The 207,188-nt window shown below is 37.1% G+C and overlaps 1 protein-coding gene, 1 long non-coding RNA gene and 1 other non-coding gene across 3 annotated transcripts; 2 read left to right on the forward strand and 1 right to left on the reverse strand.

Annotated features, from left to right (window-relative positions):
* Positions 1–18,600: 18,600 nt before the first annotated feature.
* On the reverse strand, positions 18,601–18,671 carry TRNAG-CCC (transfer RNA glycine (anticodon CCC)). The gene has a single exon. It is a non-coding gene; the product is annotated as a tRNA-Gly (tRNA).
* A 56,871-nt stretch (positions 18,672–75,542) lies between these two features.
* On the forward strand, positions 75,543–200,198 carry ASXL3 (ASXL transcriptional regulator 3). Its single transcript, XM_066562794.1, has 12 exons — positions 75,543–75,621; positions 101,343–101,425; positions 132,307–132,415; positions 133,780–133,891; positions 143,424–143,545; positions 155,902–156,019; positions 156,942–157,061; positions 161,553–161,716; positions 182,657–182,753; positions 183,223–183,328; positions 189,066–191,004; positions 193,387–200,198. The coding sequence occupies exons 1-12, from the start codon at positions 75,568–75,570 to the stop codon at positions 197,065–197,067; spliced, it is 6,705 nt and encodes a 2,234-aa protein (XP_066418891.1). The 5' UTR covers positions 75,543–75,567; the 3' UTR covers positions 197,068–200,198.
* LOC136564637 (uncharacterized) lies at positions 146,525–150,493 on the forward strand. Its single transcript, XR_010784735.1, has 2 exons — positions 146,525–147,167; positions 148,183–150,493. It is a non-coding gene; the product is annotated as an uncharacterized lncRNA (long non-coding RNA).
* Positions 200,199–207,188: the final 6,990 nt, after the last annotated feature.

The following is a 207,188-nucleotide window of genomic DNA, read 5'->3' on the forward strand; positions in this document are numbered from 1 at the left end:
CTTACTTCATCCTAAGAAAACAAAGTAGCACATATGCTTAAGACATTCTAAAACAAATATAATCCAGTGCTTATTACCATAGCTTGAAATTTGTTATTATGAGGGAAAAAGAATGCATAAGGAAAAATGTGAAAAGACTTCTAGGACTGGAAACTGCATCTTAAAAAAATGTAATGTCCTGTGTCTGAAATTTTGCATTTAGTTCTTCAGTTCCCAAGCCCACACAGCATGCAGTTGCACTTTCAGGCATTGATTACTATTTTTCAACATGCACATTTCAGATTTGCACTAGACTTTAGATTACATCAGAACAAATTCTGGGAAACTTTGCCTTAATTCCCACATCCACCATAGAAAATACAGAAAGGAGTTTCTTTCAAATTAGAAGTGCATCCTTAGCAAAAACTCAAAGTATTATTAAAATATTATGAGTGACAAAACTATAATCAAAGCTGGTTTGCAATCTTAGAAAGAGACTTTGTCTTTGTAGAAAGAATAATTAATAATTGTTTTTAAAAATTAGACCATTTCAATAGTTCTCACTTATGCTGGTTGAAATATTATGAGGGTTAATTTGCTCTTAATTATTGTGCATATGGCTTGTTTTTTCAATGGAGGAATAAGCTATCCCTTAAAATTTCTATTAACCTTCACCTTTTACATCCCTTAGAGTTTCACTCAGAGTATTATTACTCTCATGGCACCCAACCTCTAGCCATGCCTATTCCTCATAAGGCAAGGTATGTGACTTCCCTGTGAGCCAATAAAATCAGTGGGATGGTTATTTGGGTAATTCTGCTGGCACTTCCCACAGGACAGCATGTAAGTTGATATGCAAGGACTACCCAGGAGTGTGGAGGAAGATTCAAACCTCTATCTTGTAAAATGGGAGTCCCACAGACCCCTGTAACACCCTGTTGGAAGCCACAGAGTCAACTAATTAAAGGCAATTTTATAGCCAGACAATTTGTATCTGTAGTCTGCAATAACATGGAATAGCCTAAAGGGAGCAATGGCTCTCTAGCTTTTTAAAAAATCCTTTATTGTCATATATCTGTAAATGTAATTCTTGTGTTTACATGGATATTCAGTGACAAAGCTATTCAGTAACATTAATATTGATTAGCAGTATTTTTTTAAAGTAAGAGAGGGAAACTACACTGAAAGTATTAGTGCAACAAGACTTAAGAAATTACTAGAAGAAAACATAACCTGAAAGATGAATAGTAAAATGATAAAAGAGACCCAGTGGATTTTACCTAATACCATGATAACAAACAGCCCCCTGGATCTACATCAGTTTTTCCCTTCTTCTTAATTCAGCTTTGAGAAGTATATTATCATATTTCTATAACAAACCCTTCTGAAATATGTCATTTTGTAGATTATTTCATTAGTAATACTCTCAATATCTGATGAAACAACATATCATGACTAGCTGTTAGAACCAGACATGGATTTTCTGATATATCATTCCCCAGATGGAAAATGGTTTTCTGTGAAAAATAAAGTACTCATAGGAATACTCTGATTTAATTTGAAATGAAAAAAGATTTAGGTTCAGATAAAAATATTCTGATCAAACATTTGCAGACTAAACAGCAGTTTTTTTAATAATAAATGATTAAAAGCTTATTTTATGATCTATAAAATTTAAAGTAAATTTTTTTAGAGTATATTCTTCTATTTTAAGTTTCAGACATTGTGAAAAGAGATGTTGTTCCATTAGATGAATTTCCATATGTCCTTTTATATAGCTGAGAAATTCTCATTTAATTTTAGAAGAAACATTGCTAAGCTTGGTGCAATTCTAAGATATAATCCTAAAGAAATATCAATTTATTACTGTCTTCTTTTCCAGTATCATGTAACAGTCAAATATATCACAGAAAATTTGGAAAAACTATTGGTATGTAAGAGGGTTTTTAACAGAAGACTAGTGTAAATTAATAGAGTTAGGAAGTTAGGATATTGCACTATTTCAAAGGAAAAAAGAAGACAGCACATCTTTATATGTTAAAGCTTTGAAATTTGTTGATATAATTGATATTTGTTTGAAATATGTTGATATTTAATATGTTTATCAAAATATAAGTCTGTATCTGCCTCAATTTCAAATTTTCAAAAATACATTATCATATGTCCAATAGCAAATACTAATGAGGACAAATGTTAACATTTCAAAAGAGTTTTGGTCATTTAAATTGTCTTGCTCCATCTCCAAAATCCACAGTAATCGCTTTTACAGTTCCTTTAATTGAAAGTACAATAATCACATTAGCAGCAGAAAATAAGCACAAGCAGGCTTGTTTCAAGGTTAAGAAAACAAGGCAAAACATAATCATTCTGAACGTGATCCAACCCTCATTAGGAATTGTTATGTCAAAGAATTCTTATCTGTGTGTTTAATACAGCACATATCAGCACTGAACCAAATGGCAGTATGATAGTTTGGGGACTGCACTGTCTCTGTAGAACAGGAGCTAATGAGATGCTGTGAGAGCACTTACAGAGAGCACAGTGATAAAATAGGCCTGTAAGGTATAACTTCCTCATTATACCCCAAGATAGCACCACATTCAGTAGCATGGCTGCTAGTAAATCAAAAGTCACACCTTGTATTTACCTGTGACATTTGCTAGCTTCCCGTGTCACTGTTCTATCACTCAGCAATCCTCTCTCCTGTGGGCAGACAGGGTCTAGGAGGTCTGCAAATCAGGAACTCAGTGTTCCAGCCAAATCACACATGATGTGTGCTCCTGCAAGAACCAGACACACAGATGCTTCAGCTTCACATCCCTGTCAGTCCTGATCAAGAATAGATGATTTCCACCCCTCAGTGCACCACAAGAGTCACCTCAAAACTTTTCTTTCTCTCTCCGTATCTGTGCTGAAGACACTAGTTTTTTAAGGAAGATTCTTCCCCTATCAGACCATTCTTCAACTCTGTTTCCCTTCATGATGCCAACAACAAGCATCCCTAGTTTTGTCACCAAGTATCTCACCTAATTCAGGGTCAGTTTGTCTCATGACGAGAGATTGTTTTATTTCTTTAGATGTTAAACAGTCCCATCTATTCTCCAGGAGAGAGGGAACTTCTTGCTTGAATAAAGATGTAACTTTCTATCTCTTTCCTATCAAGCTAATTCCAACCTTCTTTCTGTGGCAAAAAGTCATTCCATCTTTTTGTTCTTGCTTACTAGCTTTTACTCACCCTCACAAAACCTGCAAGTAACCACAAAAAGGCCATTTTATTGGACCTTTTCATAGACCTCAGACTGGGATTTTCCATCTCGTTGGTCTTTCCATTTATTACTTCATCATTCTCTTCTGCATAAGGTGTAATGGCTCATTCCTGTCCATCTTAAAAATGAGATAATGAGAATGACTTGTAATTCTGACCTCCAAACTGCGCTGCTCTATTTGTGCTGTCACATACATCTGCACTTCTCCTTAAGCAGAAGGAACTATAACCTAACTTTACACTTTCCGTTTAGAGTTTCTTTTCCTGCTTAAATCTCTTCCTGAATCAACTAAAGCATCTGACAATGCTTTTCCCAGACTAAAAGATGCAACTTACATTGAGTTCCTCTACGTTTTGTTTTGACCTCAGCCCCAAGTACATACAGCATTACCATATATATGCACAGCCTAGAGAGGGAATATCCACTTTTAGTTTCTGTAGTTCAATATACTTGGGACAAGTATTCTATTGTTTTCAACTATCAAGACAGGCAGTTCTCATTTAATATAAAATCTCACTAGAATTTCTAGAAACCCCAGATGAACTCCTGAAATGCTTCCTTTAATCTGTACTCCAGAAGTTGATGTGTTGTGTTTTTTTATATCCTTCTATCCTTGGGCAGAAATTCTCTGTATATTTTTTATTCCTGCTTTAACCTTTCTCATATTCTGCCATCTAATCTTGGAGATTATTAAATACCATCTGAACATTTTGCTACTTAAACATCACACCACCCATTTTTTTTTATTTGAAAGAGAAGAAAAATAAATGAAATAATCAAAATATTCTGCTGTACTGTTTTTTAGTCTTTGCTTACAAGTTTCATTTTTAATTTTGTTATAGATAAAGGTGTTTTCTCCCAAGTAATGATACCCTAAAAAAAAAAAAGTTATATAACAGAGCTTATCAGGAATGTTTATACCACCTAAAGTCATTCCTCCTATCAATCCTTATCCAATGATTCTATTGAGATACATAAGTTCCACAGTCTTGAAAAACAGCTTGCATTTTTAGAGAAAGGACTGGCTCATCACATTTAAATATCTGCTTAAATAATAATATTCTGAGACACAGAATTAGCCCATGGCCAATGCTATATCAAGTAACCACAGTTTTATTATTTACTGTGACTGGAAGTCAGAGCTTCACATCATTTGTGCAGTATTTTGGTTTTGCCTCTGTCCATACCTAGTATGGTTGCTTTAATCTGTACAGACTAAGTATCTAAAGTTAAGCAATTTTCAGATGTTTTCACCTGGTACTGATGCTGTTCTCTCAGGGTCTGTAGTTCTGTTACTCATAGACAGAATTGCATTTAAAACAAAATAAAGAAAATAAACAATTGTCTGCAAGATAGCCTAAACTAAAGCCTAGGAGGTAATGTAACTGGTGGCTGCATAATAAAGACTGCATCCCAATGTGCACACAAAAAAAAAGGAAACTCAGGAAACAAGTTTAAACCTACTTTTTCTAATGTTAAGGCATGGTTATGTAAACTCGATGTTATATTAACACTAAAGTAAAATATGTTTTTAACTTTAAAACAAATGAACAATCAGAGAAAGGGAAGAATTTGTCATGTAATGATGAAGCTAACCGCTCAGGAGCCATTTACACCATCAAGAAAGGAACAGCTGGGACCAATAATAAGCTGTTATCCTTCTTAGTGGTTAGCTAATACTTGACAAAACAGATGTATTTAGGAATTTTGGAACCTATTTCTAAATTCTGGAGGTCACAAGTCTCACTGAGGCTCTCCAGAAAAACGAATCGCATCGCAGAAGATTAAAGCATCTAAGACCTCCTCTGAATCTAAAGAGGGGCTTGGGGAGCCATCAGAAATTACCTGGAGTTCTTTTCACTAAAACACCCTTCCAGCCTTCCTAATCTCCAGTATACCCCCATATCTTGTTTCCTGCTGTATTTCCTTTCCTGATGGAGGTGTAGGCACACCATAGAGCAACTGATGTGCGGGTCAATGCAAGCAAAGAGGGTCCTCACACAAACCCTGAATTCACAGGAACTGCTCTTCTTCCTTCTAATTTAATTAGCACCAAACTTCACTGAGATAAATTCAATTCACAATTGAATGAATACATTTTGTCTTCATTCTTAAGTTCAGATATGAAAATGTTTTTGTCTTTCTAAAATGCAAAAGCAATTTTTTAGAAATTATGAGACAGTTTCTAGATGGGATACCTGTGGCATGTAATTTCCTTTGGGTAGCATGTTAGGCTATATTTTACAGTAGAGTTCAGTTTGGTAGTAAATTTTATTGTGGAAAAGTATTTATTTCAAAGGACAGTTGTTCTGAAACCATTGTGTCATTTCTATTTCATTCTAGTGGCTATTATTTGGTCTTTTTATTGCATTAATAGTAAGTAATAATAAGTCAAGAAGGTTTTATTCAGAGAAAGATGCTAGGGAGTAACCACTAAGGGATAACAGTGAAGATTGAAAGCAGAAGTAGGGACTCATTTATTTCAAATTTCTCTACCAGCTCAGGATGCCAAAAAAATGGAAATAAAATGCAAGAGTAAATGTAAAAAACAGATATTCCATTATTCCCAGATTTTCTAAAAAGTCAGTCAGGTTTTATGAAAAGAAGAAAGATCTGTTCAAATAAATAAGAATATTTGATATTGAGCTATAGGAGTAACACAAAATGTAACAGGGAATAACTAGTAGAGTAGACCATGTTAATGTAGGTTGATGAAATCCCATCTGATATGGCCTATAACTGAAAATATTAATAGAAGAATAATAAAACAGATTAGTCTGAAAGAAATTTTTCTCTGAATATTGTCATCATTCATCTTCACTAATGAAAAACAGTAAGAAATGAAAAAGCACCAGCAGCACCAAACTCTTCCTCTCCTTTCCCCCTTATGCACAGAGTCTGCTCTGTCAATCAGAGGGCAGAACCATGCTGCCAGTTTCCAGCATGCCACACGATGGAGAAATTCCTGTGTGCTGTGCCCTCTGCATTCAGAGAATGACAAAATGTAACAGCAGCTATTGGGATGTACAAGGTGCATGGCAGAGGTGGCAGTTGGGGAATTCTTCGACTGTAGACTTCTTCCTGTTAGGTAGGCTCTCTAAAAGCATGTTCTTGGGAAAAATGCTGGTTTCTTTATTATCCATTTCAAGTCTAGAAGTTGCAGAATTTGCAAGAAAATTTCTCTATGAAAGAGAGATGAACTTGTTTACTACATTGAAGCAGCAAATTGCTGGAATGAACTTTCAGTTCCACTTTATGTTGACATTATCCATTTCTTCTCTGAGTCTGAATGTAACATGTCACTGATATGAAACCACTGACTACTGGCTAAAACACTGTGAAAAATGAGGAGATTTTTTCAGTCATGGAGATATGCCTTCAATTCTTCAAGTTCTCTAAGTTTCACTGCATATTGGGTCCCTCTGAATCATTGTGTTTGAACTAAGAGCTGAGAAAAAACATATTCTATCCCACATATTCATCTAAAAAATAGAAATAGATTTTTTTTCCTCCAAGTCAAGAATTTCATGGAATAATTTCTCAAAGATCCTTCAACATCAGCAGCACATAAATGAAGGAGATCATAGAAAGAGAGCTGTAGTATAATGATGTAAGAATGACTTTTTCACTTTTAGTCACCCTGTACAATTCAACCATCTGAGCTGCTTTCTTTTGGCATTGTACAGCAGGCTCACCTTTATTTTTGCAGAGCAAGCCTGCTGTGCAATCAGCATATACAGCCCTCCAAGGCTTGCATGGCCTAGAAGGCAGACTGCATTACCCGTCAGATAGAGCCCTCAGAGACTATTTTCAGCCATCATCAGTCACAGTAAGTTCAGGCCCACATTTCTTAAGCCAAGGAAAACACAAAAAGGAGCACTGAATCCTCCATTAGTTAAGGATGCAACTGACCATGAATACTATCAGAATTCTGAAAGCAATTTCAATGACCAAAATTCAGTTTGGTAGACTGACAATTTCTCATTAATAACTTCAACAGGTGTGTTTAAACTACAAACAGTGATCACACAAAAGTACTCTCAAATTATTGATGAAAAGTACATCTTTTCTAGAAATAATACTGTAAAATAACCATCTTTCACAATAAAGTAAAATTATTAATTTACTTTTATTAATGTCATTCATTTTCCTTTAAAATTCATGTAATAGATAGGTCTTACCTCAAATCAATGAAGATTTTTCTGTATTGTCTATCTGTTTTTGTTTCATGTTCCATAATTAATTTAGTTTTTTACATCCATTCTCTAGGTTTTCCATAGTGTGATAATTTTTAGCAATTTAGCTAGGAATTTAAAAAATAACCAACCAACCTACCAACGCCATCACCAGCAACAAAACCCATACCACACAAATTAGGCAAGACTAGATTTCCAAGTACTGTGTTTTGAGCACATGCATATATGTGTAAAAATTCATGACAATATATACTCAAAGAAAGGGAAAATTTTTCAGAGAAGGCACTTAAAGCACTCAGTGCAACTGGCAAAATTGCATTTATGTAAGAGAATAGCTTCACAAATCTAGTTAGGGTTCTCCAGCTTGTTGCATAGTTCTTGTAGTATATATACACAGATTTTATTGTGACACCTGTATTTTTGCAATTGCCTATGTTGTATGTGGATTTATGCATATTTGTAGGCCATTATTTTCAAAAAATACGTGCCCCTTTTACTTTTATTCTTTTATATGAAATTTTTGTTATTAAACCCTGGCTTGCACAGCGAAATCTTTTCTAATGACAGCAAAAAGTATCAATATTTGCATGTGATCCAAGTGTGGGACTATTTATTTTAGTGTGTGTAGAGTCAGTATCAAGCTTTCAATGCTAGACTATTCAAGTACTTACAAATTTTAATGCTGTTTTAGGCTGATACCTAAACCACTTGTCTTTCAGGAAAAATCATTGCCCAGAGCATTTTTCATTTAGTTGCCTAAATAGAGAGTTGCCTTCTTTCAGATGTCAAGTTTTTCATAACATTTTTGTCCTTACTCCACAGACAGTGGAGGATTAAAGCACAGAGAATGACTCCTTTCCTCAGCTGCAACTTGAAGTGATGCTGACATTAAGCTGCTGAAAACCTTTAAATTATAAAGTGTTTTCACTAAACTTCCTGCTCTGTGAAAGAGAGGTTAAATTGCACTGTCTTTCTTGTACCAAATGTGACAGATGGTCACAGGACCCAAAAAATGTAAGCCTTCACAACACAAGCAAACTCTGCTTTCAAGAGCAAGAGTATCTGGCAAACAAAGCTGCAGCTTCCCCACAATGAACAAGGTAAACATAAAGCACTGTAGCAGTTCAGCAGTAATAAACAGGTGGGAGTCTTCTATTTGGGTGATACTTGTAAAGTGGTCTTGCTGCATTAGATTTTGTAACCCAGACTAATGGGCTGTAAGCAGCCATCTAAATGGGTTAAATTAAGAGGGAGGAAAATACCTTTTGATTATCCTTATATATACAAATAAATACACATATAAGTTAAGTGCACACATGTGAAAATACCAGATTTCAAGACCTCATCAGTAGGCAAAGACTACTTCATAGTATTTTAAGATCAGTATTTTTAAAATTTCTTCTTTAGTCACTGTCCCATTTTTTTTGGAGTAGTAGTATCATGCGTAGTCTAAGGATATTTTTCCTTATGAAAGGAATACCTAAAAGGTAGCTATAAAAAAAAAAACCCAAACGAGGAATCAAAACTTTTGTAACAAATGTTGGTACAGATATATGAAGTTGTGCAAGGAAGCCAGATTTTTAAGACCTTCAAACTTCATAAATGTGTAATAAGTATCTGTAAAGGATTAGATGAAAAGGTCAGGTTTCTTGCAGAAACATAGAATCATGGGAAAGAAAATGAAGGTATAATAATTGATGTGAATTCCTGTGTAACTGGACTGCCAATAGGGAGTCTCAAACCCCTGAGGAAAAGTTTTAGGCTCGGTACCAGAAGAGCCTGATGCAAAGGTGATGCCCTGTCATACACAGGATTTCTGTATGATCTGTCCTGGCCTTAGACTTTGCAAACCTGAGATGATTCATATACTGTGTCCAGATATAAACATGCACACAAACATGCCATTCCATGTTTTGTACCAAAGACTCAGGTTCATGTTTGAGCTCTGTTGAAACAAAAACTGTCAATGAAGAAGCATTTAGCATCTTTGGCTTCCTGCATTTTTCTCAGGACTTCTTAACCAGGGCAAGCAAAACCTGAAAGTGTTGGCTTCTGAACATATAGAATGCTAGCCATTGAATCAGTGCAACCTGGTACCTATTATAGAAAAGAGAATTCACCCTCAGCTTTTGGAATAAACAAACAAGAATGGTGAGACACTCTACAGTCCATGATCCAAATATCAATTGACTGAATATCTGCACTTAATGGCTTGCTGAAGTGGATAACAGTCCAGTGTCCTGCCTAAGCTGAACAAGTCCCTTGGCACTTGGTGATTCAGTTGTTCAATACATGCACAATATTCTTCATTCCTGCTAGTTGCTGAACAAGACCACTTGTGTTTTATGAGGTAGAATTCACATGCTGTTAACAAGGTATTTGGCTTTTTGACATTTAAATGTCAGCTGACCAAACTAAGTTCCTCCAAATTCAATGGTATGATGCAGTAGCCTCCCCCTTGTGATTCAGCTTGACTTAAAATAGGCAAATTATGAAGCACTGGGTGAATTGCTTGGTCAGTTAAAATCTGGAGAGTCTATATTGCACCTGTAAGGAAAATCCTATAAAATCATAGCCATTCCTTCCATAACATCATGTAAGCTACACACTGGCTTTAATGAGACAATGTCTTAATCACAGAAGAGCAATAATATTTCTGAATACAATTTCAAAAAACTTCTTCTGAAAAACCAAAGAGCCTGATTAGAGGAATCATATAATATAATCCTGCACAACTAGTGGTAAGAGTTATTGTTAAAAAAAGACAGCCCCTTTTATAAAACTTTAATTTCTACAATCAAGGAATTGTATCAGGCTCTAAAAACGTAATTTTTAAGGTATCCAAGTGCTGTTACCAGTTCAGAGCTCTACAAATCTCATAAAATAGGCTTTGTACATTACTTTATTCCACTTAGCAGCCCTGTGTTCCTCCAGAACACAAACTCAAATATTACTCAAGTAAATAATGGATGCAGTTATTTAAAGTTACTAGGAGAGGCAGCATTAAAAACAATAAAAAAAGGTATAGGAAATAAATGCCCTGAAAAACATTGTACAATTACTGCTTATCTTCATGCTGACTCATCAGTCATTTCCACATGTTCTAAGATCTCCTGGTAAACCTGCAGTTTGCTAGAGCATCACCTTTAACAGAGAGGGATATATAAACTTCCTCTTCCCTGTCAAATTTAGAAACCTGTGTGAATCAATGAACTTCACCATGCTTAATTTAGGATTCTGTGATATATAAGAAGTCTTGGAATTTTCCCATAGAAATTACAGGGTTCCTAAAAGCTCTTCTGAACAACATGAAAGCTTTTATTGTTTTATATATGTATGTACACGATTCATCTTTGATGCTGTAATATTTAACAAGTTTATACAAGATGGAAATAAAAGAGTAATAAAAATTAACAGAATTTTAGGGAAAAAAATGGTTGTTTCTTCTAATAACATGTTTATACAAAGCACAATGTTCAGTAATGAAATTCAGTAGTGCACTTTTGTGGATTATAGTTTAGCAAGTGATACAGCAGATACGAGCCATCATTTACAAGAAGATGCCATCTGCTGAGCAAACATGCAATCAGCAGGCACTTCTATTACACTGGAATATTTTTTGTCCTTTATTGATTTTCTCCCTTGCATTTCTAAAGCCCCTCAAGCAATCTGAGCCAGTGCAGCAAATGAGGAAAGCAAAGGACTTCTCAATGACCCCAATATCAATTCTGCTTTGTGCTTCATGCTGTCTCAAGGCTATGGACCTCATAGGTTAGTTCAAAAGAGACAGAAAATAGTACATAAAGTGTGTGTATGTATATAGTTCCAAGGCAACTCTGCAGAAATTACAGCCTAACCTATGAGATTAAACACACTTCAAAAAAGCATTACAATATTAAACATACTTCAATGCAAGCATTAAATTATTCACCCCTGCACCATTTAATTGTTGCTTCATAATACTTCTCTTTTTTTGCTCCACTTATTGAGTTTGCTTCTGCTCTTTATCTACCTCATGTACACTCTGATCCAAATAGGAGACCTTCTGAAAAATGTATGCATAAATAGATGTGTTAGTATTCAAAAGTTATTGTCCTACATCTATAGATGTCAGAAAAAAGCATTAGTCATTAAATACTTTCACATTTACCATTCCTCTTTTGGTTTTCCCTTCCATACTTATTTTTGCATCATGTCGGTTTATATACTGTATGCTTTGAATGATAAAGTCCATTTTAAAATAGAAAATACCTCTCCTGCTTCATAAAACATTTTTCATCTTGCAGAAAAACAAATTAAATAAAGTTCTGAAGTCGAAATATATATTTGAAACAGCTTCCATGGAGCAAAATAGAAGTTTATTCATTGTTATCACTACCTCATGCAAAATACACCTAAGGACAGCTAACAAGAAGAGGAAGGAAAAAAAATAATATATTACAATACCTCATGTTTCTCTTTTTCATTAATCCAGTTTATAATTAATTGGCATCTCAAGAAAAACGGTTCTTGTCTATTGTGTAATTTCATTTGCATCATTAACACGAGCACCAAATATTAAATGGAAGAAACTATGATTAATACATGTAGTAAGGAAAATTTTGCATTAATAAATATGCTTAAATGAATTGCATAATATTTATACTATTCAAAGTTTAAAATTCCATGTAGAAATAGAAAAAATATTAAAATAGGTATTCATATTTCCATTCTGAAAAGCTTTATAGAAGAAGAAAGTTCTCCCTGGAAATTACCACTATCTTTTGGATATCATTTGCATACAAATCTGCTTGTGCAAACTCTCTCCAAGTTTTTAACACAGAATCAAATACACAGGTGTAGACCATGATGTATAACTCTTACCACACCTCTCTAGGTTTCCACAAAACTAATGATGTGATCTTTGTCACATTGTTTCTACTTTGTTTCAGTTGGGGAAGGGCTAACAACATTAGTCACTGCCATTAATGCCTTGTTTTGAAAATACTATTAGGTATTAGAAGAATCTTCTTTTTTTTTTTAATTTTTCAATTTGACTTATTAAGTCTGCATTAAAAATAAACTACCACATAATCCATTATCTGAACTCAAACCATTCAACATCCCCCATCTCTCATCCAAAAGAGGGGAAGTATTGCTACATGCAGATTATGCCAAGAGCCCTTCAATAGAGTAACACTAAAAACCTGAAGATGATATTCCATGACAAGCTATGTACTAGCAGCTGGATAACAGAACTATGAACCTACAGACTGACTCTGAAAAAAAACACTCTCCCTGCTGATACAGCAGAAATTGTTGTGTCTGGGCTTTGAGAAAAATTAAAAAATATCGTATCTAAACTCAATAGGCTCAATAGACGCTGATACTTCGATGTTCTCTAACAAGTACATGGCTCACAGAAAGCTCCTTATCTTAATTAATAGCTAGTTTTTCTACTCTGCTTCACTTATGACATAAGACTGAAAACAAATTAAATTTTTCCCACATTTCCTGTTGCTTTCAGAGCCAATTCACAAAAGAAGAAAAAGAACAAGCACCTGGCTAAGGAAAAGACATTCCAAAAGTCTAAAGATCAAAGTCTAAAGCATTGGGTTTTTTAACAATGACAAAAAAAATGCTAGTGACTGGTCTGGACTCTACTACTCTTACTTCATGGCTGTCTTGAAATGTATCTTCCTTTCTAAATCAGCTACTTGTCTCTCAGTACCTTCAATGCTCTTCCTATCTTCATAGATTCATAGAATGTTAATGGACCTTAAGGATCACCTAGTCCCAACCTTCTATTTTCAAAATATAGTGGTTGGTGGTAAAGACATCCTTTTTCAGTTTTAAACCATGGTCTACAAACATAGTTATGCTTACTGCGAATCTTCCAAGCAGGAAAGACAGCATAATTTCTGAATTCCTGTAGAATGGCACAATATTAGGTAAAGGTACAGATGTGACAATCTGGTTAGCAGATGGAATGGACAAGCTTCCCAGAAAATCACTAACATTTCTTGGTCTCTGCTGCATTAGAAGATCCCCTTTGGCTGTCTCGGAATAGAGTTTTATCTAAACTGCTCTGCACTTTGACCATCACTAGTAAATGACAGCTTTTGTACTTTCCACAGCCTTTGACATCATTATTATATTCAGTTCTAATAGGAAAAAAAAGCCTCTTGACAGCAAGGATATGAATGTTGCCTAACACAGAGAAATAAGGCTTTGGAAGAAAAATAGAAGAAAAAGGTTTAGTTGAAACAGATCTTAAAAACTACCCTAAGAGAAGTACAACATGCATCTCAAGGACTCTTTATCATGACAAAACATGAACTACGATTTAAAAAAAAAATAAAAATCTTGAGAACAAAATTTACTTCTGACTAGGAAAGTGTTCTCTATTTTTTGTCTGTAAAAGGAAAAACAATGGGCTGAAAATGCCACTAAGGATCTAGCTCAATAATCCAGTGAAGACAAAGGAGCCTTTTAGTTTCAACGAGTAATCAAAAAGAATAAGTACTGAATAAAAAAGGGAGGAAGATATTTGGAATCAAACCTATCATGTTGTGTCAGTCAGGCCTAGAAATGTTCCTTTCAACCTTCTCTAAAGCAAAGCCTGAGAATCAGAGGGAAGTTGTGCATCAATCACAAATAGGTGTGATGGAGACCTTGTGCTTCACATGGCTTAGAAGAGGAACATTCAACACTTTCTGCTAATGTCTTGGACAAACGGGAATTTCAGGATCTCTCAGGGCTTATCTTTCTATAAATGGGACATGTAGATATCAGATTCTAGTCTGAGTTCTTGCACAGTTCAAAGTCACAGAATGGAAGAGAACACGTTTTGTAATGAAAGCAAATGGAGATTGTCACAGTTTAGAAGAAAATAAAAAAGGTTCAGGCTTCTCTCCAAAAATGGGGAGAATAAAAATCTTAGAAGGACTTCTGGTCACCACAGTAGATCCAACATTCTTTTCTAATGTAAAATAGCTTTTGACAGCTCTCAGAGTAAATCTCTCCTATCTGAGACCGCTGCAAAAGGATCCAAATGGGGTTCTGACTCAAGGATTTATAGTAAAAGACTGAAATGCCTCCTTCCAGTTTTGTCTTGCTCTTCTGATCCCATAAGATGTTGGAAACTATCAGAGCACTCACAGCATGGCTGTATTCATTTCAGGGTGAGCAGGAGGGAACAATGGAGCCAAAAAATCCTTTATTACATAATGTTAAGTGTGGGAGAATTAATAGTAAATATATTTCTTCCAGAGGAATTATAGGTCTCCTTTATAGGAAGAAAAAGCTGATGAATCTCAATGGCAGTCACCTACCAACAGTGAGAGAGCTCTCAGGATGCCTTACACACTGGTGTGCTAACAATGCATCAGAGGAGATTTTTTTCCAGCCATTAGAAAGAGTTTGGATGAGAAGAATGTATTTAATGTTACTGTTTATCTGGTATCAAATTTTATATAAGAAAAAGGCCATGTTTTTATGTTGTGCAAGAGTTCTGTATGCAGCCAGTGTTGGCTTAAGGTCTGAACGGCCACTGTCATTGCATCCTCCTCATCTTCCTCATAGGACATGCACAAAAATAGCAGCTGGAAATCTATTGCCTGCCCACAGCTTGTTACTGGGCAGTCACCACAGCAGACAGAGTCAGTTCAGCAGCTGCTGATTTTTCCATGTGTGTTGGGTTTGCATGGTAAGCTTCTGGCAACAATGGGACTACAGAATCACAGAATGAACTGAGAATATAGGAGAACAACAGCTCAGTAAACATCAAGGTCAATGGAGAAGGAGGTGGAGAAGGTACTCCAGGTGATGGAGCAGAAATTCCCCTACAGCCCATGGAGGTTCATGTTGGATCAGATATACATCCACAGCCTGTGAAGAACCTCACGTTGGAGCAGATATACATCCACAGCCTGTGGAGAACCCCATGTTGGAGCAGGTGGATGCCTGAGAGGAGGCTGTGAACCTGTGGGAATCCTTCACTGGAACAGACTGCATGAAGGACCTGTGGAACTGTGGAGAAAGGAGCCCACAACAGACCAGGTTTTCTGGCAGGACTCTAATTCTGCGAAGAACCCATCCTGGAGCAGTCTGCTCCTGAAGGACTGCATCCTGTGGAAAGGACCCATGCTGGAACAGTTTGTGAAGAGCTGAAGCCCATGGTAAGGACCCATACAGGACAATTTCATGGACAACTGTCTCATTGATTCCTGTGGAACATTGTCTACACTGGAACAGGGGAAGAATGTGAGGAGTCCTCCCACTGAGGAGGAAGTAGCATCAGAGACAACATGTGATGAACTGACCACCAATTCCTCATCCCCTGTGCCACTCTGGGGAAGGAGATAAAGAAAACTGTAAGTCAATCGTATGCCCAGGAAGAAGGAAGGGATGGGGAGAAGGTGTTTTTAAGATTTATTTTATTTCCCCATGTCCTGTTAGGGATTATGTTGTAAATAAATTCAACTAATATCTCCTTGTTCAGTCTGTTTTGCCTGTGATGGTGTTCAGTGAGGGGTCTCTCCCAGTCCTTATCTCAACTCATGAACCCATTGCTATATTTTCTCTCCCCTGTCCAACTGAGAAGGGAAGTGAGAAGCTTGGTGGGCACTTGGCATGCAGCCAGGGTCAACACAGTACACTTGCAAAGACAGCTTAAAGAACAACAAAATCCAAAAAGTAACACTGTAGTCATAATAAAACTTAAAAATAAAAGAAAAAAAATAGGTTTTATCACAATTATTATTTAATTAATTGAATTCAATTAAAGTTTATTAAAAACTATGGTCCAACATCTAAAAATAAAATACTTGCAAGGCAAAGAGAGATTACTTACAGATACAATATTAGAGGCTTAAAGGACATGTGAGCCAATCATTGACAGACTTTTTGGAAATATCAAAAAAACCACCAGTGTCGCTAACAGAAGGGGAACTTTTAGTAACAAGACAAAAGGTTGAAGATATGTCTAAAAGAGGAAAACAGAAAACATCCTGATCTTTGCTTATTTAAATATAAAAAAGCAATCAGGAAAGGTGAGCAAGAGTATTTGGAAAACCTGCAAGAGACATAAACCAAGTACTTTTTCAAACACAGGAAGTCTGCTAGAGACAAAGTAAGGTAGACAGATGATCACCAGGACTTAGAGACACTTATCATGAACACTCAGAAAACAAAGCATGATAGAGGGAAAAAAGAACCCAAATTCCAAAACAGATAAAATCTGTTAAGTCCTAAGAAGCAATCTCATATTATTGAATTATTATTGAATAACTCATTAATTATTGAATTGCTATTAAAAAAAAAAAGAATTTGCTTCCAAATGGAAAACTTGATGCACAGGAGAGGGATCAGCATGACCAGGCAGCAGTGCCTCAAAGTTCATCCATTTTCTGAAGGATTCAATTAGAATGTGAGAAGGGATATATGGGTGATAGAGTCCACTTGGACTCCTAAGAAGTATTTGATAAATACATTTTAATAAAAGGATGTAAGACAGCAAATAAGCAGGGGCTTTATCTGAATCACCTCTAAAATCCTAATTTCTAAGACTAATAACTAACAGTCCTTAGATACTTAAACCGTAAAATGCCCCCAGCTGTCCAGTGGAACATTCATTTGTGTAAATATTTCAGCACACAGCAGTGGCCTCCAAATTGACCTTGTGCCACTGAGCACCACCCTCTGGTCTTGGCTGTTCAGGTAATTTTCAGTGCACCTCACTGTCTGCTCATCTAGCCCTTGGATCAATAGCTTGTCTGTGAGGATCTTAATGGGAGACAGCGTAAGCCCAGGCAGACAAAATCCACTGCTCTCCCCTTGCCTACCAGACCAGTCACTTCTGTTTGATAACTGGTCCAGCATGACATTTCTTTGGTGAATCCATGCATGCTACTCTTGATGACTTTCTTGCCTTTGTGAAACATGCCTGGAAAATGTTTTGCAGGATTAGCTGCTCCATCATTTTCTGTGGATTAAAGCAAGGCTGACTAGCCTGTAGATCCCTGATTTCTCCTTCTTGCCTTTCTTGAACACAGGGGTGACATTTTCCTTCCTCCAGTCCAGAAGCACTTCTGCCAGTCATAATCTTCCTCAGGACTCCTGGGAGCATCCCATCAAGGCCCACGGAATTATGAATCTCCAGTCTGAATAAGTACTGCCTGATCTACCCACAAAGGATATGCATTCCTTTCTCCAGCCTTTCCCCTTGGTCTTTGGGACCCAGGATTCCTGAAGGCTGGTTTTTTTTTGCAGAACAGACTGGAGAAAAGAAGGAATTCAGCACTGCAGCATTTTCCTGTGCCATCAGGTTCCCTGCCCCAATCAGCAATGGGCTCACATTTTCCATAGTCCTCCTTTTGTGATGTCTGCACTTACAGAAGTCCTTCTTGTTGTCTTTGATATCTCTTGCCTTATTCAATTCCATTTTGGCTTCAACTTTTCCAACTGTATCCCTGCATGCTCATACAATGCTGCTGTATTTCTCCTAGGTTGCCAGTCCCTGATTCCACTTTCTATATTCCACCTTCTATATTCTTCCTTTTTGCATCTGAGTTTTGCCTGGAGCTCCTTGTTCATCCATGCAAGCCTCCTGGCATTTTTGCCTGACTTCCTACTCATTGGAATGGACAGCTCTTGTGTTTGAAGAAGACGATATTTGAATACTAAACAGCTTTTTTTGGCCCCTCTTCCCAAATATAATATAAAACTATCAATTTTGGATGAGAAAAAAGTGTCAAGGACAGCCCTTATATCTGAAAGTGTTAAATTGGTCAAAGACTCTCAGTTAATCTCTTTTATGATGAATGGCCATGTATAGGGTATTTCATACCAGTGCAGTGGTATGTTAGTTATATGGCTGATAAGTTCAAGCTACAAGTAAGTTACTATTTCCAGAATTCTTAGGTCACATAAAACAATTTATTTGCATAAAAGCAAACTTTAGGTAGAAGTGAACTCTTTAATAGAAGCAACCTAAAAATACCACTCTACACCATTGCATTACACAGAAAAAGCCCACAATAATTCAGTTGCCCTGCCTAAAATTCAAGCAACAAAACACACAAAATAAAAGACAAAATATATTGCCAAAACACACCCCTCTTGAATTACACCAAACCTGTGGTATAGGCACTGCACAGGCTGGGAGGTGGGAATTTCAATGCACCAGGTGGGAATTGAACCCAGGTCACAAGAATGGGAATCTTGCATGATACCACTACACCACTAGTGCTTCCCTGTAGTGCTTCCTTATTCAGTATTATTACACTCTAATCCCAAGGGATCTACTAGGAAGAACATCAGTTACCCTGCCTCAGAGGCAAGTCATAATAAAGACTATGCAGGAAAAAGAGTTTTCTACCTGAAAAACATTACCTGAAGAACATAACATATATCCTAAAATACTGACAAGAGGTCACTGGACAATTAACTACTCCCTTTTCCTAGGGAAGTTTTGAAAGAGTAAGCATGGAAAACCCTAAAAAAGTCTTTTGTTTGTTTCTCGCAATATATACAAAATAGTCAATCTTCTTTTGGTGAAGGCAAAGCTAAACAGCTTCACAGATTCCTTCCAAAATGTCTATGGTTATAAAAGGACTTAAATTTCAAAACAGTAAAGCCAAGACAGTAATTTGTCTCAACAGTGCAGAGTAAGCAGATGTGTGCTGAAGCTGGAAAAAAATGAAAGGAACCAAACAATAATTGTTCCATTCTGACTGCCAATACCTTTCATGTGGAGCAAAATTTTTTTCATGAATACATGGCTACCCATGACTCTGGAAGTCAAAGCACTTTAGGATGCAAGAAAAACATAAATATTCCAGGCAGAAAACCAAATGGACTGCAGCTGAAAGTTCTTTGGTGCAATGTGTTCCATGGTCCACTTCATGTACAGGTGTTGAAACTTTTATCACAGCTTCTGCAGCTTACTCAGGAACTCTGCCCCATTTGAGAAGCAATACTAAGTGTTTAATTTTTGAAATTAATTTATTTATTATTAATTTTAATTAATTAATTAATTAGAATATTTTCCAACTATTTCATGCATTTAGCAGCTGTACATAGCATGAAGATCTGAGATTTCCTGGTCAAATAATACCTGTAAGATGTGTTCAGTCTTCATGGAAATTGAGTTAATATCAGGTTAAATGCACTGCTTTTCCTCAGCTCCTTTCATTCAAGATATCTAACATAATTTGAAGGAAAGGTAACACAAAGGAAGTTATTAGTGGAAGACCAAAAATTTAAAGGTTTCTGAGCAGAACCAAATATTCTGCCTCTCTCATAGCACTGAATGGCAACTCCCCAGCTATATTTATTTACAACCTTTGTTTAAAACAAATTTCTTATTCAGTAAATAACTCCAGAAAAGATAAAAGGAGACTTTCAAATAAACAGACCTACAAACAACCCTCTTTCTTTGTCCTTGCACTTAGTAACACATAGGACAAATGGACATAACTTCTAATTTTTAGGAGAGATTAGCAATTGCTTTCTTCCTAAAGATCAAATATGTCAGGTGCCAGGTTGGTGGTTTTTAAAGTAAAATTGAGAAAATGGAGGGGTGCAATAAAACAGCATTCCAGAAAGTCCATGTAAGTGTTAGCTTACATTGTCATAAGAAAGTAATAAACAGAAATCTGGGATTGTATTAGAAGCAAAATCTTGTTTTTACACTAAAGCAAGATGTAGAAAGCATTTCTTCTGAATTGAATACTACATTTAGCCTACTCATTATTTCCTGTGACTAGATTAAATGGCACAGACTATCTGAAGAGATATTTCCTTCTCAAAGGATGGTTTCAGATCATGCTTTGAAGACATCCATAGAGCTCCTGGAATCCCTCATTACTGGGAACTCTTCATAATTTGTCATTCTCTGGGACTTGAATCTGAACTTTCACATGCACTTCCTGAATTCCCAAACATGTGGAAGGACAATGACCAGGACACACTCAGAGCAATACCAATTATATGTGGCATAGAAAATACTCCAAGGATTTCTCTTGTGAATGGCCCCAGTCTTTCTGTGATCTCTGTAAAGATTTAGTGTACAACATGGTCTCAGTGCTTCTCAAATCTGCTTTCTGACAACTCACCTCTCAATCCTGATTCTCTCTGTTTGTCTCTACAAATTCTGACAAGCCTGAGTTTCCTCTTTTATCTTATCAGTTAATACTTCCAAAACAGGTAAGATGTCTCCCCATTATTACACATACGATTACATAAAAATTCTGTCAATCAAGAAATATATCAATGAAATTGAAAAGAATACATTTGGAAAGCTGTCACTAATTTCAAAATATTCTAATAATCCCAATAAGTAGTTCCATCAACATCAGAACTAATGAAGCCTGGTTTATTACTCATTTGTGTCCCATCATTGATTTACTTTGGTGTGTTAAGGTATGAGCTCTGACTTGAGCCATTAATAAGGACTCTGCACATAACTCCTCCTTTCTTTCATCTTTTGATCCCCTCTCTTTTCCCACACCTCTTATATGGCATTTTTGGCATCTAGTAAGGAGTGTTCTCATGCTGACAGGATGTATTTATTCAACTCAATCATCAATTTCTAAAAAAACTTTAAGAATCTAATTATTTTCAAGAACTTTTTTTCAGATGACTTTGCTGCAACCAGACAATAAAATCCAAAGTTTCTGGGGGGATAAAGACAATAACCAGTCAGATAAATAAAGCCAGCATACAATTGGACTTCAAAAGAAGAAGGAACTAAAAACATGTGATTTTTTTTTCTGCACTGAGAATATTATGTACAGTATTGTTTAAGGTATAGATATTTGTAATCAATAAGCTGAAGAGCTACAAAATATATGTGCATATCTTAAATGAATTAATGGAAAATAGAGAAAATAGTATTTCAGATTCTATGTTTATAACCATCACAAATGAAAAAAAAAATTATAAAAGCTTTTACCAAAATGTTTTGGGGACTGAGGTTTCTGTTAACAAAAAAAAAGCATTTTAGAATCTTACTCATTTTCAAGGTACGTATTTGCTTTTGCATAATTTTAGCTTTTTTTATTTCAAGTAAAATCAAAAATGTTAGCTGATAAGTTTCACCCTGAAACAATTTGAAATTGTTGAAATGTGATTTTGTGGACAGACTTACAATAAAAGTAAGGTTCATTTTGTAGGCATGTTTCAAGTGAAAAAAAAATTGTTTTTCTCCTATATTTATACTGCTGGCATAACCTATTTTTGCACAAACTGTCTATTTTTTACCCTCATGTTCTTAATTTTTATATTTCAAACTCCCCAATGCTTCATTAATATTTAGAATCCTTTGATTTATGGCCAGTAAATTGCTTTCTTGATGGATTTCTAATGAATATTAAACCATTAAGACACCTTAACATAAGCTGAAATTATTTCAGGCCAACACAGTAGACATCAGTATGCAAGTATTTTTAATTAATTTACATTAAAAAAAGAAAAGAAGGTACTGATTCTTCCACAGTTTTTATCATTTAAGAAGCAGCATCTGATAATTTTACACTCTCATCTCCTTGGGCCGTTATTTTGTTATCCAAATATTCTATACAAAAAATATTTTGTAAAGCAAGCAACACAAATTTCTCATGTTTCTTTGTGATAATAAACAATATTTTAATAAAAAAATTAAAAGAAAGACTATTAAAGAGTAATTAGGGATGTTTTATGCTATTGTGAGCATTAGTGCATTGCCCTTGCAGGATATCCTAGCAGAATCTTTAGGCTTCACAGTCTCAGTGAGAGCACAGTCACTGCCTGCTAATTCACATATGACATACATGGTATAACTAAGCAGAATACCTCAAGTTTTTCTCAGCCTTAAGATTTTCCTTAATATCTCAATACCTCTCTTCATTCAATTCATAGAGTCACAGAATGGTTTGGGTTGGGAGGAACCCTGAAGATCATCTGGTTCCAGCCCCTTGGGCACAGAAAGGGACACCTTGCACTGGATCAGGTGGCTCAGGGCCCCATCCAGCCTGGCCTTGAACACTCTCATGGATGGAGAATCCATAACTTCTCTGCTCACATCAATGATCAATCACTAGAGCTTAAGGAAAAATGAGGATGTTAGGGAAGCAACCATCTAGAGGATAAGGAAATAATTTAAAGTGATTTTAGGCGGAGAAAGGTATAACTTTGTTTCCTTCCCTCTCCTTCCTCTGCAAAAGCTGAAACACCACATGTTATAAAATTCATGTAGGGATGAGAGTCCAGCTGGAATATGACCAGACAACAAACATGTTGTTTGGTCTAGCAGTATCAAGGTTCATAATAAAAATCTTAGAGAATAATACATGTGAGAAAATCAGGACAAAATTAGGATACAGGTACTTTAAATGGCATGTAATTTCCTACTGGTATCTCAAGCATCTGATGAGGAGCAGATTTACATAAGAACCTTTGTGACTATGTTCCAGCAGCTGAGGGACTTGTTATCTTTACCAGAATGTCACAGCTCTGCTGTACTTCTCTAGGATTCTCTCAATTGTCCATGGATTACCTGTACCTTCCTAAATAGTTGGGGACTGAAAGTTCTAACCTGAATGATTATGGATTGTAAAGCATGATCTGAGAAAAAACTGCAATGAAGCAGCTTTACTAACCTAGAAAGAGGAGATTAAAACCAAAATTGTTAAGCCTCCCCATATGTAAAATACTCTGAGAAATATAATGCCCCAACCCTGAAAATGGTCAAGGCCAGGCTGGATGGAGCTATGGGGAACCTGGACTAGTGAGAAGTGTCCCTGAACTAAGCAAGGGCTGGAACTAGATGATCTTTAAGGTCCCTTCCAATCCAAACCATTCTGTAATTCTAAATATAGTTCAGGTGAAGTGTGAGAAAGACAAAGAGTTGCCTGTATCTATAGGGAAAAAAACCCAAAACAACTGATTAAGTATGAGCAAAATGTCCTAGTTTTTAAATTGCTAGTACATAGGAAAAACATTATTCAGAAATATTTTTCACTCTTCCAATGCTTTTAGAGCAAACATTTTGACAGGAATTACTTGAAATAATGTCACACTGTGCAGGTAATTAATGAAAACAAAAGAATAGTAGTTAAGTATGAGAACAATTTTATAAGAAGGGTTTCTTCTAATCTTTCAGAAACAAAGCCCAGGTAGATATAGAAAATAGGTTTAATCTATACAGATACCTTTTGTAATGTAAATCTGAGTAGCATGATAAAAAGAAAACTCAGAGTTGTCCTTACTATGTCAAAAGTTGTAACACTCCTAATAGATCACATATAACATTTAAAATCAGTATGAATTTAACACAGAAAAAAGATCTAAGAAAAACAATGCCAAAAAACATTCATTCATATCACTTATTCTGTCTTTAAACTTATTGGTGTATGTGACAATTGTCACGTTCTAATTTGGGTCTGATTCAAACCCCAGTGAAAAAAATGAATACAAACCCAATATTTTCCTAATTCTTAAAATAACTCAATTACCTCAGAAATATTTTTATGATGATCAGAAGAATAACTTTGAGCTTTGTGAATATCCACTGTTACTTATAAAGATGTATTGAATTTGTTGATTTAGCCACATTTTTGAAGGAAATTTGCAATAACAAATCAGATTTGTTAATTTGGTTCACCATTAGGTGGTCACCTAATGGAGCATTTCCATGCTCCACATTATCCCTGTTGAGCATGTCTGTCTTTGTATTGTTTTGGTCTTAATAACCAGGTGATACCTGCTGGAGTATATCTGGTCATCAATCCCAGATGGAAATATATGTAGAAATATATGTACAAGAAAAAGGGGTTATTAATAAGTATTGGCTCTATTTGAATATAGTTGTGTTCTCAATATCTGTTGGTAGCAATTGTTGGCACCACTAAAAGAAAAAAAAACTGTAATACACAGCTAAAAAAAAAAGGCAAGAACATACCCATTGGTGGTTGTAATATGACTGTATCTTTGCTTTTTTTTGTCTGGGGGGGTGCTTTCGGGATTTTTTGTTAAATTCTGGGCATGCTTGGTACATTCAGCTTCTCACAAATCCTCCATATTGCAGGAGGATTTCTGGATTCAACGTGATCATTAGCAGGACCTATTTATCAAGATGGACAGCCCACAATGGTGCTAAGCATGTACAAGAGAATGAATCTCATATTTATTTGCACTGGTATATATACACACATATATATACATATATATGTGTGTGTATATACCAGTGCAAATAAATATGCACCCAGATTCTGTTGTAAGCACCTACACTTTCTAGGCATTTTCTACTGGCTCAACAGGAGCTGTCAACTAACTGAAATCTCATAGTCAGGCTCTGTGAGGAGCTCCAGTTCAGATTTTAGACTATAAAGTCAATATATACAATACAATCAATACAATATTTAAAAATTAATTATAGGAAATATAGCAGAAAAAGTGGAAAATTGTAAATAAAGTAGAACAAAATTATGCATGATGTAAAAGTGTATCACATGCCATCTCAGATTAAAAAATCTGCTAACTTCAGAGGACAGTTATGCTGTCCCAATACCTGCATGCATCATTCCAGATGGTTTAAGAAGATAAGAAATATTGGGCAGATATCTGCCCAGAAACGAAAAATATGTAGGTAACTTACAAAACTGTAAAATGGTTATGATTTTTTAATAATTACAGCAGAAAAATAATACTAAAACAAAATAATGAACAAGAGGTCTCTACTGAATCAACCACCTCTAATTTTAAAATCCGTATTTTTATTTTTACTCATACAAAGGATCTTAACTCTTAAGCATACAAAACATTTAGGGATTCATGTACTTTTCAATAACAGATACTCATTTACTTGCTTGTTTATAAATATTCAAAATTCACTTTGCTGTTCCAACATTTTACATCTTCCTGGATTTCTGCTTTTTGCTTCACTGACTCCTCAAGGTGTTTTTCATCCTTTATAATCTTCTCTTCTGTTTCTTTTAACTTCATACAGTATTCGGTCCCAATAAATCCAGAATGCTTTAACTCATTCCTAATAGAAAAACACACAAAATGAATCTATCTATTTGGAAATACTCCAAGGTTGTCCCTCTCCACAAAGGAAAATGTAAAGCAGACCTGAACTAGTAAAGATTTATTTTGATTCTCTACTATGTTCCTTGAACAGATAAACATGAGATCATTCAAAATTCCCACCCTGGGAAGTTCATGCAATTTCAGCTGGAACTACTCATGCTACCAGTTCACTCTAACTTAAAGCCTGCCAACATTACAACTTCTAATTGGACCTCTAAGCAGTCAAAGCAAGGCTATCTTTCATACCTCACATGTCAACTAAACAAAATAGGAGTCAACACTCTGCTAGTGGCTGAATCTAGTTCAGAGCCATCCTCACTTAATCAATCCACTGCGCTGTAATTTTGTGGACAAATGTTATTTGTGAATTAAATTTTTCACTGACATCAATTGTTCATGCTAAAAGGAACTTGAAGGCAAGGTCAGAGGAGGGGTTAAGGACTTGACTTTCACTCCGAATAGCGGATTTAAAAGCATTATAGGAAGGAAAGCTTGCCATAATTACAGAACAAGACACTAATAACTACAACAATTGTCAGGAAAACACTCCCATGAGACATGGTTATAGACTTCATTATAGGCTGCAAAAATGCTTTTTTTTACATTTGTGAATGGATTTGACAAAACGGCGAAAGAAATAAAGGTATATCTGGTAAAAATTTTACAATGGTTGCTGGTGTTTGTCCATTATTTTTATCATTGTTTCAGCAGGCAGAAAAAAGTTTCCTCCATGCTGTCAAGAGAACTGTTCTGGTCAATAGCATATTCCAAAGTGTGTCATATATTGTAAAATAAATCCAGCACTGCAGAATTAAGACTAACAGTACCTGAGTTTTAGAGACAACTATTGCAGTACAACCCAAAAAAAACCCGCTGCAATAAGACAAGAGGAAACAATCATTAAGTTGCTTCATCACTAACTCAAGAACATTTTCTGCAAGATTGTTTAAGAGACATCCTTCATTTACTTGCTTCCAATATTTCATCTAATGCTGAAGTACAGACTTAACTTGCAAAGTGTTACGGGCTGTGCATAGCATGAGCATGAAGCCCAGCATTTTGAACTCCTCCACTTCCTTAGGTCTCACCACCCATGCAAGAGACATATAAATAGTATTTGGCACTATTCTGAAAACAGACATGTAACAGTCATAGGCTGTAATTTTCTTCTCATATTGCCTATCAGCTACAACATTCTGAGTCGTAGCTGTCATGAAAAATTACAGCACCATCAGCCACAATGCGTGTGCGCAAGGCACAGACTGTGCCGCGTGATTTATAACAGCCTCAGTATTTTCAGTTTCATGCAATCTTCATCATTTTCTCACTGATGGCACTGAACATAAAGAAAAGAGTATGAACTGCAGAGCAGTCTTTCCAGTCTGTGCCACCACAAATCTTTCTCATGCCTATCAACACTACGTTATTCTAGTCCTCCTCAGATGGCAGCTGAAGGAATCTACTTCCTCTGTAATGTAAGCATGACTTTAGTTACCAGTTTAGCAAATGGCTGCCAAAAAAATTTAGAACACTCAGTACAAAACCCAAACAAATAAACAAACAAACAAACAAACAAACAAATCAACCAAAAAACCTCCCCCAGAAAACCACCAAAGAAACAAACCTACAAAGAAAAAACCTAAAAAAATCTGAACTCCCAAAAACCCAAAAATAAATGCTTCACTGAAGGATAGAAAACAGAGTTTTCTACTTGACTTTTTCCTGAAAATGCTGATATTCCTAAAACCACTGATATCATTAGCATTTTCAGTTTAATTCACAGTCAAAAAAAGCAAAGCAGGTTACAGGGTGCATAACAGTCACTGTCACTGTCATGTGATATGAAAAGAAAATTGTATAGTTAGGTGAAACAGAAAATAAACATGGCATATTTCTGTCAGTATAGATGACTAATTTTGGTATTATTTACCTATTGCCATTATCATGGGGATTTTACTTACATAATGACTTCTTTCAAAAAAACAAAAGAAATTTTAAAGCATCTCAGAAAAAAGATTAGCTACAGGAAAACACTGCACCTCCTCTCTTGCACATGAAACAATCTCAAGCACCCCAATTTCCACCAAGACTACCAAAAACCCCAGAAAAACTGCCCATGCTGCCCTACAACTACTAAGCAAGCTAACAGCTGTGACACAATGACAGAATTTAGAGGGAACTGAACAAAATCTTGCACAAACAAACCTTTAAAAAGTGAAGTAGTCACAAGACAAGATGAAAAAATTCTAATATTTATTAAAAAATGAAGAAGTAAAATCAGATTATCAATTTTCATTGAAAAAATAGGTTGGAGGATGGTATCTCAAAATCCTATATCTGTTGTTTTAATGTATTTACAAATTATGTAAACAGGCAGGAGCAGTGAAATTAAAAGTCCGCATATAATGTGATTACAATAGGAAAGGTCAAAATAAGCTAAAAAACTTCAGAAAAATTTCAGGACAAACTAAGCAACTGGGGAATAACCAGCACATACCATTTTGCACCCAAACTCGAAGTAAAAGATCAGAGAAATTAAGTACATCATAAAATTCTGAATTAACTGTTTCTATTTGAGAGAAACATGTACATATTTCCACAAACATGTCTACTCAACAATTTGCACAGTTAAAGAAGCTAAGAAGGTTAAATTAAGGAAGAAATGGGATGGAAAATATTAGAATAAGAAACATAAGTAGTACATCCCTCTTAAAGTCAGTGCCATGGCTTAAGTTGGAATATTCTTTGTATTACCTTTCAACCCATTTCAGAAAACTAAATCACAGAAATGAAAAGAAACCAGAAGGCATCGTAGAAAGGTCCTAAAATACAGAATTCTTCTTAAAGGACATTGAAAATAATGAAAATTGCTTTAGAAAAAAGAAATGAATAATGAACAAAGAAGTCCAATGTCACAGAGAATATGGCCTAGTGAAGAAAGTTGACAATACACAGAAATATTTATTCTTACATACACCTTAAGACTTCAAGCCCTAAACTACAGCAATTTGTCTACAAAATTTTTTGTGGGGGAAAAAACCTTATAGCTGCTGAACACACTCTATAAATACGAATCAATAAGGAATAAAGTTTAATAGTATGTATATGGTGGAAGGGCAAAAAAAAGAAAGAAAACAGGAAAAAAAATATACTTTTAACAATATTTTTCCTGGTGTTACATGATAAAATCACCTTCAGCAACAATTACTATAATCAGAACATCTGAATGCATAGTAATAAATTACATGACATTTTTGGTAATACATCTTACTCAGTACCTGATCTTTACCATAATTAAAATCAACATGAGGTTTGCAATGAACTTAACAAGTTACAGAATCAAGGTCCATGCTTTCTGATTTCTCTCTGCTGGAACCCACAAAGGAGCTAATGAGTATTTGATCAGTTCTTCTCCATATACATATTTAAACAATAATCAAAATTCCAAATATTATGAAGACATTGTGAAGCTTGCATTCCCAGACTCATGTACACTAAAAACAAGTGTTATTTCTTACTCTTCACATATGTCTTCTTTTGCTTAGACATACATAGTGATGTTAATTGAAGAATTATGTGGCAATTTTCAGAAGTCACTTCAGCTTTGTCAAGTGTTATTACAAAATTCTGCCCTCAGGTTTTTTGTAATAAAATACTTCCACTTTAGCTATATATCTGACCACAACTTTAATTTTTCATATACTAATATTCTTTTCAGACTATAAAATAGGTTCTGAAATGAAAAAGTTAAATCTTAGTTAACTAAAACCAAATGTGTTGACTGTGGATCTACCTTAGAGGTAGTAAAATATAATTAGCAAAAATATCTCTAATATAATGTCAAAATTATCTTGACTCAATACAACCAAGCCTTAGAAATTCACTGTAAATGTTAGGATTGAAATAGGAAAAATTTAAATATGGTGAAAAAAGAAACAAGTCAGAGACACTTAGATCTCCAGTATTGCTAAGCTATCCATCTTAGAGAAAAATACAGGTTTTGATCCTACAGTGATTCATCCTTCCTGAGACAAGGACAATTTGGATCATATTACAAGTGCATCACCACTTTACGAGTGCAAGGCCAGAACTCCTCAAACAGCAACATCATTTGAGTGAATGCTACCAAGATGCCTCCTGCTCCCTTATTAGGAGTGAACTTGTTACAGACAGAGCTGTGATCCTTCTTTAGTTCTGCTGTTTAGTGTCAATGACAAAGAGATCCACAGTGATGTGGTATCTCAAAGAACTGGGATTACTGCACCTAAGCAACCTTCCCTTGCTCAAGAATGTGTCAGTAAGGTTTCTGCTCTGACCTGCAAGCACAGATCTCCCTGGATAGCAGACATCAAAAGCACCCATCTTATTAGCTAAAGAGATGAGTTCCTGATGTTGATAATACCTATCAGGTAGGTCAAAATATACTGTAAGAGTGCCCTGTTTTTCAGGGTTACTTTCTGCTTCAAGGCTAAGTAACTTCAAGATTCTGAGGCAGGCAGCAAGTACTCCTGTGGGACTAAAACAAGTGTTTCAAGGTCCTGAGCAGTAAACAGTTTTTGAAATAAAGTTGCTGATGTTTTCAACCTAAACAAAGTGAAAATGACACAACCAACTCACATTATTTTAATCAGGTGCAGCTCTTAACTATGGCATATAGAGTACAATAAATAGGAAGCAAAATAACCACAGTTATTAATTCCAATGATTTCTTGAAGAAAGAACTTAAAATTTAAAACCAAGAGAAAATGTCTGCAGCTACTATGACCTCTTCTTTATATATCTCAGAGAGTGGGTCCTTTTACAGAAGTGGCCAGGATACCTTACTCCCAAATTCTACTGGGCATCTTGTTTTATTCAAACATATCTTACTAGAGAAGCTGACATACAGTTTAAATAGAATAAAATTTTTTCCTATTTGGTACATCGAATGAAAATGTCACTCATGGTACCCTCTACTTTCTCAGTTACTTGAAGATTTTGTTTCATGGTAGACAAACCTACAAAAGAGATTTCATAGACAATGCAGGCATTACAATGGGCAATGTGCAAGTATACTGGTTTGGGCTGGGATCCAGTTAATTTTCCTCAGAGTAGCAAGTATGAGGCTATGTTGGGGTTTTGTGCTTGAAGTGGTGCTGTTTCCACACAGGGATTACACAGAGTCAAGCCCTTTTCTGTGCCTCACCCTACCAGTGAGCAGGCTGGAGGTGCACAAGGAGATGAGGGGGACACAGCCAGGACAGCTGACCCCAACTGGTCAAAGGGATATCCCACACCATAGGGCATTATGCTCAGCATGTCAAGTTGCAGGGAGGAAGGGGTTGTTAGTGATGGTGTTTGTCTTCTCAAGCAAATGTCTGATGTGATGGACGCTGGCTTTCAAGGCTGAACACCTGCCTGCCCGTAGAAGTGGTAAATTAATTTCTTGCTTTGTTCTCCTTGTGTGTATGGCTGCTGCTTCTTCTCTTAAACTGTCTTTATTTCCACCAGTGGCTTTTTTCATTTTTACCCTTCTGATTCTCCACACCATCCTGGCTCAGAGGAAGAGAGCGAGATGCTGTGTGGGGCTCAGGTGGCCACTGTGGTTAAACCCCAACAATTCCCATTGCTTACCTTTGGTCTTTTTAGAAAGTCTGGCTGTGAGCTGCTGGCTTGTAGACAATGAAAATGACAACATTTATTTCTGCTAACAGCCTCTGGACTTCAGTGATTTCTTGGCAGAGATGGGTTGGCCTATGGCATAAGATTCTTTAGGATACACAGATGAGAATGAACTTTGGCAAATAAGGACTCACTGAGCAGAAGTGAATAAAAGCTCTTACAGGTTTTATACCTGTGCTGGTGGTAAGAGTAGCTCTCGTAGCTCACAGTCATATTTAAATGCTTAAGGAAAGAGTGTCACAGCATTGTGGAATCACCCCGTTGTCTCACAGACACAGACAGCCCATCTCCTTGAGGAATCTAATGCTGCTGCCAGGAGCTTCATGAAATTCCACTAAACAGAATTCTCCTCTACAAATGATCTCTACAAAACATCAGTATGTTGCATTCACAGCACCTCCTGTGAGCAGAGTGGATCAGTGCATGGAAACAGAGATCCTGCAGTAAGAGAACATCAGTGTCTTCATTTTGAAGAGATATAGCAGTAACCTGAGATGATCATGGATCTGTAGATAACAGACACCCTTTAAAGTCCTCGTTTCTTTAAAAAATAAGAAATTTGGTAACAAGAAATATTTCTTCAGCTCTGTAAGTGCTCCTTTACAGCTCTTAGGTAAACTAATGAGGCAAACTCCATAGTGACTTCAAATGAAAATGATTCTTTAGAAGAAACAGAGAATGGGTGATGGACAATCCTTTGCAATGATTGTGCTGGATGGGAAGTTGACATTTACTGAAATGAGGCTAACAAGGACAGCAGTTTGCACATACAACTCAATCATTAGCATTAGAATTACTGCCTTGAATGAAGCATCAGTGATCAGGACAGGTTTTCAACCCCTGCTGTACATGAGGCACTTTTTAACATCAACTCTCCAGAATATCAGAACAGTGTGTGCTAACCCAACTCAGGTAGTGCAGAGCACAACTTGAATTATGAAACTGGCCTATAAATTCCTAGTGAACCCAGGTAGTTCTGAATGAATAAGATGGACCAAATTTCATTACTTACTGAGAAATTTATATACTCCATAATTACCATGCACAGTTTTTTAATACCTGATATTTGAAGAACAGGTGCTGCCACATGGCTGCAGTATTGAATTGTCTGCTTTGGCCACTCAAGATATTTCAAAAATTTATTACTGCCTTTCAATTATTCCTGTGAGCTTTCCTCATCTCAAATGAAAAAGGCCACTGCGTCACTTGCTACACTGCCAGATAAAAGCTGGCAATGAGCCATGGGCATATGCAGCAAAGTTGATTGTAACCTCCTACCAAACATCAAATACTTAATATTCTTGTTCTTTGGAACACTTATTTTTGGTGCTGACTCTTTGTCTGTATACTCAGAAATAGAAAAGAAGGATTATTTGTCATTCAGTGACTGGCCATTAGTGGTGTCCAATTGTTACTATAGCTCTACTTGATAATCTAGATGATAAATTTACCAGTAGTTAATAACCTGATAAGAGGTTACAGCAAGGAAACTCCAACATAAGCCACTGCCATATAGAAGCCACCTTGCAATCCAATAAAGTAATTTTGCTGGTTTGTTAAAATAAAAAAAAAAAAAGTAGAAAAGGTATTTTGATAAATTCCAGTAATTTGTGCAGTAAATAAGAATGATAGCAGAATATTGTGTCAAAGGGATTAAAATTATAATTATTATAATTATAATTCTGGATGTTATGTTTTCCCTATTCTGCTAATGCAAGCTAAGACAGAAGAGGCAAACACTTATGTATAATTCTATTACTTTAATTGAAGAAAAAACCAAGAGAATTTAAATTAATTTATACAAGCAAATTTTCTATAGTTTGGTTGCCTCTATTAAAACCAACAGGGAATTATAATGCCATAGTGGAGAGCTCCTATTTCTATTGACTCAAAGCATCTCAGCATATTTAATTTTCTCATACACACACACATATCATTCTTCAGATTCTTCATCAGTCCTTTTCATTGTCTTTTGTGTTTCTATGAGCTCACAATGAACATCACTGGATATTCTTGATGTCAGAAAGCAAGTTTTCTGAAAGATTTTATATAAAAAGCACACATAATGTTTGAAATTAAAAAAAATCCAAGGTTTGTCTGATTCTTGTCAGTTTAAAAACTGATGTTTAAATTTGAAGTGCTGGGGAAAGACAACAGAATGTGTTGCAAAATTGCATAATTTAGAAAAATGCTAGCAAGAGGGCTTTCATTCTGTTGGAGAATTTTGGAGTTATTTTGAAAAGGTGGCTACTTTCATGGGAAGATAGTGACCTCTGGAGCAGAAAGAAAGAAATTATGTGCAAAGAAAACCCTGAGGTTTCACTCAGTAACCTGACAAAATCATTACTGAAGCATCTCCTAGAGGCTGTGCAGCCTTTGTAGACAATGCAATGACCATATTTTTAATGGGATTGATAATATTGGGGCACTCAGTTTGTAACAAGTCTCAAATAGAGATATGCATGTCTGTTGCCTCTGCTTTTTAAAGTACTACAAATATAAACAACATGATATAAAATCTTTATTAGAATCTAGCTTAACTTTGCTGCTTAAATGAGTTCTCTGGATAATAAAAACTAGATATTAAAATTTAAATAATTATTTTAATTGCAAAGGTAACTAAGTATCAGCTGCTTTTTTATGATCATGGCGGGAAACCCCAAACCTGAGTAACAAACTGTTAAATCAGAGCACAATAAAAGCCATAGATAATTTACTGGACATTTAAAAATTCTGTTGAAATGAAATATATATAAATAAGATAAATACATATATGTAAATAAATATAAACACAGTAACAATAAGTCTATCTCCTTGTGATATGCAGTGCCAATTTTTGAAAGAAAGAAAAAAATGCTGGAAAAAAAAAGAGTGTTTTAAAATAGCCTTTAAAAAATATTTTAAGTCTACTTCATGAGTTGGATTGTAGTAGATCTCAATATTTTAGCTGCATATATTTTAGAACATAAACATAGAAATAAGATATCCAACTTAAAAATGTTACCAACTTGATTTTTAATCAGTATTTGAAAAATATAGCTCTGATAGAATGGTGAAGTGTTTCATAACTCAGAACTAATTCATGATAGTTCTTATATTATTTGTGTAATAGGCAATTAATTTTTTCATTTTAGAAGTATTTTGACATGACTTCAGAGTTCCCCAAAATGGAATTAGAAATAAAACAAAAAGAAACATCATTATGAATCACTTACAAAAATATCCCCTACATTTTAGACTGTAAGTACCTTGAAAAAGAGATTGTACTCTAGATTTGCACTTAAAAGGTATTATAGAAAGTATATTGAAAACATTATAATTATTCCTAATATCTGAACTTGAAGTAACTTAGTATCCCTCCAGCTTTAGAAATCAATTTTAAGCTACCTGCAACTTTGTTCTACTTTGATTCTCTAGCCTGGCATCGTCCACATTAGGCATTTACCATAAAAATATTATAAATATTACAACCAATAAATACCATAAGTAAATACATTAGGAAAAAGATACGTCAGCACTAAAGAACAATTGAATCTTTTTTCTTGTAAACTTTTTTCTTGCAAACTTTTTTCTTGTAAACTTTTTTGGACAGCTTCTCACATCTCCTTATTCTGAAACACAGATGTCTGTGTAAAAAATGAGGAGAATCAATGCAAGTATCACATATGTGGCTTCTACCTTTCTCAGGAAAAACTCCACATGAAATCATCTTACAAAGTCAGAACTACATTCCATTTATTCCTCAGAGACATTTATTAAAGGCTGGCAGCATTGTCCTCCCCGGGCTCTCTCGACACTGAGTGCTTGTATGTAGTGCTACACGTGTACAAAATGTAAAGCAGAATTTGGTACTTCCAGCAGACTGCTGTTCTCTAAAAGGTGGAGAATATATCTATCCATAGTGGAAAAAAACTAAAAGAAACATCTGTGTACGATCTGGATTTACCTTTCTATCCATTCTCCACAGCTGTGTCCTTGGATTCAGCTTTTCTTCCAGCAGAGGGCTGTGTTTCTTCACGAAGTTTGTTTCCTCCTGAATCTCTCTGTTGGCTGTTTCTAACATATTTGGTTCTGTACCTGCAGCAGCTGACAGTTTTTACAATCAAAATGCCATCATAGCTCCAAGGTATCTTAATATCACACATGTAATATTCTGCTGAAAAGATAATTAGCGTAACAAAATGTGGGTATCTGAATGACACCATGAATAACTAGTGAGATTAGGAAATATCTTGTCATAATGCTAAGGCTTGCAAAATTTTGCTATAAGTTTCTTTGAAGGCCGAGAAAGGACACTGATGAGAAAAGATCAGCAGCTATTGCATTAGGAGTGGATCTGGTTTATAAACTCATAATTAGTTATCCTAGTGTGTAAGTCAAGCAACTGCTCAAAGCTGGGGTGGTTTTGTTTTCATGAAGGAAATGAAAACACCTCGCCTTAAGGCATATGTAGAGGAGGCTATTATGACACAAGAACAGCTCCACCGAGCTTCCTAGCCTCCAGCTATGTTGATGTATGACATATGTTGGTGCAGAGAAAGAACAGGGCAAGCACAGAGCCCACATCCTCTTGGTACAAAAACTATTTTCAGTATGAGGACTCTTCCCGAACTAAACATGGTTTCAGGAAAGTTAAACTAAAGATACAAACTCAAAACCAACAAACAAAAACATTCTCACTGTCACACAAGAATTATCTTGTGACTGCCACACAGTCAGTCTTAATTCAGTTTGCTGCATTTTCTTTTCTGATTTAGCATAAATTTCCTATGGGTCTTTACAAGAAAATAGGGGACTAGAACACTGGTTGCTGAATAGAAATATGTATTTTATCTTATTTTACCTAGGGAAAAAAAGTTTATTACAGGTGATGTTCTGCAGCAGCTGATGGGAAATTTATTGGTATAAAACTACAGAAAGTAAAGTAAGAATATCAGATGAGAAAAAAAAATCAGATCATATCTCAACAACAGTAAACTTTGCCATAAATTTGAGAGAGAGAAGCACATTTTACTGATGTAAAAAACACTCCTGAGAATTAGCTGTGAAATATTCAATGCAATCCCTTTAGTCAATAAATCTTGCTGTGTTAACAAGACATAAATCCAAAATTCGCAAAATTATTATTTCAGTGCTACTGCAAATTAGAGATATTGCAAGAAGAAGTGGATTTTCTACATTGTACAAAGTGATGCCTAACATTAAGATGAATAAAATGTGGTTTATATTGGATTTTTGTTCTATTTCAGAGAAAGTAATTTCTGAAGATTGGTTACATCAATGTAATTACCTGAATGTGCTACTCAGGTGTGAGATGCAGCAGGTACTAGGAATAATGGAAATCAAGGTAAGTCTGAAGAAATAATAGGATTCAGTGTCTAATCTGAATAGGTCATGCAAAATCTTAATTAATCTCCTGGGTTTGTAAAACTTAGATTAGAGATAAATTGTAACATTCCTGAATTCCTTTGTCCTCAATTCCATGTTAGTATATTTTTTGTTTTTAAGATAATACTATGAAAAGTTATAATCCTGAAAAATGACAGTATTTACTCCAAGGACATGACATCACACAGATATAGCCCAGTGATAAATCAAGGGAGAAGAAACTGGTCAATTTTCACAGCTAAACTTAATGCTTCTTTATTTCACCTTTAAAAAATGCTGCATCATTGCTTACATTAACAGACCAGAAAATGTTCTAATTATATTCTACGATTCTAAATTTCTGTTATTTAAAGAAAATGCTAAACACTAAAGAAAAAGCAACAGAAATGTATAGCAACACACAAAGGTAATTTACAGCTACATCATCATAGGTAAGAACATCAAAAAGTAAAAAGTAACACCTCTGCAGCTCAAATCTTGAGCTACTATGCTTGCCGTTCTTTACTTCTGTAAAATTGACCTTTCAGTGCCACAGATTTGCTCCTGAAAGCATCCTCTAACCTGCCAATGATTTTTAGTTCAGAGTCTTCATTCAAGCTCTTCCTCTGTTTTCAGGTCATCATAAATGGTCTGTAAGAGGCAATCACTTTTAGGTGAGCAACCTGAGCAGACTGGGAGCACCTTAACACAGGTGTCCAATTTCCAGGTCAAGAGTTAGCCGTTGACTAAAGCCAACAAACATTTTTCTCCTATGTTGCATGGGCTGCGTACTATTTGACACTTTGCCTTCAGGGAAGGGGGTAGAAAGGATTTGGACTAAACAATTGGCTTATCTCCATTACACACTGATCTTTATGCAATGCTTGCCCATCACCAAACACAGCCATGGAGGACTCTTGTACTGCCACCACACTCTGGACTGTGAGATGTTTGTCAAAGACCTCTGGGTGGCTTGCACCAGAATATCCATGAGTACAACCTTGATTTCACATCTAGCAACTTACTGTGACAAATTATGCTACTTTCCTAAAGCCTAGGTTCAAGCAGAATCTGCTTTTTGCCCATAAGCCAGAATAAAAACAACAAACTGCTAAGTAGCTCCTTTTTTACTTTTCCTTTTTTTCCCCTTTAATTTTATTGTGTAGATACCTACAAAAGGTAATGCAAAAGTCCTCAGAATCTGGGGTTTTAGGGACTCCTATCAATGGTTATGTCAAATAATTTGTATTAAATATTTGAGAATTTTGTTGAAATGTATTACATTTTAATTTTTCTCAAAACATTTTTTTTTAATTTCTGGTTTAATCTGTAGTTTAACCCAAATGTACTATTTTATAATTATGTTTCATTTTCTCAATTCTTGCCCCAAACTAAGTATTTATTATCATCTTAAGTGTCTACTCTTATGTTATTTCTCATAAAATGCCAAAAATTTCATAGTACTTCCTATTTTCTTCCCAGATATGAATTCAAGTGTACCAAGTTCAGAAATGTAAACATTGTAATCCTTTTACAGTAAACACAACTATAGTCATATCTGGATTTTTACTCTTGGTAGTGAGCTGACTGAAAAGTTACAAATATTCTCAATTTCAATATAAGTAGCCTTTTGCATGGCTGCAAGGAGTTGCTGAAGCCTCCAATGTGACATAGAAACAATTTTCATGCCAAGCTTGTTCCTTCACTATTTCTCCAACTCCAAAGACTTTTCTCCCTCATGATCAGCCTTCATCTGCTTAATTAGCTCAGTAACTTCCAATAGCAAAGCTTCTGTTTCCTGCTTCAAAGTTAACGTCTTTGCTGTCTTTAAAAATACATTAGAAATATTTTTTAATGAAAACTTAATCACATGCTCTTTAGTTGAGCTTCATTCTCAACACAAAGCTGGCCTACTCACAGTAAGCACAATTGGTTACATTTCTGCCTTTAAAAATAGATTATAATTGTTCCTTATGAGGGCTTAAACACACACTCTGAATTCCAGCTCCTTTCTCAGGATAAAGCTGACTCTTCACATCCATCAAGGCAAGCACAACTGGTTACAAACACAACTTTCATGTTCTCAAGCTTATTTCAAATGCAAAGCACAACAAATATGTGTTAATATAGATAGCAAAAAATTTTGATCTTTGTGACTTTGCTGGGTAAGTAATATCCAAATAACAGTACAAGTTCCTAATTATCTCTCTTTTGTCAAGAAAAATTATTTAATTTAATTTTGCTAAGTAAGCTTCAATTAATTCATAAAGTCTTTGGAGTTCTAAGAATATTCAGTATAATACCTCAACAATATCAATTCAGTATAATATCTCAATAATATCTCAATATTTTACTGGTGATACACCAAACAATCATTCCATTCTGTGGCATTTGGTTTGGGGTTTTCTTTGGCAAACGATTATTAGAGATCATCATCCATTGTCCTGATCTACAAAAAATGAGTTATACAAGCAAGGGTCCAAGACACTTCTCTTTTGATTCTACAGTCAATAATTCCCTAAATTATTTTGATTAAAATCTGCAAGCACTTAAAAGAAGGAAAACTACTTAAAATCTGGAGTGCAATTTTAGCCTTACTGTTATCAACAAAAATTTTATCACACAATTTACTGTAGATGGGATTGCCTCAGGCTAGTACTACTTAAAAGGTTGCACACTGGTTTAAAAAAATGCACACAATCTCTTTAATATTTAAAACTTAATTTAAAAATGCATAGTCTGACTAAAGATCAAAACTACATGAAACAGAATTCTTTGTAGGTAGTATATTACAAATATCCTGTAACAGCAGTGTAGTAATTTTTTTAACAAAAGAAACTAAATGAAAAAAATTCTAGAGTTCTCACACCCAATATAACCAGTTTAGTTGGTTCAAATCCAAGAGAGGTTAAAACATGGCATAGATCTAAATAGAGAGATGTAAATTACCTTCTTGCAAAATAGGATGACTTAACAGTTCTTAATATATCATTTAAATGTATGTGACTTTCAGCTTGACAGATGATACACACAGATTTCAAAGGATACTCACATCATTTACATAAGACATGGAACAGGGAACAAAATAAATCTGCAAGCAAGAATGGGAATGAAGTAACACAAGAAGTCAAGAACACAAGCAAATCATTGCAATGAGCATTTAAAAGGCTCATTAGCCTATTGGAGTTGAAAACCAGGGGAGAAAAGATAATTGCCACCCACTTATGTCCACACATGAGGCTTAAAAGGCACACAGGAGTCCTTCATATGCAGCTAAGATGGAACAAAACCTGTGGACACAGGGTTACATCACACACACACTCCCATAACTCGAGCACACATCAATTTGAAAGAACTCTTGGGAGAGCACCACAAAAAAACCCCTTGGTCATGACGATACAGTAGACATCCTACACCAAAAACAGACCAAGAGAAATGCTATGGGAGCCTTCCTAGCTCAACACAAAATACAGGGAAGAGGAAAAAAAAAAAGACCTGTGCAGTAATGGAAAACAGCAAGACACTGGACAGGAAAACTGAGTCTTGAAGAGGTATCAAATTAGTTACAGAAACAGCAGTTTGATAAACAAGAATTTAATAAGTAGGCAAACAGAAAATAACTCAATAGGTGGATCTGACATGAAGCAAAAATAGGTTAATACAGGGTTTGTTGAGCAAAACAGCCCGGACAACAAGCTCAGTGCATGAGATACAAAGATTAATAGAGGAGTTTGAAGAGGAGAATGTAACTAGAATACACCATAACGTACTCTGCATCATGAAAAATTTAAAGTAACAGATTCAGGCTTATTTTGTGTTCTTTCTGAGTTTCTGCCTTTGAAATATACCTGTATTGTATTGTATTACATATCTACTGGACACATGGCTAGAAATAATTTATTATCAAATGTATAAATAAATTCATATATAAACAATTAAAATCAAACCCCTCTATATTTGTAGTATAGTTATTTCATTCTATATGCCTAATTCTTATTTTTAAGTGTATTAATGAGACATTCTTACCATAGCAACCCTACCTTTCCTCCTTTTAACTTGTAGTTATAATAAGGCCACCATCCAAAGACTTCAGAATATTTTAAATCTCTGTATATAAAGTAACAATAACTTAGAAGAGATGTAGAAAATGTACACAAGACTAGAAGAAAGAATTTAAGTTAATAAAAGGAACAAATATCTGGACCTGATAATGCTTATCCAATTACTGCATATTGATGAGAAATTATGACATTGAAATAATTTCGCTGTTCTAACATTATTTTAAATAAAAGTGAATGAGGCGATATAAATTTTCCAGTAAAATTAATCTCTATACTGTAAATCTACATGTAGTTCATGCACCTTGGATTCTTGTATCATCTCTACTGCAGTTGCAGAAATTTCCCTGCAGAGTACTTAACAGCATTTGTGGAATACTAATCTGAGACAGCTTTCCTGATGTGCTGCTACGATGACATTACTGCCAGTATCGCAGATAAATTATTTAAATATAACTTGTCTGTGCAGGCAGCTATCAGATCTTCTTGCTGCAGTATAGACATATGCAAAATTTATTAACATTTGGAAAACACTTTTCCAGTAAAAGTGAATTATTTAAATTACACTAATCATGTTCTCAGAGAGGTTAATGGGAAGATTTTACAACACTGGAAAATTATATATATATTGGATTGTTTCTTCCTCTACCTACCCATTTTTTAAAGTTTCCTTTATTCTTGTTTCTATTCATTTCTATGAATCCATATAGAAATGGAAAAGATCGTGTGCTGTTACAGAAAGAATCACAACATTTTCAATTTTGTCTTTCCTACAATAATGAAACCTTTCAATCAAGGAATCCTTAAGTAGTGTTCACGAAAAAACATTGCTTACTATAAATGAGAGAAAATGGCACTCAGCTCCATTTCATGCCCTATTCAAGACAAGTAACAAAAATTATTTTACAGATGATATCACTGAATCAGCTTGACTCTGACTCATTATGCATGAATCTATTAATCTTGATGATATATGGATATTGCATTATGATATTGTGCTATACTGATTGCAATAAAATATTTTCATTTGCCAAAACTGTTAAGTAGATGAAAAACAGAATGACTAGTAAATTAAATTCTCAGGCACTATTTCAGGGAGTACATATCATATGAAATTAAAATTTTTATAAAAATCAACATAGTAATCCTAATTAATATATATCTGATCCTATAAGGATAAAAATGTACCATGAATGTCCCAGTTGGAAGCGTATTTCCTCCTTTAATTCTAATTGTTAAATATGTGAATAACTTTGTTAATACAGGGTAACAGAGTATTTACGAAAGCACAGCAATGTTGCCTTGTGGTGATCCACTTATTCTTGTCTGGAGAAAGGAAGATAATACAGAAGGCAGGCTGATATCAGGTTTTGTCATACCTGATTTTCTTCCTTTAATTTGCAACTTTGCTAACCTTAGTCTTGAAAATGACTAACCAGAATGTAACAGCTGTCTATGACTTTGCACACAATTTGCTCTAACTCTTACTCCTTTTCTAATACAATGTCAACCACAAGGAGGGAGATAAAAAATTCTTGAAGAATATGAAGGAATAATTTCAAAGAAATGAGATATGATAAAGAGGGTTAGGGTCAAAATACAATTCACTGTAACTAATTTTACATAATTAATCCCAAATGAATAGATTCTTATGATTTTACATTAGTCCTCAGCAAGGATTTTGTCCAAACAGGAAAAAAAATCACAATCCAAAATGGCAAATGTGGCAGCTACTAGAAAAACACCCAGAGCAAAATCAAAAAGGTCACAAGGACTTAGAGACAAGCTTAGACTACTCTTATGTACACAATACTTAGTTCCAGCAAATGTTTGCTTCCACCTTATGAAGGGGTGAAGTTTCAAACAGTAACTCCTGTGACGGGAATTTAAAGCAACATGACATAAATGAACTGCTTTATGAGAACAAGCGGATTTCAGAATTATGTTTTCTTTAAACTCTGTTAGCCTTGTAGCTTCTTAAATAAATGATGCTGTGTGACACTATTGAATGTTAACTATTGAGTTAATTCACAGCACAGGAATTTGATTGCAGAGGTCACTAATGAGAGGTGTCAGGAACCAGAACAAGATACTGAAACCTAGCACTAGAGCTATTAAAAAATCTAAGAAGCTGTCCTACAAACATGAAACATTAACCTAATTAAGTTCAGAGGGATGCAATGCTTCCATGTGCCTTGGAGATGGACCAAAAATAACAACAGTAATAGAGATTAAACTGTCAAAGAGAACCAGACAGCCTTCATAACAGTCTGTAGACTTTTTTTGTTAGGGTTTTTTTCAAAGAATAATCTCAGTATTTTAATTAATTAAAGTGCCAGCCTAAAACATTAACAGCCTGTATGTTACATAAGGCTCTTTTAACATAACTTCATCATAAACCAATGTACTGGAATGGAATAAAGGGTTTGCATTATTTTCTTTAAAAAGGCAGCCCTCAAAAATGGATAACAAAACCCATTTTCTAGACTCTTGCTCTGCCTGTTTTTTGATCCAGGAACCTTCACAGGATGCCTACACAGCACAATCCTAACAAAGCCTGTATAGACTTTGCCCAGCACAGAAGTTCAGATTTTAAGACCAGCATTAATTTCATTTAGTTGCTTCTACTGTTATGTAATTATGTTGATTCTGTTTGCATCACTAGAGCAACTAACAATATACCCACTTTAAAAAGCCCTAGATTTTTAAAAAGCTTTAATTAAAAAACATTGTTCTTCTACTGCTTTGGTCTTCCTTGGTAAGTGTAAGCAATTTTACATGCAAGTCTTCTAATCCCTTTATAAAAGCAAGCTGGAAATATAAAGTGGAATACATCAGTGATAAGTATCAGGTATATTCTTAGATGTTAGAAAATCCAGTTTCACTTTTCTACTAAGGGAAATGCAGCAACTAAACAGTTGATGTCATTACAAATTACAGACTGGACCCCATTTAAGTAAGGAAATTACAGCTAAAAAGCAAATAAGAATGAAAACAACCCAATTTCAAACTATGGGACCTGGCTTTTTAAATCATACATGTTTTTTGGGATCCTATTATAACAGTGGTAACAGATACGAACTGTAAAAATGTGAAAACAAAATGGATAACCTATGAGATGAATTTTAACTATGAAACTATTAATGGAAGGGAGGTTCATAAGCTTATAGATTGAAACACTGTCATTTCAGTGCACAGAAGACATGTAAGAGAGAAAAAAATCAACTTATTTGCATGTAAATGTATAACTCAAATTTACTACAATAAAAAACCCACATTATTTATTTATAATTTACGTAATTCAGAAAATAATACTGGCTGAAAACTTAGTTAGTTAAATCTCAGGACTACAAATTGAAGTAATTTACCAAAATACTTCATCACCTTTCCAGGCAGGCACCTTCTGGATGATAGAATTAGCATATTAGAAGTTCCTAGTAAATTGTAGTTTCCAGCTGAATTATCAACCTACAAAAAATGACTAGTAAAAAAAAAAAACCCCACATCTATATTGCAGTCTTCATCAACACAAAATATTGGGGGAAAAAAATCAGCTAGATTATAGTTTTTAGCAATTTGTATGCTTTTAAGTAATACTACGAAAAAATAGAGATATGTTTACTCCAAGCTGTTTGAAATAGAAAATTGTTGCCTATGAGATGGTCAGAGCAAGCTCAAAAATAAGCACTTCACATTCTTCACACCTCAGTTTATTGATCCACCAAACTCAAACTCAAGCCTGTTCCAAAGAAATGCTAGAGGAATGTAAGTGTGCCAAGCTTGCCAGAAGAAATGCTGAGTCCATGTCTGACCTTTGGCTCTCACTCCCACACACTGCAATGCAGACAGCATTATTGTTCTGTTGCCATAACAAGCTAACTGACTGGGAGGCTCTGGGCAATACCAAGAAATTTAAATACCTTTCAAACTAAAGCTATGGAAAAGGTATTTTTGAAAGAAATTTATACAACAAAGCTTCAAGTCACCATATTTTCAACTATACAACTCTCTCCAGGAATTATGGAAAATGAATTATATGAGTCACTCTCACATGTCATTTGCACATTAATAACTTTGTTTCAAGTTTGGCGGCTTTTTACATTTTGTGAATCAATTATTTTCAATGGGAGGATTCAGTGCTTTTCAAAGAAAAGCACTGACTTGTTAAGCAGGAATTTTTAACTGTATTTGTGACAGGATGTCAGCTTCTTGGACTCAGCAAAGTGAAATTGGAATCTCCTAAAGGCTCATCCTGACAGTCAGACCAGATGGACCATACTAGCTTCAACAAAGAGTACAAAAGAATCTGAAATCCTTAGTAAATAAAAGAAAAAAAAAGAGTATTGACAGACGGAATTGCTCTAGAGAAAAGAGGAAAAATGAGAAATATACTACATATGAAAGGATGAAATCCAAAAGAAAAGTTTAAGATAATAGTTTCCATTTGTTGCTCATAATAGAGCCAGTAATACATCCAGGACAAGGTATGAACAGATATTTCCTGATATGTGAGCATGTGTTAAGAAAAAAGTGGGAAAATCTCTTTCCTGATGAGCAATCAGTTGCACAACACAATGACAGATTCCACTGTGCAAAATAGTACATTGAGAAAAAAAGATATTGGACAAATCCACCACTGATGACAAAAACATAATTTCCATGAGGAATGAAAAAAAAAATTAGTCAACACACAGCTCCCTTCATATCTGTTGACAATCTTAGCCTCAATATATACAAATATTACACTATTTCGATTCACAGCTATAGCTATCAAAATGCAAACAAAAAAACCCCCTACATTGTCCTACACATAAAAAATAAGACAAATCCAGTGAATTAACACTCATAATTTTGTAGCATATAGCTCTGACCTTAGGGAATTATTCTGCACAGAATTCAAACATTTTCACTCCAATGAATATAACCAGTACTTTGATCATTTTACTACAGTATAACTTTTAAGTTATTCCATGCAACTCTGTAAAGAAGAAAAAAGGAGTTGTGAATCTTTCATCAGATACAGACATTTATATATTTTTCACAATCTTTTTACCTCATCTGTATTATTAAATATAAATACAACTAGAGGAAACACATACAACATTTTAATTACTTTCTTGGTACTTTAATGTAACAGAAAAAATAATTCAGCTGCTAAATTAAATTACAATATCAGCATCTCAAACAGAAGGATGAGAAACTAAAATTGTTTGTTAAAAGCAAAATCTGTGATAAAAATTTTTCCAATGAAAGAGAACAGCATCCAGATTTTATTATTTCTATTCACATAACAAAGCTAGTACTACTATTCTTCAACCATAAATGCCATTCCTGAAGCAGAGACTTAGGATATTCATAAATATGCTTCATAAAAAGCTTATTCTATAAGAACATTTTCCCCATCAATTTCCATACTTACCCCTTCACCAAAAGTCTAGTTCACCATGAAATAAACTAAGTGAAAATTGAGATAGTCTGCCTCATAAGAACAATTAGTATGCCTTAATATTTGTTGAAAATGTTCTCATTGATTTCTCCTTCATTGTGACTATGCCATTTGTGTTCAAATTTTTTGTCCTTCCACAAAATTCAGTTAGCCTAAATAGAAGTGATAAACTAATCACAGTTAAAAGGATCTAAAATTCCATGAACAATCTCCACCTGCAGACAATGACATAGGATGAAAATCAAGAACGCAGGAAACTTGTAATATATAGGGGTACTAAATCCAGGTATTTTGTGCCAGAGTCATGAATGTCCCACTCTTCTTTGTATATTCTTGAGTTCCACTAATCTGTCATGAACTGGAAAAGAAGAATTATACTTCTACCAAGTTGTAGTGAGAAATAAATACCTTAAGACTGAGAGCACATTCTGGGACTTGTGTTCACAAAAACCAAAATTATCTCTGACTAAAGATGCTACCTAATCTTCTGTTTCAGTGTCCCTCCTCATACATTTCAAGACCAGAAACCAAACAGGAGAATTTCTGTCCTCTTCCTCATTCTTGTGAAGTCAAAAGAGACCTGACAGTAGCAGGAGAAAACTCCATGCTCAAGCAAAAAAATATGATGCAATTGTTAGAAATGAGCATCCAAGATGCCACTACCACAAGAATCACCCAAATATGTTTTAAATATGGTTAGTACCAATGTTCATACTACTATGCATGTTAGTTATTTGATCTATGCCCTTACACATAAATAAAATATAATGTAGTGTCACACAATATTTTTGAAAATATTATTAAATCTTAAATCTGCCATCTTCTATTCTATTGTATATGTCTAAATGAAATACAGTGAATTTTTGTTACCATAGTAACCACAGAACTGAAGAAATTTAGTTTTGGCATAATTGCTGCATATGTTCATACAAATCACATCTCTTATTCTGAGCATTAGAAATGAAGACACTTCTTAACTCCATTTTTTAAAAATAGAGTAATGAAGAAACAAAAAATGAGATCAAGTATTTATAGACATAACACAACATATTCTTGTTTCATTCACTCATTTGCTTTTCTTTTATAATTAGAGTATATTTTCTTGCGTTCTATTAAACCATTAGCTAAGTACTGTTTAAGTTATGTCTTTATGTTGATAATTAAGCCAGTTCTGTTGTAGTCATTAAATTCAAATTATTATTATAGAATAATAAATATGTTATTAGTCAAACATCCAGGAAGAGCTATAGAAACTTTATAAAAAATAAACACATGCAACGGTCTGGGATACAGTTATTTTGTTTTTATCATTTGCAATGACGTTCACATTGAATAAGGATAAATTTATGTGTGTCTTTAGTTTCAAGAAATAGTAGAAAAGGAAAGAGCACTCTAGGCATGCTGACACTAAGTCTTACAATAGCATGATTTTCTCAGCAGCATTAAAAAACATGCATTCAGCAGGAACAAATTAAGTCAATTCAGCTAGCCTATGAGTTATCTACAAATTCCTTTCCACTTCCTTATCAGCTCCCAGAATGAATCTTAAATGTCTCATAAAATCCCCACCCCTAAACAATCCCATAACTCCATGGGACAAATAAACAGTAGGACAGGGGAATTTCCATGTTTTCGCTTCAGAACTAGAATTCTCTCATCCTTTCCCTTGTCTAGCTTTGTTTTCTCAATAATTCAGTACTGATTGTGCTGTTCCAGAGCTACTTTATGCTTATCAAGTTTATTATCATCAGTACTTTTCATTTTAATTTTCAGAAATATCAACAAACCGAAATTCAGAAAGAGTTTGGTAATACAGAACAGAGACAAATAAATCATAGTTAACATCAGCACAGATCATCTCTGTTTGAAACTTTAATTCTTGGAAACTCAGAAGTGTTTTATTATGCCATCTCATACATTGAATTAAATCCTACAATCATAAAATGCATTGCCACAAAGAAATGTAAAGTAGAAGTCCAAGAATTTGTTTAGCACACAGTGTAATGCTTCTAATTTGAAGTACCAGCAATATAATTTTCAGTTTACCTTATCTCCTCAGACTCTTCCTGGCATGATTGGGCCAAGGTTTTCATGAAATTGTGGAACTGATCTTCAAAAATTTTGAAGGATACAATGGGTTCTCAAAAAAAAAAAAAAAATTAAAAAAGGAAAAAAGAAAAAAAGATCAATCAAGAATAATGGACAAATGAATGAAAATTCATATTATTCGAAATAATCACTGTTTTTAATGAGATATCTCACAGGTGTTGCGAGTAACAGAGAAACGACGCTAAAAAGATTTTATAACATCCCCTGACCATTAGAATCAGTGCAGCCTGGTTTTCCAGAGATGCATGTGCAATATTTCCTCACAGAAGCCCAGTGTCACTGATTCTGACCAACCTAGCCTCCCCTGGTATTCCCTTCTGGGCATGTGCATGGGACTGTTTTGGCTGGCTGCTCACAACATGTCAATCAGTCAGCTTACTGCACCCTACAGAATATGTACAGGGCTAATTTAGAACTTCTTCTTTTCAGATAAGGAAATAATTTGGGCCTGCCAATTTTCATGCAGCTTGGAAGAATTTGACATCTTGGAGACTCCTAGCCATCTGTCAAATCTGGGTGGAAGAGACAAAAGCTACCAAAGTACAGGCACTGGCAGACCATATACAGCGACAGCATATACTTTGTTTTCTTAGATATCCAAAAACCCCACCAACTCTTTACTTGGAGGGTCCCTACAGTAAAGGGACCAGTAGGGACTCTTTACTGCTGCCATTTGTCACATTACCTTTCCATCAAACTATATTTAGTCAGGATCTTAAACTTTACTATTTCATCATTAAACAGATACAGGTAAAATAGAAAAGGATCAGATCTCATGCATACTAAAAACAAAAGAAAAATATAGAAAAAAAAAGCCAAAAAAATTGAGAGAACAAAGCAAGGGGTGCTGGCAATAGCAAAGAAAAGCAGGTGGGATAGTGCATTCAAGGAATGAAAGGTGCTTGCAAGCAAAGCGAGACAACATTACACAGAGTAAATACAAAGATGACGAAGTAAATGAGAGACAAAGGGAAAATAAAGAAGAGACTGACAAAGCCTGTGTGCCAAAACTGAAATGGGACAATACAAATAGAAGTGTCAGAGCATCTGTCAGAATAAAAAATAAATTAATTACTTAATTAAGCATTTACAGAATTCCATGACAGAGCAGAAGGGGTCAAACTAGGTTGAAAAATTATTTTCTCTTTAGTGATAACAGAAGTGTAGAAGAATGTTAAAACAGACTGCAAGATAATACGTCAATGGATTGAAAGATCAAAGGTAATTTCAAATAAATCCTAACCACCTCTGACAGATGCATGTCAAATCTGTTTTAATATCTTTTACTGACAGTTTCTACCAGATGTCCAGGCAAACTTAAACCAAGGTTTTTAACCACCTTTGTCACTAGTTAGCCACCTATCTAGTATAACATGCTCTCCTTGTCACATCTGTATGGACACAGAAAATAAAAGTTTGCATTCATCGTGTAAACAACTTCCAAAGGATTTGAGAACTGCTATCGCTTTCCTTCTCTACACTAAACAGACCAAATTCTTCTAAGTTTTTGCACACACACTCTCCTATCCCAGAGATTATGCTTTCCAACTTTTTTCCTGGTCTCTTTTTCCAAGTTCTCCCCAGCTGGCCCAGGTCCAGACATACACCCAGCCTTCCAGCTGATGCCTTACCCAAGGAGAGTGGGTAATGCTTTTGGTTTCATATCCTGATAAAGCTCTTGTTTCTACCCCAACAGCATGACATGGTTAGCTTGTCAACTTACAGACATTTTCATACTTTATCTATTATTTTCTTGTCCTCTGTACCCATTATTACTGCCTATCGATAATACTAGGTGCTTTTTCTTCCTGATTTACACCCTATTCTCTGACTTCTCAAGATCATTTCACATTCAAAATGATCCTGTCCTTCAGACTGCTTGCAGCTCCCCTCCACCAAGACTTTGTGTCCAAATTGGGAAAGAATCATGCAGTCAGGTCTTGCAGTCAGCATTATTTCATTGTTCTTCATGCATAAGATATGGCTTTGCTGGTTGTCTGTTCTTTCAAAGAAAAAAAGGAAAAAAGGAGAAAGGAACATTTTAAAATGCTGATCCATCCCTGTTTGATTTCTCATTTTAAGCTGTATGTATTTTATTACTTTATGTTTCAGAGGGGCTTGAAGTTCAATCGTAATTTTAGCCATTATGCATATTATATGAATAGTTCACTTGCAAAAATTAGAGAAACAAAATGAGTTGAAAATTTGGCAGGATCATGCAATCTATTTAAAATAAGAAAAGGGAACACAACACACCACCGAATAACATGAAATTGCATCTGTGTGTTCTCTAGCTTAGGGAGAAAATCTTGCCAAATTCTGTATTGAGTGCTGAGTAACTATAAACATATTCTTATTCAGTTGGAGTAAGATGTATTTTGTGGCACTGTTCACATCTTAGCAGCTAGTTAAGTCTTGATGTTATATGGAAGACTTGTTTAAAAAGAAACTTAATAGAAAAGTATTTTTAAATTATATAGTCTCAGACTTCATTTTTATAAGGATTCAACATTAAAGGAATGATTAATTTACACAATTGGATATCACTACATTGAGAGTACCTTCTTGTACCTGCCATGCTCATGACCATAAAAAATTACTGCTCTAAGACAAAGCTGTGTATGACAGGAAAATTAAGAAAGAAAAAAAAAGACAGAAAAGAAGACTAGAGAAGAAATGATAGATAAAAAACCAGTAATATCCCAAGATAACTGGAGCTGCTGCTCACTCAAGCAAATTCTTTCTCACCATTGTCCAAAGTGACACATCCTAAACCATGAAAAATTTTCTATAGGAAATGTGATCATTACCTTTACTGGGTGTTTTTGCCTCACAATTTAGCAATTTGAAGTTTAATTTTCAAACAAAGCTAAAAAAAAACTACCCAGTAAAATTAACCCAGAAATAAATTTTTGACACGTTTTATGAAATTTTGCTACACATTTGAGCAAAAAGAATATATGAGAGACTTTTTGCTAGATTCACTCTCCATATAAATTTCTTTTTTATCACAGATTTTTTCTCTAATATATAATAGTTCACTATGTACACAATTAAAAGTTCATATAAATATCCATTTTTTGTTAGAGAAAGTTTTAATTTCTCATCCATAGGAACAGACTGGCATAATCCTTAGTGCCTTTGCTTTTCTTGATGGGAGTGAAGCCAGTGCAAAGCCCTTTTAGATGCATACAGATAGCCTAAAATTTAACATCACCCTTCACAAGGGGATGCCTTCCCTCATTCTGTCTTCACACCAACAGTTTCAGACCTACCTGTCCTATTATGCAAAATATCAAACCTGAAACAGTTACCTAGAATGCAGTTACTGCTACCATGTCCTCATTTCATTTAGCTCCATCTAAAAGTTCTTTAAAATAAGGCATATATATGATGCTGACTATCATATCTACATCTTAATACCACACCTTAGAGTCAGGCAAACTCAAACCATGCAAAGGCTATATAATCTGAAAAGATGAGGGCATGTACAAAATTTGAGACCCTCTCAGAAGGGAAGCAGGCTTAGGAGACCCAGGTATCAATTTTGTACATGATAGTGGTGCAGAGTCACTAGAGGCAGTCAGGCTGCAACTCCAGGAACAATAATCTTAGAGGACTACAAATCAAACACCTTCAAAACCTTAGTCAATCTCTCGATTGCCAAAAGCATGCTAAAATTAAAGGCTCTCATTCAGCAAAACAGTTTTCCAATCAGTTTGAAAGAACATGACCAAGTCCCACAATGATCACATTTCATTTGGGATCAAAACCAACCCCTCAACTTTCAACGTACATCTCAATGTGATCAATACAGAAACACAAGAAGGAATTTCTGCTCAGGCTATGTCCTGATGGAACACTCAGTCAAGCACAGCACCCATGAGCCCATCCCTGGCAGTGTTCAAGTCCAGGTTGTTTGGGGCTCTGAGAAACCTGGTCTTGTGGAAGGTGTCCCTGGCCATGGCAGGGGGGCTGGAACTGGGTTATTTTTAAGGTCCCTTCCAACCCAAACCATCCTCAGATCTGAGGAAACTTGCAACCTGTTCCATGCCCCTCTTCTGCCTAATCAATGATTTCCAACTTCCAGTGCTTGCATGGCTAATGCCCTGAAATCACCTTGATTTTTAACGTTTCCAGATAGAACTTTGCTACTGACATTGATTTTGCAATGAAAGTTTATAATGGTAAACAGTACTCCATCATCCAAAATTTGGGAACTAATATTTTAGAGAATAAAGCCAATCTTTGCCTCTTTAATTCTTCCATATATACATTATTAGTTGCTAATAAACGTGCTCCAGAGCAGTTCCCATGGTTTCTACCAGTCCTGATTATTAAAAAAAGTCCTGGAAATTATTGCATGATGTAAAAAGCCTTTTCACACAAATTTGTGAAGAGACTAAGACTCACGGAGGGCTCTTAATTAAATCTGGTTCCCTCATGAGAAGTATATGCTCAGCTTTCCATAGTTCTACTTTGCTTTAATGACAGATTAAAATTAAGTTAAAGAAATAGGCAGAAGGTGCCTCATTTGTATTTACTCCTAGATTGCCCTTTGCTTCCACTTTCAACACCTTATACTCTACCAGAAAACAAGACATTTAGGGCACAGCCCAAAAATCCAAAAATCACTTTCTCATGTATTCTGTGTCCTCATCATCACTTTGTGAAGACTTTATGTGAATTCTAGTATATTTGACTTTATCCTGTATGTACTGAATGAGAAAAAAGAAAGAGGTGTGATGAAGTCTTTAACTTCACTTTACTTCCTCAGTATAATCTTGGTGAAGACCTTGGTGGTACCTCTAAAGTAATCACATAAAAGCAGTGAGTTTTAAAGTCTCCAGTTTATTAAATCTCTCTCTCTCTACATATATATATATATATATAAAAATATATATATATATATATATATATATATATATATAATATGAAGACTAACTGTATCTGCATTCTGTTGTCCTGGCAACATCTGAGTGACTGCTGAATACCAGACATGAATGGTCCACAAACATCAAGGAATATTGTCCAGTTTCTGTGTACTACTACTATCATGCCCATTTACATATCAAAAGGATTTAAAAAATTATAGATGTGTTATCACAACTAAAATTATTTTTAGTAAACATATACATCATGCTACAAAGCAAATCTAACTGCTATTGTGGCAGCTGTTACAACATCATCTGGAAAGAATGAAAGAAAGAATCAGCTTCCTTCATCCTTCTGACAGGCTCCATCAGGGGCATGGGCCAGTGCTGCCACTAATCCCTTGTACTGTGCTGTAGGTTCAACATTTGCAGCAAGTATCACTGAACAAAGGAGCCTGTAAAACAGACACCAACTTCAAAGCCAGTTCTAACAACGGTGCTTCCAATGCCAGCTCCTCCTGCTAGATAGAGAGGCAACTTGAAAAGCAGTTAAAACCACACTTACTTCTCCAAGAATGTTGCATTGTGGTAAATATCTCAAAATAAATAGCCTTTTGTAGAGAACAACAAAAAAAATCTTTGGTGCCAAATAAAACTGTGGGACAGCAGTTACCAGGAGAATGAATACCATGTTCTGATATTGTATAGGCTTTGAAATCACAATTTTTACCTTTGCCAAGACTGAAGAAAGGAGATAAGTAAAGGTGATAGATACTGCATTTTTACTTTTCCAGGCTAAATTCAGGACTTCAGATCCCCTAGCTGTTGTACCTATTTCTCATATTTTGATTAATCACTTCTTATTTTGCAATACAGTTTTTGCTTTCTTCTGTGCTTTTCCAAGGAAAAAAGAAACCACTCTTGAAGCAATAAAAAGTCACTCTTTTGAGTCACAAATATATGACTAGCTACATCATTACAGTGCTTGATCTAGTGGAGGAGTTATTGATCTTGGGAGCCATTGTGAAACAAAGAACATGTTGTCTAATCCTCTGATCGCTATCGTAATAGTCCTGTGGCCATCCCTAGTTTTAGATTTCTCAAACAAATTCAGAAAAAAAATCACTTAGATAGCTGCCAGCTAACTGATACTTTTGAAATTTTAGGTGGTGTTAGTAAAAACTAGATTAATCCAGAATTTGAGTGTCTTTGTAGTTAGCTGCATAATTTATTTATAAATGGGAATACAGCTTCAAGAGTGTATTAATATATTCATTAATCTCATAAAAATCATTATCTGGTACCTTTTTTTTTTTTTTTGTAATAGCATTAAGATTATTCTTGCAGTTAAACACTACAAGTTATGTTTTAAAAGTTACTGAAAAGAAGCAGAACTGAACACATACTATTTTATTAACATATGAACACATAATATTTTATTCACATACAGGTATATTAAGGAGCATTTTAAAATTTTGCAATTGTGGATTTATAAGCATATAAAAGATTTAAAAAACCCATGTAGATCCTCAGCTCCTAGTTAGCACATTACCAGCTAAGTATTTCCAGTGAATGTCTCTTTGGACCTTTCACCCTCATTAAAGAACAACTAAGACTTTAACAGAACTATGAAATCCTGAACATCTGCTAGATGTTGCTGTTTTGTCAATTTTTTGCAGATTCATCTCATAGTCCAGAGAATGTAAAATGACACAGAATATTACAAATGCCTACCACATGCTAAAATATAGATTATTTTACATCTCTGTAGGACTCTTCTGAACCTGCTTTTCCCCCTTTTGTTATTGACAGTAAAATATATGCTAGATCAGTCCATAAAGGAAATGCAGATGGTCTGTATGGTGTGTGTTGCAGAACAGGAAAATCTGAAAATGTGGCACCAATTGTGCCTTTTTTCCCAGCCTACACACAAAGCATACACTGCAAACAAAAGCTGCAAGAAGCTGAGCTCATAGCATTGAATGCTGAATTGTGATATTAAAATTCAGGGTTTGCTTCTTTAATCTTCCCTTCTGCAACACAAGTGAGAAATGACAAAAAAAATACAAGAGAAAACTTGAATCTTCTTGTATAATGAAGGAAAGACCAAATATGGGAGGGATGTTTAAGCCACATCAGAAGGAGCACGAGGCCAGGATCCATAGCAGTATTTCTAGAACTAGCTCCAATTAGGAACTTAGTGCTTTCACTTAGAATGAGGTTCCTAAAATCATCTAAAACCCAAAATTTCAACACCTGAGTTTATAATTCTCCTGTATGACCTCTCTGGTCTGCACCTCAAGAAATGGAATGGAATTGCCCAGTCTCAAATTGCCTTGGACCAGAGTGTTGGTAAAATAATGCAGATTTTATTATCTTCCTTTTTTTTCTTCCTTTTCATACTTCAGCACAAATAACTTATTAGATGTCCAAGTTGTGGCTTTAATTACATATATGGGAGCATAACTGACTTAACACAAATTTTGCATGGCTTAAAACAATAAATAACTTAACACAAATTCTGGTAATGTGTAAACTGCAAGAAAGTGCTGCTAACCCTAGGTGGAACACATAAAGTTGAGACCCTGCCTCAATTGCTCATTAAATGTACTACAAATGTTTCAGCAGACTCAAGGAGAAAATTTATCTGTTTAGCTGTGCACAATTTTCATTAGGTACATTTTCAGAACATAACCATATGCTGAGGTTTCCTTTTAAAGGGTTTTTATGTTTTCAGCCTTTATGCAATATTTTAATAATCCAGTATTGTCTAAAGTGGGAAAATAGAATGTGTGTCCCAGATTCACTTCATAACATCTGCTTTCTACTAATCAAGTAGTGCAAAATTAATTGTATCTAGCATAATGAGTTTCCCATTCTGCAACTTTGAGAAACTCCTAGGGTGATGGAGGAAATTTTAAGTTCTTCCTTTATCACATTTAAACCTTGTCATGTAATATGTAGAGTGGGAGAAAATTAAATGTACTGCAGGATGTACTACTGCCCCATCCCCAGTTTTTGCAATTATATTTCAAGGTAAAATTTGAATAGCCCCCAAAGAAGCTGCATTATTGGAGAGAAGACTAAGCAATGAGACTGTTTTATAAGAGTTCATAGAAAATCATGAAACAGAGATGTTGTTGAAAGTTTTTTTTTATTGAATCTTACAGAGTATTCAGTGAAATGTATTTGCAAATGTTATAATGGTGTGATACAATTATTCAGATCGCATTCATAACTGAAAAAAACTAGTCAGATGCAATCAATCAGATCAGTACTCTAGCAATGGATAAGAGCTTCATATGAAAACTGGATGGAGAAGATTTTCTGGCAAGTTAGAGACCTCACTTTTTTTTAAATTATGGTGTCAAAAATGCTGTATTTAGCATATAATACCCCCTGTATTAAGCAGGGGGTAGGACTAGATGACCTCCAGAGATCCTTTCCAACCTCAACTATTCTGTGATTCTCTGTAAAATGCTGAAGTATTTGAGTTAAATTTGGTGAGGCATAATTTTAATCCCTCAAGGAATTGCACACATAAGTCAGAGAAAAAGTAGGTATTGGTTTCTCACATCTGGGTTGGCTGCTTCATTACTGGGTTACTGAATGGGAGCAGTCAACTGTATGTGGAATGTCTATAAGCTTTTCTTTCCTTTCAACTGCCAGAAAAAAGAAAAAAGTTATGTTACAGTACAAACAATATGTTTAATTTAGCATAATTTTTTTTTCTCCTAGTGTAAAAAGCCACAAATTTGGTTCTTTATGACTCATTCCCACCACATACATTTTTCACTTTGGCTGAGAAGGCAAATATTCAATTATTCATGCAACTCTCTTTAGAACACACTGCAGCTATGACAATGCTGGAAAGCCAAATATTATGCTTAAAAATGGTGTCTTGGCTGTTACTAAACTAATATCCCTGTGTATGATTGTTATCATGGCCTGTCATAAAACTGCAATGTGTTGTGTGTTACAATGCAAGTTTTGTGACCATCAGGTACTTTTTTCCAGGGTTTGCTTGTCTATATACATGAATGCTGTCTCTGTTCCATTCTCTAACTGTAGCAGGGATTCTGGTGATACCTATATATCTCTTTCTAGGCAACCAATTTCTTTATGATTCCTGCAAGTCTAAAAGAAACCATCACTAAAGCAATAGAGTTTCTCACTTGAGTCAAGTAGGTTTGCACTGAACAGCTGATAAAGATCATATCTAGTATCAAAATACATGGTTCAGGGAGACAGACATTGTCTTCCAACCATTATGAGGTGAGAGATGCAAATTTTTGTGACAGAGGTGTTGATAACTTAGAAGATGCTGCCATGAATTTAAAAAGAAAAATTGCCCACTCAGATCTGAGCAGGAAAACAAAGTGAAGCATTGAAGATAATGCACACAAAACACAGGCTTACAATGCACAGGAAGCAATTTAAAGTAGAGGATAGCAACCAAGGCATTAATAATAGATATGGAAATGTATCACTGTGTTGAAGGATATAATACTGTTTGTAAAACTATGTTTGACTTTATATTCACTTAAAAGTAAGTAATGAATTGGAAAATTCTGAACCAAAGGCTTAAGAATGACATAAGAATCAATTTTTGAAAAACAAGCAAAAACAAAACATTGATTGAAACCAACTGAGCATTTTTTTTCCCAAGAAATAGATCTATGTATAAGAAATCATAAAATATGGATCTGTGTTTCTACATAATCCAGAACATGTACATTAATACATGAATGTCAGCACTCCTAACTAGGAATTGCCCATTAGGGAAACCACTACCTGTTGCATTAATTCAGTGTCATTACTTTTCTATTTTAAATTCTTACTTTGCAACAATGTAGATATGAATCTTTATCTGAAAAGGAATACAAAGCCCTCCCTGGACAAAGACAAGCGTTCCGCAGGCTTTTGTTGAGACTAATGTGTGAATTAACTTACACACACTTCCAAACACCAAAAGAATGCATATCCTGTAAACAAATTTTTTAATCTAGAGGACCTCATTACAATAAATGCAGAAGAACATATGTATTGTTTCCCTTCTTTTTTTTCTCCCCCCCCAGGATCCCTTCCTTAACTAAGCACTCCTATAAGATAATACTGAGCAAGGAGAGGCTCCTGAATATATCTTAGATTACCATAATTATACACAGCAAGTGGCTGCGTGGTACTTAGTTCCCAGCAGGGGTTAAACCATGACAATATTTATACACAATATAATAATAACAGCAGCAGCAGAAGGCAGTGGTGTAAAATTGAGATGCTTTTCCACTTTTTAAAATAAAATTTACAATACACTTAACAATGAGATAAACAGCAAATATAAATGCCTCCCAAATTGTGCTCCTGGCAACAAAAAGTGTTTATTCACTTGGAAGATGTCTAGAAGCTGAAGTCTTGCCAATAATTTTAATCTTATCTCTCACATATGGCAAATTATAACATTTTTCATTATTTATAATATAGCTTAAATGTAGCTTAAGGAAAACACTTTAGGATAGGTAAAAAGAATAATTGTTGTCATAACATTCTTCAGTTTTTTTAGACTGCAACTGATACACTCAAATATGCCTCTCCCCTGTCAGAACTGTCATTCAAAAGTTGTGTCACAGAAGCTCTTAGGTCTCAAAATTTCATAGCTTTGATTAGCTTTCAAGAATAAAGTAGATTAAACAGCTTACACCTTTGGTGAATTTTGAGAGAGCAATTGTCTTTTATAACTATCAGCATGCTGCCTAGATAATGCAAATAATTAAATTACATGTACTGACAATAGTCCAGATACTCACAGTAGTGATGCTTTTAGACCTGTAATTACCTTTCTTAGTTTGAATTCTTATTGAAATCTCCCTCATAGGAAATGTTTTAAGGAATCCAATAATGAGACTTTTTTCTGAATTTTGAAAATCTACAATGAATGTAATGAATTTTTAATCAACTGAACATTTCAGATAAGTCTAAAATGCATGTTATCTCTTCATGTTTGTTTTACTTGGAGAAAGTGGCATTCTTATTTCACATCATTATCTTCACAGATATTACTGAATAATAAAATCATGTTTTGCGAATCATTTCTATTTTCACGGTACATTATCTTGTGAGAGCACAAAACTGAAGATTATATATGCAATGGATTTTGAGAAAGCATTCTAAAAGGTTTTGTTACATTGTGAACAAACAGCAGAAGAATTTTTATTTTTCCTTTTATGGTCATGAATGGTCACTATCTAAATTGTCTAGAAGTACGTGTAATAAAAGACTAAAAGAGAAAGTAAAAAATGGATCCCTTACTCATATTGGTATGTCCAAGTATACGAACAATTAACAAGCTATCTTACTTTAAATACTTGTAAAACATGTTAGATACTTTCAGAAGTAAGAAAAACATATGTTTATTTCAAAGGTGAAAAGAAAGCCATGTGAACTTGTCAAGTGAGAGCTCATTAGTTGTTACAGAAACATTTCATTTCTTTATAATAATTAAAATGGCCTCAGTAGTTTGAACAAACCACTGCTGTAGTTTCCCCGTATTTCAAAGAGAATTCCTTTTCTGTATTCCATTGCAAGATCCTCTGAAGACCTTTCATTTAAAAATACTGCAGCAGATAAAGATTATTTAAAAGGTGTCATAGATTGAGTAAAATAGAATTATCTGACAAAGACTAGGAGTTTTCAGAAAGTGCTAATATTACTTGGACTTTGACAGTGGAAATACTTTTTTTCCAGAAGTTCTCTAGTGCTCTACTTACAATTTTAATTCCATTAAGATACACTACTTTATTATCTGGATCTTTAACTACATAGTTGAAGCACAAGTGAGAACTCAGAAGCTTCCTGAAGGTTCAGTCTACAGAAAGCATAGCAGAGTTTTGGGAAGAGGTGCTTGGCTGTTGAAGGAGTTATCTGAAATAAAAAGGGAAACTAAATGTAGCTGGAATTCGAAATTTTCATTTCAAATAAAATGTAAATTGGGGAGCATAAAGGAGGGGGAGAGAGTGTCACTCTAAACCAGAATCGACAAATGCAGTGTTCATATTTCCAGCAAAATGGCATTTAAAAATACAAGTCAAATTGAAACCTTTTCCTTTGATAAAGTCAGTTATATTCTGTTGATGATGTAGACGTCCTTTGCTTCAATGCCAAAGTGATATTAAGTCCCCAAAATATTCCATTCCAAATTTATCTTTTCATTTCTCTGAACAGCTCTTCTGTAATGTTGTCACAGTCTAAAAAAGCAATATCTACACAAAGTAATGCTCTACTGGTTACATGAGCATTCAGAAAGAAATGCATTACCTATCACATCTTCATTTGTAGGTCTTGTAATTTACTAGTGATATTTGTTCTTCAATTTGTTTCTTAAAAAGGCTGCTGTTAATAACACTGTCCCTGCTAATTTTTAGAGCTGTTATATATATGGAAGTAATCTAAAATATTCACTGGTACAAGAAATTTATGTATTTCTATATTGGATGCATGAAGTGCTGATATATTTCTGTACTGCCTATAGTTCTGTTACATTTAAATAATGATCAGTGTCCCAAATCAGAAAGTCTCTTCTGTCGTTTTCCACAAGAAAAACTTCTAGCCAGAAACAAAAAGAAATAGAAACAATTCCTAACACATAATTATGTTAAATACTCATAGAAAAATTAGTCAATATTTCCTACCCTGACAAATTTAGTAAGAGTTCTATTTGTCAAATGGTATGTAACTATGACAGTAGTCTCTTATTCTTTTATATATGTTTTATCTGAGCTGAGGTCTTAATCAACAATCAGGCACTGATTTTTCTCCTAATTCTGTAAATAACCAGGTAGCTGTGACAAGATACATTTTAACAATAGTCAAGGTTTTAAAATATTCTCATATTATTGGAATACTCTTGTTAATAACTGAAGGTAAGCCAGTATTCACATATGATGAAAGAAAATGAGTAGTGCACAAAAACAATTAAAAATGCCAATCTCTACCTGCAAATGATCTGCATTTTTATGGTACTATTATGAAACAGTAACTTAATAATTAATACTTAATTTTCATGAGGAATTTGTTTAAATAAATTATTTATGGTCTCCTAAAGAAAATAGTAAATTTAAACAAAAGAGAGTTTGTTAATTAAGTTGATCACTCTCAATAAAATCAACAATGATATTTTAGTCATATTTTCAGTTACTCTGTTCAGTCAACATGACAAATCTGCTAGACTAGAACTAGTTGTTTTCATTATGTGAATAGCCATGTCCCTGCTGTTGCAACTCTGCTTTTAGATCATAATGAAACACAACACAAAATGTAGGTTTTTAGAATGCTACAGGTACTGACAAGTATTAGTTGAGCTTTTTACTTGTTAATATTGCTACTCTTGGAAATTCTAAGGCTTATGGAATGATGCCCATGAGCTATGTATTATGGAAACGTGAATTTCAATAAAATCTGTAAAATCAACATTCCCAGGTTATATAATGGGGGCTGGAAAATTCCTGATCTCATGAAGTCAATGGTAACATTCCTACTGATTTTCTTCTCTTGAGTCGAATGCCCCATTTTTAAATTTCCACTAATGTCAGTTAAAGTTGTCCGTGTTGTTCTTTGAAATATTTTGTCTCTTTCAACATGACTGACCCTTTTTAAAGATTAAAACACTTGCAAAATGCAATCATAAGGAGAATTATCACCACTAAAGGGGAAATAAGTTTATATCTTTGTGTAGGTTTTTTAATTGAGAAAATTGAAATCAGAGAAAACTATGATAGGTAAGCCCAGATGTTTGTAGAAAATTTGGCTAAGCTATTGAAGATTTATTTCCTTATATGTACAATGCTGCCTGTCACTCACTTCCTAAAATAAAGCACTTCATGCATGTAACATCTGAATTCTTCAGAGGCTTAAACAGATTTAAATAATGATTCAGTACAAATTATCATTTGTGGTCTTGTGCACTAAGAACAAAGGGTAAAAATGCAGAATTCCTTTATTACCAACTAAATGTCTACTGTAAAGGTCTCATGGAGAAAGTGAGCTCCAAACAGATGGTTTACATTTTTAATGTATTTGTCTGGAACGAATTGCCTGTCTTTATTCAGTCTGTACAATACACATGAATTACAACAACATTGTCAAGATGTATTGGAGGAGGACAAATCAAAATGTAGGGAACAGATATATCCCAAATATGGTCATAATTATTCCATAAATTACTAGAAGGCATGTCAACACCACTATGAATAGTATTGACTTTCATTCCTGAGTTACAAAATGTAGTACATTTTCTGAATTATTTATTTGGAAGAACAAAGTATCAGTTTCCAAACAAAATGTAAGGAAACTGAAGCACTGCATTGAGTTTGTGTGGCCAGATTTTCGTAGCAGGAGGCTGCAGGGGTGGTTTCTATGACACACTGCTAAAAGCTTTCCCCATGTCCTAGAGAGCCAATGCCTCCCAGCTCCAGGACAGACCCACTGCCAGCCAAGGCCAAATCCATCACTGATGGTGACAGCATCTCAGGGATACCAGAGTTAAAAATGGGAGCAAAAAAATGTTTATTTGCAGAGGGAGATATGAAATGAGAATATGTGAGAGCAACAGTTCTGCAGACACCAAGGTCAGTGCAGAAAGGAGGTGCTCCAGACACCAGAGGTGAGATTCCCCTGTAGCCCATGGTGCAGATCATGGTGAGACAGTTGTGTCCCTGCAGCCCATGGAGGATCACAGGGATGCAGAGATCCACCTGCAGCCCATGGAGGATCACAGGGATGGAGAGATCCACCTGCAGCCCACGGAGGATCCTGTGCTGGAGCAGGCAGGCGACCAAAGGAGGCTGTGATCCCACAGGAAGTCCACGCTGGAGAAGGCTCACTAGCTGGACTTGACATCCCATGAAGAGCACACACTGGAGAAGGACTGTCCCCCATGGGAGGGGTCCACGTTAGAGCAGGGGAAGAGTGTGAGGAGTCCTCCCCCTGAGGAGGGAGGAGTGGCAGACACAGCATGTGATGAACTGACTGGAGCCCCCATTCCCTGTTCCCCCTGAGCCCCTGCAGGGAAGGAGGTAATGAAAATCATGAGTGAAGTCAAGCCTGCAGATAAGGGAGGGATGGTGGGAAGATGTTTTAAGATTTGGGTTTTTTTCTGGTTTTCCTACTCTGATAGCTAATAAATTAAACTAATTTCTTCAAGTTGCGACTGTTTTGCCTGTGACAGTAACTGATGAGTGATCTCTCCCTGTTCTTTCCACAACCCATGAGCCTTTTGTTATATTTTCTTTCCCTTGTCTGCTTGAGGAAGTGAGGGATAGAGCAGCTTTTGTGGGCACATTGCACCCAGCCAGGGTCAATGCACCATAAATACAAATATCATAAGTAATCCAAACTAGCTACATCTCAATCTTTTTACATTTTTTTTATCAACCAATTATAGGACACACTGAGACTGTTTGTATGGAACAAATATACTTTGTGGATTACTGAACTCCATAAAGCTATTGAAATCTGACATTTAGGAATAAAGGTCAAAACCTGTAAGTTTCAGATGGAATAATATTCTGTAACCTGAAATCCCCAACTATAGATGATAGAACACTACCACCAGTGTTCAAAGAACATTGAGATTTTGCATTTTAAAAGAATAACAATCTGGGAGAAAAATAGAAGAGTGGTAGCTAAAAGAGTCAATACATTACATTTTAGATATAGTTATTTTTATGCCTTTCTGTTTAGTCACAAAAAGTATTTAATCTGGCAAGTGTTTCTTACCTTTTCATGCTCTCTGCAGATGAAAAAAAAAACAAACAACATCTCTTTGCATAGTAAAAGTGCATATATTTACTTGGAGATAAAACAAACAGCAGGAATAGTTTTGTTGGAATAGTGTTGGAATCACATAAAAATAACGTAGACCTAATCATTAACACAGCTTGTGCAGTCTTAATATTGGAAAGCAGAAGCATAGGAGTTACAGAAGTAAGGCAAACCATGTTGACTCCACAGTTTCTGGTAGGGAAAGTATGAAAATCCATGGCTGAATTTTTCTCCAGTAGATCATATTTTAAGTAGTAAAGAGTAATTTTTGAAGAGTAATTTTCTTCAAGTTAAACCTGACCAACTTCAAGTGAATTTACGCCTTTTGACTGTGTTTTATGATGTTTGGTATAGTGGTTTTCAGTCATGAAATTGCCAAACCTGAGGAGATTTGAGTTCAAGGAACCCTTTGAAAGTGAACACAGGTATGACAATTTATCTCACCATTCTCAGAGCCTCAAACTCTTCAGAAAGTGGAATTACTAGAAAAGAGAAAAAAAATCCAAGCACACAATTAATATGTCTTACTTAAAAATAAACAGGGGAAGAGAATTCTCCTTAGAATTTATAAACAGCCACTAGTACAATAATTTATTCTTATGTTAGCATATGTTAGCAAAGGCAGAAAACTCCTTTGTACAGAACTGCCAAATTCATTCGGTTTTGCAGTCTGATAAAATTATTGCTGGTTCATATCTTTGTGATGTTCCATTTGCACAAAATATCCAGAAAGCTGCTCTTATTGGCCAGCTGACAATTTTCTCCCCCTCAGTCCACAGACTGGACTGCTCTCAGGCGACATTTCAACATTTGACATTCATTAGAAATCTTCATGGAAAAAAAAAGTGAGACAATAATTTTTCATTGGAAAATTTTATTTTTTTAAATATCACACAACTTACCTTTATATATAAAGAAATATATATACATTCCTTCATATGGTAGCCTGAGAGACCAAACCAAGATCAGGTTTCTTCTTTATTGCATGATGTATACATACCAAGAGATTTTCAGTCCCTGTTCAGACAAGCTTTCAATTTGAATAAGCAAGGAAGACAAATGGAGGAAAAAATTAAATGTTAATATCTCTAGTTCGAGTTGGAAAACTGTGCTAGAGAAAAAGCAACTGACTTCCAGGGGATTGAAAGACAGAGCAGAGCCAGGATTTGAGTGTAGAATTTCTGTAATAGTGCAGCATCTCAATTTGAACATTTTCTTTCTTCTGTGCCATGTAGGATTTCACGTATGATACTTTTTAAACCAAATCTGGTTTGCAGTCCTGACTACAGCAACCACAGTTTTGCTTGTTCAGACCAGAATAACCATCCTCCATTTATTCTGGAACCTGAAACTCTTGTTCAGGCCTCTTCCCCACAGAAGAAATGCCAAAGGAAAAGAATGTTTTAATAATGTATGGATAACCACAAAAGTAAAGTTAGAGTAATTTTATGTGAAACTCGATCTTATGAAAGAAAATCTGTATATTTTAGCTAGCTTATTCACTCTTAAAAAGTGATACTTTTTAAAGTGATACTTAAAAAGTATAACTACAGCATTAAAGTAAGTAAATAAAAGAATACCTTCCTATTTTTCAGAAACAGAGATGGAGTATTATTAGGCGCCTTACTAAATTCTTCGATTACAAGTGGACTGTTTTCTTTCAGTAAATCGCTAAACGTAACCAGATGCCCCAACACACACTGCTTGCTATCTTTAAGGTAGAGTTTCAGGTGCCTTGCCTGGCTGCTCACAGGAGACACACACAGAAGCAGCGTGGTATCAAGCATGCATGGAATGGGCAGCTCAAAAGGGAGGCTCCATGGGATTTTGTACGTTTCCAGGCAAAGAAAATCTAGGGGAAAAGTGTTGGGGTTTGTGACTGGATTAAGGCACTTATGCCTGAGCCTAATCTCCGGCATCTCAGCATTTTCTTTGCTTGTAAGCGTGAGAAATATTTCTTAGGATCACCTCATGGATGCATTAAATAAATCCTCCGTGTAAAAGTTTACAGAACTGGTCTTTAAAACAGTTAATTAGAGGAACAGCCTTGTCTAGATCTTACTAACCAAGGACTAACCCTGGTGTGGAAAACGAAAAATGAACAATTTTTCCTTAAAATTGCTAGGACATATTCACTTGGGATAGGATGTGTTTGCAGTTGATGTGGTTGGGCTACTTAGTGAGCATCAGTCAACTGAAAAATGCCAGTGATCTCTATCACGTGTAAGATTAAAAACACATCTTGGTATTTTCACTCTAGTATGCTCCTGCATAATAGGTAACGTAGACTGTCATGCATCATGTAAATGATGTATAGGCTGTGAGCTGGCCCCTTCCTCAATGGCAAATTTGCATCTAAGAATTTAGCATATATTGTGTAAGGAAGTTTTACAGTAGGCCTTTTGCTGCTGAGCTGTAATGCTGTAATTTACCTACCTAAAATATCATTGCAACTGGACTGGCATAAGTGATGTGTTATTCCCACAATGCTTATTAATATAGAACATTGTCATATGCTCTGAAAAACTGCTTGTAAAGCACTCCTTGTACCAGTTACCTTGCTTGTTTAAAAATAACCAATTAAGATCTTTAAAATCAAATAAAGGCAGCTTCTCCTTTTTTATAAAAAGTCTTATTTTTGATGCATGCAAATGGCTGGCCTTTATAAAGGCAGGGTAAATGCTATGAATGCAGAATATTATTCTTTTGCAAACATTCTCAGTAATTATGTATAACTATTTTCTTTCCTTTTTCATAAGTTGTAGCAGGATGAATGCAGCAAATTATAAGGTTATTTTAATCATCTCTTAAATGCAAATTGACTAGAGAAACCGAGTGAGCTATAAAGGCAGCTATCAGAAATTATACTCTCCTGTTAAAAATATATGTTAGATTCTTTCATTTCCCCAAGTAACTTCCTTACAGGTTTTCCTCCTTATAATTGTTGAGTGTAACTCAAAAGGCAGCTATTTGAAGGATTGATCTAGAAAGCTCACAGTCCACAAACCTTCATTATGAATTGCACACACACTTATAATCCACCTTGTAACCTTTACTTCCTGCCCCTGCCCAAGCCTCAGGCTCTAAAAAGAGTCATTTGCCATACAAATCCTTACATTTTTGAAATTAGCTTTCCAGTAACTTATCATAATTTGTTGATAGGGTTTCATGTCCACAAACTTCACAAGGGCCATATAAAACCCAGTGTAGTTATGCTTTCAATGTGCAGTAATGGCAATGAACATCCATAGGTGTTAATTCTTCTAGAAGAACATACAAAATCATCTGTGTCTGTGTTTAATTAATTTTAAATGGTTACTTAAAATTAACTTTCTTAACTTCACAAACTCTCATATTTAAAAGGATACTTTAAAAAATCTGGAAAACAGAGAATTAAAACATTAATTTCTGTAAGTTATTTCCATATCTTAGTACAATATCTACTAGGCATAGTAGGAAAGTGCTACACTCACTTCTGATTTTTCAAGAATTTACAAAGAAACAGCAGATCCAGACATTATAGGTATGTGTCTCTTCCATGTGCCCTCTGCAATCCAGCCAGAGTTTCCAGTATTACATGTTGCCATGCTGGGAGCCTGGCTCTACTAATGCTTAAATATTTCCTTAACACAGCTAGCTTCATGAACTTCAGTGGGCTACTTACATATTTTAAATTGAAAAAGGTATAGAACTGGGAATAGAAAGGCATTCAGACTTCACCTTCCTTTAAACTTTGAAATGTCACTGAGTGGGCAAATACATGCCAACTAAACTGTGATGTGTCATATGCTCAATATTGATATTATATTTTAATTAAATTTTGTTGCCTAAAATGAACATGATGAACTGTATATATGAATAGAAATGAAAGTTTTACTTAACTATAGTGGGAAATTCTTTCTTACAAAAGGAAAAAGGTGGTATCAAACACTAATTTTCTTTATTTCTTTAAGATCTATGTGATCTCTGGTTGAATGGCTGGAGTGTAGACAATGGATGACTCAAAGGAATAGAACTGTATAAGCATGGGCATAAGTTCATCTGAGATAGAGCAGAAAGTAGCTGAGAACATAACCTGAAAGATGATTGAAGAAACCAAGTTATGAAAACTGAAATAAAAAATTTTAACCTCATAGTTCTAACTAGCATGTTTGTAAGTCTGGGTTTCTTGTGTGATATTCACAGAATGTTTAAACTTAATATTTATTTACAGTTTAAAAAGAGAATATAAGTCAAATGTGTATAAGTTCAGCTTATACATATAGATATAAATATGTATCTATATACTTTTGCTGTTATGATGCCTAAAAACTAATACCTGATGTGGTTACCACATTAGATTCACACTCCCAAGGACCAGTCTGCTGCAAATTACAACACATACCTTTTTATGGTTAATAAAGAAAATACTGTCATTTTAATAATTATGTTATTGGTCATTATTTGGCTTCTATTATACTTAAATAGCCAATATAAGACAATCTGTAAAATGGCACTGGCACTGCAAGTATTGGTGTGAATGGGGTGTCTTGCAGAGCTGGGGCCTCAATCAGCAGAATTACAGAATCACAGAATCATCAAGGTAGGAAAAGGCTTTCAAGACCATTGAGTACAACCCTTGACCAAACACGACCATGCCAACTACACCAGAGCACTGAGGGATACCTCCAGTGGTTTCTCAAACACTTCCAAGGATGGTGACTTCACCCCTTCCCTAAGCAGCCCTTTCCAATGCTTAACAACCTTTCCATGAAGAAATTCTTCCTAATGTCCAACCTGAACCTTCCCTGGTGCAGCTTGAGGCCACATCTTCTTGTCTTGTCACTAGTTGACCAGGAGAAGAGACCAACCCCCAACTTGCTACAACCACCTTTCAGGTGTTTGTAGAGAGTGATAAGGTCTCCCCAAGCCTCCTTTTCTCCAGGTTAAATATCTCCAGCTCCCTCAGCCACTATTCATAGGATTTACTCTCCAGATCCTTCGTGAACTTGGTTGCCCTTCCCTGGACACGCTCCAGCACCTCAATGTCTTTCTTTGTTCCAAGCATTCACAGATTTGTCTGCTAACTTCAGGAGAGAATATGTTGTTCTTCCTGCAGAACTGGCACAGCTCAAATAGAGAAATATAATATAATACATCTAGACCAGATTTGGTTATTGATCTGTGCTGAAGCATCATATGATATGTGGTATAGCTGATGGTGGTTTTCACAGACATAAAGGAGCAGCAAAAGAGAAAACCCACTACCACTTCCACAGCAAGAGCCTCAACTAAACACAAAGAAAAGATTCCCCAGACTGAAGTTTCTTTTTCACATCAGTGCACCTGAGAAATGCCCTCTGCCAGCACTGCATCGACCCCATTCTCCTTTTTAAGAAGTCTGTGGTGTTAATAAACTAATATTTTATTTCTCTCCTCTTTTTATTATTGTCCAGAAGTCACAGATGCATGTAAGTAGATACCTGCAAGTAGCAGAAGGCTGAGCAGACTGTGTTGTTCATTTATCTTGCAAAGCAAAGAAGGTAAAGGAAAGCAATCCATTATGCACAAACAATTCAAAATATTTCCAAGTTGCCCTTGGCAAGCAGGTGCAAGCAGGTGTGTACTTATCCCAAAGATAGCTTATATGTATGTAGTCCTTTCCCCCAACAAACTAGAGAGACAACTTATATTCCGAATTCTCTTTTCATAGGATTCCAGGCTTTTGAACTTACAAAGGCAAATTTAAATTGCATATCTGTAGTACAACTATGATCTTTATTACTTTTCATGCTGTTGGACTGTGTGTTTTGTATCTGAATCTCAACACAGCAACATTTAGTTCAAAGTGTGTAGGTCTCCAGGCATCAGTTTAGGAAATTATTTATGTGATTACATGTATGGCATTTACTCCTTAAATTTGCAATTAGTCCATTGAGAAGGTCTTCCAAGTTTGAGGGGTTTTTTTTTTAGTTTTTGGTTTGGTTTTGGGGTTTTGTTTGTTAGTTTGTTACTTTTTTATTTTGTTTTGTTTTGTTTGATTTTTTTTTTTTTGTATTTTTTTCAGGTCATCTGTAAATTCTCTTTTAAAATTCTAGTTCCTCATCAGCTTTACCATAAATCATTATTTACCTGATGATGACATTTTACATATATTCTCAGAAAAAAAAAATTATTAATTGTAAGAAGGTAAATGGTACTAATTCTTACAGCTTTCAACTGTGAATGAAAACAGATCAGAAAGCAAGTGCAGCAGCAGATGTTGCACAATGTAAATATTCTGTTGGGTCATTTTATGGTTGCCTATTACAGAAAGATAGCTAGATAGCTGGAATAATTGCCAAAAAAATATGTGATTGCCAAAACAGACTGTGATATCAGTTGTTCACAGAAAAAAAAAAAAAATGTAAGGGGTAGGCTGCAATGGTACTCCATGAGTCACTTGGTCTTAATTTTGGTAAGTAGTTTTAGTATTAAACTTCAGTTCTTCATATCAGGTTCTGGATGCCAGCACTTGTCCTGCAATCATTGGTTTGTTGTGACAACTTGAGACTTACCATGAGCACATTGTATGAATTTTGCCTGTAACTCGTCTGGGACACCTTAAAAATTCCATGACATCCTACATAACTTGAGGTGATATTTCATCACGTCTCTATCTTGTGGGTGAAGTTCATTCTGTAGGTTGAAATAGCATCCCTACATTAGGGATGCTAATTAGAATAGCATCCCTACATTAGGAATTCTGGAATCTCTTCCTAGATAGGAAGATATGTAATTTCTGTTAAATCAGACACTAAAAGTAAACAGTTTTAATTTTTTTTTCTCTTGTAATTGCATATTTATAATCCACGCAGCAACTTCCATATAATCAACTAGATAAACATCTAAAAAAGAGCAGATGAGATAAACTATCAGCTGCTCTGGTTTTGATTTGACTAAACTGTGTCATGTAAAAATGAAAGTAATCTTGTCAGCCATCTGCAGACATTTCCTTCTCCTCTGAGGTTTACAGAACTACCAGGAGGTGTGATCTATATGCAGTTGGGGTGCAATGCCTCAGAGGCAGGTTCTCTACTCTTCTGTTGTGTATGTACAAAGAAATATTTTCTTTCCAACATTTTTATGGCATCTTGTAAACTGTTCATCGTTCAAAGACAAGAGCCTTCTCATAGAAATTGTCTCTGTGGATTTGGGAAAGGGTGGTTCCGCATCCCTAGTACGAAAAATGACAGCCAGCATGGCCAAGGGAAGTGCTGCTGGAGGTGGTTTGGAAGGTGACTGCTTGGGAAGCTCTCTATGCTGGGTGTATCACTTCTCACCTGTTGGGAGGGCAAAGTGGACCACAGCTTAGCTGCAACCACGTTTATTAGATCAGCTGCAGTGCCAGAAAAAAAGACCTGATTGTTTATCTGCCTGCTGGAGAGCAATAGGAGGGAGAAAGGAAATAACCCTACATTTATAGTATTTGGCCATTCCTGGTCTGAGATAAAAGTAATGACAATTGTGGTGAACTGTAAAGCCAACAGAATAAATCCTCATTATTTACAGTCAAAGCTTTCATTATTTGCAAATTTGCTAAGGTGAGATAGGTCTCTTTAGATTTCACAGTGCACTGTTTCTAATAGACTTCATGCATTACACAGTTAGGAATAAATGTACATAACTTAGCTGTACCTAAATAATGCACACCTTGATTTGAGAACTGAAAAATATGGTTGTGATTTTTCTTTTTTTTTGCGGGGAAGGGGGGGAAGAGTGAGCTCTTCCACATACTCTATGACCTCTACAAATCTCAGAGAAGAAATGGCATGCTCAAGAAAAGAAAACTCTGTGCATATGAGTCAGCATTTAGCAAAATTTAACTTTCAACCTCCCGTATAAAGTATAGACTACAGGATTTGGTTTTTTTCATCAACTTCAGGAGACTTTCCAAATACAGTAACATCATCCTGATAATACTAGATTCTGAGCTTGTTATTATGACTTAGTAACATAATTGAAAAACTTGGTATGTTGATTCAGGTCCATATGGCATATGATTAAAAGAGGTAAGTTCCTTAAAGTGTAATAAATGCTGTGAAGCTCAAACTGTCTGGATACTTGGCAATAGCCATTCTTTAAATCAATAGTATAAAACACACTCTACAACTACGACACCAGTTTCTGTAAATGGTTAACTGTCAATTGTCAATCCCAATGGCTTTGGTTTCCCATAAGTCCACACAAACCCATAATTCATGGTTTTCTTTTTGTCACCACTGTGCTAACACTAATTTAGGAAATGCAGTGACTCCATTAGTATCTTCTGGGATATTTTCTTAATTATCTTGTAACTCAGCATCTCTTGTTCAATTCTAGAGAATGTAATTTCCATTGTAGAAGGGGCACATTAGATTGAATTGTCATGCTGTGAATAAATCATTCTGCACACATATGGCATTTTCATGTAACAGCTGATACTAGTTCTTTTGTAAGAGCTGAAACTGGAATTTGTATTGAAACAGTGTTTCACTGTATTGAAGCAATGCATATTTATATATATATAAACACTTGCATAAGAAGTGGAGGTCACAGATTTCAGCTTAACAGGAGTATTACTGTACACAAGAATAAAAATTGGCAGTAGACATCAAAAGTAATTTTTCTATGCAAGAAACAGGAATAATGTTCTTCAGATGGCTTACTAGATAATGTCAAACCCAAAACTTCTATAGCAGTTCAGGTAAATGCATTCTCTGGGTACTGAAGCTAAGAAATCAGCCTCCAATGTTATCTTAGTATCATTTGGCCATTCTATGGATGCTAGAAAATGTAACTGAACACAAATACATCCATAATAAACCACTGATTCCATGCATGGTCAAACCAGTAACATCTGGTACTTGGCCTTTTTCTGCTGTACTTCTAGGCTTACGTAAGACTTTACTCCATTAAAGCAGAAGTGTATTGCTCTGTTGAGGCACTTGGTTTCTGTGTATGCTGGCAAACTTTACTGGATTCAGTTACAACATCTACTGCAGAAAAAAAAAATCTATTTCAAGAGTACAGATTCTTTTTTTTTTATCCCATCATGAAACATGGAGAGAACCCCCCAGCTCTCTACTCTGGTGGGTACTCTCCAGTGGGTCCCCCAATACAGCAAACAGCATAACAGGTTTTCTTTCTCCAGCAAGGACAGTGCCCCTAATTGTCACTACAGGATTCCCAACCATTTTCATCTGAACAACAGAAGGAACTTTCAAAGCCAGGCTGGATGGGGCATTGAGGAACCTGGTCTAGTAGGAGGTGTCCCTGCCCAAGGTAGAGTGGTTGGAGTTAGTTGATCTTTAAGGTTCCTTCCAATCCAAACCATTCTATGACTTAGGAGCACCTGGATTGTGTAAGAATGATGCAAATAAATTAAATGACAGCATGACACTGTCATTTAACCATTGTAATAGAACTAAAAAGATTACTCCAGGGGTCCACAGAAATACCAAAAGGAAGTCTAATCCTGACTGTAGCAGACAATATTAGAAACCAAGCAAACCAACCAAAAAATCCACAAAGTCAGATTAGCTTTAGGGGCTCACTGAACTTCTTTTTCCCTACAGTGTCCTTTTCTGTCCAACACCACCAGTGCAACACCAGAGGTCTTGTAACAGAAGTTCATGTTATGTACATGAAGCAGCCACCTATGAAGAGATGGGAACTAATGCAGAATATTTCTTTCTGTCTTCCAACAGCCAGCTATGATGGCAATGACTGATAAATGTCCCTACGTTTTTTCTATTTTGTTGTATTTTCAGTACTGAAAACAATGAAGGTATTTCAAAGGCAGCTGTAATGAAGTACTCAATTACTACAGACTTAGGCTTTTAGCATGGGTGATGAGATGTGAAAAAAACCTGCATGATTTGGAGTACAAAGTCACTAAATGTGAGGAAATGCAAAGGTAAAAAAACCAACTAAAGTATGGCAGAGACATAAAAAGGTGGAAATGAAGTCAAAACCACAAAACATAGAGAAGTGATAGTAACAGCAAGCATTTTCTTTCTAAATGTTACTAAGGTGACAAAGGCAGCATTCAGTAAACAACAAAGGCATATGTACCTGTGTCGACAACTGGCTGATTGTAATAATTTTTGCACTATGTCAAACCTGAAACATTGCAGCTGCAACATTTTTCTCAAGAACATTTCTGAGGCGTACTCAAATCCTCTGCTTAATGTTGTATAGACAGGAATCAAAACTAAATTTAGAAGCAGCTGTTTTAACAGAATTTTGTTTTGCGCATATTTTTAATATTTTTACATAAGTGGGAGTGAATAATGAAATCTGGAAAGGTGCTATCTTCCATGCATCATTTCCCACTAAAATATGAGGAGGAAGATCCAAACCACCAGACAATGTGAGTGCTCCTTTAGAGTGTTTGGGGGATGCTATCAGGTTCTTCTGTTTCCTTGAGAGGTTCAAGGTTCTCAGGGCTGTCCTGGTCGTTTTTTTGGTAAAACAGGCTAAGCACTGTGGTAGTTGGTTAGGCGTAATTCTTTTCCCCCCAAAACTGTGTATTTATGGAGAAATAATTTTTATTGTTACCAAAGGAATAAGGCAAGGCAGAACACGGGTGCTGCTGAGAGGACAAAGGAGGGGGAGCAGGCACTGAGTAGATGGATACAGAAAACCCTGAATAATTTCTAACTCGTTTCAATCCGAACAAAAAAGACCTAATGTATTTCGATAATATTCCTAATGCAGGCTATAATCTGGGCAAAGGGAGGAAACAAGCCCCGCATAACAATATCCTGCAACTCAGGAAGGTGTGCCAAGTCCCTTCGCTCCGCATTTCGTGGGTATCTTAATCCTGGGTCATCCAATTAAAGAAAACCTCCTTCGGCGGTTTTACGAGCGCAGCACATCAACTCCCTTTGTTTACACACTGGAACAAGATGTTCTTTCCTGTTCCGACAAGAAGAGGAGCTGAATCGCTAACGCGGGGTCCCTGCGCGCCGACACCGGCCCGCCCGGGGCTGCCTTCGCTTCGGCATTCCCGCAGCGGCTCCGGCCGGAGCCAGGAGGGCACGGGCGGGCACCGCCGGGGCGGGGGACGACCGCAGCCGTAAGTAGGGGCCAGCGATCGGCTCGCACTCCGGGGATCGCTCGCACTCCGGGGGAGGGCCCGGCGGGATGTTGGGCTGGTTTCCCGGAACGCGGCGCGAAGCGGGCACAGGGCGGAGAGGGAGGAGAAGGGGCCGAGGGGGCCGCCCTCGCCGCCACCTCCGCCCGCCACCCCCGCCCCGGCAGCGCCCCCAGCGCCGCGTCCCCGGGGAGCCGCCGCGGAGCACCACGGGAGTTGTAGTGCGGCGGCGCCGGCTGGCCCGCCATCCCGCTCCCCTCGCCGCCGCCCCCGGCCCGCGGCCGCGCTCTCGCGAGGCTTGGGGGGCGGGCGCGCTCTGGGGCGGGGGGCGCCGCTGCCGCCGCCGCCGCCGCCGTGGGGATGTTGGGCGCGGGCGCGGTTCCCCCGCGTGACGTCACAGCGCATTGTTGTGAGCGCGGCGGAGCATCCCTCAAGCTGTCACAGCTGTGCCGCCGCCGCGGGGAGCCTCTGCCCCCACCCTCCTCCTCCTTCTCCTCCTCCTCCGCCCCCGCCCCTCCCGCCCCGGGGGCTCCAGAGCTCGGTGTCACCGTATCATTGTCCGTGCGGAACCCCTCCGGGCCCCCCCCCCCGTCCCGGTCCGCCCTCCCCCCGCTCCCCCCCCCGAACCACCTCAATGAGATGCAAACATGAAAGACAAGAGGAAGAAGAAGGACCGCACCTGGGCCGAGGCTGCCCGCCTGGTAGGTGCCGCGGTGGCAGCGGCAGCATTGTGTGTGTGTCTGTGTCTGTCTGTGTCTGTCTGTGTGTCTGTATGTGTGTACGGGGCGAGCGCGTCCCGCCGCCGCCAGCCCGGCGCGCTGCCCGCCCGCCGCTTTGTTGCCGGCGGTCGGGGCCACTGTGAGGCGGGACGGGAGGGGGAGAGACAGAGAGAGAGCGTGTGAGCGAGTCCGGGGCACGGAGTGTGCGAGGGACTCCGGAACGAGCAGAGAGAGCCGGGGCGTGCGTGCGAGGGAGCGGGCAGGAACGCGGGAGTGCCCGTGCGGGAGCGGTGCGGGTGCGGGTGCCCGGCTCAGCCGGGCTGGCGGTCCGGGCAGCCCGCGGCTCTGCCGCCCGTCCCTGCCTGCCTGGAGGAGAGAAATACTTACGTCCTTTCTGCGGTGCGTGCGTGAGGAAATACCTCTATTCTTTTCTTCTTTCTGCATATATGTGTGTGTGTGTGTGTGTAAATACCCAGGGACCGTGTCTATATCTCTGCAAAGTTCTTGCATCAGATATCCCGAGGAAATTCCTCCTTTTAATTTAGAGAAAAGTGAAATAGCCGGGATTTGCCTTTCCATCCCTTTAGTGGGGACAGGACAGGGGTGAGGGGCGTTAGAGTCATCTCTGACCTGGGATTTCGCTTCACCCTCTGTACTTCCACCACGGAGCTGGGCAATGTCCAGGGCAATGTAACCCGCTTCTGGAAAGGCTCCGTGCCTCTGGAGACTCGGTCCATTCCCCACTTCATTAAGAAACTGTCTCCCTTACCCTACTGTATCTGTTCTCATGATTCTGTATTACTGTTCGCTAAGTGTAACAGAGTAGTACATCGTTTATGTTGTTTTCCCGTTTCGGAGTACGTCTGGGTTCTCTCTATTCGAGGAATTTTACAACAAATAGTTACACACAGTACAGCACGTATGGTTGTACACGTCCGTATGCGTGTCTTCTGCAAAGTTGAGTCTGGTTCAGCTCCAGCCGAGTGCGTAGAAAGATGACAAAGCTGGAAAGATAGGCTGCTGGCTACGCTGCTTTTTTGTATCCACACGAACTTTATCTTTTATTCATCTCTGATACAGATTGAATTGCTTAAGTAACATGCCATTACTAGTCTTGCATCTGTTTCTGGTAGACGGTAATGCTGTCTTATTCCTATTATTTGTTTAGTGTATTTGTGAAGCACTTTCCTTGTAAAAATGTTTTCACCTCGCTATATGAATTCCTAGATCGGAAGTTCAGCCTCTCCTACGTAAATAATTATAAGGTATTAGACAGACACTACCTATAGATGTCTCTGTAAGCTGTATCGAGGTACTCTCGTGGGCTTGGACAGTGCTAAATTCTGATGTGGCTCATTATATGTCCCCCAACATTTTGTAATAATGCAGCATTAGTGAAGATGCTCTGATATGGTGTCGCTACTGTACTCGCTTATTTTTTGTGATTGTAACAGAAGTTTCACTGCAGTAAAATACTCACCTTTGCCAAAGTAGTTTTGGCAGCAGATGTTGCTCTGGTACTTGTTTCTCCGTGCTCTAAGCTGACAAACACACATTCAAAAGTCTATAAAATACATCAAATTGCTATCCTAACTTTAGTCTTTCAAGCTGCTGCTACAGTTACCATTGTAAGCCGTATTTTGTTTGACAAATGTGCATAAAGGAATTTATTGTGTATCGAGTAAAATTGCTGTTCCCATGTGGTCTAATACATGGAAAAGTTTAAAGCCTCTGGAGAACAAAGGCTGAGCCACTGCTGTGAAGAAGGGCTAAGAGTCTTTTTTTTCATGATGTCCTATTGCTTCACATTTCCCCCTAGAAGAGTAATGATTTGCTAAAATCTAGTAGCATGTAAGATGATACACTGCTGTATGTAAGTGGTGGAGATACACAAGGTCCACAGTTGGTTTGTCCAGCCTCCTGAGGTTGCCAAGTTCTGCAGAGCTTGTCCCAAGTCTGTTATGTGAATGACATGTGCTGCTGCTCAGACCAACTACAGTCTTGCATTAGTCTTTGCTACTTGTATACAGTCACATATGTTTGCAAATCACTAGGAAAGACTGAAGCTGAAATTGCTGCTTCTTACAGTGCTTTATGTCAGGACCCTGATGGTTCATTATGACTTTGTTTTCTTGGGATACATCAATAATGTATTACTGCATGGCTTGATTAAATCAATTTCTTTTCACAGACAAGTAAACAATGAAGTGATTGATACCTACTCACAAAAAACGACTCATGACTTACCTAGATCAATATGTTGTAAAATTGTGTACTGCTGAATTATTTTTAGGAAAAAGAGGGTGAATTAATGTATAGGGCAGTGTATGGATATATACATTGTAGATTTTCTATAAAAGCTCTTACATTGCAACAATATTAGGCTTTCAAAGTGAAGTGCTAAAAAGTAGGAAATTATACAGATAACATTGCTGGCATTGCTTTATCAGTCTGTTTTTCATGTCCATGTATTACAATGTGCACTTTCAATGATGTACTTTCATGCCAGTTTCCCAACTATTATAAGTTCACTCAGTAGAGCTGCAGAATTTTAGTTATGCTTTCTTTGTTTGTTGTGAGGTGGCGTACTTAATTTTTTGTACACCTTTCAAACAGTGCTGAAGCAGATTCTCATTTTATGTTTCAATTGTACATACACAGCTATTATTAGCAGCACCCAGTAGCTTCCCAAATGCAAATGTTTCTATACTTACAACATGCCTATGAGGTTAAGTATTTTGACCTCTGCTTTACCCATGCAGAGTCGAGACATGGAAAGATTAAGTACCTTACTCAAAGCTGTTCAGGAAATCTGTGGGAGAGGTAGTTATGATACCAACAGCGTCTCTGTAGTAGTTCTGTTTCACAGTCATAAAATCATCTTCCTTCTGTGGCTACACTTCTGCCTCATTCATTCTCTGTTACTGCTTCTCTCACAGTAATTATGACAGAAATTGATATGGTCGTGTCTCTGTATTCAATCTATATTGAAACTCGTAATGTACCGTATAATAGCTATGGATAAAAAGGAACACAAGAACTGGACTTGAGCCTGGAGTTGTTTCAAAGCTCTCTGTTTCCCATATTCACAATAAAAAAAGCAGAAGTACTTCGGAAAAATATATTACATGACTGTCTTAAAACACATTGTAATGTGTAAGCACTGAGGCTCCAGACTGTCAATGTTGTATTTACTCATTTTCAGTATTTGATTAAGGAGTTTTTGGAAACCTCCTGCAATGCAGTGTTTTTTCAAGCTGTTCTCTTAATTTTTAAAACATAAGCAGGAAAGGTCTCCCATTCTATTAATCTCTTACTGTAAATACCATGTATGTGATACAGGCAATAAAGCAGGAGCCACTGGCATGCCCTCTATCAGAACTTGCATTTTATGGAAGAAGTCTCCTGCAGAGAGTAGAATCTTTCTGTCTGTGACACACTGCTTTTTTTCTTCATGCAAGTCTGCTTATCTTAGGGCAAGGCATAGCCCAGCTTACAAGCATTCCTGAGAAATGAACGCATGTGCAGGATCAATGGAATGGTGGCATACCACTAACAGTTCATGTTACAGAGCCCATTTTGTAGAACACACATTTTTATGGACAAAATTGCAACTTGTCTTTACAACCTGCCAAAGGGCATGTCTTTGATGTAGACCCGATATGTCAACTCACTTTGTACTTTGCAGCAGTGCAGACTACAGCAGTGCTTATGTATGACCTGGGCATTATCTCCATGCCAGTTTTCTGCTTTTTGTGTCTGATAGACTAAGATAGAACACTTAAAAGAATGAGAACAAAAGAAAACCTTTCAAGGAAGGAGGAGAAACATCCTGTTTTTCCTTTGTCTTTTAGTTGATCCTCATTTGATGTAGCCATATTGTTGTTTTCTGATCATACATGGAACTCATTAAAATTGTATAGAAAGGTTAAACACTTGAGTAGTTAAAGCAATTTGTAGTGATTCCATTCAGATGAAAAATCTTCTGTTTAGCTTCACAAGGACTCTCAAGCTATTGCTGGAAGTCCTGAAGTAGTGAATTCTGCCTCTTAAAAATTTAATGTCATAAAATTCTGCATAAAAACTATTGAAATGAACAATACTGAGAACAAAACATGCCCAAGGATATTCTGCCACATAAAAACTGATGACAAATTTAAGTAGGCTGCAATGATTCAACTTTTATCATTTGACTTCCAGACATGATCCATTGTTATTTGTAGGACTTTGAACCAAAGGCCTGAACAGAGTGAGTGGAGACTGGTCATTTTGGGAATGCAGAGCTCAGAAGCACAGACCATCTGCCTATGAAGGGTGATAGTTTATGGTAACATTTTAAAAACACTTTTTTATTAATAGCTTGCTCTTATTATTGCCTTTTCCTGTAAGTGGTATTTTGAAATGTAGTTGAATTAAGTCTCTGCCACAAGCTGAGAATAAAGCAGAAGAAAATCCCAAGAATGAGAACAGTAGTCCTTGTTTGGTTATTTGTGTGCTGGATCACTTCTCTAGTATTTTTGCTTTTTCTTCTCTGAATTTTGTTCTGAAAGAAATGTTTTCTTGTGTTACTGAGGACTTAAGTGCTTTCCAGTTCTATGGAGAGTCCTTGTGGTTCAGGTGACATGTGCATATTGGGTGAGTAATACTCATATCTTAATTCATGTGTTTCTTGCAGTGGTCTCCTGACAGGATCCAGCTCTTAACTAAGAGCTGTTTGTTTCCTCTTGTAAACTGTAAGAAAAATATGCTAATTAATTAGGGAAACTGATGCTGGAAAAAAACATGAAAACCAGCCATTGAAATTGCTCACTTGCATGCTACTGTTTAATGTGGCTGGCTGTCCAAAAGCTGATTGTTACTTCATCTGCTATGCTGAGATAATGTAGTGGAAACAGATCGTGTTGCGGTATGGAAGTATTTTTGTATCGCATCTTCGTATTTGAAGACCACAAATGAAACAGAAAACTAGAAGAGTAACTTCTGCATAGCTAGACCATTGATGATAATCCCTTTGACTTTTATGTTAAGTCTTTGATTTTCTTACTATAAATAACATTTAAAAGCATTGTGCTAAAGGAGCTTCATGTGTCTTTAAAAAGGAAAATTTGATATAACTTTGTTTTACGGTATTAAGGATTTCTTTGTTGTTGGCTTAACAGAGACCTGCTATTATTTCCATATTTGTTCTGAGTTAATTCTTTTTCAGACATGCAGAAACATTGTGGCTTGGGAAGTTTTGATGGCCTTTCCCTTTGATCCACAATCAATGCTGCTTTGAAGAGCTGTATTTTAGTTTGGTTTGCTCTAGGGTTTCCTCCTGTTTGTTTTATTCAAAGTAATTTTTGCAGTTGTTAGACAAGGTTGAACCTGCACTTATTTTTTTTTCCTACCTTTTGTGGTTTTGGTGTCAATATTTTATTTTGTTCGTGTGAAATACCATTAATAAGTGTGGGCTTAGTATTTTTTGATTTAAAATAAATAAATAAAATCTACAAACAATGTCATCTATTTCAGCTCACCTTTTGCATTTTTCTAGGGTAGATTGAGAGAAATGAGATTTTAACGTTTTATCTTGAGACAGCCCTTTAACTCTTGGCATTGCAGACCTTTAGGTAGGCAAGAACCTTACCTAGGAATGGGACCTGTTTTCAGTAATGTCACATTATTTCTGTCAAAGCAGGATATCATAGGAGAAGACCCTAACAGGAGCCTAAATATGAGCATTCCTCAATAGTGTGAAGGTGTTCTCAGTGCCTTAAGGTATAATTTAATGTTCCCTGTTACAGTAAATATTTCCAGTGTCTTCTGGCTTACCTTTATAGAAGAGCCAATATTTTCCTCTCATACTGGATTTTCTGTTGAAATAACTGTTCTAGTTTTTCTTCTTCCAAGAGTAGATTTGGTCAGTTGCATGTGCAACCACAGTGAAGTAGTTTCCAGCAACCACACTCAAGACCCTACCACCCTTTGCAGCTAGGTAAGTTTGGACTTGCTAGCCCAGTTCACCAAGTCCCTGTATCCAAACCATGCCATTACAGCATCTTAGTCTGGACCAGGTAGCATGCTGTTATTAAGGTGGAAAGCCAAACTAAACTTACCGTGCTTCCTGCTGTAGCTTCTTTTGCTCTTTATACTGTGATCAGCAAATTACAGTTATGTGGAGAATCATGTGCTAAACTTGACCTCTTGACTTAGGAGTAAAAACTTTTCTTTTGTAGTTTTTTTTTGATGGGTTTTTTTGGTTTTTTTAATGTTATAAGCTTCATTGTGTTTTCTGTTTTGCTGGGTGTGATGATGATGGTCTTGGTATTCCCTGTAAATAGCAGTAACTAAATAGAGGCCTCCTTTTGTGCTGTCAAAACCTGGGAAAAGATGTGATTAGTGGAAATTTCATTATTGGTCCATGGGTTCCAGATGAAACTGAGCAAATCCTCCTTCTGAGGAACTTGCAGACTGAAGAAACCAAGTATCTTAGCCTTCACTCTGGGTCAGCTTCCAATGCAAAGGCAGAGCAATAAGCAGTACATCTTGGTACATGGCATTTGCTCATCCTGTGAGTTTAGGTAGCAAATCCTTGTGCTGCTCAAGCACAACAGATTGGTCATAAGTGGTTCATTTAATCACTTACCAACTTTGAATGACAATTAACATCCCCACAGAATCCCAAATTGTTGACATACTGGCCCTCTGAGGCTGCTCTCTTTCTGAGAGGTCCTGCCAGATAGTTTTCTGTTGCTGGAGTTACTGTCTTGGGAGGAGATGTACTTGATGGGAATGTAAAATGGTAGAGAGAGGTGCCTACTGATTACTTGCTGCTAATCTTGGTTTGAAAGGCTGACCTACAACTTTCTGAATGGTGATACGGCTCTAGCACAGACATCAAATGAGTGTCAGGAGACAGATAAACCATCTGGCAGTACATGCTGGAGCTTTTTTGATGTCAGTGCACTGATTGTGTTGAGGGGTGGCACTTAGTGTTGAAGGGGTCCAGAGGAGCTCCATTAACTTTTGTTCAAGCAAGCTCTGGTGTTTGTGACATTGGAACAGGAGCATCTGAGTGTTCTGATATTTTCATTCTTTGACTTAAGAGTTCAGCTCTCTATAACTTCTTGAGTTCAGAAAGACAAAATCTGTGGACCCTGGCATGTGACTTTACTCAATATTGGAGGACCTTTCACTTGACCTTTTTAACATATGGCATCCAGCTTTTGCATTGCAGCTTATGACTGACGTGGCCTCTTGTACCTCAGGTGTCTAAGATTTGCTTTGTAGTGTAGCATCAAGTTTTGTTTCTGTCTGACAGCATTTGCCAGGATCAGCAGCCACAGTTCAGTCTGTTGCTCTAGAGTCATCAGACTCATTAGGCTATTTGGGCTGTAGTTCTGTGTAGAAGATATTCCAGGTCACACCCTAGATTATTGTTAATGCTTTTTGATCACCAGAAAGTAATTTGTTTAGAAGGCACATATTACATGCTATGTTTTGAAACTTGTCCTCCTATATGCATAGATTGGTCTAGACAAGCTTGTGATGAGAATCTCCTCACTGCTTGCAGTGGGTCAGCTCTAGAAATCATTATCCTGTGGGTGACAGTTGCATCCTATAGAACATAGCCAGACTTACAGATAACAACATTTCCTACACCTCTACAACTTCAGAAGTGTTCCTTGAGAGACAGGATCCTGAGCTACTAGGTTATTTGCTTTGGAGAATTCAAGGCTATTTTCTTTCTTTTTTGTGATTTTGCTTAGATCCTATAGACAGACAGAATTAGGAATTTAATTAATCAATCAGGGTTTATAATTTTTTATATCCTAGTTAACTTCCCATGTAACTTAACACCTAGGGAAGGAAAAGAGCCTTACCCGAAGTATATATCAAGCATTTGAAGGTCAAAGTTTGATTCCATTAGCTCATTCTTAGCAGCCTGGAAAACCTGCCTAACTGTGTAGTAGTTCACATATTTGGTGAGATGCCTGTCTAGAGTCTAGTAAATTACAGTCAAATTCATGTCCCACATGATTTGTTCCTACTTTGGTGACTTGAACCTTCTTTTTTATATAAGATGAGGCTTTACCACTATCATTGTGTTGCCAAAGTACTTAACTATTTTTCATTAAGTGATACCATCTGGTTTGATTATTTCTTTTTCTGTTCCATAAATTGAAACTGAATGTCTATTGATATCTAATTTTAGATAAATGTTAATTCTTTTTATGCCTCAAAATTCCCAGTTATCCATCACCTGCTGGCACTGCTGTATCAGTGAAGCATGTGACATTCCATGTCACTATGCCTGCCTGCCAATATTACCTAGCAAGGGTAAGAGGAAAAAATAGACCCTTATTTTCCATAGCCTGCTGTCGTTCTTCTGGACCAAGATTCTGGCAGCTATCTCAAAACCATTACATTCTCTGATCATACTAGCTTCTTTTAATCTCATTTGGAATTTCTGTAATTTAGAAATTCCAGACTGGTAGGACCAATGAGAACCTCTTTGGAACTTGGTGTTTCAGTTGAGAAAAGCATCTTAATTAAAGCATTACTTTGATAGAAGGTGGAGTTGGAAAGGGCCTCAAGGTCACCTTGTCTGTTCACACTTGAAAAGAAGTCATACAACCCAAGTTAGTTTTGGTTTTGTGAAATCAATAAAATTACTAACTTTTGTTACTGATAGGAACTATGACTTGTCTGGCTTTGCCAGAATCTGCACTTTTAGTGACAATTTGCATTCTGCTTTATAAAATGGGAGAACTAAGAAAATAAAATTATTAGGAAAAGTTGTCCAATGAGCATGATTTAGAATTTAGATGCATTGTGTTTTTTCTGACAGTGACTAGACAGAAAACATCAATTTTCTAGTACAGATTGAGAATTCTTTATCCAGTTAATGGTTCTCATTCATATTTTCTGGTTTTTGAGGCAATTTGGGCTTAGTCTCTTGATTTATTTTTTTGAGAGTTTGATGCAGCAATGCTGCAGCAGGTTTTTACATACAGCAGTAGTGCTTAATGCATTCTAACCTATTCCATAATTTGTTTCATTCATAACGAAGATTTTTGAGACATTTTGTAACTACATGTCTTCTGTTTTAAAAATTAAAATGGAGAATAATATAGCGAGGCTTGTCATCTAGGTATGGAAAAAGCTCAGAATTCACTGTAGAAGAAATCTTCAAATAATGGACTATTAAAGAGATGTTAATGCCTTTTTGCTGCTGGTTTCAGGATGACCCATGGCTCCATAGGTATGTACCTTCCTGAAGGTGCCCTCCTGGGCAACAGCTAAAGTAATTTTTGCTAGATATCCCAGGAGGAAGTATTTGGTGGGAGGGAAGAATAAGGATTAAATGTTTTGATGTGGTCCCTTGATTTTCAGGTATTGGGTCACAGGCCTGTGAAACTGACAGGGAGAATCACAGAAATGAGGCTACATGCCTGGGACATTTGATCTGCCCATAATGAGCCTCAGCATCCTTTGTGTAGCCAATATCAATGGCAAGAAATGGATGCTGCTCCCAGTTTCATCTTGCAGTCAGATTTTTCATGCTAAAATCCTGTTCCTCCGGATCAGGAATGTTCAGGGATCAACAGTGTTCAGGGATGTTCAGGGATCAACAGTGCCAACTTCCCCTGTTGCTTTTGGAATGAGAGCTACCCATCTGAGTGCAATGTCAGGGATAACCAACCCTATGACTGTCTTGGACTGATGTCCCTGGTCTTTAGAAAAAGTCTGTTACTGAAATCTGTGCTTTTTGGAGCATGGGATTGGCTCCCAAGGAGCAAACACTGAAAAGAAATGGAATTACTGGTTGGAGCCATCTTGAATGCTGCAGTTGTCTTATGAGGAAGAATCATCTTTGCTCTTTGTAATAACACAGTTCCAATGACAATGAGCCCCACTAAATGGTTGTGATGTTAAAACATGCTCTGGCTTGGATTTGTAGAAGCACTTCAGAAGTAGAGGGCTGTGGCTTCACTAGGTAGACTTGCAGATTTTTATCAGTCTGTCTGTGCAAGTTACTGCATGCCTTTGATACATGTATCGGTGACGATTGTTGCATTCACTGAGTGCCTCCGTCGGAGCTTCTCAGTACCGGCGCTGCTGATCAGCCCGTGGCAGTAAATGTTGGATGCTCACTGCAACCATTGTGGGTTGTTAATTTAGCCTCCCGTCCCAGCAGCATTGGAGCTTGAGGAGGAGGCTTCAGAGCTCTCCCATGGCTGTCTGGGCCAGAGTTTTCCTGTGAAAGGGAGTATGGGAGAAGTGTGAACAAACAGTTGCGTGACTGACTGAAGGATGCAGGATATGATGTAAGAAAGTAACAATAATAAGGCTTTGAGAATAAAGTCAGTGTCTGAGCAGCAATTTTAGCTATTGTGTTTCATGGACTCCAGAGAGGTAGTCTTTCAGGTGGCCTGTGAACTACACAGTGAAAAAAATCAAAAAAAGATGAAAGCTATAAAAAAATTGGAGTAATGGAGTCAAAACAGTTGATCAAAAATATTATGTATATCCATACATAATATTTGAGAGTTAGATCAGAAAAGCGTTGTCTGACTGATTTTTAATCTGTTTAATAAAATGAACAAACCAAAACCAATCTAAGATACCTTGGTAAAAATAAATAAAATAGTAATAAAAATAATTTTTTTCTTCATGGACTTGTTTTTTTGGGTTTTTATTTAGGTTTTTTTTGTTGGTTTGTTTGTTTGGGGTTTTTTGTAGATTAATATTTAATTAAATAATTGTTATTTTGCATAATAGAACATTTCTGTCTCCAGCAATTCACAAGGTTAGCTACTTGCTTGGAAATAGACTGTTTGACACATTATCAAACTTTTCTAATCATAAAAGAACAGATTGCCTGGAGAAGTTGTGAATGCCCAGTCCCTAGAAGTGTTCAATGCCAGGTTGGATGGGGCTTTGACCAATGTCATCTAGTCAAAGGTGTCCATGCCCAAGGAAGGGACATTGAAACCAGATGATCTCTAAAATCCCTGCCAACCCAAACCATTCTATAGTTCTACAATTCTCAGAATCTGTAACACTTCCATTAGATAAAAAAATAACATGAAAATAATATCTCTGTCATTGTTAGTCAATTTTAGCTGTCCTTGATGAGGACAGACTCAGATTCATACTGTAATTTTCTTGTGCTAGTTCATTTTATTAGTGTCTGAGCTGTAGGAAAATGTTTCAAGCTATTTAAAGTAATGTTAAATAGAGTGAAATAATGCTCCTGTCTTCATTTTGAGCCAGATCTACAAAAGTGGCAACTTGGATAAGTGAGGCTGGTATATGTGCATGGTGGTTGGGGAAAAGAAAGGTTCTGAAAGAGCTGCAAAGAGAATAAAAGCTTTAAGAAAATTAAAAAAACAGTGCACCTGTTCGCTGTTATCTGCATTGTTGGAGCTGTTATGGCAAGAAGCTTCATGTGTGAGTTCAAGTGTTGTTAAATGTTGAATTTAATTTTATAGAAAGATATATGTGTGAAGGAAGAGGGAGGGGATCTGGGAATTCTGAGAATTAATGTTCTGAAAAAAAAAAAAGAGGTTTTAAATGCTCTATCCATACATAATAATAGTTATAGAGCTTATTACTTTTAGCACTTGCATACATTTTCTGGGATTCGTAGGAGAGAATGAAACTGGGTTTATGTCTGTTGGCATGTCATGTGGTGAAAAGAGTGTGTGCCTGGGTGATACTGAGGTAATCCTGGGGAGGTAAATTACAGTACTGCATTGGGGAGCAATGGAGAAAATGGAGGTGTTCTTGAACCAATGAGAAGTAGAATAGCAAGGATAGTGAAAGAAGTAAAAAAATCTGACTGACAATGAAAAGAATAAGGAAAAAGCCCCAGTTTCTCAATTCAGTGATAAAATCACATATTATTTGTTTATTTATTATTTTTTCTACCATTTCACTTAATTGTATCATCAGCTAAAGTCCCTAAACTTTGATCTTTAAAATTTGAATTTTTCTCAGACTTTAAGAGGATTTCAATAAAATACCAAGATTAAAAACCAAAAAATTAGTCTGTCTTTTCTCCTTTATAAAATGCAGAGCCTTTGTCTTGGAAATAAAACACTCTGTTTACATGATGTTACATTCAGTTTATTTTTAGAACAAGTTGTACTGTGGTCTATCTTCGCTAAAGGAGTGTTGTTGAAATAATAAATAATGCCCTTGAAATAAATGAAAAAGAAACCCAATTTGTCATCTGAAATATTTTCTCATTCATTTGGTACTAAGATCTCCTCTTAGAGTTTTCAGAATCGGTTTGAAATTATCTTGCCCATATTATTACTAGAGCAACAACAATAAAAAAAGATCTGGATTCTCCCATTGGAGAGATTTTCCTGGATTCTCCCACTGGAGACTCTAGGTCTGAGGCCATCTTGGGTACAGTGACCACAATATGATGGAGTTCTCAGTGAAGTGAGGAAGGGGTTCACCAAAGCTATCTTGGAGTTCTAGAGGGTAGACTTAAGCCTGTCCAGGACAGTGGTTCAGAGATTGTCTTGGGATCATCAGAGATCATCTTGGGAAACAGCCCTTAAAAACAGAGGGGTCCAGGAGGGCTGGACATACTTTTAAGAAAGCCTGCTCCTGTGCCTATAAGATTCCTATCCCTAGGTGCTGAAGAATGAACCATCAGGGAAGAAGACTGGCCTGGCTGAACAGGGAGCTTTGACTGGACTTGGAGAGAAAAAAAAGAGTTTATAAACTTGGGAAATAGGGGCAGACAACTCAAGAAGAATACAAGGATGTCGTCAGGTCTTGTAGAGGGAAAACTGTATTATCTTTCACAGTGGTGACAACATGGAGTTCAAGCTGAGCTTTCACCAATCCAAAGTGTTTTTATAAATACATTAACAACAAAAAGAGGGCCAAGGAAAATCTCCATCCTTTATTGGGTGCAAAGGGGAACATTGTAACCAAAGATGAGGAAAACGCTGAGGTACTCGATGCCTTCTTTGGCTCAGTCTTCAGCAGAAAGGCCCAACACCCTCCAGGCAGGCGGCCTGAGCTGGTAGGGAGGGACAGGGAGCAGCCAGAGCCCTGCTGGGATCCAGGAGGGAGCAGAACAGAACCCTGCTGGGATCCAGGAGGGAGCAGCAGTGCCCTGCTGTGATCCAGGAGGGAGCAGAACAGAACCCTGCTGTGATCCAGGAGGGAGCAGAACAGAACCCTGCTGGGATCCAGGAGGGAGCAGAACAGAACCCTGCTGGGATCCAGGAGGGAGCAGAACAGAGCCCTGCTGGGATCCAGGAGGGAGCAGAACAGAACTCTGCTGTGCTCCAGGAGGGAGCAGACAGAACAGAACCCTGCTGTGCTCCAGGAGGGAGCAGCGGTGTCCTGCTGTGCCAGCTGACACTCACCAGACACTCTGTGGGGCCAGATGGGATCCACACCAGGGTACTGAGGGAGCTGGTGGAAGAGCCAGGCTACTCTCCAGCATTTGTCACCAGTCCTGGTCAACCAGGGGGGACCCAGGGAACTGGAGAACTGGCCAGTGTGATGCCCACCTGCAAGAAGGGTTGGAAGGAGGATCTGGGGAACTACAGGCCTGTCAGCCTGACCTCAGTGTCTGGGAAGGCACCATTTTGTGGCCCATGCCGGACAACCAGGGGATCAGGCCCAGATAAAACAGGTTTAGGAAAGTCATGTCCTGCTTGACCCAGTTGATCACCTTTTTATGACCAGATGACCAGTCTACTGGATATGGGAAAGGCTGTGGATGTGGTCTACCTGGATTTCAAGTAAGGCCTTTGATACTGGCTCCCACAGCATTCTTGTGCAGAAACTGTCTGCTTATGGCTTTGATGGGTTCACTCTTCACTGGGTTAAAAACTGGCTGGATGGCTGAGCCCAGAGAGCAGTGCTGAATGGTGTTATATCCAAATGGTGGCTGGTCACCAGTGGTGTTCCCCCCAGTGCTCAGTTTTGGGGTCAAAATTGGAGCCATCCATTTTAGTATCTTTTAAAATTATTTGGATGAGGGGATTGAGTGCTCCCTCAGTGAGTTTGCAGATGATAGCAAGGTGGGTGGGAGTGTTGATCTGCTGGAGGGCAGGAAGGCTCTGCATGGGCATCTGGACAGGCTGGATCAATGGGCTGAGGCCAATGGTGTGAGTGTGAGGTTCAACAAGGCCAAATGCCAGGTCCTGCACCTGGGTCACAACAACCCCAGGCAGTGCCACAGGCTCGGGAGAAGAGTGGCTGGAAAGTGACCCAATGGAAAAAGAAGGGGTGGTGGTTGACCGTGGCTAACATTGAGCCATTGTGGGCTCAGGTGTCCTAAAACACCAATGGCACCCTGGCTTGTATCAGAAATCATGTGGCCAGCAGGATCAGGGCAGTGATTGTCCCCCTGTACTCAGCACTGGTGAGGTCTCATCTTGAATCCTGTGTTCAGTTCTGGGCCACAGAATCCAGGAAGAACACTGAGGTGGTGGAGTGAGATTAGAGAAGGGCGGTGGAGCTGGGGAAGGGTCTGGAGCACAAGTGTGATGAGGAGTTGGGGCTGTTTATCCTGGAGAAAAGGAGGCTCAGGGGGGACGTTATCATTCTCTACAGCCACCTGAAAGGAGGGTGTAGCCAGGTGGGGGATGGTCTCCCAGGAAACCAGCAGCAGGACAAGAGGAAATGGCCTCGTGCTGCACCAGGGGAGGTTCAGGTTGGACAATGGGAAGAAATTTTTCACTGAAACATATTTAAGCATTGGAATGGACTGCCCAGGAAAATGGTGGAGTCACTATCCCTGAAGTGTTCAGAAAATACCTGGACATGGCACTCAGTGCTGTGGTCCACTTGACGAACTGGTGTTTGGTCAAAAGTTGTACTTGAGGATCTTGGAGGTCTTTTCCAACCTTAGTGATTCTGTGATTCTGATTGTTTCAAAGGTAGAGTATGAAGTTAGTAATTACACCAGAAACCCAAACTGAGGCACTGTAATTTTTCCCTACAGCTAAAATGGATTATTCTTCCATAGACGTAAAATGTATTATTGTCAACTTCTAAAACATTAAATACAAAATTATGTGCCCAAACCCCATAGACATTGAATTTATTGCCAGTAGCATTTCCTAGAACTGACAATTTTTAGTCTTACATTTGCTGAGGAGATGTGACTTTGAGAATACTCAGATCTTCATGTGTACCTATGTTGTTTCTCATAGAAAAAGCAAAGAACCCATGACAGAATATACTGTATAACAGCCATGTTTTACCCTCTGTTTCTTTGCTTTTCAATGTAACAGTTCTTCTGTTCAGTGTATAGTGAGGGGTCTTGGGATAAAAAATGTACAATGATATTAGGGACCTCTAAAAATAGAAGGTTGTCTTGAACTGGAAGCCCAGCTTTATGAGACATCTCTGCATTTATATTCCCTAGTAAAATCCTCTGTGATTCCTCTCTGTTGACCAATGACTTTGCTGTGATTTTGGTGTTAGATGATGGTAGTTGCATGATGTGTGTGGGTGATGGCCATTTCACACTGTAACGTGGTCAGTCCAGTCCTGCTTGACTTGGAGGGGTCAGCCAGTCTTGCAGCTTGAAATACTTCCTTTAGGCAGAGTCAGGAGTTTGGAACCTTCACAACAATTGCAGATTATACTGAACGGTTTCAGGTTCTACCCCTGTGGGGAAAGACGTGTTCTGTATTTTGTTTCGAGATCTGATTGCAAACTGTTGGTTTAACAATCAGCATTTTGTCTCTTCATGAACTCCAGCCTTGAATTCACTGTTCACTTTTCTCCTTTATAGACTGGAGGTCCTATTGAATTTGTTCACCTGTGCCAAGTGATTGCTTCTATTGGTTTTAATCTCTAAGGAAAATCAGCATCCAGCTGGTAGACAGTTGTACTGATGAGGACCCATTGATTTTTCTCTCCTACACACTTACCATCAATAAGAAATGTCCTTAGCTTTCACAATACTTTTTCCCTGCCATAATGTTGCCCTGTTACCTGACTGTCAAGACTGGTTTCAGTTGCTGTTCACGTTGAATGTGGATGTGATTAACAGCCTGATAAAAATGTTTAAGTCAATATTTGAGAAGCCTAGATAAAGATAACACTTTATCATGAGAGCTTTTTAATAATGTGTTCTGTTTGATGTACACCAATGGTAAGGAATTGCTGTTTTTAACAAAAAACCCTTTTTTATCAAGGGATTTTTTGATTAAGCAGTGTTCAGAAAAGGGGATTTAAGAAAATGCAGAATGTTCATGTTCTGGTTTGGGGGAAAAATAATTCTTCCCTTTTTAACAGAACTTTTGCTTATCATGTTGGTGGTTTTTTGGTTTGGTTTGGTTGTTTTTTTTTTCACTACAGTACTATTTGAAGTATTTTCTTCCATAAGAAGAAGCAAGCAGCTTGTAAACAAAACATTCTGTGTGCATTTCTCTAAAGTGATAAGCTTTTAAAAAATTATTGCCTTCAGTTTAGGGTGGTCAGATTCTTTTACAAGGTCCCTGGGAAGAGGTGAGCACGTAACTTCTCAAATTTTGAAAAAAACTGTTTATACATCTTATACAAACCTAGATGCAGAGCCATTATATACTCTCACTAATCTGCCTGTGTTGTGACAAATGTTTCTTGGTAACAGTGTTAAATAGTGAATTTTTTAAACCTTTAAACAGATACTACCAAAAATTGATATAAACCAGCAATATGGACTTCAATTTTACAATAAATGATGTGTTTAAGAGGTGTGGGTGGATTTAGGTGATGAGTTAGGGGAAGGGACCATGTGGAAACACTGCTAAGAAGGATGGAACAAATAAGTGACGCAAAGTGGATATGAGTTACTGAGCTGATAAATATTCTCCTATTTTTGAAAATCTTAGATGACTAATTGTCAACCATGCCATATGTAAGTAATGTAGGCTTCCAAACTTGTGGCAATTAAAACTGCTAAGCATCCCACTCCAGCCCTGTGTTATATTCTGTGTACAAGTCAGTACTGAAGACTAATCTCTTATGACATTAATCATCTCATGAGAGAAGACAGAATAAATCACAGTAGCCCTTCCTCTCTTCACTCATGAAGATAAATGCCATAACATGATGGCTGATCTTCATTATGACACTAACCATTATATATTTAACAGAGACAGCAAAATCTCACTGACAGCTAACAAAAGAATTCTCTCTTTATACATTCTTTGAGAAGGCTCTATTTCTTTAGTTCAAAAACATGACTTATCATATCTATTCTCAGAGCAATTTAAGCAGTAGATCTGGATTGTGCCAGTGAACTGTACTCTGTACATAATGATGTCATGATTCAGACTAATGAAACCTGATGTGAAGTAATTGTGCAGGCTTTGGAAGGAAAAAAAGGTGCATAACATGCAAAGACTTTTAACTCTGCTCTTTTCTATTGTCTGTTTGGACAAGAAGCAATACTCTCTTGTTTACAATGAACACCACCACTCCCTCCCCCCAAAATCGAGCCATTGATTTTGGATCAAAATTTTTCTTTTTGTGGAAATTTTGGTTTTCCATTTTCCCTCAGTACTTGAACAGGTCGACTCAGAGAACTTAAAGAACTGAAAGTGGATTTCTGTTGTGTCTGTGATTGCAAGGGACTTCTATTTTTTTCAGCTTTATCACTTGCTGCACATCTCTCAGAAATTTAATTCTGTGTTTTCCATGCATTGTAGTCTTTCTTTCTGGGATACAATTATTAAGAAGAATTCTTAGTTATGTTCTGCATGTCCATTTGCCTATTATTTTGAAGGGTTTATCAGCCTGTGAGTGAGGAACAGTCCAGACAAATGAGTTGTGAAATTTATGGACTTCTGTTCTGAGGTTAGGAGGACCAGTGTGACTTATCCTGGTTGTTCACCAAAAAAGCAAAATATGCTGTAAATTTCCTGAGCTAGTTTCTTGCCATCTATCCCACGCAATTAAAATGGAAGTATAATTTTTATGGTTTTGTGTTTGCTGTCATTAGACATTCTATAAACATAAATATATTCATGGTGCATCAATGGAATCAATGTCAGTTGCAGCATTAAACTTCTCCTTTTAATGAGCAATTTTACAAGGATGAAAAAATTGTCAAAACTAATATGTAAGAATATTTATGTAGAATTCATAGTTTAAAATATTTTGTGTTCTATTTTCTCTTCTGTTTTCTCCTGTTTTCTTTTTCGCCTTCTAGAAATCTTAGATCTGTGTCTTTAGGACACTGTCTAACAAGATAAGGTCTGATAGTAAACCAATGGCAAGAAAATCAGCACAACTGTCACCTCCTGTTAAATTTGGTATATTCATGGAGTAGCCAGTAGGAATTTTATTTCTCACATTAAAAGTAACCCTTACACATTATGCTTTCCTGAGGAAAATAAAGCGATGAAAGCTTCTGAAACAAAGATATATTCATTCTCTCTGTTGACTTTTCTGTAAAGTTTTGCTCTTTGTAATTATTTTTTTATCCTACTATGCTGAAACATAAGTTATACAGCAAACCTTTCAGTGCCTCAGAAAAATAAAAATCTGTATCATCTTCCAATAGAGAAAACAGCATATATGGAAACAAATATGTTTAAAGTTTGGTGTTTCTTAGTTTTAAAGGGTTTTTTTGTTCCTTTAGTAGTGATGAATGTATTCACACTGATAGGAGTTCTTTCTTATCTGTAATGTAAAGGAAGCTGACAGGGCCTGTATCCATTCAGCTATCCATTTTTTTGTGCCAAGTAGGTGCAAAAGGAGGATTTTTATCCCTGCCACAATTAGAGGCATTTCAGGAAAATGGCCTATGTGATCACTGAATGAGTACAGATTTCAGTAACACTCTTGGATGGCAGAGCTTGTTTTTTGCTCCTCATCTCTTCTCTGAAATAATCATTTGTAGTTTTAAAAGTTTTAACTCAGGTTTTCCAGCTGGGTCAGTGCTGGTGAAACTTCTGCTGTAAACTAAGTAGGCAAGAGAATGTGGTCCACAAGCCAGAGGAGGTGTACATCACAATTTGTCCTGTCAGCACCTAAGAGCTGCAGTGTGCTGCCAGCAAGGTGCCAGTGCTGAGTACCTATGCAGCACTTGTGTGCCTGTGTGCAGGTTTGGGGGAACCCATGGCATGAGCTGCATCTCTATGAATACACTCATGTTTGAGGGGGTAGCAGGCGTAGGAAGGTCCTGTAGGCTTGTACTGTGGTAAGGATTATTAGGGAAGAAAGGTATTTGGGTAGGGATTTGGGCAGGTGGGAGATACACAAGTTAGGGTTATTGCAACATCTCAGAAGATGAGAGCATCAGTTTGAGAGTAGGGAAAGGCTGGGCACAGTGAGAGGCAATGGAGTATTGGAATAGGAAGCAAGGAGAGGTATGGCTTGCTTGGCTAAGCAGAACTGGCATTGAACGTGGCACTGTCAGAACCAAGCAGTCATTCTGGGAATCTGGATGCTCCATTGCTTGAACTGAAATCATTGTTAGTAATCCTGCTGCTAACAGTGGAACCCATACTGGGATAGCAAGTTTGACACCATGCTCACTGGGGTATCTTTGATCCTGATCTTAGAAATCTGATAGGATTCTGTGTGCTCCCTGGGTTCATCCTGCTAGTCACAGAGGTGTTTATGGATCTGTCCTGGCAGATCCTGTAAGTGAAAGTTCCTGGTTGCTTGGACAGGCTGATTGTGTTAGTAAAGAGAGAAATATAAAGGTTTCCATTTTGTTTTAGTATGTTAGACCAGCTCAATAAGTTATTATAATAATTCAATTGTTCAGAGCTAAACACTTTACCCTACATTTTCTGTAGTGATGTATGAAATCAGCTAGCAATAGCAGGATGGCACTGCTGTTAGAGCTTGTGCCTTTTAAAGGAATAACCCAACTGTATGTTAATTTTAACTGAATTGTAATACAATTTCTTTTGAATTCAAAATGTCAAGAGTACAGTTTATCTGGAATTTCCAAAGCTGCCTTTATATCCATTTGAAATATGACATTGTAAATAAATTTTGGAAAGAACAATAAAAGTTTCAGACATCTTGGAACAAGCCTCAAATGTTCCGGTTAAAGCAATGGCATGAACAAAGAAACTATTCAACTTCTTTCTTGCTCTTTTCTTTCATTCAGTGTTTTAGGAGATGATGATAATATCTTATGAATCTGGCAGGTTAGCAAAGCTAGATGGTTTCAGACCTACTTGCAAATTCTGTAGTAGAAATTCTCTTGCAGGAAACACTTGCCCAATTGTTCCCTATAGTTCACACTAAAGGAGCAGCAAAATGCTTTTCACCAAAATAGAGCTGGGGAAAATTACTTTATGAGTGTGCTTTAAACTTTTTGAGTTCTGTTGGTCAGTAGCATTACCCCCGAACCTAAAAAAAGTGTGGACTAGCAAGTATGGACAAAACTGATGTTAAAACTTAATATGTTTTGGTATTTTTTTTATGTTATGGTTTGTTTTGGTATTTTATGTTTTGGTATTTTATTTTTTGTTATGTTATGTTTTGGTATTTTTTCATGTTATGGTATTTTTTTATGTATTCCTTTGTTATTGATGGGGCATCTTTCCTTCTCTTGCTTGATGTTTCTTTTCTTGCTTATCTGTAGTGTCAAGTGGATTATAAAGACAAATTCATAGCGTGGAGCATACTGAGAGTGACATCTTACAAAATGCACCTTTTTCTACTTAGATCTTATAATTTCCTTATTGTAATTTCAACTGCTCAAAGACAAAAGTCCTACCAGGAGAATTATTATTCCTGTTTCAAGTTCTTTTAATATATTAGTACCTGGAAGCCACTCTTTACCTTTTTTTTGATCACTATCAGCAAGAGTTCTGTGAATACCTATTTGAGAACTTGTGTTATAATAGGTCATAGTGCACCTACCCTTATAAACATCCCTCTTTTTCATGCATGTGTTCCGTCCTTGCTGTTTTCACCTCTTCATCCATCTCTGTGCACTTCCTTTCTTCGCCCCCTCTGTATCCTCCCCTACTCTCCAAACCATTTACCCATCTTTCTTCACACAAAGGGCTTTGAACTTTTACCAAGCTGCTGATAATTCCCCAATGACTGAAGCTGTTAATCAAAAATGAACACAAAAGATTTTAGTGGGGCATTTCCCACAATAGAAGTCAGTCCTCCTGTTAACCTCACATAAGCAGCTGTAGAAGACAATGCTGGATTTTTTCCAGGATGCTGTTATTTCTTGTACTGTGTTTGGTACTACATCTTTCAATTCATTAATTTAGTAATGGGTGGCTAGAAAATAATTTATATTTTCTGCTTAGGAGAAAAAAAGTTTTTGGGGGGGTTTGTTTGGTGGTTTTGTTTACTTGTTTGTTTGGTTGGTTTTTTTGTTCTTTTATTCACCCTGCTGTCTTTGGGAAGTAAAGATTATCCATTGTGTAGTTCAGCCTGACTCGTCTTTTAGCTGATGAGTAAGAGCACTGGGAATAACTGTACTGTTCCTTTTCCTCCTCCTTCCTAGTTTTTAAAAATAATGTTCTAAGGAGAATTGCTTCAGTTTCTGACTAGTGGCTCAGCCTATTACGATAAAATGATCCTGCTTTTTGTCAGCTACCTGACCTTCAGATCCCTGCCAGCAGAATCCAGACATGGAAAAAGCTCTGGCTGGTTTCAGACTGTTTAGTCACACAATCAGCAGTGTCAAGCCCACCAGGCTGATCTGCCCGCTGCTTTTGGACCACAATGCAGTATCAAAACACACTTGGTTCTTGTTTAGAAGAATTATTTTCTGTCAGTGTGATAACTGATAGCTGCAGGCAAGGCTTCCTGCTTTCTGCAGGAATGTTTATGGGTGGCAAAAGGGCCAACTCTCTGATTTGACTTTCTTCACTTTGTGCCTCTGCTGTGTTCTCTTCAGTATCTAAAATTCAAACGATTGAGCAAATCTGATTCAGCTAGTCACAAGCATCTGTATATACAAATTAAGCTAATAATTCCATCAGTTACAGTCCTCTTCTGATTTTGTAGGCAAGCTGAGCATTCAGGATTTCTCTCTTATGCAAAACTGCAAGTCTTGACTCTGCAATAGAGTCTTCCTGCTTACAGTTCACTGGAAAGTGTTTTTCCCCGGTGTGGGAACTGATTTTTTTCAGGTAGTTGTCAACACACAGATGATGATAGATGCCATGGTGAGAAAAGGTATTTGTATTTCTTCTTGTCCCATATAAATGACATGACTTTTCCAATGAAACTGGGAATACATGTGTTTGTGGCATCTGTGTGATTATTTAATATCTCAGAAGTTGTGAGTTGATACATGTAGGTGACACAAATACTACAATTTGTCAGGCTGCTACCGTTTGTTGGGAGGTTTGATTTCCAATGTGCTTGGTATGATCTGATCCTTCTTCTCCTTGAGCTGTTAACCAGGGTTTGAATGAACACTGAAAATGTGTTCTGTGCAGTGACTACTTCTGTTCTCTTTCCGACTGTCCTGATGGGTATCACGTTATTTGTCCCAGTTATTTACCGTCTGTCCCTTTTTAAGGCTATGGTTGAATGGCAGGAATAAATAGAGCATATCTGATCCCCTGTGATAGAGGTTGCAGTCAGTGCAAACCATTCTTCTGCCATTGTCCCTCTTTACAAAATACATTGAAACAGTCATGTTCTTCATGACAGTACTTTGTCATGCTTTAATTTCAGCATTATTAGTCACTGCCCATATATGATACGAGTGTTGGTGGATGGAGTGGGAGGAAGAAGAAAGATATTTAAAACAAATTACGGCTTCCTCTGCTGGTGTGCATTGCTATGTCTGACCAAGAAGCCTATGACTTAACTATTCCTTCTGCATTTTAGTATGTTGTTTGCCTTAAGGCACAGTTAGTTATTCAGTTTGAATTTCTAATATTATTTTTAAAAGTCTTAGAAATGCAAAAGGAATTGCAGGCTTTTGACAGTGTTTGTGGTGAGATACAGAGGCAAGAGATACTAGTGTAATTAACAGTTCAATGTATTCATTAGCTCACAGAATCTTAAATAATACTCTCATGCTGTTTTCCATAACTGAGGGAAAAATATATTCTATTTTATATTATAAAGGTTTTTACAAGTAATTATTTTTATTTTCTTATTGTGATAAATGATTAGGCTAAAACTGGGGGGAGGGGAGGAACAAGGATGAGGATGGATAGCATGGTAGGTAGGGCAGAAAAACCCCATCCTTACTAAGGTTCTCTGCTAATTAATCTTTGTTATGATAAAGAAAACTTAATCATGTACATAACAACAGATTTTCAACTTAAGCAGTGTTTAAGTCGGAGAATTTATGCTTTTCAATTAGGGTATGAACAGTTATTTCAATAACAGAGTTTAAAAGGTTAGATGAACAGAACTAAATTTGTGGGGTATATGAACTGCAGCCCACACTACATGTCTAGTGTAAAGCAAATCCACACAATGGGCAATTATTTACTCCAGGACTTTCAGCCTGCCTAACAGTCTGCATTTCAATTTGTCATTATACCCTGAATGTGTTCACTTCATACTGTGGTATTTGAAATCTGCCCTGTGGGTTTCATTAAACTTTCTATAGTGGTGTTATGCATCCTACTTGTTGGTTTCATTGTTGTTTGGTGAAGATGATCTTCTGTATCCGTATGTCTGGCCATTGTTTCCACAACCAGTTCAGTGCAGCTTCCTCAGCACAAACTGCTCTCCCTTCTCCCATTGTCCAGGACAGGGTGACTTCTGATGTTTGCTTAGCTTTATTGTTTCTTTCCCATTATTGTCGAACTCTCATGGTAATACTTGGCACTTTTACTGACATTATAGAGCAGGATGTGATGTCGTAGAGAAGGGGACAGGGCTACCCAAATTTTCTCAATTGCAGGGAGGAGCTGCCCAGGTGTGCTGAGGGGCCTGTACTCAGGAAGAGAAACAGGGAATCCTCCACAGTGAGTAACCCCGCTTTCAAGTGCACACAGTTTCCTTCATAGCCGTGTCCAGTACAGTGTAGTATCCTCTCCTGTCCTTTCCAGTTTGCCCTTTGGAATGTTCCCGGTTTGGTTCTCTTTTCTCTTTATTTTGGTGGATTCTCATTTTACCTTGTACTTTGTCTTCTTTCTGAAGGTTAAAGTTTCCATTTTTGTCTCTTCACACCATTAATCTCTTCTCATCCTAGCCTTAATCTTTATATGCATTGTCATTTTTCCAATGTGTCATTGTTGTTCTGTCACTAATACATCATATCATTTCTCTTCCCTTGTGTGCAATGGCCCTTTTCCCAGCTCTGTGCAGTTTCTTCAGTCCTTGCTCATTGCTATACATTTACTCTTTCCAACCTTCTCTTCTTTCTCCTTTCAAATCACCTTTTGGTTTTCCTTTCCTAATGGGTACCTTTTGAATCTTGCTACTGATGTACACGAGATAAGCTCAGTTCGGCTCCCTGACCTTTCTAGTGCAACTTTCATCTATACCTTTTCCTTTGTGGAACTGAAAGATAAAGGATAAAAAGCTCATCTGTAACAAAGAATTGGAGGATTTGGTAAACTGCATTTTGGCTGTGAAAGAGAACAGGCAGGAAATCAGAACTAAAATGGCAGAAAAGGACTGAGCTGGTCAAGCTGTAGTGAATAGGCAGTCTTTGGCTTTAGGTGAGCTGCTGAATTACAGCCCTGGCCAGCACCCTTCGCAGTTTGACTTGTGTGCTATGATGTGGTGGTGTCTCTAGTTCCTAGTGGGCAGGTATCCACACAGTAGTAGCTGCTTTCCCAATTGCCATTATTTGGTAGTAACACTACAGAGAAGTTCAGGATGATTTGAATTAGACCAAACTGATTTCATAGTTATAGAGGGTAGAAATGCAAGTTCTGACTGAGATATATTGGCAAGATGCTCTGGGAAGCTTGATTGCTGTGGCCTGTGCCACACCTTTTACTGCTGATTGAAGGGTTTTGTTTTCCAGGGCCATCAGTCTGGCATTTTACAGGAGCAAAAGAGTGGCTGTTTGTTTAACAGCATAAAACTGATGGGAACAAAAAGGAAGTGGAAAATCAGAAAAATTCTTACAAGATGGTTCTATCTGTAAAGAGGACTGAGTTACTTTGGGTTCAATTGGAAAAGGCAAAGGAGTGGAAAACTGAGCTGAACTGGAAAAATATACTGCACTCTGTCATCTAGCATCTTGTGTGCTGTGACTATTCTGACTACTTTATTTTTCATTGTTTTTAGAATTAAAAGGCATTTTAAAATTGAAACCCCACTGTGTCAATTCTTACAGTAGCTTCTGGTCTACAAATGGAAGGTTTTAGCCATTTTTTTTTCTGAGGTCATGGCAAAGCTAAGTGTAGAATAGTCAAATGACCTCAAAGAATTCTAAAGTAATAAAACTCAAAGAAAGTGCTAGTGGGTATTTTTTCCCCCTTTTGGCTCTTGTGTTTTATGTATTTCCCCTCATGCCTAAAAGAAAATCTGTTGCTGTGTCATAAAATCAGTTGTGTATTCCAACTCATTTATTTGTAACCTGGTAAGAGTTTTCCCAGGCAGAGGTAACAGATGATGCACAAAAGCAGCAAGTAAATCTTTTTCTTGCTGAAGTTTCCTGGGTTGTATCTGTCCTTCCAACAGACAGAGGACTCCAGTCTCAACACTGTCATTCCCCGCCTTTTACAAATGACTGCATAAAAGCTGCATGATCACATAGTCTTTCAGATTCACAGGACAGCTGTGTCTTGTCACTTACATTTGTTATTTCTTTTTAGGCGTTGGAAAAGTATCCCAACTCACCAATGACTGCAAAACAAATACTGGAAGTCATTCAGAAAGAAGGGTTAAAAGAAACAAGGTCAGTGTTTATATGTTCTGAATTTCTGCTATCTCTGTAAAAATGATCTAGGAATGGTGTATAATCTTTACAAAACTTCAAGTGCTGGCTTAATTAATTTCCAGTGTCAAAGTGGGAAATACAGTTGATGGGTTTTGAGTGTTAGTTCAGGGCTTTTAAAAGGGTTAGTGTCTGTCTTAACTTTGTATGTTACCAAAGGAGTCTGTGGGCCAGCTCCAGTCCAATGGCCTGTCTTTAGAAAGATAGTGCCATTTCCTCAGACAGCCCAGTGCTGCATCTCATTTTTGCTTAAGGACTGAAGCTCATCAGCTGGGTTTCCTCTGCCACTGGGTGCATGGAGAAAGTGCAAGAAACTTGGTGCACTTCTCACTTGGGTTTATGGTCTGGCACTGAAATTACTGTTAGGACCTGCTGGTGTTGCCTGTGGTAACAGAGACTGTGCTGATGTTTTGGGAATAGAAGGAGAGGGAGGTTTGGACAATGGGAGCCAGTCTGTGTCTGCAGAGCATGGATACAGTAATTGATACAGCACCTCAACTTGCTTGATAACACCATACTTTGGGTGTAGATTCAAGTGATAATAATTACCCTTTTAGAGGATAGATCTGTTATCCAGAGAGTGTGGAAATCAATCAGTTATCTTCCATTGCAGCTTTTTATTCTCAAAGGTGACTGTCTACTTGCTAAGTTGTCTAGTAACCTTCAAGAGGAAACTTGGGCAGAAAGTGAAAATAAGGAAAAACTGGTTGGTTGGTGGGGGGGTCCTACAAGATGCAATTGCCTCTTCTTCAAATATTATATAAAAGTTTCTGGTTCAATAGTTTAATACTTGTTGCTGTCTCAAAGCACAGGGAGACATGTGCTTCTATTTTAATTATGCTCTTCCAGTGTGGAACCTAAGGTTCAGAACAAGAGAACTTCGAAGTCCATGTAAAGGTGAACCAGAAGTAACCATGGGATATATTTTTACTGAATTCACTGTTGTTCCTAGGAAACAGAACAGAACACAATCTGTGTGACTGTTTGCACAGCATAACCATGCACTTCATTATTGGCAGCCTCATAACAGGCTCATAATAGCTATATTTTGATAAAATTGCAAAAGAGATGGTATGGAAAGTGAAATTGAATTTGCTACCTTTTACAGATTTAAAGTGCTTTAGTTCCTGTTGAGAAATTGCTTCGAGTATATTTGGCAATGATTCCAGGGAAGAAAGGGGGTGAAAACTTTTGAAAATGAATGTCCAAACATGTGTTATACTGCAATGATTTGCATACAACAACAACAAAAACGCAAGAAAACACAGTTTTGAAAATCTGTTCTATTAAGATACTGTTTGTCACAGCAGTGAATGAATTGCTTTCTTCTTATGTCTTGTGATATGAAGCAATTGCATGGGAGAGGCTCTAACGCCTGCTAATATCATTTCTTTGTAATTAAAAAAAATCTTGTTTTCATGATCAGTGCATGAATAAAATTTTGAGTGGAAAACCTATGGAAAGGAATGAAAGCAATGTTTTATATTTTAAACATAGAAAAAGTCAAAGCCCTTTGTAATTGCTGCAGAATGAGTAGTAAGAGAAAGATTCCTTTAAAGAAGTTCCAAACTATATAATCTTTTATTTCTTCAGTTACTGAGAAACCAAAAATTGCAGAGAAATAAGAAAGAAATTCAGATTAGTTCTGATTTTTATTCATGGTACGTGCAGGTGTATGTGACAGCACAGTAGATTGCAGGATGCCGTATGTGGTCATGAGTTCTGGAAAATTCAGAAGGATAGAATTCAATGTTCTTTATACTTGAAACATTTTCATCCTAAAGTCCTTAACCTAAATATTCTAAATTCTACAATTGTAAAATGAGAAAATGTTGATTCTGTATTGATTGCTAAGTATTTTAATTTTCATTTAACTTCTGATTTCAAACTTGAGTTTCTGCTGCATTTTAATATTGATCAGGGACAAACTTTCAGAGTTACCTGAGTACCTAACGCATATAGGAGCCAATAAGGAGTTTGACTTCATTCACAGATTTGTTGATTGGGCCTCAGCATGTCACTAATGTTTGGTTTTCACAGTATTTGAATTTAGTCTCCTGTTCGTTTCGTCCCACTCTGCAGTTTCTTTCAGTACGTTCCTGCCAGTTGGTGCCTTTGCTGCTACTAAAGATGGTCTTTGCTGCTCTCTCTGTTGCAGCCAGCTAAGATGAGCAAGGGATGTAAATTTATGATGTGCAGTCACCTGGCCATAAGCAGCAGAATGGCACTAGCATATTTTATTCTGTATCGATTTGTGTATTCTTCCAAGTCTGAACTTGAGCCAGGAATATGTTACTACTCTAATACACTTTACTTATTCCTTTATACTGATTATCATTGTCAGTAGAACCTTGGCAATTACTACATTGAGTTCTTAAGAAACTCTCCTCTCTACTCTTCCATTTATAGATGAATGAGGTTAATTGTCTTAGTCATTTTTCATATATATTGTAACATTAATTAATCTAAAGTTTTTTGCTGTGATAGTAAATCTGAAAGACTAATGTACGATTTTCAGCCATCTCATTGTCATTATGTGTAATCTTTAAAAAAACACTGTCAAACTATTCAGGCTCTTTTTCTTTTTTTGCCAGAAAGGCATCAAGTTGCACATTTATTTTTGTATTACTCATATAATTAAATACAAAAGGATTAAATTACAAATTACAAAGCAGATATATGTTAGAAAATAAACCAGAAAACTCTACTGATATACCCCGTGAGAGGTTATGCAGCTACCTCATTCTTTACATCTTGGGGAAGAAACAACTCATTTTTGTTTCTTAAATATCTTTCCTGTTATGCTTGTTGGTTATAAAATGGTCAGTAGGCAGGCAGTTCTTCTGCTACCTAGAAGGAGTAAAAACTTTTAAGGCAAACCTTTCAGGGATGTAGAAAATGTATGACTTTCTTCTGTGGGAGGGAGAGTTACTTACTTAACTTTCGTGCCTGTGCTAATGGTGAACAATGTCAGGCCAACAGACCTGGACACTGAAATCTCTTTACTAGGAAAACTGACAGCAGCACACTTAAGAGCACAATGCTCTGGATTTTCTGTCTTGAAAGCATTTCCCTATCCTGCTGTAAATTTCTAGGCTCACCACCTGCTGTCTATATACCCTAGCACGAGCTTTTGCTGATTTTGCGTGTGTGACACGGACTACTAGTCAGAGTATGATCCACTCTCTCACCTCAGTGCTCCTTTTCCCCTTGCTGCTGCCTCACTAGTTGTTCTCCATCTTGCATTTCTTTTGTTACTTGTTCTTGTTAAGCTCTAAAATTTCCCCTACTGAATTGTATTTAGGTTTTCTGCAGACTGTTTCTCAAATTCAGTAAAATTGCTTTAACAATGAACTCCTGTCATCCAGCATGCACGCAGCTTTTCCAAGCTTTAGTGGCATCTGCTTATTAGAACTTGTTTTCTTTGGAAGCATTATATTTCTTTTTTTGCTTATAGAAATCCATGGGAAACCAAAAACTTACAAAGTTGAGCTACATGGTACCTACTGCTGCTTCTCTAGCTATAGGATTTGCTGCTATGTCATAAAGAATATTTTGATAGATTTGAAGTAACTTGTTCTTGAGGCCTATGTATTAGTCAACTTCTTATTTGCTAAATACTTCCAAATAATTTTTATTCCAAATTTTGTGGGAATTGAAATTCAGTTTTTGCATCTCTACTTCTTTGGACCTGTCTTTTTAATTTTTTTAAAGCTAATCACTGAGTGTTTCCCATTCTTTTGGAATCACTGATTTCCTCTACAAATTCTCAAAAATTATTATTGATAATTCTGAGGCTGATCAATTCAGCCTTAATTATCTATGGTGAATTTCAGCACATTTACCTGATGTGAGAATACCTAATTTATTTAATTGTCATCTAATCAATTTTCCCTTGTTTGTTCCTGGTGTTGGTTTTAGCAGCTGTCTAATCATATACACATTTCTGATTAGGCATTAGAACTCCTGTGCTTTGAGGGGAAGTGCTCAGTGCCAACCCCTTCTTGAAAGAGCAAGTCAGTTTCCTTTCTGCGGGTGTACTTACAGAAATTTCTTTGTGCATGTTGTGTGGGTGAGTTTGCTGAAGTTTAATTTCCTGAAGCCCTTTTTCTTCTTTTTGTGTTCTCCCTTGTTTTCCTAAAAATGAAGAATCATCCTTTCATCAATGCTCAGTGTTTTAGCTGCTTTTTCCCCATGGATTCAAGTCAACCTAGTACAGTCCCAGAAACTTGCCAGATGCTTTTCTGACCTGACTCTCTTTTCTCTTGGTTTTGTCCTTTTTTGTCATTACCTGGAAATTGCCTGCAGAGCTACCAGAAGTAAGCTATCTGTTTGTTGCATTTTGTTTGGAGCACTGCACCTTTGTGAGGAGTAGGACTACTTGAAGGCCGCTTAAAATTATCAGGGAGATAAAAATAAGACAGAAGCTGGTATGACTTAGTTGTTTGGATTAAGGAAGAGAAGATTGAATATAGGCATAGTAAATCTTCAGCTACACAAAAGAAAGGAAAAGAGTTATCCTGAATGTCTGCTATGGACAAAACTAGAAATAAGGCCTTTAAATTGGAGTAAGAGAAGATGCCAATTAGAAAGTACAAAGCTTTTGGTTTTTTGTTTTTTTGGTTTTTTATTAACAGGAATTATTAATTCCTGTCATGAACCATGGAAGAGATGTGAAAGATTGGTAGGTCTCACCACAACCCAGTGTAGCAATGTGTCTGTCAGGAGTTACATAGATTTGCTTGATCCTGCCTTGAACTAGGGAAATTAACTAGTATATCCCTTGATCCATGTTTTTCTATTAATTTTTCTAGAACAGTTTTCAGTACTTGGGCCATACCCATTGTTTTAGTCCTAGGGGAGAATATCCAGCCAAACTCTGATAAATTTTTGATGCTAATAACCCTAGATTATGTCTTGGCTTTCTGTAGTTCCCTTTCTCCTGTGCAGGGTGAGGCTGGGGAATTGACTTGTCTGGATAAGATTAAAGCCAAAGATTCTCAGTACAAGTTAAAAGCCAATAAACTTTCAAAATGGGACAAGCTGCTTAATTTCTTGGAGTACAACTTTAGCCCACAGCTATGCTAGCTATTTGCTTTCTCCCTCCATTAGACTCAGGACTGTGAATGCTGGAATGGGATCATTTCATAGTGTTTTTGCTATTCAGCTGGAGTAATTGACTTCTGTATGGTCAACAAACTTGACCATTACATTATTCTATTCAGGTAATTCATAGAAGAGTTTTTTTGAAAGTTGCTTTGTCTCACTCTGTTTTCCATTTTCCAGTAGGAATCTCAAACTTCATTCTCTTGATTTTTCTTTGGTGATCCTTATTTCAACTATGGGAATCAGAGCATCAGTCATATCTCCTCTTCTTCCTCTCTTTTTTCCTCTGCATATTTTGCCTTTGCTTTGCAAGACTAAGCTATCTATTGATTTATTGTTGTGACAGTAGTCTTTCAGAAGACTAAGAGGAGATGCTTGCCACTGGCGCTGAATAGTGCTGTTTCTTGTGCACTCCACAGTGTTGATAATATTTATCATGAATGATATCATAACATATTAAGTCTTCTGAGCCTAGGAAAGCAGCACAAAGTATGACCCTAATAAATCTCAAAGACACTCTTACTAGATTTACAGTCTTTGTGCAAAAATATAAAACTAGTGGGTTATCTAGAATTAAACTCACTTTGAACTGCAGAATGGAGTCATCAATGGAATAAAACACACGATCTGTGCAGGGTTTGTCTTTAGCTTTGAAGTTAGAGGGGACTCCTGAAAATATTACTGTCACTTGTGAATCCTCTGATCTTTTTGACAGTGTCTCTTTAAGCCTTTGCATTCTTCATCCTTAGAGCTATTGTCTTAAAAAGAAATCCCTTCTGAATACTACTGTTTCTGTAAATAGGGTAAATGAGCTGGCAACTGTCTTTTATTGTTTATCGTTTTCAGGTTCCTTGTTTTATTGTGTGCATATAGACAGAGAATTTTTTACTTTCTTTCTCTGTAAAGTCATTCCAAAATGTCATTGTAATTTATAATTATTAAGTCACAGTTTTTATTTTTCACTTGAAAAAAACCAAATGCCCTGCAATTACCAAAAACACTTAAAAATTTAATTGAAAGAACCACAGTTTTTGTCTTAAGGCTGTGTTTGCTAGCAGAAGAGCATGGACAGTTAGGAGGCTTTTGTGGTTGCATATGTCTGATAGAATTTATTTGGGAGCCCCTTCAGCTAAGGGAGTGTATTGTTTTGTCTGAAGGTAGTTATTCCCTGCAATGGACTGAAAGGAAGCCATGATGGAAAGAGAAGGCAAAAGCTATTCAAATTCTTTTGCCTGGCATTATTAGGTTGATTTTCATGCATTTAGAGACGTGGCTTTTGGCTGTAAAGCAGTGAAGGAAACAAACTTTCAGTACAACCTGTCTTTCTGCATAAATTCACTTCAGACATGTCTTTGAAATGCTGTTCTTTCCAGTGCAACAACAGACCACCTAATTTGGTAGGCAATTCTGATAGCAGCAATTTGCCAGCTGAAAATCTCAGGCTTGCTCCTTCTTGCCTAGACAATTCCCAGCATTGTTGTGTGGTGCAGTTTAGCCTGGTAAAAACCAGTGGGTTTTCTATATTGCATTCCAGCACTGGAACTGTAACTTGCATAATCACACCTCTGTCACCTCTGTAATAATTATTTCAGCTTTTGGCAGTGATGTAGCCCTAGAACAGCTAAAGTATTAACTCAAGCCTAAGATCAGGGTTGTGAATTCTTGATTGCATTCTGCTGCATTGTGATTACCCCACTGCTCAAAGCTTGCCTATATCTGGACAGCAGTATTCCCACCTTTGTACTGATTTGGAAAACTAGTTTTGAGCGAGATGTAGACCAGATGTAAAATCATAAAACCTCAAATGTTTGCACTTAGTGAATTGCAAAGATGAAGAATTTTTTAGTGATGCTGAATCTTCCATTGTGTATACCTATATAGGATATATTTAAATACAAGACATTTAACTACCTGGAATGTTTTGGTTTTTTTTTTTTTTCCTGAGCCACCATTATCCTAATTTTTTTCTCTATATTTTAATATTTTAGAAATTATCCAGAGTGTTTTGTTTGTTTTAATACTGTTCTTCTTTCCTTCACAGGACACCAGAGTCTCTGTCTAGGGACTTTATTAAACAGTCCAGTAAAATCAGTCTGTATGTCAGTGGTTCTTATAAAACTATCTTTATAATTAAGGTGTGAATTTAATTTTGAGTTTCAGATGATAAATGGCATAGCTTAAACTGCAAGCACCTTTTGAGTATGACACAGAATACATTGGAGGATACTGTTCTTACTGATAAGAGTATTAATTGAGCATATGTAAAAAGAGAGTAGAGACAGAACCAAAGTAGTATTTATCAAAGCTAAATATAGAACTAAGAATATAACCTGGCCCTTGTCTCTTCCACTCCCAATGTCCCATCCATTAAATTGGTGCTGCCTGTGCAGTATCTACTATTTCCCATCTCTATGCAGTCCCGTGTCCCACGAGGTTCTGCAAGATGAATCTTCCTCCTTTTTTATTCGGGGTCATCCACCCCATGGTCTCCAGTTACCCTGATCTGCTGTCATCCTTTTTCCCTTCCTTTACAGAATCAAATTCCACTCAGGCACATTTCCAGTGTGCCTGAAATTTTCTTGAGTGTTACATTGTAAACATCCCAGTATTTATTTCATGTTTGGACTTGAGGCCAGTCAAGTGTTCTGCCGTAGTTTGGCTCCAGGACAAATTATGAGAAAATAAAGCAATTCCATTTTTTCACCTTGTCTGGGACCTTCAACTGATGGTTTAGAAAAGTTCATATGGTTTCCTCTTTTGTACTTAGCCTTTGATTTGTCATCATGTTGAAGTTCATTCCTGCACTTTTGGGTCAACTGAGATTTAAGAACAGTCAATTCTCTTTCCTTTAAGATTAGTGTGTTGCTGTTACTTTTCCATATGCATTTTTGCCCATTTAGTGTTCAGGACTTCAGTTTTCCATTTGGTACAATATTTCTCTGTATTTGGATGCTAAAACATATATGATAACCAGCTTTTCTTCTATCATATAAATTATAGGAAATAATCCTTCTTGATTTTTTATTTTAATATTTTTTGAAGGTCTGCCATAAACCTTTTTGCTTTCCATCTACTAACAGTTCTGCAAAACGTATCTGCAAAGATTGGGAAAACAGAAATCCAGTCTGTGTGGCACACTTGTCTCCTAGGTGCTATTAAACTATTTTACTTGTGCTATTTTGGTTTCTGTTCCTTCCACACAAGCCTAATCTGTGTATAAAGCACTGTATGAAGCTTTTGTTTTATTTGGTTGATGCTTTCCTGGTAAGGGAGAGTGACCTGTATGATTGTTAAATATTCAAGGTATAATAATTCAGAGGATATGTGAAAATTTTGAAAGTTTATTTTTTTACCTGTAATGGGAAAAATTATGAGAGTTAGATTTTGTGAGGTGATAAACATTTCAAGTTCTAAAGATCTATACTGCAAAAATTTTTTATGTTTAAGTGCACCCAAGTCCTTCCTCCATATCACATCCTAACATTCTGAAATTAAGACTTCCCTTAATTTAATGTTAAAGATACTCCTTTTTTTTAATACAAGTGGAAATCCAGCAACTTAAATGTAACAAATAATGTATAGCTCTGCACATCTTAAAATATTTAGTAGTTTTGTGCAGTCATGACATCATTTCCTGTTAAAGGTTGTTTTGTTTTGAAGTATGAGGTGGACATCAGCTGTGACTAGATAATGTAAATTTGTCAGCTATTCCAGTGTTGCTTTTCATAGTCTAGTGATTTCTTTGTCAATATATTTTTATGTTTAATGCAAGAATTTAAGTTGTTTTGGCCTTTTCCTATGTTGTGTCTCTCAGTGTAGACTTCTATGAAAAGAGACTGAAAAGCAACAATGTAGTTAAGGCTGATGAAAAGAGAAATCTTCTACCCAAAAGAGTATATTGTGTCAGTCTTCCCATATTTTTCCTAGACAGTGTAACTACACTGTATGCTGCAGATCTTTTTTCTATAATGTTTCAGTATTTTGAAGAGTAATTCTACATTTAAAATAGTATCTCTTTTTCAAAAATAAAGACATCCAAGAAACCTAAATGTGTTCAAAACAATCAGATATTCTCTGAAGTCACATCAGCAAAGTTTCACCATATCTTCAATCCATCCTCCCAGCAGTGGAAGTTTTAGGGTTGGTTTATTTTTTTGGGGTGGGGGTTTGTTTTGGTTTGGTGGTTATTTTGTTTTGTGTGTATGTAGTACGTTTCCAATAGTGTAGTGCATTAAGCCTCAATTTTTTAAAAAAATTACTGAAGAGATGCAGTTTTCCAGTCTACAGACTGTTTTCTTTCCTTTTTTCCAAAGTCTGGCTGCAGTTGTGTGACTGTGTGAAAGGTGAGTAGATTAAATGAGTTCTCTGATTCTACTGCCTTAATCAGATTGTTTTGCCAGAGTCATTTTAAGAGAAGCAAGGACATAGAAGAGCTTTCCCATAATAGTTGTCCAGACACAAAATTTTGAAAAATATTCCAGGGAGACTGAAAGTTGACAGAATGTGTTTTTCCTTCCATCATTGTTCTGAAATGAAGGTCTGCCACATACTAACACTAAAGTACAGAGGTAATAAACCAGGGGTTTTGAAATAAAAATCAGAAGGAAGAGAGCTTAATATCAATGCAATTGATGTAACTAGTAGATATCACTGATGCTGGCTAGGGGCAAAATGTAAGAATCTTGCTGAGTAGCCGGTAACCTTGCTCAGCTCTCTGGTGCTTAGAAAAGGCAAGACTAATCTACTGGATTTACTTCAGGTAGTATTTGGACAAATGCAATTCAACACATAAGCCTGTCAGGACCAGCCATATATATAAAAATTTCAAACACAGACGGATACAGACACTTTAGCTGGAAGGAGTCATCGTTTGAATGTACACTCTGGTGAAATATGCTTAGGAGAAGAGTTTAATCTATTGAAGGCTTAAAACCTGCAGTGAAAATTGAAGTCTGGCTGAGAACTTGAAGACATGCCTGCATTTAATGGATTTATGAGCTTTTGTTGCACCATACAAGTAACCTAAGAAGCTGCTTTTCCTTGCAGGTGTAAAATGAATTACTCTAGGTTTCAACTTGCTAGTTGCTGATTGAGATTTACTTGTTGGGCTTGAATTTTTTTGGCATTTGTTTTGTTCTCTGTATTTCCCTTTTGCATTGAAAAGTTAGTATTTAAGCCTTTTATTTATTACTGCTTTGAATTTCATTTATCCCACAGCTGACTTTTGTCTTTATTTCTAAGCATTTTGTCTTAAGGGACATGCACAACATCCCACAAAATAGTATAATCTTCTTTTTGCTGTTTCTAGTATTCCATAGCAACTGAGGGAAAAAAAAAAAAGGAGACTAAACTGAACGCTACAACACAGGCAATTCATTACAGATTTTCCGCTTAGTATTCAGTAAATTGTCAAGTCCTTATTTTCATCATTAGCATATTTTTCACAGAGCAGAAGCATAGCCATTTCTGGCAGACTGAATTAAATCTGTTTTACTTGAATGTGAAAGAAGAAAACATTGTCAGGCTTTCTATGAAAGCATCATTTTCTAGTAATAATTCATTTCTCTGGAACAGTTTGCTGTGGATGTCTTTATGTTTCTATAAAGATATGGATGTGTATGTTTCAGTCTACCTGTAATTAAACCATTTCTAAGCTGTAGGGGAAAAACCACAGAAAAATATGTGAGAGGTTTTTTTGTTTGGTTGGTTGTTTTTTGGTGTTTTTTTTTCCTGTTCATATTGCATGAGCTGAGAAATTTACTAGTTCTTTTTTAGAGATTGATGGCTATGCACTGGCACATTTAATTTACTTTTTTTTAGTACATTTTTATAGAATCAAGCCCCTCAAAAAGCCTCAGAATTTCACTGTCTGAGGACAATGAAAAAGATCAGGTATAACTTTCCAGAAAATTTTTACATACATGAATTTCCTTTCTTTGTAAGACTAGCTGATAGCGATTCCATTTTATTCGAGTCTTACAGGTAGTCTTAATTACTGTAAAATTAAATTACATGCATCCTTGTAATTTCAAAATAGAATTTAAGAAGTGCCTGAACATATTTTTCTTTCTTATGTACTGTCATGTGAAGTAAAAATGTTTTATTCAAGGTATGACTATTCTTTCAGCAGTTTAGAAAGCTGTCTTCTTTTTCTAATCAAAATAAACTTTGGATTGGTCACTGAGTCTGTTTTATGATAGCTGTATGCTAATACCAGTCATTGTGTGGCTGACAGATATTTACAATATTAAAAGAGAACTGGGGACCAAAATGTACACCTCAAAGGAAGCTATAAATAAAAAACCTAAAAATCTACATGTATGAAATTGTGTTTATGGGCTTGAGCGTGTAAATAACACCTACAGACACAAATTCGCCACTGTACATGTACACATGCCCTTATATGCATATAAATTGGAAATCATAAAATTATAATTGAATACATCCTTTGCTCAGTTATTCCAAGAGCTAAGTATGGGAAAGCTTGAATGGTCCTCAAGAACTGTTTTGCTGTTTGCCCTCAATAACTAAAAGAGGACAAATTGATTTCTCCCACATTCCCTTTGGTTCTTATTGTATTTGTAATATGAGGAAAGGAAAATGTGTTCTAGTAGCTCTTTTCAGTAAGTACTACCTCCCAGCAAGAAAGAAACAAGTGCACATAGCTGAGTCACCCTATTTAGGATCTTGCAGCATCCATAGCTACTGCTGCATTGTTAATGTTTCAGTAGGCTTGCTTAAGACACGGTTATTTGCTATCAGAATCCATGGAGATACACCATTCAGAGATTCACTGGCATGCTTTTATATTTAATTAGCAAATAAAATAAAACAAATGTGGGATCCAGACAATTATTGTCTCTTGTAAATGGCCCCTAATACTTGCTATTCCTTCCTTTCTTTTTTTATGTTACCAATACACCTGGAGTTTTTGTTTTCTAGACTGCTAAATACTTTAGGGGTAAGCATTTTCAAACCTGAAATCATTGTGTAAAAAATACAGTCATTACAAAGGAAATAAAAGCTATGACCCATAAGCGACAGCAAGGAGGTTTTTGAGAAGATACTTTAGAGAATATATGACAAGCAGGAAGTTGTTGTTTTGCTTTTATTTGTTACTTTGTTTTGTTAAAGACTGCTTGTTTTCTATCAGGGAATCCTTCCTTGGCCAGTGAAAATTTAGCAGTTTCAAAGTGTATTTTTACTCCTGACTATCTGTCCCCTTTGTCGAAAGCCAACATGACTAAACCCAGTACAATCATTGACCTTTCTCTGTTTACAGTAGTAGCTGATATAAAGGTAAAGTATTGCATCAAAATATCATTCAGTCAAATGATATAAACTATATAATGATATAATATCATTCAGTCAAATGATATGAACTATATAAGTTAGTGTTGGTCCAGGATTATTTGTGTCCAAGCTACAATCCAGGAATTAATGACATGATTGGTACTGTTAATTAATTTAATATTCTACTTCTCATTAAATTTTTATTGAAAACAGAAAACAGTTTTAGGCTACAACTGAATTTTTTTGTGATCCATGTTATTTTAAGTTTCTTTGGCATGTGTGGCTCAGCTCTTTCATTCAAAGGGACTTTAATAAGGACTCCAGCAAGCTTCCTTTCAGGTGGAATGATGTGGCTATCAAAAATGACTAGTCTGAAATGGTTTTTTTGATTATCCATGCTATATTTTCACAAAATATGTGATGGTTTCTTTTGTTATAATTTGAAAACATTGTATGTGACATTTTGAAATTAGATTGACACCTGTTTATAAGTTAAATAGAAACTTAAGTTTCCTAGTTCCAGATCTAAGGAGCTGTCTAAAGTCAAAGAAGAATAAGGAGATCTACTAATAGACTAATTTGCAACAGCTGGAGCAAGTTAAAGCACAAAAATAAAAGTATCTGCTTGGTCCTTTGAGGGAAGGAAAAAAAGTTTTACTATGCTGTTTTGCCAAGTTAAACTCCCTTACGTACTACAAGCGTAATTTAACATTTCACATCAACACAAATATTTTAATTTGACACAATACAATAAATCATACATTGCTATATTTTTTTAGGTACAGGGTGTACTGTGATTGCCTATTCTGTGTTTATTTTCAGGCTTTTCGTACAGGCAAGGGCTCTTAGCAAAAATATTTTATGCACATAATTGGCATGTATTAGTCAGCAAAGTTGTAGTAGTTACATTTATTCTAATGTTTAGGGTGAAAGTATGGTCTTGCTTATACAGCTATTTTTCTAGGAATAAGTATTACTAGAAAATAATAATTTGCTTCAGATATTATTTTATTTATGATTACTCCTGGCTTCCTGATCCTTTGTATCTTTGATTTTTCTGCCTGTTTTGGTGATTGAGTAGAACATTCTCAAGTTCTGATTGACTCTTCAAGTACAAGAATAATGAGGAAATTCTTCTGTAAGGAAAGGAATGATTCTTTTTATTCATTTATTCTCTCACATGATATGACAGACTTTAGAATTTTTTTTTCAATTGAATGTGAATTGAAGGTGTAGAAGTAGGTTGTTTGTTTATGTCCTAGCTTTCTCTTTTTGAATTGGTTGCAATGTTTTGGATGTTAAAAATAAACATGTGCCTTCTGCATAAGTGTGCCAGAATTTGACATTTAGTTTCAAAATTCTGAATTCCTTCAGTTAGAAGTTATGTCCTAATTGAAAACTGGAGAGAAGGAAAAAAGAAACTGGAGATTTTGGCGAATTAGAAGGCATAAGATTTGGTGCACGTTCTTTGGTTTTGAATAGAAATGGACAAAACTAAATTTAAATTTAGGGATTTCAATTGGTCTTTCTTCATAAAAAAGGGGGTTTAGTATTATTTGATATTTCTGCTTTAAAAGAAATATGATTCTTTTATCAGGACAGGAAGTTGTAGGATGAAGGTGGGGAGGACAGGAGAGAAAGAGAGAAGACGCTGGGAGAAGAATAAGGAAGAGAGAAGATATAGGAAGCAAAGACAGAAGATGGGAAAGTAGAAAGATAAAGGAGCAAGGAAAGGGAAATAAAAGAAGAAGAAAAGACAGAATGAAGAGATGTTCATGACAATGCTCTGCCAGTGTGGGGCTGAAGGGCCAGACACAGCCTTATAGCTGAGATAGTGGTGCCTCTGGGGTAACATATTTAAGAAAAGGCAAAACCAGCCTTCGGGCAGAAGAGAAGGGTAAAAAATAGAGTGTGGAACCAAGGCCAGAGAAGAAGGAAGGAAGGCACCAGAGCAGAGGATCCCTTGAAGGCTGTGGAGGGCCACCCCAGAGCAGATATCTGCTCTGCAGCCAGTGGAGGAGACAACACTGGGACGTTTGGCTATTTCCTGAAGGAGGTGTTGCCCACAGAGCATCCAGGCTGGAGCAGACAAAAACTGTGAGGAGGAAGCAGTGGCAGAGAGGAGAGTTATGGACTGAGTGTAACCCCTAGCCCTTAGTGCAACTCAGAGTGGGAAAGGTTGAGAAATTGAGAATGAAGGAGGAAGGATGACTCTGAAAGGGGAAAGCTGTTATTTGAAATTCTTTTGGTCTTTATTTCTCTCTACCAAAATCTTTTTTAAATGGCAATAAATATATTTTCATCAAGTCGACTCTGTTTTGTCTCTTACTCTAACTTGTAAGCAATCTCCATGTCTTTATCTCAACCCACAGGTTTTTCATCCCCTCTTCTCCCTGTTTCCTGTTGGGTAGGGGGAGGGAAGGGCTGGGTGGGCATTAGGCTGCTGGCCAAAGCAAACCCACCACAGGAGGAAAGGAAAAGCCAGGGAGAAACATAGAGGAACAAATAAGGTAAAGAGAAATTAGAGGAATAAAGCTAGAAGGAACAAAGGAGAAGGAAGAGAAAAGTGAAAATGCAGCAAAAATAAAACTGAGAGAAGAGAAAATAAGAAATCAAGAAGAGAAGAGGGATAAATGAAAAGAGAAGAGGATAGAAAATAAATACAGGAAAACAAAAGAGAAAACAATGAAAAATAAGAAAGAAAGTGGAAAAGAAAGAACAGAACATAGAAGAAGAGAGGGAGAAAAAAAGGAAAGAAGAGAGAAATTAAAAGGGAAAGAAAATGTACAGTGGGAGAGAGAAAAGAGAGAAAAAAGAGAGGAAGAAAAATAGAAGATTGAGAACAGAAAGAAGGATAAGGGAAAGAACTGAAGAAAAGCAGACAGAAAAGAAAATAAGAGCAAAAATAATGAAAAGGAATCAAGTCCAAACAAGTTCACTGTGACTGAGGAATCTGTAGCTGAATGCTTTTAGCAGAAAAGTTAAAATTTTTAACTGACAGAAAGAGCTCATATGTGGTAACCAAGACCCTGGAAATTATTTTCCATCAATTAGAAGTGGTAAAATCCCTATATTAAAATAACTCGACTTTAATTTCAGCATTGCCATTCAGTGAATAGATACATATTTTCCAGGTAAAAATTTCCAAAGAGATTCTAATAAGCATTAAGAACTCTCTTACTGATTTGGACTGATTACTTGGGTGGGTGGGTGGTGTAGCTGAAATGGCATAGTATACTCTGGCAGGCAGCATGTTGGCATGTATCAGTTTTTAAGAAGAAGTTAAGTTACTGAGCCAGTTTAATTGGGATAACTGAGTAGGATTTTTTGATAGTAAAAAAGAAAAAATACGTTTAAATTCAGCATTGCAATTTACTTTCATGCTGTTGTTTCTATCAGGAAGAAGTATTGTTTAATGAAGTAATGTCATATTACAGCTCAACATTCAGTAACATATTAAAGATTTAAAGATTTCTGATATGAAAAAATAAATCCTTAATTCTCATAAAATAAAAAGAATAGTTTTAAACTGTTTAGTACTTAGTAAAGTTCTATATATAGTACTTTGCTTGGCAGTCCTCTTTTATTATTTCCTTAAGTGGTTAAATCTTGCCATAATTTCAGCATTTTCGCTGACATACATCACATGCCTTTTAGAATTTAATCTGGATACGTCTTAACAGCAAGTTGTGCTTTGCCTTTTGTGTTTTGTTTTCATTACTGGGGGAAGGTAGAAGAAGATGTATGTTCATAGGCCCATCTTTGAGTTTTATAAATTTAGTTGCAATTGGTTTTAGTGGCAGCGACTGGGAAATTGCACTGAAATCACGCGAGAGAGCCAAGAACATGACAAAAGGCTCCAGCACAGGAACACGTGGGCGTGCGGGGCTCCATCAGGCTTGGTAATTGTGCTTTCCCTCAGCAGGGTGGTACCCCCGCCTCTCCCCTCCTCTGCCTCCTCTGGCGCCAGATGCAGCAGCCCAAGGGGTTACGGCTGAGGCGAGCCAGCTGCATCTGGCACTGGGTTCGGGAGCGGCTGCAGGGAGCGTGGTGCCTTCGCTGACAAAAGGTGAAATGCAGGCCTTGCTCCGAGGAGTCTGAAATGGGAACCAGTTGTGTCAGTCTGAGGCCATCCTTCTCCAGTTACTGTAAACCAATATCGTAGCCGAAAGAATAATCCTCTTCTCTCCAAGCTGCTTTTCCTGTTCTGGGCTGCCCACCTCCCTGGATGCTGGCACAAGCATTCATATGGCTGTTTGGGGAAATAATCAAGATTTAAGTAAAGAAAAAAGGGGTGTGAGGGGAGAACATGTCATGGATACTGAAACATGTGGTCTGCCTTAGAGGGTAGCCACTCAAGCTGCTATTTTGAGTGGCAGAGCTGATAAAAAATGACATGAGTCCAGTATTAGTCCTGGTGTAAATCTTGCTGGTGAAAGCAGCCCTACAAAAAGGTACAGAAATGCACTATTGCTGGCATAACTGCAGGGTGGTGTCTTGTAACCATTACAGCTGTGGTAACAGAAATCCCTGCTGTGGATGATAAGAAAGGCTGGAAATTCTTCTAATCAGTCAAGGGAGAAGTGTGGCTGGAAGCTGTGACTTGCATCTGGATTATGGTCCTGGTAGAGCATGATAAAGTAGGAATCCTACTCGGTCTTCTGATCTAGGCCTGGCTCACAGTGGTTTTCTGGCAACAGTTTGTTCTTCCTTTTTTTTCCCTTTTTCATTGTGCAACAGAGTTAATGAAGCCACTGTCAGATGCTGCATGGGCTTCTTCTGGGGGTGGTGCAGCAGCTCAGAAGTCCTGTTGTTCTTTTGCAGTATATTTTGTCACTTTGTTGCAGATCTCCAGCAGAGGCAGCTAATCAGAGAATGAGCAGTTGCAGCAGTTTCCAGGCTTCTTGAGCAAGCTTCAGGCAAAATCTCCTGGGAGCTCCTCTTTCTGGGAACTTTGGTGGTACACTTCAGCATGTCAGGGACCAGCTTATGGAGGCATCTGACTCTGTCAGTTCTGACAGCTTTTGTTGGCTACTTACTGGTTGTGGACTACCTATGTGGTAGTCGTAAGCTCAGTGTGGATAGAGACTCCTAAGATGGGCAAGATGGAAACTTAGGACTTGTAGCAATAGAAGAAAGCTTCTCTGCCTACAGAGAAGCATAGGTGTAGTGCACTGGAGGGAGGTCAGTAGGATTATCAGAGGAAACAGTCAGAGCCAGCTGAGGCTCAACCATGTTGTGTACATGAAGAGGAAAATGAGGGTGATAGTTACTTGAGATCATATCAAGACAGTCACCCATCTTCCAGCCTGGTGTACTTGCTATAGCCGGAGCTTTACTTCTTGTTGGGTACTTGAATCACACATGTTGCAGATTGACATCTCTGAGGGTTGTCCGACCCTCAGACTTCACCCCTTGGTGTTCATCCATGTGGTTTCCATGATGCTACTGGGGTGAGCCCAAATATGTTAAAAGTGACTGCATGGCTCTGGTACAAGGGTGAAGAGAACAAATGCTCAGGTGGTGTTTTTCTCAATCCTATGAGTGAGGTGGGAATTCTCAGGTGGCAGAGGACACATCCATCTATCAAGTCCAAGTCTGGCTGCATGACTGGTGTTACAGGCACAGCCATAGCACCCTCTTTGAGGAATAAGGACTACTGGATTCGTAACATGGAGTGTGGTAAAAGCATCTTTGCTGACAGTCTCAGTCTTCTTTTCTGGAGGGCTTTGAAGCAGCGACTTAATGTGAAGGTTGCTGGAATTTGAAGAGAAGTAAAGGCACAGGGAACGTCATGGAAGTATCTGGGGAAAAACATAATTAGAAAAATGTTGTACTTTCTTTGTGCAGTCTCTGCACAATTTCAGAGCACCTTAGGGATAATACAGACAATAGGATGCTACTGTGCATAGATGGAGGGATGCAGGCTGACAAAGAGGCGCAGTGCATGCAAAGGAATGGTGGTGTGCACAGTGCTTTGCCCTGGAATGAGTACTGAGCCTGAGGCAGAACAACATGAGTAGTGCTGGGGTAAACATCTGCTGCTGACCATCTGGCCAAGAAGTAGATGAGGCCCTAAAGTAACTGCTGGGTGCCTTGCACTTATTGCAGACTGTAGTAGTTGTGGGGAATGCAAGCAAGCCAGGACATTCCTGAAAGACAATTTCTTGATGCAGGCAATGTGCTTCTTGGGCTTGTTACACGTGAACAAGGAAGATCTGGTTGAGTGTATGAAGGTTGGCGACCGCCCTGGTCAAGCTATGGACAAAAGGGTCCAGGAAGGCTGTTTTATCTCCCTTGGTGAATGAGAATGGCTCATTATAATGCACAAAAAATCTAGCTAGTGTGGCAGAAAGCCAGTCTGAGTGAGAAGAGGCAAAGTGTGCCTGGCCAGCCACTTCACCTTCTATGTTCAGATGACTGGTTCTGTGCAAGAGACAACAGCAGTGGATATCTTTTACCTTGACTTCAGCAAGACACTTGGCATTATTTCCCATAGTATCTTCACAGCAGATCAATGATATAGGAGCTCAATAAGTGGACAAGTAAGGTAGATGGACATTTGCTTTGACTTCAGGTCCCAAAGTGTTTTGTTCAAAGGTGCTAACTCCAGTTGGTGGCTAGTTACTAAGTGGTGTTGCTCACACATTGATACTGAGGCTGTTACTGGTAATGTTGCTGTTTAACACCTAGAATATGGGACAGAGTGCACATTCAGCAGATTTAGAGGAAGCAGCTGGTACACTGAAGACTGGGCTGTTGTTCAGAGGGATCTAGACAGCAGAGAACTGTGCTAACAGGAGCCTTGTGAAATTCAACACAAGCAAGAGCAAACTTCTTCACCTGGAACATAGTAATCTGTGGTGGTATAGGCTGGGGGCTAACATGGCAGGAATCAGCATTGCAGAAAATTACCTGGGTGTCCTGGTGGTTAACAAGGCAGCTATTAGTCCATCAATGTGCCCTTGCAGCAAAGGAGGGCAAGCCCATGTTGGGCTGTGTTAGCAGGACTGTGGCCAGCAGGCCAAGTGAACTGATCCTTCCCCTCTGTTCAGCACTTGTGAGACTGCATTTGGGGAACCATGTCCAGTTTTGGGACTGCTATTCCAGGAAAGAGATTGATACATCATAGTCCAGTGAAGGTTCTCCAAGAGGGCTGGAGGCTGGAGCATATGGGAAGTGAGGAGAGGCTGAGAGCTGGGCTTGTTCACAGAGCAGAAGAGAAGGCTCAGGGTGATCCTGTGGCCCTCCACTGCTAACTGATTGCAGTATTGTGTGGGGAAGACAGAGCCAGGCTTTTCTTGGAGGTTGCATAGTGACAGCATGAGAAGCAAAGAATGAGAGGCAGCTGATAGAAATTGGAACATGAAACATTCTGATTTGATACTAAGAAAAATACTTTCCCAGTTAGAGCAGTTAAGCACAGGAGAAAGGTGGTCCAGGGAGGCTGTGAAGTCTCCATTCCTGGAGATTGCAGAAAACTTGAGTGGACAAGGCTGAGATCCAGGTGCTCCTGCTTTGAGCAGAAGGTTGGACTAGTCTGGAAGTTCCTAGCAGTGTAAATTATATGAGGGCATGAAACTTGCTGGAGATGAATGTTCTTAAAAATAGCTGTAACTTTTTCTTTGGAAGGAGGAGAGGTGGGTGGGGTGGGTTGTAATGTATTTTTTATTTTGCATTTGACTAACCAGTTGTATATCAGCAACACATACACACAGACACACAAGATATTGTTAAAACACTAAAGGGAAAGTTGTGGAGACTGGCCAATTAAAAAGCCAAATTAAACAAGTGAATTTGGGATAATTTCATACAGGTCCCTTGTGTAGAGTGATTAAGTTTTAGAGGCCAAAAGGCATTCAGTGATTATTGACTATGTCTTGTTCAGCATAGTCACTTTACTTTCCACCTTAACAATTTTTTTTTTCCTTGAGGAGTAAGCTTCTAAGCTTCACCCACCTTGAAGCCAAGAATATTTGGAAGGGTGGGGTGATTTTTTTCATTTTATACATTGCACATTTTGTGGCAATGTTTTTCTTGGGTTTAGTACATTTTTGACTGTAGCACAGTCATTACTTCATTTTTCTAAGCATATGTATTTAAAGCCCACAAGGGTCTGTGAAATTTGATACTAAAATAAGACATCATATATATAAAACCATGGTTTCTTTAAGAAAGCCATTTTTTAACCTCTAGTCCAGAATTCCTTTAATGTGGTAGGAATTCATTTTTTTCCTTTATTTATAGTTTTGTCCTTCATGGTGATTATTGATATTGGAGCAGAAAGTGAAAAATGTACTACTGCATTTTAATGAAATCAGTTAAAAGTATTAAAAGGAAATATTTTATTAAAAGAGAAAAGGACAAAAAAGTGCATTCTTGGATAGGAAGTAGCCATCAGAGAGAACTGTGTTATTTAGACAGTATAAGAATTTGTTACATACAAAAAAAAAAAAATCATTTTTTTAAAGTGGTGTTGAATGAGGAGGGTGTTTTCAGTCCAGGGGACACCCTGGCTGTCATGACTTTCTCTGACACATGCTGATTTCTTGCTCTTTTGGGATGATTTTCTTTCTGAAACACTTTTCTTTCAGGATGATTTCAAGAGGTACTCTTTAATATTTGCCTGTGTCTTTCAACAACATGTTCAAAGTGCCCTTTTTTGTTAGCATTGTTTTTTTTCTTGTATTATTTGTACTACATTTCATAAAATAGTAAGGATTCAAAATTCAGAGATGCATTCACATATATCCTTTCTTTGAGATTTTTCTTCACAAAGAAGAAAAACCTGGGGTTTTCCCAGGTGTTAGGGAGCACAGAGAAGTGTAAACATTTCTCTATAAAACTTGTATTCTCATTTCCTTTCTAGTTGAGGAATGCTTGTTGCCATATGTGAATATCATTTAAAGAGGTGTCATGGTGTTTCAAACATACTTTATGGAAAATTCAAAGTTATTCAAGGAGATCTACTCAGAGGCATGGCTGGCAAAGGGTAATCAGCAAAACTAATAGCTAGGGGTACTTGAATTTCAGGAAAATTGTTAATATCTTTCAGTCCACAGTATATAATATGGCATTGGTAAGATGGGTTTGTGTGCTTTTTATTTTCTCTTCTCAAATGTACCTGCTATACTGAGAGCATCTTGTTTTCAGATACATTACAAATATTTTTTTGGGAAAATACATAACAGTAGCTCTATAAAATTCTGTTCAGGAACCCTTAAATTTTACACAGATTCTGGAACTTTTATAAATAAAATTTTTCTTGTGACAGAAAATGGTTTTAAAAAAAGGGGAAAAAGCCTGGCTGGCTTAAGGAAAACTGAGATTTGCAGTGAACTTTAGTTCACCAGGCTTTTCATTTTATTGTTTTAGAAGAGGGGTAATAAAGCTCCACTTTCAGCATGGATGAACTCCATTTGCTGTTTTGTTCTGAAACATTACTGTGGCTATTGTCACTAGGTTTGACACCATCAGAAGTTTTCTCAGGCTGCCAGCACCTTGAGATAAAATAGATTTTGCTCTAGATAGCAAAAAGATTCATTACCAGTGTTATACAGTATAGAACTTTATCTACCTTGGCCTCAGACCACAGAGCACTCAAAAGGTAAGGGTGGAAATGCCAAACCTGATTGAAATGTCTATGAAAGGCCATAGCACAGGGCAGAGGGCAGGATCAGATGTATTTTCAGTGATCTTTACCCCGAGGAAAAAAAGAAACATCAGATACATGACAGTGCTGCAATACAGCTAAAAGGTAAAAAAATGCCTAAGACTATGGCATAATTTTCAAAAGTGAGTCAAACTCTTAGCTACTGAGGGGGAATTAGAATTAAAAATTGTGTGTAGCCATGCATGAGAGCTTTGCTTTCCAAGAAGCATCTTTGACTTTGTGGTCAGTTAGTCACTTGCAACTGACTGTGGGTGAATGCAGCCAGTCTGGCAAACTCTTAAAAGAAAAAAGCCAGATTTTCTTACAGCATGCCCTGTCTTTCTGTCCTGTTTGCCTTCAGCCAGCAGTTTCATTCACTTGACCACCGTAGTTTTGACATGATGATGTATGTCTAGAGGTTTATTACATTTGTGCTTTATTACGTACATGTTAATGCCGTGTAATCACTGCACACAATGACTGTATCTAGATGTACAAAAAGTCCAGAGGGAGATTGCTTCTTGCAAGAGGATCCTGGCATTAGTAGAACTAGGTCCTAAGGGTAGTGGCATAAGCTCCAGTATTTGTTTATTATGTATATTCTTCATAGAAGTCTTGAATAATATTTGTACGTCTCTCTTCCAAGGTGAGCCAGTGTTGTTTAATGCTTCAAAGGCAGTTTGGTAATAGAGTGAGGAAACTGTTCTGTGAAAGCAGCTGCACTTCTGACTCCTTCCCTGATTCAAGTTTGGGCTAATTCAAAATGTAAAACTAGATTTAGGTGAGACTGTAAATGAGATTTCCTGCTAAGAATGCAAAAAGAATACCTTTTCTTAATACCTAGCTTGAATTTAGGATCCAAGTTGAGTTTTTGTACATTATTGCTCCAGATCGTTTCATATTTGAAGGATATTGATAAGGTTTAGTTTCTTGGTGATGTATCACTTTAGTCAACTGTGATTCCAGCTGCTTGTAACTCCCTCAAGGCTGCAAAGGGTAGGGTTCAAGTTCATTGCTCAGTTTTTCTGGTTTAGCTATTTGGGGTTCAGGACTTTAGTTAACTTCAGTGAAAAGTGATAGGTAAGTGCTGCTAGTTTGTGAGACAGACATTGGGTATCTATGACAGATGTGGTACATCTGTACTGGTCCTTGTTTTTTTTCCATCATACTATCAATAATTGTGCCTCTATCTCCATCTGATTTAGAAAAACAAGAAATCTCTATGACAGTTGAGGATGAAGAATGTCAGTAGTAAAAATAATAGGTCTTTTTCTCTAGCATCCTATGGTAGGTATTTGCATTCTGTGAGACTATAGACAAATGAGCTATACTACTTTGTCTTGTTGCCTGATAGCCTGGCTTATTTGCTCTGCCCAAGAATAGCAGCCATGTTGGTGATATTCAAAGGCTGTAAGTCAGGTACCATGTGTGAAGCATAAGTAGGACCAGAGATGTAAAAATTTTCTTCAGGGTGCTGCCCAAATGTGAACAAAACTGGTGTTAATTTTGGTTAATATGGATAAAAATTATTGAAAGTAAACTTTAAAAAACATATTTATTTTAAGAATTGTCTTTTAATCCTTTAAAATACTTTTAAATATTCAAGTTGGAGAGCTTATTTTAGGAATAAACCTGAAGTATGATTTATTCAGACTATATAAATAGTATTCAACCTGTATGTACTTCAGTTCCTATAAAACTTAAGCAAATAACTTAAGGCTTAAGACTTTATTTATTATGACTTTATTATTTAAATGGTTAAGACTTCAGAACATAAATAGTTTTGACAGTCATGTCAACTGTTCATATTGAGTATTCTCTGTAGTTCTCATTAGTAGTCCCTTTAAAATTAAAAAGCCAATTGGAAGCTCAAAAAGAAAAATGCTTTTTTTATTGCTCCAATTTATGAATAAGAACTTTATGTGAGAGACTGAGATCTTCCAGCTCTAGAGTTTCACTAGACTGTATATATAAAAATAGTAGATGGTTCCCTAGCTACCTACTACCCACATATTAAGAGATGGTTTTATTGTTTAATAAATCATGTTGGATATGTGATATTTTGGAAAGTCTCTCCTTTTTTCCTTTTATATCCTGCACATCCAGTGTATTTTCATTCACCATTTTAAAGTCAATCTCTTAATCAAATTGAGGTTCTTTCCAGAAATTATTTGACAGAAATAAGTACACTTGTAAAGATTTAGTAAATACGGTGTCATTGCTGTTTTAACATTGAAAAATACGACATGGACTAATTTCTGTACAATAAGTTAGATAATTGATGAATGCATTTGTAGTCTCTGAATAAATAAAAGGTGAGATTACATTAAAGCTCTATTTATTGTCTGATTGGGGTATTTTAATTATTTCAAACAATGAACAAATTAACCTTGCAGTAGGAAAATAAATGGAAAAATCAAAAGCAAGATTTTAATTGATTGTTCAAATCAAATTTTCTGTTTGTTAATTTAAATTGGTTTAGTTTGGATTATCATGTTTAGTCTTACAATTTCGCTACTGAAATAAGGATGGCCAAGTGCAGTTGTACCTGGAATATGTAGTCTGTATATAACAGTGTCTGAGAAAGCAAATATACTGCTTGCAGTCTTTCTGTGTCTTTTGGGTTTTCAAGGCCAGGTTTTGATAGTGGGGGGCTACAGGGGTGGCTTCTATGAGAAGCTTCCCGCATGTCCGATGGAGTCAATGCCAACTGGCTCCAAAACCACCCCCCTGCTGCCCAAAGCCAAGCCCATCAGCCATGATGGTGCTGCCTCTGGGGTAACAGAGCTAAGGAGGGGGGAAAGCCCTGCACAGCAGCAACTACAGCTGCAGAGAGGAGAGAGAATATGTGAGAGGCACAGCTGTGCAGGTACCAGGGTCAGTGAAGAAGGAGGGAGAGGAGGTGCTTCGGATGCTGGAGCAGAGATTGCACTGCAGCCTGTGATGAAGACCATGGTCCTGAAAGACTGCACCCTATGGAAGGGACCCCAGGGCAGTGAGAGAGTGTGAGGGGTCCCCACCCTAAAGGGATGAGCAGCAGAGACAATGTGTCATGAACTGACCACAACTCCCATTCCCCTATGCTGCTGGGGAGGAGATAGAGAAAACCATGAGTGAAATTAAGCCCAGGAAGGAGGGAGGGGAGGAGGGGAGGAAGGTGTTTTAAGGTGTGGTTTAATTTCTCATTTTCGTACTTTGATTTGATTGGTAATAAACTCAATGCTTATTTCCCCAAGTCAGGTCCATTTTGCCTGTGGTGATCATTGCTGAGTGATCTTTCCCTGACCTTACTTCATGAGCCCTTCCTTATATTTTCTCTCCACAGCCCAGCTGAGAAGGGGAGTGATAAAGCAGCTTTAGTGGGCAAGTGATGTCCAACCAGGGACAACTGGTTGGTTTGTTTAGACTAACTTGATGGGTTTATTGATGAGACATTTGTAGATGGTTGGCAAATCTTGCACTCACCAACAGCTTTGTTTTCCACTGTTTACCTGTGCTCTCTGCTTCCCTCTGTGCCAAGGGAAGGATCCTATGCCATTTGAATATATTAAAATATCTGGGTCTTTCATTCAGTCTTTTATTCAGTCTTCAATTCATTGGGTATCTCCTGGTTGTTCCTCCTGAGCCCAGGTTGGTAGGATGTGCCTTGGCCCCAGCACTAACTGCTGCTGCAGCCCTGCCAGTTCAGTCAAACCTGGCTGTGGGAGGAGAACAGCTCTGGACTGGTCAGCAGCAGTTGGCCTGTCATCCTGATAAATAGCACAGCTGTCTTCTCATTTTGGTATAGCTGCTTAGGTTCCTGGTGGTTTTTTGTGTCACTCCTGAGCTAGGTCACAGCCATAGCCTTGTGAGGCAGATTGGGACATTTTGCTGACACTTGACAGCAGGACTGTGGGAACATGGCTCCTTGAAGATTGTGGGAGAGCTTTTAAGAGGAAGCCAAAGGGCCTCATCACACCAGGCATGCAGCACTGTGTGGGACACTTCAGCAAACAATGCAGGTCTAGAGACTGAGTCAATTCTCCAGCATTTCTAGCTGCTGAATGTGTTGGACCAAGTACACTTAGGACACAGGATTAACCTCAGCCTTAACCAAAATGTCGATTTATTGAAGAGGTAAAGAATAACAGTGCTGGATGGGTGCTCAAGAGATCATTCAACACAAACACTGGGACAGGTTTCAGTCTATGAATCAGCTGGGACTGGTGTGTGGATGATCTGATGAAGGTCATTTTACAAACTCCCCTGCTCTGTTTTGGTGTTGATTAAAGCATCAGCAGCTACATTCACACTTTTAGGCTATCCATGAACTTTCTGTTTCTTCCCCCAGTGGCTGTGAAGAACATTCATCTCCATTGACTTCAACAGCTTTTTACATATTTCTGGAAAATTACAATTATGTTTTCTTTTACTTTTCCATTTACTGTACCACACAAGTGGGTTTTCTGAGGTCTTTCCTGATCAGTTTTATTTTCTTTATCTGTTGTCACTCTAATATTGGTGTAACTTACATGCATTATAAACATATTGTATTCTGTGTGACTTCAAATCATGCCTAGAAATTAGTTCTTAAGCCTTTTGGTTTTACTCTGTTTCTAGCAGTGAGTAAAAATTGTTGCTCCCTTGTGACTGTTTATGGATGTGTATAAAAAGAGCAGATGATTCAAACAAATAAATACTGAACAAATTTATGACACTTAGGTGCTCCTCTTACAGCAGTCATCATTAGACTTGGGGATATGTCAGGCAGAGGAGGGGATTACACCAGCTACAGTGGGGCTGAGGGGCTGAAATGCTGCTGCTGCAGGACCCAAGGTTCCTTGTCTGCAAAATGTCAGGGAACTTTCACTGTCTGCCACACTATATTGCCTGGACAAGGCAGCTTTAGTCAATTTATTTTCCATATTTAAGACATCTTTATTTTGCCAAGATCATAATTTTTGTCTCTTGGCAAGCAGTCTAGCAAAGACCATTAGAATTATATGCATAACCACAGAAGTTTTCAGGGTTTTTCTGACAGAACCATGTGTTTGAGAAGTTTCCAATATAAAAATAAGTCACGTTTTTACTGGTGTTTTTACAAATTTTTAATAGGGTTTTGGGGAGGGTGGCAGAGGAGGAAATAACGGAAGTCTGTACTTCCCCTACATGTTTTAGCAGAGATCGGTGTGTGGAAAGTCTGGGATTTCGATTTAGGTAACACTGGCTGCGTGACCAGTAGAGGGAGCCCAGAATCACAAAATGTTGGAGATAATTTTGGCTGGGGGAGTCGGGGGTGCAAAGTTTTATTTGATAATATGCAGGAATTTTGAAGTACTACCAGTATATAGTGATTTTGGGAAAGAAAATTTATGAAACATTGAAATACCTGATGTCTTATCAATGATGAAGTTGTATTAGCAACCTTTTTATTGGAAGGTTAATGAGTGTTTTGTTTTCTTTTTTTTCCTATGTTGCTGGTTGTTGTAACATCATAACATCACTTTTACAGAAAGTAAGTAACTTTTCATCTTTTTAACTGTTTTGAGAGTGTGTGTGGGGCAATACTGCTTGTATATGTGTATAGATGTATAGGTATATAAAATAAACAGAAAATATATAAAATACAAGCAGAAAAATACCAATCTTAAAGACATAGTGCTGCAGATTGTAACTTCTATATATAAATGGCTTCTAGAATACCACAGTGGTTTAAAGCAGTCTCACCCAAATGATGATAAATAGTATGAAAGTTCTGCATCTGAAGACTGTAAATGGTAAACATATTTCTTGTGTGCAGACTATGGCAATAAAACTTGCAGCATATCAATTTAAAATATATTATGGCTCTAAAAATTCACAGATATCAAGTTACAAAGTAGAATATTATTGTATCCAATATCATTTAACTGAATCAAAGTTGAACTGATTTGGAGTGTTTTAGGAACTGGGGTCAAGCTGTGCCATTTTTGATATTCAGAGATACTCAGGCCTTGACTGCTATATTAATACATGCCAGGAGCTCTGAGCAGAAGGAACATGTCCTCAGGCTGTAGGAGAATTTAGAAAACATGCAATAAGTAGTACAGATCCCTCAGAAAGTGCTCTATGATTCAGACATCAGTCTACATCAGGGGATCTATGATTCCTGGCTTTTTGAACCACAGTCTCATGTGTTGTGCTAGCATGTGTTGCAAGCATTTCCAGTGTCAGTTGTGTGTAACATTTGGGATTTTTAATACAGTGTTTTAAGGATGCCAGTGCTGACAGAAGAATAGGCAAGTCATTGGTTGACATGGGTCAAAGCAGAGCTGACAAAGGACACCATGGAATTTCAGTTTTATCTGTTAGCTCAAAATAAATCCCACCCCTCAGTGTTCCCATATTATTTTTATTTGCATCTTAAGTGTGTTCTGTGTGGTTTGTTTTGTGCTCCTTATGGACATACCCAAGTCCAGTTTTCAGGAAGGGTGGATATGGCCCTTTGGTTGCATACCATTAGGAGTTGCAGATACCTGTAAGAAACAAGCATAGCAGTAGTTAAAGTGCTTGTTGGCTCAGTAGCTGATACGGGTTTCTTTCTAAGTCAGAGAGTAGTTTCTGTTGTCCACTTGCCAGTTGTCTAGACTTTGAAGATTAAGATATCTGCTGTGAGCACAGTAGTGATCATAAGATGTTGCCAAATCCTCTATTTTGGGCTCATTCATCCTGTATCGTTTCAACTGGTTAATAATATCTAAAAATAAGTGTCCAGCGTATATCCATCAGAATAGGAGGAGAATACAAATCGTGCATACATGCACACACAGTTTTGTTTCTTATTGACATACCAAGTTTTTCTTCTGCTGCAGAGTCAGCAAGTTCTTTCTGTCTTGCAGAGAAAGCCTTAATCGGTGATAATGTTTCACTAAAAAGATCCAAGTCTGAGAGAGTTGAAATTGCTTCACGTTATGTATGTTAACATATGGAAGAAATTACACAACCGTAACTGCCGTATTAAATGCTTTGTCTCTTTGCTTGTCAAGCATTAATACAGTAAGGAAAATGTGTAAAGAGAAGTATCCTACATATTACAAAAGTGTTTAAGTAATCGTTAAACTCAATGAACTCTCCTAATGTCTTCTGTCCCACTGCTAGCAGGATCATTTTATTTCCAACTTATTTAGGTTTGTATTTTGTTAAAGTATTATATCAAAACCAAATGTGCCTCTAGTTTTATTTGCAGGGAAGCCAAAGAAACCACAGAAACTTGTCAGAGTTTTCATATTGCGTGATCATGTTTAGAATACCCATAAAATAAATATCTATTGCATATCTGATGTGTTTATCAACAAGCAGTATTTTTACCTGCAATTTCTTATTTTAGATGTAGTAATATGATACATTAGGTGACCTGCAGTAAATAAATTATAATAGACAGGACTTCCTGGCCTGAGGGCACTTTATAGTTTAATTTTTACCGGAAGAGCAATTACCACACTATCGATCTTGCCATTAAAATAATGATATATGTACAGTAAGGATGAATTTTGTTGTAACAGAGCCATGGAAATCAACAGAAAGCATAACCATATGAAATACAACAATTTCAATCGAGTTTCATGTATTAAAAAAAAAAAAATCAGACTTGCAATTTTCAACCAAGATTGGATGTTGTGTTATAATACCACAGAATAAGGAAGAATAATTTCTGATGAACTTTGAAGCCCCTGCTCCTGGTTTATAGTTGAGTATATAATTAATCCTGAAATACTTTGCAACACACTTAATTTAATGCACAGGCATTGTTCCACTTAACCAAGTGGAATATATTTACGTGGCTGAAGATAAGCGTGCGTGCAGACTGGGGACCCCAGGGAAGAAGCACAGTTTCAGGCTCAGTCCCTGAGTACACCGTGTACAGTAGCCAGCAAATGGGGATAAAGATGTGATAGTACATCTATAGATCTTGTACTTCAATTTTTAAATTAAAATAAAATAATTTATGACTGCCTTCTTCCCCAGCATTTTTAGATCAACTTTTCAGAATAGTATACATCTAGCTAGGGTAGGAATATTTGCTTTCTTTTTCTGATGTAAACATGTATATAGTACAAAGATATGCCTGTCCAAATGCTCATTTTTTTTCTAAATGTGTTGTGTTTCTTTTTAAATAGTCCTTTAACATGCGTTCCACAGTGGTATTAAAATTATTACCTTGAGGATGTCAGTCTCATAATCTCTAAAACAATTCTAATTCGAAAAGATAATGTTTCATAAAAGGCACAAATGTGCTTATATTTGTATATAATAATGCATGCTGACCATGTTGAACCAGAAGAAGGCTTTACTATATATCACTTTTAATTTTAAATGTGTTCTTTCTGGGCTCTTTAATATTCTTTTGTTGCCTTTCATCCTATGGGATGCAGCTGCCCTTGAACTTGGTACTGTTTTGATCATTCATGTGCAGCAGCCACATTGTCTGTAACATTTTAAAAATGAGGCTTCATGGTGTTATTTATGAAGTAATTTCACATAAATATTTGGACTTTGGTTCTTTCAGAATGTGGAGCTGGTTTCTGTATGAAGAAAAACGTAATTATAATTCACAGACTTTTTGCCTCAAGCCTAGGGGACAGATGCATATGATTAAGTTTGAAACTGGCCTGTTATTGTAATGTAGATGTTTTCAGGGTTGAGAGAATTAAAAAAAAAGGCGGGGGGGGGATAGACAAAAAAAACAGGCAAGCATGAGTTTTTAAAAAAATAGAATGAGGGAATAGTTTTACAAGAGGCACTCAATCTTAGACTGCACAATTTTATTTTTCAGTGGAACCTCTCCATTAGCTTGCCTGAATGCAATGCTTCATACTAACACTCGTGTAGGTGATGGAACATTCTTCAAAATCCCTGGGAAATCAGGACTCTATGCTCTCAAAGTAAGTTTAAATTTTGTATATGGATTGTACATAGAGCTATTAATCCATTTTATGAATGTCTCAATAGATATAAAGGTAAACAGATTAGATTCTTTGGCAAGGAAATGACCTGATAGTCCTTCTAACTGCTTTCAGATGTCTTTTAAAAGGATTTATAATGAAAGTAAACATTGAATGTTTTATCCTAGAAAGCATATACGTGTTCTTGAATTTGGCACATGGTATAAAAAACACGTAGCTTAGTTAAAATGCTGCTTTACTGGAGTTGTTCACAGTAAGGCCTTTGTTTTAGGACTAGTGAGCTCAAGAGGATCACTGACTTTCTAATTAAGTAATTGTATTGATGTTTGATTTTTGAATAGTGAAAAATTATTTGCAAGTCTAATATAAATCAGCTTTTATTTCAATGGTTGCATCATTGCTTTTGAGAAGGAATATAATTATAGTGATAGAATTTTGCCTTTATTCTATTTATATTTCTTTTTAATTTTTTTGGTTTGGTATGAACATGATGTTTATTGTGGGCAGAAATTTTTTCTTGTTGCACATGATCAAACTTAAAGGAGTTTCACAATAGAAGTGGAATAATGTGAGGCAGAGATGAGAAAAAAGAAAGTGAGGTTATCTGCTTGGCAGTGTAAATGTAGTCAATTGAAATTTTAGGCTGGGGCGAAGGATCTTTTGTAATTTATGACAGATGTATTTGATGTAAGGGTATAAAAATATAAAAGTATATAAATTTGTCAGCTCCTGCTAACTAAAAATCCTGAAATACTTGAATATTTGAAATTGAATTAATAGTTTTCAGAAGCTGTCTTTCCTAATTTACTAGAACAAATGCTGTTGTTTTTCTTTAAATCGGGAGATATTCTTGGCACAATTCCAGGAATTCACAATCACTCCCATGCTTGTGAGCTCCAGGTTGCTTCAGCTATTTGAATTCAGGAAACAGGCAAAGGCAGAAAAGAAACATTAAAGGATTTGTGTTTTGCTGCAGTGTTGTAGACACTCAACTGGAAAACTAGGATTTTTAACAGCCACACAAGTCTGTTTCTGTTAAAAAAAAAACAAGAAGGAAAACTGGAAGATCTTGCATTTTATATGACTTTTTTGGTTTTAAAAAGATCATGTTATGACCTCACAAAACAGCTTTTTCTCTTTTAGTTTGCAAGTTTTTTCATGAAAGTCTGTTTTTTTATGGCTCTCTCTAGAGTAACTCACAGGCATATTTTATTTTATTCTTGGTTTTTCTGAAATGTAAGCATGAGAGTACACTGCAGTAATCTATTTTCGGAGATGCAGCAGGATCATGATTGATTTTTTTTCTTGTTAATTTTATTTTTATTTTTATTTTTTAACTGTAGAAAGAAGAATCAACATGCCCTACTGATGGAACATTGGATTTAGGATGTGAATCTGAGTTAGATGGCACTGAAATGGCTGAGACAAACAATAATAATGGAGAAGAAAATGGTGGTAGGTGATTTAATCTCAATATTAGAGGGCATATTTTGGGGAAAAAAATTTGTTTTCTTCAGGTTTTCATGGTGTGATTTCTAAGCAGTATAAATAATCTTTTGTACTCAGTGGAACTATTTTGAGTAATTCCCTCTCTTTTTTGGCCTTATGAAGGAATCAGGAACGCTAAATGCCTTTATTTGACTTAAGGTTTTAAAAGACAAAGTGTAATGATGTTGGGTGTGTTTTCAGTAGGTAATTTTTTGGCTTACATTTTTTTGTTTAGGGCCCAGAGCTGAAGTATAATTTGCCTTTACCAGGCTTCAGACTGGCAGTTGTCAGATTCAGACATCTCATTGATTTCAGTGTGGACATGCAGGGTTGGTCCCTCAGTAGAGTTCTGGGCAGAGGACAAAGGTTTGTATTTTTTTTTCTTTCAGGCAGAGCTACTCCTGTTTGCCATCATAACATAATGACATCTTGAAGTATCAAATGCTGTGCATTTTTTTCCTCTAAAATAATGGCAAACTGAAACATTGAAATAACTTAAAAATGACAACCTTAGAAATATTTTTTTTTTCATTTTTGAGAGTTAATAATTATTCATAAGGAGAACATCAGTCACATAAAATTACTTTGCAAGTAACAAGAGTATTATTATAACTACACTCATAGTGATTATAAAGTGAATGCTTTATTTAAAAAAAAATCAGACTGTCCAGGACTTCTGAAATGAACCTTCCCTTGATCAGTTCTCTTCTGCTGTCCCATCTCAATCTGTCCCACAGCTGGACTGCTGCCTCCTGTTTTGGCTTACTTGGTATATGGTGAGACGGTGTCCTGTCTACAGCTAGGGCATGAAAAGGCTCAGCTCGTGTTGTTGTTCTGCTACAGACTTCCTTTTTTAGCTTGAGCAGCTTACTTAGCTCCCAGGCTGCACCTTTACAGGACTGATACTGCAGTTTTTGTATTGCTCTCCAGCAGCATTGGAAAATCATAGTGTTCAGTGATAGGAGTAACAGAACTTCCCAAGGCATGTTGTGGGTCTGTCTAGGACTGAAGTTTTGAAGCTCTGTGGAAACAAAGGTCCAGAGTTATTAAAAGTCTCTGCTTCTTCATTTTCTTTGATATATGATGTCTATAATTTAACAGACTCTGCATGTGCAGTGGTTTGATTGCTACATATGTAAGTGAACTTACATATCCTTTAACAATTCCTCTTTGATACTCAGAAAATTTGTTGATTGCAGGAAGAATAGAGCAGTAAAAAGCAGTGTAAATACAGTTAAAAATGCAAAGCAAAAGTTGGTGTTACTTGTCGTAAGCAAATAAAAATCATGGCAAAAAGACCCCAGGCAATTATTTAGGAGTGTTAGGATGTAAATAGGATATTATAGGATGTAAATAGGATGTCATAATTCCAGAAGTAGAAAATTGCTGGGTTTTGACTGGGAGCAGGCTATGTACTATTTTCACAGTTCACAGTAATAAAAATAATTATAGCACTTGTGATGACATAAAAGAGAAGCAGCAAAAAATTTAACATTTTGAAATAGAGCATTAAATTACACCTAGATTGGTTTTAAAGCTGAGAATTTTCCATCATTTTTCATCTTTAACAAATCTTGGAAAACTGCAATATATTTAACATTTTGAAAACAGGACATTTTAATTCTTTTGTCCTGCAATGGTTATCAATGGATATATTTTAAAAAAGTATGTGGGATGGCAATAGTGAGTGTCTGTTGCATATAGAAAAGCCAATGCTTGACACGATCAATTAAGAGTTAAATGCAGCATATATTTAATAAATAGCATATCAGTCAGCTAGTACAGGACATAATTTTGCAAAACATGTTTGATGATATCATTTCTTGAGAGTGCAAGTTTGTTGTTGAAGATATCATTTATATACACTTAGAATTCTGATTTCATTTACAGTGTAGAAGGCTTGGCTTAAAATAGGACCATGCCCAAAAAATATGTCCAGCTTTTGGTGGATTGGAATTACAAATTATTTAATCTGCAAAGTCATAGGAATCACCATCCACAGTAGGCATTTTGCTTTGGAGGATGTGATTTGACCACTCTTCATTCAATATTTTTTTTATGTCAATAATTTTTTGAAAACTATCAAATCTTTCTAGTTTAAATTTATTGGTAATAAATAATAATTGTGATACTTCTTGTGATTGCCTTGTAAATTATTGCAGTTGAACAGCATTAATTTTTTTAGACTTTCAAGCAAAAAAAGAGGTCATATTTATGCAGCAGAAAAATGTGTTCAATAAATCAGTATATCTGAAAAGCATTTAAGAATCACAACAGAAAATAAATTGAACATGAATGAGATGCTTTTGCTAATTAGTCCAATGTAGTTCTTAGACTGTAATTCTGATAGTACTGATTAAGGAATATAGGCAGAGATTTTCCTTTGGGTATAGCACTAGCTAAATGATTACCAGTGTATTGCATTCATTATAGCTGTAAGAAGGAATTGAGGTAAACAGGAAAGGATTTATAAAAGACACATAAGAAGTTCTGTGTGAACAAATACCTCCTTTGTTCTGGGGAATTTAATAGGGATGGTCTCATTAGTTTATGAAAGGTGAGGTGGTGACTTGATCGGTTTGTAAATATTTGAGAATAGTTATTTCTGTAGAAAATATTTGGTCTAACAGACCAATTACACTTTTCACACTAAAGCTGGGGATTTTTTTTCTTTCCAGGAAATTATTCTGTGGCATAAAAGTAGCATTTAGTTCAGTGCAAAAAACACTTCATTAAATTCTCTGACTTGTTTTAGAATATGTGTGATACCTATGAGGATGGGCGTTGCTTGCACATTGAATTCTTAATTGCCCAATTGATTACATTTTTATTTGCCCTTTTCCACTCTGATAGAGTCCAGAAGCCACAGTTCTGACAGATTGATCAGAAATTGTTTAACAAGAGTTTAAAAAATGCCTCTTCAAATGTAGCTGGAAGCAAAAGGATGGAACTGTAAGCAACAGCCTCAGCCCATTTGTGGGCTTTTAGACCAGAGTCTTTCAGAATAAAAGGTACCAGCTGACACTCAGAGAAGAATCACATCATTCCTCAGCAGGCACATTTTTTGCAGTATAAATGCAGGCTACTGAACAATTTTACTAGCATAACAATATAAAAATTCCTAACCCTTATGAAAAAAAGACTTGGCAAAAGCTATTACACCACATCAGTATTGCTAAGTAGACAAGTAGAATGGTCACACCTCAGGATTTTGCAGATGCTGGGGAGAATTTTTCTTTCCCCACCTTCTCCAAAGGCATATGTTAAAGAAACTTGTTATGCTACAGTTGATTTTGTTTGAAATGGGATTTCTAATTGAAGCTCTGTAGCAGTCCCATATCTTTAAAATTCCATTTTCCTCAAATACAGGGGTAGCATGTAAAGATGCTGTGGGTAAAAGAATTAAAATCCCAATTACTGTTGCCTGGGAAAATGATGACTATAATATCCTTTTACCCATCAATAGGATGTTCAGTTCTCAAAAAGCATTTGTCCCTAGGGTTTCTGAAGCCAGGGCTAATCCATCAGCCACGTAGCACAGTTGATTAAAAATGGTCTTCGTGCAAGCCAATGGAATGCACAATGATGTACGTGTGGAGGACACGGCAATTCCTGCTACAGCGTGACTTCCCTTCCCACCTCAGCCCCATCAGGGCTTCTCATGTGTGCCCAAACACCAGCAATGTGTGTCTCTTCTTGAAACACTTTGTTTTTCAGCACTTCCTAGAACTGTATGTTCTTCAACTATGAACATGAAATGGCAGAATTAATTCCTTAGGTTAATTCCTTAGGTAATTTTCTTAGAGATAGCTGACAAAATGATGGACAGCAGAGGATTATGTTCATGCTGAATCCTGAAATTTTGCTTTGTAGCTACTGTGCTTTTGAACGCCTTGTGCTTTTTAGACTAGGAAGCCCTAGATAACTCTATAGCAAAGAGTGTATATTCACCACTGTTTGAAACCTGAGTCCCCATTTGGACATTCAGTTCCTTTCCAGGAATGGAATTCCTGGCGATTCAGTGAAACCTTTTACTGTTAGCATCTTGTCTCTTGGGAATAATATTGGATGATTCTACTGAAAATGTTTGTGACACGTGGCAACATCTGGATGTGAGATAGATTCTTCTAAAAGCAGAAGAGCAGCAATGAAGTAGCAGCTCAAACATAGCATTTTGGGTGACACATCAGCAAGAGAAGTTTTTCACTTTGCTTAGATTTTTTTGGTGTATTTTTCTTTCATCTTCCTGCAACTATAAAATGAAAATATGGTACCTGAGATTGAGCTTAATTTCTTTTGTTTCATGACTTCTTGAAGGCAGTCATAAGAATAAGAGAAGATACTGTGAAGTTTGAGGATGTTTCTCATCTGTTTGTTTTTTTTTTCTGTACATTAGTTAATGAGGTCTAAGAAATTGGTGGCTTAGTGATGACAGGCTGTATATTTTCAGTGGAAAATTTTGACTTGCTTTGGAATAAGGATTCACAGTTTTCTAAGTTTTGTGAAATGTTTGGGCTCAAAAACATACTACTAATAAATGGGATTCAGTGCAAGCTACAAAGCTGATGTGGTATTTGATGTCTTTTTCCAAAAGATACTATTCAATACTATTTATTAATTCACAGTGCTAGTATTGCTTTTCAGAAAGAATATTGCAGTCACTGTAGTACTCTTGATGTATACATCTGTTTTTGCTTGCTTTGGCAAACTCATACAATTAACTAACTCCCAAACTGGTTTTCATTTTCAAGAGCTGATGGCAACAGCCAAGTTCTGAATTGTTCAGTTTTGGCAAGTTGGGCTCTAGAGATCAAAGAGTGATGGAGGTGAATTACTCGATACATCTGTGCTGGCAAAGTGCAACTATTTATGTCAATACAAGTATAGGTCTGTGTCACCAAAGAAAATATTGAATTTTATGGATATTTTAGGGAGAGCTATTGTGTGTATGTTTTCCTGAGGGAGTTCTCTCTGAAATTTCATATCTCCAGAGTGTGTGCATACATTTTATGCTTGAGGTAGACTCTAGTCTTTAGCATATGGCAACAATATTAATTTGTGTTTTGTAATGTGGCTATTAGTAAACAATCCTTCTCATCTGCTGTGGTTACTTTAAAAAAAAGGGAAGTGGACTGCTGTTGATTTTGCTTGTTTGATTTTAAATCAAGATGATCTGACTGAAGTAGAAATTAATTGTGCTGTTTATTTTGGGAAAATAAGCCCTTTACTGGGCAGGAATTTCCCTGTCCATCTAGTTACATAAATCTGTTTACAGTTATTCCTAATAACTTTCAGTGGCAAGGAGACACAATAATTTTTTGTTGTGTTCTTTGTTTCTTTGAAGAAACATGTGTTCTAATATGTTTTACATGGGTGTCATTTATTGGGTGGGGAAGGTAAAAGGTAATAAAAATAATGGAGATAGCCTGTAAAATTTGAAATTTAAAGACAGCATTGCTTATTTTTATAAATTAAAGCCTTTCATAATAATTAACAAAACTAGTATTGGAAAAATGGAAGAGGTTATTTTAAATGGAGTTTGCCAAAAACATTTTTAACATACTCTTTTTGCTACATAATTCTAATTCTATCGTTCATGTTAACAGTCTCTGAACACTCACTAAGGAGGTCTTATCTTCAGAAACCCAGCTGCTCTTCCAGCTCATAACCTAACAGTTTACAGCTTAATAGTTGCTTTTTCTTTATTCCTTCACTCGGTCCTGGCCCTTGAGGAAGCCGATTTAAAGAATGGAGCCTAATTATTCTCCACTAAATGGAAATGCCTCCTGTAGGCTTAAAACCACTCTTGTTTCCTTTTTCTCCTGTAGCAATAATGGTGAATTGTCTTTATTTGCTACCCAAATATTTTCCCTCTATCTGTCACATTCTCTTAAGGTGTTTTTTCCCCCCCTCCCCAGCACCCGGTTTATTTTTAGCATTCTTTTCTGATACAGATTTTCAAGTGAATGTGGATCTGATAATATTCATGGATCTTCAGTGCTTATGGAAAAAGTGGTTGCAGCTTTCCCAAGTTGTATATATGTACAAAGAACACTTTAAATTTGTTTTTCTTTTACGGTGATCTTTGGTTTCCATAGGAAAAATGTCTGTTTTGTTCTTAAGGCGTTGGGTTTTTCACTAGGATCATCAATGACTTCACTTATGTATCTTTCTGTCATATTTTTCCCTTTCTTTATGTCTGACCCATTCAGAGAAAAACGGTTGGACTTTATCCATAGAAATTAAGAAATAATGACAATTTCATGTGGTCACATGCATTTTAATGCAGTCACACTTTGGCACAGATTGATTTAAATTGCTAAGTAGCAGAAGATGTTTTAAAGATTAAATTTATTCAGGGTCTCATATTTGTATTTCATTTCATACAGAAAAAACAATTATTGTTTTTTAACAATATCTTGATTATCTTCTAAATAAACTTGTATGTCAATTTTAGTATTATTTTTTGCTAATAAAATCAGTAGACTCTATAAGTTATTAAGCAATTGTATAATTTAACACAATGTATTTAGATTTTTAATGCTTGTGTCTTCTGCTTTTGGAAAATAGGCAATGGCATTTCTTACTTACTAGAGGGTTAGGTTCATAGCCATGTTTTCTATCAAGCTGGTTCTAAATGGAAATGGAAATTTAATTAAAACATAAAAAGTGACATTTAAAATAGTTTCCTACTATCTTGCTATTTTAAGCTACAAGGTATCTGAAAAAAAATAGAATGTACAGAGTAAGTTTTATGAATGAAGTATAATTTGTTATAAATAAATTAGGTTGAGTTTCTCTAATCACAGTGTCATTTAAAATATTTTAAGCAGCGTATTTCAACCTCATGTATGTATTTCTTTAATCATGAACTACAGGAAAAACTCAGGATTTTTTTCAAAACTCTGAACAAACTAGTTTTGGGTTGCACTAAAGAACACAGCCTGAAGTGAGGTATTCTTTCTGTATCTGTAGGAGAGATTGCAGTGATGGAAAGTTATCGTTTCAGTGGGTTTCAGTTCCAGTTGTTTCACTCACTAGAACAGCCCCTGTTTCTTGGTTTAGCTTTGTTTTAAAAGATTCAAAGGAACAGAGGCAAAATAAACCAATACACCAAAATTATTTTATGCAAAACTGTAGTAATTATAGGAATTAAAAGTATAAATATATTTATATTTATATTTATATTTATATATAAATATAAATTCTGTCACAACTCCAGGTTTATTGTTAAAAGAGAAATTAATGAAAGTAAAAAATTAATACAGAGCTATGCTTATTTTTATTCCTGTTATATCATGACTTTGATGTTTTTGGTTGTGGTGTTGAGCATCATCAGATAGTTGTCAAACCTCTTGAGGATGAGCTTTATCACCAAAATAAGTAGGGGAGACTCCTGGATAATATCCTAGATCACCTTTATGAAAATCTGAATTTCCCATTTCAACAAGAAGGTAATAGGAGTTGCAGTGAATCTGGGGAACAGGAGTAGGTTTATCATGACAGGTCACGTTGTATCTCTCCTGTTTCAGGAGGGGCGCTTAAATTTACCAGTTTCCATTCTTTAGGGATTTTTGAATGTGTTCTCTTCTCCTCTTGTTAACTTTGGGGTTTATGTGCACATGCTATTTCTGGGGTTTCTTCTTCAATTCTTTGACTCTCAATTACTCTTTGACAGTGAAAAAAAGTTTCTTTGAAGGAGAAGACAAAATCTGGGCAATTTGAAATGTCACATTTTTATTTTTATGTAGGTGTTCTTTGTTTCAGGAGCTTAGCTGTTGCAGTGATTTGGATTATATAAACCAGCTATTGTTTGTTTTCTGCTGACACTTTGCAGTTCTTTTACGTTGTCTTATTTGATAGTAAGCTTTGCTAATCATGTGGAAAAGATTGATCCAAACCAGGTGATTCTGTAAACTCAGAACCTGTTTTGTGTTGCACCTTCTTTGGGTATTTTGACAAACCCTGCAAGTATAAGGAAAAAAAAGGACAAAAATCAGTTATAAATCTTGTGATAAAATAGCATTTCTCTTACCTGGTAATGAAAAATTCTAATCTAATATGAGAGTTATCTTGGCATAACAGCAGTGCCATATAGTGTATTTTCTCTTACTGAGGTAAGTTTTAATTACTTTTTCTTTCAGTGCAAAAAAAGGTTTAATATCATATGCATCTTGTGATGGCCATTACTTATTGATAGCTAAACTGTCTGTGTCTTTTTGGCTTACAAACACAAATCAAAGAACATTACAATGTTTCTCCTCAGAAACATTGCTAAAGGCACAGGACTTAGCTACTTCAGGTGTCTGCTCATCCCACTGAAGGATGAGCAGAGAAATAGATTAACATTGGGCTACATTATTTCTGGCACATCTGTGCAGCCTCTTTGAGTGTATTCAGACTATTCTGGTGGTGTGCAAAGTATGGCAAATCTTGGGAAAACATTTACTGCTGCAAAACATTATAGAGAAGGTATGTCAACACACAAACCAGCTTTGAATGCTGCTGGAAGGCAGACTTGGACTGAGTCAGCAGAGTAGAATGGAAGAAAATCTGCTTCATTTCTGGATCCATGCTAATGCTGGTTTAGCTGGGCACTCTTAGGTTACTAGTGAGAGTAATAGTAATGCAAGGCATTAAGAGTGGAAAGGTTTCTACAACCCTTTCAGTTGAGTCTGCTGACCACCAAGACTAATAGGATCCTCCCACTATTCTCACAGCTTTCATATCTGTTTAATAAAGCTGTTAAAAAAAAAATCATATTTTCATTTATTCTTAACCAAGAGACTTTTTTCTGTGTCGCATGCAACATTTATTCAAAAGGCTGTTTAATGCAAGTACTGTAGTATTTGTTAATTAAAGCATGTATTATTTAGAAGGCTGACAAGTACAGCAGCATGTATTACCTGACAAGTATAGCAGCATGTATTACCTGAGAGACCAGAATTCATCTTGCAGGATATTCCAGTCTACCCATTAAACAGCAAAGTGTGTTCTTAGCTTTACCAAGAGGTACTTGTAAAGTAGGTGAGTCTGGCTCCTAAGAAGGCATTACAATCTGGTATGAAGATACATATGTATGAATCTTTTTAGATCCAGGGGTCATCAGTGTCTCTTATATAAATGCTCATTTGGATATCTTATAATCCATTAAAATGTGTTGATGAGGAAGGTAGTTTTTATCTAGTTTCTGTGTGAAATCTGTTAAACTATTTCAGTTACCTTTCAGGACCTGAAAGGCAAAATATGCAAGGCCTCCTGAACTGCATAGAAAGGGTATGATGTGGTACAAATATTAGTGAAGCAGTGCATTTTCTTAGAATATGGCTGGATTTTCAGCTAATGTGGACCTCAAGATCAGCTGAATTTTCTACAGCAAGCTTTTTGTTTTTGAGGCATTTGCTTGTGTTGGTTTATTTTTCCATCCTTATGACTCTCCAAGAAATAGGGAAGGTAACCCCCGTAACAGTATTCTGATTTTTTATTTCTTTTTATAAAGTTTGCCCAAAGCAGACATCTGAGGAAATGTCTTCCAATCGTGATTCAAGCCTTACTAATGCACCGGTGCAAAGCAAGCTAGTATCTTCCTTCCAGCAGCACACAAAGAAAGCACTTAAACAGGTAAGCTTGTATTGACTGATCATCAGTTGGCTTCCCTTTAGCATCTCTGTCATTCCTCTGTGAGTGGGATGTCAGCAGAATTTAAAGAGTCTCTTAAGGATTTTTAGTGTTATGTTTAGTGGCGTTTTGTTGGGGGTTTTGCTATGTTTTTAGCGAGGGTGCAATCCTATTTGTCATGAGTTTGAAGGGGTTTTAAGTGCAGTAAGCACTTAAAGTCAATTTCAAGTAAGCAGAATTCTTTATATTATCACACCCCTGCTTTTCCTATGTAAGCATTTGTGTTGAAAATTTTATGAGGTTGATAATAACTTTTAAAAAACTTTGAAAGAAGTGCTGCAGATAGGAAACACTCTAGGTGTACTTGTTCAGTTTTTCTTTATGATCTGCTAACTAATTTTTTTTCATACTGAATTTGCTACTACAGGGTATAAAAGTGGGGTTGGGTTATTTTTTAAAAAAACTTAGGTTTTGGATGATTTAGGTTCCATGATAAGTATTAAAGCTTGCAAAAGCAGCTGATTATTCAAAGTCACCTATTAGCTGAAAGCATAATAATGTGAAAATTATTTTCCAGCATTGCCAAATTAATTCAGCTTACAGCCAGAAAAATGAAAAATGAAAACTAAAAAGCTAGAATTCAAAAAACCTCTATCATGACCTCTTCTCCATTTGGAGTTGAGACTTTTCTAAAGTGTTAGGATAATGAGGTGATGTTGTAATTTTTCTCACAACTGCTCTCCTAGTTATGCTTAATGAAGATCATGTATTTCATGGGGTAGTTTATTGCTGAGTTCTTTGTTTAGGCTTAAGGTAAGCAAAGCCTGTGCACATCTCCTCTAAACACTTTAGTTTTTCATGCAGGCTGAGTTTAAATCCAATAAAATTAGTAGATGTTTATCATTCACATAAGGTTATGTTCTATTTAGAGGCTTTGAGGACTGAAAAGGATTATTAGATTGGGGTCTTACACGTATTTGTTCAGGAAAATTGAGCAGTGGGCACAAAACAGCTCACTAACCATTAGGATAGTTGTGAAAAATTTACACTTCTTGGAAAGTCTTCTATACAGATCTTTTGGGATCTGTGAACTTCCCTAGGGGTGGAGGGAGTAGGCAAAGGGGAAAGAAGGGAATAAAAAGAGCAAAGCCACAAATGTTTGAACTTCTGTAATTGTTTAAACTCTACCATTTGTCATTTAGCAGATATGTAGCATTGAGAATAATTTTAAAAGGGCAAATTAATCAGAATAGCTTAATTAATATAAAAAGTCATAACATTGATGTGAATCTTTGAAAACATTCCCTAAGGGTTAAAGCAACATCAGAAAGTTAAGTAATCGATAAAAAGAAATTAGTTTTAATTAAGTTGATGGTAATTAGATCCTGTACTTCAGAGTATGAGAGTAGCATTACAGCTATCAGCAAACTGTTTTCTCTATGTACAGTGTGAGACAAATGGGCATTTGTATAGTAGAATAGTAATTTTTTGCTTTGCTTTCTCTTAAAATTTCAGATGTTGGCTACTGCCATATATATACATTGCAGGTTTGTTTTGGTATTGTAGTAGAGGTGAATAAACCTTAACAGTGATTCTATTTATAAAATTGCTGTTAGAAATTTATTCTTTTGCTTTCCAATCTTTCAATTACTTTTATGGATGCATAGTACCTAAAATTCATACTAAGAACCTGTCAGGCCTTTGAATACAGAAGAAACTTTTAGACACACTATGTAACACTCTTACAACCAACACAAACTTCCTGATTCCATGCTAAAATAACAGAGGATAAGCCATCATCATACTCTCAGCAAGTGCTTATAATATATAAATGTATATATACTGTGTATCATATACTGTAATGGGGTCTTCCTTAGCTGTTGCTTTTTATCTCCTGCAAAACAGTCTTCAAAGAATGAAAACCTACAAGTCAGTTTTCAGTTTCCTACTCAATTTATTTAAAACCAGTGTGTTCTTCACATTACTTTGATCTTGTATGTATTTGTTTTGTAACCGCTAAAAATAAAGTGAGAGGGAAGTTGATAATGTGCAGTTCTGCTTGAAGATTTGAGCTGGAAATAGAAGATTTTCACTACTGTTTATCTACTTATTAACTGCTCATATGTAATTCTCTTTAAATTATTATGTGCTGGATTTACATATGATTTGCTTTTTTAAATGAATTCTGGAGATATATTCCTGGGTTTAGGTTGCAATCTCCTGTTTGGCTTGTAACAGCCCACATTTCAGGATGTTCTCATGAAACAAATTATTCACAATGCTGCCTTTCTTGAGCTCTGCAAGGAGCATGGAGGAAATGGAATTTTTGGGCCCTGGCTCTTGGTTTTGACTTCTCTCAGGTAGCAGTGGATTCGGGGTGTTTTGCAGGGACTAAGGAGGTTTGCAGTTGCAGTGGATTTTCATAAGCTCTGTGTCAAAGATCAGCCCTTGTGTCCTCACCTTTCAAAGGCTGGGCTGCCATTTTGGTCTGGAAACTTTCTAGCTTCACCACCTTCCATGGTGTCCTTGTTGGGAAAGAGATTTTGAGTGTTTTACCACTGAGTGTGTTTCGTACTTCCCTTTGATTTCTGACAGAGTTTCAGTTTTCTCTTGTAAAATGCTTACACTTTGGTCTGAGTGTGATATCCCACAAACAAGTTCCTGTTCATGAGGGTATAGACAAGAGCCTACGGTGTAGAGCTGCCTTTTATGCTTGCCTTTCTGATGGCAGATTTTACAGATTTCTGTTTCCCTTGAGCTGTTGGAAGTGCTTGGGCATGTGTGCCCAGCTGTTGCTGATCTTGTACCTTTGAAAAGAAGGCTTATGGCACGCTGATTTCCTATCAGTACTGATCAGTTCCATACTGATTTACCTCATTTTCGCACTCGAGAGTTTTGGCATGTAAGGACCTCTTCCTGGGAAAGTACTGAACTACTCCTGCATCTGCTAGCAGTGGTACATGGTCACACTACTGTGTGCATTATTCTTGCTCTGGACAAGGCTAACTCCAGTATGGACATCAAGTCATGGCATAGTATCTACATGCTTCTGTCTGGTCCAGTTTCTGTTCCATTGACTTGAGGTGATACTTTTTTGTGGAAGTCTTCGCTGTATACAGATTTATCTTTATCAAGATGTTCTTGGAACATTTCTCAGAAGAAAGGATCATACCTGCAAACTGGCCTCACATAGGTAACACTGAGAATGTGTGAATATCCAGGACATTGAGGTGGTGTTAGTGTCTGTTGGACTCTGATAGCCAAGTGTAAGAGCACCTTGCCCGTCAGTGTACCAGGTGGTGCCTGGGTCAGTACCAAGAGAGGAGAAAGAACTTGAAGATGCGCTCTAATGGTGTCTGGGATGATAGTAGACCTCCCAGACATGGAAGAAAATCCTGCCTCCCTTTTGGCACTTTGGAATCAGCACCAAGAAGGGTACCCATAAATTTTCTGTTGGGAGAAGAGAAGGATACTCCATTCAGACTCAGGATCTGAATACAGAACCAGGACATGTCTGAGACTGTGCTGGGCATCCAGATCTCTTTGTAGAGACAGAAACTCCAGAGACAGCAGCCAAGTGGGTTTGGGAGGAGAGAAGCTCAGGAAATAAGGGAATCAACACAAGGTATGTCACTGCCATGGTTTGTTTTGTTTTCCTTAACTTTGGGCTTTGTCTGCATGCTTGGTGGCTGGGTTCATATATGTGCCACTATATAGTTCATAAAGTGGGTAGATGCAGTTTTTTAATGAGAAGGAAAGCACCCATTTGTAGGATTTATTCTTATGATAGAAATGGCAACTCCACACCCTTTTTTTTCCTGTGGATGCTGTCACGCCCCAAGCAGTAATAGAGCAATGGGGAAGTTAGGGTTTAGCTCATATATTGCTTCTGAATTGTAAGACATTAGATGTGTCCAGCTCCAAATAATATTTCAGGCTGACATTTCTACCACAATGTAATTCTTATTTAGAAACCAACCTACAAGAGACTAAATTTCAAGATGGTTAACACTGTAATTTAGCCCTGATTTACCCAAATTCATATAACTGGTTTATCAAGATATGTTTGTTTCATTTTTTTTTTTTTTTTTTTTTTGGACACAGGTGTCCAAGTGTCTAGGTTGACACTGAAGGTAAAATCCTGATCTCCCATGAGGGTGGTGTGAATTTGCTTTCCTGTCTTCAGCTCACACTGCTTACCTTTCTTTGGGAGAAGAGCAAACTCACCAGTCTTACTCCCTCCGCACTCATTCTGTTAGGACTTCTTTCCTTGACTACAGCCAGATGCAGGTTATCTTGAAGCATTTTGCTGTCCATAGGAAGTAATCCAGTATGAGTCTGTCTGTGGTGTCTCTCGTTTGACTCATTTGAGCAACTGCTCCCTCACAACCTCTAATATAAGCCTGATACATTTGCCTGCCCTGCTTTCCCTTCCTCACCCCAAAGAAGCAAAGGTGACAGAAGAGATCATTATGATTTTGTCCTAATCACTTAGAATTTAAATGCAGGGTGTCTTCCTGAAAGGCTCTGAAAATCCACTGTGAACTGAGAGGTATTTTTTGTACTGAATTCCTCGTTATAGAGAGTTTGGTGCAGTTGCTCAGTGTTTCTCCTAACCACCTTCTTATGTTTCATTTCAGATGCAACAAATGTACCAATGCCACAGTTGGAGAATTCTGGCTCCCTAGCTGAAGAATTTGATCAGATGTCTGGCAACATAAGTGATGATTCTTGACAAATTTTCCTGACAACAAATGGAAAAGAAGGAAAACATGTTGCTTTTTGACTTCTAGAGAGACATGGGAAGGGACACTGGAGTTTACAATATTCATTCCGGAAAATGGAAGTTTGAAGATGATAAACTAAACTGATTATCTGATTGCCAAGACAAGTCTAGGGAAGAGGACAGAGAAGCTATGGCAGGGAGACTGCATAAGGGGGAAAAGAAGCTGGGAGAGCAAGAGTTCCAGCAGAAGCTGTTCAGGGAGTACATGCATTGCCCGAAGGCTGGCTGCACGGTATGTCCCTCTAAAGGTCCCTATGCATGGGCAGCACACACCAGCTGCTCAACACAGTGCTTTGGTAAGACCCAAGACAATGTTTGTGAGACTTTCTTCTGGGTCATCCCCGTGGTCCTCAGTCCTTCCCTGTGATGGAAAGAAAGGGACAGGAATCCACACAATCCCTGCTTTTTACTGCTTTTGTTATAAGTGCCTCCCAGTTGCTGGAGCATTCTGCTTGTTTCTCCTCTAGGGGTGTTTGCACGGCAGGTTCCTGCACCTTTTCTGTTTTAATAAATGTATTTTAGAGAACTTCTTATTCTGAGAAATAACTAAAGAATTTTAAAGCACTTTTAGGTGTTGAAGTGTAGTTGCCCCTCTAGCTCCATGTCGGACAATATCCCTCATTTAAAATATGTCCTGGCATGAGCATTACCTTTGTTTAAACCTGCCACTGCAACATAGTGAAATCTTCTTCCCAAATATAGGTTGAAAGTGTTCTCTTCTGTTCTGTAGATGCAGTGGCTTTTTCCAAGTCTCAGGTAGTCAAGCTGAAGATAGCAGCCTAGTTCTAAGCATTGCATTTATCTGTCATGTGTTTCTGTAAGTAGCCTGTCCCTTAAGTAGCCTGGGGAACTATTTCAGATGGATTGGTCATTGCTGTTGTATTAATGAAAATAAAATCACTAGAGACTGGAGTCCCAGTTAAGCTTTTCCATTGGAGTTATGTGATTTTTCCTTGTAGTGACAGTGAATATCTAAGTATCTTCTTTTGGGCCATGTGAAAGGAACAGCTTTTGATTTGAATAGTTTGTAACATGAAATTATATCCAGGTGTCAATGAATCATGCCTTGATTTTGAAGTGCATCCTAGAAAGTGTTGGTCTTTTCAGGGAAAGGCAGGATTTGGAACAGCTCACAACTCTTCAGAGCTCTAGAAAGCCTCCTACAAAATGTTGACAAGCAGTTATCTGCAAATGGTGTTCCAGGAGCTGTTGGGTAGGTCCCCAGAAGTCTGTGTGCTCAGGATGTGTGGGCAAGCAAGAGTACCCAGGCTGAAACAGGATGTCAGGCAGAAAGACATTACACTGCTTACATTGGTGCAATGTAAATTCTCTGAGTGGTAATATGAGAAGATTTTTGATCTGCAGAGTCTAGCCATTAAGCCTCTGCTGTATGCTTTGGCCCCTGTGCAGAGGGTGCTTGAAAATCAACACATCATGGAAAGTGTTGATTACTGTTTTAAGATTTTGTATTGACACTGCTATCTTTGTTTTAATTTGTTTTTAAACTGCTTTCTACAAACTGTTTCCTTACCTACATGTGCTTTGTTGTGCCAAAGAACTCATTTCCCCATAAAACACTTTTCAGCTGATGGATGTTGTTAATTTAATACTACACAAAACATTAAAAAAAACCCCAATTCTTCTCTTTGTTATAAAGCTTTCACTGCGTTGATGCATATGCTATCATCATTCCCATTCACATGCAAGTCAAAACAGACATTGAACAGATCACATGTGTTTTTTGTCCTTTTTTCTGTGGTTGGGAAAGCACCAAAAGCATTACTCTGCAGTCTGTCGTGATCTGCAGCAACTGTAGCTGTGACTGCATTGTTGTAATCCCATAGAAAGTAGTGCTAGCTTGCAGGCGTTCAGACACACATGTGAACAGATAAATCTCCTTGTTCTGCCCCACAAAGGTCCAAGCACTTCAGTTCAGTGTTGGTTAGCACACAGGTAAATGTTCAGTGTTAATGTGTACTGTAGTCCTACAGAAAGCTCTACTGAAAGCCCCTGAGCCCTACTGAAACCTAATGAACAAATTATTTTTTATTCCAAATACAGATGTAACTATCACAAGGTAGGAGAATGGCATGGGACAAGAATAGATGCTTATTTGAGAAGGTGTTAGCAATTGTTTCAAAATAAACCCCAGGTTTCCAAACTTCCATCCTGCTGATTCTGACACTACTTTTCATCTCCAGATGACCAACTGTGTACTCTTGGCATCACATGAACATGTTTAGTGTACTAGTATGGTTGGAAGTAAATTAATTTGCTTTGGAAATGGCATTTTGTGCTTTGTAGTTGTTTCCATAGGACATCTTTATTGTGTTGTAATCTTATGGTTGCATGCTTATGACTGAGTGCTTTGTTTATGTTTAATATAAGAATTAGTGGCATCTAGGAAATAATAATGGGTTTACTATTCATGATTTGTGGTGCTTACTGTTTTAGTTTAACTGCTCTGTCTGTCTGTGAAACAGGTTGCCACTGAGAAATTTTAATTTAACTGAGATGTGGGAATTAAAGGCTCTTAATTTTACTAAACAAAATGAGGGTGACAGAGAAGACAAAGACTGGATTTGGTGGTGGTGTTAAGTGAATCAGTGATAAACCATAAGTCTGTTTCATCTTTGTCAATTTGGGATCCATAACCATGATGTAGAGTTGTTACTTATTTTGTGCAAGAGACTTTGCTCAGTGTATCATAGCCGGTGTTTTCACATGGCAGAATGGAGGCATTCCATAGCTTTGCATTTCTGATCCATAATGTGTGAAATTTCAAAGGTTATGTTTCATTACATGAGTTTCAGAATGTAGACTTGACATTTATGGAACAAGTAGAAATCTGGGACGATGTTGCTTAATGCAACCAAGTGTTACATGTCTTTGTTGATAATGACTTAATTTTTAACATTCTCAGCGTGTCACGCATTTAAGCTCAAATGAAAGTGGTTTTCTGCATTAATGGTTTATCTGTGTGCTCCATTTTTTCATTCTGAGTTTAAAAGATGTGGGAAAGAAAAATAACAAAGAAAATTGCCGAGCAGCAGTAAAATCAGTGCACAGAGGATGACAGTTTGCTTCTGGTGCTCTTTTGGGGAGGTATTTTGCTCCCATCTCCAGTTAACGTTTTAGTTTATATTGTTTCCTTTCATTCCTGCTTGAAAGATGACTTTGAGTTTTTACTGAAGACAGTCAAACATTGTGTCACATGGGTGAAGAAGTCCTTCCTGTGTTAAGATCAACTAAACATGAAATTACTATTCTTAAGATCATATAATGGCATTCATGAAACCTCCAAAATACTGCTATACTCCAGTAGGGATAGAAACTCTCTGAAAAGCAGAAGGAACCTTGCTCTTGTCAACTCTTTATTTAAAAAAAAACACTTGGAATTAGAAGTTCACTGTTAATTTCATGGTGTTTTTCTTTTGCCATCTATCTTCAGAGTTTATGTTTTCTTAATTTTCATCTTTTTATTTTATTTTGAATTCTTTGGATGAAAATGGATTGATAGTTTACTTAAAGATTTCAGCAATAAAAATAACTTCATTAAACCAAATAATTATGCCAAGCACTGTATAATGACCATGGCAGTATTATTCAACAGATGGTCACAGGTTCATTTTTATGAATGGGAATACTGGGAATTCTCCATACTCATTATGTGCGAGAGATTCACAGATGTCCTTTGCAAATCTGCTTGTGAAAGGCTGGATGTAAGTATTATGTTTTGGTGGTAATTTTAAGAGAGCTTGTAATGTTTTAACTTGTATATTACATGAACTTTCATTTCCTTTCATTTTTTAAAATTTATTTGTTGTACAAATAGGATGGTAGTAATGTCTTACAGAATACTACGACAGTGATAAGTTCTAGGTATTTAAAACATGCAGCTTTTTAACTCAAGCATTTAGCATGAAGTGATTGAATGCATTTGAAATGTAAACATAGCATCTCATTAAAGAAAAATATTCTTTATTTAAGCTATCATATGCACTACATGTGTTTTTTTCTAATTTACCATAGTGAAAATGACACCTTACCATTTGGTAAAATCATCATCTGTTTCTTGCAGTTCTGTAGGAAGTCCAGCTAGGAGGTTATATATCTCTAAATATGCATGAGATGGAAAAGGCTGTGTCTGTGAAAGATGACAATGTAGTATGTGTTAGTTACTGTTTCCGTATCTACAGTGATATCTGAAACCATTTTTCTGTGGAATAAGTTACAACATTTCTCATTTTCTTCAGTGCTAGTTATAAATTTGATTTATTTGGCCGTGGTGACTAGGAAAGCACTAAATTAGCTTGGCGCACTAAAAGCTCAGTATAGCAGGCATTTGGTGCATGTTTCACTTGGAGTAATCTCATTGACTTCCCAGCTAAGTAGAATTAATCTTGGGTTACAAGCTTCTTGTCTTATCCTACAGTAGTCTTGTATTCTAAAATGAATGGTCCTCAGGCTAGGTATAGAGAAGTTTTATATTTGTCCTCAGTGGAGACTACAGAGATTGTCCTTCTTTTACACTTAACTCCTTCTGGTGTTTGGCTTCCCTTGAAGCTGGGTGTCAGTCAGCGGTTCCTCCTGCTGCTGGGTTGTCTTGCAAAGACTTGTCTGCCCAAAAATTTCAGATCCTGCAGCTTCGAATTCAGGGGAGAAATTAGCACAAAATTTTTGCGATTAGCTGGGCATATCACAACAAGAATGTCTGTGCAGAATCTCAGCCATCTCTTTACCCTGCGAATCATATGTTAGATTGTTTACTTGTTATCTTTGAACCCTCTTCCCCTGTCTTGTATCTTTCATTTGACAAATGAAAAGACAGAGAGGCATGGGGAAGGTTATGTGCCTATTCTCTGTACACAGGGTTATTCACTGGTAATTCGTTAATTTTGTGTTAAAAGTTTTACTTGGATTTAACATCCATATTGTGGGGAGTTGGGTTTTGGGGGGGATTTTGGGGTTGGGGTTTTTTTTTGGTGTTTTTTTTTGTTTGTTTGTTTGTTTGTTTTTGTTGGTTTTTGGGGTTTTTTTCTTTTTTTTTTGTTTTTGTTCTACAAACTGTCCTTTAGGTGTGTGTGGCTTTTCTGTCAGCTTGATTTTCAGACTTCACTTGGGCCCTTTTTGGTGATCAGTTCCTTGCGCTGTGAAACTGGAGGAGCTGGGGAAGGGACTGGCAGTGAATCAATGCATGTTAGGGAAGAAGAAACCCTGAAAAACAAATGTTTGTCAAAGGGAAATGGTGTCTTTTAGGTTTTTGCTTGACCCTCATATATAGAGGTGCTTAGGCTGTAGCTAGAGAAGTGTGCTATGCCTCGAAGTAAATAGTTCTGGTACCTTTGTCTGCTCCCAGCTGTATTTCCTCATCTGATTGTCCAGGGAGAATCTTGCATTAGTGCTCCATGGGCATGAGTTGGCCTGTGCTTCTTGTAAATGCCAGATCAGTTGCATAAATATGTGCTTAAGGACCACAGGGGGCCCTGCCAGTAACAGAAAAGAAGGTAAGTGGTGCTCCTGACAAATATTGGGTACCGCTGCCCTCAATCCAGCAGCACGTGTCAGCTGAGGTGTACGAACACTCTGTGCCTGTCACTGGTGGTGGATACACTGCTGGTTCCTTTCTCTGTTTCATGGGAGTTCAGTCTAAGCATTGAAAATCAACTGTGAGGCTTGACAAAGAATCTGCCTTTGTCACAGTAACTGTATAAATCATTAAAATGGTGTTTCCATATGGATGCTGGCCACAAGACTGTGAAACCTTGGTGAGGGTGGAAATTGTCTTGGAAAGTCAGGAGGAGGCAGGAGGCAACATGGAGCATTGTTTGGGCTCTAACCATTTGCCTTGGTGGAGAAAATGAGGATGACATGAGGCAAATCAGGCTGTGGGGCACCATGATATGAAGTTGTGTTATATTGGTGTATTGGTGGTGCAGACATTGCCAGTCTTTTCAGTTAATTTTTAATGAACTGTTTCCCACTGTCTCCGTGGTATTACTGTTAATTAAGGATCACCTGATTTGCCACTTAGGTTTGCAGGGTCATTTTGAGGAATTTTGGAGAAATGTTAACACTTTAGAATTTTCTGTCCACAAGTCTGGCTGTGCTTGCTTGATACCAATATGAAATTTCTGTCTCAAAAATGTTTGAAGTAATAGCTGTTCTTTATGGCTTTCTGCTGCTTCTTTGGTTCAGTGTAGATCTGACCAGCTTCCTCTCTTTGTTTGATTTCAAGTGTTCTAATTTGATTTTTATTGCACAGTGCTTACGTGTTCTTTCAGATGTACAATAAAATGGGCTAATCCATGAAATAGCTTCTATGTGGCCTGGTGTATTTTATGTTGTGTAGAGTGTTATTTAGAGGAATAGACCAATATCGATTTCTTTCTTCTCAGAGGGTTTTTTTTCCTCTTATTTAGCTATGTGAACAATTTGGAAAGGTATTACAATCCATTAAAGTTACAGACTTAAACCTTACCGGGCATAAGTCATTCATGCTCATAAACCTATAGGGATAATTCATATCAAATATGTACCTTGTTGATATGGTATTACTTTAATAAATCCCTCAAGTTCATAACACAAATCACAATTGTAAAAATAGAGTGCACAGTAAGAATGGAGAAAAATAGACAGGAGGCTAGAAGAAGTCTGTATTAAGCCCAGCCCATTCTGATTAATTCCAGAATTTTAATGCTTGCAGATGTATTAATTGGCAGGTATTCATATTTTTATGTTTTAAGACCTTTTGAATGATATATAATTTTCCATATAAAGCAGTCTGATGGGTATTTGCTATACCTAATCTGTAGATATTTTCTATTACATTATCAGCCCTGTATTTGATACATTTATGAAACACAAAGCACTACCATTTGTAGAGATTTATTCCTGTATCATTTTCCCCCAGATTTGCCAGAACACCATCATGTTCGTGTTCTGAAGGTTAATGCCCAAAGTCAAACAGACAGAAGCCAAATGCTGCAAGGTTTCCAAGATTAGGACTGATTCCCTTCACGAAAATAAATGATTCCTGCCATGTTCAGTGATTTTGTGCAGCACTACTCACGGCTGAGTGAGTGCATCAATACTGTAGTCCTTACATGCTGTACATACTGATGACACTCTGTGTTAACTTGATTGACTGAGCAGTATACTGGAGAGGATGCACCTGCGAGAGATGTGGAGGCATATATATTTTTATTCTGGTTTTGAAACATTTTGGGTTTACTTTTTTTTTTGGAAGTCTTAGTTTCACATTTCATGGGTTATCATGTTGTGCTGTTAAGGTAGAGCAAACAGTTAGGTTCTTCTTTGTTGTCAAAATGGATTGGAAAATGATCTAAGGTGCATCTTCTTTCTCTATTAAAAAAAAAGGAGAAAAAGCCTGATTTTGTATTTTAAAAGAAAATGACATAAAGAGGACGAGTGTGAAGTCTGGCAAGTCAGTAGCTGTGTAAATTATGCTTATTGTAAGGGATTCAGTTTAATGGTAGAGAAATGTCATGTGTAATTCACTTATAAGCATTATTTTTTGCTACAGTTATATGTTTTGTTATCGTTTTTGTAGGCTTTGAGACAACAGCAGAAAAGAAGAAATGGAGTCTCAATGATGGTAAACAAGACTGTTCCTCGTGTTGTTTTGACACCATTAAAGGTGTCCGATGAGCAGTCGGATTCACCTTCAGGTAAATAGCTAAAGGACCGTTTGCAAGATCAGCTCTGGTCACAGAGCCTTCCTCTGAATCAGATGTGTAGCATACAGATTTTGGAATTGCTGAAATACTATTTCCACTGGGTGGCTTTGTTTAACATCTTTATTTCTTTATCAAGACTCGTGTCTCAAGGATGGAGATTTTTCTTTAATAAAGAGCTGAAGGCACACAGTAAAATGACAATTGGTAATAGCAGCAGCTTTAAAGGAATGCAAAGTAACATTTTGTTTGGCTCTGGAGCTCTAATGGAGGACCACATGCTGGTATTCAATGCCATAAAAAGAGGAGGGGGGGAAAAGCTTCTCCGTGAATGTGAATTTGTGTCTCAGTTCTGCATTGCAATACTCAAATCCTTTTGTTAGCTTTTCTTCTTATACCGTGCTTATCACTGCAGCATAACCTTGACCTTTAGCTCTGGTGATTAAGTTACTTCATTTTAAGAGATTTCTGTGTCTATGTTTAACACAAATTGACAATTGTATTTCCAAACATATCTTTTCTTTAAATGTTTCTTCAAAAAGAAATTATCTTTTTTTCAGCCTTAGGTTGCTTTACTGCCCTATAACTTTTAACTTAAGGTTAAAATATTTTTAAAAATATCTCCTGGGCATTATAGAACTATGTTATTTTTATTAGATCACTGAACATTTTTATTGACTGCAGTGTTCAGTAAACTTTAGTTTTCAGCACTTAATTGATTTATTGAGCTTTTACTTCCAATTCCTCTGATGAGGAGGAATTGTATTGTGACCAGAAAAGTATATTGCTTTTCAGCAAGAAAATGTCAATTTTTTTAAAATCTATTTTTGTTTTGTTTATGGTGTAGGGGGTGCTGAGGGGATTGTTAGTAAAAGTGCAAAAGCATCATATTTGAGGGATTTTACTTTTTCCAAAGGATCGGAATCTAAAAATGGCGAAGCAGATGGTTCTGATAAAGAGATGAAACATGGGCAAAAGTCTCCAACTGGAAAGCAAACAAGCCAGCATTTAAAGAGATTAAAAAAATCTGGTTTAGGTGAGTAGGAGTAAAATAAATATCTTACTTGTAATACTGATATTTTTCTAAACTCTGTGTTCTCTTGGAAAGTTTTATTTTTCTGTTTACCTGTCCCTTTTTCAAACTCAGCAGCTGATCCTTTCTCAAGAAGACATCTTTCTGTCTGCCTGGAAAATCCATGGTCAGTTTTTTTTTCATCCTCAGTGGTTGCTTTTTAAAGTTTGACAGACCTAAGCAATTGCAGGCAGAGAGGTGATTTAGCAAGTAGATTCTGATTGTTATTTAGTGATTTTTTGGGGGTTGGGGGCAGTGTGTAGCAGATATTCTTTCTTCATAGTGAATTTGCTTGCCTAATGTGCATTTATTCCCAGAGATAGTAGCATATTTGCTTACGTGCTTGCCCAATTAGAAGTTAACATTCTCTATTCTTCATTTTCATTATTGCACGTCATATAGAGATTTGGCATAAAGGTTTTGGTTGGCTCTTCTTTGGTTGATTTAGTTCTTCAGCTGGATCTGTAACTATTTTGAAGCTACATCTCTTGAGGGGGTAGATATAGTTTCTGATTTTATTTTCTGTGGGTTTTTTAGTGAGGTTCATGGATCACGTTCTGTAATTAACAAAGAATTTTCTCTGAAGAGATGCTAAGAGTAAATTCCAAATCTCCATGTCATAGGCAGATTTTCCTGCTCTGCATGAAATTTAATTGGAAAAGTTCCCTAGGGAGCACAAAATGTAGTGTTCACTAAGACTCTTGTCTCTGCTTAAGTGAAGTCAAAGAATGACATAACTGTTTCTTTATCTTTACAAAGTACTTCTTGCATTCATTAGAATGCTGAATCATTTAGAGAAGTATTTTGCAATGTGGCCATGTTGGAAAAGATAACAAACAAGCTTTTTGTAGTGCTAAATCCTAGATGTTATTTTATGCCTGTCTTTGTGGGGATAAGATTGTTCTTTATTAATCATCCAGCCTAGTCCCATTTTTATATATAAATGATCCTGTAAAATAGCTCCAAGGCACTTTACTTCCTAAATGCCATAGGAGAGTTGTTCAATGTGCTATTGCCAGTTCCTGGCAGTGTAACCTATAAGCCTTATTGTATCACAGCCTCCCATGCAAGTGTACCTTGGTTTCATACATGATTTTTCTGCAGATTATCAATCAGTCCCATGTGGATAGCTAGTTCTCTGTGTTGATCCAACATCATTATTCAAAATAGACAATACTCCCTCAGTGTTACAGCTTTTGCTATGTAAAGTTATATTCAATGTTAGATGATTTCCTGTCATTTTTCTCTACATTTTAACTGAGATGCATAATTTCAAGTATATATTCCTCCCTATCTTCAGTTATGACATCAACCGTTGGCTCATGATATCAAATGAATTCATTAGGGGTTTTTTGGTGGATTTTGGAAAATAAATCTACTGGCCTTTTGGGACACCACACATGAAGTGCGGGGAACTTTGTATAAGGTTTAAGGGTTTCTGTTCTTGTACCTGTTGAAATGTTTCTCTCATGACACAGCATTTCTTGGGATGCTAGAAATGCAGTTGTAGAGCAGCTTTGAGAACAGGTCCAGGGTCCTGTGTAGTGCACAATTCAGGTCCAGATATTGTTTGATTGTCTGAAACTCTGCTGATCTGCCCAACATTCACGACACGTTGTGTTTGGTAGACTTTCTGAGCTCTGATTTAATAAGATTACTTTTTTTTCCAGATTCTGCCAACTGTGTGATTTCTGTCCTTTTTCTGTTTTCATTTTCATATCTTGATGTAGACCTATGGTGCTGCCATCTCCTTATGGTTAATTCTCTGTGTTGAGGAGTAAACTCTTATTTTCCAAGGCTGCTAGCCTGAGTTTCCCTCTTGTCTTACAGCTTCTATTTCTGATTTGGACAGTGATACCCTTGAACTGTATAAGGGTTCAAAATGTCTTTCTCTGTGGAAAACAACATAAAAAACACTGGCACATGTTTTGTCATAAACTCTTCTCAGAGCTATGATTAGTGATGCAGTAGTGTCATTCTTCCATGCTGCTCCCAAATACTTCACTAAATCTTACTACACACTTGGGACCTGCTATACAGAACCTAAATTAGCCATAGGAAGGGTGCAGGAGAGAGAATTTGTTGTTTTTCTGAACAGATTTTGAGGTTTTTTTTTTTTTTAAGTAGAACTGTGGTGGGCATCCACAGTTGCTGCATACACAGAAGCAATACACACATTTCTTCCAGAAGCTGATAAAGCACCCATAGTATTCTGCATGTGATAAAAGGCCAAATAAATCAGAAATTGTAGATTTGAAGGCCAAATAAGTCAGAAAAGTAGATTTGACTCTTTGTCTTGGGCTTTTAATGCTATGAGAGTATCTTCCACTGAAGGATGTTACTGATTTTGCAGTCATGTATCTTATTTCAGTTTGGATTATCTCTGTGTGTATGCCTTCCCATAGGATATGAAGCTCTAGCTGGGGAAAATGTTACTCTAATTTGAAGTCACTTACAAGATGGGGATATATATTTTGTATTGATTAAAAAAGAGAATATACATACATGCATTAAAATTCAGTACATCATACAACTTGTGTTATGCTCAGGGACTGTGTTCTTTTTACATTTATATTTAGTGGGTGGAACAGATGGTGAGGATAGTTTATTGTGATGCATTCATGAAAATGGAAATTTCTTCCATGCAATTGTCCTGTATAACAGGGCATTCATTTGTTAGTAATGGAGTCTTAGCTGTACTGAAATTGAGTATGTTAGAAATATGTTTTGGAAAAGGTTATCCTGTGCTGAGTGCAAAGTATTTCTTGTCTCATTCAGTTACTATCAGCTGCTGAAAAATAAAATAAAATTACAAGGATGTTTACAGGAGGCTGTGACTGAAGTAGAGCTTTTAGAATTTACAAATCTTTATTTTCTTGCATATTTATATTTTGTAGTTACAGACTTTCAGGGAAGAGACCACAATAGGTCCTCTAAGAAATCCAAAGCATGGTTGCATTCCTTCTATTGTGGTTACTGTTAAGTAGCTTGTAGCATTTGAGACATTCCTAATAGTCAGTATGCCCAAATTTTTTTCATTTTTAAAATATATTTAATCTTCTTAACGTGTCATTTTAATTGTTGTTGAGAAGATCCTATGTAAATGCCAAAGCTATCATTCATCATAGCAGTGGAATAATCTTTTAATCACTTTTTTAGGGTTTCTGATGGAGTTCGTGTTTTATATAGTTCAGACCCCTCTTACACCATTTTTGAAATATTTGAAAGTACAACAAACTGAAACCTGAAGAAGTTTCCTGGGAGGGGTTAGAAGCTTTTGAGTTTTTCCAGCCATCTGGACTTTGATATGTTAAGACTTAGAGGAAAGAAATGATTGTAGCAGAATATATACCTTGAAGCAGATAGCTCTTTAGGAAACTTTAAAAAGTATTTTCTAAATATTATCCTAGAAATACTAACAAAATCAGACCAGACAGGATCTCCAGTGGTCATCTAATTTGTTCATCATATGTCAAAGTCAGATATGCATCTGTCATTATTGACAGGTATTTGTCTAACATATTCTGAAAATATTTTGATGGAGACTGTAATATCTCCCTATGGATTTAATTCAGCATCTCCTTGTTCTTGGTGGTTGAAAGCTTTCTTTTCTCAGTATCTTAACAGATATATTTCTTGCTGTGCAAGAGTTTATGATAGCCTTTCTGTCCACTGTGTAAAGTAAGAAGATATTATTCTGTAGTGCTGTGCATGAGCCATGTGTTTACTTCCCTTTCCTTCTGCTGAGCCTTTATCTTACTCCTGTGTTTCTATCGTTCCTCTCATACCTTGTTTACTAATCTCACAATTCCTGCTGCTGCCTTCTGTGTTTTGATCATTTTAGATCTTAGTTCTTAGGAAAATTCTGAAAAATTCTTCTGTTTTTTGTTTTTAATGTTTTCAAGCATTAACATATTAAATATTCTCATCTCTTTGATCACTCTCTATTCACACAGGTTTTAGCAGGTGCAATGGGACAAGTTCTGTAGGCCATAGGGCACTGCTGATGGCAAAAGAGAAGCTGTCCATAATTATTGATTCACATCAGCCTCATCAAGCAGCCTTTTCCTTGAAAATAGGTGCTTGTATAATTATTGTTGATGACATGACAGGATTATTTTCTGTGGCTGTTGAGTTGGTCTCGAGCTGGAAGTAAGAATATGTCATCTGTGAGGTTTACTGGAACATAAGAGGTCAAGAGACAAATGCATTTTGTCTCTTTATTATAAAATAAAAATACTTTATCTTCAAGAGACAAATATAAAATATCTTTTATAATTATACAAATATAAAAGCTGTTAAGACACCTAGAAAAGGCTGTGTTACCCTTCTCAGAGTACCATTTCTCTAGAGCTTATTGTATTATAGAGTAAAAGCTAAAAACTTTAAAAGAAGATTTGTTCCTACTCTCTTCCTTTATTTATGTTTAAAGTTATTTCTGTTTATTTACTCCAGGACATTTGAAATGGACCAAAGCTGAGGATATTGACATAGAAACACCGGGATCTATTCTAGTGAACACTAACCTGAGGGCTTTAATAAATAAACACACCTTTGCTTCTTTACCTCAGCATTTTCAACAATACCTCCTGCTTTTGCTTCCAGAAGTAGACAGGCAGGTAAGTAACATCATAAAATATTTCTATTTTTAATGAGACTTTTTTACAGTGTGTTTGCATAGGCTGATTTGACTGACTAGGAATCGTTCCAGGAAAGAATTAGAAAATCTCCATACTTCCTTAGGTAAAAGTGTTAGATGTAGAAGGACCATAAAGTTTGTCTGTGAAAACCAGCTCCTCCTTTTCAGGAAGCAAAGCTTCTTTGCTTCCTGAAAATTCTGCAGGTCCCTGATTTGTCTGAATGGAAACTGAGCAGCAAATCTTTCAAACCTGCCGAATTATTTAATTAGCTTTTCTACCTATGGTGTTGAAGATAAACTTCTCATTCTCAAGACTTTCTTTATTTTGAGTCTCTTTTCACCTGTGATCTTTCTTGGTGCTCTGCCATCAATGTCCAGGTCAACATTAGGTCAATTAGTCAATATTTGTTCTCCTGCTCTTCATCTTCTGCACAAGCCTACATAAGCTCTCTCAGCTCCACTGCACTGAATCCACATATTCACACCTTTTATAAGGAATATCTTCTCCAGAGCTTATGGCTCTGTGCTCAGATCTATTGAGAGAATGATTTGGAGAGGAACAGGCTGGAAATAAAATTTCAGTTTTGTGATCTTTCCTACAGTGTCTGGTCCTTCCTGCATTTGTTGGTCAGATTGCAGGGTTTCTTAGAGAGAGGAAAAAAAAAAGTCTTTCTATCATGTCTAGTAGTTAAAATAGATAAGAGTTTCCATTTACTCACTTGCCTCACTTAGGGATTCAAACAGTCTTACCAGTTTCAATGGGGAATACTCATGCACTTAATTCAGACTCATTAACTTACACAAATAGGGCATTATATTTTTTGCAGATGGTCAGTATCCCTCTTATAATGTACTAGAGAATACAGATCACTTAAATGAGTAATTAAAACCTGCATTTTAAATCAGTATTTCATTTCAGTATTGCAGGTTTTAAACTATTAGTAGTCTACCACTAAAGCAGGGAGAAGAAGTGCAATGTGACACAAAAAAAGGAAAAAAACTGTATTAATGTACATTTACTCAGCTTCTTATCAAATTAGATACTGTATGTTGTGGACCACAATTCTGTATTTAATAACAGAATGCTTGAGAAAAAACATCAGAACAAGATCCATAGAAGAAACAATATAAATGTACTTATTCTCAAGCTCCCACAATGCAGTCAAAGTCAGTATTGACAAGTCTTAAGAAAAGTTTTTTTTTCCCTGATTTCAAACAGATTTTAACTTAGTGCCCAGCCAATATTTTTCTGATAGTTTTGATTTTTTTGTTCTCTTTCTAGTTAATTCATCAGAAAAGATTAAAAGAATGTACCAGGTAAAATCATGTTTTCTCTCCAACCATCAAAGACCCAATGTTCATAAATTACATTTCAAGTATGGGGTCTTTATTTAGAAGTTTTTTGCTTTAAAATTTATTTTTAAAATGGAATATCTACAACTGACAAGCCACTTACCTTCTTATCAGTGTTCTTACAGCAGAATTTTTTGGCAAGAAAATCAAGAGAATATTTTTTGAATTTAAACATGCCTCACTAGTTAAAAGCAGTGCATTTTTTCACTTTTATTTCAAAAACCATTCACATAATGCATATAATATTATTTCAGAGGCCCAACACTGCATAATTGGATGCTGTTAGTTCACAAGCAAATGTTGTGATGAGACATTTGCAGGTGTCCTTCTGTCTGTCATCTTCTCACAGCCTTCTGTGGGTTTGTGTAACATCCCAGGTTTTCACCTGCATTTGGAAGGCAGGAGTCACCTGTCATCTCTGGAAGTTTAATGGAAATATCTGGCCTCTAAGTGTGAAAGTTGGAAAATTATGTTCAGGTGGAGAGTGGAATAGCCCTGAACCCTCACTTTGCAGAAGTCTTGGCAGAGAAAGGAATGCATCTCTTTTCTTGATGTCTGAGAATGTGTCCTCAGCTATGCCTGAAGTGTGGCATCCCAGATACAGACTGATGAAAGCAATTGAACTGATGTTCTTTTCCTTCCTGTGGCAAGTGGAATATGCCAGTGTAGTGCTCAAGGATCAAATAAAAGGATACAGAATTTTAACCAGGGAGTTCTGGTGGGAGTCTCTGCTGTTGGTCACTCTGACTGAACAAAGCAAGAGTATTCAGTTTTCCTCTTTTATTTCTACTTTCTAAATCAAATGGGACATCAGGCAAGCTATACTATTCTTTGAGTTAGCTACACATCTCTTGGGGTTCAGTTTTATTGTTTTATATTGGTCTTTCCTTGATTCATCTGAAAATTTTTATTTTGCTCTTCTGGCTCAGAATTGTTTCCTCCCTGTGTGTGTGTGTGTGCTGCTCTGCAGTTGGCTGCTGTTGTCTTCCCCAGAGAAGGCTGCATTTCTGTCTTGCCATGTGGATAGAGTATGTGAAGTACTGTAATAAATGGCACTATAAAAATGTAATAGAGTTATGCTATTTGTGTATATATAGTGATCTGTGAAATAAATTACTAATGAAGTGCAGTTTCATTTAGGCTTTATTACTGCTTCACATAGAAAAACCCCATGATGAATGATTCTTTGTCATTTCTGTCATAAACACCATTTTTCTGGGTGGTATAACTCCTCCTCCTTAAATCGTACTCAGCCAAAACTTGTCATGCATGTGTCACTTTGAATAAGCATTTTTAGAAACCATTAGTTAAGGGAGTTGAGGTTTTCTGGGTTTTTGTGTGCAAGTGTTTATTATAAATAAATGACTTCTGTCTCAACCTTGGTTAGTCTAATGTGTTCAAGAAAAGTTCAGGGACAAGTTAGGAGCTTGTTGGGATGTGTTTTCTGATCTTTTTTCATTTTCAAGTGTTGTGATTGATATCAGGCAGCTATTGGAGCCCATGGAACAGAAAGCCTTAGGAAAGATGTCCCAGAATGGAAGAAGTCAAGACCAATTCTTCTGATGTTCATGCTGTCCCTACTCCAGCTAGATTTTTGACGAAGTGGAAGAAGAGGGTCATTGCTTTTTTTCCCCTTGGGAAAAGATAAATTGTATCATGAGTTATAATTACAATTTAAATTTATTTCAGCTTGCATATTAGTTTAAATCCTATTTCAGTAGCAATGAGGCTATATACAGCCTTTAATACAGGCTGTATTAAAAATGCCTGTAAAAGAAGTGGAGCAAGTTGGCAGTTATGGTAGATGGATTTTATCAAGGATTTTATTTGTTTTGATTTGGGGTCAGAGGGAATAAGTATGTAGACATTGTTCAAATCATAGAAACAAAGAATGTCCTGAGTTGGAAGGGACCCATGAGGATCATCCAGTCAAGCTTCTCACCCTGCACAGGACAGTCCCAAGAATCACACCAAGTGTATTTTCCAAATGCTTCTTGAGCTCTGTCAGGCTTGTTGCTGTGACCACTTCCATGGGGAGCCTGTTCCAGTACCCCAACACCCTCTGGGTAAAGAGCCTTTTCCTAATATCCAACCTAAACCTCCCCTGACGTGACTTCAGGCCATTCCCTTGTGTCCTGGTCACCACAGGTCATACCTGAGAAGCAGCCATGTCCCAGACTTGTCTGTTTAGCAGACTGCTCCAAAATCTTGCATCACTGGATACCAGAAACCTCATGACTGAAATTTGAACATCCAGATTTTCAGCTCCTCATTAATCTGTATGGATTCAAAGATTCACAATCCTTGAAGCTCAGCTGATACAGAAGCCTGTTGGGTGATTCCCTGGGAGACCTGTATGACTGAGCTGGAAATACAGAAAACATGCAGGTGTAGAAACTATATGGAAGGAAAAGTCTCTGCACAAGAGATTTCAGTTATCACAAATTCCAGCCAAGTATTTTGCTTTACAGCTCTAATTAGAACATTCTACAGCTAAAGAACAATGGATTTTTCATCACATACCTACTTCTGACATTGGTACATCAAGCTGATTATGACATGTAACAGAGGCCTTCTTCACTACCTCTCAGCAAATACCTTCAAAGCAGGAAGTTTCTCTGTATATCTAGATTGCTGTATGGCATCAGTGAGTCTTTAAATATTAATTCAACAATGTATATTGTGCAAGCATGGGTAACAGGTCTGTACAAGAGGTTGTACATGAATGGCAGTTGGCAATGTTGTGTCTACACCTGCTTTCCTTGTTGGTACTCCTGGGAAGTCAAATTCCTGCTCCTAACACAGGGGAATGGGCAAGAGGAAGGGAAACACACCCACCTACTTAGGTTCCAAAAAGAATTGTAACATTATCTGAAGAGTAGCAGAAAGCTGAAGTGATTTTACTAATCCTTACGAGAGCTGAACAAAATGTTCTCTCCTGAGTGCTCTGAAAAAAAAGTGTGTCTTTCCAGACTCTGTGACTGCTTAACACCTTTCTGATCTTTGAGAATTTGACCCTGTCTTGCATTTTCTCTTCTGGTAATACCGGGCTCTTTTGAGTCTCTTGTGATTTGCACCTGCCCTGCCCTTTCACATAGGATATGAATTTCTTCCCACAAAAATACTTCAAAGCCTCCTCAGACATGTGTGTTAGATATTTTATCAGATCAAATCTGTTCTGGAAGAGCATTTAAAACAGTAGAGGAAATCACAGTAATAGTTATATCTTGTCTCAGCTTTACTTGTTTAATGAAAGAAATTTAGCAACTATCTATCTTTTATCTACAGTTTATAGATAGTCAAGTTAGTTACTTAAATTTAAAACTTCGAGATTCTTAAGGAATAACTTAAGGTGTGTAATATTGCAGAAGGTCATGTGAATATTTCAGGTTTGTTGCAGGTCAGTCTACTGAAAAGGAAAACATGATGTACAAATCAAAGGATTCTAAAATGGGTCAAAACCCACCTTATTCTCTTTCTTTAATTTCTAAATCAGTGAATCCCAAAATAATTATTGTCTCTTGGGTGAGTGCTAGTATTGATATGTAATCACATCACAGCATCCTTTTATTTGAAGGTCAGTGCAGGTTCTGTGTTTCTGTCTTGGCCTGTTCATTTTAGGTTGCTGCAGTTTGAATCTGTCACCTTGTAAAGATTCTTCTCCCCTTGCATTGAGAAAAGGCACAGAGTGATGTCAGCTAGTGATTTACTCTGTTCCTTTGAAAATAATAAGTAATTTTGGCGAAGGTTATCTACAGAATTCCAATTCAAACCTTTGTTTTCACGCAGTATGAATCAGCTTAATATCTGTTCCTACAATTTGAGCAATGATAGCAAAAGGTAACCATTGGTTTTGATGTGCACAAATTACTCCTACTCCCAAGCACATCAGTTGGAATTCTGTGGTGGAGAGTGGGTAATGAATAATACAAAATATTATTTCACTGTAAAAGGCAAGAAGAGAAGTCTGGTATCTGATATTCTGAACGCTTAGTGTTTAATAGATACCTTACTGTATATTAGTATTTTATTAGAAGAGAGTGAGTGAAGCTTGATTTTCACAATTTGCTTTTTGTAGCAATGTAACCATCTCCCTGCTTGTTTTATTAACTTCATCAGTGCTTGAGGATTATATGTGCCATTGGTATTTTGCAGAATTTCATTTATAAAAAGACCAACTGCAGAAATTAGTGCTGCGTGTATTATTTGCTTCCGGCTTTATTTTAGGTTTCTCTCCATGGAATTATTGTGTAGGGGTAGTTAAATGGTTACCTTATCTTACTTTGCTGCCTTTTTTGATTATCTTACAATCTTTTAGCTTTTTACTTTTCCATTCTCTATCAATCAGTAGCTTTCCAATATTTATTGTTATGTTCCTGTAAATGTTTGAGTTTTACACTGAAATACTTTTAGTGTTATGACAAAAGCATTTAGTTCAGAGAACATTTGCAATTGAAGGTTAAATGTAACATATGTCATCTGCACCTAAGCAGATTTAAAAAGCTGTTAAATTGGCACCCCTGTGTGTGCAGTAATTGAAGGTCATTTTATGACACATTTCTCCCTTTAGCTGACATTTTTTCTTCAGTTTTACTGGATGATGTGGACAGCATGGTGTTGTTGTAATGTGCCTTATTTCTACAGCTTTATTAGGGTAGTTTTAATGCAGGTATCTTACAGACTAGATAGATTAATAAATTCCAAAGATTTAAGCTGCCTTTTCCATAAAAATCTGGGTCTGGTTCCTGAGCTGAGCTAGCCAAGGGTTTTCATACAGATTACTACACCCAGCTGACCCTCTGTCCTTATGCACCAAGTTAATACTTATTTTACCTAACACATCTGTATGGATTGTGTATGTGTGTATTTCACAGTCATGTATTAACAACAAACATCAGTTTTTACTTTATGTGAGTTGAAAGCTGAAGGATTTTACATCAAAATCCCAGTTGTCTTTAGCTACAAGAGAGCTACTCTTTCAGCTTCCCTAGGCAGTCCAGAAAGCCTCACTGCAATTGCATTGCAATCTGGCTGCTCCGATTGATGTGGTAATGGAATTCTTGTTTGCTTGTTTGCAGTAATCCCCAGAGGTCCTCCTTAGTATCAGTATGTCTACATATGTGAATAGGAAGCTTTACATTTTTGATTAAGTGTCAATGTTTCATATTTCTGCAGGCTTGGTCACTGTATTTCACAAGTGTGAATCTGTGTTTTCCGCCCTGCCACATCCATGTTGTGGAAGTTCTTTTTTGATTTCTAAAGCCTAGTTACAAGCTCTTGTCACACTTAAAACATGTCTCACCTTTTAAGAACACATTTTGCAGCAGTGTTAGCAGAACTATTGCATTTGCTTTTGTCTGTAGCAAGGCTAAACTCAGTTGGAACTTCTAGTCGGACACAGCAATGGTGCTGTGCCCCTTGAAAGCTAAAAAATACAAGATCCACAGCTGTCTTTACAGCATCCTTTCCCATAAGTCCTTCTGATGTGTGAGGGGCCCTTCACTCAAGGTTGTTCTTCTGATGCAGATTTCTGATGCAGTGAAGCTTTTGTTCCCTTCTTGTTCCCTTCAAGCAAGTTTTCTAAAATACAGTACACAGCTGTTAGGGCTTAAAAAAAGAGGACTTTGTATGGAGTGCAAGTTCCATTTACATTTGACAGAATTATTAGTACTTTAAAAAGAGAACTGATAAAGCACCCCCCTTCCAGCAGGAAAGTAAGTGCCTCACATAAGTGCCTTTTTAAAAGACTGTGCTAGGAGCTGTGTTATGAGAGTATAACTAATGTGTGGACATAAGTGGTAATGTATATGGGCACAAGAGACTGGTCTGCTGCAAGTCATGTAGCTGTTGAGGATGCTCTGCAGTACTGCAGCATGCAGTGTTCCAACTGCGCCTCCCTTGCAAAGTGCTGATGATCGAGCGGTATGAGCCGGTCTGCAGTGCCTCCAGTGTTGCCACTGTGGGGCTGCACAGGAATTAGATGGAGAACAGAACATTCCATTCTGAATCTGAAGACATTCGAGGACTTGAAGCAGGATGTTGGATGCAGGTGCAGTGAAAGGAAAAGCAAGCAGAAGTGATCCATCCATGCTTCTGCAGCACTCTCCTCCTCTTCACCCTTACTCCCACCCCCTCTCTCTGCTTCTCCCCTCGCCTTTCCCTCCCCTCACCCTTTTCCACTATATGTGTTTGGCTTAAGTACAAAAGCATAAAAAAAAGTTGAGAGTTTTTTCCTTATTATTTCAGAACATTACCATCCTTTGAATTATTTAATCTCAGATTTCATTTAGTTCTCTCTTGTGTTAAGGACATGCAGCCATTTTTTTGCATAGAAAAGCAGTGTTTTCTAATGCCTAGAGAAAAGAGATTGGATGCAAGATTTTCATTTTTGACAGTCATCAAAAATGACAGACTAATTTTAGATGCTTACATGTAACTTCCCCTCACCTTCTGCTTCTCAAAGGTATATGTCTATAATTTTATTATTAAAGGCTAAGTGAATAGACCCTGGTGGTTTATATCCCTTTTCCTGCACTCTCCCCAAAATGTGAACATTCTTGGATAATTCAATAATGTTTCAGTTTCTCAAAGTCTCTAGTCATCTTTCCTTAAACAAGTTCCATACATGCTTGCCTTGATCACAATCCATATATGCTTTTCTGCTTATTTTTCCCCCAGGCTTATGTGCCTTTTCTAGTACCTTTATAAATACTTGTTTTTTTCTGTGTGTTCTGACATGCTTCGGTTCACTAATTAGGTGAACTTTCTATTAGGGGTTTTAATTGTTACTTCTAGAATTTGAATGTAGTTACACAGTACTGTTTGCTGTATGTTCTAGGTTTTTTTTCTATTTTGCATGGATTTTGTTTCATTTTAAAAATGCCTTATCTTTTCATTTTGCCAGATTTATTACTCGCCTAAAATTCTTCATCTAATTTCTTGCATCTGAGCTCAAACAGATTGGATTCTATTGTCTTTTTTGACACTACAGTGTATTGGAATGAATATAGCTATCCCACTTGTCTTCTTGATTTAGACAAGGTCTAAATTAACAAGTCACATTTCATTTTGAAAACATATGTTTGCAATTCTTCAGTCTTACTCCACATATTTCCCACTTTAGTGAAGATGGAAAAGGTCTTTGTTTCTTTCTCTCAAAGATGCTTCTTGCTTTTCTCCTCGTGTCTGAAGCAATTATTCCTATAGTAGTAGATATTTTCTTTTTCATCCTTTGATGTTTTATTTCTCAGTTTAATCTGGTTATTTTTATATGACTAAAGTAATACTCAGAATCACTTTCACCATCTGTCTTAAAAATCTGTCTTTTCATTTTGTATTTGAAGGCAGACTGTTCATGTTATGTCAGTGATCAGGTAGAAATGACAAAAAGTTTTTCTTATAAGAATTGATAACTTGATAATCAGAACTAAAGAAAATGAGCCATAATCTGGGTCATGTTACCCTTTACTGTGAAGAGGTGAGACCCATGGAAGAGAACTTATTCAGAGTGAACATGAACACCCAAGCTGAGGTACATCAGAGTTGCTGAGAGAGCCATGGAATGAGTTGGTACCTATCCATGTCACCTCCGCAGACCTGAATTTGTGGTGGCTGACTTTGTTTTTCTTTTCAGCACCATTTGAGTCTGACCATGTATTTCTGTCTGCTGTATTTATGTATGTATATAGTGTTGGATGTATCTCTTACCATTCATGTATCTCTCAGTGTTGCAGTAGATGTTTTGTGGTCACAACAGCAGAAAGGTAATTGCATCTTGTCAGAAGTATTTCCCTTATATTCCTGTTTATATACTTCTTACTCAGGAAGTCCTCCTCTGTTGGTTGTAAATACATGGCAACTGGTTTAAGAAAGGATAGATTTTTCATCAGCCATGGCACTATGTAAATGTGTCCTTTTTTCTGTTTGAGATGAGCTGCTGAGTGTTCCTTATCTTCAGGCAAAGAAACAACTTCTGTCCTTTTGTGTCTATGGGTTTTTGAAAGGCTTGTCTATTTTTTTTTAATGTTCTGCGTCTTCAGCTGGAATACTTCTTTCACATTCCTGCCATCTATGTCCTCAAGACCTGAAGTCATCAATATTTTGTACTCAACTTGGTAATTACTGACTCCTTAGCTATTCACTTCTCTCCCTTTTTTGCTTCTCTCCAGTATTACACCGTGCCTTTCTCTGCACATTTCTCTTTCCTTTTTTTTAATGTATATCAGAACTCTTGACAAGCTTTTGCTTCTCTTGAAACAAAAGACAGGCAGAGAAGAAAAGGGGCGTGGTTGTTGCCCTCAAGGGGATCAGCATGTGTGTAGACCTCTTCTATAGGGTGGATTACAGTCTGGTTCAGATTTTAGGGGTCAGGGTCAGAGAAGAGTCATGAATTCCATTCAGTGGCATGAATACCGTTGTGATGTGAGTTTAACAGGCCATCCCATCTAACTCAGCACTCATAAGGCCACACCTAGAGTACCTTGTCCAGCTCTAGGACTTTGCCTACATAAGAGAAGGGCCAGGGGCAATTTTATCAGTGTGTATAAATGGATATGGCACTACCCGAGGCAATAGGTACAAACCAAAAGGGGGGGAGCTTTCATATGGACATGAAGTAAAACTTTTTTATTGAGGGCATCAGTTGCCTAGAGAGGTTGCCTAGATGGGTGAGTTCTCCATCCTCAGACATACTAAATGTGCTGATTTTTATTTCCATCTGAAATGTGCTATTATAGTTCAATAGCACAAACATGTTAATACTTTCGGAATCATTCTCTCAGGTCTGGCAGATAAATGAAAAGCTTGTGCCTTAACTTGATAGGTTATCTATCACATGTGCACATACTGCCTGTGGATGGGGTTTTGTGCAACCTAGCCTAGTGAAAGGTGTCTCAGGCCATGGAAGGGGGTTGGAACTCAATGATCTTTTAAGATCCCTTCCAATTAAACCATTCTTTGATTTACTGTTGGATTTGCTGTTTGGTACTGGAAATTATGTGGGTTATTCCATTTCTAGTTTCTAAATCAAATTTGAAAAGAAAATATGGTCATGATTATGGACAGCTCAGCAGAAACATCTGTTCAGTCAACCTTTAAGCAACAACAACACCAGGGAGGCTGCACTAAACAAAATACCCTTTTCATTAAATAAATACTATTAAGTCATCATCTTCAATATTAAGCCTGGCCAGTTCAGTTCAGAAGCTGTGGAAAGAACCCAGAGGAGGGCAGTAAAATTTGCATGAGCCATAAAAATGTCTAAAGAAAAATTACTGGACATGAGCTTTTTAATCTGCCAGAACAAAATTAAAAGTGAAAAGCATCAAATGTAATACAATCAACTACTGTATTTCATACAATAGACAACTAACCCATGAAGTCTTTTGCATACTAAAAGTTAGTATTGATTGCTGCCACAGTTCAACTGATGTAAATAGAAGATGGTGGATGCATATACATGAGTAGTAGCCACAGTTATATCAAACAGACTGAAATATTTATGACATAAAAATTTCCTTTTTCAGTCTTATGCCAGCTAAACTAAATAGAAATAGAAAACTTTTATTTGACAGCTTTCCTAGTAACTGGCTATTATGTGGTCTTTCACAGGCTTTATCTACATGATCTGTTCCTTACAATTATCAAGGTTAGTTCAACCTCTGCTTTGATCTGATATTTGTTACCATATGGTACCACTCAGATATGACTAAATGCTGAAAAATACAACATCTTTGCTTAGCGCTGAGTTGTGTAGCAGAAACATTACCATCAGAAATGCAGCCACTGTTTACCAGAACTTGCAGATTTTTTGTGACAGCTACAGCTGCTTTTCCTTTTGACCCAAGTGTATTCACACTCATTCTCTATTATAGACTTGCCAACTGTTAGAGCATCCTTTTAGTTTGGTCCCATTTATCACAATCTCTTTTGAATAGTAGTTGTATAAGTGGAAAAATGACTTTTAGATAGGTAATGGCATACTTGAACAGTCAGCAGTATTCTATAGGAAATGGAGAAACTTAGTCAATTATTTTCATACTAGAAATATATGCAAGTTTACTTTAAAGTATTTTGCAGATGGATAGAAGTTAAGTTTTATAATTGCCATGTATTATTTAACAAGGAGAGCTCTAGCTGTGGATAACTCCTTGACATAATTGGTTCCCAGGTCATTAGCCAAAGTAGTGAACAGGATAATGATTGTTTTGTATTCTTGTAAAGAATTTAGGCTTTTATAAGTGCAAGCAGATCTTGTTAGTTTCTGAAGAATGTGTCAGTCAGAACATGAGCAGTCCAGAGACTAACAGGAGCACACATAGTAATAAGTTCTGTTTTACTTTGTAGTACCTCATGCTAAAATACCAGTATAGACAAAGTATATGGCCTTGTAATACTACTAATCTCTGCAGCCATTCAGTACTTCCCAATAAGAATTTCTGTCTCTTGGGCTTAATGAGAAATCTCTTCCACAGGGTTGTCACACTCAGCCTCAAGGGAGAAGGTACCTACCTTGACTTTTAACATGGCTCAAGCTATCAACTGCTAGTAAAAAAGTTGTTGATGAATAAGTAAGGGTCCTTCCAGCCATCATGAAACATAACTGGTAACAGATAAAATGAGTTTGCATTTGAGAATGATGGTTCCAGAAACTGAGTGTAATCTAAGGTTTTAATCGCATGCAGGCAGGCTAAGCCATTATCTTATGAGATCACAGTGTTTCCAAAGGTCACTCTGTCCAAATGAGGGGCTCTTTCAGATACGAATCATGAGCTGTGGTCAGTTATGTTACACTGCATAGAGTGACTCCAATGGAAGGGCATGATGAGGTTAGAAGCCTGGAAGCTAGAATACAAGGACTGACTCTTGAGCACCTTTCTTTGAAATTGGAGGTTGACAATTGGTCAGAAGTTAAATATCTGCAAGAGCACTTTTAGGTTTTTTTTTAATGATGTTGTAATAGATGGCAATTTGTTACACCATCTTGACATAGAAAACATGGCAAAAAAGGAAAATTTATCTCATCTTCTTTACACTAAGGCAAAATCAACATCTGCTTTTCTTTTATATTGGCTAAAACTTTTTTTGGCTGTTCAGGGGTGGATAATTCACAGCCTCTCCCAAGGAAAACTAGTGCTTCATTGTTTTCACTGACAGAAAGCTTTTTCCTCGGGGTCGGATCTGAATCTCTCTTGTTGCAATTCTGACTGGTACTCTTTGCTCTTTTTGGCATGTACATGCAGAGTGTGGAGATTGCTGTGTTCCTGTTTCTTTTTCTTGAGAAACAGCCCATAATAATGCAGTCTTTGTTGACCTAGGGCCTTATGTCTATTCTTAGCCTCATTTATCTCCTTTGCATTTTGTATGGTTTCTGAGTTGCATCAGTCAGAATTTAATGTATTGCTCCAGCTCAGCTGGTAAGTAACACCAAGGAAAGCAAAACTAATTTCTCTGCTTCTGCACAGTACTCCTGTTTCTAACTTAGAGTGTTGTGCTCATCTTCTTTGCAATTGCAAGGTTGACTTATATTCAGTTTGTGAACAGTCCATCAATACAAGTACTCTTTTAAAGAACCATTGCATAGACACCTAATTTCCTCATTTTGCATTTCTCTAGTTCTGTGTTATACAAGAGTGTTAAACTTTGCATTTGCCACTATTGCAATGCCCTGCTTATCCCTGTTGTTTCCAAAGTAATTCACAAAACCATCAAAAGAATTCTGATGCTCTCTGTACATGCTCTCTGACTGATAGTACTTTCAAATTACTTCCATCTTTTTATCATGCCTCTGAATACACAGACTCCCAGTTGATAATAAATAAACAATAGTTCCCTAAGGAGAGTTTTGAGTAGTTCTTGGGTGACCTAATTGCAGTTTATATATCCTGGCATTGCTTGAGAAAATGTTAAGCAACACTGCATTGTTATGATCAAGATACACAACTTGTGCTGCTCCTCTTGGATCACAAGGCCATTTATTCTGTCAGAAAATAGACTGATCTGATGTAACCTTCTCTTGACAAATCTACATTGGCTGTTGCTCAACTCCTGGTTAATTTTCAGGCAGTTGTGTATGGTGTGATACCTTACATGGGTTAGTGGTGGGCTTGGCAGTGCTGGGTTAATGGTTGGACTCAATGGTGTTACAGGTCTTTTCCAACCTAAGTGATCCTGTGATTCTATCTTGTGCTTTATATGTGCATTGCACATATTTTCCAAAGCATGAAGACAGAGGGAAGAAGCAAGGTATTTAAACACAGGTTTCTTGGGTCAACTGAGAGGCTAGCACCTAACTTCTTCAAAATGTTTTAAGTCCCATAGATTCTGGGTTTTGTCTGCTCAGAATGTGTCCACATCAGTATCTTAGGGCAGCCTATAGTATCACAAAAAATAATGGATTGTCTGTGCATAGGCCATGGAGTTCTGAAGCTGGCTAAGTCTGTAGGTCCTCGGCTATTACTATTCCCTTCTTTAGACAGAGGTGATACGTATGTGCTACATATGTATAAGTAGCATGTATAAGTTTGTATTTGTACTCATCATTTCTTCAAAATTCGTCTTTTAACTGTTCTGAAATAGATCAATATCTGGACATTTAACAGGCTACACTATCAAGCCCAGATGATTTGAATGCATTTAAGTAATATTTGTTGAGCTCCTTGTCTGTTCAAGGTCAGTTCTGACCCTTTTGCCTTTTGTTGCCGGAATTAATTGTATTAAGCACCTCAACCCAGTAGATTTGTGGTGAAGATTAATGCAAAAAAAGAGGAAGTTTTAACATTAGCTTTGTCTCTATATTTCTCTAGTATTCTCCCAAGTGTTGCACAGTGTACTTTTTCTTTCATCTTCTTCTTGCTTTTAATGTACTTACACAATTATTTCTTCTGGAGTTTGATGTGTCCTTTTCCAACTGTGTCTAATTTTGGCCCATTATACCATGTTCTGCTGTGGTATTCTTCCTTAGTAAGTTGACCTCGTTTCCATTCTCTGCATGCTGTGAGATCAACAGCGAGATCCTAACTAAGACAATGTGGTCTTATTGTACAATCCCCATTACTCCTTTGCAGGAGGCTTTGCACTCCATGTGGTCAGCATTGTTTATTTAAAGAACTGTGATAGTTTTTTTTAACTCCTTTTTCACTAGCACCATGTTCTTCAGGATTCTTCCAACTAATTCTGTACTTAGGAAGGATGCCTCCTTAAATCGTATTTTAAAAATTCTTTTGTAATTTCTTTCTTTTCTTCTTTTTTCACAAACATGCCTAATCTTTTATATTACTATCAGTCATGAATTATCATATCATCATTTTGCCACTTAAGTCAAAAATGTCAATTGTCAGCTAAATCTTCCAAGTCCTCCTACATACCATTTGCAGTTCTTGCACTAGTGTTCAACCATCAAAGACTGAAATAAATGTACCACTTCCATCACATTATCCTCTTCTTTAACCCCTTCTTTTATAAATAAATTTATTTTGGCAGTGATTTATTTGAATTTGATTTGCCCATACTATTGTGCTGTTTATATAAATACAGCATTCAGATTCTGAAGAAACAAGCAAGTCTGTCTATAGAGCATGTTCCTTTTCTCCACAAGGGCTGTTTTCAGTCACTGCTTACCTATTGCCATATCTCTAAATGTTCTTGGGGCATCACCATGTGTTGAAGATGACAAAACCATTCTGCCTTTAGCATCTATTGAACGACCACTTCATTATAGGCATATGTCTATCACTGCTGATAAAAATATCAATAGATCCATCCCTAGGTTCCATGACGATTCCTACAGCCTCCTACAGCCTCCTTGTCACTTCTGATCTGCTCAATCTCATGTCTGGATATATTCTTAGGGTGAAGGTGGAGGGACATCATGAACAGTGAAAATGGTAGGTTTTGCAGGTGTCATACCTACCAACACCTTCCTGAGGCTCATCACACAGTCTCTGTTGTCCTCATTCCCTCATTTCAGATGATGTAGGTCAAGTCAATACTTGAGCATAAAGCTCTCTGAAGTGTCTGCCTTCAGAATGTCAGTCACTAAAGTTGCTGTATCTTCAGATGCTCCATCTGCACTGTACAATAATCACAGGTCAGTGGAATGCTGGTGCCCAGCGCTAGAGAATCAAATTGTTACAAATTCATGTTACAAAACAGCAGTGGTGTCTCTTTGCACAGATAAATAAAATGTTATGTTTCCTGTGTGTGATATAAATGCTCCTAAATTTTTCATTTGTAATATTTTATAATCTCTAATGCAAAAGCATCAAAATGTATTTTCTCATATCTTCCATCTTTTGTAGATAATTTCTTTTACATACCTTTGGGAAAGTATGTGAATTATAGGATTTTTCCCCCAGATAAAATATAGAGTTAGTAGCAATTTTTAGAAAGGATATAAAAATGAGTGGTACTGGACCCTTCATTTAGATGAATCTTCACTTCCTTTGCTGATTTTTTTATTGCTTTTGTATTTGTATTTTTGGTTGGTTGGTTTTGGTTTTGTTTGGTATTTTTGTTGTAAGGCTGAGAGAATTGGGATGGCTGGGCCTGTGAAAAAGATGGGTGAAAACTTCTTTGCAGGGACTGTTGCTGTGGGACTGAGTGGTAATGGTTTTAAACTGGATGAGGGTTGGTTCAGATTAGATATAAAGGTTTTTTATGAAGAAACCTGGAATGGGTTGCCCATGGAGGTGGTAGGTGCCTCATGCTGGAAACTTTCAGGGTCAGTTTGGATGAGGCTCTGAGGCACTCGATGGTGAATGTGTCCCTGATAGTTCACTGTGTCCCTGCTTATTGCAGAGGAGTTGGATTAGATGACCTTTAAAAGGTCCCTTCCAACTCAAACTATTCTATGATTCCAGTCAATTGGCATGCTATTCACACATAAGCTTCCATATAAGAAACACAGTGTACTACACAAGAACTGTGTGCAGTGGATCATTGGAAATTTTATAAATACATTAGGAAAATCTTGAGTCATTTGAAAGAGATATAAATAATAGATTGACTAATTCCGTATCTTTGAAGATTCTAGCCAAAATCAGATAACCTACCAGTATAGACCTATGCAGTAATTGTTGTATAGTTACTAAACACCAATGTGCATCTTCAGGATGAGCTAAAAAAATAATCCCTGACTTATTTTCAGAAGAGAATTTTCAGTGGAACTTGGAGGAAAATAATTGTAGTAGTTGTTCTAGAAAGGTTACTCAATTCATTCTGATAAGAGTGTTTGACATTTGCTTTGTAATGCAAATTGATGCTGGGTTTTAACAGATATGTTTTGGGGTTGGGTGGTTTTTTGTTTGCTTTCAATAAAAAGAGGAACTTTCAAAAGCCATTGTGAATTCTGCATGAAAGTATTAATTAGAAAACATAATTCTAGCATTGTGCTTAATCAGAAAACCCCAGAAATTTAAAGCCCAACAGAATGAAACATAAATTTTCCAAGAAATGTTTGTTGTTCCAGCTCATTAACACACTGTCTCTGTTGGACAGCATTTTTTAAATACCATAAAAATTAACAGTGTATTTAAGAACTGCTTTATTGGCATGTTTCTCCAAATTCTAATTTAAAGCTGGTGGTTAATTATGCTGTCTCTATCATCAGAGCTTAGAGAAGCGAATACACTCTATGGCTTCAAAATTTCCACTTTAACTTATTGATTCAGGTGAAAAAGCATTCTCCAAGTGAAGTATGAAAATATTTCAATGGAGATTGTTAGCTAACATTATAAAAGGATGACCTCTTAGTCCTTCAAAGTTTAAGAGAGCATAAGAGATGTTAGCCTGATTTCACATGACGTGGGTATTGAGAAAAAGCATAAAAAATCTTTTTTAGTTTTGTTGTTTCTGAGGGACTTCTTCAAAACAACTAGACATAAAATTACTTGTGTTTTGTCTGTTCCAACTTGTTCAAACTCTTTTTCACTGTAGAAATCTTTAAATGAACTGAAAATGGCTAAACGATTGAACTTTTTGTTAACTTAGTTTGGGTGGCGGCATCTGCTTTCTGCATAGTGCTTTATTCTTTCTATAACATTTTCAAAAATTCTGTTTCATTTGCTTTATATCTATAGCCATTATGAGTTTCTTTAACATTTTTGTCCTCATCCTTTTCTCTTTGAGCTTTTTCTGGTTGAATAAATCCTTCCTGTTCCGTTCCCAGCAAATGTTTTCTTTGATCTCAAATTCCTAAGCAAGTTGGACGAAGTCACTGGGGCTGCAAAACTCTCTATTTCTTCCATTTTTAACATTAGTATCCATATGTGTACCAAGTCTAGATAATGATGATGTCTACTTTCATACATCCCTCTACAATATTTAAGCCTGAAATTATTCTTTCATGTCACGTTAAAATAGATCATTGTAAGCTTCTCCTCCAATTAATAAGTGTGTTTCCACATTCTGTACCATTAGATGTTCTTGTGTTTAGATTTTGGTTGTTCTAGCTACATAACTCTTCCATGAATTATGTGGACCCATGAACACAGGTCTCTGGAAAGGCCCTCCCCTGCCAGTTAGTCAGTGGCAATGACTACCATGCAGTCAGTCAGTGACTTCATGTTTAGTTTGTTGTTCTTACATTTCTTAACCTAAACATCTTTAACATCGTCTTTTCAGTCTTGTGGACATAGTTCCCCAGTATTTCTAAGCTTCTGCGGTTCGTTCCTAAAGTGGGCAGTGAAGTGTGCATCTGGTTTTTTATACAGTTTACAAATGGACTGTTATTCCTTTGTTAGTTGACCTATAATATTTTTTCTTCTTAGGTAATCAAATAATTCTCCCTTTTTGCTATTCTTTTGGGAGTTTGTTTCCCCTTCCCTTTTTTTTCTTTTACAGATACTTACTACTTGGCATTTTTTTCTGGTCCACAAGAACTAATGACCTTTACTCATGACCTTGCTAACTCTTTCTGTTCTGAGGTTCCAGCCTGTGCTTTTTTCTCAGGTGAACTAGATCAGGTGAATTCGTTTGGACCCTTTCCTAGCATTTAGCTTGGGGTTCACAGTTTCTTTTTGAAATTTTGTTAAGAAATTTGCACCCAGAAACTTGGCATTTTTTTTCTGAAGTATATTAGCCAACAAAAATAAAAGGTGGGGTAACTCTTCCTGCAAAGCTTGATTTTTCTCCTGTCCTTACAACAACAGGGTTACAATGAAGCTAATACTGTTCTTCTTGTATTCACATGGTAATATAACTTGGCAGTCTTTATAATGCTTTTCATTTATGCAGTCTGGTGAAATAGCTCAATCACACTTGGCTGCAGTTTCAAATTATGTTTAATGCAATCTGATAGTGGATTGCTGCTGACAAGTGGCAATCTCTTTCCACCTATTGTGGTACATTCCAGCTTTGCATGAAATCTAATAGAGGTGTGACCTTAGAATAAGTTGGATAATTTTGCTCATTTAACAGAAAGTTATTGTCCACAAATCATTACTTTCCTATGAGATCTTTGCATGTGGCTGGTGATATGGCTACACTGTTTGTCATCAGATGAGCCATGGAGTTTCAGGAGGTCCATACCTTTGATCCTGCAGTTTAATGTGGTTAAAAATTATTCAAATTTAATGTCTGTATGACTATTTTTTGCAAAACACTGCCAGGCTTAGAAAAAAAAATCTTGAATTTAATGAAGATTGGAGTAGAACATATGTTGGCAAGTGAGTGTTTCTATTTTATCTCCTTTTATGTTGAAACTTAAGGTAGCTTCAACACCTTTCTTAGAGGAACAAAGAGATGTTTGTTTAGTAAGTTGTGATTCTTTTCTTTGTGACATTGCATCTCACCTTTCTAGAAAATTGTGTAAGTGCTGGTTTTGACCCTATACTGGTTTGTTTGTTCAGGTGCAAGAGGGACTGGTATTTAAAAATCCCTCTTTAATGTATTAATTGTGCAATTTAAGTACTTCTGGCAAAATTCATTCGTGCAGGAAGAAGATAATGTGTCATAGTAGTTTGATTTATACAATAAGTACATGCTCTTTATCACCTTTCTCACCTCACTGGTTTTATTATCTTGCTGCTTCTGCTGCATGTTTCACTGTATCTTTCAGTTTTCCTCTAGTTTCAGCGTTAGTCATAGCCTACCTGTAATTAATATGCATGTGTTCCATAACCCACATCATGAGATGTATAGAAACCTTACATATCCAACCCACTTAAACCCAACTTCTATGACATGTTGGCAAAACAATGCCATGTAGCAGGAAAGCATAGGCAGCAGTTCTGTAAGTTCGTATCCTGTGAGGAACTCTACCACACACATATTACTTTCTTACTATAATGAAATGCCTTTAGCAATGCCTGTTTATCAGAGTCCATGCTAATTGCTGTTTCTCTGGCTACTACTTCACATCTTTCTGCTTTACTCCTCTGAGATAATTGTGGGACAGGATGTCGGCTAGGCAATGAGTAAATTAACAAAGACTTCTTGAAATAGGGCCTCTATTATCAGTGAAATATAAAGCTCAATGAGGTAACTGCATCGAAATATCATTCAGTGTTTCTGGCATGCCTGTGCCTTTCTGGGTCTTGTTTGAAACAGGCACTGAGAACTAGGGGATATTACTTAGCTAAATCATCTGCTAATATGCTGGAAAACATTCTGGATTTCACTGCTAGATTACAAATAGCGTTGTCAAACATTTATCTCTTACTTACCTGGCAGGATGTAAAATAGTGAGAGTGCTTGTTCTAGCAACATTACCTCTACTGCTGTTTCCTTTCTTCTTAATTTGCTACTTTTTTTTTTACTGTCTATTTATTATGCTAGAGGTGATACCCACTGCTAACTTGTTTCATATAATTACTTTATTCAATTATTAGAATTCTTTTGGAAACAGAAATATCCTCACAAGCCTGAAAATATACACTAAGTTTTGTGGTAAAAGACAGCTCAATAGTTGGATTGCTTTTAAAAAATATTGTAGAAAATACTGTGATTAAGACTTTTAATGTTGTCTTATCATTGCATATTTGACAGATGTAGAAAATACAAATAATTCTAATGTCCTTCTACAGATTTTACTTTTTGATGCCTATAAAATTATGAGTAGAGCTGTTTTCAGTTTCAGTGATGAGTTTATACCAGTTTCTTTTGTTAAGAAATGCCTGTCATCCACTCTGGCCAATACAGCTTATTAGCTAACATGAGTATTAGTTTATTTAGAAACACCAAAGTTACTGTCTTCATTGCATTTAATTAATTTGTTTTGTACCGTATTATAGGCAGATGCACAAGTACAATAATGATCTTGATTTTTGATTGCGTACAATGCCTCTAGACACAGTCTCAAGGCAGGGCTGTGATTAAAGCACATCAATCAGTTGCAAACTGAGTTATCATCAGTAACACTTATGACTGAAGAGAGCACATTGATGCTGGATTGGTTCAGTCCCATGTACAGTAACGACTAGCATGAAAATGCTGTTTTAGTAGTAGTCATTTTGTGTTCTTCCCACTGCCTACACTTCCCCCATTTCCCCTAATTGAAACTGTGTTTTGATGTGATCTTAGCTGGCGCTGTTTCTGACACTGTCTTCTGCTACCACGGCTTATTTTCTAGATGGGGAGCGATGGAGTTTTGCGCCTCAGTAGCTCCGCTCTAAATAACGAGTTCTTCGCGTACGCGGCGCAAGGGTGGAAACAGCGACTGGCAGAAGGTAACTCTCTGCTTGCTCTCAGGTCTGCCCAAGGTTAATTGTTTTTATGAAGAATGTCTCTTTTTTCTACATTTGAGAAATACTTTTAGAATAGAAACTGTAATAGACCAGTAATTCAGCAAAAGAGAAATTGCTGATTCCATTTTGAATTTGGAGTACGTTTTTGCAGCTTGCTGTGGCAGCTTATTTTGACAGTTAAAAAAAAAAAAACAAGTATTTTCATCACTGTCAGCCTTGGAAACATGAATGCATGCAACTAAACCCTGCCAATATACCCTTGAAATACTGATGGTATATGATGAATTAAATCTCTATATCACCCTTTTGGTTTTCATTAATTTCATTTGGCATTGCTGGATGATTGTATCAGAAATCACTGTATGTCATAATTGTATTTGCAATTTATAATTATCCGTATTAAATTAATCCTTGACAACTTTTATTCAATATGTTAGTATTTGTTTTTTAGGAGAATTTACACCAGAAATGCAGTTGCGCATCAGACAAGAGATTGAAAAGGAAAAGAAAACAGAACCTTGGAAAGAAAAATTCTTTGAAAGGTTTTATGGTGAAAAGTAAGTACTGAAGCAAATAAAAGGATTTTTTTATATTTTCTTTTAGGAGGAAATGAAAATATAATTCTATGCTTCACATAGCACGGTCATATGCTGTAAAACTTAATAAAGCAGTTATCAAGAGCAGTCATTCTCCAATATAAGAAGTTGTGGGTAGAATTATAGTCGTGTGTCTGCACTTGCATTACAATTGCATTTTTAAAGAGTCATAAGTCATCCATAATAATTCATTCCAAAGAGAGCTTAAGACACAAGCATGGGAATATTTTTAATTATCTTTTAAAAGATAGCATTAGGGCAATTCCTCCCTCCTGCAAACTATAAATACAGATGAGAAGACCAGTAGCAATATTTTTGTAATATGCTTTAATTTGTTTTATATTTTCTAAGCTATTGCAAAGTTACTGAAATCAAATACTTTTTGATTTTTTTAATGAGATGTCCCATTGGCCTGAGAAGAATATATAACATAGAAAAAATGTTAGCTAGAGACAAATGAAAGTGACAATGACTACTTTAATTTTAGAAGTGAGATGGAAAGAATAAATAAACACTTTTAACTGACTAAAATTAAATATAGTATCACTCCAGGTGCACAACTGGGGTGAGTCAGCACAATTTCATTGATGATGATGATGATACAGCAATGGCATTCTTCAGCAGCTGAGGATTCAGTGTTTATCTTCATTTGTTTAAAAAAAATTTAAGGAGATTCATATCTTCTTAAAATCCAAGAATTTTCCTTTTAGAAATTATTTTAAAAGCCAACTCATCAATACTTAGAATTATATCTCTGTTTTTAAAAATACTAAGAATTTATTATAAAGTATAAACTAGCTATTTAGCAATTACTGATTTTTTCTTTTTATTTTAAAGTATTTTTTAATTATATTGCAGAACCACAGAGAGGTAAGGTTGGAAGGGACCACAGTCACTCATCTGGTCCAAGATTCCTGCTCAAACAGGGTCATCCTAGAGCACATGGCAGAGGACTTTATTCAGGCTGCTTTCCAGTGAGGAAGAATCCACACTCTCTGGGAAATCCATTCCAGTGCTCAGTCACTGCATAGTGAAGTTCTTCCTCACATTCAGGTGGAATTTCCTGTGCCTCAGTTTCTGCCCATTGCTTCTTGTCCTGTTGCCTGGTGCCACCAAGTAGAGCCTGGCCCCATCCTCTTGACATTCTCCCTTTAGGCACTTACAGAAATTGATGAGGTCTCTTTTCAGTTACCTCTTCTCAAGGCTGAACAGGCCCAGCTCCCTCAGCCTGTCCTGAGATGCTCCAGCCCCTCAATCATCTTTGTTGCCCTCCCCTGGACCATCTCTAGAAGCTCCATGTCTCTCTTGTGCCAAGGAGCCAGAGCTGGATACAGCACCCCACCTGTGGCCTCACCAGGGCACAGCAGAGAGGCAGGAGCACCTCCCCAACCTGCTGGAATGCTCTTTGTAATGCTTCCAGAATACCCATGGCCACTCATTGTCCACCAGGACCCCATGTCCTTCTCTGCAGAGCTGCTTCCCCGTAGGTCAGCCCCCAGCCTGTGCTGGTGCCAGAGTTATTCCTCCCCAGATGCAGGACCCTGCCCATCTCTCCCACCTGTCAGGGCCCTTCTCAAGGGCTGCACAGGCTCTGGTGTATTGGCCACTCGTCCCAGCTTTGTGCTGTCAGTGAACTTGCTGAGGAGGCATCTACCCCTTCATCCAAGTCATTGATGAGTAAGTTAAACAATATCAGGCCCAGAATTGAACCTTGGGAGACACCACTAGTGATGGGCCTCCAAATACTGTCTGTGCCACTGATTACAACTTGCTGGGATCTGCCATCTGATCAGTCAGTTCTCAATCTTCTCACTGTCTACTCAATCAAATGTATGTGTTTTACATAGCAGAAAAAATGTTAAATGGGAACCATCATTACATAAATTGTCTTAGTTTTGCTGTCAGATGTTTTTCACTTAAGAAATCCAGAGGACAGGGAACCCTTCATATAACTGATTATCTTAAAGATTGACTAAAATGTTCCTGCAGTAACAGTACTACTTCTCACAATCAGGTGTCTTGGACCACTGGGAAATGTAGTGAAAATGAGGCAAGAAATGGACAGATCCATTTTAGTATTTTATTTTGTGCACCATTGCTAGATGCTTTCTCCCCAGTGTTTTTTCTACAGCACCTTATCTTTACATATAATGGAAATTCTAGGCTCTTAATATGTCAGACTGTCTTATTGTAAAGTGCTTAATTTCTTAGCAAACAACTTTGAGACTTCAGTTTAGTCCAGATATTGATCCTTTTAGTATCAAAAAATACTAGTTAGGTTTTCAGATAAAGAACATAATGGCTTTTCATTATGCGTGTCAATAGAAGAGTTGGTGACTAACCTTTCATTGAGGAAAGGGCTGTGTAAGATCCTGGTATAGGGCCTTCCACAAGAAGTAGAAGTTTATTAACAGCAATGCAGGAGTTCTTCAGTCAAAAATTGCTGTCACATGCGCAGAGAATGATGCTCATAATTCTGCAGAGCCAGCAGTCCTGCTGTGCTGGCTGAATGCTGGATATCCTGGTGCTTGGCAGATAATTGCTCAGTCTGTGATGATACATGTCATTTGGTTTCATAGGTTTCTGACATCAACATTGTTATGCAAAATGTCATATTCCACATCATTTCCATTTTGACTGAAGTATTGAATCTGGTCCTCCCTGCCCTATCCCCTGCTTGCACTGTTTCACTTGCATTCTTCTGCTTGGCTGTTATGTAGCCAGATGTACTTTGCTGACTTAAATACTTTTCCTCATTGTTTACTCACTGAATGGTAGCTTTTGCTGTAGCTTCCACCTTGTGTTGGTTCATGGGGCAGTCCTGTGCTGAGGCAAGAGCTGGACTCAGTGATCTTGTGGATCCTTTTCAACTCAGGATATGCTGCGGCTCCGTGATTCTCTTGCCTTCTTTCACTTTGGTTTTTAAACTAGCTTTCAGTATGATTGGGCTGTGTCTCTTTTCAGCCATGTTGGTTTGACTGAACTAGCAGAATTTGTAAGCTTCCCCAAGCTGTTTCTTACATGCACTGTCTGCAAAATGAATCTGTCTTGCAGGCTAACTTGCTCACTTTGCAGAGTAGTATTTTTGCTCTGACTTCAGTGAATTTGATCTTTTAATATCCCATAAGTAAATTCAAGTTTCACCTTCTACTTAGGGAAGGACTATTAATAGATGCAGAATCTCTGTAAGCATTTTTATGCACTCCACAGTTGATAGCAATCAAAGACTTTAGGGTGCTTTTTCCCTGTTAGCTCTCAGCATTGCATCTTGTGTTTGCTCTTTTCTGTACCCAGGCTGTTTATCGTGGCACTGTCAGTTGCAGTTTACTTCCATCCATTTTTGTTCTTTTTCCACTTCCTCATATTTGTTCATTTTTCCTCTCTCTGACTTCTTTCAAAATACAAAACATGCAGTCACTTATCTAGGATCAGCTGATGCATGTTGATAGAAATCCACATTCTTCTGGCTTGTTGCCCCAAGATTGCAAGGGTTATACTCTATTATGTCAATATATTATCTCTTTTCTCACTTTTGAGAGTTACATGTCAGGATAGTACTATCAGCTAGATCAAAGCTTTAATTTTGGGTAAACCTCCTCCAAATTTTATTGCTGATTTAATCCTTTTCTTACTTTGGTTCTTCCCCCCCACCCCCCCGGCCAGTACTATTTATCACAGCACTAGAATATCAGAATTCATATATCTTTGAGTAGCTTTTTGATTTTTTTTTACTGGATGACTGAGTGCCCTTACTTTACCAGTTGAATCCTGTCCTTAGCACTTTCATTGAAATCTGCTTGCTGCTGCACTCATATTTTTGTGCTGTTTTGCAAACTTTGGGTGTCTTTTTCTCTAAGGGAGAAGACAGATCAGCTGTTTATTTTGCAATCTGAGATTGCCTTAAACATGCTGATCTTGAGCCTTCTTCTTTAGAAAGCCTTTTTCTTCAGTTTCTTCTTCAACATGGTAGTATTTCCAATATTGAAAAAAATGATTCAAATTCAGTACATGTTCTGCTGGCCTTAATCTGCTTTATCTTATTTCACTTACAGTTCTTTATCTTCAATATGTTACAAGAATGTGTGTATTTGTGTAGTGTCCTTGTGACAGTTTCATTCACCTTTATTCTCTCCTTCATTCCTTTGCTGATTTTCAATCCATGAAGATAACCATCAAGCAGTATCTTTTCATGATGTAAACCAGCTAGAGAAAATAGACCATTGATTCAGTTTTCAGTAATGGAGTGGATTTTTTTCCCCTTCCCATTTTCCTGAGATAATTTTGGCTCTTTACACAAGGAATTTTAGAGGAAGTTACTCACCAAAACCCTGGTAAACTAAACTTTACTCACCTAAACTTACAACCTGAACTTAGACCACATGGGGAACTTATAGTCTATACAGAACAAAGGCACATCTTCTGAAGTGCATTCAGTGTGGGAATTGTGAATTTGCTGCTCTGAATTGCTCTCTAGAGGATCCTTCCTCAGCATATTGATGGCAAAGGGAGACTTTGTTCATTATTAGTGTCTAGTAGTAGGCAATACTAATAATTAAGAGTGCTTTTTGGGATGCCAGTTCCAGGCTGGGTTGGTTTGGGGTTTTTTTATTGGGTTTACAGCTCTCACTATAATACATGTGTTCAGTGTTTTTAAAATGCACAACCACAGATTTTGGTTTTTTGTGTGTTCTGTACTTTCATCTGAATAGGGCTTTCTAGCTCTGTATCCTCTGGCTACCCACTGATAAGCAATTTTGCTTCCATAGCTTCTGAATATCTTTTATGCTTGCTTGTTTCCATTTTATTCTTTATTTTCTGATTAAATGATGACAGAGATCTGTTTAGCAGATTAGAAGATCCTTAAGACCATGAAATTTCTTTTAAGGCCTCCCACCAAGCTTTTGTGCATTTTCTACTATTATGGAATTGCTGAGACATAAAGTCTGCTTGGAAAATCTTCCTAAAGGTGCTGAGCGTCTGTACTCCCACTGGCCTTAGAAGGAAATGAGGATGTTAGAGCACATACATTTTTCAAAACAACCTTTTTTTTTCATCTCTTGGCTTTAGTTTTGTTTTGGGGGGTTTTTTGATGTTTTAGTTCTGCTGATGTAATAAAACTTTATTTAAACTAGTATTTTCAGGATCAAAGATAAGAAAATCTTCAGAAGCATGCATAGTATACATGGTTCCTTTGCACTTCATCCCTAAGAATGAATGCATAGGTTGTAAATATGTATCTTTTACCTCCTTAAGAATGTTGAACTTCTTTCATATTGTCAGCTATGTTAACCCTAAAAGCAGGCGGAAGAGGGAAAAAGGGATTTCCTTTACAACTGCTCCCACTATGAGATGATGCAGTTGTGCGTTTCTTCTGCAATGGATGCTCAACCAGTGTTGCAATATTGTGCTGATATTTAAAAAAAAAAAACCAAAACGACAAACCAGGAATGTAGACAGAGAGGTTACTTATATTAAAAATATTAATGGCTTTTAACACTTGTAAGGAAGTCTCAGTAGTTAGGTTTCCAAAATACATAAAACTGTATATAAATTAGTTAGCCACCACTTAAGCAAGCCACTATTGTAAACTTGAAAATATGTATTTTTTGGAAATAAAAAATGTGGGTGAAAAAGGTTAGCCTATTCCCTTATCCTTAATGTGATGGAAATATCTATTTTAATTTCTGTTTTTCTTTAGGTTGGGAATGTCAAGAGGAGAATCAAAGAAGCTCACTGCAGTGCAGAACAATGATGAAGATGAAAGCAATTCTTTGTGCAGATCTTCTGGCACACCTGGTCCTTCTAAGCAAGCAACCTTTGAGGATCAAGAGGAGAAAGGTGCTAAAGTTCAAGCTTTACCAGAGAGAGATTATAGTCCATCTCGTTGTAGTATGGAGCAAGTTCCTGTCAAGGATCTAACAGCAGATTCTGAGGATATACTGATACCTGAAGAATCAGTAATTCAGGAGGAAATTGCTGAAGAGGTCGAGACAAGTATTTGTGAATGCCAGGAGGAGAATCATAAGCCAGAACATGAGTTTTCTGAGGAGTCTGTAAGTCCAGCTGGCACAAATGAGGAAACAGAGGCAGTACAGCTTGCAGACAGCACTGAGTCCTGTGTCATGATGAATGATGTAACTGATACTGGATCTCGCATTGAAATTAAAGTAGAGTTGAAGTCAGAATGCCCTCAGGAGGAGATGTCAGTTGTGATAGATCAGCTGGAGGATTGCATATCACCAGCACGATCAGCTTCATCCACAAACTCTGTCAGCGTTACAGCTGAGAAGGATTCTGAGTCTGCAAAAGACCTAATTGTGCCAGAAATGCAAAGTGCTGCTCTGGAAGGCTCCTTGTTCACTGGTGGAGGCATTGCAGTGGATATGGAGCTTCATAGTGACCCTGAGGAGCAGTTGTCTGAGAATGCTTGTATTTCTGAAACTTCCTTTTCCTCTGGAAGTCCAGAAGTTTGTATTGCCTCTCCTGGAGGAGACACTCAGTCGACTTCAGAGGAGCCCTGTACTCCAGCATCTCTTGAAACAGCTTGCTCATCTGAAGTGTCCAGTTCTGAAAATATTGAAGGTGATATTCAGCAGAAGGCCAGTGATGAAAACTTGAACACACCCTTAATGTCGGAAATCTCTCCGATGTCCACCTCACCTGTAACCTCAGAAGCATCTTTGATGTCAAATTTACCTTTAACATCAGAGGCATCACCAGCTTCTAATTTACCTTTAACATCAGAAACATCTCCAATGTCTGATTTGCCTTTAACATCAGAAACATCTTCAGTATCATCTGTTCTTCTAACTTCTGAAACATTTGTGACAAGTAGTTTGCCTCTTCCATCAGAGATATCTCCAGTTTCTAATTCCCCAAGCAGTGAAAGACTTACTCTGCAACAAAGGAAATCACCTTTGTTGGAGGACTCCCTTCCCACTCTGAAAGAAGAAAGCTCTGTCATTCCTAAGGTGGTTCAAGAAGAGAATCTTGTTCAGCCAAAACAACTTCAGAGTGCCCCTGAAAATATGAAAGTTGGTCCACTAACAATTATACCTGATACTTCAGTATTGGAAGAGTCCCAAAGCAAAAACCTCAGTCATCAGCCATGTAAGACACATTCTGAAATTGAGAAATCTTACATTGCATCTATCCCAGAACACACTCCTCCAGAGGTGATCAAAAATAAAAATCACAGTGTTCAGCAAAGAGGTGACAAGAAAGGTACACTCTTGCCCTCAGAGGTGTCTGTCTTATCAGAAGGATCACTTGGCAAAAATATCGAATTGCTTCCATCAAAGGCACATGATAAACTATATACCTCATCTCTAGAGAAAGCTGCATTCTCTGAAGTGTGCAGAAGTAAATCTCACAAGCTAACAGGCAGCACCCAAAGTCGTCTAGAGAGTTCACATTCTTCCAAGTCTTTAGAATCCACAAAATCACCAGAAGCAAGAAATGAAAGTAGAGACCCAGAGATCCCAAAGAGGAAAACAGCAGAACAGCACGGTTTTGGAATCTGTAAAGAGAAGAGAGCTAGAATAGATGATGACCTGCCTAATCGTAGTGCTTCTTCAACAAGTCCATCTGATAAAGAACAGCCGCCCAGAGAGGAACCCCGAGTTCCACCCCTTAAGGTAAAGTAATGAATGAACAGGGTGGCCTGGAAACAAAATGTTTATTATGTTCCTCTGTGAACTGCATACAAGCACAGTACATGGTATATTTTTTGGGGATGTATAAGGGTTGTTAGTACTGGTGGTTTTGCTTTACTATTACATTTCCACCATGCCAAATTACTTCTGATACAGATATATCTACACTTGTTCAGTAGGGGTCAATCAATCTTTTCCTAAAAGATTGATTTTTTTTGTGGCAGAGTTCTCCAGGATCCATTGGTTTAATCCAATTCAAGATCTTCCCCACCACTCACATGCAGCACTTGTTTTTCTAATTTTGTGCTTGTTCCCATCTGTATTTTGTGCTTGTTCTTCTGTGGATGTCTTTTCCAGCAAGCATGACTAATAGATGTTATCATAACCAGTACTTAAAAAACAACCAACACCTTAATCCAGCAAGAGAACCAAGAGCCAGAGTAGTTGAAGATCCTTTTGCAAGCCCAAGGCTTGGGGTAGGCTGAAATATAAGATTTCCCTGTAGAATTAACTGGAAACAGCTGGAAACAGACCTATCGGGGGAAGTATCTGATATATATATATATATATATATATCTTTGTTATTGCCAAAGCAAAGAGTAAAAAAATAACACCACCTAAGCAAGCACTTGTATGTGTATTATTCTGCTATGTAAGAAAGTATATTTCAGTTGAAAAGGGTTTTTTTCATAACAGAGAGTTCTGTAGATTCAGTTATATATAGGCTTAGTGTTTTGAGCCTTTTAATTTCATACTTGATGACATCAGCCAAGTTTAAGATCCAATTTACTGTATTTAAGCCATTGACTTTGCAATACTAGTTCCTGATTATTCAGAAATGCCCTTTTCTGCATTTATTTTTAACTTCTGCAGTCACTGAACATTGTTAATATGGCCAGGAGGGCAAATAGACTAATAGGCTTTAATCACTAGTGCAGAAGCATATTTCAGATAATTTATTTTTAAGAGCAGTGATGCAATTGGAAGCTAGCCCCATTCTGAGTTTAGTGATATTCTTTCATATTTGGAAGGTTCTATCTAGCCTAATAAATTCTAATAACTCTCTAAGCATAAAGAAAATAGATCACTAGGGAATAAAGAAAGGTCATTACTATAATAAAAAAAATAACCAACTACTTAGAGCTCTAGGAGTTCTGGTAATGCAAAGTGGGAACTGAAGAGAGTTGCTGCTGAAACTGACAGCAGAATGTTTTGAAGAATTGTGAGCAGTCAATTCCAGTATGCTTTTTGTGTAAAAAAATTTGGCTCTTGTATCATCTCACCAACAAACCCCTATCATTTGTAATTAAAGGAGGAAAAAAGAACCCAGTTCTGTAAGTCATTCTGTTGTATGGCTGTCACTTCCCATCATATCTTATGACTACTTTTTCTACAAATACTAGTTTTCTACTCAGTTCCTTTCAGAAGATAAGTCATAGCATTAACCACTAAGTCCTATTGCTAGAGACAGCCAGTAGACATATGTCCATTTTAAGAAATTGAATTTTTTTTCCAACCTTGGGGTATCCTGAGAGAGTGTATGAGTTACAAAGTGGTTCCAGGATTCTTAATCCTGAAAAACTATATGCCTAATTGGAAACATCCTAATAATTCCAGTGATTTTACAGGTTATTGTTTTGCTTAAAGTGCTAGGTATTTAAATTTTTAATATTTGTGAGTTTACTCTTTATAATCTTGAGGATTTAATTTTTGAAGTGCAGTAATGTAAGAGTTATCCAGGGATGTACTTAAAGTGAGCCTCTTAAAAATGCAAGTGAGGAAAGAAAAGGCATATCCTTTAGTGATTTACTTTTTTTACACCTCTTAAATACTCCATCGTGGAAGCTGGAAAACAGGCTCAGTGGAGATACCACTACATCCTGTCTAATGGCAAGATTTGTTGTCTGGTTTATGAGCAAAACACAGGCTTAATCACTGGTGACCAAGGAGAAGAGCATTACATGATTGTTACTTTTTCACATGTTTGCAGAAAGGGGTTGCTTGCAAGTTCTTGTCCAGTATCACTGCACAAGGTTTGCTGATCATCTCAGGTAGATGCACTGAATATAAAACAGGTCTGACAAATTGTATCTGATAAGCATCATGTTGTCATCCAGCTCAATCTTTCTTCCTGTCAGAAGGATCAGTGTGAGTAGGCTAATGCAGGTGTCAGTTATTCACGCTGGAGGATGATAAGATATTGAAACATAAATATCATTAAGTTTTAGCAGGTTTTTGTCCACCTGCATTGAACAGTAATTCCTTTCATTACCTTCCTCTGACCCTTAAAGAGACAGCTGGTTATTTAAGTGAGTTGATGATCTCATTAAAATTTACTGGGTTTTTTTCTTTTTCTTCCTTTAGATCCAGCTTTCAAAAATTGGACCACCTTTTATCATCAAGAGCCAGCCTGTTTCTAAACCAGAACCTCGAGTTTCCCCAAGTACATCAGTCAGCAGTGGGAGAAACACTGGGGCTAGAACTCTGGCAGATATCAAAGCAAGAGCTCAGCAAGCAAGAGCCCAAAGAGAAGCTGCGGCTGCAGCGGCCGTGGCAGCAGCTGCCAGCATAGTCTCTGGTGCAATGGGGACCCCATGCGAAGGTGGGAAGACAAGAACGCTGGCACACATCAAGGAGCAAACAAAGGCCAAGCTATTTGCAAAGCATCAAGCCAGAGCTCATTTACTCCAGACTAATAAAGAATCAAAGTCACAGTTCAGCTCAAAGGAAAGTAGTACCTCATCTCTGGAGATACCAACGACTACTGACACGAAGATTGAAGGTTCTACTGGTGTCATTATAGTTAATCCTAACTGCAGGTCCCCTAGCAACAAGTCTTCTCATCACCGTGAGACCACCACTTTATTGCAGCAGTCCCTTAACACAGCTACGTTACCAGAAACTGCTGCTGAGATACCTGTGCACAGTTCTGATGAAAATATACCTGTGCCACAATTGTGTGAGAAAATTATTTCATCTACCTCTACTGAAAGTAACAGTGTGCCAGTGCTTTATAATAAAAGTTCAGTCTCTGTGTGTGTTTGCAGCACTGCTATGTCTGGAGCAATTAAAGAACTTTCTTTTGCAAGTTCTGTTGATAAATCCTCTGTGTTAATGTCTGTTGACAGCGCAAACACAGCAATTTCAGCCTGTAATATGAATATGCTGAAAACCATCCAAGGGGCTGATACTCCATGCATAACTGTTGGACCAAAATGTATTGATAACAGTAATGCACCGGTCTCCATAGACAACACAGTCTTATCAAACACCATCGATGACAAAAGGTTGCCAGTACCCAGTAGTAATGTGAATACCGCGGTCTCCGGTCATTATGCCACTGTGCCAACTTCATCTATTGCAAGTAATTTGCCAAATCATCTCTCTGGTAGTTCTGTACTGATTCCCCCAGTGGGGGCTACCAACAGATTTCCTTCTGATAAGATAGCCATAACCAGGTGTAGCGAGCAGAGCACTGTCTCCATCCACACTACTGTCAGGTCAGCTTTAAGTTGCAGTGAGGCCCTTGCAGCAGCAGATTCTGTTGCAAGGCCACCTATCGCAATGTTTACTGGTAACATGGTGACAATAAACTCTTATGATAACGCTACTAAATTGAATGCTGATCTCTTAGAAAAAAGCTCTGGAGCACGAAGCCGAATGGATCTCTCTGGTAAATCTCATCCACTGAGCTTTACACAAACTGCCATGAATAGGTCTATACCTTGTAAAGTCATTGTTGACCACACTACGAACCAGAATTCCAGTCTGTCACTTTCTTCTTCTATTGAAAACACAGAGAACAGCATTGACCTGCAGAGCAGACCTGTAAGGACAGAAGCTGCCTTACAAAGTATAGCTTGTCCTCAGGTGTCTGTCATAAGCAGGCCTGAAGTGGTTGCTAATGAAAACCTTGAGCACAGTTCCAGCTTTATCACCATTACAGCAAAGCAAGACAGCAAAAACTTGCAGGCAGGTTGTTCAAGTCTTCGAGAAGTGCCTCTTGCTCCTCAAGATAAATTAATTGAGGCGGTTACTACCAGCCAAGGCTTTGCTGAGCAACTAAGAGGTCCTTCAGCACTGAAAAATGAAGCCAATGCTGCCTGTGCCAATCAGTACAACACCAACAATAGAATTTGTTGGCGTGATGAGGAGGCAATGAATACAGACCAGCCGGTGGTCAGCCATCTTACCTCTGGTAAGCATAAGGAATACACAGAGCAAAACTGCTTGAAAAATGTCAAAAGTGAACCTTCCAGTTACACACAAATTTCAGAACTGCAATCCAGGAGTCTTTTGACAAGCATTGCTGTTCCTGTTAAACTGGAAACTAATGAGACTGACAAGTGCTTCAGGATGGACACCGAGGATTTTACAGGACCTGAAATGCCTGCCCAGAGTGCAGAAATAGCCACGAGTGTGCAGCCACCGCAGACCTCCAAGACATCCATCGCGGACTCCATGGAAGACTCCCTGTCCCTGACAACAGAAACCCTAAAGAGAGTTACGAGTGCCGGGGGCTCCAGCTGTCGCTTGTCGTCAGTGGAGGCCAACAACCCCTTAGTGACACAGTTACTGCAAGGCAATCTGCCTTTAGAAAAAGTGCTGCCGCAGCCCAGATCAGGAGCCAAACTAGAAATTAACAGGCTTCCCTTGCCTTTGCAAACTACCTCAGTATGTAAAACAGTAGTGGCTGAGAGAAATATCGTTGAACATGCTTCCAACTCTCCTAATCCAGATGGTAAAGGATATACAGCAGGCAGCATAGCCCCGCTACAAATCAGAAAGCGTGAAAACCATCCGAAAAAGAGGATGGCCAGGACTATAGGGGAACATGCTCAAATTAAATGTGAGCCTGGGAAGGTGTCAATGGACACAGATGTTAAAGTGGCTCCTTGTGTAATTAGTTCCAGCATGAATCAGCTAGGGCATGGACAGCCATTTAAGCAGGAGTGGCTTAACAAACACGCCATTCAGAGCCGGATCGCTCACAGCCCAGAGATCAAGCAGCAGAAGAGACCGTTGCCTTCATGCAGTTTCCAGCAGAGCTTATTTCACATTGATAAAAATGGCAGCTTTCACGCAGAAGCCAGTACCTCACATAGACAGCATTTTTACCAAATGTCCATGGCTGCGAGAGGCCCCATTCCTACGGCAGCTTTGTTGCAAACTACTTCAAAAGGCCCACCTGGCTGCAACTCATTTGCTTTTAGCAGGCACCTGGAACAAAAGGGTTTGGGAGATGTGAATATTTCTACAGCAGCTCACCAGCTGAGGCTAGGAAGTGTGTTTTCCCCTAATATTCAAATTAAGGAAGGTGATGACATTGCCAGTGCCTCTCAAACTCTGCAGAGTAAAACATTAACGCATCCCCCTGCTCCCCCTCCGCCCCTGCCACCTCCTCCCCCTCCTCACCCAAATGCAGAAGTCCCCTCTGATCAAAAACAACCGACAGTTACTATGGAAACCACTAAAAGACTTAGTTGGCCTCAGCCAGCAAGCATCTGTAGCAATATAAAATCTGAACCTATTTCTTTTGAGGAAGGTTTAAGCAGCAGCTGCGAACTGGGCATGAAACAAGCTTCCTATGATCAGAACGAAGTGAAAGAACAGTTAAAAGCGTTTGCATTAAAAAATGCGGACTTCTCTTCCTATTTACTTTCTGAGCCACAGAAGCCTTTTACCCAACTTGCTGCTCAGAAAATACAGACGCAGCACCCACAGCAGCAGCAGCAGCAGCAGCAGCTCTGTGGAAATTATCCAACAATACACTTTGGTAGCACAAGTTTCAAAAGGGCGGCATCTGCAATTGAAAAATCGATTGGGATTTTAGGAAGTGGTTCAAACACTGCCACAGGCCTGTCTAGCCAGAACGCGCAGATCCCGGTTCAGAAATTTGCTGACAGCAGCAACGCCAACGAGCTGGAACTGAAATGCTCCTGCAGGCTGAAAGCCATGATCGTGTGCAAAGGCTGCGGAGCTTTCTGTCATGATGACTGCATAGGGCCTTCCAAACTGTGTGTAGCTTGTCTGGTGGTGCGGTAGGAGCTCAGTCAAAGATGCAGTATCCCTTATAAACATGGGAGAGCAGGACAAAGGAACAGAGAAATTGGAACAGTTTAGGCCACTAATGGTTTGCAATTAGTGGATTGATTTTTTTTAACTTTTTGTTGTTGTTGTTTATTTGGTTTTTTGTTTTGCTTTTTTTCTCCAACATGGTGCTTTCAGAAATTAGTTATTCTGCCTGAGTGCCATTTTCTGGGAAGAAGAGGAGACCTGTAGAAGTAGTTTAAAAAAAAGATAGCCTTGTTACTGAGGCACCTATGAGCTCTCTTGCTGTGCTAAAAAGAAAAAGAAAAATGCATTAATGCATGTAATTCGTAGCTTCTATTTATTTGCACAAAGTGCAGCACATTTTTTCTCCACTGTTTGATATTTGATATGAGCTGCAGGTTAAAGATCAGTGGAAGAATAGCACTGTAAGAAGTGGAGTAACTATGCAGAATGAATAACACACTGAATAGCAGCTGGTGTGAGTGGGGTAGTGGCAAGGTGTGGGGTGCCGACCATTGTAGATTCTAAGTCAGTTTGCAGTCTTTTTGCTGACAAGATTGTTTTCTTCAATTGACTTTCACTATCTAGGGCTAAAATGTAGTCACTTCACCTAACAAAAGAAATTTTAAAAAGGAATTTAGATGGTTAGAGAAGTTTCCTTATGTGCCTGCCAGGGACTGTGGAACTCAAATCTTACTCATCATCTCTTCTTTGTTGATTCCTTAAGAAAGATTTGTGGTGAGTTAGCAGGACCAACACTGGAAACACATTGGCGAGTCTGGAGAAGGTAACTTCTCTGCTGGAGATTAGAAATCTCTTTTCTCTTCCTGTTTCTCACTCAAATGGTCTTTATTTGTATTTGTCTCTCTAATCTGTCCACTAGGTTTGTCAGTCCCAAATATATACAAAAATAAGGTCAGACATAGGTCATTGGTTCTCGAGGTTGTAGTCTTTTTGTGGCCTAAAAATGATGTATTCTTCTGATGAATGAATAAGGAAAGATTTTAATTGCATATTGGTTGAATGTTAGCTTATCATTTTTTTTCCTCTTACGTGAGTTACTCTATTTAAATAACATCTGAGAGTTTTGCCATTTAAAGTAGTTCTTAGAAGTACTTACAACACTGACTTTTTTTCTCTCAAAGAAAGTCAGACCCCTTCTAGAAATTTGGAAGCGAAGTGTATTTTTAAAAGGGATACTGCATCTTTAAAGTAACCTTCAGTAGTTATCCAGTACTGTATTTACATTCAGGACTATAGCTGCATTCCAGATGTGCTAGCCACCATAACAGCAGAAAAGAAAAATGGTGATTTTGGAGTCCTATTCACCTAAAAGGAAAATATTATAAAGGGATAAAGCACATGTAGTTGCTGGGGAGATGAAAACACCTTGGGTTTTTCTTTACTCCCACTTCCAAGAACACAACATGTGGAGTTCAAGTCACCTGCCAATATGTGGTTGGGTCTGCCCAAATGTCAGCATCAAGAGAAACAGGTTTTTTTACCATCGCAGTAGAACCTCACTAATCCAAAGACCTTACAGCCTGCCCAAGAAAACTGATTTTCCTTGCACAGTTTTAAGAGAGCAATGTAGTAAGAATGTGTGAGATGTAAGACTGCTTGGTTTCTTCGTGCAGTGAAGTGTTGCATTCTGAAATACCAATGTGAATGATAGAGCTACATTTAGGAAATGAAAAGTATGCTGTATTTTAGAGCATACTTTTTTTGTCTGATCTTTGTTTGTGTGCTTTTCATCAGCTGTAACTGGTCTCCCTGGCTCAGGGGCATATTAGTGAGGTTCTGCTGAAGGAAGGAACCATATTTATTTTCTTGCGGGACCATTTTCACGAACATGATAAATGCCGTTTGTTGTCTTAAAAGTGAGCTGGAATATCTACAACATACATTCCTGTCATAGGAAGCTCTATGGTGCACCTTGATGTTCTCTTTTATTGTAATTAGCAACACATCAATATTATTTTTGACACTGTGTGGTACAAAGGCCATTTGTAATAACTAACAAATTTGTTGCTGATACAATAATATTTTCTTTTTTCTATACAAAAGTGCTCCTTAATATGATGTGAACTAAGGAATGGCTTCTCAGCACTTTCAGGTCTTCTGGTAGGAAAATAAGCCAGCTAAGCAAAAACCTAAAAGTAACCAAGTGAAAATTAGCATCCACTGCTATGCCAGCTGCTGGTGAAACAGCAACTGGGCAATACTCATGAGTAAGCATGAGTGTAGTCAGTTAATATATATCAGATTCATAGTTGAGGAGCCTTTGTATTGGAATTGTATTGCATTGTATTTATACTTGGTAGAGCTAGGATCTTCTATTTAAAAAACAAAAGAGAGCAACCAGTCTTAGACTTCTATTTACCTATGTTTATATAAGCCTGCTGGGAATCCTTATTTCTAGCTCAGGTTTTCCTGTCCACAGCACATAAGTCAATATTTGTTTGTACTTGCATCTTGAAATAGTTCTTGTATTGACTGGCATAATACAGAAATAAATTCTGGCCACAGTATAGTTTTCCTTTGTTCGAAGGGTAAGGGGAGTGACTGATGTGGTAGGTCACTCATTCATGTCATGTTGTCATTTTTGTATCAGGATTGCAACTTGCATGTGTGAGGTCATGATAAAATGTATTTTAAATGGCATTAGACTGGATGGTGCTATGTTACATTATACAACTGACCAAACTCTTCCATAGTGCAGTTCCACTCCTTTCATTTTGGAGTCATTGGAGATGCACCAGGAATAAATTCAAGCAATTAGTTAGCAATGGTGGTGAAATGTTGTTACAGAATAGGTTTAGGGTATGAAAATACTCAAAAGCAACCACGGTGATGCGAGAGCCTGATTGAAAACCTTACGTGGATTTTGGTATCACACAAATGCCTAGGGAAGAGTGACCCTAGGCCTTTGGTAAGAAGACAGTCACATTTAGACATTAATTTTGAATTACTCCTTTTTTTTGTTGTTGTTTGATTGTTCAGGTTTCAGGCTCAATGTCATTGTGTTTTCTGATGACCATGCCGTTTGCACCGTGGGTTGTTAATAGTTTATGCACTGAAAAGTGGTGGAAGAATTACTTAAGAACACACTGCTCTGTGTTTGTGTGTACGTACGTATGTGTCCCAATGTCCAGCATGTATAATTTACCTTTTTTTTGTTTTTAAATCTCAAAATTTGTCCCCCTACTCCTACCCCTGGAGCAGCACTTTTGGATGAGAGGGAGAAACGCTTTTTTCTTTCCTCCCTCTTTGTTGTTTTAATTGCATACCTGTGAGATATGCAGATAACGTTAGGGCATTTGCAGTGAGTGTGTTTGTGTGTTTCTGTTCCGAAATACTTTTTCCAAGCAGAAACTCCCTTTGAAATAATGTTAAAAATAATTAAGAAATGGTGAACTGGACGCTCCCTGTTTGCATTTTATTTATCTGCTGAGATCTAGTACACGAAATAGCATTTAAAAGACAAAAATAAAGGTTGAGCCATAAAGCGAAAGGTATATTCTCTGTACTATAGGCTTTCTTCTCGAGGGTGGTGCATGTTGTCAGGGTAAGCTACAGAAGGTGCAGACGGTTTTTCAGGGCCCTGCAATTCCTTGCACAGTTTTTAAGCTGGTGCATATGGTGCTTTATAATGCAATTTCTGAAGTAAAATTACCTTATGCTGCACCCCCTTCCCCTTGTGAACACACGCACAATTTCAGAATCGTTATTGTAGCCTCTGGTTTAGCAGTTTCTCCAAGGTGTGGTGAAGTACCAGGATAAACACTCGAGATGAGCTGAGAAGTGTCACCAAAAGGGATCATTTTAGCTGACGCACATGAAGGGCCCTGCTCTGAACACTGAATGACTTCTGCAGTCTCCTGGCAGCAGCGCAGCAGCTCATCTTCCATGGCTCTGCGGAGCACTGGGGGGGAAGCAGCAAAATATTCAGTGGCTTTATCATGGACCTGTGTGGCTAAATGTTTCTGAATCTATGAAATCCTGTTGTCTTCGGTCATCATGCTTTGTCACTGTAAAACCAACGAAAAGAAAAAAAAAAGCATTTTTTAGTCTAATTTAAGGAGCTGCTTCTTTTATAGCACATAATATTTCGCTTTGTACTATATTTGATAGTTAAAGAATAATTTAGTCCGTAGAATAACTTTGTTGTATTTGTACTGTTCATGAATGTTACAAGAAAAGTGCTTTACTTTGTTGCCATAATTCTCTTGTACTGCTGTAAAATATTTTTTCTGCTTTATGGAAACTTAACTCGGTTCACATTTTCAGTACAGGGTTTTTTGTGTGTATGTAATTTTTTTTTTTTTGTCAGTATTCTGAATGTTTACATCTGTTCAACATTAGCCATTCTATGCCTTTATAGGGCAGTATTACTCCTGCAGTATAACAGCAATGTGAAATCCACTCGTACCTAACATGCATGAGAAATACAGATTTATTGGGGAGATCCCTAATGTGCATAGATACTTTTTCTATCTGCATTCAGTGAAGTAAATACCCTCCTTCAGTCCTCTACCAAAGAAAATGTTATCCCCACAGGACAAGCTCGGAAAGTGGTTCTCTGAATTTTCAGAAGGGGGTGTAGTTGGTTTCAGCACGATTGCTACAGTTTAATGCTGTTATGCTTTGCTTTGTTACCCCACCAGATGTGACTGGGTGAAACAAGCATTTTAGCAATTTTTTGTGTTTCAAGACAGTGTTTTGTTTAGAATTCAGGGATCATGCTTTCTTTAATGGTGCTGTTTGTTTTATTATTTTTTTTAAGAAAACAACCTTTTGTTGCCTACAGAAATGACCATTCACAAAACCATAAATTAAATAAAATAATTTGTCTTCATAACTTTTCTCCCTTTCCTTTCCCCCTTCCCTGTCCCTTGAAAATAACAACTTGGGCTTCAATATTAAAATATTCTGGAAAAAAAATAAAGAGATAAAATAATATTTGTCATTTGTTTATTTATTTTATGTTCAGTGCCTTAGGCAGGAGATCCTCCTTGTGCACATCCATTGTATGTACAGGTTGATGAACTAGAAATGGGAGAGAGAAATCAGCCCTTTGTAAAGGATTTTTCAGTTACAATGATGTAAGGCACAGTTTGAATTAATTCTGATGTAATTTGAGTATTAATCATCTTATACTAGTAAAATGAAACTAGGTGTTGTATACTAAGTTGTTTAAGTAGAATAGTTTGTGGATGAAGGGGATTATCTTACTTCAGGTAGTTTATGCTGGGTGTATTTTAGTGCTTTGCCTCTGACTGCAACCCCATCCAGAGCATCCTTCACAACAGCAACCATCCCAGCGTGCACTTCCCTCATTTCCCATTCCCACAGCAGAAGAAATTAAATGTCCATGGTGCATGAAACGCAACCGGTCCAAGTTATATTCCTCAAAGCAGTTATTTCCTCAGGTCTGGAAGGCCTTTCTGAGATGGAAATTCAGTAGCCATTATATTAAAATGTAAAAAACCACTACATTTTCATCATATTAATCTGCACAGAGAGCTTTGAGTACTGATGGTGAGGGTGCAAATGTTGCAGGATGAACAACAAGCAGCATTTTCACAAGCTTGCTCGCAAATATCCTAAACACCATCTTTTTTCTAGCCTCCTGTCATTATTTCAGATGTGACACCATCTGAGGGTCTTGTTAGCAGCAGATGACAGCCCTGTCTGCCAAAATCTGTCCAAATGCAGAAATAAGGCAATATCAACCTCTGTAATTTATAATTCACTGATCTTTTCTTCATATCCAATACCCATCTAGCAAACCCTCTCAACATCTACTGTCACGTAGATAATTTAACTTAGTTTGTTCTGGTTAGAATTGGCTATTTTTGCATGGGCCTGTGCCAAAGCAGGGACCAGCTCTGTTTCTGGCAGTAACAGCTTTTTAAAAATTATTTTATTTTTTGTCTAAGCATTGTAGTGTAAATATTTTTTTTTTTAATCTGTACTAAAGATTAACGTTTGTCCTTTCCTTAATTTTAAGCCTGTAAAATAATTTTGTGGATTTTTATTCCATCCCATATTCGGTTTTTCTGAGGGGTTTTCTCAGGACCTTGCAAGTATTGCGGGGTGAATCCTTGTGATTTCTTTTGTGTCAGCGAGCCCAGCCTTAGCCTGGCGGTTCAGCCAGCAGATGGCATCAGGAGAAAACAGGCTGCTGTGCTCTCCGAGCATTCCTGTCCCCCGGCAAGAGTGCACAGCACGGAGAAAGCCTGCTGCGAATTCTCAGGGTTTCTACCTTCGTCTTTCCTTTAGCTGTAGTGAAAACAAGCCTTCCTTCCCCCTCCCCAGTCCTGGAACTTCGCTTTCAGTAAAAATTATGCCCTGAAGCTCACATCATCCTTTCCTGCTCTTGGCACTGTCTGAGTCGTGCAGTCTGGAATTGAAGTAATGATACACTGGAAAAAATTCTTTCCCAGGCCAGAGACACAGCTTTTTTTTTTTTTTTTTCCCCCACCCCACAGTTTCCTTTGTTACTCGTGGATGAAGAGTGTCAGGACAAAGCTCTTTGTATGGAGGGGCTCCACAGAATATAATATGAAGGTATTAGCACAGCTTGGTGTGCAGAGGGTGTGCTGTTACTAAGCCTGGCCTTTGCTGGATGGCAGGCTTGCAGTGGAAGGACCATCAAGCGTGGAATGGAATGGTTTAGGTTGGAAGGAATCTTAAAGACCAACTAGTTCCAGCTTGCCTGCCATGGGCAGGGACACCTTCCACTAGACCAGGTTGCACAAAGCCCCAAGGTCACAGGCCTGACCTTGAACACTTCCAGGAATAGGGCATCCACAGCTTCTTTGGGCAATCTGTTCCAGTATCCCACCACCTTCACAGTAGAGAATTTCCTGTTAGTATCTAATTTAAATCTACCCAAATCTAATCTAAACCTATTCAGTTAAAATATCTTGGAGCACTACCACCTTAGAGACAGCTTTCCATGCTAAGGAAGGTAGATAGGCACATGTTACCTGCTGGTAACTGCTTGTGGAGGCAGAGTACATTATTTGTACAGTTGGATTTTTATAGAAACTGAGCTAGACATAGAAATAAAGCCACATTCAATGAGATAATTCAGGGACCTGGACATTGGCACTCTGCAAACACAGAGAAGGCACTGATAAGAGAAGCTTGTATCTCAGTTAAATGTCAGGCACTTGCTTTTAAGTATTGAAGGTTCATGCTCAGAGCTTGGGAGATGCCTCTTGATTCACCATCAGTGATGATATCAACAGTTGTTTCACATAGTCATGGGGGCAAAATATCTAGATTTTACTTTTTGGAAGCTGATGACATTGGATAAATGTGAGTTTCTATGTACAGCTCACTTTTGTGTACTGTGTCTTTTGTCCTGATTTTGTAGAGCTTGTTTCATTCATCAGTTTTATCTCCATGTCTTTCCAACAAAAACTGAAAGCTTTCTTCAAATATCTCTGGCATCCTCATGCATCTGCCAGCAGGACAGAGAATAGTTTAATATCCCACATAGAAAAAAACACATTTGGAAATACACTGATTATACTGGATAGTTGGCTTCTATTAATAAGAAATCATTGCTGTATTGAGAAAAATAAATGACTGTTGATATCAAAGTAAAGGGGAATATGTAAGGGGTTTTTTTTTAAATATTGATCCTTGCTGTAGTCTTATTTGCTTCTGATTCCCAACTGTTCAGATCCATTCAGCAAATCATTTTTACATTCCCCTTGATTGAGAATTCTCAGCCCAACATCTGTTGTGCAGAATCTTTGCCACTGCTGCATGCATTTCTGGCATTTAAAGGAGCAAATCTGGACAGTGGTGGAGAGACTTGTAGGCAGTGCCTCAATCTTCACTCATTTACCTCTGCATTGTGCAGAATAAGATGGAGACTTTGGGAAAAATAATGGAGTAGCTGTGGAAACACAGTAACACACATTCCTCGACTTCCTTTATTGAGTGAAAATGTCCACGCCTCAGTTTTTTTAAATGAGGGTGAGCAGGAGCTGACCTGCAGGAGTCAGAATAGACCATCATCCCAACTTCCATCCAGAAGTGAGCATTTACAGTTCAGCAGGTCCAAAGTGTCCTCAGAATATTAGGAAAACAGAACCAACAAAGATAAAACCATATAATTTTTAAGGTTGGAAAATATCTCTAAGATCATCCAGTCCAGCTCAGTGTCAGCCTAGTTTGTCACAGGACAGAAACATGGATAATGAGATACCATGAGACTAGGGAAAAAGAATCTTAGTTGCATTTTTGGAACAAGTGATCCTGCCAATTGATTTAATTTTTAGTATCTGCAGAATTGCAAGCATTAAGAACAACTTTTGTAGCTCTAAATTCAGAGAGAAATTGAAATATTTAAGGAAAAACAGGCCCACATCTAGTTGATAGGATAAAATTATGAAAATTCATGGTTAGTTTCTTAAAAACTATGTTTGAAGGTATTTTTCTGGTTATAAAATTTAAGTTACTGTATGATCAACATTATTCTAATTGATGGGCTTTGTTTAGATTTTCTAACATAGGAATTTCACAGCATTAGTTTCTTGGTTATAAAATTGCTTGCACTGCCACACAAGCCTGTTCTTTGTTGTGTAGGACAGCTCAGAAAGTAATGCAGAAATACATTCAGTGTCACCTATTTCAGATAAGTGCCTCATGTTTCCTAGAAAGAATTAATCTAAATTGGAGAGGAAATCTTTTTTGTCTTTTCAGCTCCTTCAAAATCAAGTGAAAGGTCAGTGAAAATAGCCATGGGATTCAAGGGAATTTTAAGGGTATTACTGGATTTGGGGAAGGTACCTTCTCCATTCTGCTTCTTCTAAACTTTTTGAGAAATAATGTCAAGACCTTTATGAAGTGTGGAGGTGACAGCAAAGAGGAATTATATGTACAATGGTGCCAGTGGTACTCGAATACTTAATAAAAAAGGATTTAGAGAACCTTGGGCAGAAAATGAAATCACTCTTGTGAGGAATAGAAAGGAATATGTGTGAGGTGTCAGTCACAAGGGGTTCTTCTCTCTGGCATCTGATAATTGTGACACAGTTACAAAAATAAAAAGATTAAGGACAACTGGAGCAGAGCAAAGCATTAGAAAAGTGGGCTATGAAGTACATTTAAATCAGGATTAAGTATTACAGAATTTCTTCTGCTGCAAAAAGAAGGCTGATTTTATTCACATAATTTAGAACCTAAGAAATAGGATTGCCAGAAATCCAAAGGCCAGTTTGTCTCTGGTGCTCCTCAGTAGTCTCACCCTGCTGAGGGTGGTGCTGGTGGTGGTGGTGGTGAAGGTCTGCTTCACCCAGCTGGCACAGCCTTCACTCATGGGCAGTTTGTTTCAGTGCTTCACTGCTCTTACACTTAATTAGAGGGCTTATCCTAATGTTTAGCCCAGATCTTCCTTGCTGCTGTTTAAGCCCATTCAGTCTTATCTACTCTTCCCAGGCATGGAAAATAACTTCTTCTCAGACTTTTCCAGCAGTCTATTAGATATCTAGGCTGCTCATTTTCTCTCTTGCTTTTCCATTGTTTAATTTAAATAATCCTGATAATCAGCCTTTCTTGATAGGTCATGTTTTCAAAACTCCTAATATTTTCATTGATCTTCTGTGGACTCCCTCCAGTTAGTACAGATTCTTTCTGTTTTTAGATCCCAAGAGTGAATGCATTATCTCAGCTTGAGGCTGAGCCAAAAGGTGGGACTGGTCTGCACAACCTAGAGGCTAAAATTGTACCCTATGTCCCAGATCAGTGTTTGATTTGTCAATGACCTCTTTGACTTGGGTTCAGTTTGGGCTCAGTAACTCCCTGCCTCCTTTTCAGTAAAGCTGCTTTTAGCTTCTTCCTCTTCATACTGTATTTGAAGAATTATTTCTAAGGATAGAATATTCTGTTTATCGGTACTTAGTGATATCATAAGCTTTTTAACCATAACTTGAACTTGTCCAAATAATTTTAAAATCCAATTCTGTGTCTCAAGAAGCTTACAGGATTTCTTGGGTAGGTATCATCTGCAAATTCAGAAAAAGAGGACCATGCTATCACAGGATAGCTCCTGTTGAAGGGCCCTCAGTAAGCCATCAAGCCAAGCCTTC

Source organism: Molothrus aeneus, chromosome 1, assembly GCF_037042795.1.
Source record: "Molothrus aeneus isolate 106 chromosome 1, BPBGC_Maene_1.0, whole genome shotgun sequence".
NCBI classification, from domain to species: Eukaryota; Metazoa; Chordata; class Aves; order Passeriformes; family Icteridae; genus Molothrus; species Molothrus aeneus.

Excerpts from the sequence above, each read along its gene's own strand:
- ASXL3 (XM_066562794.1), top strand. The coding sequence starts at position 75,568 with ATGAAAGACAAGAGGAAGAAGAAGGACCGCACCTGGGCCGAGGCTGCC. Across the intron at positions 101,426-132,306 it reads GAAGGGTTAAAAGAAACAAG|TGGAACCTCTCCATTAGCTT; the intron begins GTCAGTGTTTAT and ends TTTATTTTTCAG. Across the intron at positions 182,754-183,222 it reads GAAACAGCGACTGGCAGAAG|GAGAATTTACACCAGAAATG; the intron begins GTAACTCTCTGC and ends TTTGTTTTTTAG.